General features: G+C 46.3%; 1 protein-coding gene across 1 annotated transcript; it reads left to right on the forward strand.

Moving 5' to 3' along the window:
• The first annotated feature begins 58,108 nt into the window (after positions 1 to 58,108).
• CSPG4 (chondroitin sulfate proteoglycan 4) lies at positions 58,109 to 195,960 on the forward strand. Its single transcript, XM_079953111.1, has 10 exons — positions 58,109 to 58,326; positions 157,677 to 157,840; positions 159,680 to 163,255; positions 164,436 to 164,915; positions 167,357 to 167,533; positions 190,174 to 190,372; positions 190,679 to 190,813; positions 191,216 to 191,382; positions 191,980 to 192,160; positions 192,595 to 195,960. Exons 1-10 carry the CDS (start codon positions 58,230 to 58,232, stop codon positions 194,553 to 194,555), a joined length of 7,137 nt encoding a protein of 2,378 aa, XP_079809237.1. The 5' UTR covers positions 58,109 to 58,229; the 3' UTR covers positions 194,556 to 195,960.
• The last annotated feature ends 72,129 nt before the right edge of the window (positions 195,961 to 268,089 follow it).

Consider the following 268,089-nt stretch of genomic DNA (forward strand, 5'->3'; position numbering starts at 1 on the left):
TTCCTCCCCCCCTTTCTGTTTCACTCCAACATACCAGTCTCTTGATGTTGATTCTTGACTTGATTTATTTTCATGCCCGTCGCTCCGCTCACAGAGACCCCATTAATCAGCAGTCTTTACTCCCGATCTTCACTTGATGTATGTGCAATAGCTTCTTTCCAATTATATATTTCCAATTAAATATTTTGAGCTAACGTGAACCAGTGCGCTAATTGGAGACAGCGTCAGGAAGAGCCGACTTCACCGAGGGCTTCGTGCCAAGTGTCCACACCCCCTTCTTTCGAATCCGGGGGTGCATTATGGACACCGCTGGCAAGGCAGTCCCCCCATCCCCTTGGGGGGGGGCAAGGAAGGCTGCATACTTCCCATAGCAGCCTCTTAATTATCTCGTGTGGGCCGGAGAGATGTTATTGTTGGCCATCTTCCAATGTGCCCCCTGGTGGCCCCCGATCGCCGGAGAATTGATGCTTTTGAATTATGGTGCTGGAGGAGACTCTTGAGAGTCCCATGGACTGCAAGAAGAACAAACCTATCCATTCTTAAGGAAATCAGCCCTGAGTGCTCACTGGAAGGACAGATTGTGAAGCTGAGGCTCCAATACTTTGGCCACCTCATGAGAAGAGAAGACTCCCTAGAAAAGACCCTGATGTTGGGAAAGATGGGGGGCATAAGGAGAAGGGGACGACAGAGGACGAGATGGTTGGATAGTGTTCTTGAAGCTACCAGCATGAGTTTGACCAAAGTGCGGGAAGCAGTGGAAGACAGAAATGCCTGGCGTGCTCTGATCCATGGGGTCATGAAGAGTCGGACACGACTAAACGACTAAACAACAACAACAGCAGCTTTTAGGAACAGTAGAATTAGGATAAATGCCTTGGGTTGGAGTGAACAAACCTCTTTTGAGATGACCATGCTGTAAGATCTGGACTCCCTCCATGCAGACTGAAAGTGTAAATATGTGACTAAATCATATTTCTTAAAGCTATGACAGTCTCCGCCACATCTTCAATTCTCCAAAGGAGCACAAGCCCTGGGAGAGTGCCTGGAACCCCATAGGCTTTTGCCACTGCTTGGCAGAGAGAGAGGGAGGCACCCTGTAGCGATGTTAGGAAATCTTAGTTAGACAAACTTTGGTCAAACTGAGGAAAAGTCTTGTGGGAGAACCAAAGGCCAAATGTTTTATGGGGAATGTGTATCTGTTACTTTAAATGGAGACTAATTGGCTCTGGAAGTGTGAATAAGTTATCTCATGCATCTGCAGGAAGGAAGCTTTCCAAGTTGATTTATGGGTTTTAACACCTGGTTATCTTTTTTTTGTAGTTTCTTTTTTTTAAAAAAAAAAAAACTTTTATTTTGCTTTAAACAGGTACATATGAATATAGACAACCAAAATTACAAAGGAAAATTCCTTAATAGTAGTGGGGGAAAAACTACAAAAAAACTACAAAAAATATTGAAGTACATGATACAGAACATAAGCAACTATGGGGAAGATAAAAGAAAAGAAAAAAGAAAAATAGAAAAAAAAGAAAAAGAAAAAGAAAGATTAGCCAAAGCAGGAAGGCTCATCTATTGTACACTTCTGTCAAGCTCACAACAGATCATTATTCTTATCAATTAACTCTATCTGCATTCCAAAGGAATCCCTCGTCTTGGTATCAGGGAGCATTTCTCTATGCGGTATCATTCTAAACATAGCCAGATCTTTCTTACTGAGCCCTTATCCCCTAAATAATTATTTAAACATTCCCATTCTTCTTTCACCAGTTTTTAAGGTTTATCTCTTATTGCATCTGTCAGCTTTGCGAGCTCCAAGTACTCGCACAATTTGACTACCCATTCCTCTTTAGTGGGTGTATTTTTATCTTTCCAGTGTTTTGCCACTATAACCCTTGCTGCTGACGTTGCATACATAAATAGCCTAGTTTTGTTTTTGGGAATATTTTCTGAAACCATTCCTAATAAAAATTCTTCTGGTTTCTTGCTAAATGTAGTTTTTATCAATCTCTTTATCTCTTCATAAATCATGTTCCAAAATCTTTGTATCTCTAGACAGGACCACCACATATAGTAGTATGTTCCTATCTGTTCCTTACATTGCCAGCACTTGTTATTGTTTGATTTATTTATTTTTGCAAGTTTTACAGGGGTCAGGTACCACCTATAGTACATTTTCATAAGATTTTCCCTTATAAGGAAACAAGCCCGTGGACACATGCTCCGCGTTATTGTATTGCAAATTCGGCCAAAGCTAATTTCTCTACCCAGTCATTCTCCCTCTTGCTGACATAGCATCGTAAGTATTGTTGGAGTATACTGTTCGCTCTTTCCACCTGCCCGTTGGTCTCTGGGTGCCTGGCCGTCGAGAAATTGACCTCGACGTGTAGTAGGCTCATGAGCTTCCTCCAGAACCTGGAAGTGAATTGTTTTCCTCGGTCTGATAAAACCCTCAAGGGGGCACCATGCAGCCTGAAAATGTGTTCCACAAACAGCTTGGCGGTTTCCTCTGCCGTCACCGCATGCGAGCAGGCAATGAAATGGCACATCTTAGTTAACAAGTCGACTACTACCATGACGGCCGTTTTTCCCCTTGACTTGGGCAAATCGGTCATAAAATCTATGGACACTGCCTCCCATGGTCTTTCTGGTGTGGGTAATGGTTCCAGTAACCCTGTGGGTGCCGCCCTCTCCCCTTTGGCTCGCTGGCAGCGGTCGCACCCCCTTATGTATTCTCGTACATCTTCCCTAACCTTTGGCCACCAGAACTGCCTGGTGACTAGCAACATGGTTTTGTGTTGACCAAAATGTCCTGCCGTGGGGCTGTCGTGTAATTGTTTGAGTACTCTACTCCTCAAGTCCCCCTCTGGTATATACAATGCCCCCCGGTAATACAGTGCCCCATCCTTTTCCTCAAACCCCCCCGGGTTTCCTCCTGCCCCCCTGAGCTCCCTGATCTTGTTTTGGGCGTACTCGTCGTCTGCCGTCCCCTCTGCAAGCTCCCGTTGCCCTACCAACACTCCCCCACATACCCATCGGTCCTCGGGTATCACATGTCGTTCTTCCGGCGCTCCCTCTCCTTCCAGATACTCTGGCTTCCGGGAGAGGGCGTCTGCTCTGACGTTTTCCTCCCCCAGCACGTAACGAATCTCAAAATGGAACTTGGAAAACTCCTGAGCCCACCGCACCTGTCTCTGGTTGAGTACCCTTGCCGTCCTCCAGTATTCCAGGTTCTTATGATCCGTACACACCTGGATCTTGTGCTGCGCCCCTATTAGCAAATGTCTCCAGCATCAAAACGCTTCATAAATAGCCAGCAGCTCCCGGTCATACACTGTGTAGTTCTGCTCCGATTTGTTCAACTTCCTGGAGAAAAAGGCACACGGTCTCCAGTCGGACTGGTTCCCCCTGGTTGAAGCAGTACGGCCCCCACCGCTCTGTCCGATGTATCGGTCTCCAGCCTCATTGGCTTCTGCAGATCCACATGCAAGAGCTGCTCTTCCGAAGCAAACGCCTTCTTTAGCCTTTCAAAAGATTGCTGCGCCTCTTCCGTCCAGACGAACTTCTTCTTGCTACTGAGGCAATCTGTGATGGGTGCAGTTAAGTGGGCAAAGTTTTTGATGAACTTCCGATAGAAGTTTCCAAACCTCAGGAACCTCTGCACGTCCTTCCGGGTCTTGGGTGTCTTCCATTCCAGTACCGCTTGTACCTTGCCCGGATCCATAGCTAGTCCCTTGTCTGACAACCGGTACCCCAGGAACTCGACCTCTCGGGTGTGGAACTGGCACTTCTCCAGTTTGACCCACAGCTGGTGCGCCTGTAACCTCTTTAGCACTTCCCGGACATCTCTGACGTGTTGTTCCTCGTCCTCTGAATAAATCAACACGTCATCTAAAAAGGCTACGCAATTCTTGTACAGCAAGGGTCCCAAAACGTGATGCATGAAAGATTGAAAACATGCCGAACCCACTTGTAATCCAAAGGGCATAATGAGGTACTTGAAGGCCCCCAGAGGGGTGAACATGGTGGTTTTCCATTCATCTCCCTCCCTCATCCTGATCAGATTGTACGCTCCCCTTAGGTCCAGCTTGGTGAAAATCCTTCCCTTCCTCACCCTGGTCAAAATGTCGTCAATCCTGGGCATGGGGAAGGTCACGGGTTTCAACACAGAATTCACAGCCCGAAAGTCCACTACAAGCCTGGGCTTATTAGTGTCCTTCTTGTCCACAAAGAAAACTGGACTGCCTCCCACCGCCCTTGATTCCTTTATGAAACCTCTCTTTAGGTTCTTGTCTATAAATTCCCTCAACTCCTGCATCTCCCTGTCCGACATGGCGTACAGTTTGCCCACTGGCAGCTGGGCTCCTGGGAGTAGGTTGATTTGACAGTCAAAGGGCCTATGAGGGGGCAGTCTATCCGCTTCTTTCTCACTGAAGACATCTTGCAAGTCAGCGTACTGCGGTGGTACCTGCCCCTTCTTCCCCACTGCCATCCCTGCCACTCTGGCTATTGCCATCCTCGGTGTTTCCCCCCCGTGTCAGTGTTCCAAGCAGTGAGCTGACCTGAATGAGACCGTCCGCTGGTGCCATCCCACTAATGGATCATGTAGCGCCAGCCAGCTCATTCCCAGTATGATTGGCGGTCCCGCTAGGGTGGCTACGTGAAAGGCAATAATCTCAGTGTGCCTGGCAATCCTCATCCTCATGGGGGGCGTCTGGTGTGTTACCTCTCCTCCCAGGAGTTCCCTCCCATCTATGGTCGTGACTTGCAAAGGGCTCCCTAGAGGCAGAGTCTGCAGCTGATGCTCTAATGCAAATTCCTTGCTAAGAAAATTGCAAGAACTGCCTGAGTCCAACAGCGCCTTTATCTTGAGTGGGTGGCCGTTGGGGAGCTCTAGTACCACTTCTATGGCGATGGCTGCTCGGGGGGCTCTGGCTTGGGCACATTTACTGGTTGTTTGCCTGGCTGCTGTGCCCTGTCGTCGGCAGCCAAGCGTTGGCTTTTCCCTGCTCCTTAAGCCCCTCCTCCTCACTCCCAGCCGCCCCCACCATTCCTTGCCATGCCTTTCGTTGAGGGCAGACCCTGGCAAAATGCCCTGGCTGCTGGCAGAGGAAACACTTCTTGGCTGTTTTCCCCTCCTTCTTTCGAACTTCGCTAGAGTTTGAAACCCCCCCCCCCGTGCACGCGTGCCTCCGATCTCTATTGGCTCCACTGGCGGGGAAGGTTGCTCTGGTATTTCAGGAATGCGGAAGTCATTCCAACGCTCTCCTCTGCCTTCCCGCTTCTCTAGAGCCCTGGCTTCCTGCCGCACTCCAATAGCAAGCACAGCTTTGGTCAGGTGATCCATCGACTGCATGCGGGGCGCGCGGGAAAGTTCGTCCTTCACTGCGGGGGCCAGACCTTCCTCAAATAACATCTGAATCGGTTCCGAAGTCAGATCCCACCCAAGTCAGTGTATGAGCATGGCAAATCGCGACCAGTACTCTCTGACTGATTGGTTCCCTTGTTTGCACGCCATCAACTGCCTGCGCACAACGCTCTGCTCAATTTGGCTGGAAAACATCAGATCCATGGCTGAAAAAAACTTCCTCAGGTCTTTTAAGGCATCATTATCGGATGCCATCAGTGGTCTAACCCACTCTCTGGCTCCAGCCTCCAGGTGTCCGATCACGAAGGCTACTCTCGCCCCCTCATCTACAAAGTCATCATACTGCAGGTCCAGTGCATACTGCACCTCTGTCTTAAATGCCTGGTAGTCCCTCGGATCGCCCCCGAAGTTATGCACCAGTCCCGGTACCTTCCTTGCAATGGGGGTGGGTTTCCCTTGTGCATCCTGAGCCCTTCTTTCATCGAGCCGCGCCGCTAGTAGAGCCAGCTGTCGTTCCAAATCTCTGTTTCTCTCCTCCAGAGTTGGTCCTCCCCTGGCTCCCTCTCCACCGCCGGCTCCTTCTGTTTTGCTCATGATGCCTCCTCCGCACAAACAACGTCAAGGACTGACGGATTGCTGTAATGGGATAAGGGGTTGCTTGTGCGTAAGCGCCACACCGCTCCAAGCTGAGTAGTTGGCTAAAACTTTCCCTGACCGGACAGCCCTTACTTCGTGGCTGTCTTAATCGTTGGCAGAATCCGTCAGTGGGCGTTTCCTGAATTTCTTCCAACATAAAAGCTCCTTGACCAAGAGTCTCCGCCTAGCTTCCCTGCGCGACAGCTTTCTGCGCAGAGTGGGCGTCCCAATGGGAGTCCTGAGCTCTCTCCGCTGGTCTCGCTGGAAGCGTCTCTGAGCCTTCCCTCCGACGCTTCCTCCTCCTCTACTTCCTCAGCGGAAGCTCTCCCTCTCCCCCTGCTGGTTCCCTCTCCAGCGTCTGGGAGCCTCGCCACCGCCCTGGGCTCCGATGGCAGTTCCCTGACATCCAGATAGGATATTTTTTTGTCAAATCCTTTGGTTCTTTTTTTATCCTTTTCAAGGGCGGCTTTTAATTGATAATACTCCAGCCAGGTTATTCCCTTCTGTTTCAATTCGCTTAGGTCCTTTATTTTCGGATCACTAATTGTTTCCTCTACTAAATCCTTATATGTTAGCCAATTGCTGTTCATATTCATCCTGTGAACTGACGTAGATTCCATTGTTGACAGCCACCATGGTGTTTTGGTTACTACTGATTTTTTACTCCTCTCCCATACTTCATATAATGCCCTTCTCACAATATGATTTAAAAATCCTTTGTGGGATTTAACCTTGTCATAGCCTATGTAGCCATGCCACCCGTACACAATATCCCATCCCTCCAGATCTAGGACTTCCGTGTTTTTAATTAATATCCAGTCCTTAATCCATGTCCAGCCTGCTGCCTCAAAGTACAGTTTAAGGTCAGGGGCCGTGAAGCCTCCTTTTTCCTTCAACTCTGTTAGTAGCTTAATTTTTTTGCGTGGTTTTTTCCCTTGCCAAATAAACTTTGCAAGGTCTTTCTGCCAATCCTTAAAGCACTTTACGCCTCTAATTATAGGTATTGTTTGGAACATAAAAATCATCTTTGGCAATACCATCATTTTAACTGTGAATATTCTCCCCCACAGGGACAAATTCAATTTTCCCCAAGTCTCTAATTCTTTTTTTATTTCCTTCCACTTCTTTTTTTAAAAAATATTTTTTATTAACCGGCCAATCAAATCAAATTAAATCACATCACATAAATTCCGAATAACAAAGCCGAATTTTAAATTTTGTTGGGGGGGACCCATATTTCAAGATCCGAAGGGGATTCTGATCATCTTCTTGCTACTGCGTTAATGTCCAAATCAGTCCAAACAGAGTTCATAATTCTATCCAGTCTTATCTTGCTGTTTCCACATCACATCTTGTTCATATATTTTCTCTTTTTTCTTTATGATCTCTTCTGATAGTCTCCTTAAGCCGATAAACACCAATAATAATCCTGTGTGAATTTTTCCGTTCTTCCAATCCTCAAATCGAGATGGTTTCCATATATCATCGCCTTCATAGATAACATTGCTCTTTCCATCATTAATCTCGCAAAACTGTCGCTCTTAAGTCCCACTGAGGAGTTTCACCCACAATATAAAAACAGCTCTATTTCTCTATTTCTCCTCTCAGACTTAAGTCCTCCGACAGAACTTCCCAATATGACGATGGCATTTTTAACTGCGTCATTCCAAAGCTCTTATACATTCCATGCTCTTCTTAAAACATGCTTTGGTTCGAAAGTTTATCTCCACACAGCCTTAAATCCACAGCTTAAGACATTAAAATGACATTTCTGACTCGTGAGGGGAGGGGATTCTTGTTTAATCACATAAGGAAAGAAAGGAAAGTTTTTCCCCCTCCCCCATCAGTCATTTGCCATACCGAGTCTTGGCGTATCTTCTCATGATTTCTCTTGTTCCTCCGACTCGTCTTGTTTTATCAGAGATCTCTTCTGTTAGCAGTCTTTACTCCCCCTCCTTCCTTGAAATATGTGCATTCTTTCATCCAAATTGTTTCTTTTGAAGTTCTTGCAGCTAGTGGCGCGGATCAGGGATTGCGTCCAGGAGCACCGGAATCCCACAGGAGGGCTTTGTGCCTAGTGCCCCCATCCACACAAATTCGGGGGTGGTATAGGGCACAGCAGGCAAGGCAGTCCCCCCCAGCATCCTGGGGGGGGGTAGGGAGGCTAATTACTCCCATCATAGCCTCCAAATTACCTTGTGTGGGTCGGAGAGATGTTATTGTCAGCCATCTTCCAATGCGCCCCCTAGTGGCCCCCCCGAAAATTTCCTTCCACTTCTTCTCATAATTGTCCTTATATAAGTTTATATTCTTATTGGTGATCCAAACTCCCAAATAATTTACCTTATTGGCTACCTTTAAACCTGTTGAATTTTCCAATTCCTCTTGTTCCAACTTACATAAATTTTTCGTTAATAATTTGGATTTTCCTTTATTCAGTTTGAATCCAGAGACCTTCCCAAATTCTTCCAGTTGTGCAAGCGTTTTTTGGATACTTTCCACTGGATTTTCAGTGGTTACGATTACATCATCAGCGAAGGCTTTAATTTTGTAGTATCGAGTTCCTAGGTTAATTCCTCTTATATTTTTATCCATTCTTATTGCTTTTAAAAGTGGTTCCAAGGTGGCAATAAAAAGAAGTGGGGAGAGAGGGCACCCCTGCCTTGTCCCCCTTTCGATACTGAACTCTTCGGTGATCTCATTATTTATTAGCAATTTTGCTTTTTGTTAACATATATCGCCCAAATTCCATTAATTATTTTTCCCCTATGTCCAGACCTTTGAAAGTTTCCAATAGGAAATTCCATGATACTCTATCAAAAGCTTTTTCTGCATCAACCAATAATATGGCCATCTTTTTACTTGGTTTCATTTCCACATATTCCAACAGGTCAATTATTATTCTTGTATTGTCTTTTATATGTCTATCCGGTAAGAAGCCCGCCTGGTCTCTGCTGATTATTTTGTTTAGAGTCTTTTTTAATCTATTAGCCATCACCCCAGCATAGATTTTATAGTCTGTATTCAACAGGGAGATTGGTCTATAGTTTTTCATGTCTGTCAACTCCACTCCCTGTTTCGGGATTAGAGTGATCAGTGCTTCTTTCCATGATTGTGGTATATCTTTCCCTCCCAGTATATTATTCATTATTCTTTGTAATGTAGGGAGGATTACTTCTTCCAGGTTCTTATAGTACATTAATGTGATTCCGTCAAGACCTGGCAATTTGCCACTCTTCATTTCTTTTTTATTACTTGTTTCCTGCTTGGCAGGGGGTTGGACTCGATGGCCCTTGTGGTCTCTTCCAACTCTATGATTCTATGATTCTACTTGTGCTATTTCATCTATTTCTATATTGGAGTTTAGGGCCTCAACTTCTTCTTTTTCAATTCTTGGTAATTTATTTTGTTGTAAATACTCTTCCATTTTATTAACCTCTAATTGTTCTTGTTTATACAAATCCTTACAGGACGCAGGTGGCGCTGTGGGTTAAAGCCTCAGCGCCTAGGACTTGCCGATCAAAAGGTCGGCGGTTCGAATCCCTGCGGCGGGGTGCGCTCCCGCTGCTCGGTCCCAGCGCCTGCCAACCTAGCAGTTCGAAAGCACCTCCGGGTGCAAGTAGATAAATAGGAACCGCTTACCAGCGGGAAGGTAAACGGCCAGAGCAGCGATGTCACGCTGGCCACGTGACCCGGAAGTGTCTCCGGACAGCGCTGGCCCCTGGCCTCTTAAGTGAGATGGGCGCACAACCCCAGAGTCTGTCAAGACTGGCCCGTATGGGCAGGGGTACCTTTACCTTTACCTATACAAATCTTTATAAAAGTTTAAGAATTTTATTTTTATTTTTACTGGGTCTGTTATTTCCTCCCCTTGGTCCAAAATTTTATTTATAACTTTTTTTGTTTGCTTTTCCTTTATCATCCATGCTAACAACATACCGGGCTTATTGGCGGACTCAAAATACCTTTGTTTTGCCCATTCAATTTTATTTTCTACTTCCTTATTTAATATACTAGAGATATGGGATTGCAATATCTTTATTTTTTGTAATATTTCATGACTTTTTGGATTTTTGATCAACTCTTTTTCATTAATTCTTATCTGTTTAGTTAGCTCTTGGATATTATTGTCTTTTATCTTCTTCAGCCTAGCCATTTGTTGTATTCCAAGACCCCTCATGTACGCTTTACTTGTGTCCCATACTACATTTATATCTGTATTTCGTTTCCCATTTATCTCGAAAAATTCCGCTAACTTGATTTTTGCTTGCGTCACCCATTGGTCGTCTCTCCATATCTCATCATTCATCCTCCACCTTCCTTTTGTTTGCTTTTTAATTTCCATATGTATTGTTACTGGATTATGGTCTGATATAGTCCTCCCCAGAATTTCTGCTTTTTCTAAGAAGAGGGTCAGCCCTTTAGAAATCCAAATAGCATCTAACCTCCCCCCTGATTTTTTAGCTTCCGAAAAGTGTGTAATATCTTTCCCATTAGGGTGTTTAATTCTCCATGAGTCATAGAGGTCAAAATTGTCCACCATCTGGAAAAAGGGGAGCGGTAATTTACCTTCATTGGTAAGTTTCCCTCTAAAGGTTCTATCCCATTCGACTGAGACCACTCCATTCCAATCTCCCATAAGAACAATATTCTCCCCAATATAATTCCATAACTTCTTTTCTAGCTCCTTGAAAAACTCTGATTTATTATTATTTGGAGCATAAATGCCCACTATGATTATTTTTCCCCCTTCTATAGTAATCTGCACTCCTACAGTTCTACCTTCTTCATCCACAAAAAGTAATTGGGGGTCTAGGCTTGCTTTGGCATAAATCACAACACCCCTCTTTCTCTCTGTTCCTGATGCAATAAACTCTAGACCCAGGTTTCTATTCTGTAAGACCCTTGTATGACTTTTAGAGATATGGGTCTCTTGTAGGCATATGATATCCCATTTCCCCCTCTTTAATACATGACTTATTTTATTCCTTTTAAGTTTACTGTTTAATCCATTTATGTTCCAAGAAATGCACTTTAGTGCCATAAAGTCTTAATGGTCATACGTCACCTTTACAAAATTAAAATTTAGAAATAAAGTCCTATTTTCCAGTTCTGTTACAATCTTGCTTCTTCAGCTTCTTGTGGTTTCTCCCTCCCCAAATCCTTCCAGTTTTTTTTACAAAAAGAGTCTGCTTCTTCTGCCGATCTGAAGGTCTTGCATCTTCCTTTATAGGTAAAGGTTAACCCTTTGGGGAATTCCCATCTAAATAAAATTTTGTTTTTCTTTAGAGCAGTTGTCAGGGGTTTGTAGTTTTCCCTTTTCTTCAGGAGGCGAGTTGGGACCTCTTTCATTATTTCTATGACTTTGTCATCTATACATAAGGCATTACTTCTACATTTCAGTAATATTTTTTCTTTAAGAAGTCTTGAGTTCAAGAAGACCAGGCAGTCTCCTGGTCCTTTTTTGTTTTAGGTTTATGCAGTTTTATCCTAAAGATTTTATCAATATCAAGTAATAAGTCCTCCTCCTGAACCCCCAACCAATCCGCCAGGGTTTTAAGCAATTTTTAAGCAACACCTGGTTATCTAAGATGCTGCCTGTGTGTGAATGAGCCATCAAACCTGACCACAGCAGGAATGTGTATCTGGTGTGTATTTGGGAATTTTGGAGGAACCCTTTCATCCCAAGGTCTTGAGAACAAACAAGCTTCAGCTGTCACAAGCTGAGTTATCACCCTACTGTGTGACCATTGGTAAATTTTAAATTAATCAGAAGAACCAATTGGTCCTTGGGTCCAATTACACGTGGGGTCTCAAGGATAAAATCTTTAGGAATTGAGCCTGCAAATGCACAGCATCTGCCCTTCTGCCTGGCTTGCCAGCATGCCGGCAGTTGTCATGCTCTCTACTTTCATATGAGTGTTCTTTGTTATGTAGAATTCCTGTCTATCATTTTGGGATGCAGATTCAGCCGAGGACTTTTGAACTATTCTAAGCCCACCTAGCAGTTCGAAAGCACCCCTAAGTGCAAGTAGATAAATAGCGAGAAGGTAAACGGTGTTTCCGTGTGCTGCCCTGGTGCTGGCTCGCCAGAGCAGCTTCATCACGCTGGCCACGTGACCCGGAAGTGTCTCCGGACTTCCGGGTTAGCGCCATCGGCAATGGCGGAGCTCCTCTGACAGAGAGGAACCTGCTCCGCGAAAATCGGGTCTTGCCGCCACGGCGAAGGCGGAGACCCTTTAAAAATCCCAGGCGGAGGAAGCCTGGGAACGTGGGATTTGGCTGACACCAGGAGCACCTCCCCTACTCGCAGGGAACCCCTTTTTAGGGGATCCAAAGTAACGTGGGGTGAGCGGCACGGTGTTTTGAATCGGCCGCTATTTTTACAGAGTGAAGCCGCACAGCCGTTGCCGGAGAGAGCTGACTTTTTCCTGTGGACAATTGGATTTTAAACAACAACCCGTGAGTAGAACGGAAAATTGGACTTTTAAACAAGTTAATTTGGCACTGAACGGGGAAGGCTCAAACAGGAAGTCCACCTTCCCTTTCTGTAAATAGACTGAAGCAAAGTAGTTGCTAACTAAGGTCTTTGGAAAGTCTTATGTAAAGGACCAAAACTCCACTGATTGAAATTATTTAATCCCCCCTGGAAGCGGGGGGAGAATCTGTAGGAGAAGGTGAAAATTTAAAATTTAAAATTGAAGCACCACGTCTCTGAACCTGGGAGCGGTTTGCAAAAAGCCCATTGACGGTGAACAGGATAAATTTGACAGCTAGTCTAAAAGAAGGACATTGTTTCCATTGTCCGCTTCTGCGCTTAAAAAGAAGAAAAAGTAACTAAAAATTGTTACTGTCAGAGCTGCCTCTAGGTCCCAGCTCACAGAGGACCAACGCCAGGCTGTCGTTATGTACAAAAGTCTTTATTGAGGTTTAGTTTCCATTTCAAAGCCGCAGCGCGCAGCTCTACGTCTTAAAGCCTAGACCGGCGAAGTACCGTCTGAGTCTCCTCCCCTATGACACCAGTTTAAGATCCTAGCCCGGCTCCACCTTTTACGCTGCTCTCTCCTCCTCTGGGTCCTCCTGCCCGCTGGGGCATTGCCCTTTCTGGACTCTTCCGATGCTGAGTCCCTTAGCTCCTCCCCCTCCCTCCCTCCGGTGGGCTTTAGGACTCGGTTCCCAATCCTCATTCTCTGCTGTCCCGTGCTCCTGTACATTTGAACTTGCCTCTCGCGCCAACCCAGTGACCTTCCTCCTGACCGTTACACTGCTTCTGTCACTGCTTCCCTCTTCCGGGATACTGGCCGGATCTGACCTCCCCTCCGTTGTCTGACTCTCCGATGGAGGTGTGGTCAGCCCTGCCTTATCTTCTCTCCCTGGTGGGGAATGCACTGGCCCTGATCCTTGGGACTCTTCCCCCCCCACTCTGCTCTGGTGGGGAAGCTGGTCCTGATTTCCAGCTACTGCTCTGGGAGTCCCTGCTGCCCCCTTGCTCCTGGGACGTTCCCCTTGGGAACCCCCTACCCCTGGCCACTGGCGCCCCCTTCTGTGAATCTTCCGATTCGCTGGAGAGGCTCATGGAATCCCTCGGTCCACTGTCCTCTTCTCCTACGCTCCCCTCGGATTCTTCCCCTTCGCTCTCCATCTCCTCTCTTCCCTGTGCCTCTGCTCCTGAACCCCTGACAGTTACTAAATTTACTTTTGGAATTGTGCTGGAAAGGATTGATACAAATGAGTCTGGCTTCCTCTAGAGGGAGCCTTGGGACATTGTTACAAGGGTGCAGCTGCTAAGATAAAGGCTGTGGGAAACCAGCCTTGACCTTGAACATCTCAAGAATGTCGGCTAAGGAAGAAGTAGTGAGGCATCTAATCATAGCCTGCATTTTTATTGAGGCTTGATCAGGGCCTGTATTTTAAAATGAGCTTAAAGATTTTCAAATGTTCATGCCAGGCAGAAGACCAGCTGCCTAAGAACCTTGGCAAGATGTTTATTCTCCTGGATAAGGGGGCCCCCTGATTTATAGCAGAAAACAATTCTCAAAGTCAAAGGGAATTACAGGCTGACAGCCAAGGTTACACTGACCCTACATATTACAGAAGATAAAAAAGCAGAGAAAAACATAATTAAGAGTGGGTAAATAGTAAAATAAAACCATGTGCCTCCCATTAAACTTGAGCCATATTTTCCTAAGGTTCAAAGGTCAAGAGCAATGGAAAAGCATCTAGCTGGCAGAAAGGAAGAGAGTATTTTGGGAAGTCTTTTTCTAAAGTTGTTTCTTTCTTAAACTGAGATCCTTTTAAGATTTCTTTTCCTTTTAAAAGGCTATCTATGTTATGTATTAAATATATTGGCTTAAATGTAATTATGCAAAGGAATTAGAAGCTAAGAAATGTTAAATCCTTATGCTAGATTCTTATTTCATATAGTTGGAAGAGATCACAGGGGCCATCAGCCACCAGCCCAGCCCCCCTGCCAAGCAGGAAACATTAGAGCACACATATGGTTGTCAGGCCTTTGTTTAAAAGACCTTCAAGAGAAGGAGATCGTTCAATGCAAGATCCTTGACATCTGTTTAAGATAAAAAATTAAGATTAAACCATTTGTTTTGGAGGGCAATAGGGCAAGGTGAGCTGGTAATTAAGGTTCCTTGTTGAGACACATGTAAGATATATTACTACTTATTTGTCATTTATAGATAGAAGAATATATAGCTTTTTGTTTCCCATAAAAGGACAAGAGGAAATGGGTGTATCTTTTGTGATTGGTTCTAGCAAACAGCCAATAGGAATTTCAACCAGGCTGATTGGACAGAGGCAGCCACAGGAGGAGCAAGGGGGCTGGATTAAGGAAATATAAGTGCTGGCCAGAATGGCAGGAGGCCAGGCCAGAGCTTGGTAACCATATACCACTGTGCCTCATATTTATTTGTCTGACAAATAAATTATTATTTTAATTTCTCTATTGCTGCGTTTAATATTTCATTCCAGCTAAGCGTTAACCACAAGCAGGGTGCTACATTAGTCTCTGTACTGAATAGGACATTCTATTTGTTGGGAAAGTTACATAAACAGATAGATGTCATGGCTACCAATATTGACATCTTGGGAACAAAAGTGGGCAACAGTACAGAAGTTGACAAAAATCTGGCACAGGAATCTATTTTAATTGAACAAATTGATGAATTGGAGAAGGAGAAAGTCGCTCTTGCTGAATATAATGCAATACAAGGGGGAGCCTTAACCTTACAGAGGCAAATGGAGGATTATAAGTTGAAGCCCTATATGACTGTAACTGTGCTCACTGGAAGGACAGATTGTGAAGCTGAGGCTCCAGTACTTTGGCCACCTCATGAGAAGAGAAGACTCCCTGGAGAAGACCCTGATGTTGGGAAAGATAGAGGGCACAAGGAGCAGGGGGCGACAGAGGACGAGATGGTTGGATAGTGTTTTTGAGGTTATCAGCATGAGTCTGACCAAGCTGTGGGGGGCAGTGGAGGACAGGAGTGCCTGGCGTTCTCTGGTCCATGGGGCCACGAAGAGTTGGACACGACTAAACGACTAAACGACTAAACAACAACAACATGACTGTAACTAGGAAAAGCCAGATTGTAAAGATGGGAGCTTGGCCTGGTTTGGAAAAGGAAAGTGGGAGAGATCCCCTTATGCAGGGATCAATCGACTTTTGGGATACGGATTTGGGCCAGGAGGAGCTTGGAGCTTTTGGGGCCTTTGGACTTGGAGGAATTGTGAAACAAGATTTGGAATACTTTGTGTGCCCTAGCTTCAACTATGGAAATCGGGCGGACTTGTTAAGAAGGAATCTAAGCATCGCTGGGTTGGAGCTCCCCCGAGATCTGCTTTTTAGCATCAAAGACTATCAAGAAGATCGGCAGAAGGGACGTCAAGAAGAGTTAAGAGCCTCGGATATAAGATCTCCAGGTTGATGGACTGTTGGAGGTTGATGGAACTGGCGGCAGGGGCCAAGACCAGGGAGGGGAGACGGTGGAAGAAAATTGGGAATTTGAAGTGTATATATGGAGATTAAAAAAAATTAAAATTAATGAGAGATGGAAAAATCGTGGAATGAAATTTTTATGACCCTAGGGGAAATGTCTTAAGAGATCAAGTTCAAATATATTAGTTTTAATGAGAAATAAGATTAAATAAAGTAAAAATGGATGGTTAATTGGTGAAAGAAGAGAATGTAAAATTACAGTATATTAAGATAAATTATTAGGATAAAAACAAGGATGAAGGAGTTGCTGAAATATTTAACTGAACTAGAATACATAGAGGGGAGGTGTGAGGAGGTCAAGGAAATAAGCTAAAGAAAGAAAGTTATGTAAAGGTTTGATTTGTTCTTTTTTTGATTGTATGTATTTTTTTCATTTTTTCATTTTTTATCTGTTTTTCTTTTTTCTTTTTTATTTGATGTGACTTGTTTTTATGTATTGTTTCTCTTTGTAACCTTTAAAATTTGAATAAATATCTTGGTCAGAAGTGAAAAAAGATCTTGAAATATGGTCAAGCCTGAAGCTTTCCTTGCTTGGTCGAATTGCTGTTATAAAGATGAATGTATTGCCAAGAATGTTGTTTCTATTCCAATCATTGCAAATTATAGACAAGATGGATTATTTCAAGAGGTGGCAAAGAGATATTTCTAGATTTGTCTGGCAGGGCAAGAAGCCCAGAATAAAATTCAAGATACTGACTGATGCTAAAGAAAGAGGGGGATTTGCCCTGCCAGACCTTAAATTATACTACGAATCAGCAGCTTTCTGCTGGTGGAAAGAATGGCTGCTTCTTGAGAACACAGACATTTTGGACTTAGAAGGATATGATAATGCGTTTGGGTGGCATGGATATTTATGGTACGGCAAGGTTAAAGTGCATAGGGCTTTTAAAAATCATATTGTCAGAAAAGCATTGTTTAATGTCTGGATAAAATATAAAGACTTTCTGGAGAGTAAAACCCCAAGTTGGCTTTCACCTATGGAAGCAAAAGCTTTGAAAAAACTTAATATGGAGGCCAACTGGCCAAAATACTGGGAAATTTTGGAACAGGAGGGTGACAAACTGAAATTGCAGAGTTATGAGAAGCTTAAAGATAAGGTGCGAGACTGGTTACATTATTTTCAAATAAGAGAGGCCTACAATTTGGATAAAAAGATTGGTTTTCAGGTGGAAAAGTCAAAATTAGAAACTGAACTGTTAGAACCCAATGCCAAGATACTATCAAGAATGTATAATTTGCTGTTGAAATGGAATACTGAGGAAGAAACGGTAAAATCTGCTATGATAAAATGGGCACAAGACATCGGACATGACATTATGTTTGCTGACTGGGAGCAGTTGTGGAGCACTGGGGTTAAATTTACGGCATGTAATGCCCTAAGAGAGAATATTATGAAAATGATGTACAGGTGGTACATCACCCCAGTCAAGCTTGCAAAAATCTATCATTTGCCCGATAATAAATGTTGGAAATGTAAAGAGACTGAAGGTACATTTTTTCACCTTTGGTGGACGTGCCCAAGGATTAAGGCTTTCTGGGAGATGATCTATAATGAAATGAAAAAGGTATTTAAATATACCTTCCTGAAGAAACCAGAGGCCTTTCTCCTGGGCATAGTCGGGCAACTGGTGCCAAAGAAGGATAGAACTTTCTTTATGTATGCCACAGCAGCAGCAAGAATACTCATCGCAAAGCATTGGAAGACACAAGATCTACCCACCTTGGAAGAATGGCAGATGCAAGTAATGGACTACATGGAAATGGCGGAAATGACTGGCAGAATCCAAGACCAGGGAGAAGAGTTGGTGGAAGAAGATTGGAGGAAATTTAAAATCTATTTACAGAAACATTGTAAAATTTTTGAATGTTGATGACATTGAAATGAAATGAAGGGGTTCTAGTAATAAGGTAAAGATTATGTAAGAATGGACTGATGTTAGAGGAAAGTTTGAAGTTAACAAATTTGCTGAATTAATTTTTAAAGTGGAATACAAAAAAGGGAGGCATGAGGAAGTCAGGAAAATAAGTTAACTAAAGAGGTGAAGACAAAAAAGAGGGATTTTTGTTTTTCTGTTTTTATTCTTTTTATGTTAATTGTCTACAGTTTTTGTATTCTCGTACTTTTGTGTTTTTGTATTTTTTCTTGTGTTTTCTCTACTGTTTGTTTTACAATTTCTTTATTGTTAAAATTTAATAAAATATCATTAAAATAAATAAATAAATAAATTTGAATAAATATCATTAAAAAAAAAAAAGGAAGTGTCTCCGGACAGCGCTGGCCCCCGGCCTCTTAAGTGAGATGGGCGCACAACCCTAGAGTCAGACACGACTGGCCCGTACGGGCAGGGGTACCTTTACCTTTAAGCCTACTTTTGTTCTCGTTTGTGAGTATATTAGCTAGTGATACTAAACAATGTTGTTATTTTCTTGTTTGAACCCTGTAAGAGATGTGCCTACTTTTAAGTATGTTTAATCTTGTTTTTTTATATAAATCTTAAATAAGGATTTTTCCTGTTTTGTTCTGTGTGCCTTCTGTGGGGAAAATCTGAATCCAAAGTCTGACCACTTAGCCGCCTACTGAACCTGTTGAATTTCTGTCTGTATTTGTGGTAAAGCAATGCAGGGTGGGGCAGCATAAGAATAACCCTTGGGTTATTCTTCTGGGCTATCCCCAGACAAGGGAGTGGTGGCAGCAACTACCCATTGCTTCGGCGCACCCCTCTCTCTCTCAGCCGGGTCCTGCTGGACTGAAGGGCAGGAGAGGAAGGTGGGGGCGTGTGCCAGAATACTACACACCCGATATTTGTAACAAAATAAAAAAATTCCTTCCAGTAGCACCTTAAAGACCAACTAAGTTAGTTCTTGGTATGAGCTTTCGTGTGCATGCACACTTCTTCAGATACACAGATATTTGTAACAATAGCTTTGGTTGAGTGTCAGGCCTAATGAGCAGAGCAACTCATTCGTGGTGGTCTTCCTCCATTCAAATCAGATGTTGAGACTGAAAGTTTCCACCTCCTCACAACCATCTAAGACCCCTCCTCTCCAGGGCTTTCCCCAAGCAATCAGAGACTGCTCCTGAGTGCAGCCAACTTCTCCTCTGGCCTTTTCATTCCACTTCTGGTTCTGGGACACCAAGTGAGAGCTTGGTGCTTGTGGCAACAGGAGGTAGAAACACACTTGACTCTTTACCAGCCTGACTCATGCCTGCCTCTTGGCCCCCTTCCTCTCCTGCTTCTGACACTTTGTCTCCCCAGTCTTCTCCCTCTGACCCCTGCTCCCCCAGCTCTCAGCACAGCTGGCTCCTTCCACCATTCCTCTGCATCCAACCCATCCATTTCAGCCTCCTGCCTTGACTGGCATCAAACCCCATAAATCACTGCCCCACTGTTATGAGGAAAAAACCCTGCTCCTTTTCCCTTATGGGGTACCCAAGAACTCATATAGAGTCCTTTTGTAGGTTCTGTCAGTAGGAGAACAGAGACCAACCAGAAAATATTGAGAAGCAAAGCAGCTAATAAGTCTGATCTTTATTAAAGCTATTTGTTATAAGAATTTTAAGCTCTTAGATATATAATAAATGTTCATAAATGTACCAAGCAAACATGTACATAAATCTATAAACCACAGGTCTGAAGCAGCACAGGAAGACCGCCCTGAAACCATTTTGACTCCCAAGCTGACCAAATGTTTCTCTGCAAGGAGGGAGGAGGTGAAAAAACCTTCCTTGTTACAGGAATTTAGTAATCACCATTTCAAAGGAATAGGCAGACTACCAGGAAAGGCAATCAGATAAGGCATTATCAGATAACCTGACAGACAGGAAAAACAACAACACTCAAATTTCTGTTGTAGACCACCTTTTCTGTGATGTAGGTATGATGTTTGTGGTGGGTGGTCTCCCCCCCCCCCCACAATAATATTAGACCACAATAATGGTCTTGGGTTACACCCCTTCTGTGATATATGTATGATGTATGGAGGGGTGGTCTTGAGCTCCAGGGCAGGTAATCTAAAATGTCTATATAAGGGCAGGCACACCTTGGTTCTGGGTCCTCCTCCTTTCCTGCATGTGAGGGAAGCACTCTGTTGCAACAGTTCAATAAAGATCAGACTTACTAGCTGCTTTGCTTCTCAATATTCTCTGGTTGGCCTCTGTTCTTTTCTCCTACCGATGGAGAACCTACAAAGGACTCTATAAGGGCTCTTGTGCCCCCCATAAGGGAATAAGGGCAGATTTTGTTTATTACACAAGCAAACATTTTCAAAGTTACAACTCTTTCTTTTCCTTCATCCTGTCCCCCTTTACCGTAGAAAAAGGGTTATTATAGAAAAAAAAAGACACACATTCTCTTTTTACTCTCTGGAGAAAACTGCACATTTAAGACAAGCAGCTGCTGGATGTTCCCTCTAAGGCCAATTTAAACACAGAAAAAAATAGTTTATTAAGCATAAATTGAGTCCAGAGTCCAGGTGGGAAGTAAGCCATATGTTGGCTTCCTTTTCACTGGGAGTCTGAGAAAGGAATTCCTTTGACTGGGGTGCACCCATTATTTGAATTGTTCTGGCCTTTATACTGCAGTCAGGGTATGGTACTCATCTTAACCCTGGATACATAAACTCCCGGATCTAGGATCCCACGGTCGACACTGTAACCTGCCCACTGTTTGTTTGAGCTTAACTACTAGGTGGCACAGCCGTTGGCCTTTCCTGGCTACAAAGCTGTCAGTGCGGCTGAGGGTCTAATGGCTGAGGGTCCCATAGCAACTTCCCTAAGGAAGCAGCACTAAGGAAAAGACTGCCTGCAAGCTTCCTGTTTCCGGTGGTGGGAAATGGCTTACTCCCATATGACCGGACCCCAGCCGTGCCGGTACTTCAGGGCTGATATGGGGATAATTAGCCCTGGCAGACTCCCCAGGTTGGGGGAGGACTGTCTCGTAGACCTGCAGATTGTCCAAGAATGCTGACTTGCATCAAGGTGCAAGCGGCAGGACACTGAGTCGCAGAGCACGATACGGCCGGCACTCTCCGATGCCATTCTCATAGGCAGGAACATCTGTTTGAAAAATAAAGATTTGGACAATAAACAGACATGGACTGGATCAAAGAAGCTTAAGGAAAAAACCCTGCAGAAGTGTACGGTCCCTGGGGTTTAAGCTCAGACGTCAAAAAGTTTCTCATCAATGGTATTTGGATAACGGAGGTGTTTGGTATGTTTTCTCTCTCTCTACTTAACATCAACAATTGGTTTTCAATGTCAAGCCTCATTAAGAACTTAATTTTTTTCTAAAAAAAGAGTACAGATGGACTTCTATTTATAATTAGGCATTTAATTGTGCAGCTTTACTTGAAAGACTTGGTAAAGATGGAAGAGGAGGCAAGATGGCACTTGCTAATATGACACACAAAAAATATATTCCTCCCTTTCTTAGAGGGAAGTTATGTGCTGGCTGACTTTGCAATGATTTGAGATAACAACTTGGAACAATATACAGTGCAGCTGTTTGCAGAAGTTTTTTATATTTATTATGAGCGAGAGAGAAGGCTAAGTGGTGTCTAGCAGCCCCCCTCTAGGGCCCGAGGGTGGGGAGAGTGCGGTCTCCAAAGGCTGATCGATAGCCAAATGACCACTATTTGTGGAATACAGTTTATCTACATTGTAATATTGCAAACAGTTTTGCCTAACAATTTAATTTGAAAGGTACTGGTTCAATAAAGCTCAAAAGGAAGATTTGGACAATTAATGGGAGTTGCTGCACCATTAAACTTCAGATAACAGACGGACAACATCCTGGATTGGAATGGAGCCAGGGGAAGCTGCGCTGATAAAAAGACAGTTGGAAAAATATATATTAACAAAGCTGTATTCGATGGATGAAAGTACATGATGTTTGACATGATTGAGAATCGTGGATTCAGGAATGGAGAATTATAAAGCGTCAAAATCGAGATGTGGAAAATATGGAAACAACGAGCTCTGAAAAATTAATGATTATAATTCGGACTATAATTTGATCTTTTTTATTTTAGTTTTTTATTTTAATTGGAGTATTATGATTGCATATATTGGATGTTTTTTATTTGAAAAATCAATAAAAATGATTTTTTTTTTAAAAAAAGGAAAAGTCCACCTGCCCTCAGACGCTTGCAAGTGCAATGCCAAGGTGGTAATGTCTTGGATAGAGTTTTTTTGAAATGGAAAAGGCAACCTTGCTTTTTGACGCAAGCGCTTTGCCTGTACAGGAACAGGGAAAGGAAACAGAGTTGGGTCACTGGCTATCAAGAACAGCCGGAGCCAATTCTTGGGGTTTCTTACCTAATTTGATAGAAAAGAGTCAGCACGCTCAGACTCCTTGCACAGATTGGCAGGAGCGAGCTAGGGTCGGTTCCTTCTTAGTGCTGCGTTAGACGTAAGGACTGTTGTCTGGGACTTGGTTCTACTTCATCACTATGCCTTGACAGCTTTGCCGCAACCAAAGTCCAAGTTAAGAGTAGAAAAGGATAGTAAAGAGAGAGAAAATATTTTTTGCTGATGCTGTCAGTGTCCAGAACCTTTTATACTCTCTCATACTCACTTCTGCATGCACTATTCCTGGCGATCCCGGGATCTCTTGACTGGCCCGATTGAGCTTTGCTTCATCTGGTTAGCCCCACTGGGATCGCTGGAGGACTGGTGGCTCCTCCTGACAAAATGGCCTGGTGCATGCTGGATCACCAGTCCTTCCTCACCCCCAGAATCTGGGCAACCAAAGCTCCTGGCTGGTTCGCCATCTGTTATTCTTATAATAATTCTTATAATACCACTCTTCTCGGTCAGGCTCTGCCTCCAACACACATCAGAGCCCTGCCAGTCCCTGACAAATAGTGCTTTCAGTGTATGGTGTGGATGTGACTGAAATGATATCCTTTTATTCTCCAACCCAAGGTCTTGCTGTTCTGTGCTTTAGACTGTTAGAGGGTTGCCAGCATCTGCTGAGCAATTTATAGTGATGCTAGTGGGGAGTGCTTGGGGCTTCCCAGGAAGTTGTAAAAAACAATATATGTTGTGCTCTTTAAGTGGATAATGCAGTTTGTGAGTTGGGACCCATAACGTGAAAAATCAGGGAAAGTCATGCCACAGTCACATTTTGGTCCACCTTCTTGATTCAAATTAGTTTCCAGTATGTTTGGTTTCTTCTCTTAAAAACAAAACAAAATGAAAAACAAAACAAAACCTCCTCCATTGCCATAAAGTGGAAGAAGCAACAAGAGGATAATCTATATTGGACCTGGATCTGACCAACACTGAAGAACTGATCAATGAATTGGAAGTACTTGGAAACTTGAGAGGAAGTGATCAAGTCCTGGGTTTCATGATACAGAGGCAAGGGAAAGCTGAGTGTAGTCGGACATGCACTCTGGACTTTAAGAAGGCCAATTTCAAAAATTGTAAGGAGCTACTGTGAGTATGCCTTTGAGCCGGTGCAGGCGACTGGGCTCAATATCTGGTTCTGCCCCGACTGGGCTAGGCGACTGGAGCACTTTCAGAGACCTTCCAATCCTGGAAAGCAGGTCTCAGTGCAATGGACTCACAACTGTGCATTGTGAGCACCAACCTTAGCAGAGTATAAACAACATGGAAGCTAGCTGTGAAGCATAACTTCTTTTATTTCTAATAGCTACTGCAAACTAAGAACTAGAGAGCTACTGGCTTACATGAGTGTTACAGCTCTCTCTCAACTATCTAATCACTACGTAGATAACACACAGACTGCACACAGAGTCAGGCAGGAGCGGAAGAAGTGAAGAGCAGTGTCAGGGACTCAGCGGGAGCGCAGGGAGGAGAGGAGATGGAGAGCGAGGGGGAGCAATCCGAGGGCAGCGTAGGAAAAGATGACAGCAGCCCGATAGATTCCATGAGCCTCTCCAGCGAATCAGAAGATTCACAGAAGGGGGCGCCGATGGGCAGGGCAAGGGGGGACCCAAGGGGGACACCCCAGAAGCAAGGGGCCAGCGGGGACTCCCAGAGCAGCAGTTGGAAATCAGGACCAGCTTCCCCACCAGAGCGTAGTGGGGGGGAGGAGTCCCAGGTATCAGAGCCCACATATGCACCACCAGCGAGAGAAGATGAGTCAGGGTTGGCCACGACTCCATCGGAGAGCGAGGGAACGGTCAAGAGGAAAGTTGCAGGCTGGGCCCGCGCGCCAAGTTCAAAGGTACAGGCGAGCGGCACAGAAGGTAGCCCGGATAGGGAACCAGGTCCTAAAGCCCGCCGGAAGGAGGGGCAAGAATCGTCAGGGTCAGCGTCAGAGGAGTCCAGAAAGGATGAAACCCTAGCGGGCAGGAGGGCCCAGAGGAGAAAGGAACTTAGGAAGAGGTGGAGCAAGGCGAGAGTCTTAAACTGGTGTGGAAGGGGAGGAGACTCAGACGGGACTTCGCCGGTCTAAGGTCGAGACGTAGAGCTGCGCGCTGCGGCTTTAAAATGGAAACTGAACCTCAATAAAGACTTCTGTACATAACTACAGCCTAGCGTTGGTCCTCTGTGAGCTGGGACCTGGAGGCAGCTCTGACAGTAAGTCCCGTCTCCTTTCAAAGAACCTCGCAACGTGAGAGGACGCAGCGAGGGGCGAAGATTGGTGCTTCACGAGCTCACAAAAGCAGCACAAGATGACTACAGAAGAACGACTGGCAGCTTTGCAAGATGCCGTGGCACAACTTAACGCAGAAATACTAGCGGCAAGGAGGAGAGAAGAGGAATCAGATGCTGTCTGCAAGGATCTGCAAATCAGGTTGGAAATGTTGACTAAACAGGGGCCACCGGGAGCCAAATCAGAGGGGATTGGGCTCAGGAAGAGAGGGGGGAGCCTTGTGTCTCATTTCGATGGGAGTCTGCAGCAATATCCTAACTTCAGAGCAGACGTAGTTTTTGCGCTAAAGTTGCTGGAGAAGGACTTTAGAGATGAGCAGGAGAAAGTAGGCTTCATACTAACGCATCTCCATGGAGAAGCTAAAGCGTGGTTGCGCAATCTGTGGAGAGATAATGATCCAGCCCTCCAAAACGCAAAAGCCTTCATTAAGGCAATGGACGATTGTTTTTTATCGGAGATAGATGTGGATGTCGCTAGAAAAGAGATTCACGGTTTGAAACAAGGCAGAGCCACTGTAAGGCAATATCATTCCCGCTTTTTTGCATTGGTCAACGCGCTGGGATGGGAAAAAGACTCAGCGTCCGTCAGGGACCTGTTCTGGGAGGGGCTGAACGGGGCTGTGAAAGACGAAATCGCAAGGGGGGAGAGACCACGGAGCACTCAAGAAGTGGTCCAGAAGGCGCTGACGATTGGTGTGCGGCTAGAAGAACATCCCTGGAGCAAAGATGAAGGGCGTTGGGGACGCACGCCAGCAAGGGCACCTCCTTTCTTTCCCAGAGACTCAGCGCGCGCTCAATCCACGCCTCCACTGGGAGGGGGAGAGGAGCCGATGGAGATAGGTGGTGCCAAGGCTCAGTCAGCAACCAGAGCCCTAGCGCCAGGAGCAGCCAAAGTGAAGCCTCCTAGAGGGAACAGGAAGTGTTACATCTGCGAAAGTGCTCAGCATATGGCAAAAGAGTGCCCCCAGAGGCTCCACAAGCACAATGCAGCCTCAGCAAGAGTAACAGAAGCAGTTCAGCAGAGAGAACCACAGCAGGGAAACGATGAAGTCTGGCTGGAAGCAGAGCCGCTGGGGCCCAGCCAGACGAATCAGTGAAGCAGTCCCCAGGAATCTTACAGCCCACAGACCCCCTCCCGCCCAAACCAGTGGTGCAGCTCACCGCAACGCTCCAGCTTCCCAATGGGCTCACCATGGAAGTCCCTATTACCATTGACTCTGGTAGCAATGCAGACTTTATAGGAGTGGATTTCATCAAGCAACATAGCATAGCGCTCCTGCCTGCCACGATGCCCCTGAAAGTAGTGACAGTCGATGGAAGAGAATTGCTGGGGGGACAGGTGGTACAGCAAACGCCGCCAATGGTGATGCGAATTGGAAATCACCGCGAAGTCATCAGCTTCAATGTCACCCAACTGTCAGACACGCCCATAGTGTTGGGCATGAGCTGGTTGGACAGGCACAGCCCGGCATTGGCATGGTACCAGCGTAAATTGACCTTCTGCTCCTCCTACTGCGCAGAACATTGCATCATGACTGACCAGGAGGACGAGGGGCAAGAGGATGACCCACAGCTACAACTGGGCATGCTGCAAGCGGTACCCGACAAGTACAAGGCATTTTTGGAGGTCTTCTGCGAGAAGGAAGCGGACAAGCTGCCTCCCCACAGACCCTACGACTGCAAGATTGACCTCCTGCCGGGGGCAACGCTGCCGACCGGAAAACTGTACTCCATGTCTGAAGACGAACTGCAAGAGCTCAGGGAGTTCATAGATCACAATTTGAAGCGGGGATTCATCCGAGAATCCAAAGCAGTGGGGGGCAGTCCTGTGTTCTTTGTGAAGAAAAAAGACACGCCCCAAAAGAGGCTGGTAGTTGATTTCAGAATCTTAAACTCGAAAACCAAGCCCACGGCTTTCCCGATGCCCAAGATCGACGACTTGCTCGCGACGGTGAGGAAGGGACGCATCTTCACCAAGTTGGATCTACGAGGGGCGTACAATCTTATACGCATGCGGGAGGGCGACGAGTGGAAGACGGCCATGTTCACGCCTTTGGGCACCTATGAGTATAGGGTTATGCCCTTCGGTTTACAAAATGGCTCCCACTGCTTCCAAGCCTTCATGCATCACGTGTTAGCGGGGCTCCTCTACAAGAAGTGCGTCTGCTTCCTGGACGACATTCTGATCTTCTCGGAATCGCAGGAGGCTCACGAGAGAGATGTCAAGGAAGTCCTGCAAAGATTACGGGAGCACAGGCTTTACGCCAAACTGGAGAAATGCCAGTTCGACATGACGGAGATGGATTTCCTGGGCTACAAGCTGTCCGGCAAGGGAATCGCCATGGACAGCGCCAAGGTATGATCAGTACTGGACTGGAAAAGCCCGCGCAATCGGAAGGAGGTCCAGAGGTTTGTCGGCTTTGCTAACTTTTATCGCAAGTTCATCAAGGGTTTCGCTATGCAGACGGCGGCCATCACGGACACCCTCAGCTCCAAGAAGAAGAAGTTCATCTGGACGGAGCAGGCGGAGCAGTCCTTTCAGAAACTCAAGCGTCTTTTCGCTTCCGAGGAACAACTGCTGCATGTGAACCCCAGCAGACCCATGAGGGTGGAGACAGATGCCTCCGACAGAGCCGTGGGGGCAGTCCTATTGCAGCAAGACCCGCAAGGGGATTGGAGGCCGTGTGCTTTCTACTCCAGGAAACTCAGCAAGTCGGAGCAGATCTACACCATCTGGGACAGAGAGTTGCTAGCCATTCATGCAGCCTTCAAGGCGTGGCGGCACTTCCTCATCGGAGCCAAACACACGGTGCAAGTTCGCACGGACCATAAGAACCTGGAGTACTGGCGCACGGCGCGGTTCCTGAACCAGAGACACATCCGCTGGGCGGAGTTCTTTGTGGATTTCGACTTCAGGATAGAATATATCCCCGGAGACAACAACATCATGGCTGATGCGCTATCCAGGAAGCCGCAGTATCTGGAGGAAGCAGCACCGGTAGCGGCCAAACACATTTTCGCACCCAAGGCGTGGGCATGCGCTTCGGCCACCGTAGACCTGGAAGCAATACGGCGCGAGCTGCGAACAGATTCCTTCGCACGATCCAAGATGGAGGAGGTGCGCAGCGGCACGGCGAAGGACGATGAGTTCCAGATACGCGACGGACTGCTCCTCCGCAAGGGGGCCATCTACGTGCCGGGAGATGAACTCCGCGCGACAGTACTGCAACAGCTACACGACGCACACAGCGCCAGACATTTCGGCAAGGACAAGACGGTGGAATTAGTAGCCAGAGACTTTTGGTGGGCCAAGATGCGGGGAGAAGTTGCGGATTACGTCACGAGGTGCGACACATGCCAAAGGGCCAAGCCAGTACACAGACCGCCGGCGGGACTGTTAGAACCGCTACAGACCCCGTCCGAACCGTGGGAGAGGGTGACCTTGGACTTTGTCACTGACCTGCCCAGCTCGAGGGGCAAAACAGCAGTACTCGTGGTAGTCGACATGTTCACCAAGATGCAGCACTTCATTCCTTGCGCGAAGGTGGCCACAGCGGAACAGACAGCCAAGCTGTTCATAGACCACGTGTTCAAGGTGCATGGCCTGCCACGGTCTATCCTGTCCGACCGGGGGCGCCAGTTCATCTCGAGTTTCTGGCAGAAGCTGATGGGGATCCTGAACGTCAAGGTCAACCTAGCGTCGGCAAGACACCCGCAGACCAACGGACAAGCGGAGAGGGTCAACGCCATCATGCAGCAGTACCTGAGATGCTACGCCAACCAGCAGCCCTCGACCTGGGTGGACTACCTGCCCCTGGCCGAGTTTGCCTACAACAACACACAACAAGTGTCCACGGGGGTGACACCGTTTTTCGCCAACAACGGGCGACATCCCAGGACCTTCCCGGGCTTAGAGAAAGAGGGGGAGGGGGAGCTGCAGGGAGCAGAGGCATTGGCAGAGGAGTTACAGGAGGTCCATGAACAGCTCCGTAGGCAGTTAGACCTAGCAAAACACGTATACAAGATGCAAGCAGACAAACACAGAAGAGTGGGGGAGGACATACGGGTAGGGGACTGGGTCTGGTTAGCGGCCCAGGCAGTGCCGGCCAGATCTTTAGCTAAGAAGAAGCTAGGACACAAGCAGCTAGGCCCTTACCTAGTCGAGGCACAGATCAACCCAGTGGCCTTCCGTTTGACACTACCGGAGGGTTCCAGAATGCACCCGGTCTTTCATAGATCGGTGCTAACGCCCTACAAGGCACCTCACAGGTTTCAGGAGCCAGGGACAGCTCCGAGCCCGCTTAGAGACGCACCCATGACAGGGGGGTCGCCGAGGGCGGAGCCACTCAATGAGGTAACGGAGATTTTGGACTCAAGATGGGGGGAAGATGGGGTCGAATATCTCATCACAAGGGAAGGTGCCCCGGCCAGCGCCAACAGCTGGGTGCCGTACTATGCGGTGGAGGAGCACTACCTCAAAGACGAGTTCCACGCACTTTTCCCACACAGGCCCATGCCGGAGGATTATTTTGACGAATATCTTTTCACCCCCACACTCTCAGCCAGTACGTTTCAGGGGTTCTCCTCGGCTGAGGAGACGGCTCCAGAGACTACCTCGCCGGAGGGGTCGATCTCAGACTTGGGTGCGGAACGCTCTTATTGGTGGGACACTCAACCCGAGGAGGAGTGGCGCAGGAGACTGCTCAGAGGGCCCTGGCACGCAGACTCCCCAGAGGAAATGGGGGAACAAGGGGGCATGGACGGGTTGGGGGAGGACCCTGGGTTCGAGCACACCGGCAACGAGATGGAAGCGGAGGAGAGCGACGTCGATGTACCCGTCACGGACTGGCAGCATGCCAGGGGGGAAGAACTGTATCTGGCATGCACCCCCACAGCATTGGAGCACCCGGAACCCACGCCAGAAGAGGGGGAGGGGGGAAGGGGGGCTTCGAGGGGGGGATGGATGTCAGGGACTCAGCGGGAGCGCAGGGAGGAGAGGAGATGGAGAGCGAGGGGGAGCAATCCGAGGGCAGCGTAGGAGAAGATGACAGCAGCCCGATAGATTCCATGAGCCTCTCCAGCGAATCGGAAGATTCACAGAAGGGGGCGCTGATGGGCAGGGCAAGGGGGGACCCAAGGGGGACACCCCAGAAGCAAGGGGCCAGCGGGGACTCCCAGAGCAGCAGTTGGAAATCAGGACCAGCTTCCCCACCAGAGCGTAGTGGGGGGGAGGAGTCCCAGGTATCAGAGCCCACATATGCACCACCAGCGAGAGAAGATGAGTCAGGGTTGGCCACGACTCCATCGGAGAGCGAGGGAACGGTCAAGAGGAAAGTTGCAGGCTGGGCGCGTGCGCCAAGTTCAAATGTACAGGCGAGCGGCACAGAAGGTAGCCCGGATAGGGAACCAGGTCCTAAAGCCCGCCGGAAGGAGGGGGAAGAATCATCAGGGTCAGCGTCAGAGGAGTCCAGAAAGGATGAAACCCTAGCGGGCAGGAGGGCCCAGAGGAGAAAGGAACTTAGGAAGAGGTGGAGCAAGGCGAGAGTCTTAAACTGGTGTGGAAGGGGAGGAGACTCAGACGGGACTTCGCCGGTCTAAGGTCGAGACGTAGAGCTGCGCGCTGCGGCTTTAAAATGGAAACTGAACCTCAATAAAGACTTTTGTACATAACTACAGCCTAGCGTTGGTCCTCTGTGAGCTGGGACCTGGAGGCAGCTCTGACAAGCAGTTTCCACCCCCTCCTTTCTGAAACATCATATCAGGAGGTTCTCACAATGGGAGGGGGTGAAAATATCAACAGCTACTGGGTGAGAACCCATGGTCAGAAATACTCAGAGAGAAGGGAGTCCAAGGTGGATGGGAGTTTCTAAAAGGAGAAATATTGAAGCCCCAAATGCAGGCAATTCCACCCCAAAAAAGGGGTTTTCTTGTGTGTGTGTTTCTTTGTGGCTGATTAGCTGCTCTCCCTGTGCAAAGGTCAGAGGGGGCAGGGTTTCTGTTGAGGCAGGTGAGTAGCTGTGGGAGGAGCTTATCAGAGCTTGCAGGGCAGCAGCTGAAGAAGGAGCGAAAAGGGTTTTCTTGCGTGTGTGTTTCTTTGTGGCTGATTAGCTGCTCTCCCTGTGTGTGCTGGTCCAGGGGGGAGATTACCGTGGGGCGAGGTCCAGGACCTGAGTTGAGGGTCGGCAGACAGTCTTCTGAAATATACCCAGAGTCGCAAAGTGATTTCTTGCTCTTTATTCAGCTCATAGTGGTGAGGAGGAATGAATGTCCCCTCAAAGTATCTGCTTTATATACATTATTTACACAATGGGCTGCACATGATTGGCTAATTCCGGAATTCTACTGTAAGCCAATCAGGTTGTGGATTCACTTCAATCTGGAGCATGACTGGGTGGTTCCTGCCAACCAATCATACTGCTGCATTGTTCTAGGACCAATCAGACTGCTGCATTCTGAATCCTATTGTACTAGGACCAATCAGACTGCTGCCTTTTGGATCCTATTGTTCTAGGACCAATCAGATTGCTGCAGTTTGGATCCTATTTGACTCAGTACATAACACCCCTCCCCTCTAAGTTCCAGTCCTGCCTGGGAGGTCACATTCATAGTCCTCAAGGTACGCTGGCGGCCTACGTGTGCGTTGCGGCCTGGGGTGTTCCCTGGTCCGGGGTTCAGGTTCTGGCTCGTGTTCCAAGGATGCTGGCTGTGATGGGGCTGTTTGGTCTGGCGCAACCGGCTCGCTCAGTCGTGGTTCTGGTTCCGGTGTCCTTTCAGCCTCACGGGTCCTCTCTGTATTTACTGATTCTGCCTCTCCTGCTGGCCCCTGCTGCTCTATGGGCCTCACTGCCCCACTGTTCCCTTGGGACTCCTCTGACCTGTCCTCCTCCTCCTGGTTTTATCCTGGGAATCGTCGGCGTATCTGGTCGCAGTGGCGGTGCCAGCATTGCCCCCCATCTGTTAGCACCTCGTACGACACAGGGCCAGTGACCCTGGTGACTGTGGCGGGTACCCATGCAGGGCCTGCCCCAAAATTCTTTGCGTACACTGGGTCCTGGGCCTCGAAGGTCCGGGGGTTCCTGCCTTCCCCCACCACTACCTCATCCTGAGCTCTATCGGGGTGAAGGCGGTCCAATCTGATTGCAAGGTGCCGACCCATTAGTAGTTCAGCGGGGCTCCTGCCAGTTGTTGAGCTGGGGGTGCTGTGCTGTGCTAGAAGGAATGTGGCAAGGCGGTACTCCCAATCCCCTTGCGTCATGCGGCGAAGGGTTTCCTTGGTCCGCACCATGCGTTCTGCTTGGCCATTGGTGGCAGGGTGGAATGGCGCCGAACGGATGTGGCGGATGGCGTTCTGCGCTGTGAAGGTTTGGAATTCTCCTGACGTAAATGCAGTCCCGTTGTCTGAGACGAGAGTGTCAGGGAGCCCGTGGGTAGCAAACAGCCTGCGTAGTACCTGGATGGCTGCGGACGTAGAAGTGGACAGTACCAGTGCGACTTCCAGCCATTTGGTGTAGGAGTCCACCACTATGAAGAATGTTTTCCCCTGAAAGGGGCCAGCGAAGTCCACATGCAGTCGTGACCATGGTGCTCGGGCGGACTCCCAGGACTGGACTGGGGCCCTTGGGGGATCTGAGCGGGATTCTTGGCAGGCCTGGCAGTGTTTGACCCAGGCCTCTATCTCTCCGTCGATTCCCCGGCCACCACACATAACTCCTGGCAAGGGCCTTCATTCTTACTACCCCAGGGTGTGTCTCGTGTAGGGCTGTGAGGACCCTTTTTCGGAGGGGCTGGGGAACAACGACCCTGCTTCCCCATAACAGGCACCCCTTGTGGGCCGACAGTTCATGTTTGCGGGTTGTGTAGCCGGCGAATTCTGGCCCGGGGCTGCTGCTGGGCCATCCCCTCCACACCCAGTCCAGGACCCGGGAGATGACCCTATCTTTCTTGGAATGGTGTGCAACTTCTTGTGCCTGAATGGGGCGGTCAGGAAGCAGCTCCAGGCTCATAACCTCTTGTGCAGGTGCTGGGTCAGGGCCTGTTTCCGGTAGTGGCAGCCTGCTGAGGGCGTCCGCATGGCCCATCGCCTTCCCAGGGCGGTGAATCAGTGCATACTGGTAGCTGGTAAGGAAAATTGACCACCTGAGGACGCGAGGAGACAGCACTTGGGGGGTCTGCTTTTCGGGGGCAAACAAGCCAAGCAACGGTTTGTGGTCAGTCACCACGGTGAAGGGCCGCCCGTACAAGAAATCATGGAATTTTTTAACTCCCTTCACGATTGCCAGACCCTCCTTGTCGATTTGTGAGTAGTTCCGCTCAGTTGCGTTGAGTGTCTGGGAAAAGTATGCCACCGGTACCTCTCTTCCATCTGGGAGTTGGTGTCCCAGGACAGCGCCAATGCCATAGGGCAAGGCGTCGCATGCTAGCACCACCGGCAGCCTCTCGTCGAAGTGTGCCAAGACCGAGTTTGAGACAAGCAAATCCTTGACTGCCTGGAATGCGGCCTCCTGGCGCTGGCCCCACACCCAAGGGGCCCGCTTGTCCAGGAGTCTGTGTAGGGGCTCCGCTACCGCCGCCTTGTGGGGAAGGAAGGAATGGTAAAAGTTCAATAGTCCCAAGAAGGCCTGAAGTTCAGTCTTGTTCTTGGGTGCTGGGGCATCACAAATGGCCCGTACCTTGTCCCCAGTCGGGTGGACCCCTTCTGCGTCCACCATAAATCCCAGAAAGTCCACCTGGGGCACTCCTAGTAGACATTTTTCCCGCTTCACCTTGAGACCTGCTGTCTGGAAACGGTGCAAAACGGTGCGGAGGCGGTCCTCAAACTCCTCTGGTGTGGGCCCGGCAATCAACACATCATCGAAGAAGGGGGTGACGCCAGGAATCCCTTTAAGGAGAGAGTCCATTAGATTCTGGAATATGCCTGGTGCCACGCTGACACCGAATTGCAGCCGCTTTACCCTGAATGCTCCTCTGTGCGTCACAATCGTCTGTGCCTCTGCTGTGGCCTCATCTACTGGCAGTTGTTGATATGCTTGGGCCAAGTCCAGCTTGCCAAAAAATTTCGACCCAGCCAGGGTGGCAAGGACATGGCTGACCACTGGCACTGGGTATGCATGGGCCGTGAGGGCCTTGTTTATGGTACATTTGTAGTCTGCGCAGATGCGGACTGAACCATTAGGCTTGACAGGTGTGACGATTGGGGTTTCCCAGGGGGCATTAGGCTCCGGTTCCAGCACTCCTTGCTCCATGAGCCGGTCCAATTCCTCGTCTATACGGGGTTTCAGGGCGAACGGGACCCGGCGGGCCTTGAGCCTGACCGGTCGTACTGCGGGGTCAAGCTGTAGAGCAATGGGGGGGCCCGTATACTGTCCCAATTTCCCATTGAAAACCCCCGGAAATTCCTTGCATATGGCGTCCACGTCCACTTGTAAGCTAGTGTGGTTCACCCCGGTGACAGCTAGCCCCAGTGGTCCAAACCATGACAATCCCAGTAGGCTAATGTAGGGGCCCTTGACCACAAGTAAGTCCAGTTGCCGCGTCCGCCCTCGGTATTGCACCCTGAAGGTCCCCACCCCCATTGTGGGGACCTTACGTTTCTGGAAGTCCCGGAGGGTGAATGGGGCCGGCCTGAGTTTGGGACCCCCAGTAGGACACAGTTTCCTTAAGGTCCTTGCCGAGATTATGGATAGAGTTGAACCCGTGTCAAGCTCCATGCGGCATGGGGCCCCCTCTATCTGTACCTCTACATAAATTTTCTCTACGTTGGGGTGGGGCAACTGGTATACCTGGAAGTCCGTGAGCTCCGTCGAGTTGCCTTGGTGCGTTGGGCCCCGGGACCTGGGGTTCTTGGATTGGTCATCTGATGCCTGGCATCGGGTGGGCCGAGCCCGACACACCCGGGCGATGTGTCCCACTTTTCTGCACTGCTTGCACTCTGCGTTGCGGAAACGGCAGGTCCTCCTCTCGTGACTTTCTCCACAGCTTGCACAGTTCCCTCCTTCTCGTCGAGGCAGCTGTGGTATGTGGGCTGCTTGAGTGCGCTGCTGTACTCGGTGCACCTCCTCCCTGTCAGATCCTGAGTCGTCGGTGAGGTCTTCGTGGTGGACCCTCGGTTGGGACGGCTGGCTCGGCCGTGCCTCTTGCGTCGACCTCTCGGCAGCTTCCGTTGCCAGGGCCTCCTCCAGAGCGACCTGGAACGTTAGGTTCTTCTTAGCGTAGAGGCGTCGTTGCAGCTTCTCATCCCTCAGGCCACCAACGAGGCGGTCACGAAGCATGTTCTCCAGCTCTGAGAAGTTGCAGAACCGGGCGGCTTGGCGGAGAGAAGTCACAAACCCAGTTATGGTTTCCCCAGGGGCTTGCCGCTTTGCATAGAAGGCATTTCGACGAGCCACCACTGAGGGCTGTGGCGAAAAGTGCCCCTTCAGCTGTTCCATTATTGTTTTGTATGGAACAGTAGCAACGTCTTCAGGCGCAAGGAGAGCCCGGGCGATTTCAAATGTCTCCTCACCGCAAACGCTGAAGAATATTGCCCTCTTCTTGGCATCATCTTCATCGGTGACCCCTTTGGCTTCTAGGAGGAAGGTGAAACGGGAGGCGTACGCTTCCCAGTCTCCGGATGCTGGGTTGAACGGCGAGAAGCTGCTGTCGGTTGCCATTCTGAGTTCCTTGTGTCCCGGAGCTGAAGCCTGGATACACGGTGCGAGGCAGCAGTGCGGCAGGTGGCGGTGCTGCGGTGCTGTGTGTGGCAGTCAGCTCAGCGGGATCCCATCCTCGTCGCCAGTGAAATATACCCAGAGTCGCAAAGTGATTTCATGCTCTTTATTCAGCTCATAGTGGTGAGGAGGAATGAATGTCCCCTCAAAGTATCTGCTTTATATACATTAGTTACACAATGGGCTGCACATGATTGGCTATTTCCGGAATTCTACTGTAAGCCAATCAGGTTGTGGATTCACTTCAATCTGGAGCATGACTGGGTGGTTCCTGCCAACCAATCATACTGCTGCATTGTTCTAGGACCAATCAGACTGCTGCATTCTGAATCCTATTGTTCTAGGACCAATCAGACTGCTGCCTTTTGGATCCTATTGTTCTAGGACCAATCAGATTGCTGCAGTTTGGATCCTATTTGACTCAGTACATAACACCTCCATGGACGAAGCTGAGTCCACAACGAGAAGCCGGGCAAGGACAGGAATTCTGGGGGAACAGGACTGGATGCTGGCCGAAACAGCTCTTCAACGATGTTGCTCCCGCAACCTGGGACCGGGCTGACTGGCCTTTATCTTCTCTGAGGCCAGGGGCGGTCCCGGCCCCCAGGAGACCCACCTCTCCTGGCCTTAAGGCGAGCACTCGTCCTGGGAGAAACCAGTTCCCTTCGCCTCTCTGCCCTGAGCCTCTGCAGTTCGGGAGAGGCTGAAGGGTTACTGGACCCAGGGGGAGACTCACCTGTAGGCACTGAGTCCTCAACCACCTCCGGAGCCAGAGTGGATTCACCTGGTGCCTGCTCCTGAGGATCTGGCACAGGTGCAGGCGCTTCAGAATCAAGGCCCTGCCCCAGCTCAGCCGGCCCAGGAGGTGGGGACTCCTGTGCAAGCTGGGATCCCTCCGGTTCAGCCTCTGAATCGGATTCCCAGGCCATCACACCATCCTCCCTCCCAGGCCCCCCCTCAACTGAGGGTCTGTACCCGGCTTGCTGGGGTATGCTGCATGGAAATCTCGGAGGCAGGCAGGCGCGTGGACATTGGCTGCTGGTTCCCAGGAACGGTCCTCAGGTCCATACCCCTTCCAGTCTATGAGATACTGCAGCTTTCCCCTGTGGTATCGGGAGTCCAGAATGCGTTCCACCTCGTACTCAGGCTCCCCCTGAACCAAAACTGGCTGCGGTCGGGGACGGTTCGGGTGGAACTCATCGGGCAGGGCCACCGGACTCAGAAGGGACCTGCGGAATACCAGGTGAACCTTCAGGGTTGTGGGCAACCGGAGACGGAATGCCACAGGTGAGACCTGGTCCACGATGGGAAACGGGCTGGTGAAACGGGCGTCCAGCTTCCGCGAAGGTCGAGAGGGGTGGAGGTGGCGAGTGGAGAGCCATACCAGGTCACCGACATGGAGTTCCGGCCCCACCTGGCGGTGGCGGTCGGCCTGGGCCTTGTACGCCTTCTTGGCCTGGCGCAGTTGCTCCATCAATAGTTGTTGCTGAGACTGGAGCTCCTGGAGCCACTCCGTCACTGCAGGGACCGCAGATGCCGGCAACACATCCAGGAACAGCCGCGGATGATAACTGTCACTGGCCTGGAATGGGGTCTGCTGGGTGGACGTTTTCACCGCGTTGTTGTAGGCGAACTCCGCCAAGGCTAGGTTGTCGACCCAGTCATCCTGCTGGTAGCTGCAGTAACACCGGAGGTACTGCTCCAGCACTGCGTTTGCCCGTTCCGTCTGGCCATTGGTCTGTGGGTGGTAGGCTGATGATAGACAGACCTCTGTCCCGAGGGTCTGGTGCAATGCTCGCCAGAAACGGGATGTGAACTGTACACCCCGGTCGGACACCACACGCTCAGGTAGGCCATGCAGGCGGAAGACATGCTGAAGGTATAGCTGAGCGGTTTCCTTAGCTGTAGGTACGGATGGGCAGGGGGCACAGTGCACCATCTTAGTGAAATGGTCGGAGAAAACTAGGAGGCAGGTACAGCCACGAGACGGGGGTAAGTCCACTACAAAGTCCAGCGAAACTGTGTGCCAAGGACGTGGTGGGACTGGCAACGGCTGAAGTAGGCCGGAGGGTCACCCAGTAGGTCCCTTGGCCCGCCGGCAGACATCACAACCAGCGACATAGTGAGCCACATCAGCCTTCAGGCGGGGCCACCAAAACTCGTGGCTTACCAAATGGGTGGTCCGATACCGCCCAAAATGTCCCGCTGCTGGGGCGTCATGGGTCATCCGGAGAACCTCAGCCTGCAGTGGCCCTGGCGGGATGTACAGGCGACCGTGGTGCAGCAGAAGGCCCTGGTGCAAGACCAGCCCCGGATACTGAGGGCATGACCCTTTGGCCAGTTCCCAGAGTCGTTCCTGGGCCCAAGCGTCGACCTGCTGCTGTTCCCGCACCCGAGCCTGCAGTGGCTCAGCCTCCTGAGTGGCCAGGAACGCAGCCGGTGGTAGGATCGTGGTTGGTACTGCTTGCTGTACTGTGTCTGCGATGTCTTCAGGTTTCCGGGACAGGGCATCCGCCTTCTGGTTTTGGGAGCTAGGGATGTAGCGGATCCGGAACTGGAACCGGGAAAAGAACAACGCCTACCAGATCTGCCTTTGGTTCAGCTTGCAGGTGGTCTGGAGGTACTCCAGGTTCCGGTGGTCGGTTCTCACCTCCACCGGGTGTCATGCCCCCTCAAGATGGTGGCGCCAGACCTCAAAGGCCACCTTGATGGCCAGTAGTTCCCGCTCCCACACGGTATAGTTACGCTCCGCCAGAAGGAGCTGGCGGGAATAGAAGGCACAGGGTAAGAGTGGCGCATCAGGTCCGTGCTGCTGAGACAAGACGGCAACGAGAGCCGTGCTGGAGGGGTCAGTCTCTACCACAAAGGGTCGAGAGGGATCAGGATGTTGCAAGATCGGCGCTCTCTGGAAACAGGCTTTCAACCCCTGAAACGCCTCCTCTGCCTTCTTGTCCCAGGAAAATGGCGTCTTGGGGCGCAGTAGCCGGGTCAAGGGGTGGTGCGATGAGCATAGTCTGCAATGAAGGTCCGGTAATAGTTGGCGAACCCCAGGAATCGCTGTAGGTCCTTGCGGTTCCAAGGTGCTGCCCATTCCCGAACCGCTGCCACCTTCCCAGGATCCATCTGCACCCCATCTGGAGAGAGTCAGTGACCAAGGAAGTCAGAATCATAGAATCATAGAGTTGAAAGAGACCACAAGGGCCATCGAGTCCAACCCCCTGCCAAGCAGGAAACACCATCAGAGTTCTCCTGACATATGGTTGTCAAGCCTCTGCTTAAAAACCTCCAAAGAAGGAGACTCCACCACACTCCTTGGCAGCAAATTCCACTGTCGAACAGCTCTTACTGTCAGGAAGTCCACTGACCGTTGATGGAACTCGCACTTGCTGAGCTTCGCATACAGGCGGTGCTCCCGCAAACGCTGCAGCACGGTCCGGACATGACCCTCGTGGCGAGCCGGGTCACGGGAGAAAACCAGAATGTCATCCAAGTACACCACCACGTACTTGTCTAGCAAGTCCTGGAACACGTGGTTGATGTACCGTTGGAACACAGCGGGCGCGTTGCACAATCCGAAGGGCATTACCAGGTATTCAAACTGCCCATACCGGGTCCCGAATGCTGTCTTCCACTCATCCCCGGCTCGGATCCGAATTAAATTGTAGGCCCCCTGGAGGTCTAGTTTGGTGAACACCTGCGCCCCTTGCACCCGCTCCAGCAACTCTGAAATAAGGGGCAAGGGGTACCGGTCTGGGATGGTAATTTTGTTCAGGGCCCAGTAATCATGGCAAAGGTGAAGCTCCCCACATTTCTTCTTAACAAAGAGCACTGGCGCAGCGGTGGGCGAGGTAGAAGGCCGAATGAACCCATGCTCCAGGTTCTTGCGCAGGAAGTCCTGCAAAGCTTCGCGCTCCAGCTCTGTAAGAGAGTATAAGCGACTCACCGGCAGGGGCGCTCCAGGCTGGAGATCTATGCCGCAGTCAAAAGACCGATGCGGCGGCAGCTGGTCTGCCCCCCGTTCTTCAAACACGTCTTGGTAGTCCCGGTACTCAGCGGGGAGCGTTGATGCAGCCTTCTCAGTGGGCGCGGCTGCTAGCATCTCGGACTGAGCATGGGGACATGGGTCTGGGAAGTGCACAGTCCGATTGACCCAGTCAATCTGAACATTGTGAGCCTCCAGCCAGTCCATCCCGAGCACCAGGGGGAACCGGGGCATGGAGGCAATGTCCAAAGTTCGCACCTTCCGGTGGTGCTGGAGACACAGGACCAAGCGCTGGGTCTCCCGAGTAACGGCACCCGAATGCAGGAGCCGTCCGTCAATTGCCTCCACCTGTACCGGTTCTGGCTTGTTCTGAAGTGGCACCTGATGATGGGTGGCAAAGGCAGCGTCCATATAGGAGCGGGTTGCCCCCGAATCTACCAGGGTGTGGGTAAGAATCTAGGGCCCACCTAGAGGGTATAGACGCACCGGGACCATGAGGTGTCGCAATTCCACTGGTGAGGGCCCCTCTAGCATGGTCTGGGACCCCAGGTTGCCAGGGCCCTTGGCGGTTTCCCTGCGGCTGGCAACTTCTCAGGACAGGACCGGGCATAGTGTCCGTTTCCGCCACAGTAGAGACATAGGTTTCCCTCCCGACGCCGCGTCTTCTCCGCGGGGGAGAGATGAGGTCGCGCAGCCCCGAGCTGCATAGGTTCCTCCGATGACTCGGCTGTGGCCGTGGACCTGCTGGGAAGGACTGGAGCCATGAGCCGGGAGTGCGAGCAGTCCCAGGCCTGGCGACGGTCCTCCAAAGTGAGAGCATTTGGGTCAAAATTAAGGGAGAGAAGAATAACAGTGACCTCATTGTGGGAGTTTACTATAGATCCCCAAGCCAAACGGAGGACAGAGATGATGCCTTCCTGGAACAGATGGCCAAGCATGCAAAAGGAAGGGAGATAGTAGTAATGGGGGACTTCAATTATCCGGATATTTGTTGGATATCAAACTCAGCCAAGAGCATAAGGTCAAACAGATTCCTCACTGGCCTTGCAGACAACTTCGTTGTCCAGAAAGTGGGAGAAGCAACAAGAGGAACAGCCATTTTAGATCTGGTCCTAACCAATGTTGATGACCTGGTTAGTGGGGTAGAAGTGGAAGGATCATTAGGCGCGAGTGATCATGCTCTTCTGACGTTTACTATACAGCGGAAAGGAGCAGCCAAGCATACTAGGACTCAATTTCTTGATTTTAAGAAAGCCGACTTCATAAAACTTAGGGAAGTGCTGGGTGAGATCCCATGGACAGTAATACTAAAAGGAAAGGGAGTTCATGATGGCTGGGAGTTTGTTAAGAGGGAGATAGTAAAAGCACAACTTCAGGCAATACCAATGAGACGGAAAAATGGAAGGTTCCTAAAGAAGCCAGGGTGGCTCTCTAAAGAACTTTTAACTGAGTTAAGATTAAAAAAGGATGTGTACAAAAAATGGAAAAGGGGGGAAACCACCAAAGAGGAATTCAAACAAATAGCCAGCACGTGTAGACACAAAGTCAGAAAAGCTAAAGCACAGAATGAACTCAGGCTTGCTAGAGAGGTTAAAAGCAACAAAAAAGGCTTTTATGGGTATGTTCGTAGCAAAAGGAAGAACAAAGCAACAGTGGGGTCACTCAGAGGAGATGGTGAAATACAAACAGGGGACACATAAAGGGCTGAACTCCTCAATGCCTTCTTTGCCTCAGTCTTCTCCGATAAAGAAAACAATGCCCAACCTGAAGAATTTGGAGCAAATGATTCAGCAGAAGAAACACAGCCCAGAATAACTAAGGAGATAGTACAAGAATACTTGGCTAGTCTAGATGTATTCAAGTCTCCAGGGCCAGATGAACTGCATCCAAGAGTATTAAAAGAACTGGCAGATGTGATCTCAGAACCACTGGCAGTCATCTTTGAGAATTCCTGGAGAACAGGCGAAGTCCCGGCAGACTGGAGGAGGGCAAATGTTGTCCCTATTTTCAAGAAGGGGAAAAGAGAGGACCCAAATAATTACCGCCCAAATAGCCAGCCCTGACATCAATACCAGGGAAGATTCTGGAGCAGATCATTAAGCAAACAGTCTGTGAGCACCTAGAAAGGAATACTGTGATCACCAATAGTCAGCATGGATTTCTGAAAAATAAGTCATGTCAGACTAACCTGATCTCATTTTTTGACAGAATTACAAGCCTGGTAGATGAAGGGAACGCAGTGGATGTAGCCTACGTTGATTTCAGCAAGGCATTTGACAAGGTGCCCCATGATATTCTTGTAAAGAAGCTGGTAAAATGCGGACTTGACTATGCTACCACTCAGTGGATTTGTAACTGGCTGACTGACCGAACCCAAAGGGTGCTCATCAATGGTTCCTCTTCATCCTGGAGAAGAGTGACTAGTGGGGTGCCACAGGGTTCTGTCTTGGGCCCGGTCTTATTCAACATCTTTATCAACGACTTGGATGATGGACTCAAGGGCATCCTGATCAAATTTGCAGATGACACCAAACTGGGAGGGGTGGCTAACACCTGGCTTGAGAGCAGTACATGTGAAAAGGATCTAGGAGTCTTGGTTGACCACAAACTTGACATGAGCCAACAGTGTGACGCGGCAGCTAAAAAAGCCAATGCAATTCTGGGCTGCATTAATAGGAGTATAGCATCTAGATCAAGGGAAGTAACAGTGCCACTGTATTCTGCTCTGGTCAGACCTCACCTGGAGTACTGTGTCTAGTTCTGGGCACCACAGTTCAAGAAGGACACTGAGAAACTGGAACGTGTCCAGAGGAGGGCAACCAAAATGGTCAAAGGCCTGGAAACAATGCCTTATGAGGAATGGCTAAGGGAGCTGGGCATGTTTAGCCTGGAGAAGAGGAGGTTAAGGGGTGATATGATAGCCATGTTCAAATATATAAAAGGATGTCACATAGAGGAGGGAGAAAGGTTGTTTTCTGCTGCTCCAGAGAAGTGGACACGGAGCAATGGCTCCAAACTACAAGAAAGAAGATTCCACCTGAACATTAGGAAGAACTTCCTGACAGTAAGAGCTATTCGACAGTGGAATTTGCTGCCAAGGAGTGTGGTGGAGTCTCCTTCTTTGGAGGTCTTTAAGCAGAGGCTTGACAACCATATGTCAGGAGTGCTCTGATAGTGTTTCCTGCTTGGCAGGGGGTTGGACTCGATGGCCCTTGTGGTCTCTTCCAACTCTATGATTCTATGATTCTATGCATATACTTTTCTTTGGTTTCTTAGCAATCCCATTTTGTTTGCAATCCAGTCAGTGCTCAGTACCTGAGCTCATGATTAAGCAGAGTGATGATAAGTATTAACTGGTCCCAGATGTGCTTTGCAGTAACTTTCTGCCTTAATAAAGAGGGACAGTTGTTTTCAACACATGCTTTATCACGTGTTCAAGGGTCATAATGATGGGAAGGGCAAAGGCTGTGCTACTCTGCACTCAAAGGGCCACAGCATCTCCACTGTACAGCAGGAGGGCAAATGCACATAGAAGGCTGGCCAACAATCAGCTTCAGGACAAAATTAAATTGTCAAGGCAATTTGCAAGCCTGATAAATTCTCCTTAAGTGAAGCTGAATCTCAGTTGACATTCTGCTGATGAGTGGGCTGCAGTTTTTATCAAAACTGTAAAGCCAGAATGGAGAACATGTGGCACTCCACATGTTGCTTATGATTCCCAGCACCCAGCCACTTGCCCTGCTCGCTTTAGGGCTACCACCACCACCACCTGTAATTTCTTTAAGCTGAGGATGGGGAGCCTGTGGCACTGCAGATGTTAACTATTTCTATGACACTGATGAGTGCAGATGACTTGCAATTTGTACAGAGGTTATGTTCCATGGATTGCATGTAAAACCAAAACCATGTATACAAGATCTCACATGACCTGCCCAGAGCTTTAAGCTCTTTGCCTTGTATGCATTTAATTTGGGTAATTGCAGCTGGCCGGCCACCAAAATTGTGATCAAGTTCAAAGTGCACAAGTTGCAAGTTGACTGCATTATGATGAAGGTGCAAGTTCAGTTGCACACACAAATCTTCCTGGTTGGATCATGGCAAATGCTTTTCATTGAGAGATGTGCTTATATTTGAAAACTGACCCTTCAGAGCTCCAAGACTCCTCCCAGCAGCTCAAGATAGCACAGGCCCAGTTGAAATTCCACGGAAGAAGTTCCCAGCTTGCCTGCTTTCCTCATAAAAGGAAAATCAGAGTCAACCATGGTAGAGAGCTCAGCTGAGAATGACTCAGCAGTCTTAGCTGGGTGTAGCTCGCTACTGAAGAAGCCACAAGATCAGTCACCAAGTGGAGCTTGGGGAAGGTGGGAAACTTCTTGATCACTTGTGGCATTAATTGCTGCTCACTTCCTTCCTTGGCAGCACAGTGTTAAATGAAATAATAAGCAATGCATCAAATGTTCTTCAACTATGTTGGGAGTTTAGTCTGGACCTCACCGAAATTCTGTTTAATGATCTTCAACGTCACTGAAAAAGGGAAGAAAAGAAACTATGTAAACAGGAGATGGCCTAGGAACATTGTGTATATGCCACACTGTTATGGTTAGCTGTCGACCAATAAGTATGAGGAATGAGGATGAGGTGGAGAGGGGGGGAACTGTGTATAGATAAGGGTGTGAACGAAACAGATGTTGATGTCTGTGGGCATAAGGGAGAAAAAACACCCGTGGAATGCCAGCCTAAATTATTTGGGACAATGTCTGAAAGCATTTCATGGAGCACACGAAAAAACCCTACCCCCGGATGATTGAATCAATGTTCAGGGTTGGCAAAACTGTATCCAAGAATGTAAGACCCACCAAAATTAATGAACCTAAGTTCAGTGAGTCTACTCTGAATAGGGCTATGCAACTATAAGTTCTTTTCTTGAGGTGGGGGAAGGAAGATGGAGCAAACTTAGAATCATATAATCATAGAATTGTAGAGTTGGAAGGGGCACAAGTGTCATCTAGTCTAATGCAGGAATCTCAACTAAATCATACATGACAGATGGCCATTCAAACTCTGCTTAAAAACCTCCAAGGAAGGAGAGTACACCACCTTATATGGGAGTTCATTCCATAGTGCCAGGGACTGGGCAGAGGAGGAATGGTGGAGACTGCCTCCCCAGCCTGACTCTTCCAGAGAAAAAGAAGACAGTTCAGAATTACAACATCTGCTCAGAGGCAGATGAGGAGGAAAGCTGGGAAATAATGGGAAAGGAGGAAGAAGCACCAGAGGGGGAACAGCTGACAGACACAGTGTCTTTAGAAAGCATTTCAGACCCCCCCTCCCAGAACCTGGAGAGCATTGAAAGTAGGAGAGCAGAGTAGCTCAGAGGTAGAGGGCACTTCTCAGCACACATAGTGACGACACATGAAAGGAGAGAGGGAGGGGGTGGAGATTTCACTCGGGACAATGCCATTATTCCAAGAGGTTGCACTTCCAAGCCTCTCTCTGTGAATATTGAATAAAAAGCAGTTGGTAAGAACTGTCTTCTCCGTTCCTGCCGACCTCCTATGGGGGTTGGATCCACTGCTGCCTGACACATGGTTGAACAGCTCTTGCCATCAGAAAGTTATTCCTGATACTTGGAATCTTGTAACTTAAACAAGCTTGCTCCCTCTTCCACGTGACAGCCCTTGAGATATTGGAAGATGGCTATCATATCTTTGTCTCCTTATTTTCATACTAAACATACCCAGCTCCTTCAACCACTCCTCTTAAGGCTTGGTTTCCTGACCCTTGATTATCTTGCCCTCCTCTGCACATGTTCCAGCTTGCCAACATTCTCAAATTATGGCGCATGCCCAGAATTGGACACAGCATTCCAGATGTGGTCTGACCAAGGCAGAATAGTGGTACTATTACTTCCTTTGATCTGGACACTATACTTGATGCAGCCTAGAATAGCATTAGCTTTTTTGTTGCTGCTGCATCACACTGTTGTCTCATGTTCAGTTTGTGGTCCACCAAGATCCCTAGATCCTTTTCAAATATATTGCTAGTAAGCCAGGTGTCTCCCATCTTTTATTTGTGCATCTGGTTCTTCCTGGCTAAGTGCAGAACTTTACATTTGTCCCTATTGAAATTCATTTTGTTAGCTTGGGCCCAGTTCTCCAATTGGTTAAGGTCATTTTGATTCTGTCTTCTGCGGCATTAGCTACCCCTCCCAGTTTGGTGTCATCTGCAAATTTGATGAGCATCCCCTCAATTCCTACAAGTTGTTTATAAAAACAAGGAACAACAAACAGGCCCAGGACCCTTTGGCACCCCACTTGTCACTTTTTTCCAGGATGAGAAGGGACCATTAAGGAGTACTCTTTGGGTTCAGTCAATCAACCAGCTACAAATGCACCTCTTTCTTTCTTAGGCAATCACTTGTAGCCAAGTAAGATTATCTTCCATGAACACGGTCTTACAGTGAGTCTGTAAGTGACTGTGGAGGCCAATTCTGGATCCACATGTCCTTCCACAGTGGAGATATAGGTTTCTAGGCAGGAGTTGATCATGATGAGGGTTTGCCAAACGTGCCTTCCTCTTGGCATGTTTCTCCCTTTCATCCTGAGTTTGAGCATCTTCAAAGTCCATGACACCTTTGGTAAAGGCTGTTATCCAATTGGAGCACTCGCAGGCAAGTGTTTCCCAATTGCTCAGGTGATGCTGGATTTCAGCATTAATGTCAGCCTTTGTGGAAAGATAACTACCCAGGTAGGAGAAGTGATCAACACTAGGTGTTCCCTTACTGCCTCTTTTCCTATCTTAGGCTGCAGCTCCCTCCTTTTGTACCAAAGCCCCGTGGCCCAGTTACTCCCTATGTGATAAAGTAACCATACAAGGCAGCAGAATATAGATTTTGGGTTCAAATAGGCCAGATGTGAACGGTTTGGCATGGGCATTGGGTGAAGCCATTACATTAACTCCAGCCCATCTGCTGGGAATGTATCTAAAGGGAAACCACAACATGGGAGGGGGTCCTATGACCTACATCAAATAGGGGTACCCCCTGAGGTGTCCCCACTGGCGTTCTATGGCCCTAGCCTGTCTGAGCGTGGGACACAAGCAACACCTCACAGATCCCTTTAACAGAGGAGGGAGAGGCAAAGGTTACAACCTCCAACCAAGACTAAGGCTTACTCAATTCCCAACCTCACAAAGTTGTGACAATTGCTATGAGGCAGGTGAAAACCAAATGGCTGGTGCCTATTTGCCAAGTGGAAAAATCCCTGTCCAGCAGCTGACAATGTCTATAGTAAGGTCTTAGCATAAAAGAAAAGCATATGAAAATGGTGAGGGTGGGGGATCTGATAGAAAAAACTGAGGAGTGTTGTGCTTGTTTCAGTTTATTCCCCAGCAGGTGGATCCTAGCAAGACCCATGGGCTGGTTGGGCCTTCCTCCTGGGAAATCCCCAGGCCTGCTTGCCAAAGACCAGTCTGCAGGCAGTCCTGAAGTCTCCCCAGTCAGCTGCTGGATCACTGACCAGGCCGGTGGCCATGCTGCCATGCCGCCTGACCATTTAAGGTAAGCAGACTTACATCATTTATTCTGTTATCACCAGGGTGGGCATCACTTTCCTTTTGGGTGAAGCCTGAGGCAAAATAAGTGCTGAGTAGTTCTGCCTTCTCCCTGTCCCCCAATAGCATTTCTCCATCTTCTCCATGCAGAGGACCTACCACTTGCTTGTTCTTCCTCTTGCTTCAGACATAGACAAAGAAACCTTTTAAAAAATATTTTTAACCTCTCTTGCAAGCCTGAGCTCATTCTGAGCTTTAGCCAGTCTGACTTTCCCCTTGCAACTGTTGGCTACTTGTGTATAATTCTCCTCCTATAATTTCCTCTTTCTTCCATTTTTTATACATCTTATACATAAATTTCAGGTCCTCTGTAAGCTCCTTATGCAGCCACACCTAAGATGCCTCCCTCTTTTCTTTCTTGTTGGAATGGTCTCCATTTGGGCCTTCAATATTTCACTTTAAGAAACTTGCATCCATCTTGGACTCCCTTCTCTTTGATCTCTCCCAGTAGTTCCTTAAATTTTTTGAAATCCGCCTTCTTCCTGGTGTTTAGTTTGTTTCTGACTGCAGAGCAATTCCTCTTGATTGCCTCGGTGGAGGATGGAGAACTGTGTGAATGTGTGTGGAAACTAGCCCGCTGCATAAAGGCAAAATCTGCATATATTATTCCACCCTCTGTTGCCTCTGGCCCCACCCACCACTGCCTTGTGGCATCCATAAATATGCCTGGAAATGAATAGGACCTTCGGGCTGGAAATGGTCCCCCACCTCTGCAACATAAGCCTTTCCCAGTGCTAACTAGAATCATAGAATCATAGAGTTGGAAGAGACCACAAGGGCCATCGAGTCCAACCCCCTGCCAAGCAGGAAACACCATCAGAGCATTCCTGACATATGGTTGTCAAGCCTCTGCTTAAAGACCTCCAAAGAAGGAGACTCCACCACACTCCTTGGCAGCAAATTCCACTGTCGAACAGCTCTTACTGTCAGGAAGTTCTTCCTAATGTTTAGGTGGAATCTTCTTTCTTGTAGTTTGGAGCCATTGCTCCATGTCCGCTTCTCTGGAGCAGCAGAAAACAACCTTTCTCCCTCCTCTATGTGACATCCTTTTATATATTTGAACATGGCTATCATATCACTAGAGTTACCTGGGACTTTGTTGCAGGCCAAGCTTGAGTTTAGGACTTTCCCTACAAGAATCCAAAGGTGGGGATTTAAAAAAGCAGCTCAGTAGCAATGCAGTGCTATCAATTGTAGAACTACACATAAGAAGCCAGAAAATGAATATTTTGTGAAATTGGCTCTCTCCAGAATCAGCAAATCTCAGTTAAAAGTGATACCCCAGTGTCTTAATGGAATTAAGTAATGAATTTACTGAAACCATAGGGATGTGCTCATAAACACCTTAGGAAGCCAGGTTTATGATGCTAATAATTACCTGGAAGGAAAAATAAGCAGTGTATAAATTAAATTTTGCCACCGCTGCTAAAGCAGGAGGTGTTGCAGGCCTCCAACGAGAGGAGAAACTCACATTAAGGTTAAGATTCCTTCCATGGGAAGCAAAGCAAACAAGGTTTTGACTCTGGAAAATGTCTAATCAAAGGGGCCAGGAGCATAATGTGAACTATGAATATTGGACAAGAAGGTGATGCTTGTGAAAAATGAAGGCTGGAACAGGAAGCTTGTTAGAGTGAGTTATTGGGGAGACCCAGCTGCAAAAGCATCTGTTTGACAATACAGCATTGTACTATACACATGGAGGCATCACTCCAAAGAAGCAAACACAACAGATTCTGTTAAATTGTGGGTTGACATAGCAGACGACACAGCGATTTCTTCAAGTAGCTCTTTATTTTGTAAGCTGGAATAGAACTGACTGCAACAGCTCAGCCGGCCTGCTTTTATAGGCAGCCGGCTGTCAACATTGTAGCAACAACAGCCCAGAGTTCCCGCCTAAAATAACTGACGTGGACCTGAGTGAAAACTATCTACAGTATCCCCCTGCTGGCCCAGGGTGAGAACTTCAGTACATAACACCCCTCCACACCGAGATAAGGCATTAGTTACAATCGTAATGATTTCCTTATATACAGCACTACACGTAATGGTTCAGTTAGGCACAAAAGCATGTCAGTTACATTTCCCATACTTAGACCAACAGTGATACATGTCCAACAACATAGTCCTTTAAATAAGTTGGGCACTTGGAAACTCTGCCAGACCGCCGGGGACTGGTAGCCAAGTCCGGGGGGGGGGGGCACACAATTCTTGCTGAGGCTGTGGTGCGACCCTAGGTGGTGTTGAAACCAAATCCCCTGGATCCGCTGCTGTGGGTGGAGCCTCCGCAAGTGGAGTGGTCTGAGTCTGTGGTAAGTCTGGCAGACCCTCTGAAGCGGCTTGGTTCGGCTCCACGCTGGCAGTTTGCGAGGGAGGTGCAGGTGGGGCCTCGCCATCTGTACGTGTCTCTTCTGGAGCCGCAAGCGCAGTTGGGGGCACCTCGGTAGTGTCCAAGTCCCCAACCCTGCGCCTAAGCTGGTCTGTGTGCTGTCGCCACAAGCGTCCGTCTTCGAGTGCCACCTGGTATGAGCGAGGTCCAGTGACTCCCACTACTGTGGCTGGCACCCAAGGAATGTCCCCCACATAGTTTCGGGCAAAGACCTGGTTTCCTGGGACAAATGACCGTGGCGCGTTGGCACAGCCTGGGGGTTCAGCCACGGCAAAGTCCGGGTGTAGCCGGTCGAGCGGTGACCTGAGGCGGCGGCCCATAAGCAGTTCAGCAGGACTCCTCCCTGTGGCCGCATGAGGGGTGATGTGTTGCACGAACAAGTATTCGGCGACCCGCTCATGCCAGTCTCCCCGGTCCAGGAGCGCCAGTGCCTCTTTTGCCGAGCGCACCATTCTTTCCGCTTGCCCGTTACTGGATGGATGAAAGGGTGCCGTTAGGGCATGGCGGATGCCCAGTCCCAAAAGATACCGCTCAAACGTGCCTGACGTGAACTGCGGTCCGTTGTCAGAGACAAGGACATCAGGACACCCATGCGTTGCAAACAGGCCTCGCAGCACCCGGATGACAGCTTCGGTAGTGGTGGAGGGCATCAGGGCGACCTCCAGCCATTTGGAATAGGCGTCCACCACTACCATAAAGGTCCGGCCGTGAAAGGGGCCAGCCAGATCGATGTGCACCCTCGACCAGGGTGTCTTGGGCGTCTCCCAGGTGTGTCCCTTAGCTGCCGGTGGTGCAGGCCTCGACTCTTGGCACGCTTGACAGGTGGACACCCAGGCAGTGATGGCATCGTCCATATTAGGCCACCAGATGTAACACTGAGCCAACGCCTTCATTTTGACAATTCCCGGGTGGCCAACGTGCAGAGCCTCCAGGACGCGCTGACGGAGTCCCTGGGGAATCACGACGCGGTCTCCCCACAGCAGACAGCCGCGATGAGCTGAGAGTTCATGTTGTCTGGTTGCGAAGGGCTGGAACTCCGATGCAAAAGGCCCTTGTGGCCACCCCCTCCACACCCAGTTGAGCACCCGGCTGATGGTGCGATCCTGGGCAGACGCGGAGGCCACAGTGGCAGCCGATACAGGCGCTGCTGGAAGATCCTCAATCAGAAGGAGCGATGAAGCTGGAGCCGGGTCTTCCACAAATGCTGGAAGAGGGCAACAGCTGAGGGCGTCGGCATGGCCCATCGATTTCCCCGGGCGATAGATGAGCCGGTAGTGGTAGGCAGCCAGGAAAACAGTCCATCGCAGCATGCGTGGCGAGAGGACCGGTGGAGTTGGACGATCACCGGTGAGGAGGCCTAGGAGTGGCTTGTGGTCAGTGATGAGGTCAAAAGTCCTGCCATAGAGGTATTCATGGAACCTCTTCACTCCAGCCACAAGTGCCAGTGCCTCCTTGTCGAGCTGGCTGTAATTCCGTTCCGTCGGAGATAGCGTCCTGGAAAAGTAGGCGAGCGGTGCTTCTCTTCCGTCTGGAAAACGGTGACTAAGGACAGCACCGATGCCAAAAAGTGAGGCGTCACAGGCAAGGACCAGTGGCCTGGATTCACTGTACTGTACCAGCACACTGTCTGATGAAAGGAGAGCCTTGACCGCGTTGAAGGCCGCCGTCTCCCGATGACCCCAGGCCCAAGGCGTCTTAGTGCTAAGGAGTTGGTGAAGAGGCTCAGCCACTGTGGCTTTGTGGGGCAGGAACATGTTATAAAAGTTCAGCAGCCCCAGGAACGCCTGCAACTCCGTCTTGTTCTTTGGGGTGGGGGCCTGCTGGATAGCGTGGATCTTGGATGTGGTCGGGTGAAGGCCGGAGGCATCGATAAGATAGCCCAGGAACTCTACCTGTGGAACGGCGATCTGGCACTTCTCCCTCTTTACCTTGAGCCCGGCCTCTTGGAACCTGGTCAGCACGGCACGGAGGCGCTCGAACAGCTGCTGGTGTGAGTCTGCAGACACCAAGACGTCATCAAAATATGGTACCACGCCCGGAAGCCCTTGCAGGAGACGCTCCATAAGGCTTTGGAAGATGCCAGGAGCCACACTCACCCCGAACTGCAACCGGCGGCAACGGAATGCCCCCCGGTGGGTGACGATCGTCTGGGCTTCAGCAGTGGCATCATCGACGGGCAGTTGTTGATAGGCTTGGGCAAGGTCCAGCTTAGCGAAGACCTTACCCTCACCCAGGGAATGCAGCAGGTGTTGGACAACAGGAACCAGATAAGCGTGCTGCTGAAGTGCCTTGTTGATCGTGCACTTGTAGTCAGCGCAGATTCTCACCGACCCATCTGGCTTGACAGGCGTGACGATGGGGGTTTCCCACTTGGCGTGGTCAACCGGCTCCAAAACTCCTTGGGCGATCAGTTTGTCCAGTTGTTCGTCCACCTTAGCCTTGAGAGCAAAGGGAACCCGGCGTGGCTTTAGCTTGATGGGGGCGACTTGTGGATCAAGTCTAAAGGAGATGGGCGTATCTGTATATTGCCCCAAGGTGCCGTCAAAAACCTCGGCAAAGTCTTTGACCAGACCCTCAGTCTCTGCGTTAGAGATGCAGTTGATGCCGGTGACTTCCAGGCCGAGGGCATCAAACCAGTCTAGCCCTAGGAGGCTTGGCCGCTGACCTTCGACCACCACCAACCGGAGCAGGCCCGAAAAATCCTTGAAGGCGATCCGGAACTGGCCAACGCCTACCACGGGAATGTCGTTTCCCTGGTAGTCTCTCAGGTGTACGCGGTGAGAGTCGAGTTGCCTTTTGGACACTCTGGGTACCAGTCTTTTGATGGTGCTCCATGACACGATGGACAGGGCAGACCCGGTGTCGATCTCCATGTCACATGGAGCTCCTTCAATGAGCACCGTGACGTTCAGCTTGCGTCGCGTAGGCGAGTCGGTTTGGCCAATTGTGGTTCCAGACGGGCAGCGGCAGTTGGTGAGAGCGAAACAACTTTCCTTGGCAGACTGGAGTGAAGACTTGGACTTGCGAGTCGATGAAGGGGGGGGTGTCAGACGGAGCCGATCGGCAGACCTTAGCGATGTGGCCCCTTCTGGAACACTTCCTACAGATGGCGTCTCTGAATCGACACTTGGCACGGGAATGGTTGCCTCCGCAGCCGGCACATTCCGGTTGGCCCTTGGACTTCTGTTGGAACTTCCTGCGCTCCCGCTTTGTCTGGTGCACGTCATCGTCTTCACTGGAGGATGCCTCATCACTGCTGGCCTCTTCATGATGCACCGGAACTGGCTCCCCAGCAAGACGCGGGCTGCTGGAATTGCGGATCTCCTGGGCGGAGCGTTCAGCAGCTTCTGAGGCCACAGCCTCCTCAATGGCTTTCTGTAACGTGAGATCTGGCTTGGCGAGGAGACGCCGTTGCAGATGGATGTCCCGGACCCCGCAGACGATTCGATCCATCAGGGCATCGTCTAAGTCTCGGAACTCACAGTGCATTGCAGCCTGTCGCAGGGCGGTGGTGTAGTTGTTGATTGACTCCCCCTCTGCCTGGTTCCGGTGGTAGAACGCATGGCGGGCAGCAATCTTGGACGGCTTTGGTGCGTAGTGGTTGCGGAGCTTCTCTTGGATCGTGTCCCATGGTGTTGCCTGGACTGCTTCAGGCGCAACCAATGCTCGGGCCGTCTCAAACACCTCAGGCCCACAGAGGCTGAGGAATAGGCCCCGCTTCCAATCCTTTGATACTGCTGTCAGCTCGTTGGCTTGGAGGTAGCAGTCGAACCGAGCGAGGCAGGAGTCCCATGATTCAGAGGCTGGCACAAACGGCGGTAGAGGCACAAGTGAAGCCATGATTCCGATGCCGGCGTGAAGGGCAATGGATGGAACACAGTGCTCTTAGCCAGAACAGTCAGCTCTGAATTGGTTCTGTCCAGTGATTTCGCTCAGTGATTTCGCTCTGTGATTAAGCTCAGTGATTCAGCTCAGTTCAGAGGCTGGCCGCATCTGGCTGTGCTCTGATGTCCATCCATCCCATCCTCGTCGCCAGTGTTAAATTGTGGGTTGACATAGCAGACGACGCAGCGATTTCTCCAAGTAGCTCTTTATTTTGTAAGCTGGAATAGAACTGACTGCAACAGCTCAGCCGACCTGCTTTTATAGGCAGCCGGCTGTCAACATTGTAGCAACAGCCCAGAGTTCCCGCCTAAAATAACTGACGTGGACCTGAGTGAAAACTATCTACAGACCTGAGTGAAAACTATATACAGTATCCCCCTGCTGGCCCAGGGTGAAACTTCACTACATAACAGATTCTTTCTTGGAGGTGATCTGATCCCCTGAAACTGCATACAAAAGTATCCAGGGACTATGCCCAGACAACCCCTCGGAAAACTAAAATGGAGCCAAATTTCACAGATTTCAATGTTTGACCCTGCATGCTCCATTTGCATGGGGTGAGTTTCCACTGCCTCCCTTTGCATATATCTCTCCTTTTCAAAATACCGTATATTGCTTTTCATTTGAGAAAAAAAACCTCCATTGTGCATCTTTTAGAATGACATTTCCCTTAATACACTACACATCCAGTTCTTTTCACTGATGTTGCATTCATTAAGTCCATTCATTAAGCATGCAAAAGGAAGGGAGATAGTAGTAATGGGGGACTTCAATTACCCGGATATTTGTTGGATGTCAAACTCAGCCAAGAGCATAAGGTCAAACAGATTCCTCACTGGCCTTGAAGACAACTTCGTTGTCCAGAAAGTGGGAGAAGCAACAAGAGGAACAGCCATTTTAGATCTGGTCCTAACCAATGTTGATGACCTGGTTAGGGGGTAGAAGTGGAAGGATCATTAGGCGCGAGTGATCATGCTCTTCTGAAGTTTACTATACAGCGGAAAGGAGTAGCCAAGCATACTAGGACTCAATTTCTTGATTTTAAGAAAGCCGACTTCATAAAACTTAGGGAAGTGCTGGGTGAGATCCCATGGACAGTAATACTAAAAGGAAAGGGAGTTCATGATGGCTGGGAGTTTGCTAAGAGGGAGATAGTAAAAGCACAACTTCAGGCAATACCAATGAGACGGAACCATGGAAGGTGCCTAAAGAAGCCAGGGTGGCTATCTAAAGAACTTTTAACTGAGTTAAGATTAAAAATGGATGTGTACAAAAAATGGAAAAGGGGGGGAACCACCAAAGAGGAAAAGGGGGGAAACCACCAAAGAGGAATTCAAACAAATAGCACGTGTAGACACAAAGTCAGAAAAGCTAAAGCACAGAATGAACTCAGGCTTGCTAGAGAGGTTAAAAGCAACAAAAACGGCTTTTATGGGTATGTTCGTAGCAAAAGGAAGAACAAAGAAACAGTGGGGTCACTCAGAGGAGAAGATGGTGAAATGCAAACAGGGGACACAGAAAGGGCTGAACTCCTCAATGCCTTCTTTGCCTCAGTCTTCTCCGATAAAGAAAACAATGCCCGACCTGAAGAATTTGGAGCAAATGATTCAGCAGAGGAAACACAGCCCAGAATAACTAAGGAGATAGTACAAGAATACTTGGCTAGTCTAGATGTATTCAAGTCTCCAGGGCCAGATGAACTGCATCCAAGAGTATTAAAAGAACTGGCAGATGTGATCTCAGAACCACTGGCAGTCATCTTTGAGAATTCCTGGAGAACAGGCGAAGTCCCGGCAGACTGGAGGAGGGCAAATGTTGTCCCTATTTTCAAGAAGGGGAAAAGAGAGGACCCAAATAATTACCGCCCAAATAGCCAGCCCTGACATCAATACCAGGGAAGATTCTGGAGCAGATCATTAAGCAAACAGTCTGTGAGCACCTAGAAAGGAATACTGTGATCACCAATAGTCAGCATGGATTTCTGAAAAATAAGTCATGTCAGACTAACCTGATCTCATTTTTTGACAGAATTACAAGCCTGGTAGATGAAGGGAACGCAGTGGATGTAGCCTACGTTGATTTCAGCAAGGCATTTGACAAGGTGCCCCATGATATTCTTGTAAAGAAGCTGGTAAAATGCGGACTTGACTATGCTACCACTCAGTGGATTTGTAACTGGCTGACTGACCGAACCCAAAGGGTGCTCATCAATGGTTCCTCTTCATCCTGGAGAAGAGTGACTAGTGGGGTGCCATAGGGTTCTGTCTTGGGCCCGGTCTTATTCAACATCTTTATCAACGACTTGGATGATGGACTCAAGGGCATCCTGATCAAATTTGCAGATGACACCAAACTGGGAGGGGTGGCTAACACCCCAGAGGACAGGATCACACTTCAAAATGACCTTGACAGATTAGAGAACTGGGCCAAAACAAACAAGATGAATTTTAACAGGGAGAAATGTAAAGTATTGCACTTGGGCAAAAAAAATGAGAGGCACAAATACAAGATGGGTGACACCTCGCTTGAGAGCAGTACATGTGAAAAGGATCTAGGAGTCTTGGTTGACCACAAAATTTACATGAGCCAACAGTGTGACGCGGCAGCTAAGAAAGCCAATGCAATTCTGGGCTGCATCAATAGGAGTATAGCATCTAGATCAAGGGAAGTAATAGTGCCACTGTATTCTGCTCTGGTCAGACCTCACCTGGAGTACTGTGTCTAGTTCTGGGCACCACAGTTCAAGAAGGACACTGAGAAACTGGAACGTGTCCAGACGAGGGCAACCAAAATGGTCAAAGGCCTGGAAACGATGCCTTATGAAGAACGGCTAAGGGAGCTGGGCATGTTTAGCCTGGAGAAGAGGAGGTTAAGGGGTGATATGCTAGCCATGTTCAAATATATAAAAGGATGTCACATAGAGGAGGGAGAAAGGTTGTTTTCTGCTGCTCCAGAGAAGTGGACACGGAGCAATGGATCCAAACTACAAGAAAGAAGATTCCACCTAAACATTAGGAAGAATTTCCTGACAGTAAGAGCTGTTCGACAGTGGAATTTGCTGCCAAGGAGTGTGGTGGAGTCTCCTTCTTTGGAGGTCTTTAAGCAGAGGCTTGACAACCATATGTCAGGAGTGCTCTGATGGTGTTTCCTGCTTGGCAGGGGGTTGGACTCGATGGCCCTTGTGGTCTCTTCCAACTATATGATTCTATGATTCTATGATCCTACTTGCCTATTGTTCTAGGATCCAAGCTACTACATAACAGAAACACTCCCAGTGGACAGGCAGGAGCGACATTCGAAGTTGCTTACCACAATGCCTATGGCCAAACCTTCACATCTGTAAGCAATAAAGTTGTGGCCTTATTTGATCTCAAACCAATATGCTGGGTGTTGTCTAGTTATTTGCACCTTAGGTAACAGGATGGCTATGTAGCTCCAATATGCAAACAGTTGCCTCAAAGGGGAAAGGGACATAGCTTAGTGATAGAGTATCTGTGCTGCATGCAGACTAGTCCCAGGTTCAATCCTGAGCATTCCCAGGTAGGGCTGGGAATGTTCTCTGGCTAAGAATCCTGGAGAGCTGCTGTCAGACAGCGCAGACAAGACTGAGCCAAATTCACAAATGGTTTGACACGGAATGAGGCAAGCTTCTATTTTTTTTGCTATTTTTCTAGCAAGGACCACAGTTACCACTCCAGCAACTACTGCCACTGCTGCCACTGTGGAACCTGATCTCATTACCAGATTCGCCATGTCTTTTAGAAACACCCATAAAGAGCAGCATATCAACAATAGTTCCACAACAGGAACGTGTACATCTTCATTTATAGGAAAAGGATGTTTTCTAAAGTCTAGTTCTTGAGGAACAGATAGGAACACAGGCATCTGACTCTACCAGGTCAGACAGCTCCTCCCCTGACTCAGATGAGGGGCTAAACTTGTTTCAGTACCATTGCAGATTGCAATGTGGGGGTTCCCATAATTATTGAATCTGCCTCCATTTAAAAGAAAGTAGCCCCTGACTAGTTACTGGTTGGAATGTCTCATCACTTTAAAAGGAAACCAGCAGGGCTGTAGCACAGTGGTAGAGCATCTGCCTTGCATACAGAGTCCCAGCAGCTCCAGGCACCACACTGCAATCCTAGCAAGCCACTGGCAGTCAACAGACAGCACTGAGCTAGGTGGACTGTTGGTCTGACTAAGGTAGCTTCCTGTGTTCCCATAGTTTGCAATCTGGTCACCGAAGTCTTTAAGCAAAGTCAGCTCTACTGTTAAACAAGGTCAGGCAACCACCTCAGGTGGCAGGTGCTGAGGGGCAAAGGCAGGGGCAGTAGGCTCTTGGCAGTCCATTCTAAGGTACCTGACTATTCCCATCTGTTGCAGGACAGAACTGTCCATGCTACATGGCCTCTCCTGGCTCCCACAAAGTTAACTCTTAACTACTGACTCTGGTGAAGTAGAGGGTGCTCTCCCATCACCAGCATTCATGTAGGATTCAACTGCCAGTCCCATGGTACACCATGCCCTTTGACTCAGGGAGCAAAACTTATTGGGCCAGCCCTATCTTTATGTATAGACAAACACCATCTCTCTGTAGCCTCAAACAATCTCCCTGAGTTCCTTCACACAGCCATGTCAGAAAGAACCATACCGAAAAACAAAGAGCTGAAAGCCTGGCCAGTTCCCAAAAAGTTATGACAGAGAGGGAAGGAGGCGAAGGAGGAGATATTCAAACAGTTTCTAAAAGGGGAAATGGGGAGGGGGAAGAACTAGCCCTTTAAGAAGGGGAACTGACTTGTAACATGAGAGGTATCTGTTTTAACCCAGCCCTGTTTCTGACTGGTGGGGAACTTCAGAACATCCCTCCCTCAGCTGCAAGCTTATTAAATATAGTAGTAGCCGAACCTTCAATTGAAAACAGACAGGCTGTGTCTGTAGCTTGTGCCTCCTTTGTGTGCTTGTTGCTCAGTGTCCAGGGAATGGTCTGAGTGCCGCTCTCTGGCCCATTCCAGGCAATACCATGAGGTCCAGCCTTCCTTCAGTGGTGCCTGTGCTTCTGCCCATGTTCCAGCTTCTGCTACATACACTGCCACTCCATGCAAACCCAGAGTCTGGAGGTAAGCCCCAATCTCTTCTCCTTCCGAAGTTTCAGCCACTTTTTCGGGAGAAAATGTTTGTTTGTCTGGGGGGGCGTATATGGAGCATTTGTCACTGAGACGCATGGATAACAAGCATGCATGCAAAAGGACTCTCAGTGGATTGCTGCAGCATGTAGTTTTGTCCTAAAGCCACAGGATTAGTGAAGGAATGTGTTTAGGAGTTGTGTTAGGAAAGCAGACAGAGAGGTCATTGACAGGTCTCAGTCACAACTTCCAGAGCCTCTATTATTCAAGCGCTTGGGTCAGGTTTTGTTTTGTAGATGATCTGAATAAGACATGAGAAATGCTTCAATGTGGGGTTGCGTGAGAGACAGTAGGCACCGTCCTTGAAGGTGCAGCTTCTTTTGATGGATGAGATGAGTTATCTGCCGGAGCCATATCCTTTGGTAAACCTGTTTGTGTCTGTTGAATTGGCTATGTTTGATCCTGAAGAAGTTGCCCTAAGAAATTTTACAATAATAGCAAGCTGATTGCATGTGAAGCTGTGCAACAGCCTCACTGGTTGAACACATTAGGTTGAGCTGTACCTGGGTGTACTTAGCTGTCTGCTCATGAGATAGGAAGGAAAAGTCAACCTCAAAGGCAAGATATGCCTACCAAGAGATGGGACTAGATGGAGCAGCAGCATCTTTTTGAGATCTTCCTACAGAGAGACCAATCAGAGTGCAAAACTCCCAAGCATCTTTTCCTGCTGAGGGTCAGCTTGGAGCTTTACCCTTTTTTTTGCAGACTAAAAGCCACAAGAGCCACCCATAAATGGTTGGTAGCAAATGAACAGTGCCAGCAGTGTGCATTTTGTGTAGGGCTTTCACACACAGGAGCCTTGCTTATGAATGACTTGATGTTTGGAGCCGATTATGGCTTGCAGGCTCCTGTGAAAAACTCTTACACTAGTTACCCAGAAATCTGAATTGTGCTATGAGTTACAGAACCTAGTTCTCCAGTGTGGATCCAGTGCAGGACTCCCAATGGATGTCGGGACTTTAAAAGGAGCATGTTCGTGCACATTGTGGTTGTGTAGAGGAAAGTTAAAGGGTGTGGCCAGTACCTAAAGGCTGTGTGGGATTTCTGGTGCTTGTGGCACTATGAATTCCCAATGGCCACATGTTCTTTCTTCTCTTTTATAGAAGTAATGACTCTTTGGCAATGACCCATATGCATCTTTTGCATCGGAGGAATCAATTAAATCTATCTGTAACACTGGTCTTCAACTGGTGGGTCGGGATGGACTAGTGGGTCGTGGCCTGATTCATGCTGGGTGACAGCAGAGGCACCATTGGTAAAAGATTAAAAAATGACTCCCCAAATGCATGTGTGGGTTAAGAGTGGGTCCTGGGTTTTTCCATGTATAAGACAATGTTTTTTGCTAAATATTGTTAGATTTGCTAAATATTGTTACATTCCCGTGGCTGCTGTGAAGAAGCTGTCGGAACTGCCAATCCACTTCCATAAACCAGTGTGTGGACTTTAGTGAACCATTACAGGGTGACTGCAGCTGATGTTCTAATATACGGTAGGGGGTGCAGGGTGGCATGGGGGCTGCAGGGCAGCGATCTCCCCCCAAAAGGCAATGACTTTGGGCGATCTTGGGGTTGCTATTTCAAAGTCATTCTGTTTGATGTTTAAAATATTGATTTCTTAATTTAAGGTTCAAGAAAAATAGGGGTCGTCTTATACATGGGGGCATCATACATGGAAAAATATGGTACATTCTTAACACATTGTACTAGTGGCAGTGAAATGTTTGATATTAATTGACTGAGATGGGACTGGAATGTTTGATTGCTTGGGGAGCAGAGCAACAGGCTCTGTGAGGACAAGGGAAGTTGTTAGTGTGGTTGAGATTAAAACCTCACATGAATTTCTTTAAGCAGCCTGAGGACTTGAAAGAAGTCCCTGGGAATCAGAGAAGCAAAAGGATTTAGTTGAGATTCCTGCTTTGCAGGGGGCTGGACTAGAGGGCCCTCAGGGAGCCTTCAAGCACTATGCTTCTATGCCTCTATGATATGGGAAGTCCAGAGGCAAGGAGAGAACAGAAATTGAAGGAATGGTATGACTTGAGGCAAAAGACAGAGAAGACAGACATTTTAGTCAAGAAGAGGTTAATCTAAGAGGAAAAGAACTTCACAAGGCTTCAGGTCAGGAGGAGCAATGTTGCGGAAGTTGGTTGAGACAAGGTGGCCCAAAGGAGTGATTGCCAAGTATACATCAGGAATAGCCAGCATGGTGACCTTCAGAAGCCACTGGACTATAATTCCCATCAGCCCCTGCCAGCAAGGCCAATAGACAGTGAGACTTGTACTCCAGGACATCTAAAGGACACCATCTTGGCCACCCCAGCCAAGGGTAGTTCTAGAGTAGCTGCACCAACCTGGTGCCCTCCTGGCTTTCTGAACTACAATTTACATAATAATAATAATAAATTTTATTTATATCCCGCCCTCCCCAGCCGAACCCGGGCTCAGAGTGGCTAACAACAGTAAAATGATAAAACATTCTAAAAGCATTTCATTATAAAATTAATTCCAATCAGATTAATGGCAACCATTGGGCTAGAGTTCTGTGAGGATTGCCAAAAGAGGGAGTCAGGCTGTGCCCTGGCCAAAGGCCTGGTGGAACATCTCTGTCTTGCAGGCCCTGCGGAAAGATGTCAAGTCCTGCAGGGCCCTAGTCTCTTGTGACAGAGCGTTCCACCAGATCGGAGCCACAGCCGAAAAAGCCCTGGCTCTAGTTGAGGCCAGCCCAACCTCTCTGTGGCCTGGGACATTCAATATGTTTTTGTTTGAAGACCGTAAGTCATAATCCCTGACCAATCTGGCTACAGCTGATGGGAATTGTAGTCCAACAACATCAGGATGACACCAGACTGGAGAAGCCTCTGTCACAGAAATTCTCCCCTTTGTGACTTTTACTGTCACTGAATTATTGCAACTGTCAGAAAGCAACAAGGGACCAAAACCAGGGAGGGGGACAAATTTTGAATTGAGCACTCATGTTATTTGTTACGGGCTCCTAGCTTGAATCTAAAAAGTATTCCTAATATACACAAGCTATCCCCAATCTCTGATTTTTGCAGACTCTGAGAGTTTTGTGCCAAACTACCTATAATATAGCCTCATTAAGCTCTGTGAGCTTATTATGGGGAACCTGCCTTAGATGGTAAAGAGCTTATTCCATCTATCCCTTATATGTGACAAGCTAAGCAGAAGAGGTTGTGTGCACTGTTTTTCAAGGGTGGGGGAGGCTTTAGGATAGGCTTAGGCAAATTCATGGAAGAGAAGGATATCAATGGCTACCAACTCATTTATTTATTTATTTATTTATTTATTTATTTATTTATTTATTTATTTAGATGTATACATCTCTTGATTGTAAAAAAACCTCAAAGTGGTTTACAAAAGGTAAAGCCGTAAAATCAAGAAAAATGTACAACCCTACTTTCCAGCTTACAAAACTTAAAATACTTAAGCAGATTAAAATTGCCTCTATGTTTTACCTCCGCTGCTGGGGGGTAGAATTGCTCTTACACTCGGGTCCTGCTTGCATGCTTCTCTTGGTTTGGCCACTGTGAGGACAGGATGCTGGGCTGAAAGGAGCCTTTTCTCGGTCCTGCCACCCTCACAATAATGCTTTTTTTGGATACGGGAGAGGGCCTTTCCAGGGGCTGCTCCCAAACTTTGGAACTTCCTTCCTAGAGAAGTTAGACTAGCTCCTCCCGCTTGTTGTCTTTCTGCCAGCTGGTGTATGCTTTGGAGAACTGAACGTTTTTAAGGAAAGGGCTGGTGCTGTGATGTTTTTATTGGAATGATCTGCATAGCTAGATTGAGAGAGTCTGCTAATGTTTAATTGTTTTTAATGATTGCCTGAGTCCCTGTCAGGGAGAAAGATGGGATGACAACAACAACAACAACAACAACAACAACAACAACAACAACAACAACTGGGCTTGATTCAGCAGGACTCTCCTTGAATTCTTATGAGCTCTGCTTAGTTCTGGTACTCAGAACAATCTCCTGTGTTCAAGCAGCTGCTCAGAAGTATAATGTTCTTTCCCTCCTTTTTTTCTTTTTCTTTTTTTTCTTTCTTTCATCTTTATAGTTTTCAAAATAGTTTTGGGTATTTCTGGAAAGTCCAGCCTGTTCATACCTGCCTGTTCTGTGTGGGTGGTGCCATTTTGGCTACATAAGCAACGGCACTTGGAGCCTATACATCAGAAATAGATGTCTTCTTGCACATGCTTAAAAAGAAGTAATGTTGCGGTTTTTTAAAATGAGATGAGGTGGTAGCACCCTGCTGGGGCAGGATGGAAACAAACAGACTGAACAGGATGGAAACAAACAGACATGTTCCTTCTGTGCGGGTTATTGCAAGACAGTAGGCAAACAGGGACATATAATGCCAAACAATTTCCAAAGTGCAGTGCCCATGATTTCCCATATGACAGTTTGCATAACTTGGCACTGCTGGCATATGGCTGTCCCGTTGCCTCCCTTTTACTGTCCTCGTTTCTCTTCCATCCTCTCCTCTGACTTTGCCAGGGCAGCTACAACCAAGAGAAGATGCAACCTCATCCATCTTGGAAGCAGCATGACATGGCCATGTGGTTCTAGGTCCTTTCAGAGAGTCTCAGCAGCGCCTTTCCTTAAACATAGCTTTGGCTTTCATACTCTCCACCTGTTGCCCATAATGCAGGCTCTCCCTCTCTCTCCCTCTCTCTCCGCACCCACCCACCTAAACCTGTTTTATACTGACTCAGACCATCAAGTTCATTGTTGCCAACACTGGCTGGCAGTGTCTCTCCAGGCTTTCAGACAGGATTTTCCCCCAGACCTTCCAGAAGATTATCAGGGATTGAATCATCTTCCTGCATGCAAAGCAGGTGTCCTACCACTGACTATGGCCACACCCAGTGGTGAAGCTGCATGCTCCAGCACCGCTGGGTGTGTGGCTGATGTGCATCCTGGGGGCGTGGCATGCTTCCTGGGGGCATGGCGCCCAGCCCGGTGGGGAACAGTAACAAAACTGCATGCTCCGGCACTGGGAGCAGAGAGCAGGTGGGGGCATGGCTTGCAGCACGTCGCCAGCGGGGGTGTGGTGTGCAGCCCGGGGGCGTGGCATGTGTCCTGGGGGCGTGGCACCTGGTGCGGTGGGGTGTGTGTGGTGTGTGTTGAGGGGCGGCCGTGATGGTACCTCCCAATGGTGCTGGGGGTGATGTGCTTCCCCGCCCCTGTTCCTCTGCCAGTGGGGGGGGGTGCGCAGCGCATGTCCGGGGGCGGCTGCGATGGTACCCCCCCTCCCTGATGGTGCTGGGGGCAGTGCGCTCCCCCCACCCCCCACTCCTCTGCCAGTGGCCACACCCACACACAACGTCTGACTTAGAAATAGTAATAATTTAATAATAATAATTTTTTATTTATACCCCACCCATCTGGCTGGGTTTCCCCAGCCACTCTGGGTGGCTTCCAACAAAGTATTAAAATACAGCAGTCTGTTAAACATTAAAAGCTTCCGTAAAGAGGGCTGCCTTCAGATGTCTTCTAAAAGTCTGGTAGTTGTTCTTCTCTTTGACATCTCGTGGGAGGGCATTCTACAGGGTGGGTGCCACTACCGAGAAGGCCCTCTGCCTGGTTCCCGGTAACTTGGCTTCTCACAGTGAGGGAACTGCCAGAAGACCCTCGGCACTAGACCTCAGTGTCCGGGCAGAACGATGGGGGTGGAGACATTCCTTCAGGTATACTGGACCGAGGCCGTTTAGTGCTTTAAAGGTCAGCACCAACACTTTAATTGTGCTCGGAAACATACTGGGAGCCAATGTAGGTCTTTCAAAACTGGGGTTATGTGGTCCCAGTGGCTGCTCCCAGTTACCAGCCTAGTTGCTGCATTCTGGATTAGTTGTAGTTTCTGGGTCACCTTCAAAGGTAGCCCCACGTAGAGCGCATTGCAGTAGTCCAAGTGGGAGATAACTAGAGCATGCACCACTCTGGCAAGACAGTCCATGGGCAGGTAGGGTCTCAGCCTGCGTATCAGATGGAGCTGGTAAACAGCTGCCCTGGACACAGAATTGACCTGTTCCTCCATGGACAGCTGTGAGTCCAGAATGACTCCCAGGCTGCGCACCTGGTCCTTCAGGGGCCCAGTTACCCCATTCAGGACCAGGGAGTCCTCCGCACCTGCATGCCTGCTGTCCCCCCAAAACAGTACTTCTGTCTTGTCAGGATTCAGCCTCAATCTGTTAGCCGCCATCCATCCTCCAACCGCCTCCAGACACTCACACAGGACCTTCACCGCCTTCACTGGTTCTTATTTGAAAGAGAAGTAGAGCTGGGTATCATCCGCATATTGATGAACACCCAATACAAACCCCCTGATGATCTCTCCCAGCGGCTTCATATAGATATTAAAAAGCATGGGGGAGAGGACGGAACCCTGAGGCAGCCCACAAGTGAGAGCCCAGGGGTCTGAACACTCATCCCCCCCCACCACTTTCTGAACACAGCCCAGGAGGAAGGAGCGGAACCACTGTTTAACAGTGCCCCCAGCTCCGAGCCCCTCTAGCCCAACTGGAGGGGATCCAAATGGTCTGCTTCTTTCAGGCGTGCCTGGAGTTGTTCAGCAACCACTCGCTCAATCACCTTGCCCAAGAATGGAAGATTTGAGACTGGGCGATAGTTGGCCATATTGGCCGGGTCTAGAGTTGTTTTTTTAAGAAGCGGTTTAATGACTGCCTCTTTCAGGAGGTCTGGGAAGGCTCCCTCACAGAGAGAAGCATTCACCACCCTGTGAAGCCTGTCACCCAGCTCTTCCCGGCTAGCTTTTATAAGCCAGGATGAGCAAGGATCAAGGAGAGTTCACCTTTCCATGCCTGGAATTTCTGGAAAACGATCTACTTTTTCCTGCATTTATATCCCACCTTTCCTCCAAGGAACTCCAAGTGAAATAACTTGTTCTCTCCCCCCCTGTTTTAGCCTCATAACAACCCTCTGCGGCAGATTCAGCTGAGAGACAGCGAATGGCCCAATAAGCTTCATGTCTGAGCAAGGATTTGAACCCAGGCCACCCAGGTCCTAGTCCAGCACTCTAACCACTACACTACACATGCCTCAGTTGATTCTGAGTCCAGTTCAGAATCTGCCATGCTCCGCTGATGATGCACTCACAATTACATCAGAGTGAGTTCAGCACAAGGTGTGATCAGAATTTTCCCTTTCCACTTGTTTGCCTGTCTTCCTCTCTCCCTCCCCCTTTCTTCCACCCATTTACCTGGATTGTTACTCCAGTGGTGCAGAAGGAAGGGAGACCCTGATCTCTAAAAAGGAGTTTGATTCTCAGTAGAGACTCTATCTTCCCCCCTTTTTGGCAACTTCTGTGATAGCACAAGTTGTTCCTGCTACTACTTTGCTTGAGGTTGAAATTGTGAATGGTTCTATCAGGTCTGGCTCAAGGACGAGAGCAAGGAAACATTTGGATCAGCCTTCCCCAAACTGTTTTGGAACACAATGCAGATGTTCTGCAATGCAACTCCCATCAGCCCCATTCTGGCTGTATCTGGAGGGCACGAGGTTGAGGAAGGCTGGCTCAGATTTCCCCACCCAGTCACCATCCTTCTGCCAATGTGTGGTCTGCCAGTTTCCCCATGATTTGTCCTAACTGGGGCAGAGGATTCTTCTTCCCAGCTGAACACAGACAGAGGAGGGCAAAGGCTTTATCTCCACTGAAAGCATATGTTGGGGGCAGAGGTGTTACACCCTTTGAACTGCCATAACTTCCCCCAGGAATCATAGGACCTGTTGCTTAGTGAGTTTTGGAGATCCTAGACCACCACCATCTTCTTGGAGTGAGGCTTCAGAAGCACTAATTTTTTCAAGTGCTATTTGTGGCTGATTATTTGAAGAATTTAACCCCTTTGACCAGAGTTTGATACTCATTGCCCTTTACACTGTGTGTTGAAAAATGATTTGATGAATACTAAAAATGTCCCTCTCAATATTCACACATGCAGGTCACACTGTGTGTGACACTGAAGATCCAGTATTGTAGATATTTATGTCATTTTATTTCACAAAACCCAGCTGCAGAGGCAAAGTGGGGCATGACTAGCACTGGCATTGTGTGTAGACAGAGTCTCTCTCTTTGCTCCTGCACCACGTCCCCCGTCCAAATCCCTCCACACACATAAAAGGCTACTATAAGTCAGAGATGAGGAAACGTTTTCAGCCCAAAGGCCACATTCTCTTGTAAGCAACCTTCTGGGGTCCACATATCAGCGATGGACTGGACCAGAGGCAAAGGTCACATTCACCCCATACATTTAAAGTTCCCAGAGTGGTTTAACAATCAATCCCTCTTCATGAGGAACTATGGAAATTGTAGCTCTGGGAGGTGAAAAGCGACATCCAAACACTTCTCAGCACCCTTAACAAACTACAGCTCCCTAAGCCATGGCTGTTTAAAGTGGTATCATAGGGCCTTAAATATGCCTTATGAATGTGGCCAAAAAGTGAATGGACTCAAGGAAGTGGCTTTTCCCCTTGTATGTTAGGTTAGATTCTACTCTCACACAAGGGGGTTCTACACACACATGCAAGAGGCACCATCACAATTCAATGACACATTCCAGCGGGGGGGGGGGGGATTACTTGATGTGGGCACAGGCTGGTGGCAGTGAAGAGTATGGCCTTTGGAGAGTCCTGAGGGCCACATTGAGAAGCCTGGAAGGCCACATTTGGTCTCCAGGTCTGAGATTTGCCCATCCCAGACTTCCGGGTTGGTGCCTCCGATAATGGCGGAATTCCTCTGATCGGGAGGAATTTGCCCCATGGGAATTGGGTCTGGCTGCCACGGCGAAGGCGGAGACCCGTTAAAAATCACAGGCGGGAGAAGCCTGTGAGCATGGGATTCGGCGGGCACCTTTTGCGCCTCCCCTACTCGCGGGGAAACCCGGTTTCGGGGGTCTGGAGCGACGTGGGGTGAGCGGCGCGGTGCTTCGAATCATCTGCTTCTTCCACGGAGCAAAGCCGCATAGCTGTTGCCGGAGAGCGCTGACTTTTTCCTGTGGACAATTTGATTTTAAAGTAATTGCCCATGAGTAGAGCTGAAGCGGGAGAATTGGATTTTTTTAAAAGTTTAATTTGGCATCGTAACGGGGAGGTTCATTACAGGAAGTCCACCTTCCCCTTTTGTAAATAGACTGAAGCAATGAGGCTGCAAGCTGAAGTCTTGGAAAGCCTACTGTAAAGGACTAAATTTCCACTGGTAAAGAACATTAAACCCCCCATTGGAGGCAGAAGAGGGGGGAAAGTTGTGGATTGAGTATGCCTGCAGGAGAGAGCGAAGAGAGCTAAAATACTGCCGCTCTGACTCTGGAAACGGGCTGCTAGCAGGACTGACGTCTTTTGGAATGCTTATTGACAGTGTTTAGAACGTTCATTGACAGCTGGCTAAATAAGAGAAATACATTGTTTCTATTGTCTCCGGCTGCTTTTAAAAAGGAGTAAAAGTAACTGAAAATTGAAACTAACTTTGGATTGTTGGAAACTGTGTTTAAAAGAGGACATTACTGATTAATATAAATAGAAACTGTTTCCCCCTAGTGGAAGCCTTTGAAACTGGTTGCTTTACAAGAGCTGGGCTAGGGGAATTTCCAGCTGCAAGATAAAGAACTGTGAGACTTTGGGACTGACCTTGAATTTTTTAATTGTTATGGCAAATGGAAAGGAAAAAACAGACCAGTCAATTGCTGAAAAAACATTAAGGTCTGGGAGGACTTGGCAGCAATCCAGGAGAGGCTCAACATCAGGCTCCTCTGCCTCTTCGGCTGCTGCTTTTGTATCAGTACACTCAAAATCAAGAGGAATGTCGACAGAAGAAGCCTTAGCGGCTGCATTAAATAAAATAAATGATTCACTGGAACAGCTTAATAAGAAAACAGACGCAATAAATGTGAAAGTGGATGCTGTAACTACTAAAATTGACTTAAATACAGAAAGTATAAATAATTTGGGACAAAAGGTGAATACCAATACAGAAACTATCCAGAAATTGATACAGGAATCTACTTTGATATGGCAGACTGCGGAGGAAGCCAGGGAGAAAGCCGCTGCTGCTGAATGTAAAGTAACACAACTTGAGAGAGAGTCCCAGCCCTACAGAGGCAACTTGATGAACATAAGTTGACGCTTGTTATGATTGAACTTAAAGAAAAACAGACGAATTTGAGGACCAGAGCCCTACCTGAATTGGAGAAGGAAAGCTTGAAAGATTTTCTCATACAGGAATCTGCTGACTTTTGGGACTTGGACTTGGGCCAAGAAGAGTTGAGAATTGTGAGGGCCTTCAGACTTGGAAGAGGAGGGAAAAAAAGAGAAGAATAGATTAAGAGACTGCTTGATTACCCTTCGAATTAAAGAAGAGAGAGATAGAATCTTGGGTTGGCATTACCAGAAGAACCTAGAAGTACAACAGTCAAGAGTGGACATTTTTAAAGACGTCCCGAAATATCTTTTGGATTTTAGGCCTAACTACGGAGATATTGTTGCCCTGCTGAGAAGGAACAATATCATCTTTAGGTGGGAGTTTCCCCAAGGTCTATCCTTCAGTTTCAAAGGAAGGAAAATAAAAATAAGATCAGTAGAAGTTAAAGTTTTTGTATAAATATGAAGAAGATCTGCAGAAGGGACTTGGAAAAGAGCCAAGAGCATCGGATAGAAGATCACCAGGATGAAGTTGATGGACTATACGGACTATACAGAACTGGCGGAAATGACTGGCAGATTCCGAGACCAGGGAGAAGAGTCGGCGGAAGAAGACTGGAAAAAGTTTAAAGATTATTTACGGAAATACTGTAAATTTAATGAATGTTAGAAAAATGTTGGAATGAAGTTATATGGCTTTAGTAGAAATGTTATAAGGAATTAAGTATAAATAGATTAATAAAGTATTAAAGATGAATGTTAGAAAAATGTTGGAATGAAGTTATACGGCTTTAGTAGAAATGTTATAAGGAATTAAGTATAAACAGATTAATAGAGTATTAAAGGAAAATAAGGTTAGAATGTGCTAAGATAATTATAGGATAGAAAACAGAGGAAGATGGAAAGGAATTGCTGAAACAATTAACAGAAGTGGAATACAAAAAGGGAGGTGTGAGGAGGTCGTGGAAATAAGATATTGAAATTATTTGATGTGCTTTAGATTGTTTTTGTTTTGTTTTGTTAGTTTAATGTGTTGGTGTTGTGTGGTGTTTGTGTATTGTATTGTATTGTTCTTGTTTTTTGTGGTGTTTAAATTGTTGGAAAAGTAATATATATATATATATATATATATATATATATATATATATATATATATTTTTTAAAGAGAGATTTGCCCATCCCTGCCATGACTGATGAAGAGGGAAACTTGAGAACTGCTCACAGTTTCCAAGGGCAATTTAAGTCTGGGAATCAGCAAGCGGACACAGGATTAGGACTCCTCTCCCTCCCCACAACATGGTAGCTCTAAATTGACCCCAGAGCTGCTTTTTTGTTAGACAAAAGGGCATCAGGGCTTCCAGTCATTGAATTACTGCATCACATGCAGTTTTATCCTCATTCTCCATCTCAAAATTTACCACAGTCAGGGAAACAGAATTGAAATTCAGTGTCAAGGTACAGCTTGTGTGATGCTCACTTGGCAACCACCCATCTCTGTGTGTGAGGTTTTGTTCTGAGCTCGTGGAAACTCTGAGGGAAAAGGAGAGTCAAAGTTCTTTCTACTGAGGGAAAAGGAGAGTCAAAGTTCTTTCTACTGAGCCCAGAAAATCCTGTGGCTCACACTGCCCACACCATATAGCTGCTCCTCAACCCACCCATGGCTTCTCTAAAGGTTTTCAATAAATTGCAAGAATTTGCCACTCTAGAAACAGAAGCCATAAGCTTCTGACAAATATCAAGTTTTGAGTGCTCAGTTTCTTGTGGGTCAACAGTAGATATTCTAATGAGAACAAATACTTAAGAAATTGCTTTTTGTTTTTCACAAATATTTTTTAAAAATGGCATGCAATTTTTACAAAGTTCACATTCTTCCCCTTTCTCCATCACCTGAACTTTTAAGTTCATTTAAACCTTGAAGGAGCAATCATCATATTAATTCATGGGCGGGTTCCTTGGTCTTCATGAGATTCCTTGGAATCTTGAATGCTTGTCACCAGCTTTGATACCTCTCAGAATTCCAGGAATGGGGAACCTCTGGCCCTCCAGATGTTGTTGTACTCCAACTCCCATCAGCCCTAGCCTGCATAACCATTCTCAAAGATGATGGTAGTTGAAGTCCAGCAACATCTTGAGGGCAACAAGTCTCCTACCCCTGCAATAGATTAATCTGGTTGAGAAATATTTAATCATTTGTCTGGCTATTTCAAGCAGTGGAGACTGGTGCTCATTAGGACTGGTAGGGTAAAAGGCAGGGAGGCCAACAGTAGGTGGCGCCAGAGCCAATGGCTAGGAGAACCAGAGACAATGATGGGCAGAGCCTAGTTTTGCCTCCCCCCTCCTTCCTGCTCAGTTCTGCAAAGGTAACACAGAAACTGAGGAGGAAACTGAGAGCCAGTGTCATCCCCTAGACTGCTTGTAAGTAAGGAGCTTGTAAGCTACAGTGGCAGCTTGAGGGAAGACTGAGGTTGGTGTGCCTATGTCCCACTAGCTCTAATGAACCAGACTCCTCTGATTCCAAGTGTCCAAAGTGTTCATATCCATTATTCCCCTGCGTGAGTGCCTAAGGGCCCCTCTCCTGTCACTCACCACCTAGCCCAGGGCGGGGCCTGACAGGCCTCATAAGGACTGCTGTTGCTGCCCAGGAGGACTCCCCTGCATGAGTGCCTAAGGGCCCCTCTCCTGTCACTCACCACCTAGCCCAGGGTGGGGCCTGACAGGCCTCATAAGGACGGTTGCTGCTACTGCTGCTGCTGTCCAGGAGGACTCGGAGGGGCGCAGAGTTCTTTTTAAAATGTTTTAAAATTTTCTTTTTCCCTTTTGAATTTTTTGTATGTGGGGTGGGATGGATGTTTGGTTGGTCTTGGGAATTTGTTTGGTTTTGATGTATTTGTAATTTTTACAGTTTTTTGTTTGTATTGTTTTATTGTTTTATTGTGTGTTTTTAAAAAAAAGGTTTTATTTTGTTCTTAAGGGGAGGGGTCAGGGCTGCCGGGGAGTGGGTCCCAGCCAACAAAATGGCTGGAGCATGTTCCACAAGGGGGGGATGCACTGGGACAACTGATCTCAGTGACCACGGGTAGGAGGAGGAGTTACGTTCCTCCTAGACCAGACCATGTCATTACAGAGGAGGCAGGTTTAGTCGTTGTCTGAGGACTATCCCTGCCTCCGGGTCTGGTCCTGACCGGATGGATACTAGAATCAGGAAGGGATACCCACATGACCTGAAGGTGCGGCTGTGCAATGCCAGGTCAATGATTCATAAGACCACTGCCATCCATGACTTGATCATGGATGGAGGACTTAACCTGGCATGTGTAACAGAGACTTGGTTGGATGAAGCAGATGGGCCTGTCCTTGCCACTGCTTGTTCACCAGGTCTCTTACACACAGCAACCCAGGGCTTGTGGGCGCGCGGGGGGGGGGGGTTTGCAGTGATTTTTAGGAAGTCACTAGTTTGCACCAGTCAATTTAGCGGAACCACCTGCTACATCGGGGCCCTATATGGGCCACATGATCTCCTGCAATGATTTTGCAAAGTTTTTTGCAGATAAAGTTGCTCAGATTCGGGAAGAGGTAGACTCCGCCGTGGGAGCAGGGCCAGGGCTGGAGAGTGCTAGAGTCCTGTCTAGTCAAGTTGCGTGGGATCAATTCCAATCTGTTACCTCCGAGGATGTGGACAGGCTGCTTGGATGAGTGAAACCAACCAGCTGTCTCCTTGATCCTTGCCCATCCTGGGTTATAAAAGCTAGCCGGGAAGGGCTGGGCGATGGGCTTTGTGGGGTGGTGAATGTTTCTCTCTGTGAGGGAGAATTCCCAGACCTGCTGAAAGAGGCGGTTATCAAACTGCTTCTTAAAAAAAACATATTTAGATGCTGCCAATATGGCCAACTACCGCCCAGTCTCAAATCTTCCATTCTTGGGCAAGGTGATTGAGCGAGGGGTTGCTGAACAACTCCAGGGACACCTGGAAGAAGCGGACCATTTGGATCCCTTCCAGTCAGGATTCAGGCCTCATCATGGGACTGAAACTGCCTTGATCGCACTGGTCAATGATCTCCGGCGGGCTAGGGACAAATGTGAGAGCTGTTTCCTAGTCTACTGGATCTCTCAGCGGCGTTTGACACCATTGACCATAACATCCTTCTGGACCGTCTAGAGGGGCTCGGAGCTGGGGGCACTGTTATACAGTGGTTCTGCTCCTTCCTCCTGGGCTGTGTTCAGAACGTGGGGGGGGGATGAGTGTTCAGACCCCTGGGCTCTCACTTGTGGGCTGCCTCAGGGTTCCGTCCTCTCCCCCATGCTTTTTAATATCTATATGAAGCCGCTGGGAGAGATCATCAGGGGGTTTGTATTGGGTGTTCATCGATATGCGGATGATACCCAGCTCTACTTCTCTTTCAAATAAGAACCAGTGAAGGCGGTGAAGGTCCTGTGTGAGTGTCTGGAGGCGGTTGGAGGATGGATGGCGGCTAACAGTTTGAGGCTGAATCCTGACAAGACAGAAGTACTGTTTTGGGGGGACAGCAGGCATGCAGGTGTGGAGGACTCCCTGGTCCTGAATGGGGTAACTGGGCCCCTGAAGGACCAGGTGTGCAGCCTGGGAGTCATTCTGGACTCACAGCTGTCCATGGAGGCACAGGTCAATTCTGTGTCCAGCACAGCTGTTTACCAGCTCCATCTGGTATGCAGGCTGAGACTCTACCTGCCTGTGGACTGTCTCAACAGAGTGGTGCATGCTCTAGTTATCTCCCGCTTGGACTACTGCAATGCGCTCTACATGGGGCTACCTTTGAAGGTGACCCAGAAACTACAACTAATCCAGAATGCAGCAACTAGACTGGTAACTGGGAGTGGCCACCGAGACCATATAACACCTGTCTTGAAAGACCTACACTGGCTCCCAGTACCTTTCCGAGCGCAATTCAAAATGTTGGTGCTGACCTTTAAAGCCCTAAACGGCCTCGGTCTAGTATACCTGAAGGAGCATCTCCACCTCCATCGTCCTGCCTGGACACTGAGGTCCAGCGCTGAGGGCCTTCTGGCGGTTCCCTCGCTACGAGAAGCCAAGTTACAGGGCAGAGGGCCTTCTCGGTAGTGGCGCCCACCCTGTGGAACGCCCTCCCACCAGATGTCAAAGAGAAAAAGAACTACCAAACTTTTAGAAGACATCTAAAGTTTAGGGAAGCTTTTAATGTTTAATAGGTTATTGTATTTTAGTGTTTTGTTGGAAGCCGCCCAGAGTGGCTGGGGAAACCCAGCCAGATGGGCGGGGTATAAATAAATTTTTATTTTTATTTTTATTTTTATTTTTATTTTTATTTTTATTTTTATTTTTATTTTTATTTTTATTTTTATTTTTATTTATTTATTTATTTATTTAGTTGTACGGTAATTGTTATCTACAATCCCATAAAAGAGTCATTATCCATCATACTGCAGATGGAAAAATTAAGGCAGAGAATAAATTGTAGTCACCTGTTGAGTTCAAGGCAGAGGCATGATTTGGAACAGAGATTTCCTGATTTGGATACCAGCCGACACCATCTAGCTGCCTTCTCTAACTGTGACCTTTTCTCCTTTTCTTCCTCAAAAGAGACTGAGCCAGACTGACTGTTGCCCATATACCCGTTGACTTGGCTTCTGGCACCAACCGTAGATGTTCCATAGTACGGCACTCATCATTTCCAAAATATACAATATCACCAGGCCATTCGATCCAGCAGTGCACATACCAGTGACATAGAGTCAGTGTTTCTCACTTCTTTTGGAGAGTGTTGGCATGACTTCCAAATACTGCACAGGCATTGCTGTATATCCTCTTACTGAAGTGGATTGATTCCAGGCGTGGCTTCCCTTAAACCACAGGCCAGGAGGGGTGAAATGAAATGTTACCACTGGGCCAGGAGAGGATAGTCTACTCATTGTTTTGTCAGGGCCATCACTCCAACCACTAGTCTGATGTTGGTCTGATTTTGCTGTGAGCCATGATCTCAGCCGTACTTCTGGTCATTCAGAATATTTCCATGTGATCTCAGGTATGCAAGACGGTAAAGCAATTGAACTCATTACACTGGAGCTCCTTTGGTGGAGGAGAGGGCTATTGATGGCCACGATGGGTATGCTCTGCCTCCACAGTGGGAGGAAGCCATGCTCCTAAATTTCAGTTGCTGGAAACCATAGGAGGGGACAGGGTTGTTGTGCTCAAATCCCGCTTGCAGGTTTCCCGCAGGCATCTGGTTGGCCACTGTGAGAACAGGATGTTGGGACTAGATGGGCCAATGGCCCATCCAGCAGGCTCTTTTTATGTTCTTATGCTCTTAATCAAACAGCTCAACCACTTGCCAGGAACAGTAAGCAGTACTTCTACAAAATACTGCATCGAAGGCAGTCCTTTGTACCATTCCTCATAAGGGGCGGGGTAGGGGAGGAATCAATAATTATTTGGTATAAGGGGACATCCATGGTAGCTTATTTATTTATTAAATTTCTATACTGCACTTCTTCCAAGGATCACAGGACAGTATAAAAATATAAAAATACACAATGCAGTAAGAACAATCCCCCCCAAAGCCTCCTTTGGGAGAACACTCCATATCAGATCAGTTCACCTGGAGAGAGGCAGTCCTTGAGGTATTGTGGCCATGAGCCATTTAGCAGAAGCTACAAAATTTGCTCACAAAGGCATACATTTAAACTTGATATAAAACTGGCCTTGCTGTGTGAAAAATTGAAGTCAGTGAGATTACTGCCTAGGTAAAGGGTAAAGGACCCCTGGACAATGAAGTCCGGTTAAAGGTGACTATGGGATGCAGCATTCATCTTGCTTCAGGCTGAGGGAGCCAGCGTTTGTTCACAAACAGCTCTTCTGGATCATGTGGCCAGCATGACTAAACTGCTATTGGTGCATGGAGGACTGTGACAAGTGCCAGAGCGCACGGAAATGCCGGTTACCTTCCCGCCACAGTGGTACCTATTTACCTACTTGCACTGGCATGTTTTCAAGCTGCTGGGTTGGCAGGAGCTGGGACAGAGAAATGGGAGCTCACCCCATCGTGCGGATTTGAACCACCTACCTTCCAATCAGCAAGCCCAAGAGGCTCAGTGGTTTCACTGCATCCTGCCAGGAATGAACATTCAGGATGATCATTGCTGATACTGTTGACAAATGGGATCTGCAACAAAATATTGTGGTACATCCTTACCCCATTCCTAACAGGAAAGACCTTGCTCAAGATTCCAAACAGACAGACATGACTTCCTCTAGGATATTTTTTTAAGCTGAAGGGCCACATGTTGCTCACTTTATGTTGTAGGGTTTTTTTTCTGTCCATAATCCCTAACACTTTTCAGCAGCACATTTGTTAGCACTCTTCTTCCAGGTTCACTCATTACATATTAGGGAAGAAACAAGCAAGAAGTTTGTGCCTTCTCTTGCAATAATCTTAGTTTCTTAGAACAAGGCCAGCCTTTAACAGAGACTTCTGTTATACAGAATGGGAAAGTGCGACTCCTGTTTAGATTAACTGGCGGCAACAGCTCTCAGGCACCTGGATGTATTGCTCATAACAAAATGAATTAGACATACTAGGAAAACAAAATCTAAACATTTTCTTCTGTATCTGTGAAGCTTTTGCAAGCTCATGTTTATAATGAAGTAATGCTTGATGTCCTTTCCAGCTATACATCAAATCTCAATTCCTCCTCTTGATGAAAATTTCTAGTACAGTGGTACCTTGGCTTAAGAACTTAATTCGTTCTGGAGGTCCGTTCTTAACCTGAAACTGTTCTTAACCTGAAGCACCACTTTAGCCAATGGGGCCTCCTGCTGCCGCCGTGCCGCTGCTGCACAATTTCTGTTCTCATCCTGAAGCAAAGTTCTTAACCCGAGGTACTATTTCTTGGTTAGCGGAGTCTGTAACCTGAAGCATATGTAAGCTATTGAATGCTATCAAAAATGGATTAAAACTCAAGAAGTTGTAGAAGGTCACATATTTCACAAGCAGGGCTGAATCCAGAGGATAGCGATATTGGGCATTTGCCGGCATCCAAAGGCTTGTTCACATGTCGTACTGAAGTGTCTACGGAGGTGCTTGGCTCATGTTTGTGTGAAAGAGTAGATACTTGCTGATTTCCTGTTTTGTACTAGGATTGTACATTCATTGGATGCAACATGTGGACACTCATATGGACACCATTAAATCCAGTCTTTTTTCCTTGGTACTTGAAATGGTGTACATGGAGTTCTTGGGCAGTCTTCACTAAACCCAGAACTGCTTAATTTTAGTAAGGGAATATACTGTCATGGGTACAAAGGGGTTCTAGGCAGGAGTGCCAACTTGACCCTGCGACTCTGGGTGCCCAGTACTGTGGGTGCCATGCAGCATGCATGGCCCTGGCACCAAAATTTGTGGGTGCCCGGTCCCTTCCTGGGGGAGTTGGCACCTGTGGTTGTAGGGGAGAGAATGGTGTGTGTAATTGGTGTGTGTGAGAGAGAAAGAGAATGTGATGTCTACATATGGGGTGCACATGGCGTTGGGGGCTGTGGCCCCTGAACGCTTTTCCCAAGAGGAAATTCAACCCTCAGCTGTTACTGAAGCATGAATACTGAGCAGTAAGCAAATACCTATTTGGGTATTCAGATCCCCCACCCACCTGGAATCACGCGTGGGAGAGCAGAGGTGAGCATGCTAGTCCTCCATCATCCTCCACAAGTTGGAGGACTGAATGTTTGCAATGCATACCCCATCTCAACTCATGGAAAACCCAAGATTCTAAACTCCAGAAGGAGGTTACGTTAGCAGAGCAGACTCCCCGCTGGAGACATTCAGCCCTCCAGCTCATGGAGGGTGACAGCAGACCTGCTGCTAGCATGCCTGCTCCTGCTCTCCTGCATGCAATTCTAATCGTGTTGGGGATTCAAACACACAGGCAGGGCTGAAGATGCTGATAGAATATGATGGGGGGGGTCTCTGAGAATCCCTGGTCTGATGTTCACGCTGCAGCTGTCCTTATTCCCGATTTCTGGGAATGGAGTTGAGAGACAACCTAAGCTGGGGAGAGAACAGCAAAGACCTGGTGTAGAGAGCACAGCAGAGGTTATATTTTCTGAGAATCCTCCGGAAAAACAATCTCTCAAAGGACCTGTTGATGGCATTCTACCATTGCACTGTGGAGAGCGTACTAACTTATGGTCTGTGTGTGTGGTTTGGGAGCTGCACGGCCAGGGAAAAAACAATGCTATCCAGGGTTGTAAAGACTGCAGAGAGAATTATTGGGTGCACTCTTAACATGACATCTAAGAATGTAAACTTATTTAAGGATAACTATGATAAGTGCTGGACTGAGATAAAGAAAGACTTAGAAACATGGTCAAACCTGAAGCTTTCCTTGTTAGGTCGAATTGCAGTAATTAAAATGAATGTATTGCCTAGAATGTTATTTTTGTTCCAGACATTACAAATTGTTGATAAACTGGACTGTTTCAAGAAGTGGCAGAAAGATATATCTAAATTTGTCTGGCAGGGCAAAAAGCCCAGAATTAAGTTCAAGATACTTACCGATTCTAAAGAAAGAGGGGGGTTTGCCCTGCCGGACTTAAGACTCTACTATGAATCGGCAGCTTTCTGCTGGTTAAAAGATTGGCTACTTCTTGAAAATGCAGACATTCTAGACTTGGAAGGATTTGATAACAATTTCGGTTGGCATGCATATATTTGGTATGACAAGGTTAAAGTGTACAAGGGTTTTAAAAATCATATTGTTAGGAAAGCACTATATAACGTTTGGATTCGGTATAAAGATTTATTGGAAAATAAAACTCCCAGGTGGCTTTCACCTATGGAGGCCAAGGAGGTAAAGAAACTTAATATGAGAACTAATTGGCCGAAATATTCTGAAATTTTAGAACAAGAAGGTGGTGAACTTAAATTACAAAGTTATGAGAAAATAAAGTCCAAGGTACGAGATTGGCTCCATTATTTTCAAATAATGGAGGCTTACAAACAAGACAGGAAAATTGGTTTCCAGGTGGAGAAATCGAAACTAGAAACAGAACTGTTAGAACCCAATACTAAGAATTTATCAAGAATGTATCAAGAATGTATAACTTGCTGTTGAAGTGGAATACAATAGATGAGACAGTGAAATCAGCTATGGTTAAATGGGCACAGGACATAGGTCATGACATTATGTTTGCTGACTGGGAGCAGTTATGGACCACAGGTATTAAATTTACGGCATGTAATGCCCTACGAGAAAACATTATGAAAATGATTTACAGGTGGTACATGACCCCAGTCAAGCTTGCGAAGATTTACCATTTGCCCAATAACAAATGTTGGAAATGTAAAGAGACTGAAGGTACCTTTTTCCACCTTTGGTGGACCTGCCCAAAGATTAAGGCCTTCTGGGAAATGATTTATAATGAGATTAAGAAAGTGCTTAAGTGCACCTTTAACAAGAAACCAGAGGCATTTCTCTTGGGTATGGTCGGCCAGCTGGTGCCGAAGAAGGATAAGAATTTCTTTTTGTACGCTACTACGGCAGCAAGGATTCTTCTAGCAAAGTATTGGAAGACACAAGAGTTACCCACGCTGGAGGAATGGCAGGCGAAAGTGATTGACTTTATGGGACTGGCAGAAATGACCGGCAGAATCCGCGACCAAGAGAAAGAGACTGTGGAAGAAGACTGGAAGAAGTTTAAGACGTATCTTAAGAATCATTATAAAATTGAGGAGTGCTAAAATGCTGAGGGAAAGGAAGACGTAGAATTGCAGCGGTAAACTGTGTTTGATTTTAGGGTGGAATTGAAAAGGAGAATGAATTTATATTTAATTGGCTAAGAAGGGTTGCTGAATAATTGTTTAAAATTAAGGATGCAAAAAGGGGAAGGTATGGGGAAGTCCGGGAAAAGAGGTTTATGGAAATAAGGTAAAGAAAATATGACTTTTTGTGTTTGTTTTTATGTTGTTTTTGTGTATGTTAAAAATTTGGAAATTTTATTAAAAAAAAAAAAAGAGAGAATTATTGGGTGCACTCTTCCCACCTTAGATCAAATCTATGCTGCCAGGTGCCATAAGAAAGCGGCAGAGATAGCACATGATAGTACGCACCTCAGAAATGATCTCTTTCAGCTTCTGCCTTCTGGAAGAAGGTATAGGGTTATAAAGGCCAGGACTAGCCGCCTGAAAAACAGTTTCTACGCTAATGCACTTCTGGTTCTAAATGCAGCATAAGGAGTCTCTGCAGTATAGTGTATTTTAAAATGGGGTTTTAGAGTTTTTAGGGGTTTTTGAATGTTTTATGTAGTTTTGTAGTAGTTTTATGTAGTTTTGTGGTAGTTTTATGTAGTTTTTATGTAGTTATATGTAGTTTTCAATTTCATTGTTCCGCAAGGGACAATGACAATAAAGATATTGTATCGTATCGTATTGTATTGGACCCAAGTCAGGCCCAGGAAAAGCCACAGGATCAGAGTAGCACGTCTCTTGGAGCAGGAGGGAGGCTTCTCCTCATGCAGGCTGGATGGATCATGGCCCCTGGCCTGTCTCTTGGTGATGGTGTGTCTAAGAGACCTGGCAGGACATAATGTTAAACACACCAGCCCTCTGGTGACCCTGCTGCCGCTGCCGCTGCTGCCGCCGCCTTCCTTACAAGACCCTTCACAAGTTCAAGTTTTCTGCCAAACCACACTGGATGTAATTTCCTCTGGGGGCAAGCCTATCCCTCCTTTTCTTCCCCAGGGTCTGCCTCATTTTGGTCTCCATTCCATTTGGTCTCCAGCATTTTATCTCTCTGCTTTGAGGGTGCAAATGATAAGCCTGTTTCTCTTGGGCCACATCCCAGATATATCCCAGGAGGTGGGTGGAATGAGAGGATGATGGGAAATGAAAGAGGGAAAGGGGAGTTTCGGTGCTAGTGCCATGTATGCTGCATGGCACCCATGGCCCCAGGCACCCATGGTCGTGGAGTCGTTGGCACTCCTGGCATCTGGGGAGCAGTAGGTTTGGGGAGATGGCATTCACATGATTGCTCTGTTTACCCTCCACTATTTTATAAAATACGCACATGCACAATTTTTATCTTCTTATGTACAACTCTTCTGTTGCTGTTGGAATAATTACTGCAGATGATTATTCCTAGGCCTTCATGGTTTTACAAATGGGTGACTTTTTGTGCAGGCTGGCATGCTTCTTTTAACAGGCATTATGGCTTTGTTAAAACTCCAGCTTATGCTCATTGCAGAATGAAAGGTTAGACAAGCTCCTGCCAAACAATGGGCCGTGATACTGGTTGAAATTTCTGTGCTACTTGGAACAATCAAAGTGATTTATAGTTCCTTCTCACTCTGCCTGCCCCCTCAGTGCACCACATGTTTTTGAGGCTGGAGTTCTAAGGGAGCTGAAGAGTTTCCAGCTGATGGGAAACAGTGGGGAAAAGAAATGGTGTGAGACAGCAACCAGATATCGTGGGAATCTAGCTGGGATATGTTTATCTCACTCTTATTTTTAGCAACAGGAAGTGAATTAATTGCAAGCTGAATGTTCCTAACCAGGATCTATATGGGCTTAATCTGGGAATGATCTTTACTATTATTTGTATCTGGGTTTTAATTGACCAGCTTAGATAGGCAAAGACATGACTGGGGCACTGTCTGACCTCAAGAATTTGCACTTTTGCCCAAGAGAGATAGACAGATAAATACCAGATGTGTCTAGTAAGCTCAAAAGCAGGACCAAAGTGCAAGAGCACTCTACTCACTTACGATTCCCAACTACTGATATTCACTGCCTCTGACACTGATAGTGGAAACAGAAGATAGTCACCATGGCTGATAGACATTGATAGCATGGGCAAAGCCAGAGGTGAACCAGAAGCAGAGGGGTGCAGTTGGTTAGGATTGCCAAGTGGGTTTGATCTAAATCAAGGGTGGAGAACCTGTGGCACTTCAGATGTTGTTGGACTACATCTCTCGTCATCCCTGATCATTGGCCACATTGACTGGGGTTGATGGGCATTGGAGGACCAAAGGTTTCCTACCTCTGCCTTATCCAGACTTTCTGGTCAACATATTTATTCCTGGCCTGTCTAGTCCCCGCTTTCTTTGGTGATCTCCCAGAGGTGCAGTCTTGCCCTCTGCTTATCACCAAGTGGCATTCACTCCCTTCTAGATTTCCCTGTCCCTGGAGAGTTGCCAGTCCAAGCCTAAGCATTTTCTAAAAATGTTGCAAGATGTACACTAGCCGGGGGAGATTCCCCTGCCAGTATTAAACAGTCACTAGTTTATGATTTTACAGAAAAACAGATGGATTGCATTATACTTTAGCTTATATATGTGGTTTATTTATATTCTGTTGGCTTTTTCTTTTCAAGCATTGTTCCCAGTCCCTACAATTATTATTATTATTATTATTATTATTATTATTATTATTATTATTATTAATGTCTCTGTGGTTTTATATGTGTTGTAATCCATCCAGAGTGGCTGGGGAAACCCAGCCAAATGAGTGGGGTATAAATATTTTTAATATTACTATTATTATTATTATTACACCTTGGAATGGGAAAATTCTGCCGGATAAAAGCGACATCCATTTAAGCAGTTGGAAGGTCATGCAAAGCCAGAAGAAGTTAGGAACAAGAAGCTATGGAGATGCCTTACACTGAGGGCTCAGCCTCACTTCCACTCATCCCATGCCTAAAAAGGATTGGTCCAACCAAGTCTGGGTGGTTTTTGCCTTTGCCCTGCTACTTTCTCCCAGAAAACCCACTCTTCAGTGCTAACTCAATTGATGTTGCTCTGATTCAGCAGTAAACAGCAGGTTTTCTTGGGGGGAAGCAGTTGGGAAACTGGAAGTGTGGATGAGTCAGCCTGATGGTCCATTCAGCTCAGGATTATGGACAATGGCTGATAGTGGCTCTCTAGGAATGAAAAATTGGGTCTTTCCTAGCTCTGCTTGGAGATGCTGGGAACTGGACCTGGGGCTTTCCCCTATTTCTGCCCCTCCCCTATTTCCAGTGCTTTTTTTCTTTAAAAAATTGCTTAGGGGTACTCTCATTTTCCTGCTCATATTGAAATACTGCCCCTCATTGAGGCCAAACTTAGATTCACAAAATGTTTAGAGGAATGCGTCCCACTGCGTCCCCCCAGAAAAAAGCAGTGCCTATTTCTATACAATGTCACCATCAGAAGAAGCATGTGGTTGTCCCATTCCAGCCAGCTATGCCCTTTCCCAGGATACTCCAATTCCTCCCCCCGTCACCACAAATACTAAAGGTTTGTCCACAGTTACCTTTTCTCAGTTCATTCTAGGCACAGTCTGCAATTTAAAGCTGTGTCCAAGCACCCTTTTTTTCAGTCAGAGCAAATGGTAACCCACAGAATACTCAAATGGACATTTGCTCTGATTGAGCGCTAAAGAGTGGGTTAAAAAAAAAAAGTTAAATTAGCAAAAATGTATAAGATATGTAACAAATGTTGGAAATGTAAGGAAAGGGAAGGGTCATTTTATCATATGTGGTGGGAGTGTAAGAAAGTAAAAGGCTTCTGGGAAATGATATATAATGAGTTGAAAAAGCTGTTTAAATATACGTTTGTGAAGAAACCAGAAGCCTTTTTGTTAGGAATTACAGGAAGAGAAATTAATAGAAGTGATTATAAACTTTTTCAATATGCAGTGACTGTGGCAAGAATTTTAATGGCTCAAAAATGGAAACAAGAAGAATTACCAACATTGGAAGAATGGAGACGGAAACTGATGGACTTTGCTGAATTAGATAAACTGACAGGAAAAATAAGATACCAAAAAGATCACAAGTTCACACAGGACTGGAGAAAGTTTACAATTTATCTGGAAAATATTTGTGATGAACAGACAACGCTAGTTGGATTTAAAGAGGCTTTGTGAGGAGAAAGGGTATTGTAAGAGGGAAAAGAGCTGTAAAGATTTATTAACTGGCAATACAATTACAAAGGAAATGTGAACCAAATTTAAAATTATGAGGATTGTGGAGGGAGCGGGGGGAAGTCCAAAAGAATTTTGTATTATAGTGGATACGAATGTGTTATTTAAATTTGTAAAAGAAAAACTTTCTTAAAAAATTAATTAAAAAATACAAAAAAAAAAAAAGTTAAGACACAGAACTGTGCCTGGAAAGAGCAATGCAAAAGGTAAATGTGGATAAACTCTCATGTCTCATCCATTCCATACATTTCATAGAGCCATAGCATTATGGAGTTGGAGGTTACCCCAAGGGTCATGTAGTTCAACCTCCTGCATGTGGCTCCCCCCAGAGAATTCTGGAAATGGTAGTTTACACCTCAGTTCACTCAGTGTCTCATTTCCCCACCCACCGCCAATCTTAAATTCTGTTCTCTAGATTTCTACCAGAATTGGTATTTGTTGCTGTTGTTGTTTTGTTTTAATCCTCATGCAAATTTGCTAGGTTGGCTGGAGAATTGAATTGCAAAGTTCATATAAGTGAGAATTTTGAGGAATGGCTACATGCTAGTTCTCATGTTGTTTTAGAAAGTGCATATTTGATAGTTTCATCTTTAAATGTAAACTGAATTCAGTTTCTCCCTCTTTCCTGCCCCTCTGGAAGGCTGGGGATGCTCGCTTGAGGTCTCTCAGAAACTTGGATTGTCCCATGAGATTTCACAAGAGCATCCCAGAGTCTTCCAGAGCCAGCGTGCTGAGTGAGCCTTGCCCACCCCCTTAAAAGCTCATTTCTCACCAGGTAACCCCAGCAGACCTAGCACAAAAGGAGCATTGAGGTTCTCCACCTTGCTTGGGACTTGCACAACTTCAACCAGCCCACCTTCAACTGCATATGGTTGAAATCACACAAGTCCAATGCACTTAAAATTAGGAATTTGTGCATTTGATTGCCTGGTTCCTGTTCCTTTTTGTGGATCAACACACAAACTGATGCAATTTCTGGTACCATTTCCCATTTTGATGCCATTTTTATGGCATCCCTAGAACAGGTGGAGGGATGATCCTTTTATGAATACATTGTAGTGTCCCACTGAATCTGTTTGGATGTTTACCATATGTTGTAAGGCAATATTTTTGCTACATGATAAAGCTTTATTTGGTTTATATATTGGCTGGTTTCTAGACAAGATCAGCATATAATTTACAGCCCCAAACCCTCCTGACAATAATCTGAGCCTTAAGAATGGATCATGCTCCTGTTCCCATTTGTTATGGCAAGAGAAAGTCCATTGCCTTCAGCGCTCTAGCAAGAGGTATATAATTTTCTCTTTTCCCTATGTTATTTGCTGTATCAGATTTGGTTCTCAAATTGCCTCCCATAAATTCAACCTAACAGAAAGTTGTGGGGGCGGGGGAGAAAGATAGCAGAAATGTTTCCATGATTTAGATTCATCTGCTGTACCAAGATTGAAATACCGCTTTTCAAACACCCCCAACCCCTTACTAAACAGTCTCTGGCTGCAATATGTCAAGAGATCCCACAACTCTTATCAGCTTAGCAACATGACGCGGCACCGATTAAAGAATGTGGTTTTAAATAAGAGAGAAGGAAATGAACTTTTGGAGATATAATTTAGACCTGGGGAAAGGAAGGTGTCTGGCTGCTCAACCCTGTACATTGTGTAAATGCAAGGCTAGAGACAAAGCAATGTTGAAGGGGCTATAACTGAAGCAGTATCCAATGATGCGCACATGCCCACTGAAAATAATGGAGTTATTTTTTCCCAGCATTATCTCTGGTCAAATATTTTGAGGGGGCTTTGAAAAGGCAAACTGTATAGTACGTTATGGACAGAGGTACAGGAGTCCCAGGTAGCCCCTTCTCCTTGCAAAACACCTGCAGGGGCGTTGCTTTGAAGCAGAGGTGGAGCAGAGTGCATGTGAATGCCTGACCCTTCTCTGCCAGCCTCTTTTGTCATAAAAATACATAAAGAATCATCCTGGATCAGACCAAGAGTCTACTTAGTCTGGTATCTAGCTTCCCTCAGTGCCTAACTGGATGCTTCTTTTAAAGGCTGTGTACACACCAGACATTTAAAGCAAATTTGATGCATTTTCCACAACCCCCAAAGAATCACGAGAAATGTTGTTTGTTAAAGGTGCTGGGAACTGCAGCTCTGTGCAGGCTAAACTACAGTTCCCAAGATTTTGGAGGGGAAAGCCTTGTGATTTAAACGTGTTATGTAGATGGGTACACACATACAACCCCCTTGGCTTTGTACAGGACACACCTCTCATTGGCATCCATTGAGTGTGCTTGCCTGGATGAAATATGCCATCGAGATCTGACAAGGTCCATAACCCAGTGGCTGAGCACCTGCCTTGCAAGCAGAAGGCTCAGCTCCCAGCAACTCCAGGTAGGGCTGGGAGATATTCCTGCCTGAAACCCTGGAGAACTTCGGTCAGTCAGTACAGGCAATGGACCAATGGTCTGACTCAGTAGAAGGCAGCTTCCTATAATTACACCTTCTGCTTGCCTGGATGCATGAAGGATACATTTGGATGTGTGAGCGTATGTAGAAACTAGCCACATAAGGAAAGGTAAAATGTATGTTTGTTGCTCTGCCTACCTTTGCTTCTGGCTCCTCCCACCAGAGGTACATAGCCCCTGGAAGGTTGCCCATAGGGGAATGTGGCTCTCGAACTGAGAAAGGTTCCCCACCCTGGCCCACTATATGTTTTTCAAAACTTTTTCCCAGTAGAGGAAAAGGCAGATTTTTTTTTTAAAAAACTATCAATTGAACTAAATACATACTTTCCATCCCTCCTTCTTCCAAAGACCCAGACCCTGTTGTCATTCTCCCCACCCCCGCACTCCAGCAATGCTACTGGAGACTTCCCCAGCGACACCCAGCAGCCATTGGCAGCAGTGCAGAGCAGCCAACAGCATGAACGAGGGCAGAAGCCAAACCCCCTCTGAGCAGCTCTGTGCAATAAAAGCTGGAACAAGGATTTGGGTGAGGCAGGGCTGCGAGGGAAGAAAATAATGGGTACATTCAAAATGCATGTTCCCTATTTGGAAGCCCCCATGACTCATATCATCTCCAAGGCCAACTTTTGTGGGTCATGAGTCAGCTGTAAATTTGAGTTGAGAATATTGTGGCTTTTGTGTGCTGTTGCTCTCGTTTTTAATTTGCACTGGTTTCTCCTTTTCTTTTGCGGTGCAGTGATGTGGGTTAGGGAAAGAAGGGTGGGTCCATTTCAGCTCTCTCTGTTTCTTGTTTTTTTTCCACAATCTAAAATTCAGTTCTCCACATTTCTACAGGAATTTGTTATTTCCTCAAGAAAATTCTTCAGCAGGATGCAATGACAGCATCCCTGCTTATTGGCAGGCTAGGCCAGGTGAGCTCTAAGGTCACTCCCAGCTCTGGAATCTCATGATTCTATATTGCGGATGGGAAGAAGGCAGACCAGGATTTCCTGGAAAATCTCAGGGTTGACTCGCAATAGCAACAGCAAATGACTTTCCCCCATCTAATAATTTGTCTGCTAGAATTAAGGAGCGGGTTTTTGTGTGAAAGGACTGAGAGCTCAATGAGATGCAATGAGTCTGAAGCTTACCCACCCCTGTTCTGTGCCATTTTAATCCTAGTTAATGGACTTTATAGAAATTGACAAGGTCCCTTGCTTCAGGGTATTATGATTATGATATGAGTATGATTATGATCCTGCCTTTTCCCCAGACCAGGACTCAAGGCAGCTTACACAAATTAAAACAAGAGAAGTAAAATACAAAAAACCTAAAAACTAAAAACATTATCATTAAATCTGTAACAAAAGATTTTTAAAAACAAATTTATTAAATACAGATGATAAAAATAGCACAGCACTATTAAAGGTCCATTCCTTAAACCCCCCCCCCAAAAAAAAACCCTAGTCAGGGCTCAAAGCCTGTTGGAACAAGAAAGTCTTCATTTGCCAGCAGAAAGACATCAAGGAGGGAGCCAGTCTGGTGCTGGCCTCTCTAGGGAGGAAGTTTCAAAGTCTGGGAGCAGCCACCAAAAAGGTCCTCCCTTACATCTCCACCAAACGTGCCTGTGAAGGTTATGGGACTGAGAAAAGGGCCTGCCCAGAAGATCTCCAGGCAGGTTTGTATGTGAGAATACAGTCTTCCAGATAGCCCAGACTAAGCCATGTAGCTCTTTATAGGTCATAACCAGAACTTTGAATTGTGCCCAGAAACAGACTGGTAGCCAGCGGAGCTGTTGCAACAAGTTTTTTTTAAAAAGGCTCCACCCCCCCCAAAAAACCCCAACCCTGGCTAATGTATTATATTTAAATTACTATTATCTTGCCTGCACCAGAGGTACTGAAGCTGATGAGGCCTAAGACAGATGGAGCGTTGAGATGACACTCTTGAGAGCAAGGGATTTGAAGCTGGTTGCCAATAGATTGTGTATTAATGAAATGCAGGTCTTTCCCACCAATGAACTGAATGTGAGAAATCAGGAAATAAAAGTTCTCCCAGCTTTTGAGGGGTCAGGGGATAAATTCTTTTGTTCACCTCTTTGCCTGTCTTTCTAAAACAGACCATGCTTGCCTGACTCCAGTTTGCCGGCAGCCTGGTTTTATATATCCTGTCCCACAGAATTTCAGGGCTCAGTGTTTTTCCTCTGGGAACTGGGGCGGGGGTGGCTGAGGAGAGGATAGCGAAGAAATGTTGTCATATTAGGAATGTGTCTCTTTATCTCTCCCCAAGGGAACCTGGACACCCATTTTCCACAGCCCTCTGTGTCTCTAAATATACATTCATATTATAGTTCCAGAGAGGAGGCAGCCTGGGTGTGTGTTCACTCAACACAAACTCCCATCTTGTTCTTCCACACAGAAGGAAAAGCTGGCTGGGCTGTGCATCTCGCTCCTGAGAACATGAGAAACCTCTCCTACAAAACCGCAGTGGCAAAGAAGGCCACTCTTTTTTCAGGGAAAGAGAAGCTATCCCAGGACTTTTCCAAAAGAGATGTGTGCATGCTCTCTCCAAAGCAAGCCTGCAGTGCTGATCTCAGCCTTCACCAATTTAACCCCTCCAGATGTTCTGGAATACTTTCATTTTTGCTAATTTAGTTACGTTTTCTAGTTTAACCTTTAAGGGAAAGTACTATGATCTGAGGAAGCAGACCTGCACAGACAATCTCACTTTTGTCAGACCCAGAGTGCCTGTCAGGCTTCAGGGGCTCTGCTTCTTCCCCCTTGTCCACAGATAAGCAGTACATAGAGAAAGCAGTCTCTTACCAGTAACAGAACTGTTTAATGAAAAAGCAACCATTCTTGGAGTGCAGGTCTCCCAATTAAGGTTCCTCCCACTTCCCTCCAGTCACTTCCGTCCTCTTGTCTCCTAGCCACCTGATCTCTCAACTGAGCCTTTTGTGAAGTTACCTTATCTAATCTCCTAGACTTGGGACTGAGAGGCTGCACGTCTTCCAGTGAGAGATAGTCTGCTAGCTCACTCTCTTCCCGTTCCTCTTGCTGTTCACCTCCCAGTTCTGCCCAACTTTTGAACTGTGACCCTCAGCAAACCAGTGTTCCAAATCAGCACTACTCCACTGGTCCTGTGGAGTTTCAGGATCCTGGCCCTTTAGCCTGGAGAAGAGGAGGTTAAGGGGTGATATGATAGCCATGTTCAAATATATAAAAGGATGTCACATAGAGGAGGGAGAAAGGTTGTTTTCTGCTGCTCCAGAGAAGCGGACACGGAGCAATGGATCCAAACTACAAGAAAGAAGATTCCACCTAAACATTAGGAAGAACTTCCTGACAGTAAGAGCTGTTTGACAGTGGAATTTGCTGCCAAGGAGTGTGGTGGAGTCTCCTTCTTTGGAGGTCTTTAAGCAGAGGCTTGGCAACCATATGTCAGGAGTGCTCTGATGGTGTTTCCTGCTTGGCAGGGGGTTGGACTCGATGGCCCTTGTGGTCTCGTCCAACTCTATGATTCTATGATTCTTGTACTATCTCCTTAGTTATTCTGGGCTGTGTTTCCTCTGCTGAATCATTTGCTCCAAATTCTTCAGGTCGGGCATTGTTTTCTTTATTGGAGAAGACTGAGGCAAAGAAGGCATTGAGGAGTTCAGCCCTTTCTGTGTCCCCTGTTTGCATTTCACCATCTTCTCCTCTGAGTGACCCCACTGTTTCTTTCTTCTTCCTTTTGCTACGAACATACCCATATACATACCCATATGTAGAACTTTTTCTCAATTTCTTCCTTCTGAAATGGCACATGTCTTCCCATTCCACAGTTTCTTACAAAGATACCCCCCCCGTATGTTTTTCTTTTCCTCTTTGATTTTACACAGCATTTGAAAATGTGTGAGTACATTGCATTTGGTCAAGTGCTAGGTTGGTAATTTTTTTTTTAAAAAAAGAAAAATTATTCCAAAATGGACTGACTACATTTCAACAAGAGGTGAATTGCCTCTTTTGTGCCATTTCTCTATAAACTGCACTTTGGAAATGACCATCTGAAATCATCACAAACACCAAGAAGAAAAGTGTAAGGGGAGCCTTTGTTAGGGATGATGGTCAATTCAGGCCTTACATTTTGTATTGCTATAATTTGCAGTGAATTGGGGGGGGGGTTAAAGGGGAAGAGTGAAACCAACTTTCTTTCTTTTTTTACATTTCCAGCAGTGGGAAAGCAAATTTTGGAGGTGGGGCAAAAGTCACAGGTCTTCAGCTCCTCAACTGATGGCTGCCTTTTTATTTTCCCAGAACGCCCCTCAGAACAATGATTTTCAGCATTATTTTAGAGAAAACAAAATGGCAGTCAAAAGCCAAGGAGTGGGAGAAACACATGTGAATTTCACCTCCAAAATTCACCTCATTGTCCAAGACCACTAAAATACTTCTGTGGCCTGCACATATTTCTAAGAAATTCGGGGAGGGGGAGAGCTGTCCCTAGGAACAGAGAAAGCTGAGTCAGAGGGCTACACTTCCATGGTAGAGCATCTGCTTTGTGTTCAATCCCCAGCATCTGCTGGTATGGCTGGGAGAGACCCTCTGGAGAGCTGCTGCCAGTCAGTGTAGACAATATTGTGCTAGATCGACCAATAGTCTGATTCAGTATAAGGCAGATTCCTATAACAAAGGAAGCTGAACAGTTTCACTTGGGTCCTAGATACATCCCTCTCAGGTTGTTGCTCACAGTCCCTTCCCTGCAGCAGGTCCTTTGAGGGATTGAACCTGGAATGTTCTACATGCACAGCAGAGGCTTTACCACTGATTCATAACCCTTCACCCACTGAAATGAGAGCAGATTCAAGCATCAGGTGCAAAGATGCCCTTCTGGATAGTGAGTTAGGAGGAACTTTGCTGGAAATAAGAATGAGCGGTGCTAGAGGTCATAATGAGGTGTACTGAATCCAGACATGCAAACACTTTGCAAAGGAGACCTCTGGATTTCATTGTGGAGGCTTAATAGCCTGTTTGCTTTCCAAACTTGCAATCAATTTGCACCAATAATCGGAATGAGTTGTTTCTTTTTTTCATCCATGCCAGTTGGAGTTTGCTCATGCATGCCTTTCTTGATAACTTCCTGAAGGCATTTGAAGGTCCACTGTTGGAAATGCTGTATTGATTTGGAGCAGGGCTGGGGTAGCGATTGCCCTTTTTGTCTTGTTGGTTAATATCTAAGGGCAGAGATACGCAGCATGGTGGTTCCCGCATGTTTTTGGACTACAGCTGTCATGCACTCCAGAGATCGGGAATGTTGGGAGTTGTAGTCCAATGACACCTGGAGGGCCAGAGGTTTCCCAGCCCTTGTCTTGTGGGACCTTTGATTTTGACCCAGCAATGCACTTCATATGCTTCAGTGAGTCAAACCTTTGGTCCTTCTTGTTCAGCATCTACACGGATTGGCAGCAGCACTCCAAGTTTTTTCTCACTCTGCTTCTGACTCAAATACTTGGAACCTTTTACATGCAAAACATGTGTGGAATCACAGAGCTACAGCCTCTCCCACAAAAATCTAAGCACACAAAACTGCCTTATTTCAAAGCCAAAACATTGGTATATCTATCCCTAGCACCTCCACTGTCAGAGGCAGCAATGCTTAGAGGGCAGAGGCCTCTTGTGCTTGGGTCCTGCTTTGGGGTTTCCTATAAGCATCTGAGTGGCCACTGTGAGAACAGGATGCTGGACTCAATGGGCCACTGGCCGGATCCAGCAGGGCTCTTCTTATGTTCTTGCCACCGATGGCTCCCTCTTTCCCACACCTGTCCAAATGCTGATTGTATTCCTGCCTTTTCCTTTGGGAAAGAGTGGTCTTCTGGGTCAGCCAAAGGGAAACTTCAAAGCTTTTGCCTCCTGGACTGTTCTGAACTCTTTTTATTAGTTAAGAACAGGAAACTTCTCTTCCCAGAGAATGACATTTTTTCCTCCCTCTCTCATTCAATGGCTTTAAAGGTTACAAATTTACACATCTCAAATGAGCAGCTTAAGCCATTACCTTATGGTTTGGGGGTGGGGCAGGATCCAACCATGACTCATTTATGTATGTTAATTCATAGGCAAATTAAAAATGGTCACTTCATTTGCATGCAGGAGAAGTTGGACAAAGCAGCAGGAACATTATAGAATCATAGAGCTGCAGAATTGGAAAGGACCATGAGAGTCATCTAGTCCAACCCTCTGCAGTGCATGATTTTGTGTGTGTTTGGGTGGGGCGGGATGGGGAGAAACAGGCATGGCTGCTACAGCAATGCTCGCATGAGCACAGAAGCCCCCAGATAGCTCCATTTGAGTTCATTATTCTCTCCCTGGGTGTATTCATAAAATAGGCCGGGAAACTCCTCTGCCTAGCTACCAACATAATATGTACAGAACCTCCTCTGCCTAGCTACCAACATAATATGTACAGGGGGGAAAAACCACATTGCTTGGTGAGAGAGCACCTTCTCTGCATGATAGCTCTGCTGTGCCCCCATGGTCAGGAGCAGCAATGTGTCTGAATACTGGTTGCTGGAAACCACAGGAGGGAGAGTGTTATTTTTATGGGGGGGGGGGGCATTGCAGTGATTTTTAGGAAGTTCCTAGTTTTCACCAGGTGTCCTATAAGGGAAACCCAGTTTTCTGAGTGCATGTTCTGAAAGTTGGGCAATAGGGGCAGTACAGGATTCCTTTTGGTGTACCGACCTCCCCACTGCACCAAGGATTCCCTGCCAGAACTGCTTCAGATTGTGCTCTCCTGGAAACACCTAGTCTGGTGGTCCCAGGGGATTTTAGCATCCATGCCGAAAGAAGGGCCACTCAGGACTTTGTGAAAAGCATGCCTCCATGGGGTGGGGCTGTCCCTGAACAAATCTGGTGCTACTCATAGCCATGGACATGCCTTAGCTCTGGTGTTTGTGGAAGATCTGACAAAAAAAGTGCCATGCTCAGATCACTTCCTGGTGCAACTGGACTTCTCTGCAACCCTTCCCCTCTGCAGGGAGTTGGGACCGATTTGAATGGTCTGTCCCACCACAATGGATCCAAATGGCTTCCAGAGAGTGGATGGGGTATTATCCCATGTTGATGGCCTCTCAGCTGATGCCCTGGTTGCCTTCTAGAATGTGGAGTTAACCAGGGGTATCAATTGTAATGCTCCGAAACTAACTACATGGAGCTTGGATGGCCCCATGGTTCTCCCTGGGGCTGAGGGCAATGAATTGAGACAGCTAACACACCAGTGGCAAAAAACCCGCATTCTGAATCAGACCAAACATGAGTAAGAGCTCAGCGTTGAGCCTACCAAGTGGTGGCAAGGAGGACTGCCTCTATAGCATCTGTGGAAAACAGTTTGGGAAGACCTTTTCTGGTGGTTCATAGTCTAACTGAACCACCTTCACCATTGGCGTCTGGTAAGGACGCCAAGATCTCCTGTAACAATTTTGCATAGGGTTTTTTTTGCAGATTTTAACACTCAGATTCAGAAGGAGGTACCTGGTAGATTCCACTGTGGTAGCAATGCCAAGGGGGAGAGTGCCAGAACTCTGTCTAGTCAAGTTGTATGGGATCAATTTCAACCTGTTCCCTCCAAGGATGTGGACAGGCTGCTGGGATGGGTGAAACCGACCCCCTGTCTCATTTATCCTTGCCCATCCTGGATCATAAAAGTGAGCAATGGGCACCTAAGGACAGTGAATGCTTCCCTCTGTGAGGGAGCCTTCCCAGACCTGCTGAAAGAGGCAGTTACTAAGCTGCTTCTTAAAAAAAATATCTTTGGACCCGGCCATTATGGCCAATTATCACCTAGTCTCAAACCTTCCATTCCTGGGCAAGGTGATTGATTGAATGGGTGGGTGCTGAACAATTCCAGGCATGTCTGGAGAATGTGGATCATTTGGATCCCTTCCAGTCTGGATTCAGTCCCCATCATGGGACTGGTTGCCCTGGTTGATGATCTCTGGCAGGCTAGGGATAGAGGTGAAAGCTGTTTCCTGGCTCTGCTGGATCTCTCAGCAACATTGATACCATTGATCGTGGTATCCTTCTGGGCCATTTAAGGGGTTTGGGAGCTGGGGGCATTGTTATGCAGTGGTCCCAATCCTTCCTCCTGGGCCATGTCCAGAAAGTGATGTTGGGAGATGAGTGTTCAGACCCCTGAGCTTGTGTGGTGCCTCAGGGCTCCGTCCTCTCCTCCATGCTTTTCAACAGCTATAGGAAGAGATCATCAGGGGGGTTGGGCTGGGTGTTCACCAGTATGTGGATGATACCCAACTCTATCTCTCCTTTAAATCAGAACCAATGACAGTGGTGAATGTCCTGTGTGAGTGTCTGGAGACTGTTAGAAGATGGATGGAGGTTAATAGATTGAGTTTGAATCCTGACAAGACAGAAGTACTGTTTTGGGGGGATAGAAGGCGGGCAGGTGTGGGGGACTTCCTGGTCCTGAATGGGGTAACTGTGCTCCTAAAGGACCAGGTGCACAGGCTGGGAGACATTCTGGACTCACTGCTATCCATGGAGGTGCAGGTTCATTCTGAGTCCAGTCTACCAGCTCCATCTGGTACACAGGCTGAGACTCTACCTGCCCGTGGATTGTCTCGCCAGAGTGCTGCATGCTCTGGTTATCTCCCACTTGGACTTCTGCAATGTGCTCTACGTGGGGCTACCTTTGAAGGTGACTTGGACACTACAACTAATCCACAATGTGGCAGCTAGACTAGTGACTGGGAGCGGCTGCCAGGACCATATAACACCAGTCCTGAAAGACCTACATTGGCTCCCAGTATGTTTCCGAGCACAATTCAAAGTGTTGGTGCTGACTTTTAAACCCCTAAATGGCCTCAGCCCAGTATACCTGAAGGAGCATCTCCACCCCCATCGCTCAGCCTGGGCACTGAGGTCCAGTTCCGAGGGCCTTCTGGTGGTTCTCTCACTGTGACAAGTAAGGTTAGAGGGAACTAGGCAGAGGGCCTTTTTGGCAGTGGCACCCACCCTATGGAACACCCTTCCATCAAATGTCAAGGAGATAATAATTTTTAACTAGGCCTTTGGTTGATCCTTTTAACATCCAACATTCTTTTAGAATATGGCTTTTGTGGCGGGGGTGTTATTGGTTATTAGTTTTGGTTTGATTTTATATGTTGTGGTCTGGTTGTGAACCACCCTGAGACCTCTGGGTATAGGGCGGTGTATAAGTTGAATAAACAACAACAACTAAACAACTTTTAGAAGACATCTGAAGGCAGCCCTGTATAAGGAAGTTTTTAATGTTTAATGTTTTATTGTTTTTTAAATATTCTGTTGGGAGCCACCCAGAGTAGCTGCGGCAATCCAGTCAGATGGTGGCTGCTGCTGCTGCTGCTGCTTGCATTCTGCTTGCTGGTTTCCCATAGGCATCTGAGGAGCTGCTCTGAAGACAGGATGTTAGACTAGATGGGCCCTCGGCCTGATCCAGCAGAATGTTCTTATGTTTTTGTGCATGAAAAGGGTTCTGGATTCAATCCCCAGGTTTTCCAGACAGGGCTAGGAATGATTCCCAACAGCAGAACCTATGGCTAGGGATGATAGGAGTTGTAGTCCAGCGTCAGGAAAACCACAGGTTCCCCATCCCTGATGTAGATATACCGTAATTGAACTGAATGGAACAATGGTTTGACTCCATATAAGGCAGCTTTCCTAAGAAAGCCAGCACTCGTTTTTATTCATCAAGTGCTACCTGGAGACACCAGTAGAAATGTTTCATATCAGAGGCTCTTTTACTTATGCCTGTGCATCTATACTGAATGGTTGTTGCTTTTGTAATGCATTTTTCCCTTTTATATCTTTTTTTGACACAAGAAGAGTAATACATTAGAGGAAAGACAACATGTAAATTCATGAAATAATATAGAATGTCAATTTTTTATAAATGCACTGCGCTCTGCATATCCCATTTGTGGAAGGGGACACTTGGTGCAGGGTGGATTCATTCCAGACCCTCCAAGTGTCCCTATTTTCCAGGGACGTCTGTGATTTGGAGAAGCCGTCCCAGTTTCTGATTTGATCCTGAAATGTCCTGCTTTTCCTTAGGAAGTCCCTATTTTCATTGGAGAAATGTTGGAGGGTATGGAGTTATCTGACCCCCGAGCCATCTGAAGGCAATCCTGTATAGGAAAGGCTTTTTAATGTTTAATGTTTTATCATGTGTTATATTTGTTGGAATCTGCCCAGAGTGGCTGGGGCAACCCAGTAAGATGTGTAGTGTATAAACAGTAAAATTATCATTATGGAATGGGATGTCCTTGTTTTCATCAGAGAAATGTTGGAGGGTATGTCACCCCCCACCCCACAATCTGGCTGGACCTAGATAGTGACCCAGAGAAATAGAGGAAGACGCTGGAGAGAGAAATCTGTGGGCGTGAGGAATAGCAAGCATAGGGTGGAGTCCGGAAATCCTTGCAGTGAAATAGAAAGGAGAAAAAGTGGTGGGTGAATTTGGAAACCACATCTTGTGGAGCTGATACAATCTTTCCAGGCCAAGCTCTCCTTGGCAGCCCTCAGCGATGAGCGAGTCTGAGTCACCCTGCAGCAGACGTCACAAAGACCCCTTTCAGAGCCAGACTCTTCCCCTCCATCTCCCTGCTGTCGGTCCTTCCGCTTTTTCCTAACCAGCACCTCTAGCAGTCCTTTCCAACTTGGACTGGTTCCCTCAAGCACCTCCAGAGGCTTTTTGCTGAAATGCAACTAAATTTCCTTCATCTCGTCCTGGTGAACCACAACTGTTTTGGGGGGATACAGGCTTCCAAGGCAGACCTTGGTGAGCTCCTGATTGGTACATGCAATACATTTGTTCCACTGTAGAGAGTCATAGAATCTCATTCCTGGTTCAGCAAGAGGCCCTGTCTCTCTTTTCCTATTTCTCGACATGCATAACATGCTATGTGCCAGGGCCAGCAAAGCATCCAGCAACCCTCATCAGGCACACTGTCCCAAACAGAGAAAAAACATTCAACACATATGGGCTCTTCTATACCCCATACTTGTGGGTTTGAACAGCCAAGTCATTTCTCATGCACATTAAACAAGTATGTTCAACCCAGTGGAGGAGGCAGCTCCATCAGGGCAAATGGGCAAAATACATATATAGGGGGAAAGAACGTGCAGAAATGCTTTGCCAATAATGTATATATTGGTCAAAGTTGCATGCAAAGATGTGTATATTTGGAGAAATTTGCATCCAAATGCTGATGAATTTTCATGAGGACTTGTTTTAAAATGCAAATTGGAGTGGAAAGGTGGAGAACCAGACTTAAGACTGGGGGAAAAAATGTGAAACAGAGAGAAAAAGAAATTGGCAGATTCTCCCATCCTTAGGTGCAAAGCAGGGCAAGGGAGTGGTGTGGCTCAGGAGGGTGTGTGGTCCCAAGGGCCAGTCAGAGAGAACTGAGGGCTGCATGAGACATCTTATTGCTTCAGTAGCAGTATTACAAAAAGAATAAATTCTGTTCTGATTTTTAAAGTGGCAGAATAAAAGTGCTTTCAGAGTAAAAGTAAATGAAATGCAAATGCAAAGTAAATGAAATTCAGCTTTGTGCTATACCAAGTTGGGGGTGGGGGTGGGGTTCCAGGGAGTTATCAAAAGCAGTGGGATTTTGGTGTTGCAAGGAGTCCCAATTTTCATCTGAGTTGTGCTTGGGAGTATGATGTTGCCAGAAAAACAAGGTCATGTTCAGAATTATAGAATCATACAATCATACAATCATACAATCATAGAATCATAGAGTTGGAAGAGACCACAAGGGCCATCGAGTCCAACCCCCTGCCAAGCAGGAAACACCATCAGAGCACTCCTGACATATGGTTGTCAAGCCTCTGCTTAAAGACCTCCAAAGAAGGAGACTCCACCACACTCCTTGGCAGCAAATTCCACTGTCGAACAGCTCTTACTGTCAGGAAGTTCTTCCTAATGTTAAGGTGGAATCTTCTTTCTTGTAGTTTGGAACCATTGCTCCGTGTCCGCTTCTCTGGAGCAGCAGAAAACAACTTTTCGCCCTCCTCTATGTGACATCCTTTTATATATTTGAACATGGCTATCATATCACTCATTAACCTCCTCTTCTCCAGGCTAAACATGCCCAGCTCCCTTAGCCGTTCTTCATAAGGCATCGTTTCCAGGCCTTTGACCATTTTGGTTGCCCTCCTCTGGACACGTTCCAGTTTGTCAGTGTCCTTCTTGAACTGTGGTGCCCAGAACTGGACACAGTACTCCAGGTGAGGTCTGACCAGAGCAGAATACAGTGGCACTATTACTTCCCTTGATCTAGATGCTATACTCCTATTGATGCAGCCCAGAATTGCATTGGTTTTTTTAGCTGCCACGTCACACTGTTGGCTCAGTCAAGTTTGTGGTCAACCAAGACTCCTAGATCCTTTTCACATGTACTGCTCTCAAGCCAGGTGTCACCCATCTTGAATTTGTGCCTCTCATTTTTTTTGCCCAAGTGCAATACTTTACATTTCTCCCTGTTAAAATTCATCTTGTTTGTTTTGGCCCAGTTCTCTAATCTGTCAAGGTTGTTTTGAAGTGTGATCCTGTCCTCTGGGGTGTTAGCCACCCCTCCCAGTTTGGTGTCATCTGCAAATTTGATCAGGATGTCCTTGAGTCCATCATCCAAGTCGTTGATAAAGATGTTGAATAAGACCGGGCCCAAGACAGAACCCTATGGCACCCCACTAGTCACTCTTCTCCAGGATGAAGAGGAACCATTGATGAGCACCCTTTGGGTTTGGTCAGTCAGCCAGTTACAAATCCACTGAGTGGTAGCATAGTCAAGTCCACATTTTTCAAGCTTCTTTACAAGAATATCATGGGGCACCTTGTCAAATGCCTTGCTGAAATCAAGGTAGGCTACATCCACTGCGTTCCCTTCATCTACCAGGCTTGTAATTCTGTCAAAAAACGAGATCAGGTTAGTCTGACATGACTTATTTTTCAGAAATCCATGCTAACTGTTGGTGATCACAGCATTCCTTTCTAGGTGCTCACAGACTGTTTGATTAATGATCTGCTCCAGAATCTTCCCTGGTATTGATGTCAGACTGACTGGGCGGTAATTATTTGGGTCCTCTCTTTTCCCCTTCTTGAAAATAGGGACAACATTTGCCCTCCTCCAGTCTGCCGGGACTTCGCCTGTTCTCCGGGAATTCTCAAAGATGACTGCCAGTGGTTCTGAGATCACATCTGCCAGTTCTTTTAATACTCTTGGATGCAGTTCATCTGGCCCTGGAGACTTTAATACATCTAAACTAGCCAAGTATTCTTGTACTATCTCCTTAGTTATTTTGGGCTGTGTTTCCTCTGCTGAATCATTTGCTCCAAATTCTTCAGGTCGGGCATTGTTTTCTTTATCGGAGAAGACTGAGGCAAAGAAGGCATTGAGGAGTTCAGCCCTTTCTGTGTCCCCAGTGTGCATTTCACCATCTTCTCCTCTGAGTGACCCCACTGTTTCTTTGTTCTTCCTTTTGCTACGAACATACCCATAAAAGCCTTTTTTGTTGCTTTTAACCTCTCTAGCAAGCCTGAGTTCATTCTGTGCTTTAACTTTTCTGACTTTGTGTCTACACGTGCTGTCTATTTGTTTGAATTCCTCTTTTGGTGGTTTCCCCCCTTTGCGCATTAGTGTACAGACATTGAAGTCCATTAATCATTCCCCCGTGTCTCTTATTTAAGGATTTTTTCCTCCCACCACTAGGTCTGCGTGCTGTTTGCTCCATTTGGTCTATGACATTTGGATGATCATCTTCATCAATTGATAGACTCCTACCTTCAGGAGCACTGTCTCCCTCCCCCACATTAGTCCGTTTAAAGCCCTCCTCATGAGGTTTCTGAGATTTTTGGCAAAAACATTCCTCCCAACCGTTGTGAGGTGCAGCCCATCGCTTGCCAGAAGTCCATCTTCAAGAAACTGCAGTCCATGATCTAAGAATCCAAACCGTTCCTGTTTACACCATTTGCAAAGCCAGCTGTTCATCTTGTCAGGCCCACAGATCACTACTTCTGTTCCCCTCAGTAGGGAATCCCCTATCACCACTACACGCCTCCTCTTAGGTTTGGTCGGGGTTCTGCCATGAGCTGTCCGTTCCAAGGTCGCCTGCACATTCCCTGAGGACTGACTTTGCTGCTCGTCTTCATATACCTGATCGACTGTAATGAGGGAGAGATCCTCAAATGGAGTCTGCTCTTCGTCTTCCATGCTAGGGGAGAGGACCTCAAAGCGATTGTGTATTTCTAAACAATCAGAGCGAACCCTGGGCTTCCTACTTCTTTGAGTCACGTTTCTCCATATATCTGGCTCCTGTGTTGGTGAACTAGCTTCCTTCTCAGGGGAGTCCCCTGTCTCCTCCTTGGTGGAGACGGTGTGCTCTGTTGCTTCCAAGAAGAGCTCCAGCTCTCTAATTCTTTGGAGCGTAGCTACACGTTCCTCCAGTTGCTGGACTTTGTCTTTTAAGAGGGCAATCAACATGCAATTGCTGCAGGTAAAGCTGCCTGCAACCTTTGGCAAGATGGCAAACATTGTGCAGGAACCGCAGGCGACTGCAGCTGTTCCCTCACTCTCCATCTTGAGAACGTGTCGTTGGGGGTGGCTACAGCGGTCCTCCATCATAAGAAGCGTGCAGACAGGACAAATAACTCCCCCCCCAAAAAAACCCTAGGTCTCCCCCAACAAACGTTTGAGACTAGCTCCCCTAAATCTAAAAGAACTCTGGTTCTGTGCATCAAAAAGGTCAGTCCTCAGAATATGCAAACAGGAATGTGGAGCTATGCCTCAGAAATCAATACTTCATAACCCAATCATTCCCTGGCATAAACATTGAGCTAGGACAGCAGTTGCTCACCTCAGAGTTCCTGCCATCCCCCAGAGCAGGGACCTTTTGCATGCAAAACAGGTCCTCTATCATTCAGTTATAGCTCTCACCTAATGTACAAAGCCTTTCTGAACTGCTATAAGGTAGCTTCCTAAATAGCGTATTATATTACCAATAATTTACCTTGCCTAATAAATGTCTAGGTCTATTTTAGAAATTAATGCAGGGTGGGGGAGGGAGAAAATAAATTAAAGACAGTGGGAGAAATAAAGGAGGTGCAATGTTAGTGGAACAACATGGCTGCTTCAGAGATTGCAAGGGGTCATGAAGGTGCCTGTCTCTTATGAGCATTTGCCAAGAAGTCAGTTGCCCTGTGCTGAATAGGACTTACTCCCAGGAAAGTGCACATTGGGCCTGAAGGTCTCAGTTCTTCATAGAAGAGCCATGCCGCTCACGGGTTGCTTCACATTCAAAAAAAGCCCCTGTTCTGTCCCTAGCACCTTCAGGTAGACTTCTGTCTGGAACTCTGGCGAGAGACAAAACTGAACAAGATGGATGGATGTTCTAACCCTGCATAAGGCAACCTGCTGTGCATTTTTAAACTCCTGAGTCATTTAGGGAATTGCACCATGTGATCCAATGCATGTGAACTCAGAAGCACGAGGGGCTTGTTCCTAATTTGGAGTGCACTAGGTTGCAGCCACAGATCAATACCTACAGCTGCATGGACAGGATCACTCTGGTGTGTCTGCTTGTTTGATCTCTGTTTTTTTAAAACATTGCTATAGCACAGATGTCCACAAATGTTACCCTTTTCAATCCATCTAATTGAAAGCAGCTTTTTCTAGTTAGGGAACAGAGCTCTGGAAAGAGCAGCTGGCACCAGAAAATTCTTTCTTTGCCCCAGGACACACAGATCTGTCCATAGAATTATGAAATTGTAGAGTTGGAAGGGATCCCTAAGGGTCATCTAGTCCAACCCCCTGCAATGCGGGAATCTCAGCTAAAGATGGCCATCCAGCTTCTATTTTAAAAACCTCCAAGGAAGGAGAGTCCACAACCTTCCGAGACAGACTGCTCCACTCTTGAACAGCTTCTACTGTCAGAATGTGTTTACTGATTAGTCAGAATCTCCTTTCTTGTAGCTTGAAGCCATTGGTTCAAGTTCTACCTTCCAGAGCTGGAGCATGCAAATATTGGGGCGGTGGGGGGGGGGGGATTCACTAAAATACTGATGAATTTTCATGAGATTTTTTTTTAACAGGGAGAAATGTAAAGTATTGCACTTGGGCAAAAAAAAATATGAGAGGCACAAATACAAGATGGGTGACACCTGGCTTGAGAGCAGTACATGTGAAAAGGATCTAGGAGTCTTGGTTGACCACAAACTTGACATGAGCCAACAGCAGCTAAAAAAGCCAATGCAATTCTGGGCTGCATCAATAGGAGTATAGCATCTAGATCAAGGGAAGTAATAGTGCCACTGTATTCTGCTCTGGTCAGACCTCACCTGGAGTACTGTGTCCAGTTCTGGGCACCACAGTTCAAGAAGGATACTGACAAACTGGAACGTGTCCAGAGGAGGGCAACCAAAATGGTCAAAGGCCTGGAAACGATGCCTTATGAGGAACGGCTAAGGGAGCTGGGCATGTTTAGCCTGGAGAAGAGGAGGTTAAGGGGTGATATGATAGCCATGTTCAAATATATAAAAGGATGTCACATAGAGGAGGGCGAAAGGTTGTTTTCTGCTGCTCCAGAGAAGCGGACACGGAGCAATGGTTCCAAACTACAAGAAAAAAGATTCCACCTAAACATTAGGAAGAACTTCCTGACAGTAAGAGCTGTTTGACAGTGGAATTTGCTGCCAAGGAGTGTGGTGGAGTCTCCTTCTTTGGAGGTCTTTAAGCAGAGGCTTGACAACCATATGTCAGGAGTGCTCTGATGGTGTTTCCTGCTTGGCAGGGGGTTGGACTCGATGGCCCTTGTGGTCTCTTCCAACTCTATGATTCTATGATTCTATGATTCTATGTGGTTCTCCCCCTGATTTAATCCCCACAACAACCCTGTGAGGTAGGCTAGGCTGAGAAAGGAAGTTACAGGCTTCCAAGGTCACCCAGTGAGCTTCAAGGCTGAGTGGCGATTTGAACCCTTGTCTCTCCCAGGTTCTAGTCCGACACACTAACTGCTACACCACAGGCAACTTCCTATGCGCATCCGCACACCCCTCTGTTATCCTCAATCCACCTGTAATGTACTGAAGTTCTCTTTTTTTATAATATTTATTAAATTTTCAATAAGAAAAAGGTTACAAAAATGATAAAAGAAAAAAACCAAAAAATACAGATTGCAAAAGAAGAAAAAAATAAAAAATAAAAACAGTTAAAAATAAATCCCTCTTTCTATATCTTACAATTCATTTACTTATTTTCATGACTTCCTCACACCTCCCTTTTTGTATTCCAGTTCAAATAGTTAATTCAGCAAATCCTTACCCTCTTTGTTTTATCTTAGTTCTTTATCTTCACATATTATAACTTTATATTTTCATCTAATATCAATCCATTTTTACATATTCCTGTTTAACCTTATTATTAAAACCGCTTCGTTTCATTCCAACATCATTTTAACATACAATAATTTTACAATGTTTCTGTAAATAATCTTTAAATTTCTTCCAATCTTCTTCCACCAACTCTTCTCCCTGGTCTCGGATTCTGCCAGTCATTTCCACCAATTCCATATAGTCCATTACTTTCATCTGCCATTCTTCCAGGGTGGGTAGATCTTGTGTCTTCCAATACTTTGCGATGAGTATTCTTGCTGCTGTTGTGGCGTACATAAAGAAAGTTCTATCCTTCTTTGGCACTAATTGGCCGACCATGCCCAGGAGAAAGGCCTCTGGTTTCTTCAAGAAGGTATACTTAAATACTTTTTTCAATTCATTATAGATCATCTCCCAGAAAGCCTTAATCCTTGGGCACGTCCACCAAAGGTGAAAGAATGTACCTTCATTTTCTTTACATTTCCAGCACTTATTGTTGGGCAAATGATATATTTTTGCAAGCTTGACTGGTGTCATGTACCACCTGTATATCATTTTCATAATATTCTCTCGTAAGGCATTACATGTCGTAAATTTCATACCTGTGGTCCACAACTGTTCCCAGTCAGCAAACATAATGTTATGTCCAACATCTTGTGCCCATTTAATCATAGCAGATTTCACCGTTTCATCCTGAGTATTCCATTTCAACAGCAAGTTATACATTCTTGATAATATCTTAGTTTTGGGTTCTAACAGTTCTGTTTCCAATTTTGATTTTTCCACCTGGAAGCCAATTTTTTTATCCAAATTGTAGGCCTCCCTTATTTGAAAATAATGAAGCCAATCTCGCACTTTATCTTTTAGTTTCTCAAAACTCTGCAATTTCAGTTATCACCCTCCTGTTCCAAAATCTCCCAATATTTTGGCCAATTGGCCTCAGTATTGAGTTTTTTCAGAGCCTTCGCTTCCATAGGTGATAGCCACCTTGGGGTTTTATTTTCAAGTAAGTCTTTATATCTTGTCCAGACATTAAACAATGTTCTTCTGACAATGTGATTTTTAAATGCTTTATGTGCTTTAACCTTGTCATACCACAAATATGCATGCCACCCAAAAACATTATTAAAGCCTTCTAGATCCAAAATATCTGTGTTCTCAAGAAGCAGCCATTCTTTCAGCCAGCAAAATGCTGCTGATTCATAATAGAGTTTGAGGTCTGGCAGGGCAAATCCACCTCTATCCTTTGCATCAGTTAGTACCTTAAATTTTATTCTGGGCTTCTTGCCCTGCCAGACAAATCTAGAAATGTCTCTCTGCCACTTCTTGAAACAGTCCATCTTGTCCAAAATTTGCAATGATTGAAACAAAAACAACATTCTTGGCAATACATTCATCTTTATAACAGCAATTCGACCTAACAAGGAAAGCTTCAAGCTTGACCATATTTCAAGATCTTTTTTCACTTCTGACCAACATTTCTCATAGTTATTTTTAAACAAATTCACATTCTTAGCAGTCATATTAACCCCCAGATATTTTACTTTCTTTACCAGTATTAAACCTGTCTCCTTCTGAAACCTCTCTTTCTCCGTCGGTGTTAAATTTTTTTCGAGAACCTTAGTTTTTAACTTATTCAACTTAAATCCTGCCACTTGACCAAATTCCTGAATCAATTCCAATACTCTTTTAGTACTAGATTCTGGCTCCTGTAATGTCAATACTAAATCATCTGCAAAAGCTTTAAGTTTGTACTGTTTGGCTCCGACCTGAATACCTTTGATCAGATGGTCCCTTCTAATCATATTTAGCAAAAGCTCCAGGACTGTAATGTACTGAAGTTCTCACCCTGGGCCAGCAGGGGGATACTGTAGATAGTTATGCAAATGAAGGATCGAAAGTGGCATTCAGTGATTGGATAGTTTGTATGCAAATGAAGGATCAAAAGTGACATTCAGTGATTGGATAGTTTTAGAAAGTTGCTACAGTTACGTTGTTCTGGAGCTCTATATAAGCAGGCTGACTGAGCTCCTCAGTTCAGTTCTGTTCTGGCCTTTGAATAAACAAGAGCTGTTTGAAGAATCGCTGTGTTGTCTGATATGTTCACCCACAACTTAACACTGGCGACGAAGGTGGGATTGATGGACATCAGAGCACAGCCAGATGCGGCCATCCTCTGAACTGAACTGAATCACTGAGCAAAATCACTGAGCAAAATCACTGATCAGAACCAATTCAGAGCTGACTGTTCTGGCTAGAGCACTGTGTTCCATCCATCGTCCTTCACACCAGCATCGGAATCATGGCTTCACTTGTGCCTCTACTGCCGTTTGTGCCAGCCTCTGAATCATGGGACTCCTACCTCGCTTGGTTCGACTGCTACCTCCAAGCCAATGAGCTGACAGCAGTATCAAAGGAATGGAAGTGGGGCCTATTCCTCAGCCTCTGTGGGCCTGAGGTGTTTGAGATGGCCCAAGCATTGATTGCGCCTGAAGCAGTCCAGGCAACACCATGGGACACGATTCAAGAGAAGCTCCACAACCACTACGCGCCAAAGCAGTACAAGATTGCTGTCCGCCATGCGTTCTACCACCAGAAGCAGACAGAGGGGGAGTCAATTAACAACTACACTGCCGCCCTCTGACAGGCTGCAATGCACTGCGAGTTCCGAGACTTAGATGATGCCCTGATGGATCGAATCGTCTGCGGGGTCTGGGACATCCATCTGCAACGGCGTCTCCTCGCCAAGCCAGACCTCACGCTGCAGAAAGCCATTGAGGAGGCCGTGGCCTCGGAAGCTGCTGAACGCTCCGCCCAGGAGATCCGCAAGGCCAGCAGCCCGCCTCTTGCTAGGAAGCCAGTTCCAGTGCATCACGAAGAGGCCAGCAGTGATGAGGCATCCATCTGTCGGACATGTTCCAAAAGGGGCCACATCGCTAAGGTCTGCCGATCGGCTCTGTCTGACACCCCCCCTTCACCGACTCACAAGTCCAAGTCTTCACTCCAGTCCGCCAAGGAAAGCTGTTTCGCTCTCACCAACTGCCGCTGCCCATCTGGAACCACGATTGGCCAAACCAACTCGCCTACACGACGCAAGCTGAATGTCACGGTGCTCATTGAAGGAGCTCCATGTGACATGGAGATAGACACTGGGTCTCCCCTGTCCATCATGTCTTGGAGCACCATCAAAAGACTGGTACCCAGAGTGTCCAAAAGGCAACTCAACTCTCACCGTGTACACCTGAGAGACTACCAGGGAAACGACATTCCCGTGGTAGGCGTTGGCTGGTTCCGGATCACCTTCAAGGATTTTTCGGGCCTGCTCTGACTGGTGGTGGTCGAAGGTCAGCGGCCAAGCCTCCTAGGGCTAGACTGGTTTGATGCCCTTGGCCTGGAAGTCACCAGCATCAACTGCATCTCTAACGCAGAGACTGAAGGTCTGGTCAAAGACTTTGCCGAGGTTTTTGACGGCACTTTGGGGCACTATACAGGTACACCCATCTCCTTTAGCCTTGATCCACAAGTCGCCCCCATCAAGCTAAAGCCACGCCGGGTTCCCTTTGCTCTCAAGGCTAAGGTGGACAAACAACTGGACAAGCTGATCACCCAAGGAGTTTTGGAGCCGGTTGACCACGCCAAGTGGGAAACCCCCATCGTCACACCTGTCAAGCCAGACGAGTCGGTGAGAATCTGGGCTGACTACAAGTGCACGATCAACAAGGCTCTTCAGCAGCATGCTTATCCGGTTCCTGTTGTCCAACACTTGCTGCATTCCCTGGTTGAGAGTAAGGTCTTTGCTAAGCTGGACCTTGCCCAAGCCTATCAACAACTGCCCGTTGATGATGCCACTGCTGAAGCCCAGACCCACCGAGGGGCATTCTGTTGCTGCCGGTTGCAGTTCGGGGTGAGTGTGGCTCCTGGCATCTTCCAAAGCCTTATGAAGCGTCTCCTGCAAGGGCTTCCGGGCGTGCTACCATATTGTGATGACGTCTTGGTGTCTGCAGACTCACACCAGCAGCTGTTCGAGCGCCTCCGCACCGTGCTGACCAGGTTCCAGGAGGCCGGGCTCAAGGTAAAGAGGGAGAAGTGCCAGATAGCCGTTCCACAGATGGAGTTCCTGGGCTATCTTATTGACGCTTCCGGCCTTCACCCTACCACATCCAAGATTCGCGCTATCCAGCAGGCCCCCATCCCAAAGAACAAGACGGAGTTGCAGGCATTCCTGGGTACTGCTGAACTTTTATAACATGTTCCTGCCCCACAAAGCCACAGTGGCTGAGCCTCTCCACCGACTCCTCAGCACAAAGACACCTTGGTCATGGGGTCATCGGGATATGGCGGCCTTCAACGCGGTCAAGGCTCTCCTTTCATTGGACAGTGTGCTGGTACAGTACAGTGAATCCAGGCCACTGGTCCTTGCCTGCGACACCTCACCTTTTGGCATCGGTGATGTCCTTAGTCACCGTTTTCCAGACGGAAGAGAAGCACCACGCGCCTACTTTTCCAGAATGCTATCTCTGACTGAACAGAATTATAGCCAGCTCGAAAAGGAGGCACTGGCACTTGTGGCTGGAGTGAAGAGGTTCCATGAATACCTCTACGGCAGGACTTTCGACCTCATCACCAACCATAAGCCGCTCCTGGCCCTCCTCGCCGGTGATCGACCAACTCCACCTGTCCTCTTGCCACGCATGCTGCGATGGACTGTTTTCCTGGCTGCCTACCATTACCAGCTTGTCCATCGCCTGGGGAAATCGATGGGCCATGCTGACGCCCTCAGCCATTGCCCTCTTCCAGTGTTTGTGGAAGACCCGGCTCCTGCTTCATCGCTCCTTCTGATTGAGGATCTTCCAGCAGCGCCTGTATCGGCTGCCACTGTGGCCTCCGGATCTGCCCAGGATCGCACTATCAGCCGTGTGCTCAACTGGGTGTGGAGGGGGTGGCCACAAGGGCCTTTTGCATCAGAGTTCCAGCCGTTCGCAACCAGACAGCATGAACTCTCGGCTCATCGTGGCTGTCTGCTGTGGGGAGACGGCGTCGTGATTCCCCAAAGACCACGTTGGCCACCCGGGAATCGTCAAAATGAAGGCGTTGGCTCGGTGTTACGTCTGGTGGCCTAACATGGACGATGCCATCACTTCCTGGGTTTCCGCCTGTCAAGCATGCCAAGAATCGAGGCCGGCGCCACTGTCAGCTAAGGGACACACCTGGGAGACGCCCAAGACACCCTGGTCGAGGGTGCACATCGATCTGGCTGGCCCCTTTCACGGCCGGACCTTTATGGTAGTGGTGGGCGCCTATTCCAAATGGCTGGAGGTGGCCCTGATGCCCTCCACCACTACCGAGGCTGTCATCCGGGTGCTGCGAGGCCTCTTTGCGACGCATGGGTGTCCTGATGTTCTTGTCTCCGACAACGGACCACAGTTAACGTCAGGCACTTTTGAGCGGTATCTTTTGGGACTGGGCATCCGGCATGCCCTAACGGCACCATTTCATCCATCCAGAAATGGGCAGGCAGAGAGAATGGTGCGCTCAGCAAAAGAGGCACTGGCGCGCCTGGACTGGGGAGACTGGCACGAGCGGGTCGCCGAATACTTGTTTATACAACACATCACCCCTCATGCGGCCACAGGGCGGAGTCCTGCTGAACTGCTTATGGGCAGGTCCCTGCTCGACCGGCTGCACCCAGACTTTGCCGTGGCCAAACCCCCAGGCTGTGCCAATGCGCCACGGTCATTTGTTCCAGGAAACCAGGTCTTTGCCTGGAACTTTGTGGGGGACATTCCTTGGGTGCCAGCCACAGTAGTGGGAGTCACTGGACCTCGCTTGTACCAGGTGGCACTCGAAGATGGACGCTTGTGGCGCCGGCACATAGACCAGCTTAGGCGCAGGGTTGGGGACTTGGACACTACCGTGGTGCCCCCAACTGCGCTCGTGGCTCCGGAACAGACACTTACAGATGGTGTGGCTCCACCTACTCCTCTCTTGCAAACTGCCGGCGTGGAGCTGAACCAAGCCACTTCAGAGGGTCTGCCAGACTTACCACAGACTCAGACCACTGCTGTGCCTGACATTCCGCCAACTCCACTTGTGGAGGTTCCACACACAGCAGCGGATCCAAGGGACTTGGTTTCAATGCCACCTAGGGTCGCACCACAGCCTCAGCAAGAATTGGGTGGCCCCCCGGGCTTGGCTACCAGTCCCCGGCGGTCTGGAAGAGTTTCCAAGCGCCCAACTTATTTAAAGGACTATGTTGTTGGACATGTATCACTGTTGGTCTAAGTATGTGAAATGTAACCGATATGCTTTTGTGCTAATTGAACCATTATGTGTAGTGCTGTATATAAGGAAACCATTACGATTGTAACTAACGCCTTATCTCGGTGGGGAGGGGTGTTATGGCAAAAAACTCACTCTGAATCTGACCGGACACAGGTTAGAGCTCAACGTCGAGCCTACCAAGTGGCGATAGCGACGGCGAAGAAGACTTTCTTCACCGCCTCTATTGCATCTGCAGAAAATAGTAGCAGGAGACTCTTTCAGGTGGTTCGTAATTTAACGGAACCACCTTTACCACCGGGGCCTTGTAAAGACCCCAAGATCTCCTGCAACGATTTTGCAAAGTTTTTTGCAGATAAAATCACTCATATTCGGAGGGAGCTAGACACCACCGTGGGAGCAGTGCCGGGGCGGGAGAGTGCTAGAGCTCTGTCTGGTCAAGTTGCATGGAATCAATTTCAATCCGTTACCCCCGAGGATGTGGACAGGCTGCTTGGACGCGTGAAACCAACCACCTGTCTCCTGGATCCTTGCCCATCCTGGCTAATAAAAGCAAGCCGGGAAGGGCTGGGCGATGGGCTCTGCGGGGTGGTGAATGCTTCCCTCTGTGAGGGAACATTCCCAGATCCGCTGAAAGAGGCGGTCATTAAACCGCTTCTTAAAAAACCATCTTTAGACCCGGCCAGTATGGCCAACTATCGCCCAGTCTCAAATCTTCCTTTCTTGGGCAAGGTGATTGAGCGCGTGGTTGCTGAACAACTCCAGGCACGCCTGGAGGATGCGGACCATTTGGATCCCTTCCAATCGGGATTCAGGCCTCATCATGGGACTGAAACTGCCTTGGTCGCGCTGGTTGATGACCTCCGGCGAGCTAGGGACAAAGGTGAGAGTTGTTTCCTAGTTCTGCTGGATCTCTCAGCGGCCTTTGATACAATCGACCATAACATCCTTCTGGACCGTCTAGAGGGGCTGGGAGCTGGGGGCACTGTTATACAGTGGTTTCGCTCCTTCCTCCTGGGCCGTGTTCAGAAAGTGGTGGTGGGGGATGAGTGTTCAGACCCCTGGGCCCTCACTTGTGGGGTGCCTCAAGGTTCCGTCCTCTCCCCTATGCTTTTTAACATCTATATGAAGCCGCTGGGAGAGATCATCAGGGGGTTTGGACTGGGTGTTCATCAATATGCAGATGATACCCAGCTCTACCTCTCTTTCAAATCAGAACCAGTGAAGGCGGTGAAGGTCCTGTGTGAGTGCCTGGAGGCGGTTGGAGGATGGATGGCGGCTAATGGATTGAGGTTGAATCCTGACAAGACAGAAGTACTGTTTTTGGGGGACAGGGGGCGGGCTGGTGTGGAGGACTCCCTGGTCCTGAATGGGGTAACTGTGCCCCTGAAGGACCAGGTGCGCAGCCTGGGAGTCATTTTGGACTCACAGCTGTCCATGGAGGCGCAGGTCAATTCTGTATCCAGGGCAGCTGTCTACCAACTCCACCTGGTACGCAGGCTGAGACCCTACCTGCCTGCGGACTGTCTCGCCAGAGTGGTGCATGCTCTAGTTATCTCCCGCTTGGACTACTGCAATGCGCTCTACGTGGGGCTACCTTTGAAGGTGACTCGGAAACTACAACTAATCCAGAATGCGGCAGCTAGACTGGTGACTGGGGGCGGCCGCCGAGACCACATAACACCGGTCTTGAAAGACCTACATTGGCTCCCAGTACGTTTCCGAGCACAATTCAAAGTGCTGGTGTTGACCTTTAAAGCCCTAAACGGCCTCGGCCCAGTATACCTGAAGGAGCGTCTCCACCTCCATCGTTCTGCCCGGACGCTGAGGTCCAGTGCCGAGGGCCTTCTGGCGGTTCCCTCATTGCGAGAAGCAAAGCTACAGGGAACCAGGCAGAGGGCCTTCTCGGTCGTGGCGCCTGCCCTGTGGAACGCCCTCCCATCAGATGTCAAAGCAATAAATAACTACCTGACATTCAGAAGACATCTTAAGGCAGCCCTGTTCAGGGAAGTTTTTAATCTGTAATATTTTAGTGTATTTTTGGTTTTTATGGAAGCCGCCCAGAGTGGCTGGGGAGACCCAGCCAGATGGGCGGGGTACAAATAATAAATTATTATTATTATTATTATTATTATTATTATTATTATGATGTACTGAAGTTCTCACACTAGGCCAGCAGGGGGATACTGTAGATAGTTATGCAAATGAAGGATTGAAAGTGACGTTCAGTGATTGGATAGTTTGTATGCAAATGAAGGATCAAATGTGACGTTCAGTGATTGGATAGTTTCAGAAAGTTGCTACAGTTACGTTGTTCTGGAGCTCTATATAAGCAGGCTGACTGAGCTCCTCAGTTCAGTTCTGTTCTGGCCTTTGAATAAACAAGAGCTGTTTGAAGAATCGCTGTGTCGTCTGATATGTTCGCCCACAACACCAGCATTATCAAAGACACATTCCAACCAGGCAGAAATCTCTCAAGGAGGTTGTGGATCAGGGTTGTTGTGGGGAGTGGCCTGGGAAGAGGAAGTGTGGCTGGCTAGGGTCAATGGGGCTTGCAAAGGCTCTCAAGGGCGAGGCTGATAGACGGGGTGGGGGGCATATTCAGACCCTGAGCCTGAAAGTCCCAACCCCTGAGTTCTCTGGGCTCACCAACTGCTGCTCTCTAGATTTACAAATGGCCATTTCAATAACCCTTCACCCTTCACTCCCCAATGTGGAAAAGTGGTCAGAGTGCATAACAGTGACATCCACGAACTTGGATGGCTATAAAAGAGGGTCAGAGGCTATGACCCGAACCAAATGATTCACTTCCAACTCTACAATTCTATGATTCTATGGAGGAGAAGGTTTTTAATGGCTAATAGTCACGGTGTCTTTCCTCTGCAGAAATGCTTCTGAATACTAGTTGCTGGCAACCACAGGGAGGAGAGTGCTCTTGGGATCCACTCCTGTTTGTGGGCTTCCCACCGGCATCTGGCTGGATATTGACACAGCAGGATGCTGGACTGGATGGGTCTGATCCAGCAGCCTGTTCTTAGGTTCCTATGTAGTCATTTTCATCTCATCTAGGGTATGGACAGGCTGCATTGAGTTGCCTTTCCCAGCTCCCTCACAGATTATTTGCCATGCATAAGACAGACTCCTACTCAACCATCTTAGAATGTCACCATCAAAATGACTGAGGGAGTCCTTTTATGCTAAGTCTGTGCATTGTGGAGATGTGTGGGGGTGTGTGGCCACCTCCTTCCTTCCCGTTGGGTCCAACTGGTTCAAATAGAAAAAAAAAACTGCATTATAAGACACACACAGGCCTCTTAATTTTATGCAGCCATTTTATTTCTGTGCAGGGAGAAGAAGGAAATTAGAATCTCACAAAGCTAAGAAAAACATAGGTTTGTGGTTTGGCTGGGGCCTTTTCTGTCACTCCCTTTTCTCCCTCCCTCCATCTCTCCTTCTGCAGGAAAACAAATGGGAGGGACAGAAGGGGCACCAGCTGTGAAGGGAGCCGCTCACCCTGACTTCAGTGGGCTCTTTTGAGAAGGGAGCTGACACCACAGCATGTCAGCGCTGTGTTGATTTGCTTGAGGGAAGAACACATGCACAGCCCCTTTTGCTACCCACCTCCTGAATGCAAGCTTTGTAACGCACCAGCAGGATAACTAGAGAGGTGTGAAGGAGTGGCGTCCAACTCAGTACATTGCTGCCATTCAGTCAAACTGCAAGCAGGCCAGGGAGTACTTTGGCCACCTGTGGGGAGGACAGGGAAGAAATAATGCTGAGCTGCAAAGGCTTGAATGGAACAGCACCCACGAGTGCTGTTCAGTTTACCCCATCCCTCAGCCCAGAAAAGCACCTCCAAAATGATCACAGGGCTGGAGTGACTCCCCTATGAAGAAAGGTTGCAATGTTTGGGCCCTTTTAGTCTAGAGAAAAGGGGAATAAGAGGCGACATGGGAAAAGTGGGCAGAGAAAGGTGTTTCTCTCTTTCTTATAACACAAGAACTTGTGGATATCCAATGAAGTTGAATACTGGAAGATTTTGGACAGATAAAATAAAGTTCTTAACTCTGTATCACATAGTTATCCCATGGAACTCCCTCCCACAATGGCTACCAACTTGGATGGCTAATCCTGGACGGCACTCTGTCTGGAACCCCTAACCTCTAGAAACAGAAAGCTGTGCCCAAATATGTTGAGTGGAGCAAGCTGTTGTGACTCTGGGTACTCTTTACCCAGGTAAAGGCAAGGTGATGTTTGGTTAAAATGGAACCTTTCAGGAGCTGTTGCATCAGAAATCCCAGCTCATTAGCTCAGTTCCCGAAGAGTTTCTTGCACATTAATGGAGTTGCTTTTAAATGAATAACAAAAAGCTGAGATTTATTGGTTCATTCTTTTCTCCTACTTGAGTTCTCCTTCTTGAGTTTTCCTCTCTGCAGGCAAAGTGTTTGTGGCAGCTGAGCCAGCTGGGATCACTTTGTTCCAGTGTGACATGAACACTGCCCTCCCTTGCCTTCACATGTGGCGGGCACCCCCAGAGAGGGATTCTTGGCCTCGGGATCAAATCCTCCCACACCATGCCTTGTCTGGGCTGTGCTAATGAACTCTCTACAACTTGCAAAATTCTGTGCTGCTCCTCAGTTGGCCAGGTCAGTTGGCTGAGGCTGCAAAAACCCTATGAGGCACAACTGGGTGGGCAGACGAAGCTCAGCAATGCAGCCTCTGCTTTGCATGCAGAAAGTACAAAGTTCAATCCCCACCATCTCAAGGTAGGTGAGGGAATGACCCCGTCTGTACGGTGTTGACCTGAGGTGGGGACCATATTACAGGCTGAGGGCCACTTTGCCTCACTGAGCAGGGGCCTGATACCAGTGCTATGCTGTGGGGAATATGGGTGTGCCCAGACACATACTAGTCTCTATCCTCCAGGCAAGCAAGATCACTACCACTCTTTGAGGACAAGACCCAGCATGGGGCAAGCAGCATTTAAATTATAGTGATTATTTCTAAATTACCATTGTGGACAGATTGCCTGGGACTGACAAGAGCTGTAGTCCAAAAGGTTTGGAGGGCACCAGCTTCACAGAGGCAGAATTAGCATGTGCAAATGTGGCACAAATATGTATTGCCTGGCGATAGCTGGCCCTAGAACAGGTATTTCCAACCTTTTCAACCCAGTACCCACTTTTAACCCAAGCATGCATTTGGGGGCCAATTTCTGAATCATTTACCACATATTTGCATGGTGGTAGTGCCCCAGTTGCACTAGGAGGTCCCAAGCTGGAGATCAGTGCTCTCAAATAGAGTGCTTTCTTAATAGAAAGGTGGGCATGGCTTTTTGTAAAGGCGTCATGTATGCAGAGGCTGAAGGGGCAGAGAAATAGGAACGAGGTGTTGGCTAAGTTAGGCGTGGAGCGTCCTGCCAGCTTCAGTTCTCTCAGTTCCTCATTCTTCCAGTCCTAAATTCTGCCCCAATCTGCTGCTGCTTCTTTTTTTTTAAAGCCTCATGAAAAATCATCAACATTTTAGTCCAACTTTCTCCTAATAAATATTGTGCTTGCAATTTCCCCCAATATACACATTTTTGCATGCTACTTTCACCAATATATGCATTTCAAGGCAAACTTTACCCCAATATATGCATTTTTGTACACATTACTTGGCTGGAGAACTTCATTGCAAAACTGAGAGAAGTCTGAATTTTGATGGGTGGATGGGTTCCAATTTGCATATTGTTTCAGAAAGTGTGAATTTTGAAAGCTCGCCTTCAAAAGTGAATGCAATTGAATTTCTCCTTAATCTAAGACAGCTGGGTTCTCCGTGAAATAGTCCAACTCTCCAGCTCCTTGATCCTCTCACTTCTCCAGTCCTAATCTCCTCATCTCTTCTCAGATCTTTAGCAGCTTCATTCCTTGAGAAGGATCCGGACCCCTTCCCATTCAGAAGCATTCACACGGTTTGCAGAGGAATCGCAAACAGCAGGACTTGGCCCCAAGCTTGGTTGGCTCAGAGCCCAAGGAGCTTTCTTCTACCTTATAAAGTCATTTCATCATGGCACGCTGCTCCCAGTCACCCTGTGAGGAATGCATTGCTGTGTCCCCACTGAAAGGGCCAGCAGGAAGTCAGTAGGGCAGCCAAAAGGGAGAACTGGCTGGAAGGCAGATCCCATGTCTCAGCTGCCATGGCCACAATCTCACACGGCCTGAGGAGGGTCTGTCTGTGCTCCACAGCTGCTTGCTGTGCTTCTCCTAACATAAATATTTCTCTTGCCACCAGAACCTGCTCCTACCTCCTCTCTCTTTCTCTCTTGCAAAAGAGAGAGAAAATTAATGGGTTTCTCAGCCCAGATGGGGTTACTAATGCAATCATTTCCTCTCATCTCCCTGCATCCTGGTTCTCTTAAAGAACCCCAGCCTATTGTCTCTGCCACAAAGGCTTAGTAATTCCTTTGCTCGGGAGCCTCTGACCTTTAATATATAATAGAAACATTATTGCTTCCATGCATGAAGTTATAGATTCTTCCATGAAGCCTCAAGGCTTGTCCGCTCTCATCGCCTGCTCCAAATCCTGCCCTCTACCAGTGAAGCTTCTCTACCTCTTTTGAGATAGAAGATAAATTTTCTTATTCAGTAGGTTGACAAAAGTCCATGCTGGAGAATTTTCTCTACCTGTTGCTATTAAATGTCCCTGTTTTCTGGGGACAGTCCCCGGATTTGCAAGTAATTTCCCGGACAAGTTTGATCCCCGGAATGTCCCCGGATTTCATCTAATGTCCCCAGGAAACACAGTGGCGGCAGTCTCAGCAGCCCGGAGCAGTTGGCTCTGGCTGGCTTCAGGAGCTGCTCGGAAGTCCCCATATGATGGTGGTGCAGGGGCTCCAAGCTGCAGCTTCCGGGCTGCCTCCACCTTCCCTGACCCCAGCAACTAAGCTGCAAAGGGAGGCTTCATGCTGCCTATCGGAGCAGCCTCCCAACTCCTCCTTGCGTGCAAGCAGGAGTGGAGCGGGGATCTCTCAGCTGTGAAGGGAGGCTTCACAGGAGGGGGCAGGGGTCTCTCAGTTAGGCAAGGGGAAGCCTCCCTTCCCAGCTGAGGGATCCCCGCCCCCTCCTGCTTGCATGCAAGTAGGAATGGGATTGGGGCTGCTCCGGTGGGAAGGGAGCATAGCTGTCAAGTGTCCCTTATTTGAAGGGACAGTCCCTTATTCCAGCACCATGTCCCGCTGCTGTCCCTTATCGATGGATGTCCCTTAAATGTCCCTTAAATGATGTCCCTTAAATTTCAAAGGAAGCAGCTCCTCTCCCTCCCTCCCTGCCGGCCAGGGAGGAGGGAGGCTCCAACTGTGTTGCTTGGCTGTGTTGCTCACCCAATAAGAAGTCTAAGAACGACTGGGGGGTGCAGCTTGCATGCCTTGTGTGTGGCTAGTTAATGCAAGATGAAGGGTTTTTGGAATGCTGGATGCCATTTTGTTGCACGTGCTGCTGCAAACTTTGCAGTGCAAAGCCAGGCCGGGGAGCCATCTTAAGTTGAGGCTGCATAGGCCTTGTGGTGCATGTGATTCAGATTCTATTCAGTTGAACCTCTGGTTACAAAGTTGGTTGGACAGTGTTCTCGAAGCTACCAGCATGAGTTTGACCATACTGCAGGAGGATAGGAAGACTGGAGTGCCTGGAACAGGTGAGGCTGCAGGTCCCTTATTTTGGCTGCTGGTTCCTTATTTTCAAATCTGTAAGTTGACAGCTATGGAAGGGAGGCATCACTTTGCCTTGAGCCTCGCTGCCACCACTCTTGGCCTTTCTTCTCCGCCTTCCATGACTGACCCACCGCACAACTCAGGGGCTGCCCAGGCTCATGGAGAAAGGAGATAGAAGCCTTGGAGGAAGGGGAAATGTGGCGGTTGAGGTCAAGGCGGTGGCCGCCCCTCTGCTACAGCCATCGCTGCAGCATCAATGTCCTGAACGTGTAGTAATTAATTAATTAATTAATTAATTAATGTGTCCCCGAATTCATTGAAAAAAATCTGGTAACCTTAAATTAGAGTGCATTACAAAGGACAGCCCTCTAGTTGAAGCACTGTCCAGTTAAGCCTGGTTTGAAGATGATAAAGATAAAGAACAGAGAACAGAGGGGGCCTTGAAGTTGCCCATGAAACCATTAGCAGGATCTGGGCAGCTAACTGAGTTAGGGATACCAGAGGTCACCAATAGTGACTTCCCTGCTCTGGTCAATTTCTATTTGAATTACTGTATTTTTTTGTGGAAAAAAATGCATCATTGCATATAAATTCCTGTATGCATGTTATGCAAATTGGTATCCAATTTTATCCCTTTTTTTGGAGATGCATATATTATATTACCGGTATATATTATTTATTTCAACTTATATCCCACCCTTCCACTGGAAGGAGTCCAGGGCAGGAAACATATCAATTGTATGAGAACTTTTCCAGGCTTCTTTTCCATTGAGGGTTTAGGAAAGTGTTAAGGGGGCTATATTGATTCATTTATTAAACAAATTTATAGGCCACACCATAAAGTCATAAAAGCCCTGTGCAGAATGCAATGATTACCGTAGTAGTAGACAACATGGACTACACCCTGTGCTGCAGTGTGTAGTGCAGGAGGGGGCAGTTGTTCTTTTTACGGGGCATAAGAGAGGTATGGGGAACTTCAGGCCCAGGGGAAGCCCACCAATCCTCTCTAGGGGGCCCATGACCCTTTACCAAGGCTACACGTCCTCTCCCAAGGCCACGTCCCTCACCAGCTCTCTTCTGCACTCTCCCCAAGTGCTTTGCCCCACGTGTGTATGCTGATTTGACTAATAGACACATGTTTGCTGGTAGTTTTCCATAATTTAACACATGTTTGGATGTTGTCTTAAGAAATGCATGTGTTTTGGTGCACCCTGTCCCCTAATGTACACATCTGATTAGAGAACTGCATCACAACATTACGAGATGACACCTGTGTTTTGGTTTGCATACTGGTTCATATGGCATGAATTAGGTAGTTATTGAAATGCAAACAGAATTCTCCCCCTTCCGTACGGTAACCCCACTGAGATGCAGACACCCACCTGGGGTTCTTTAAAAAGAGAAACCAATGGGGAAGATACAAGTCACCACTTTGCAAATGAACTTTTCTGAAACCACCCTATAAAAAAGGCCTGAGCATGATGGGGGAAAGGTCATCCTTGAGTTTTGTGCTTTTAGGAAATGCCTTGTTCTTCTCCAGAGAGGGATTCACAGCACACACACACACACACAAAACCTCTTGAGAGGCAAAAGGAAGCGGTGATGAGGAGAGGACAACTGGAGGAGATTACTAGAAAAACTAACAGAAAAATCTAAGGTCTCCATGTTTGCCAGTAATAATGAAACTCAGGCTGGGCATGGTCAGGCAAATGGCAGGGACTCCACACTCCAGAGAGGGCTGAGGCGAGAAATACTTTATTCCTATCTGATGGACAAGTCTTTCTCTTTGGGGAAGGGCCGTAGCTCAGTGATAGAACACCTGCTTTGCAAGCAGAAGGTCACAGCTTCAATCCCTGGCATTTCCAGGCAGGGCTGGGAGACTTCCCTGCCTAAAACCCTGAAGACCCATTGCTGCTGATCCATGATGGATCAATGGTCTGATTCAGTATAAGGCAGCTTACTATGTTCTTATTGACTGCTGAACATTGTTTGCTGGGGACAGTTGTCCCTGTTGCCCAGCAGCTGGGACACTTCTGCCAATGGTTTCAGTGAGCCTCTGCTCGTACAGACATGGGAAGCCTTAGACAGTTCCCATAGGAAGGAAGGCTACCAGTTGCTGGAAACCATGGAAGGGAAGAGAGGGCTCTTGGGCTCAGATCCTGCCTGTGGGATTCCCATGGGGGCATCTGGTTGGCCACTGTGAGAACAGGAGGCTGGATCAGATGTGCCCCCTTTGGCCAGATCCAGCAGGCTCTTCTTAGGTTCTTATGACAGTCCTGATTGTCCCACCCTTTCCCTCAACCTAAAGGTGTAGACCACCCACACAAAGCCCAGTTGTGCTGTTGGAGGGGAGGGAGAGGAGGGTGTTGTGGTGGCTGGATTGGAGGATTAATTGGCCACTCAGGTTCAACAAGGGCAGAGTGTCCAGGAATGGCTGCTGGGGGGTGGGGTGGAACAAGGCTCCCTTGTTCACAGGCCTTCGTCACCACCTTCTCTCCTTTGAAAGGGACCTCCAGTCTATCCTTTGGCCTCAGGAAATAAGAAGGCCGCTTCAGTCCACAGCCTGCTCTGCAAACACTGCCACAGACAAGGCCACTGTTGTTCAGAGCATCATGGAGGCCCAGCTCTCAGCGTGTTTTTCCACCTTAAGAAAATTGTGTGGCTCCAGCAGGAAATGGAGGCGAACATACAGACTCTTTCAGGGCAGGGAGGGTGTTGTTTTCCTGGAATAAGCTCTGCCATGCTCTCTGGTGGTGCTTAAAAGAGCTCTTTTGATGAATCCTGTTTACTCTTACAAGACTTGTATTACTTTCTCTGGCACACCTACCAGCCCCTTCCTCCATTAACACACAAGCACACACATTAAATATAACACACCCATAATTTCCAAATCAATGCTTTGTTCTGCTTCTGGTCTGTGTCAGTTTGTTAAGAACATGAGAGAAGTCCTATTGCAGAGCTTTCCAAACTTTTCATATTGGGGACACACTTATTAGATGTGCATCATTTCGCGGCACAGTAATTCAGTTTTACTAGCAAACCAAAAGTTAAACTAACCCCTTTCCAGCATTTGCACAACACACCTACACACTGCAGTCAGCACACCACTGTGTCACGACACACAGTTTGTAAAGCTCTGCCCTGCTGGATCAGACCAAAGGCCCCTCAAGACCAAGCTCCTGACCTCACAGAGGCTGACCAGAAGCCCGCAAGCAGGACTTCAGGGCAGCTGCACTCTCCCCACTTGTAATTCCCAGGACCTGGCATTCAGAGCCCTCTGACGCTGGAGGTGGCACAGAGCCATCAGGGTTAGCAGCTGCTGGTAATTCATTCGTACATCTGTTCTATCCTGTGTTTGCATCAATCTAGGATTCCTTAAAATAAAATAAAACTGCACACAAAAAAATCACATTTACATGCATATTTTACAACCAGATATGAATTTGCATATGTATTTTCTCTCAGTGTTTGCATATTTAGATGAAAATGTGCATTGTAAATGCACTTTGGTGTGTTTCTTTTCTTTTTTTAAATAATATTTATTAAAGTTTCAAATGTTACAAAAAGAAAAAGAGATAATTCCAAGTTAAACAAAAACTTAATAACACATCATAATTAAGAAAGAAGAGAAGAGGGGATTTTTTTTAATAAAAAACAGAAAAATAGAAACAATTAAAAAACACAACAAACCTTCCCATAACTTATCTTTCATTTACTTGTTTCCTTGACCTCCTCGCACCTCCCTTTTTTGTATTCTAGTTCGGTTAGCTATTTCAGCAAATCCTTTCCATCTTTCCCAATTTTTATCCTATAATTTATCTTAATATAATGTAACTTTACCTTTCCTCCTTTCATCCATTAACAATCTATTTTTACTTAATCCTTTATAATATTTCTGCTGAAGCCACATAACTTCATTCCAGCCTCCTTCTAACATTCCTTAATTTTACAATGTTTCTGTAAATAAACTTTAAATTTTTTCCAATCTTCTTCCACCGACTCTTCTCCCTGGTCTCGGATTCTGCCAGTCATTTCCGCCAGTTCCATGAAGTCCATCACCTTCATCTGCCATTCTTCTCGGGTGGGTAGATCTTGTGTCTTCCAGTACTTTGCAATAAGTATTCTTGCTGCTGTTGTAGCATACATAAAGAAAGTTCTATCCTTCTTTGGCACCAATTGGCCGACCATGCCCAGGAGAAAGGCCTCTGATTTCTTCAGAAAAGTATATTTAAATACCTTTTTCATTTCATTGTAGATCATTTCCCAGAAAGTCTTAATCCTTGGGCATGTCCACCAAAGGTGAAAGAATGTGCCTTCAGTCTCTTTACATTTCCAACATTTATTATCGGGCAAATGGTAAATTTTTGCAAGCTTGACTGGTGTCATGTACCACCTGTAAATCATTTTCATTATATTCTCTCTTAAGGCATTACATGCCGTAAATTTCATACCAGTGATCCATAACTGTTCCCAGTCAGCCATCATAATATTATGTCCAACATCTTGTGCCCATTTAATCATAGCTGATTTCACCGTTTCATCCTGAGTGTTCCATTTCAACAGCAAGTTATACATTCTTGACAAGTTCTTACTTTTAGGATCTAACAGCTCTATTTCCAATTTTGATTTTTCCACCTGGAAGCCAATTTTTTTGTCCAGATTATATGCCTCCATTATTTGATAATAATGGAGCCAATCCCACACTCTATTTTTTAGTTTTTCAAAACTCTGTAGTTTTAATCTATCTCCCTCTTGTTCCAGAATTTCCCAATATTTCGGCCATTTGGCCTCCATATTGAGCTTTTTCTGAGCCTTCGCTTCCATTGGTGACAACCACCTTGGGGTTTTATTTTCAAGCAAGTCCTTATATCTTATCCAGATGTTAAACAGTGCTTTTCTGACAATATGATTTTTAAACGCTTTATGTGCTTTGACCTTATCATACCACAAATATGCATGCCACCCAAATACGTTGTTAAAACCTTCTAGATCCAGCACGTCAGTGTTTTCAAGAAGCAACCATTCTCTCAGCCAGCAAAAAGCGGCTGATTCATAATAAAGTTTAAGGTCTGGCAGGGCAAAGCCACCTCTTTCTTTAGCATCATAGAATCATAGAATCATAGAGTTGGAAGAGACCACAAGGGTCATCGAGTCCAACCCCCTGCAAAGCAGGAAACACCATCAGAGCACTCCTGACATATGGTTGTCAAGCCTCTGCTTAAAGACCTCCAAAGAAGGAGACTCCACCACACTCCTTGGCAGCAAATTCCACTGTCGAACAGCTCTTACTGTCAGTTAGTATCTTAAATTTTATTCGAGGTTTCTTGCCCTGGCAGACAAATCTAGAAATATCTCCCTGCCACTTCTTGAAACAATCCATTTTATCCAGAATTTGCAATGTTTGAAACAAAAACAGCATCCTAGGCAGTACATTCATTTTTATCGCAGCAATTCGGCCTAGCAATGATAGCTTCAGATTTGACCATATTTCTAAGTCCTTTTTCACTTCCATCCAACATTTTTCATAGTTATCCTTAAATAAGTTCACATTCTTGGCAGTCATATTGACCCCTAGGTATTTCACTTTCTTAACCAGTGTTAATCCTGTCTCCTTCTGAAACCTCTCTCTCTCAATCTAACACCTTAGTTTTCATTTTGTTCAACTTAAAACCCGCTACCTGACCAAATTCTTCAATTAGTTCCAGTACTCTTTTAGTACTAGACTCTGGCTCCTGTAATGTCAATACCAAATCATCAGCAAATGCTTTCAATTTGTACTGTTTAGCTCTGACTTGTATACCTTTAACCAATTGGTCCCTTCTAATCATGTTTAAAAGGACCTCCAGGACCGATATAAAAAGCAATGGAGAGATTGGGCAACCTTGTCGTGTTCCTTTCTCTATCTTAAATTCTTCCGTCACCACATTATTCACAATTAATTTAGCCTTTTGTTCTAAGTAAATTGCACCTATACCATTTCCAAACCCTTGACCAACCCCCATCCCTTGTAAGTTTTTATTCATGAAACTCCAAGAAATATTGTCAAAGGCTTTCTCCGTGTCCACAAATATCAGAACTGCTTTAGTATTAATATTCACTTGTAATTTCTCTAGGATATTAATTATGTTCCTCGTATTGTCAGACAAGTGTCTGCCCGGGAGAAAGCCCGCTTGATCTTTATGAATTTCTTCTACTAACACCTTTTTTAGTCTTTTAGCCAAAATATCTGCAAAAAATTTATAATCCACATTAAGCAAAGATATGGGGCGGTAATTCTTAAGCTGTGTCTTCTCAGACTCTATTTTCGGTATAAGTGTAATATAAGCTTCCTTCCACGACTCTGGTGCCCTTTTCCCTTCCAATATTTCATTACAGACTTCCTTTAAAGGTTGTACTAACCATTCTTTCAAGGATCTATAATATCTTGAAGTCAAACCATCCGGTCCTGGGGATTTACCTAATTGCATGTTCTGAATGGCCCCTTCTACCTCACTTTGGTGTGTTTCTTAAGCTAAGAACTAAATTTGGAGAAACAAAATTTAAAGGATAAATATGTTCCAATCTACACATTAGTCTGGGAACTGGAGTTCATTTCAGGGCTCATCCAGACTTCCTTTTGTGCTGTGTTTCTAGGCACAGGTCCAAGATTTAAAGCTCTGTGTCTGAATTTGTGTGGGTTCTATTGGCCCTGCGCTTACCCCAGGAAAACACTTGTTTTACCGCTGAATCAGAGCAAATGGCAATTGGGTTTTCAGTGGATTCCCATTTGCTCCAATTCAGTGGTAAAATGTGGGTTTTTCCTGAGAAAGGAAAAACAAACTCGGGCACAAAGTGCAGATCTATGCCTGGAAAGTGCAGCACAACAGGAAGTCTGGATGAGCCCTCAGTTTGCATCTGAATTCACAGCAATCAAATTCCGATTCCATAACAAACCCCATTTTTGGCACCAGTAATTCCATTCCTATTTTTCCTGCTGGTGATGCCTTGTTAAAGTGTTAACGTGTTCGGATGGAGTAGTCTTCTCTGTTTACATGCTAAATTGGTATTATGGTTGACATTTAAATTATGGCAGTATAAACAGTTGTAAGACTCGTAGATTCATACAATTATAGAATTATGAAGTTGGAAGGTGTTACAGTGGTACCTTGGGATGCGAATGGGATCCATTCCGGAGCCCTGTTCGCATCCTGAATAGAACGTAAGACGTGGGTCTGCGCGGGTCGCATCTGCGCTGGTCGCGTTTTACCACTTCCGCGCATGAGCGTGACGTCATTCTGAGCATCTGTGCATGCGCGAGCGACGAAACCCGGAAGTAACGCGCTCCGGTACTTCCAGGTCACCATGGAGCGCAACCCAAAAGCACTCAACCTGAAGCACATTCAGCCCTGCTCATTTTCCCTTATGGGGTATCCAAGAGCCTGTATAGAGTCCTTAAGTGGGTTTCCTATCAGTAGGAGAAAATAACAGAGGCCAACCAGAGTATATTGAGAAGCAAAGCGGCTAGTAAGCCTGATCTTTATTAACTGTTGCAAGAGGGAGGTGAGAATCCAGAACAATGGTGTGTAAGCCCTTATATAGACTTTTGAAATTGCCCACCCTGTTGCGCAAGACCAAAGTGGTTTGGGAGAGTCAAAATGGTTTCAGGATTGCTTTCCTTTACCATTTCAGACACATGGTTTATATACTTATGTATGTGTTTGCCTTGTACATTTATGAATGTTTATTTTATCTTTGGGACCTTAGAATTCTTATAACATTCCCCCCTCTGGGGCTATAATTTTTACTAAAATAAATTGCCCCATAAGTAATAACCATATGTTGTAAATGGATGTTTTTGTGTAAACCTGAAGAGACTTGCGTGTCAGGGTGGAATGGCGCCGAACGGATGTGGCGGATGGCGTTCTGCGCTGTGAAGGTTTGGAATTCTCCTGACGTAAATGCAGTCCTGTTGTCTGAGACGAGAGTGTCAGGGAGCCCGTGGGTTGCAAACAGCCTGTGTTGTACCCGGATGGCTGCGGATGTAGAAGTGGACGGTACCAGTGCGACTTCCAGCCATTTGGTGTAGGAGTCCACCACTATGAAGAATGTTTTCCCCTGAAAGGGGCCAGCGAAGTCCACATGCAGGCATGACCATGGTGCTTGGGCGGACTCCCAGGGCTGGACTGGGGCCCTTGGGGAATCTGGGTGGGATTCTTGGCAGGCCTGGCAGTGTTTGACCCAGGCCTCTATCTCTCCAGCGATCCCCGGCCACCACACATAACTCCTGGCAAGGGCCTTCATTCTTACTACCCCTGGGTGTGTCTCGTTTAGGGCTGTGAGGACCCTTTTGCGGAGGGGCTGGGGAACAACGACCCTGCTTCCCCATAACAGGCACCCCTTGTGGACCGACAGTTCATGTTTGCGGGTTGTGTAGCCAACGAATTCTGGCCCGGGGCTGCTGCGGGGCCATCCCCTCCACACCCAGTCCAGGACCCGGGAGATGACCCTATTTTCTTGGAATGGTGTGCAACTTCTTGTGCCTGAATGGGGCGGTCGGGAAGCAGCTCCAGGCTCATAACCTCTTGTGCAGGTGCTGGGTCGGGGCCTGTTTCCGGTAGTGGTAGCCTGCTGAGGGCGTCCGCATGGCCCATCGCCTTCCCCGGGCGGTGAATCAGTGCATACTGGTAGCTGGCAAGGAAAATTGACCACCTGAGGATGTGAGGAGACAGCACTTGGGGGGTCTGCTTTTCGGGGGCAAACAAGCCAAGCAACGGCTTGTGGTCAGTCACCATGGTGAAGGGCCGCCCGTACAAGAAATCATGGAATTTTTTTACTCCCTTCATGATTGCCAGCCCCTCCTGGTCTATTTGCGAGTAGTTCCGCTCGGTTGCGTTGAGTGTCTGGGAAAAGTATGCTCTTCCATCTGGGAGTTGGTGTCCCAGGACAGCGCCAATGCCATATCGCGAGGCATCGCATGCTAGCACCACCGGCAGCCTCTCGTCGAATTGTGCCAAGACCGAGTTTGAGATAAGCAAGTCCTTGACTGCCTGGAATACAGCCTCCTGGCGCTGGCCCCACACCCAAGGGGCCCGCTTGTCCAGGAGTCTGTGTACGGGCTCCGCTACCACCGCCTTGTGGGGAAGGAAGGAATGGTAAAAGTTCAATAGTCCCAAGAAGGCCTGAAGTTCAGTCTTGCTCTTGGGCGCTGGAGCATCACAAATGGCCCGTACCTTGTCCCCAGTCGGGTGGACCCCTTCTGCGTCCACCATAAATCCCAGAAAGTCCACCTGAGGCACTCCTAGTAGACATTTTTCCCGCTTCACCTTGAGACCCGCCGTCTGGAAATGGTGCAGAACGGTGCGGAGGCGGTCCTCAAACTCCTCTGGTGTGGGCCCGGCAATCAACACATTATCGAAGAAGGGGGTGATGCCAGGAATCCCTTTAAGGAGCGAGTCCATTAGATTCTGGAATATGCCTGGTGCCACACTGACACCGAATTGCAGCTGCTTTACCCTGAACGCTCCTCTGTGCGTCACAATCGTCTGTGCCTCTGCTGTGGCCTCATCTACTGGCAGCTGTTGATATGCTTGGGCCAAGTCCAGCTTGCCAAAAATTTTCAACCCAGCCAGGGTGGCAAGGACATGGCTTACCACTGGCACTGGGTATGCATGGGCCGTGAGGGCCTTGTTTATGGTACATTTGTAGTCTGCGCAGATGCGGACCGAACCATTAGGCTTGACAGGTGTGACGATTGGGGTTTCCCAGGGGGCATTAGGCACCGGTTCCAGCACTCCTTGCTCCATGAGCCGGTCCAATTCCTCGTCTATACGGGGTTTCAGGGCGAATGGGACCCGGTGGGCCTTGAGCCTGACCGGTCGTACTGCGGGGTCAAGCTGTAGAGCAATGGGGGGGGCCGTATACTGTCCCAATTTCCCATTGAAAACCCCCGGAAATTCCTTGCATATGGCGTCCACGTCCACTTGTAAGCTAGTGTGGTTCACCCCGGTGACAGCTAGCCCCAGTGGTCCAAACCATGACAATCCCAGTAGGCTAATGTAGGGGCCCTTGACCACAAGCAAGTCCAGTTGCCGCGTCCGCCCTCGGTATTGCACCCTGAAGGTCCCCACCCCCATTGTGGGGACCTTACGTTTCTGGAAGTCCCGGAGGGTGAATGGGGCCGGCCTGAGTTTGGGACCCCCAGTAGGACACAGTTTCCTTAAGGTCCTTGCCGAGATTATGGATAGAGTTGAACCCGTGTCAAGCTCCATGTGGCATGGGGCCCCCTCTATCTGTACCTCTACATAAATTTTCTCTATGTTGGGGTGGGGCAACTGGTATACCTGGAAGTCCGTGAGCTCCGTCGAGTTGCCTTGGTGCATTGGGCCCCGGGACCTGGGGCTCTTGGATTGGTCATCTGATGCCTGGCGTCGGGTGGGCCGAGCTCGACACACCCGGGCGATGTGTCCCAATTTTCTGCACTGCCTGCACTCTGTGTTGCGGAAACGGCAGGTCCTCTTCTCGTGACTTTCCCCGCAGCTTGCGCAGTTCCCTCCCTCTCGTCGAGGCAGCTGTGGTCTGTGCGCTGCTTGAGTGCGCTGCTGTACTCGGTGCACCTCCTCCCTGTCAGATCCTGAGTCGTCGGTGAGGTCTTCATGGTGGACCCTCGGTTGGGATGGCCGGCTCGGCCGTGCCTCTTGCGTCGACCTCTTGGCAGCTTCCATTGCCAGGGCCTCCTCCAGAGCGACCTGGAATGTTATGTCCTTCTTAGCGTAGAGGCGTCGTTGCAGCTTCTCATCCTTCAGGCCACCGACGAGGCGGTCCCGAAGCATGTTCTCCAGCTCTGAGAAGTTGCAGAACCGGGTGGCTTGGCGGAGAGAGGTCACAAACCCAGTTATGGTTTCCCCAGGGGCTTGCCGCTTTGCGTAGAAGGCATTTCGACGAGCCACCACTGAGGGCTGCGGCAAAAAGTGCCCCTTCAGTTGTTCCATTATTGTTTTGTATGGAACAGTAGCGACATCTTCAGGTGCAAGGAGAGCCCGGGCGATTTCAAACGTCTCCTCTCCGCAGATGCTGAAGAATATCGCCCTCTTCTTGGCGTCTTCTTCATCGGTGACCCCTTTGGCTTCTAGAAGGAAGGTGAAACGGGAGGCGTACGCTTCCCAGTCACCAGATGCTGGGTTGAACAGCGAGAAGCTGCTGTCGGTTGCCATTCTGAGTTCCTTGTGTCCCGGAGCTGAAGCCTGGATACACGGTGCGAGGCAGCGGTGCGGCAGGTGGCGGTGCTGCGGTGCTGTGTGTGGCAGTCAGCTCAGCGGGATCCCACCTTCGTCGCCAGTGAAATGTACTCAGAGTCGCAAAGTGATTTCATGCTCTTTATTCAGCTCATAGTGGTGAGGAGGAATGAATGAATGTCCCCTCAAAGTATCTGCTTTATATACATTATTTACACAATGGGCTGCACATGACTGGCTAATTCTGGAATTCTACTGTAAGCCAATCAGGTTGTGGATTCACTTATATCTGGAGCATGATTGGGTGGTTCCTGCCAACCAATCATACTGCTGCATTGTTCTAGGACCAATCAGACTGCTGCATTCTGAATCCCATTGTTCTAGGACCAATCAGACTGCTGCAATTTGGATCCTATTGTTCTAGGACCAACCAGACTGCTGCAGTTTGGATCCTATTCAACTCAGTACATAACAATAAAGATACCCAACTCTTTCAACCATTCCTCATGGTTTCCAGACCCTTGATTCTCTTGGTCAGCCACCTCTGCACACCTTCCAGCTTGTCCATATGCCCAGCAACTTTGTTGGAGGTTTTTAAACAGAGCTTGGTCAGGGATTTGTTAGCTGTGATTCCTGCATTTAAGGGGGCTGGACTAGATGATCCACAAGTCTCTTCCAGCTCTACGGTTCTATGACATACCCTTCAACATCCTGCTGACCAAAATTAGGATGTCCCATTTTGGTGCTGATCCCGTGCGATTACAAGACGAAAAAACAAGCACCTTTCATTCCGGTGCACTGGCACAAGCCAGTTGACTTGTGCCAGGGCACCAGATCAAAAAACAGGACATTCTGGAATCCATTCAGAAGTATTGACTTCTGTAATTCTGGGGTGTCCTGCTTAAATCAAGACTGTTGAGCGGTATGCTATGATTCTATGATGCTATATCGTTGCTGCTCTACATTGGCCTGAACTGTGATCCCTGTCTCCCTCTCTCCCTCCCTCCCTCCCTCCCTCCCTCCCCTTGCACCATTTCTAAACCTTCATAATCCTAACCAGATCCACAAACTCGGTGTGAGAGCCTCACATGTGTTTTTTCATAATTAAATCAAGTGAGGGAAAGACCGGAGGAAATGTGTGAAAATGAAGGCCCGGTGGAGCTCTTAGGAAGTGGATGAACAGAATCTAAGAAAGAAAGAGCAGCGGTCTGGAAATCAAAGGGCAGGAAAGAAGATTGAGATGAGAGGCTTGGGGTTTCCCCTTGGCCACTGGTGATGGGACCATCTGCAAGCAATCAGGCTCACCTCAAGCTGACCTTCCCACCCCCATTTTCATTCAGTCCTTGGCAGCTCTGCTTTGCTTCCCTGGCTTCCTCCTTGCTACCACCCACCCCTTCCCTAGATAGTTGTGAGCCCCATGGGAAAAGTGGCCCAGTCCCAAGATGGGCTCTCAATTCTAGGCTCTCGATAGCAACAGGAAATGGGCCTCAGAGTGTTGGCCTGAGACAACAGCGCTACAAAACCCAATTCTGCAGGATCAGCTTGACTAGAAATAACTTCCCACTCCACCCATCCCAAAATCTGATCCTAGCGCACCCTAATGACTGAGTGGGAGGTGCAACAGAGGCAGGAAAATAGCTCAAGAGATGCAGCAAATGGCTTGTGAACAATGTTGTCATTCTCTGCTCCCTTGGACAAGCAGCCTTTTACAGCACTGAATTCCATTCGAAGAGACCTTCCAGAAGCCTTGCGGTGTTTTTGCAATCATATTCTCCACCAAAAGCGATATCAGCTCCTCAGTCCATGGGCCTTTCTGTAGCCAAAACTGCACCAAGTACATAAGAGAGAAGGATCATCGGGCTTGTGAGGAGGAGCAGGGTGGTTTTTTTATAGAAGTACTGAAAAATCTGTAGAAAAAATAACCCAGGGAAGGGAGGGAACGAAACAAGCCAAATGAGGATTGAGCATGGCTCTTGGTCTGGAAATGGTTCCTCACCCATGTATGAAGCTGTCCTCCTTAGGTATGAAGCTACAGTAAATAATAAGAACAAAATATTACTCACCCTGGTAGCCTTTAAAAGCAGCATCAGTTCCTACCAAAAGCCAGCAGCAGGCCTTTGGAAACACTCTCCCCCCACCTCCTCTCTCAGTTCCCCCCACTCCAACTGCAAAAAAGCAGGCTTCTGTAGCCTGTCACCCAGCTGCCAAAGTATTTAATTCTGCCTCTGTCCAAGCAGACGTGGAGTGTGCAGGAGCTGGGAGCTGTCAGAGGCCACTAAGCAATCCACTTCAGCTTGTTTGTTAACTGTGGCACAAGCCTTGGGGGAAGGCCATTTAACAACAACAACAACAACAACAACAACAACAATAGTAATAATAATAATTTATTATTTATACCCCGCCCATCTGGCTGGGCTTCCCCAGCCACTCTGGGCGGCTTCCAAAAAATATATATTAAAATACTGTAATACGTAATTAAAGTACTGTAATTTTGCACTCAAACTGGATGTGTCTATTCTTCCTGCAGTCACACTTCTCCCAAAGCTGTGAGGAATCTAATGACATCCTGGAGAGGTGCAGGCAGGGTGAAAGAATCAAGCTCTGTACAGACAGATTTTCAAAGAGTTGGAGATGGTGTTGTGGTGTTGTTGCTTGTCATACATATTGCTGGAGGTGGGGACAGTCTCAGTGATACCCAGGAACACCTTCCAAACCAGTGTTTGTTTGTAAGAGGAAGCTTTGCTGAACTAGTCAAGCCAGTCCCTGAGCTGTACACATCTTAAGCTCTGTTGCCATAGAGACAAATGAGGGAGGCTTTCACCTTCCACATTTGGCTGGATGCCACATCATCCTAGGATGGGGAGCAACAGGCCAAGAGGCAGCTGTGGTGCTGGGGGTGAGTTTTGGCTGATCCTGGAAGCTGGAGAGATAGAGAGGTGTCTTGCTGTTTGCTGCGGCTTCCCTGGAAACCTTTTGGTAAGCAAGATCTGCTGGGGTGTTAATGCTGTGAGGCTTTCCATCCTGTACTCAGGTTGCATATATGTGTGCATAAATAAAACCATATACCCTAAAGATACCAGTCTCCACTTACCTTCATTCCAAGGAAACCAAACCCTAGGTAAGCACAGGAGAGATTGGGGTGCATTTAATAATGTATTCATTCTCTCCCCTACTATGGTCTCTGGTGAAACTTTGTAGAGGGTGAAACTGTTTTTGCTGGTTTTTCTGGTGAAACTGTTTTTGCTGGATAGGTTGTAGTGCTAGAAAACCAAAAGTAGCCTCCAGAAATGGGACCAGCATTTCTGCTCTAGACATGCATATGCTTTGATATGCACATTACAGGCATTTATTGGATAGTGCCTGTGAGGAGTAAAGTTGCTGTTTGTTTTCCCCCCACCTCGCTCCTAGGGGCAAGTATGGAACTGTTTCAAAAACATACATGTAACCTGTCTGTGGAAGGCTTTGAGTGGTGTAGAAATGCTGGCGATAAATAAATGAATGGAAACAGCTTCCCTTCTCAATTCAAATGTGAAAGGATAAATGCTTATCCATGTATCAAGGGCCTTTCAGCAATGTTCTGTGGTTCAGCATTTCCTGCCTATTTCTCTGTTGAGGGGTGAATGAAATTGACTAGACCATTAGCTGCTGATGACAAGGCCCAGTCAATTTCACTAGATTTGTAAGGAGCTAAGGCAGAGATGTTGGACTTCCAACTCTCATCAGCCCCACACCTAGCATGGTCAGTGGTCAGGAATGTTGTAGTCACAGGTTCCCCATCCCTGAGCAAGAGGGAGATAGAATTTAGAATTTGGGTAGCAATTGAAAGGCTACAGTTGACCTGATAGGCTTATCAAGCAGTCAGTACTAGGCTGCGGGAGAGCCGTTAAATGAGAATGGCAGGCAGAAAAATGTCTCTTCTTGTTCTTCAAACAAGATTGACTGGGTTTGGGGCTGCCAACTTTTGAACCAGTTGGAGTAGCTGCCCCTTATGATATTGTAATTTTATGATGCTTCGATGGTTTTATTGCACACATAGTCTTTTTATGAGCTGGTGGTTTATAGATACTCTCATAAATAAATAAAAATAAGTAACACAGTGAAACCAATGAAGATCCTAATTGCTATATGACAGCCCAGTTCCTTTAAGTTCAGTTCACCACATTTCTGCAATGGATTGCAATAAAAAAAAGAGCCCTCAAGAAAATTTATCAGCATTTCTCCTGATGCATACGTTTTTGAAAAATACTTTCCCTAATATAATGCATTTTTACTATTAATTTCACTCATCATTTTCTTCTGTACTTTCCTCTAATATACACATTTATGTGTATGCAGTTTTTGTTTGGAGAACTGCATTGCAAGTTCTTTATAGAAAAGTGTGGACTTTGCAGGGTGGCTGCATTTTGGTTAGCACCCTGCTTTAGGAAGTACAAACTAGGTAGGTTCAATTGTGCAATTGTGAACGGAGCCAAATTTCTTTCCCCATTCCTACAGCAGTCTTTAAATGTCCTATAAAAAGTGTAAGCAGCCTTTCTCCTGGGCATGGTCGGCCAATTGGTGCCAAAGAAGGACAGAACTTTTTTTATGTATGCAACAACAGCAGCAAGAATACTCATTGCGAAGTATTGGAAGACACAAGATTTACACACCCGGGAAGAATGGCAGATGAAAGTGATGGACTATATGGAACTGGCGGAAATGACTGGCAGAATCCGAGACCAAGGTGAAGAGTTGGTGGAAGAAGATTGGGAAAAATTTAAAGTTTATTTACAGAAACATTGCAAAATTAAGGAATGTTAGAAGGTTGTTGGAATGAAGTAATGTGGTTTTAGCAGAAATGATATAAAGGATTAGGTTAAAATTGATTTATTAATTGATGAAAGACGAGAATTACAGTATATTAAGATAAATTATTAGGATAAAAACAAAGCTGGAAAGGATTTGCTGAAACATCTAGCTGAACTAGAATACAAAAAAGGGAGGTGTGAGGAGGTCAAGGAAATAAGTAAAGGAAAGAAAGCTATGTAAAGGTCTGATCTGTTGTTTTTTTTAATTGTTTGTTTGTATTTCTTATATCTTTTTTATTTTTATTTTTTATTGTTCCTTTTTGTAATTTTCAAAATTTGAATAAATATTATATATAAAAATATATATATATAAAGTGTAAGCAAAGCATTCAACAATACCATGAGACCTTGGGCATACAAAAAAATGTGCCCTGCTCCTGAGCTAGGGCCCCTCTCCAAATGAGGAAGGTCATTAAGGATCCCTTGGTAGGCAAAGTCCTACCAAGCACAAACTGCTGTACAGGCTTCTAGAACTAAGCCAAGCTACCTGTTGATACTCTGGAGCTCATAAAATTATTTCTTTGCCAGAACACGGCAGGCAATGTCCAAGTTAGGGAGTTATTTGCGGTGCCTGGTGCCTTCACCATGAGGAATGACTCACCTTGCAGACCACAGCTGGAGGGAGATGTGTGGCTTGAGTTTTCTCCTACCGTCACCCAATCTGCTGCCCCCATTGGAGCCAAGTCTGATGTTGGCTAAACAGAGGAGGATGCACATAAAAGGACTTGAGACTGGAGGAGAGGAGCAATCCCTTGTTTAGTGGTTAAGCGCGGTGGACTCGTAATCTGGTGAACTGGGTTTGATTCCCCGCTCCTCCACATGCAGCTGCTGGGTGACCTTGGGCTAGTCACACTTCTCTGAAGTCTCTCAGGCTCACTAACCTCACAGGGTGTTTGTTGTGCGGAAGGAAGGGAAAGGAGATTGTTAGCCACTTTGAGACTCCTTAAGGGGAGTGAAAGGCGGGGTATCAAGTCCAAACTCCTCCTCCTCCTCCTCCTCTTCTTCTTCAAGAGTATAGACACCTCTCAGGATTTGTGAGCCGCTGACTGGATGGAAAAGAAGAGAGACAAGCAACCAGGTTCCCAATTGCCCAGGGGATAGAGGCACTGAAAATGTAGATGGGTTTTAGAGCAGTTGAGCAGCTTTCAATTTCCCCAAAGAATCCTGAGAATTGTAGTTCAATGAGGGTGCTGATCTATCATGTGGGTTGCAGTTTGATGACAGCTTTGATAATTTCTGCTGTTGCTTTCCCAAAAGAATGCTGTGAATTGTAGTTTAAGGAATACAATGCTCTCCAATTTCATTTGCTCCAGAGAGCAGGGCTAGAACCAATGAGTTTAAATTGCAAGGAAGCAGATTTCAGCTAAACATTAGGAGAGACTTCCCAATGGTAAGAGCCATCCAAGAGAGGCAGGGATGCTGTAGCTCTCATGTTCTTGCTTTGAGCAGGGGTGGACCAGATGATCTCTGAGTCTCCTTCCAACTCTAAAAATCTCCTTCCAACTTCCAACTCTAAAAATCTTTGATTCTGTAGTTTCACAGAGGGGAACAGGAGCATGCACCCAATTACCACCTTTGCTGCCACTCATTGCTGAAGGGAAGTCGATGCTGTCCTTTTGCTAAATTGGAGGGTGGGGTGTGTGTGCGTGTTTGCAATGGAAGTTACTTTTCACCTTTGCACAAGCCATGCACAAGCCAGATGTTTCTGCAACACACACAATCACCCCTCTATATCCTAGCAAGTGGTGCAAGGATACAATGCAGCCAGGCAATAGCACTGTTTGAGGGTGCTGAGCAAAGACAGCAAGGGCCATGGCCTGGGGAAGAGAGGTGCCAGGCCACAGGGGAAAGCCCCTCAGGCTGGTGCTTTAGGGCCCCACTTGGCCCCCATGCCTCAGCCTCCCCAACCTTGCCCCAGCTGCATGATCTGATCCAGTCACCAAAATGACAGCTTCCCAGCGGGAATGACAGATTTTCAATATTCTGTATCAGGAATGGGCAACCTCAGGCCTGGTGGGCAAACCCACCCTGCACATCTTTCCAGCTGGACCTTGGGACTCTCCTAGGGCCACATCCCTCCCAGTCCTGCTCTGCAACCTTACTTTGGTAAGTTCTGCCTGGCTGGAATGTGCCCTTGAACTCTGACAATGCCTCTTGCGTGCCTGGAGGGTTCTCCTGGTCTCCTGGTCTGCAGGTGGGAGGGGGGTGCTAATTTTGTTTCAGTTAGTATGTTATACTGGTTTTGTGCACATTTGTCTGCTAAGGGGGGGGGGGAGTATAATGATGCAATGTAACTGTATCAGCACACTTTATTCAACAAATCCCTGTACTGTATGTACTTGAAAATCTAATAAACACTTATTTCAAAAAAGTAAAAATAATGAAACCAGCCTAATGTTGTGAGGATAAAGTGGGGAGGAGAGGAACCATGCACGCCACCTTGAGATCTTCAGAGAAAAAAGGTATAAGCTAACTGTGATTCCTGCATTGCAGGGTATTGGACTAGATTACCATTGGGGTCCCTCCCAACACTGTCTCTCTATGCTCCTGTGAAATGTAATAAATAGAATAACTAACAGCAAACAGCTTTCTTTGGAGAGGCTCTAGGGCTCAACTCATCCTCCACTTGCCTGCACGCCTTCTTTGGAGAAACAATAGCATGTCAGCTATGTTGCATCAGAGTTTTGGCTCCATCCCTGGAGCCATTACAACAGAAGAAAGAATAGCCTCCAGCCCCAAAGCTGGTTAAAAAAAGAAAAACACAAGTATCTAGAACAGTGCAGCTGGCTGGGAGCGTGGAAAGTATGACATGGGAATCTCTTCTCTCCCTGCACTGTGGACGCCTGACTCTTACTCTGACCAGGAGGAGGGAAGTTAACTTCCTAAGGGAGGCTTGGAGTTGGGAATGAATGGTATTTTTAGCTCAGGAACACAGCAGTGGAGACCTGGGACCACCTAGAGGAGAGCAACACACAAGCAGTCTAAACTGCAGAACTCTTGATTGTCCCCTTACAGTGCAAGCGACAAAAGTGTATGAAGCATTTCCAGGAGGAGCATCCCTGGAGATGCCACTGGGGAGAGAACCCAAGGCCTTCTGTCTGCAATGTGGATGCTCTGCCATGGAGCTACAGCCTTTCCCCTGTGCATTCCAATGTCGGTGATGATGGAGGAGGAAGAGGAGACACATATTGTGCAGGCAGAAGGTCCTGTGTTCATTCCCTCCTGTTAAAAAAAGGGGTCAGGAAGCAACTGACAAGGATCTTCCTGGGTCCTTGGAGAGCTGCTGCCAGTCAGAGCAAGCAATACTAGGCGAGGTAAAGGTAAAGGGACCCCTGACCATTAGGTCCAGTCATGGCCGACGGGTTGTGGCGCTCATCTCGTTTTATTGGCCGAGGGAGCTGGCGTTTGTCCGCAGACAGCTTCTGGGTCATGTGGCCAGCATGACTAAGCCGCTTCTGGCGAACCAGTGCAGCACACGCAAACGCCGTTTACCTTCCTGCTATTTATCTGCTTGCACTTTGACGTGCTTTCAAACTGCTAGGTTGGCAGGAATCAGGCAAGATGGTATTGGCTTTATTTACACATATATACAACCTGAGCATAAGATCTTGCTTCTTCATTAGTCACAGCTTTAGATATGGCACAGAGCAAACAGGTATCTGTGCCTCCAGTTTACAGCCTGCTTTTCAGCTCACTCACATGCCCCCTCTCCGTATTGTTCTTCTACCTAACAGGTAGGAGATAGGGGTGAAGGAAAGGCCCACCTATGATTGGTCAGGGTAATCCTGAAAGTGGGGCGTGTCTGCTGTGTTTCTCTATCCTTCTACCCCAATATCCTTTTATTTATCATTATCCGAAGAAAGTCAAATATAGATTATACAATCAAAGCAACATAACTTAAAATATTATCTTAAAGATTTCAAAATAAAACATTACAAAGCAAGTCAACTACAGAATACATATTTAACACAAAGTTAACAATTTTTTTTAAACTTTTTAAAAAATTGCTAAGTGAAGTCAGATATAAAATGCACATTTAAAACAGGATAATTAACAAGAGAATACAATATTATCATAAGCATCACACAGCTGTTTGGCAGGCACAAAAAGATGGGGCAAAAGAATCCAATAGTTAGGGTTTGTTATCAGGCATAGCGATGTCCCTCTGGTCTCCCAGGATATGGTTACCAGATGTCCCCATTTCCTGGGGCAGTCCCCGGATTTACAAATCTGTCCCCGGACAAAATCCGTCCCTGGAATGTCCCCAGAATCCATTTAATGTTCTTAGATTTATATTTTAAGTGTTGTAGATTTATTAGTAGGGAATGAATGTTGCATGATTAGTCAACGGCACAAGACACATCGTATGGGGACTTCTGGCAAGGCAAAATGGTGGGCGCCACAACAGCAAGCAGCTCCTGAAGACAGCCAGAGCCAACTGCATTACCAGGCTGGCTCCGGCTGCCGAGGGCGAACTGGGGATGCCTGGGGTGTCAACTAGGGGAACCGCTGACCCCCCTGACCCAAATCAAGCCGGGAGCGAGAGCACCCGGCCAACTGCCAAGCGGTGCTCCGGGGTCAAGAAAACCCTGGAGCTGACACAGGGAGAAGGAGAAGAGGAGAAGGAGAAGGAAGAGAGAGAAAGAGGAAGGAGAAAAATGAGGAGAGCCCCGACCTCGCCGCGCCACTGCCGCCGCTGAGGAGGAGAGATAGGAGAGCACCGGGAGGGCAAGGACATGTGGCTGAGCCCAAGCCCGACCCAAGCCTACTCCACGGTGGCTAGTACTCCAAGAGAGCAGGCCGGGGCCCAGAGGAAGGCCACGCGACAGAGGAGACCACAGAAGAGAAGATATTACTTCTTAATCATTATTTTTAAATAACTTTTTTTTCTCTTAAAAAAAAAAAGTGTCCCTGGATTCTTTGAAAAAAATCTGGAAACCTGATCCCAGGAGCCTCTTCAATAGGGCTGGTGAGTCTGGGTCTCGCCCCCTTGGCCAGGTGGAAAGGGCCTTGTGGGGAGCGGCCTTCACACCCCACAGCCAGGTGATGTCCTTCCCCCCCTCTTCCTGTCTCCCTCTCCCCCCAGGCAAGCCCCTCCTTTGTGACAGCCACCCAGCTTTTTGGGGACAGGGAGAATGTTGCAGGAAAGGACCATGTCTGCATGTGTGTCCTGTGCTGTGTGTTTCTCACTTTCCTTCCCCACAATGACAAAATATTTCTGCTTTTAATCGTAATCTTGTTTTGCCCTCTCATTAATTTCAGGAAAGGCAGGCTGGGGCTGCCAGCTGGAGTGCAGAGCAGTGGCATTGCTTGGGTTCCCATAGGAATGTGTGCTCCTACTTGCACGTGCACCAAAAACTGCACCAAAGGGGGGTGGGATGGAATTGGAAAATCCCTACTTAGACACAATGGAAAGCCAGTGTAAGTTGCTCCACAAGAGAGCCGCAGAAAGAATGTGGTTGGTCAAAGGCACTGTGGATTGCTAAAGGGTGAAAACCACTGCTCTGTTAGATTCTAACACTCACACTGGGTAGAGAACCCTGAGAATGGGAAGAGACTCAGGGCATCATTGAGACTGACTCCCCAAACCCAGAACAGCATAATGGCCATACCGCTATGGGGGATGGGGCACTGCCAGTTCCCATCTCCCTATCTTCTTTCTTACAAGCAGCTCTCAGTCTCCTTCTCTTCCTTAGTCTCACTGTTGACTTTGTAGAAAGAAACTCAGCAGAGGGGAGAATGGTGACAAAGCTAGACTTAGTTGGCTCTGTCTGTCATAGGTTCTGGTGCCACCTACTGTTGGGCTCCCAGCCATTGCTGCATGTCAGGATCTATTTCTGTTCAGGCAGGCATTGGGCCATTAATTTGGAGGACATTTAGAGATATTTCCTGGTCTTGTCTGTAGGACAAAATCTATTCTTTTTTTAGGTAGAGATGGATGCACATTTAGTAGGTATTTTTATTTTTTATTATTATCGTTATATGTGCTTTTAGTTTCCTTCGTGTTATCAGTATCTTATTAATTTGCAAGTCACTTGGGGACCTCTTTGCAAGTGAAAAACAGTAACTAAATATAATAATGAATGAATTAGAACAGCCACCAGCTCCGCTCAAGCACTGATGCACATATGAAGTCCTTTCCCATAAAGTAGTTGGCGTTAGATAGCCCTGAAGAGACAGTCCAGTTGCGAGAAAAGCTTGTGTCTTCTGTGGTCTTCATCTACTTCCCCCACTGCTCCCCATCTGTTTCTGTACCTCTTCCAATATATATGAGATGAAAACAGGTTTGTTTTGTGTTGAGTAATTGAGGATCTTGACTGGCGTTCTTATGGAGGTGCTTAATCCATACCTGTGTTACACCAGTTGGGACATGGCTGTCACTCAATGGTAGAGCACCTGCTTTGCATGAAGAAGGTCACAGGTTCAAGCAGATGCTCTTCTGCTGAGCCAAACTCCTTCCCCTGACACTTTGTCATTACCAAGATTCTTACAAAGGCACCAGAGTAGCTTCTTGTAGAACACACTTTGACACTGGAAATGTCACATCAGCCATCATGCATGATGCCTGCATATGTTTATACTTTTTTATTAATTTTTATTAATACACAAAAAACTGCATCAATAGGAGTATTGCATCTAGATCAAGGGAAGTAATAGTGCCACTGTATTCTGCTCTGGTCAGACCTCACCTGGAGTACTGTGTCCAGTTCTGGGCACCACAGTTCAAGAAGGACACTGACAAACTGGAACGTGTCCAGACGAGGGCAACCAAAATGGTCAAAGGCCTGGAAACGATGCCTTATGAAGAACGGCTAAGGGAGCTGGGCATGTTTAGCCTGGAGAAGAGGAGGTTAAGGGGTGATATGATAGCCATGTTCAAATATATAAAAGGATGTCACATAGAGGAGGGAGAAAGGTTGTTTTCTGCTGCTCCAGAGAAGCGGACACGGAGCAATGGTTCCAAACTACAAAAAAAAAAGATTCCACCTAAACATTAGGAAGAACTTCCTGACAGTAAGAGCTGTTCGACAGTGGAATTTGCTGCCAAGGTGTGTGGTGGAGTCTCCTTCTTTGGAGGTCTTTAAGCAGAGGCTTGACAACCATATGTCAGGAGTGCTCTGATGGTGTTTCCTGCTTGGCAGGGGGTTGGACTCGATGGCCCTTGTGGTCTCTTCCAACTCTATGATTCTATGATTCTATGATTCTAAACACTAGTTACACCATTACCAAACGAAAAACAAGTAGAAATCGTAATAAAAGAACTAAAAAACACAAAATGTTAAAGCAAAAAATAATCTTTTAACTATAAGCCGGACCTCCCGTCTACTCCTTAATTCAATTACACACAACTTGCTGCCGATACAAAGTATCATTATATTTTAACTAATTCTTAATTTGTCTTAGGTCTCACATCATTCTTAAAGCTACTACTGAAATTAGTCAAATGCTGCAATGGAATTTAAGCTACTGTAAATATTTTTCAAATATATTTTAAAGACTTCCCATTTTGATACAAATGTCTGTTTTGGTTTATTCTTTATTTTTTCAGATAAGCTATCTAGTTCCGCATATTCAGTCAGTTTTTTTTATTCATTCTTGCGTAGATGGAAGTTTATCAGCTTTCCAATTTGTGGCAATTAGAACTCTTGCAACCATGGCATATAAAAAGATATCCTTTATATTTTTTTAGGAATGTCCAAACCTGTAATTCCCAGAAGCTTCTGGTTTTCTATCAAAGGAGATTTTAAACATTCTTTGCAATTCTAAGTGGATGTCTTTCCAAAACGCATTGATTTTCTTGCATCGCCACCACATGTGCCTGGTTTTTCTCCATATCTCCAGCAGTTGGTTGGGACACTTTTATACATCTTAGAAAGTTTCCAGGGTGTTAAATACCACCAATGTTGCATTTTTAAAAAAAATCTCTCTTAGGGTATAACAAGCTGTGAACTTCCAATTATTTTCCCACAAATTTTCCCATTGGGACATAGTTATTGCATACCCGAAGTTCTGCGACCACTTGACCATGGCCGCTGTAACCTCCTCCTCCTTGACTTCCCAGTTTATACTTCACTACATGCATACATGGAGTTTTGGGAGGCTGCACATTCTTATTTTTCTAAAAAAAATAATTTTCAGATTTTGAAATTTACAAGCAATTGTCAAACACCAAAAACAAAAAGAGAATTCCATAAATTCTCATAGACTTTTTTCTTCCTGCATCTTCTTTATTAATCCAGTTCTATTAAAACTCCATTACAACCATAGTCCAACATTAAACTACAAGTGTCATTCCAGCCCTACTAATGATTTTAATTGTTTACAATGATTTTTAAGATGAATTATATATTTCCCCATTCCTTATTGAAATGTTGGTCTTCCTGGTTTCTAATTCTTCTGATCTTTTTTGCCATCTCAGCATATACATCAATTTAATCTGCAATTCTTTGTACTATGGTACTATGTCTTCTTTCCATCTCTGGGATAGTAAAATCTGGGCAGCATTGGTCGCAGGGAGGCTGCACATTCATGTGGCAAAATATGCCTGTGTGCAAGCATCCTATAGGGGTTGCAGTGTGGCATAATGTACTTTCTGTGTGCAACATCTGAAGCACTTCTGAATCTCTGGACTTGTTTGGGCTGTCAGTGGCAAAATCCCATGCTGGCCAAAACTGTACTGGCTGACGAGCTGAGAGCATTGCTTGCGAACGCCTCCAAGGCATGTTACCTGTAGGTTGGGTGGGTTAGGGTTCAAAAATCCCTCTGAAAGATTGGGTGTTAGCTACCGAAGCAAGCAATGGAAAGTTCCTGTGCAGCTTCTGCATTTCCAGAGAACAAGGAGAAGCAGGACTCAGCAAACAGACAGGCAGGAATTCGGATCTATGAGGACATGCAGAAAGTCAAAAAGAAAGTAACCCAGTCCAGGCAAGATGACAGTGTCATCTTTCACCTTTTCAAACAAAGGCTTGCTCCAAAGATGTAAGTGGGGGTGGGGGGGTGTTCCGATCGTCTGTTCAGCCCATTGCTCACTCTGCTTCCCGGAAAATTATATCAACTTCTATGCTGTTTTTGTAGAAGCTCGACAGTATCAGAAGTCTTGATTTCATGTGGTTTCATATAGGATCTGGGATGTTGGCAGAGATGCAGAGGATTGTATATATTAAAAAACCCCAACCCAAATCCTCTCTCAATTTATGAGATTGGTGTCATAAAAGATGGGGTGTTCTGATCATGGATAAGATAATTGTAAGTGTATGCCCTTTAGCTGGAAATGTAAATGCTATTAATGGCTTAGCCAAAGAACAAAATGTGTTCTATGATGATGATGATGATGATGATGATTTGAATTTAGGTCTCAGGGCAGTTCACAGAATAAAATCAGAATATAAAACCCCAAAATACAGGACTTCCGGAGGCGGCGCGAATGGCAATGGCGGTCCTCTTCCTTTAGTGAAGGGGAAGCTCCGCGGAAATCGGGTCGTCCGCTACGGCGAAGCAGAGACCCGCGTCGGAAACCCACAGGCAGCAAGAGCCTGTGGTCCTGGGACTCGGCGGGTGCCAGAAGCGGCTCCCAAAACGCAGAAGGAACCCCGTAAGGGGCTCCGGAACGTGGAGGGGGTTCGCGGCGCTGTGAGTCGATCACTATTCCTGTGGAGTGAAGCCGCACAGCCGCTGTTGGTGAGCGCTGACCTTTTTTCCTGCAAAGAACTGATTTAAAAGCAACAACCCGTGAGTAAAAGGGGAATTTGAACCTAAATTAGTATTAAATCTGGCTGAAAGCGGAGAGATGCAAACAGGAAGTCCGTCTTCCGCTGTTGTTTAAACATCAAAGCAAAAGATTGGGACATTTGGAGCCTTTGAAGAGGCGTTAAAGAGAGACTGATCTGTGCATCCTGCGAAATTGCTTTTGTGTAAAGTGAAGATTTAACTTAACTTTGGGATTTATCTCTTTTTATATGGACTGTGCTAAACTTCTTCTTTTGAAGCTACATTTTTATGAGAAACCCAGGTATTGGAACTGCCTGAACAATAGTGCTGTCAGACTGCAGACTTTGACACTTTGTAATTGGGACTTGTTACAATCTGAGTGCATATGGACTTGTTATTTTGAAACATCACTTTTGCACTTGTCAGAGACAAAGTAATGCTTTTTAATCCAGCTCTGCTAAATACAAATCAACTGAAGGTTACTGGAAACTAAATTGGATTTTATTGACTTTTATTGTTTTGCTTCTTCCCTTAAGATATGATGAGCTCCCTCTAGAGGATTTTGGACTTATAGATGTGACTTAAACTTACTTTCTCTTTCCTTTCCTCTTATTTGACTGTTTGCTCTCTGGGCTGCCGTATTCCCATGGGAACAACTTGGTTTGACCTTGACTGCTAGACAAAACTGGCATGAGTGGCGCAAGAAAAAAAGAGGCTAGAGTTAGAACCAGACAAACAACTTTAACCTTAGCCTCACAGGCACGTAGATCTTCTGTTCCTACTTTGCCGGTGGCAGGGGAAGAAGAAACTGAGCAATTACAAGTGGAAGATATGGCTGCAGGAGCATTAGGTCCAACTTTAGAGAAAATTCTAGAAAAATTGGAAACTTTGGACAAGAAAGTTGATGAGCAAACGGCCAAGATTGACCAAAATGCAGCCAGTCTAAACAAAATAACTGACCAGTTGGCTCAGAACGTACAAGCAATTGGACAGTTATCGGAGGCCACTGCAGAAAATCGCAAATTGGCTGAGGCAACTAGCCAAAAAGTTGAGGATTTAGAACAAGAGGTCAAGCCACTGCATAAACAAGTTGGGGAACAGCAGTTGTATTTGTCTATGATTGAACTGCGGAACCGGGAGAATAATTTAAGACTGAGGGCAATACCAGAGCTTGAACAAGGAAATTTAATTGAGTTCCTGACCAAAGAGTTTTCTAAATTTTGGCCTTTGGAAGAGGGAAAGGATTTTAAAATTGTGTCGGCCTTCAGACTTGGTAAGTTCGCGAGGAAAGACAAGCCCAGAGACTGTTTGATAACTTTGAGATCGAAGGAGGAAAGAGATAAAATTTTAGGCCTACATTACGAAAAGTCACTGGACATTTTGGATAGGAGAGCTGAAATTTACAGAGACATCCTGAAACAGCTTTTGGACCTTAGATCCACCTATCTTGAACTGGTTAAACTGCTGAGGAGTAACTCAATTATCTTGAGGTGGGAATTTCCTCAGGGATTATCTTTCACTTTCAGAGGGAAGAAGGTTAAAATTAAATCAGCGGAAGATAGAGACAAATTATTGATTGCCTACGGAGAAGACCTTCAAAAAGGGATTGAAATACCACCGAGGCCTGGACCACCAGTTGTACCTCCACCTTTGGAACCTGAAGACTTAGAGAAAAAGATACCACCACTAGAACAATAACAGATTTATTCAGGATGTCTCTGCAACTTTTGAGTTGGAATATTAATGGCTGCAACTCCCCGGAAAAAAGGAGGAAGATATTTCACATATTGAAAAAAGAACACTTGGACATCATTTGTTTGCAAGAAACACATGTGACCAGGCTCCATAAAAAAGTGTTAATAAATAAAAGATTAGGCCAAGAATTTATTTCATCGGACAGAGTGAAGAAAAGAGGAGTGGTGATTTATGCAAAGGAGAGCCTGTCACCAAAATTTATATTTAAAGATGAACAAGGAAGAATTTTGGCAATTGAGATACAACACCAAGGAGAGAAGCTTTTAATATTAGGAATTTATGCACCAAATGAGGGGAAATCGGAATTTTACAAGAAGTTGCATGAGAGCATGCTGGATTATCTGGATTATGACAACATCATCATGATGGGGGATATGAACGGAGTGGTATCAACTAACATGGACAAGTCACAAAGTCAAAATGTAACAAAGGACGGCAGACTACCAAAGACTTTTTTCGAACTGACTGACAATATGGACTTTATTGACATTTGGAGGACAAAGAACCCCTTGGGAAGAGAAGGAACATTCTTTTCTGAAGCCCAACTGACATGGACAAGAATCGACCAAATATGGATTTCTAGAGGTCTGGCACCTAAGATCAGAAAGGTGGAAATCTGCCCAAAGACCTGCTCCGACCATAATGCAGTAAAGATGGATATGAGATTACTACCAATCGGCTCCTTTAGATGGAAGATGAATGACAATTTGTTTCGGGATCAAGAAAAAAGGTATTTAAGTATACCTTCCCTAAGAAACCAGAGGCCTTCCTTTTGGGTATTGTCGGCCAGAACGTGTTAAAGAAGGACCGAACATTTTTTATGTACGCAACAACAGCAGCAAGGATACTAGTCGTGAGGCATTGGAAAACTCAAGATCTACCCACACTGGAAGAATGGCAGATGCAACTGATAGACTATATGGAACTGGCTGAGATGACTGGCAGAATCCGAGACCTGGGAGAAGAGACGGTGGAAGAAGATTGGAAGAAATTCAAGATTTATCTACAAAAATATTGTAAATTGTATGAATGTTAAGAAGGATGCGAGAGTATAAATAACTGGGCACCATTAAGCTAGATGAAGTGAAATATGAAGATAAGCTAAATTTAAGAAAGGATAAAAAATTTTGGAAGCTCTAGGTTATATTTAAATCTTTCATGATTTGAACAAAGGATAGTTAAAAATCAGAGATATAACTTTGGAAAACTAGATAACAAGAATAGAAATAAGGGGATAAATTTGCTGGAAAAAAATTTATAACAGGAACGCAGGAGCGGGAGATGTGAGGGAGTCCAAAGAAGTGAAGAGAATTATGTTAAGAGATGTTATATTGTATTGTTTATTGGCACTGTAATTTTAAATAAAATTGTTAATAAAAATTATTTAAAAAAATAAAAAAATAAAACCCCAAAATACATATCAAAATAAAAACAACAACCCAATAACCCACCACCCAACACATTTTAAAAAGGCATAGGACATCAATCAAATCAAGTAAAGACCTGGTTAAAAGGAACATTTTTGCCTAGCGCCTAAAGGCATGTAATGAAGGCACCAAGCGAACCTCCCTGGGGAGATCATTCCACAATTGGGGAGCCACTGCAGAGAAGGGCCGTTCCTGTGTTGCCGCTGTTCAGACCTCTTGAGGAGGAAGACACATGGAGAAGGGCCTCAGAAGATGAATGCGGAGTCTGGGATGGTTTATATGGAGAGAGGCAGTTCTTGAGGTATTGTGGTCCTGAGCCGTTTCATCCCGTCTTTGAATAATGAATATAAATGCAGCAATATTACATTTGGTTCATTATGTGGTGGGGTTGACAACATGTGTGAGAGGGAAGAAAATCCTTCCTCTGAAACAAAATCTGTTGTGTAGAAGCAACAGTACTTTTTCAGGTTCCAGAGCTCATTAAGGCAACCTCTGTAGCCACACACCCCAAAGAGAGTCCAAAAATGCTTGCAACCTGTGGCCCTTCTGATGTTGTTCGCTCTGATTGTTTAGAAATACACAATCGCTTTGAGGTCCTCTCCCCTAGCATGGAAGACGAAGAGCAGACCCCATTTGAGGATCTCTCCCTCATTACAGTTGATCAGGTATATGAAGACGAGCAACAAAGTCAGTCCTCAGGGAATGTGCAGGCGACCTTGGAACGGACAGCTCCCGGAAGAACCCCGACCAAACCTAAGAGGAGGCGTGTAGTGGTGATAGGGGATTCCCTACTGAGGGGAACAGAAGCAGTGATCTGTGGGCTTGACAAGATGTCTCGGGAAGTGTGCTGTCTCCCCGGGGCTAAGATCCAAGATGTAACTGAACGACTGCAAGGAATCATAAAACCCACTGACAAATACCCCTTCCTCTTGGTTCATGTGGGAACCAATGACACTGCAAGCAATAGCCTCCAGAAGATCAAAAGAGACTATGAGGCTCTGGGCAGGAAATTGAAGCAATTAAATGCATAAATTGTCATCTCATCTGTCCTCCCAGTTGAACGACGTGGCCCAGGGAGAGAGGGAAAAATAGTGGAAGTGAACAGCTGGCTTCGCAAATGGTGTAAACAGGAACGGTTTGGATTCTTAGATCACGGACTGCAGTTTCTTGAAAATGGTCTTCTGGCAAGCGATGGGCTGCACCTCACAACGGTTGGGAGGAATGTTTTTGCCAAAAATCTCAGAAACCTCATCATCAGAAAAGCTAAAGCACAGAATGAACTCAGGCTTGCTAGAGAGGTTTTTGCCAAAAATCTCAGAAACCTCATCAGGAGGGCTTTAAACTGACTAATGTGGGGGAGGGAGACAGTGCTCCTGAAGGTAGGAGTCTATCAATTGATGAAGATGATCATCCAAATGTCATAGACCAAATGGAGTTTTCCAATTTTAAAACAAAACAACAGCAACAACATAAAAACGTCAACAAATACAAACAAACACACAAATATAAGTTCTTAACCTCATTTTCATAAACCTCCTTTCTCGGACTTCCCCATACCTCACCCTTTTTGCATCCTTATTTTACAGTTTTTCAGCAACCCTTTTAGCCAATTAAATTTAAATTTATTAAATTTCTCAATTTCACCTTAAGTCATCAAACATTTTCAGCTGTAATTCTGCATCTTCCTTCCCCTTGACATTTTAACACTGATCAATATTGTAACAGTTCTTAAGATAAGCTTTAAACTTCTTCCAGTCTTCCTCCACCGTCTCTTTCTCTTGGTCACGGATTCTGCCAGTCATTTCTGCCAATCCCATAAAGTCAATCACTTTCATCTGCCATTCTTCCAGTGTGGGGAGTTCTTGTGTCTTCCAATACTTTGCTAGAAGGATCCTTGCTGCTGTAGTGGCGTACATAAAAAAAGTCCTATCCTTCCTTGACACCAATTGGCCGACCATGCCCAAGAGAAATGCCTCTGGTTTCTTATGAAAAGTACATTTAAGTACCTTCTTAATTTCATTATAAATCATTTCCCAGAAGGCTTTAATCTTTGGGCAGGTCCACCAAAGGTGAAAGAAGGTACCTTCAGTTTCATTACATTTCCAACATTTATTATTGGGCAGATGATAAATCTTCGCAAGCTTAACTGGGGTCATGTACCACCTGTAAATCATTTTCATAATATTTTCTCTTAGGGCATTACATGCCGTGAATTTAATACCGGTGGTCCATAACTGTTCCCAGTCAGCAAACATAATGTCATGTCCAATGTCCTGTGCCCATTTAATCATAGCTGATTTAACTGTCTCATCTATTGTATTCCACTTCAGCAACAAATTGTACATTCTTGATACATTCTTAGTACTGGGTTCTAACAGTTCTGTTTCCAATTTCGATTTCTCCACCTGGAAGCCAATTTTCCTATCTTGTTTAAAGGTTTCCATTATTTGATAATAATGAAGCCAATCTCGCACCTTGGGCTTTAATTTCTCAAAACTCTGTAGTTTAAATTCACCGCTTTCTTGTTCTAAAATTTCAGAATATTTTGGCCATTTGGATTCCATATTAAGTTTCTTCACCTCCTTAGCCTCCATAGGTGATAACCACCTAGGAGTTTTATTTTCCAACAAATCCTTGTACCGAATCCAAACATTATATAATGCTTTCCTAACAATATGGTTTTTAAAACCCTTGTGAACTTTAACCTTGTCGTACCATAAATATGCATGCCAACCAAACCTATTATCAAATCCTTCCAAATCCAGAATATCTGCATTCTCAAGAAGTAGCCAATCTTTCAACCAGCAGAAAGCTGCTGATTCATAGTACAGTCTCAAATCCGGCAGGGCAAACCCCCCTGTTTCTTTTACATCAGTAAGTATCTTAAATTTTATTCTGGGCTTTTTGCCCTGCCAGATAAATTTAGATATATCTTTCTGCCACTTCTTGAAACAATCCAGTTTATCCACAATTTGTAATGTCTGAAACAAAAATAACATTCTAGGCAATACATTCATTTTAATCACTGCAATTCGGCCTAACAAGGAAAGCTTCAAATTCGACCATATTTCTAGATCTTTCTTTAACTCTGTCCAACATTTATCATAATTGTCTTTAAATAAGTTCACATTTTTAGATGTCATGTTAATCCCCAAATATTTTACTTTCTTTGCCACCATTAACCCAGTTTCATTTTGGAATCTCTCTCTTTCAACATTTGTTAAGTTTTTTTCCAGAACTTTAGTTTTTTGTTTGTTCAACTTGAATCCTGCCACCTGGCCAAAGAATTGAATTAACTCTAAAACTCTTTTTGTACTAGTGTCTGGCTCTTGTAACGTCAATACTAGGTCATCTGCAAATGCCTTCAATTTATAGTGTTTAGCTCCGACCTGAACTCCTTTTACCAGCTGGTCCCCCCTGAACATGTTCAACAAAACCTCCAGGACTGATATAAAAAGTAATGGGGATATCGGGCACCCCTGCCATGTCCCTTTTTCTATGAATTACCCAGATATTTGCTGGATGTCAAACTCAGCCAAGAGCATAAGGTCAAGCAGGTTCCTCACTGGCCTTGCAGACAACTTCATTGTCCAGAAAGTGGGAGAAGAAACAAGAGGAACAGCCATTTTAGATCTGGTCCTAACCAATGTTGATGACCTGGTTAGTGGGGTAGAAGTGGAAGGATCATTAGGCGCGAGTGATCATGCTCTTCTGAAGTTTACTATACAGCAGAAAGGAGCAGCCAAGCATACTAGGACTCAATTTCTTGACTTTAAGAAAGCCGACTTCATAAAACTTAGGGAAGTGCTGGGTGAGATCCCATGGACAGTAATACTAAAAGGAAAGGGAGTTCATGATGGCTGGGAGTTTGTTAAGAAGGAGATAGTAAAAGCACAACTTCAGGCAATACCAATGAGACGGAAACATGGAAGGTGCCTAAAGAAGTCAGGGTGGCTATCTAAAGAACTTTTAACTGAGTTAAGATTAAAAAAGGATGTGTACAAAAAATGGAAAAGGGGGGAAACCACCAAAGAGGAATTCAAACAAATAGCCAGCACGTGTAGACACAAAGTCAGAAAAGCTAAAGCACAGAATGAACTCAGGCTTGCTAGAGAGGTTAAAAGCAACAAAAAAGGCTTTTATGGGTATGTTCGTAGCAAAAGGAAGAACAAAGAAACAGTGGGGTCACTCAGAGGAGAAGATGGTGAAATGCAAACAGGGGACACAGAAAGGGCTGAACTCCTCAATGCCTTCTTTGCCTCAGTCTTCTCCAATAAAGAAATCAATGCCCGACCTGAAGAATTTGGAGCAAATGATTCAGCAGAGGAAACACAGCCCAGAATAACTAAGGAGATATTACAAGAATACTTGGCTAGTTTAGATGTATTCAAGTCTCCAGGGCCAGATGAACTGCATCCAAGAGTATTAAAAGAACTGGCAGATGTGATCTCAGAACCACTGGCAGTCATCTTTGAGAATTCCTGGAGAACAGGCGAAGTCCCGGCAGACTGGAGGAGGGCAAATGTTGTCCCTATTTTCAAGAAGGGGAAAAAGAGAGGACCCAAATAATTACCGCCCAGTCAGTCTGACATCAATACCAGGGAAGATTCTGGAGCAGATCATTAAGCAAACAGTCTGTGAGCACCTAGAAAGGAATACTGTGATCACCAATAGTCAGCATGGATTTCTGAAAAATAAGTCATGTCAGACTAACCTGATCTTGTTTTTTGACAGAATTACAAGCCTGGTAGATGAAGGGAACGCAGTGGATGTAGCCTACCTTGATTTCAGCAAGGCATTTGACAAGGTGCCCCATGATATTCTTGTAAAGAAGCTGGTAAAATGCGGACTTGACTATGCTATCACTCAGTGGATTTGTAACTGGCTGACTGACCAAACCCAAAGGGTGCTCATCAATGGTTCCTCTTCATCCTGGAGAAGAGTGACTAGTGGGGTGCCACAGGGTTCTGTCTTGGGCCCGGTCTTATTCAACATCTTTATCAATGACTTGGATGATGGACTCAAGGGCATCCTGATCAAATTTGCAGATGACACCAAACTGGGAGGGGTGGCTAACACCCCAGAGGACAGGATCACACTTCAAAACGACCTTGACAGATTAGAGAACTGGGCCAAAACAAACAAGATGAATTTTAACAGGGAGAAATGTAAAGTATTGCACTTGGGCAAATACAAGATAGGTGACACCTGGCTTGAGAGCAGTACATGTGAAAAGGATCTAGGAGTCTTGGTTGACCACAAACTTGATATGAGCCAACAGTGTGACGCGGCAGCTAAAAAAGCCAATGCAATTCTGGGCTGCATCAATAGGAGTATAGCATCTAGATCAAGGGAAGTAATAGTGCCACTGTATTCTGCTCTGGTCAGACCTCACCTGGAGTACTGTGTCCAGTTCTGGGCACCACAGTTCAAGAAGGACACTGACAAACTGGAACGTGTCCAGAGGAGGGCAACCAAAATGGTCAAAGGCCTGGAAACGATGCCTTATGAGGAACGGCTAAGGGAGCTGGGCATGTTTAGCCTGGATAAGAGGAGGTTAAGGGGTGATATGATAGCCATGTTCAAACATATAAAAGGATGTCACATAGAGGAGGGAGAAAGGTTGTTTTCTGCTGCTCCAGAGAAGCGGACACGGAGCAATGGTTCCAAACTACAAGAAAGAAGATTCCACCTAAACATTAGGAAGAACTTCCTGACAGTAAGAGCTGTTTGACAGTGGAATTTGCTGCCAAGGAGTGTGGTGGAGTCTCCTTCTTTGGAGGTCTTTAAGCAGAGGCTTGACAACCATATGTCAGGAGTGCTCTGATGGTGTTTCCTGCTTGGCAGGGGGTTGGACTCGATGGCCCTTGTGGTCTCTTCCAACTCTATGATTCTATGATTCTATAAGAAGAGCCTGCTAGATCAGGTCAAAGCCCGTGGTTCAGCTATGGAACTCCCTCAGGAGGCAGTGTTGGCCACCAACTTGGATGGCTTTAGAGGTAAAAGGTAAAAGGTAAAGGACTTATGGACGGTTAAGTCCAGTCAAAGGCGACTATGGGGTTGCAGTGCTCATCTCACTTTCAGACCAAGGGAACCAGCGTTTTTCCACAGACAGCTTTCCATGTGGCTGGCATGACTAAACACCGTGAACGAAGCCAGAGTGCACAGAAACACCACTTGCAGCGGTACCTATTTATCTACTTGCACTGGCGTGGGTTGGTACGCAGGTGGTGCTATGGTCTAAACCACTGAGCCTCTTGGGCTTGTCAATCAGAAGGTTGGTGGTTCGAATCCCTGCAATGGGGTGAGCTCCCGTTGCCCTGTCCCAGCTTGTGGCTTTAGAAAGAGACATTCACAATGGCAATGGTCTGCCTCCACAGTTGCTGGAAACCACAAGAGGGGAGAACGCTCTTGTGCTCGAATCCTGTGTGCAGGTTTCCCACAGGTACGGGGTTGCCCGCTGTGAGAATAGGATACTGGACTAGATGGGCCACTGGCCTGTTCCAGCAGGCTCCTCTTACATTTCCATGTTCTTATCTAGTCCAGCATCCTGTTCTCACAATGGCCAACTAGAAGTTAATGGAAGCCTGCAACCAGCACTTGCATGCAGTGCATCTGCTCTGCCCTCCAGCATCCCTGACTATTAGCATCACCATCATTGACAGGGATTGCACAGGATATCTGATTGTTTGGTGTCGTGCCTCTCCTTGGAAATGACTTATATAATTTGTTGCTGCAGCCTGCCACTTTCCTCACAGCACAACAGATACCGCTGTCAGGAAAAACGACATAGACATAGAAAAGCAGCCCCAAGAGCTTCCCTGTTCTCTTCATGCCGCATCAAGGAACATAATGGAACTGGGTCAGGAAGATGAGGATAAAATTACAGGGAGAGTGATTCAGCCTCAGGAACAAGTGTGCTGACAGTGTCATGCTCTGGCTGAATGCCAGGCTGAGTGACTACAAATGGCCCATTTAAAGGATCCTGTTTGCTCTGGTCAGTGAAGTAGTGGGGGGAGGGGGACGGGACAGACCCCAAAGCAGGAGCAATGGCATTAGCTGCTGGAGCATCTCAGCTCAAGATGTGGTGAACAGGTACCATCCTGTTAACAGTAACTTTGTGAGGGAGGGTTGGCTTGGACAAATGCCTGCTACTTCTACACCCACCCACATTTCTTCCTCCTCCATCCAGGCAGTCAAGAGGCATTTTCCCAGTTCAAGGACACCTTCCAGGCAGATTAAGCACTTGAGGAGATTGCAGAGCAGACCTGGGGCAGAGTTTCAAGGGCTGGCCTGGGAGGTTCTGGGGCCATATTTCACTCCTCGACCTGAGCTTCCCCCACCCCCCTTAAAAGCTCTTTCATCTAGCCTACCTATGGGGAAGCTGTGCCCTTCTAGGTGTCAGACCTCAGATCCCAACAGCCCAGCAGGCCAATGATCAGGGAGGTAGCAGCTGTGGTCCTAACATCTGGAGAGTCAGGGGTCCCACCATCCCTTCCTGGGCTCTCTGGAATACCCATCTGTGAAATGCACTCCTTGGGGTATCCTTTCTTCTTATGTCTTGAAATTAGGCAAGGTCTGGCTTTTGTCAGCTTAGGGTTTCTCTACATTTCCTCTTGGGCTTTTCCCCAGGGAAAACTGCTCTTGAGCACACAGTCGGAGCAAATGGCTATTGGGTTCTCCTCAGGTTGCCATTTCTTCCATTTATCACTCAACAGTGGGTTTTCCCTATTAGGCAAGGGGAGAACCTTTTGGACCAGTGCTTTCTAGGCACAGCAGAAGCAGAACGGTGAATGAGCCCTTAGTCAGTTAACACACTCATTTCATTGCAAGCTAAACTGCTCTTTGAGATGGGACAGGTGACAGCAAAGAAGCTAGAGGGAGATTGAGAGTGATATTGAACAGTTAACATTCCCATCTAGCGTTTGTAATTGGTATTGCAAGGTCTGGGGTGCCTTGATATTCATGGTCGTTTTTTAAAAATTGAAAATAATTGGGGAGCAAGGATCACAAATATCCAGGGGCATAGCAGGGGGGAGCAGGGGGACTGTGGCCCCAGGTGCAAATTTTTTTGGGAGTGCAACGTGGTGCCAGCTTCCACAGGGATCCCTGCAGCCCACACCCATGGTAACTGGGCACAGGTGGAGGGAGACGTGCCATGGGTGACCCCAGCACAGCCTGGCCTGGTGCTCTTCTCCACAGACATCGGGAGGTCTCACCCACCAAAGGCTGTGTTGGCCAGCTAGGCTCCCCCCTGAATGGACACAGACCTGCTTGGGTCGGGGTCGGGGTGCTCCAGTGGCATCGGCGATTTGCCCACCCCGGGTGCCGCAACCTATGTTCTGGTGCTGCAGATATTTACTGCTGGAAATCCAAACCCTGTAGAAAGAATATGGTGACACTTACCTATAAGGAAACATGCATAGGATCATGCAGAGAACTTGTTAACTATAGGTAAATCTCCTGGGCAGCCTTACACTGTTTTTAGGCTTCTTTATTATTACTTTTTTATAAATTTTTTATTAAGGGTTTTTTCTTTAGAATACAAAAAAAAAAAACCGACATATGCAAATAACAAGAACAAACATAATAATTAGCATCATGTAATAACCAACTTTTCTTCATCTTTGGACTTCCTCACATCTCCCGCTCCTGCATTCCATATTTAATAAAACTTTAATCAGCAATTTGTCACCTTATTTCCATTCTTATTATACACATTTTCAATAGTTTGTCCCTAACTTTGAATATAATCTAAGTCTTAAATACCTAATTTTAACATATTATTTGTTCAAAGTTTATTATTCTCATAGATGTTTTTAGGCTTCTTTAACTGGCTTGCCGTGGAACTGCAGTGCCTGGGTGTAGCTAGGGAGGGGGGCAATATCCACCCCCAAAATCAAGTAAATAAATAAAAATACTTAACTAAAAGTAGAAATTGTAGGAAGATTTCTGAGTACTTGGGATCAAAAGAAAGAAATTTAAAACAACTGTTGTTGAGACATTTCATTCTGAATCTGCTAGACTGAGCCAGACAGAGGAAGTGGCGGGTGAGTGTCCTGCCCTCCCCACATAAATCCGGGCTACACCCATCCTGCCATGTGTGGAAGTGCTGATCCTTCTCAAGATGTTTAGTTTCCTCAGAAAGCTACAATTCCCAAGGTTCCCTAGGCATGGGTGTTTGCAAGGAGCAGCCCCCCCCCCGGTGAACAATAACCCCAAGACTTTCAGCTTTTATATTCTTAAAAAGAGTAAGATGCTAGCATTTGTAAAACCTGAGATATGAGGCAAAATGTACAGCCACTATTCTTCGGGGCAGGGGACCTTTCTGAGGCAAAATGCCAGTGGTAGGCAGGTCCACAGGCAAAATTGGGTGTGGTTCTAGAGGTACATTTTTAAAACTGACTCCAGCTACAAAGAGGCCCCTGGGGAGGCAGAGGAACATCAGCTGCTGGTGCTGGAGATCCTGCTCCCTGCTTGGAAGGCATTTTCCATCTGGCCTAGGAGGGGGGCCCTGGTCTCACTCCAGCTACAGAAGGCTGGAACAAACTCTTGGGTTGGAGCAGTGTCTAGGGGTTCCTGTTGGGGGCTCTGTTATTGGTTTTACTGCCCTTGCTGTTTAAAATGGTTTTTAAATAACTCTTAATCTATGGGTGTTATAATTTAGTGTTTTTTGTTGTTTTAAATAAAAGGGCATAGGAAATGTGTGGGTAGAGAGGAGCTGGGCAGGGGGTTCAAGATAGGGCGAGGCATGGTGTAGCAGGCCAGGTAAGGGGCACACAGCCCAGGCAAGCAGTGACTGAGGCACCGTTAATCAGCAGTTCCCAAGAGTGGGTGAATGGGAGGCTGCCTGCTCTTGATGAGGTCACACTCTGAAGGAGTGGCTATGTAGCTTGGGGGTCCTCCTGGATCCATTGCTGTTGCTAGAGTCTTGGGTGGCCTCAGTGGCACCAAGTGCCTTCCTTCAGCTTTGGCTGGTGGCCCATCTATGCCCCTATCTGGACAGGGAGAGCCTAACTACTGTTCTCTACACTCTGGTAACCTCAAGGTTAGATTACTGCAATGCGTTATACATAGGGCTGCCTCTGAAGATGGTTCGGAAATGTTATGTTTCCAAGGGGTTGCTCGAGAGCAAGCAGGCAAATATCTCCCTACTTGGCAGCAAAGCCTTGGCTTTGCTTCCAAAATAAACTTTATTTGTCCGGAGCGCCACTCTCACGTGGCTGACTCAATCGCTGGCAGAATCCATGAGTGGGCGGTTCCTAAACTTTCCCCAGCAAAGCAGCTTCTTGACGTCCAGTCTGCGTCTCCCCCTCTGCGTGGATGCTTTCTGCGCAAAGAGGGCATGGGCAGCGGAGGACCACTTTCCTTCCCGCTTCTCCCAGGCAAGGAGTCCGGGGACCGCCTCGCCACTTCTGACTCCTGCACCTCCTCTCCACTGGAGGCGTATTTACTCTCCTCCATTGAAGAGGAGCTACTTCCCACGATCCCTGGAGGCTCCCTATAATCCATTTGGCTTTTGCTCTCTCCCTCTTGAACTGATGGCAGTTTCCTGACAGGAAACTTCAGCTAATGCAGAATTCAACAGCCAGGTTGTTCACTGGGGCAAGACACATAACGTCCTGACCTAACATCACTGGGACCTTCATTATATGTTTTTAGGCATCAGGCGAAAACCTTGCTCTTCAACCAGGCCTTTGGCTGATTAACTGTCTATGTCCTTTAAATATGTTTGTGGGAGGGCGGCATTTTTGTTTAGTTTTGTTCTTGTTTTTATTATGTACTTTGTGGGACTTTTCTTTCTTTTTCATTCATTTTTTGATGTGAACTGCCCTGAGATCTTCAGATGAAGGGCAGTAGACAAATTTAATAAATAATAATGATCATAATCATAACATTAAGAAGAGTATCTGCTGGATCAGACCAATAGCCCATCCAGTTCAGTGTCCTTTTCTCACAGTTGCCTATGGGAAAATTACAAGCAGGATCTGAGCATGGAGCACCCACCTCTCCTTCGGTTTCCACCAAGTGGCATTCAGAAGGGGTCAGAGAGAGAGAGAGAGAGAGAGAGAGAGAGAGAGGGTGGGGCTTCACCCACTTTTGACTCTGGCCCTGCCCCCACTAGCTTTGGTCCCATGTGGGCATCCTGCCAGATTACCCCCCAGGGAATCTGACCCCCAAGAGAGAAAACAGGCTGCCCACCCCTAGTCTAGCATAGAGACTGATACTTTATGGCAAATGTCTCACATATTCCCAGTAGAACATGGCCATGAAAGCCACAGGCTAGGCCTGTGGTTCTCCTACTAATCATATGAAATGGCACCAGGTTCATAGTGCCGTGCAGGAAGATTGGAAGATTGCAGGCCAGGAGAGTTGATGGCAGAACATCTCTCTTTCAGTGTCCTTCTTTGGGGACGGCTATGTAGAGATGCCCTTGGCGAGCTCCTGCAGCACCATCCAGCTTCATCTGCAGTTCTACACCCGGCAGCAGAATGGACTCCTCTTCCTGGCTGCAGGACAGAAGGACTATCTACTGTTGGAGCTCCGGGCTGGCATTCTGCAGGTCAGCAAGATGTTCTCCTGCAGCTTTTACACACAACAGTTTTTATTGCATGATTGTGCAGCTGTTGCTAGCGATGGGAGTGGATTTGGTCAGAACATGAATTTCCCCAGTTTGGGGAGCCTCACTTCCTGCCCATTATGAGCAGGCACAGCTCCCTGGGGTTTTGTGTCCAGCTCCATTTCCTCCTGGGTGGAAGGGTGGCATAGAAATCAAACAAATCAATCAATCCTGATACCAGGGGTGCTTCCAGATGATCCCATTTATTGAGCAATCATCCTCATTTGTTTGCATTGATTATTTAATGAACATTCATTCTGGTTTCTTTCCAGGGAGGTTAGATGACCTTTCATCAAAGCCAAGTCTTGTCCCACACTTTCCAGAATGTCTAATTTTTTGAGGAAGTGGGTTTTTGTTGGGCAAGACCTTCCAATCAACTTATAATTGTGAAACCTGAATTTGCCAGCATGTGATTGAATCCCACCTGAAACTAGCGATGGTCTGGGAGTGCTCTCAGCCTTCCTGCCAATATCCTCCATTTTCAAGCCAGAAAAATAACAACCCCATGATCTCAAAAAGGAGGAGGGGGTAGCTGGTGGCAGAGAAGGCTTGCTTCGTCCATAGCTGAAAGTCATTCACTTCAGAAGCACAATTCCCTGCAGGGGATTTATGGTTTCCTCTGCCTCCCAACTCAGCTCAAAAGGCAACCCCAGGCTCCCCAGAATTCCCCAGGGCTCCTGTGGTTTGGGAAGCTGTTGTTCTGCATGCCAGGAAAGGTAAGGAAGCCTTACAGAGAGGCTTCCTGCAGGGCCACCCTGCTGTCACTTCTGCTAGGTAAATACAGTGGTACCCCAGGTTACAGACACTTCAGGTTACAGACGCTTCAGGTTACAGACTCCGCTAACCCAGAATAGTACCTCGGGTTAAGAACTTTGCTTCAGGATGAGAACAGAAATCGTGCAGCGGCGGTGCAGTGGCAGCGGGAGGCCCCATTAGCTAAAGTGCTTCAGGTTAAGAACAGTTTCAGGTTAAGAACAGACCTCCAGAACCAATTAAGTTCTTAACCCAAGGTACCACTGTAAATGGGAAGGTAGCATGTGGCAGGTGTTCAAAGGCTTGCAGGTGGGCTCTGAGGGAAGGTATTTGAACTCTGCCATACTTTCAGTGATGTCATTGGAAGCATAAGGAAGCATAACAGGGTCTCAGTTAAAGACTGGACTGGAGAGGACTCAAAAACTGGGCATTTGAAACAAACTTTTGATAGAAAGCAGAAGGACTTTTTAAAGGTTTTAATTAACGTAACATCAAAATTACAAACAAAACAAAAAAACATAATCAAGGTTACAAAACATAACACAGGAGAACAGCACAAAGCCAGAGTTCATACTTTGGTGGGAGAAGAACATTTTTATATACTGTATCTAATTTGACACATAGGAAATAGAATCCCACCAAACAGCTTAGAAATGTTCCTGATCCTTTAGAAACAGGTAATTTGTGAGTTGCTTTCTTTTCCATGGCCAGATTCCACATATTCTTGAGAGGTTTAAGTCCTGTAGTGTCTTCCATTTCTGGGCCAAAGAAGTTCCTTCTGCAGCCAGCACCCACACAAGAAGTTCCTTAGATCACAAAGGCCAATTTTAAAACAAATGAATTCCTCACATGGCCTGGCAATAAACTCTCACTCAATTTGCAGCATTGAGATTGTGACACTAGCCTAGTTTACAGAGTTGTCAAAAGAGTTACTGTACTGAGATAACAAACATAAGGCACACTGAACATTCAGAAAGTTCTAATGAACAAATGATTCTAATGATTCTGATTTGCCTTCTCCTTTTGTAGGCCAGAATGGACCTGGGCTCTGAAGAACTGACTCTCAAGTCCCCAGCAGGACCACATCTCAGTAACCTCATCATCCACGATGTTGATCTGTTGATGGCCGATGGGTGGATGACCCTGATTGTGGATGGCCTTTTCAATACCTCTGTGGAAATTCCAAGACCCCTGGAGGAGCTGGACATCAATTATGGCCTCTATGTGGGAGGAACAGGGAGCCTGGAACTGCCGTATCTCATCGGAGTGAGTGTGCCCTTCAGGGGCTGCCTCCACATGGTGACGTTCAACGATCGTGATGTCCTGTCCGCATTGGCTTCTAGCAGTGGCACCAAGAGATCCCACAGCATCCGAGAGGGGTGCAGTGTAGAGTTCTCTGCTGGGCCCAATGATCCCCTTGGCTTTCTGGGACCAAACTCTTATATTGCGCTCCCCAGCTGGAGTGCAAGGAATGAAGGGACCATTGAGTTTGTAATAACCACAAGCATCAAGCAAGCCCCTCTGATCTATCAGTCAGGACTTGAAAATGACTTCTTCTACCTGGAGATCTTTGACGGGCGCTTGAGAGGGGTGGTGGAGAAGGGCAATGGTGTCGTGGTGCTCCACAACAACGTTTACCTCAGCAATGAGGAGGAACACTATGTCAAGGTCTTCATGGATGTCCGGAAGTTTGAGATCCTCGTTGACTACTATGCCTCACAGACCTCCAACAAGGGTATCCACAGTCACCTCGATCTTCAAGGGCCACTCTTCCTGGGAGGTCTGAATGAGAAGGCTGCCCAGAGAATGAGAGAGCGTGGGCTGGGTTTTATGTCTGGAAACAGCTTCTCTAACACCTCCTTTGTGGGCTGCCTGGAGGACCTGAGGATAAATGAGGAGAAGAGGAGTTTGCAAGATGCTCTCATCACAAGGGACATAACAGCTGGCTGCAGGAAACTGGAGCAGTACTCTGACTATGATGACACATATGAGCAGGATGAGGCCCCCACAAGTTCTGCTCCTGACCATTGGCATGGCCCTGTTATGGAACCATGTCGCCCTGATGCCAGCCTCCCCCCAGTCTTTGCTAACTTCACCAAATTGCTGCATGTCAGCCCTTTGGTTGTTGCTGAAGGAGGTATGGCTTTTTTGGAGTGGCGACACACCCAGCCAACCATTGACCTGAACAGCGCTAACATCAGGCAGTCTCAGGTAGTTTTCAGCATCAACATGGACCCAAGGCATGGGCAACTGGAGTTAGGAATCTCCCGGACCAGAGGCAGAAGGAAATTTACTCTGTTGGACATCATCAATCGAAAAGTCAAGTACGTTCATGATGGCTCTGAGAGACCAATGGATCAGTTGCTGCTGGAGGTAACTGTCACTGCCAGGAAAGGGATCCCAGAGTGTCTGCAACAAGGCCAGATCTATCTGCTACCCATAAAGATAAGTCCAGCCAATGATCCCCCTGAAGTGGTCTTTCCACAGGGAGATCGCATGGTCATTCTGGAGCACACGCGCAAGCATCTCAACCCAGACATTGTCCGTGCACTTGATGATGATACCCCATGTGACAGCTTACGATTCCAACTGCTTGGTGGGAAGAGAATGGAAGAAGGCTACATAGAATATGACTTCCACCCTGGAGTCCCAATTGAGGAGTTTTCCTGCAGGGACTTGGAAGCTGGTCATGTGGTCTATGTCCACCAAAATGGGCCCACATCAACCCTCATTCTCCAAGTTAATGATGGTATGGTGATGAGCCCAGTGGCTACCTTAAGGGTGGTTGCTGTGGAGCCAGACATCCAGGTACGCAACAACACAGGCCTCTTTGTCTCGCAAGGGGGTGCGGTTCCTATCACCCTGGCCAACCTTTCTGTAGAGACCAATGCAATACAGCAAAAAGTGCCCATCTTGTATCGCCTGACTGTGCCCCTTCAGTACGGTGAGATCCAAAAGCAAGGGAGCCTGGGTGGAGAATGGAAGAGGGTGGAGTCTTTCTACCAGCAGGATGTTGAGCAAGGGCGCATCCAATATTTCAGCACAGACGAAGTTCACCACGCAGAAGATACAATTGAGAAGCTACAGTTTGTGGTCCAAGTGGGTCAGAAGACTCTGAGAAACAACACCTTCCTCATTAGGATCAAGAGGGCCACCATCAGGATGAAGACCATGATCCCCCTCCAGATGATGAATAAGAAAGAAAGGAACATCACCTCTGCTGATTTGGGGGCAGCCTTAGAGGAGCTGAGCTCTAGCTCAGAGCCTTTCCACTATGTCATAATTCAGCCACCCAGAAAGGGGAACCTTGAGCTTCGTGGCACAAGGCTGACTGAAGGCTTCGGTTTCACACAAGATGATTTGCAAAGCCATCAGCTCAGCTACAGCGCAACCATCCGAGACTCAAAGGAGACTGAAGACACCTTCCAATTCCGTGTCATGGCTGGAGAGCAATACTCCCCCATATATACTTACAGGATACAGGTTGGGGGGGACCCGGATGCCCCTATCCTGACCAATGTCCTTCTGTCTGTTTTGGAAGGAGGGCAGGCTGTCATCTCCAAGGACCACCTGTTCGTCAAGAGTGCGAACAGCATGAACTACATGTATGAGGTAGTAGATGGCCCGACCCATGGGAAGCTGATCTGGAGGACACTTGAGCATGTGCCGGCCAGCAAGGAGGTGATAACAAAATTCACCAATGAAGACATCCTCCAAGGCCGCCTTGTTTACCAGCATGATCATTCAGAGACCCTGGAAGACGACATTCCATTTGTGGCCATCAAGCAGGAAGAGGGAAGCTCTGACTTCGAGGCTGAGGACGTGAGAGGTGTTTTCAGGGTCTCTATTCAGCCTGTGAACAACCACCCTCCATTCCAGTTGGTCAACAAGGTCTTTAATGTGGTGCGGCATGGGCAGCGCTTGATGACCACTGATGATATCGCCTTCTTTGACAAGGATTCAGGCTTCTCAGATACCCAGATAGTGTTAGTAAGGAAGGACATTCTTTTTGGTAGCATTATCACTGTCGAGAACAGAAGCCGGCAAATCTATCGTTTCACTCAGGATGACCTAAGGAAGAAGAAAATCCTCTTTGTCCACTCTGGAGCTGACAGGGGATGGATCCAATTCCAGGTTTCTGATGGCCTGCATCAGGTGGCAGCTCTCTTGGAAGTGCAGGCTTCAGACCCTTACCTCAAAATCAGCAGCTCCACAGGCTTAGTCATCCACCAAGGCAACCAAGGGACCATTGACTCCTCCATCCTCAGCTTGGAGACCAACATGGATGTCAGGACTGATGAAGACATTCTCTTCCGCATAGTAGCCCCACCCAGATGGGGCATGATGCTGCGAGGTGGGCAGCAAGTGTCCTCTTTCACCCAGAGGGACCTGCTGGCAGGAGAGGTTCTTTACCAGCACAATGGGAGCAGGAATTCCCAAGACAAGATCCACTTTTCTGTCGAAGCAAACCAGGTGGCTGTTGACGCAGTGCTGAAGATCGTGATAGTCCTGGACCCCCATCCTAGCCCACTAAACCTTGTTCACCATGAGAGAATACGGATTCTCCATGGGGAAGCTGTGGAGATCAAGAATGACTATTTGCTAGTAAGTTGGTCTAAACCACTCAGCCTAGGGCTTGCCGATCAGAAGGTCGGTGGTTCAAATCCCCGCGACGGGGTGAGCTCCCATTTTTCGGTCCCAGTTCTTGCCAACCTAGCAGTTTGAAAGCACGTCAAAGTGCAAGTAGATAAATAGGTACCGCTCTGGTGGGAAAGTAAATGGCGTTTCTGTGCACTGCTCTGGTTTCACCAGAATCGGCTTAGTCATGCTGGCCACATGACCCAGAAAAACTGTCTGTGGACAAACACCGGCTCCCTCAGCCAGTAAAGCGAGATGAGCTCAGAGTCGTTCACAACTGGACTTAACTGTCAGGGGTCCTTTACCTTTACCTATGCTGTTCCTAGTTCTCTGTCCTTGAGTTTGGGAGACTATGAGGGCTGTTCTAGGAGTTGCAAAGCAGGAGGTGTATATTTATTCTGCAGATTAATTATGTTGTTCTTTTTAAATTATATTTAAAAAATAGGCAGTCATCCTATGTACTCCATTTATTTCCAGCCCTAACAGACCACTTTTCACCATTGGTGGTCAAAAGGCAGTTTGCAGGACAATCAATAAAACAAGCCATCAATCAAATACTGTGGTGTTTAAACAAAACCACAGGTAAAAGCTTAATACAACTTACTCCTTTTTATTTTATTCACCTTTTTCTCCAAGGAGCTTGATGTGGCATACATTGTTCTCCCCCTCCTCTTCAATCTCCACAACAACCCTGAGAGGTACTTTAGGCTAAGAGATGCAGACTGGCCTTAAAGTCACTCAGTGAGTTTCATGGCCGAGTGGAAATTTGAATCCTGGTCTCCCAGGTCTTGGTCCAACACTCTAATTACTGTACCACATTGGCTCTCTACTTAAAATCATAACACAACTTCCATTACACAAGCTTAAGATGCTAAAAAGAGCCCCCAATCACCCCCATTAAGCTTGGATAGGGGAGGTGTAAAGACTTATTATAACCCTAATTACGTGGGAGGGTTGAGCATGATGCCCATGATAGTTTATCCAGTTTGCAAATGGGCCCATGAGCCCCAAAAGATTGGTGACCCCCATCCTATAGGATGCATCAGTCAACTACAGCAACTGGACCACAAGTGATGGTTTTGTATTCGCATTCCTGATTGGGAGGAATGTTGACCACATTTTCTTTCCACCGTCATCCATCTTACAGGTTGAACATGAAGAGATCCCTCCCCAGGAGATCATCTACACTGTCACCATCTCCCCACTTTCAGGATTCCTGGTGGCCTTATCTCATGGCCCCACCTCGGACGAGCCTCCCAGCTTGGATCCCATTCAGACCTTCACCCAGGAGGACATCAATGAAGGCAAAGTTCTCTACCTCCATTCCAGCCCTGAGATACAGGGTGACCAGTTCACCGTTGACATCACAGCCAACGGGGTGGATGCCCTGGCAGGGGTTGTGGTGGACCTGGTGATCATTCCTATTTATTTCCCACTGGAGGTGTACAACATGACAGTGACTGAAGGGAGCTCCCAGGTGCTCTCCATGGACATCCTGAATATCCCCAGCACTTACTTCACGGCTCTTAAGGTGGAGTTTGTCATCGTTGAACCGCCAGAACATGGCATTTTCCAGAAGGTGGAGAGACCCGAAGAGGGCAGCCTAAGTGCATTTTCTTGGTCTGAGGTAAGAAGGCAGCAACATCTACTATTAACCTGAAGTCCTGTTGGTGTTTCTGGCAATGCATGGGTGCGATGCTTCAGAGTTTACTCAGAAGAAAGCCCCAGTGCTACATATATTCCATAGAAATGCATAGTTTTACAGGGCAATCATCTACATTTCTGCTCAAAAGTAAGTCCATTTGCGTTCTGTAGGGCTCACTGCCAGGAAGCTGTGGATAGGATTGGAGGCATAAACACTACATTGTGCCAGCTCTAGGAACATAGAAAGCTGCTTGTGCTGCAATCCCATCTGCACTAGATATTTAAAGCTGTATTTTACCACTTTAAACAGCCATGTCTTCCCCAAAGAGCCCTGAGAGCTGTAGCTTGTGAAGGGCAATGAGAATTGTTAGGAGGCTCCTGTCCACCTTCCAGTGCTACAATTCCTAGAGTGGCTTAACTATCAGTCCCTCTTCCTCCCAGGGAACTCTGGGAATTGTAGCTCTCTGAGGTGAATAGTGCTCTCCCAACAACTCTCATCACGCTTAACAAGTTACAGTTCCCAGGATTCTGTGAGGGGAGCCATGGCTGTTTGAAGTGGCATTGTGGTGCTTTGAATGTATAGTGCAAATGGGGCCTGAGCCAAGCTATTGATCCAGTGTAGTATTGTCTACACTGACTGGCAGCTGCTCTTCAGGGTTACAGGCAGGGGGCCCTACCTGGTAGGGGGCCCTACCAGGGATTGAAACTGGGACCTTCTGCATATAACACATGTGCTTAACACTGAGCTCCAGCCTTTCTCCTAACCTTACAAGGGGGGGGGGGGAGGCACATTATTGACTGGTGCTCTCTTTCTCAAGTTCTAGCTCCAAAACACAGTTTGGAAATTGAGGAAGGGGTTTTGTTTTGTGTGGTGTCCTCACCTTCTGCTCCATAAATCCTTCCATCTAATCCAAGCCTGCACAACTTGTAGCTCAGCAAGCCAAACAAAAACCCTCCAGACTTATGGGGTAGACTCCATAAACCTCCTGGCTTAGCTGCCTGACTAGGACTTTGAAAGTGGGGTGGGGGTCCCCTAAGCACAAGAAACCTGCGATCCACAAGCCAGAGCATGGTAGAAAATAGTGGCTCAGAAGCATGGACCTAGGCTAAGAATTAGAGAACAGGCTGTCTCTGAAAAGCTCAGGAATTTTGATCAGTACCAAAACTGAATTCACAATCCCTTCAAGCAGATAGCCACTCCTGGTTTCCCCCCATAACTTTTAGTGACCTAATGTAGGGAGGAATGCTTTTTAGTTTTTGCTATTGTTAGCTAATGAGGTATAAAAAAATCCTTGTCCCTCTATTCCTCCTGAAGTCTAGAGCTCTGGGGATTAGGAAAACAAAAAGCTTGGACACTGAGTTTTTAAGCATGGATGTGTTCCTAGAAAAAGAGTGGCAAAAGGGAAGTCCTGCCTCAGACCTTCTGCATTCCAAGCAGGTCCTCTGCCACTGAGCTGTGGCTCTTCTGTCCTCCCCTGGCCCACACTAACCAGCCATGGCTCTCCAGGATTTCAGCCAAAGGTCTTTTCCAGTCTGCCCTGGAGACACCCAAACCAATGGCTTCAAGTTACAAGAACAGAGATTCCAACTAAACACCAGGAAGAACTTTCTGTAAGAGCTCTTTGATAGCAAAAGGGCCCCTCTCAGAAAGCAGTGGGGTCTTAAACACAGGTCAGATGGTCAGGGATTCTTCAGCTGCAATTCCTGCATTGCAGGGGGTTGCACTAGGTGACCCTTGGGGTACCATAGAATCATAGAATCATAGAATCATAGAGTTGGAAGAGACCACAAGGGCCATCGAGTCCAACCCCCTGCCAAGCAGGAAACACCATCAGAGCACTCCTGGCATATGGTTGTCAAGCCTCTGCTTAAAGACCTCCAAAGAAGGAGACTCCACCACACTCCTTGGCAGCAAATTCCACTGTCAAACAGCTCTTACTGTCAGGAAGTTCTTCCTAATGTTTAGGTGGAATCTTCTTTCTTGTAGTTTGGATCCATTGCTCCATGTCCGCTTCTCTGGAGCAGCAGAAAACAACCTTTCTCCCTCCTCTATGTGACATCCTTTTATATATTTGAACATGGCTATCATATCACCCCTTAACCTCCTCTTCTCCAGGCTAAACATGCCCAGCTCCCTTAGCCGTTCCTCATAAGGCATCATTTCCAGGCCTTTGACCATTTTAGTTGCCCTCCTCTGGACACGTTCCAGTTTGTCAGTGTCCTTCTTGAACTGTGGTGCCCAGAACTGGACACAGTACTCCAGGTGAGGTCTGACCAGAGCAGAATACAGTGGCACTATTACTTCCCTTGATCTAGATGCTATACTCCTATACCATCCAACTCTACAATTCTTTGATTCTATGATACTGGGAATAGAACCTGGGACCTGTTGCAGACAAATGTCTGTGTCCTCTTTGCATTCAGGTGGAGCATCAGCTTGTTCAATACATGCATGATGGCAGTGAGTCGTTGGTTGACAGATTCACAGTGGTCGCCAACATCTCCAAGCACAACCAAGAGAGCCAACCCAGGACAGTCTACATTGACATTCTCCCAAGCAATGACGAGGCACCGGTGCTGATGGTCAACATAGGACTGCAGGTACCTTGTCAACCAAAGCAAGGGGTGGGGGTGGGACGTTTGAGGATGCTGGGGTGAGGAGCTGAACAGAAATCTCAGCCAGGTTGGCGCCAAGGGACAATCCTGTTTCAAGATACAACTGTAGAGGCCCAGGGGTCAGCAAACTTTTTCAGCAGGGAGCCGGTCCACTGTCCCTCAGACCTTGTGGGGGACCAGACTATATTTTTTGGTGGGAAATGAACAAATTCCTATGCCCCACAAATAACCCAGAGATGCAGTTTAAATAAAAGGACACATTCTACTCATGTAAAAACATGCTGATTCCCGGACCGTCCGCGGGCCGGATTGAGAAGGTGATTGGGTCTGATCCGGCCCCGGGCCTTAGTTTGCCTACCCATGGTATAGGCTGTTAAGAGTGTGCTGGACTCTGAGTTCAGTTTTAAAGGCACGTCTTTGGCATACTCTGTGTCTCACTGACAATATTTGTAAGGGGACATGAATGTGGCAAATGAGCTTCAAATCAAAAGTGCTTTTAGTATCAGGTGTGAAATGCCCTTAGGATGATCAGGGCCTTCATTATCAGCCTGCAATAGTCGAGTGCAGGAACAGAACTCAAGTGGCCAAGCAGGGAAAGGAGAACGTAGAACCACACAGGGCTGGCTCTATCATTAGGCAGGGTGAGGGGGCTGCCTCAGACAGTGGTTGCTGGTGGCACAGTGCTCTCCCCAGATGCTCCACCTGATCCTACAGACATATACCCAGCACCATTCCTTTTGGAAGACAGAGCTGTGCATGCCATGTGGAGTAATCTATGCCCTCTCGTTAGCCTGCTGCCCCCAGAGAACTGAAGGATGTTATCCAGTCACTAGGATTGCAGCATCAATTGCCAGTCCAGTCAAATTCTGTATATGGGATGGCAGGGGTGGCACCATCCTGTCCTTTACCACAAGCAGCAAAAGATATTGGACCATTCCTTATCCCACAGCCCTAAGCCTTTCAAGTTAGCTTTTGATCACTCCCTACTGTGTATAGTGAGAGCCAGCATGGTATATTGGTTAGATTGTGGGCCTGCAGCCTCGGAAGTCAGGGTTCAAATCCCCCACTTGGCCAAGAAGTCAATCAACAATGTCCTTACCTACCTAACAGGGTTGTTGTGAAATTAATATGGGGGGGGGGGGAGCTGTGGTTGCCACTTTCAGCTCATTGGAGGAAATGTGGAATCTCAATGCAATTATAAACATGAGACCCTCCAGATGTTGTTGTGTTCAGCTGCTTGCCCGGTGTGGCCAGTGGTGAGGGATGATGGTGTGGACTTTCCTACCGCTGCTCAGCTCTGCTACTGCCTGAAGAGGTTTCCCACAGAGGCTTTGCACAGAGGTTTTGCGCAGAGGAAACGTACCGGACAGGCAGATATTCAACAGATGGGAGTTGTAGTTAATCAGTGCCTGAAGAGCTACAGGTTCCCCACCCTCCCAGGCACCAGAATCCGACCTCCGTTTTCAGTATTAGCAGAGAAAATAGAGTCTGAAAGCAGGTGTCCATATGAATCTCAGCTCTGAGATCTAGCTGCTAAAGCAAGTTAGTTGCTGGCTGTGGCAGGGAAGAGGAAAGGGTGGGACTGCAGAAAGCAGGCAGCATGCTGCTGCAGTTTTTCCATTAGACCTTAACACCAAGTGAGGCATTGGATGGGTGTTTGGTGGTGGGGAGGTGAAGCAGGAAAGGAGACAGCCTTTTTGCATTCTTTCCTTGGATGCCGCAAACACCATCTGTTTTTCCATCTCTTGCCATGTTGCAACATTGCCACAGGATGGCAGCATACATCCATGCTATGGCTTCCAGCTTGCAAGGGCAGGTTTGTGAAGACGCGTGCAGTTTTATGTAATACAGCAACCACCACGATCCAGCAAAGCGCCTGTACCAGTGGGCACTTTTCCACTGATGGTGGGAAGTTCTTGACTCTAGAGAAGTATAACCAGTCTGTAATGTAACAGGGAGTCCTTGGAGCACCCCACAATCGCCTAACCTTGACTCCCATAGGTTCAGGTCGGGCAAGACACCTCCACCAGGAGATAGAAGCAAAACAGCAGCCAGTAGGCCTTATCTTTAATGTTGCAACAAGATTTCCCACTACCACAAAGTCAAAGCAGCCGGAAGCCCCGAACAATGGTTACATCAATATTTTAAAGTTTCCCGAAGTTTCCCATAATACATCTCAGGATGCATCATCAAGACATCATAGATATGCCACAGAAAAGATGGGGTCTCAGGTAGAACCTGACATCCAGTCATGCCCCTGTCACTCAAATACAGTCTTTCACACTTATTCCATCACAGTACAAAGGAAAGTAAGGGACGCAGGTGGCGCTGTGGGTTAAAGCCTCAGCGCCTAGGACTTGCCGATCGAAAGGTCGGCGGTTCGAATCCCTGCAGCAGGGTGCGCTCCCGCTGCTCGGTCCCAGCGCCTGCCAACCTAGCAGTTCGAAAGCACCTCCGGGTGCAAGTAGATAAATAGGGACCGCTTACCAGCGGGAAGGTAAACGGCGTTTCCGTGTGCGGCTCTGGCTCGCCAGAGCAGCGATGTCACGCTGGCCACGTGACCCGGAAGTGTCTCCGGACAGCGCTGGCCCCTGGCCTCTTAAGTGAGATGGGCGCACAACCCCAGAGTCTGTCAAGACTGGCCCATACGGGCAGGGGTACCTTTACCTTTTACAAAGGAAAGTATTTACAGTTCCCTGGCCAAGCTTCATCCCACTATGGGGCAGGCTGGCATTGTGATTGAGGTGGTTATCTGTCTGAAACTTCTTGGGGCCCACTCACCCCTCCCCTTATACCTCACTTCCCTGGGTCCTAAATGCCATTGGAACTGAGAATATTGATAGAATGAGTGATTTCTTATGCATTTCTAAAGTTTTCCCATTAAGCCAGTATATAGACACATTTATCAGTGAATTGCAACATTTGGTAGTGACATTTTCCCTGTTTTCCTTTGTTGGGGCTCAGCAGGGAGTTGCAGGATCCTGATCTGAGCTCCCCTTGCAGATTCAATGCCTTTGCAGAGATGTTGCTGTTATTTTCTCTTGACACTAGAGGATTTGGTTTGATGGGTGAAAGGCAAGGAAATACCTCTCTGTGGTCCATATGTGGGTGAATTTGTGCAGCAGAGACTGTTTGTCTTTGCCTTATGGCAGTGGCAGAGCTTCATGCTCTGGCACGGGGGGGGGGGGGAGAGCAGGCAGGGGCAGGGCTGGTGTGTGTCCTGGGGGCATGATGCACCGCCTGCTGGGGCATGGTGCCCAGTGCGGGCGGGGGGGGGGCAGCCGCGATGGCACCCCACTGGGATCACATTGCCATGGTTGGTGTGTTCCCCCCGCACTCCTCTTCCTCTGCCAGTGCCTTATGGTGTGGAGAGGCAAGACTCATGGGGGGAGGGAGGTCTCTCACCCCCCCTTCCAATTTCCCAGTAACAGCAAACGCACAGTTCCTCAGCCAGCCCATCCTCCACCAGCTATTTCCTATTCTGTTGTTGTTATTAATTTGCAATGGGAAGGCCTGGTTTTTATGGGGGGGGGTACATATCCCTGGTATAGAGAGACACACAGCCCTAATGTTTGAGCTTCAGTTTGCTTGAAATGAAGGGGAGGGGTGTCTCAAGGAGACACAGTTTTATTTACAGAAATAAATACACACATATACAACCTGAGCGGGTGGTGCTGTGGTCTAACCCACTGAGCCTAGGGCTTGCTGATCAGAAGGTTGGCGGTTCAAATCCCCGTGGTGGAGTGAGCTCCCGTTGCTCGGTCCCTGCTCCTGCCCACCTAGCAGTTTGAAAGCATGTCAAAGTGCAAGTAGATAAATAGGTACTGCTCTGGCAGGAAATGTTTCCGTGCACTGCTCTGGTTCACCAGAAGCGGTTTAGTCATGTTGGCCACATGACCCAGAAGCTGTCTGAGGAAAATGCTGGCTCCCTCAGCTTATAGAGCAAGATGAGCACTGCAACCCCAGAGTCGTCCGCAACTGGACCTAAGTGTCAGGGGTACCTTTACCTTTACAACCTGAGCATAGGATGGAGGGGCTCACAGCATCAACACTCCAACAGATCTTGCTTCTCCATTAGTCTCAGGTTTGGAGCCAGCAAAGAGCAAGCAGGTCTACCCATGAGCCTGGAGGGCCCCCTCACTTAGGGGGCTCTTGCAGTCAGGCTCACTCTTTTAGGATGCTGATGACAGGGCCTACACAAAACACTTTGGCACCTGAGGTGAACCACAAAATTGTGCCCCCCCTCCCCTCCCCCAGGAAAAGGGGGTAAGTGAAGGTCTACATCAAGGACTAGGGGAGGATAAAGATCTACAGAGGATATGGTGCCTCTGTGGATCCTGCTACCTGAGCCGGCTGCCTCACCTTGCCTCATGGGTGGGCCAGCCCTGGCTGATGAGGACACTTAAGTGGCCATGTAAGGTCAAAGAAACTTATCTGACTAGTTCATAGAATCTTCTATGAGATTCTAGCCCTCACTGGGTACAGGACTCCAGGGAAAGGGCTCAGGGCATCATCCAGACAGAGCCCCACAAACCCACAAAAATATTTTCTAACTGTCTCTTGTGACCAAGAGCAGCCCTGGCTTACTGATACCTTTTCTAAATCACTTTCTTTGTTTTGTGTCCTAAGTTTTCCTTTTGGGGTGCTTTGTTAAAATGTTAGAGTGAAGTGCAACTCTTGTCCTCCTTCATGGCTCCTAGAAGTTAAGTGCCTGGAAGCCAAATGGACACATCATTCACTTGCTTTCCAGGTTTCATGCTTGTTAATTTGGAGATGTGATCAAGGTCAGTGGACGTCCTGCCAGATACGAGCAATGCACTCATTGGAGCCAAGGTCCAAGGTTCCAATATCACAGAACTGTGCAGTTGGAGGGGCCCCCAGGGTCATCTAGTCCAACCCCCTGCAATGCAGGAATCACAGCTCAAGAATTCCTGGCAGGTGGCCATCCAAGCTCGGTTTCAAATCCTCCAGTGAAGGAACGTTTTCTCAGCAGCAACCCAGTGGAACGGGGAGTCAAGCTTAACCAGAGACTCAGGTCTGTAATTGAAACGAATCACCCGTGTGTTGTTTTAATTGAACAGAGCTTAATGGCATGATGAGAGATTTAATAGGAAATAAAACAAGCTGCATATGATAAAATACTGGTAAATAAAGCAACCTACATATGATGTATTTCAAAGCAATTTCAGGCAATCATAAGTAAGGGTGGCCATTGACAAGAACTTTACTTCTTGCCCTGTGATTCAGAAAAATGACCAAGAGGGAATATAGAATAATGCACTGATTTATTACCTACCCTTCACCCTAAAGACCCAGGACAGGTGACAACATTCAAATAGTTTATTATTTAAAACAGTTTAAAGAAACTTCCAATCATAAAATAAGGGAGGGGGGGTCCTAAAACAATCACCTCAAGTGTCAGAAGGGAAAGGAATGAGCTGCATCTTCAGCATTGCTGGAAGCTGTGTACCGAATGGGCCAGGTGCACTTCCGTGGTGAAGGGAGTTCCACCACTCAGGCCCTGTCCCAAGTCTCTGAGGACAGAGGAACTGCCAAAACGCCCCCGCTGCCAATCTCTATGCGCTATGCTATGTTGCTTGATGAAATCCACTCCTATAAAGTCTGCATTACTACCAGAGTCAATGGTAATGGGCACTTCCATAGTGAGTCCATTGGGTAGCTGGAGCGATGCGGTGAGTTGCACCACCGGTTTGGGTGGGAGTGGGTCTGTGGGCTGTAAAATCTCTGGGGACTGCTTCACTGACTCGCCTGGCTGGGCCCCAGTGCCTCTGCCTCCAGCCAGGCTTCGTCGTTTCCCTGTAGCTGTTGCTCCTGCTGAACTGTTCCTTTTACTGTTGCTGAGGCTGCAGTGTGCTTTTGAAGCCTCTGGGGGCACTCCTTGGCCATGTGCTGTGCACTGTCGCAGATGTAACACTTCCTGCTCCCTCTAGGAGGCTTCGCCTTTACTGCTCCTGGTGTTTGGGCTCTGGTTGCTGTCTGAGCCCTGGCACCACCTATCTCCATCGGCTCTTCTCCCCCTCCCAGTGGAGGCGTGGACTGGGCACGCGCTGTCTCTCTGGGTAGGATAGGAGTTGATCTGGCTGGTGTGCATCCCAAACGTCCGTCATCCTTGCTCCAAGGGCGTTCTTCCAGACGCATCCCTATCGCCAGCGCTCTTTGGACGACTTCCGTGGTGCTGTTGGGTCTCTCCCCCCTCACAATTTCATCCTTCACAGCCCCATTCAGCCCCTCCCAGAACATGTCTCGGACGACAGCTGAGTCTTTCTCCCAGCCCAGCGCATTTACCAACGCAAAAAAGCAGGAGTGGTATTGTCTCACAGTGGCTTTCCCCTGCTTCAAACCATGCATTTCCCTCCTGGCCACATCCACATCAACCGTTGATTTAAAACAAGCTCAAGCTGTAGAATCTTTGAGGGCGGGGTCATTTTCGTGCCATAAATTGCGCAGCCACGATTTAGCCTCCCCATGCAGATGAGTTATTATGAACCCCACTTTCTCCTCCTCATCTCTAAAGTCTTTCCGAAGCAAATTGAGCGCGAAAACTATGTCTGCCCTGAAGTTAGGATACTGCTGCAGGTTCCCGTCGAAATGGGATACGATGCTGCCCCCCCTCTTTCCGAGGCCAATCCCCTCCGGCTTGGGACCTGGCAGCCCCTCCTTGCTCAAAAGTTCCCACCTGGTTTGCAGATCCTTGCAGAACGCTACTGCTTCCTCCTCTCTCTTTCTGGATGCTGCTACTCCCATGGAAAGCTTCGTGACAGCTTCTTGCAGGGCTGTCACTTTCTCCTCTGTAGCCATCCTTGCCGATATTCGTGAGCTCGCAAAACACCAAGTTTTGCCCCTCGCTGCGCCAACTCACGCTGCGAAGGTTTTATGGAGATGGAGCTTACTGTCAGAGCTGCCCAAGGTCCCAGCTCACAAAGGACCAACGCCAGTTCTTGCTATATACAAAAGTCTTTATTAAGGTTCAGTTTCCATTTCAAAGCCACGGCGTGCAGCTCTACGTCTCAACCCTAGACTGCTGAAGCTCCATCTGAATCTCCTCCCCCTCGACACCAGTTCAAGACCCTAGCCTTGCTCCACCTCCTCCTTTGCTCCTTTCTCCTCTGGGTCCTTCTGCCCGCTGGGGTGTCGCCCTTTCTGGACTCTTCTGATGCTGATTCCCCGGATTCTTCCCCCTGCTTCCGGCGTGCTTTAGGACCTGGCTCCCAATCCGACCTCCCTGCTGTCCCGCGCTCCTGTACATTTGAACTTGGCGCGCGCGCCCAGCCGGCAACCTTCCTCCTGACCGTTACACTGCTCCTGTCACTGCTTCCCCCTTCGGGGGGGCTAGCTGGATCTGACTTCCCCTCCGTTCCCTCACTCAGCGATAGGGGCGTGGTCAGCCCTGCCTCATCTTCTCTCCCCACTGGAGGGGAAGCCGGCCCTGACACATGGGACTCTTCCCCCCCGCTACGCCCTGGTGGGGAAGCTGGTCCCGATCTCCAGCTGCTGTTTTGGGAGTCGCCGCTGGCCCCTTGCTTCTGGTGCGTCCTTCCCGGTACCCCCCTTGCCCTGGCCATCGGTGCCCCCTTCTGGGAATCTTCCGAATCGCTGGAGAAGCTCATGGAATCTCTCGGCCCACTGTCATACTCTCCTACGCTGCCCTCGGATTGTTCCCCTTCGCTCTCCGCTTCCTCTCTCCCCTGTGCCTCTGCTCCTGAACCCCTGACAACAGGCTTTTAAAAATATATAAAAAAGAATAGTCAAGATAGAGGATTTGTTGCAAAAAAATCCATTGAATTATTTCAAGCTGGGGGGGGGGATATGAAAGAAACATTTTGTACGAAGATTACCATAATAAAGGACAAATGTGGTAAGGACCTAACAGAAGCAGAAGACATCAAGAAGAGGTGGCAAGAATACACAGAGGAATTATACCAGAAAGATATGGATGTCTCGTAGACCCCAGGTAGTGTGGTTGCTGACCTTGAGCCAAACATCCTGGAGAGTGAAGTCAAATGGGCCTTAGAAAGCACTGCAAATAATAAGGCCAGTGGAAGTGATGGTATTCCAGCTGAACTTTTTAAAATTTTAAAGGATGATGCTGTTAAGGTGCTACACTCAATATGCCAGCAAGTTTGGAAAACTCAGCAGTGGCCAGAGGATTGGAGAAGACCAGTCTACATCCCAATCCCAAAGAATGGCAGTGCCAAAAAATGCTCCAACTACCGCACAATTGCACTCATTTCACACGCTAGCAAGTTTATGCTTAAAATTCTACAAGGTAGGCTCAAGCACTATGTGGACCGAGAACTCCCAGAAGTGCAAGCTGGATTTAAAAGAGGCAGAGGAACCAGAGACCAAATTGCAAACATGTGCTGGATTATGGAGAAAGCTAGAGAGTTCCAGAAAGACATCTACTTCTGCTTCATTGACTATGCAAAAGCCTTTGACCGTGTCAACCACAGCAAACTATGGCAAGTTCTTAAAGAAATGGGAGTGCCTGATCACCTCATCTGTCTCCTGAGAAATCTCTATGTGGGACAAGAAGCTACAGTTAGAACTGGATATGGAACAACGGATTGGTTCAAAATTGGGAAAGGAGTACGACAAGGCTGTATATTGTCTCCCTGCTAATTTAACTTATATGCAGAATTCATCATGTGAAAGGCTGGGCTGGATGAATCCCAAGCCGGAATTAAGATTGCCGGAAGAAATATCAGCAACCTCAGATATGCAGATGACACAACATTGATGGCAGAAAGTGAGGAGGAATTAAAGAACCTTTTAATGAGGGTGAAAGAGGAGAGCGCAAAATATGGTCTGAAGCTCAACATCAAAAAAACGAAGATCATGGACACTGGGCCCATCACCTCCTGGCAAATAGAAGGGGAAGAAATGGAGGCAGTGAGAGATTTTACTTTCTTGAGCTCCATGATCACTGCAGATGGTGACAGCAGCCATGAAATTAAAAGACGCCTGCTTCTTGGGAGAAAGGTGATGGTAAACCCACATGGGAAACCCACATGACCTGAAAGTGTTGCTGTGCAATGCCAGGTCAATGATGAATAAAACCACTGCCATCCACGACCTGATTGTGGATGGAGGATTTGACCTGGCATGTGTGACAGAGACCCGGTTGGATGAGGCAGATGGGCCTGTCCTTGCCGCTGCCTGCCCACCAGGTTTCTCTTACGCACAGCAACCCAGGTCATGTGGGCGGGGAGGGGGGGTTGCAGTGATTTTTAGGAAGTCATTAGTCTGCACCAGGCGTCCTATTGGGGAGACCCAGTTTTCTGAGTGCATGTTCTGGAAGTTGGGCAATAGGGGCAGTACAGGATTCCTACTGGTGTACCGACCTCCCCGCTGCACCAAGGATTCCCTGCCCGAGCTGCTTCAGGTCGTGGTGGATATGCTCCTGGAGACACCTAGCTTGGTTGTCCTGGGGGATTTTAACATCCATGCCGACACGACCTTACAAGGGGCCGCTCGGGACTTCGTGGAAAGCATGGCCTCCATGGGGCTGTCCCTGAATAAGTCTGGCCCAACTCATAGCCACGGACATGCCTTAGACTTGGTGTTTACCTCTACGGATGTTGGTGATCTGACATTAACTAAAAGCGAAACAAAAGAAGTGCCATGGTCAGATCACTTCCTGGTGCAACTGGACTTCTCCGCAACCCTTCCCCTCCGCAGGGAGGTGGGACCGATTCGGATGGTCCGCCCCCGCCACTTAATGGATCCAATTGGCTTCCAGAGAGTGGTAGGGGATGCTTTATCCCAAGTTGATGGCCTTTCAGCTGATTCCCTGGTCGGCACGCTGGAATGCGGAGTTAACCAGGGCTATTGACTGTCTGGCTCCGAAGCGCCCTCTCCGATTGCATGGAGCCCGGACAGCCCCGTGGTTTTCCCCGGAGCTGAGGGTGATGAAACAATCGTTGAGACGGCTAGAGCGCCGGTGGCAGAAAACTCATTCTGAATCAGACCGGACACGGGTTAGAGCTCAACGTCGAGCCTACCAAGTGGCAATGGCGACGGCGAAGAGGGCCTTCTTCGCCGCCTCCATTGCATCTGCAGAAAACAGCAGCAGGAGACTTTTTCAGGTGGTTCGCAGTTTATCGGAACCACCTGTACCACCGGGCCTGGTAGGGACCCCAAGATCTCCTGCAATGCTTTTGCAAAGTTTTTTGCAGATAAAATTGCTCAGATTCAGAAGGAGGTAGACTCCACAGTGGGAGCCGGGCCAGGGCGGGAGAGTGCTAGAGTTCTGTCTGGTCCTGTTATATGGGATCAATTCCAATCTGTTACCTCCGAGGATGTGGACAGGCTGCTTGGACGAGTGAAACCGACCACCTGTCTCCTTGATCCTTGCCCATCCTGGCTTATAAAAGCTAGCCGGGAAGGGCTGGGCGATGGGCTTTGCAGGGTGGTGAATGCTTCCCTCTGTGAGGAAGCCTTCCCAGACCCGCTGAAAGAGGTGGTCATTAAACCGCTTCTTAAAAAAACATCTTTAGACCCGGCCAATTTGGCCAACTATCGCCCAGTCTCAAATCTGCCATTCTTGGGCAAGGTGATTGAGCGGGTGGTTGCTGAACAACTCCAAGCACGCCTGGAGGAAACGGACCATTTGGATCCCTTCAATCAGGATTCAGGCCTCACCATGGGACTGAAACTGCCTTGGTCGCGCTGGTTGATGATCTCCGGCGGGCTAGGGACAAAGGTGAGAGCTGTTTCCTAGTTCTGCTGGATCTCTCAGCGGCCTTTGACACCATCGACCATAACATCCTTCTGGACCGTCTAGAGGGGCTGGGAGCTGGGGGCACTGTTATACAGTGGTTTCGCTCCTTCCTCCTGGGCCGTGTTCAGAAAGTGGTGGTGGGGGATGAGTGTTCAGACCCTTGGGCCCTCACTTGTGGGGTACCTCAGGGTTCCATCCTCTCCCCCATGCTTTTTAACATCTATATGAAGCCGCTGGGAGAGATCATCAGGGGGTTTGGACTGGGTGTTCATCAGTATGCAGATGACACCCAGCTCTACCTCTCCTTTAAATCAGAACAGTGAAGGCGGTGAAGGTCCTGTGTGAGTGCCTGGAGGCGTTGGAGGTTGGATGGCGGCTAACAGATTGAGGTTGAATCCTGACAAGACAGAAGTACTGTTTTTGGGGGACAGGAGGCGGGCAGGTGTGGAGGATTCCCTGGTCCTGAATGGGGTAACTGTGCCCCTGAAGGACCAGGTGCGCAGCCTGGGAGTCATTTTGGACTCACAGCTGTCCATGGAGGCGCAGGTTAACTCTGTGTCCAGGGCAGCTGTCTACCAGCTCCACCTGGTACGCAGGCTAAGACCCTACCTCCCCGCGAACTGTCTCGCCAGAGTGGTGCATGCTCTGGTAATCTCACGCTTGGACTACTGCAATGCGCTCTACGTGGGGCTACCTTTGAAGGTGACCCGGAAACTGCAATTAATCCAGAATGCGGCAGCTAGACTGGTGACTGGGAGTGGCCGCCGGGACCACATAACACCGGTTCTGAGAGATCTGCACTGGCTCCCAGTACGTTTCCGAGCATGATTCAAAGTGTGGTGCTGACCTTTAAAGCCCTAAACGGCCTCGGTCCTGTATACCTGAAGGAGCATCTCCACCCCCCATCGTTCAGCCCGGACACTGAGATCCAGCGCCGAGGGCCTTCTGGCGGTTCCCTCATTGCAAGAAGTGAGGCTACAGGGAACCAGACAGAGGGCCTTCTCGGTAGTGGCGCCCGCCCTGTGGAACGCCCTCCCATCAGATGTCAAAGAGATAAAGAACTACCTGACATTCAGAAGACATCTTAAGGCAGCCCTGTTCAGGGAAGTTTTTAATATGTAATGCTGTACTGTTTTTAACACCTGTTGGGAGCCGCCCAGAGTGGCTGGGGAAACTCAGCCAGATGGGCGGGGTATAAATAATAAATTATTATTATTATTATTATTATTATTATAAACCTAGACAGCATCTTAAAAAGCAGAGACATCACCTTGCCAACAAAGGTCCGTATAGTTAAAGCTATGGTTTTCCCAGTAGTGATGTATGGAAGTGAGAACTGGACCATAAAGAAGAATGATCGCCGAAGAATTGATGCTTTTGAATTATGGTGCTGGAGGAGACTCTTGAGAGTCCCATGGGCTGCAAGAAGATCAAATCTATCCATTCTTAAGGAAATCAGCCCTGAGTGCTCACTGGAAGGACAGATCGTGAAGCTGAGGCTCCAATACTTTGGCCACCTCATGAGAAGAGAAGACTCCCTGGAAAAGACCCTGATGTTGGGAAAGATGGAGGGCACAAGGAGAAGGGGACAACAGAGGATGAGATGGTTGGATAGTGTTCTTGAAGCTACCAGCATGAGTTTGACTAAACTGCAGGAGGCAGTGGAAGACAGAAGTGCCTGGCCTGCTCTGGCCCAGGGGGGTCACGAAGAGTCAGACACGACTAAACGACTAAACAACAAGTGGGGGGACACACATTAAAATAATGCATAAATTGGTATCAAAAGTCATCATAGCTCCAGCAAACTCCTTATTGACTTGGCACTGTTAACAGAGAAATCTGAGGGCTCCCCTTGGACAAAAAAACAAGGACACCAGCCAGGAATACCAGAGCAAAACGGCAGCCAGTAGGCTTGGTCTTTATTGAAGACTGTCGCGACAGGACTCCCACCTGCCACAAGGTAGAACAAGATGGAAGCCCCAAACAAAAGAGCCCCTAAACTTTTATTAGCTGCTAATCCCCATGTTAAAGGTAAAGGGACCCCTGACCATTAGGTCCAGTCATAGATGACTCTGGGGTTGCAGCGCTCATCTCGCTATATTGGCTGAGGGAGCCAGCGTACAGCTTCTGGGTCATGTGGCCAGCATGACGAAGCCGCTTCTGGCGAACCAGAAGCTGCTGCACACGGAAACGCCGTTTACTTTCCCGCCGGAGCAGTACCTATCTATCTACTTGCACTTTGATGTGCTTTCGAACTGCTAGGTTGGCAGGAGCAGGGACCGAGCAACGGGAGCTCACCCCGTCGCGGGGATTCGAACCGCTGACCTTCTGATCGGCAAGTCCTAGGCTCTGTGGTTTAACCCACAGAGCCACCCACATCCTTAATCCCCATGTTACACCCCCCCAAACTACATCACTCATACATCACGGTTACATCATGAAAGGGGAGGTCTGGTGGCAGTAATCTGAGCATCTTGGTTCTCCTTGCCCTCCACTGAACACCCATCAAGTGTAACAAAAAGGATATTTACATTTCCCTGTTTCCCAGCCAAGTTAATCACACCCTTTTGTCTTCATCTGGGTTTGTTATTTCTGGAATGGCTACCTGTCTGGCACTCAGGTATCAGGATGCCAGGGATTATCACTTAGTCAGAGGGGCTGCTGAGTAGCTGAGCTTACATGTCTATATGAATTTCTGGTATTCCAGTGAGCCAGTAAAGGTAAAGGTAAAGGGACCCCTGACCATTAGGTCCAGTCATGGCCACCTCTGGGGTTGCGGCGCTCATCTCGCTTTACTGGCCAAGGGAGCCATCGTACAGCTTCCGGGTCATGTGGCCAGCATGACTAAGCCACTTCTGGCAAACCAGAGCAGCGCACGGAAACGCTGTTTACCTTCCCATTTACCACTTTGACATGCTTTCGAACTGCTAGGCTGGCAGGAGCAGGGACCGAGCAACAGGAGCTCACCCCATCGTGGGGATTTGAACCACTGACCTTCTGATCGGCAAGTCCTAGGCTCTGTGGTTTAACCCACAGCGCCACCCGCATCCCAGCACGTAGATACATTAATCAGTGAATTCTTACATTTGGTATCATGCAGCAAAGGCCCTTTGAATAGATAGGAAGAAAATGTGATGAAGTGTTTTGTGGGGACAAATCACAAAAATCACAAAAGTGATTGTGCTGGTTTTGGTAGTGGGCTGCATGTGCATGATATCTGCTGGAGGGGGACCCCCCCCCCAACCTATACATAAATTCCTGCAACAGCACACATTTAGATACTACCCCAAGCGAAAGGATAAAGGCTGCAGGAATGCAAGAGAGAGATGTGCCACAGTTCTGTGCATTAGCGAGCATTACAGCAGGACTGAGTGGAGTTTGTTCATACAGAAAAACTCTCTCCAGGGTGCTCAGCTCCAAGCAGATTCCAAAAATAAAAAACCGTCTCCACAATTGGAAGAAAAAGAGTCCCTAGGCTTTTTCTCCGGAGGGCACTCACAGGCTGAGTGTTGTGGGACAAGTCAGTTGAGGCCAGCAGAAAGATTGGGCAGGATTGTGTCTCTGGGCGAGGGGGGGCACAAAAGCAGAATCCCAGGTGGGCCCGTCATGTGGGGGGAGGCTGTGGAAAGAGAACCATGCGGGGAGGTGGAAGTATATGAAGAAATAACAAATCCAAAGTGACAGACCAAACTGATGTTCTCATAGCAGATGATCTCATTGTTTAACAGATGCTAATCAGGAGCATTTTAGGGTCAGGGTTTATTTGTTTTTATTATTTAATGTGTTCAAGGTCCTGTAGCCATTCAAGATTCATTCTGTGGCTGAGATTCTTTCTTAACATCAGGAAAAATAAATGTGTTTGGGGTGACACATGTGGGAATTCCTTGTTCTTTTTTCTCAGTGGCAACATTTTATTACATTTTCATCCTTGTTCTTACTCAGCTAAGGCAGTGGATCCCAAACTGCAGCCTGTGGGCCACCAGTTGTGCACGGCACTTCATTCCGGTGGCCCACGGCACGTCGGCTGGAACAGTCATATGGATCTCCATTTTTATTCTTATTGCTTCTTATGTTGCATTTTATTTCATGAAAAATTGAATTGCATGAAATGCAAATTGTAAATGCAATAAAATACAAGAAACAAAAGAATCAATAAAAATATAATTAAAAATATCATGCAGCATCTAGCACAGCACTTTAAAATTGCTACAACAGGCATGACCCTCAGCAATGCAACCCATACAGGTGGCCTAGTACACATGTTTTTGTTCAAATGTATGTGTGTGTGTGTGTGTGTGTGTGAGAGAGAGAGGAGAGAGAGAGAGAGAGAGAGAATGACTGTGTGTGTGTGACTCTGTTGTTGGCCTTCACCTCAGGTCCCTTCTAACACCAACTACCCCCAGTGCCATGAAGCCCCAACTACATTGCATGTGGCTCTCAGGGGGAAAGGGAAAGGACTGTCTATGCTTGCTCTAATGAGTCCAAGGCAATGCTCTTAGTCCTCACTTGCCTAGCTTAACTTCAGACCAACCTGTGAGTTAGGTTGAGCTAAGATATGGAGAATGGCCCAGCATCACCTAGTGAGCTTTCTGGCTGAACGGGGCTGTGAACCTAGATCTCCTCAGTCCAAATCCAACACTATAGCCACTAGGCAACACTGCTTTGTTGTTGAGAGAGAGGCACAATGGGATCAAGTGGCCTGTGAGCCCCACGTCCAAGTGCAGGACTAGAAGCCTCTTGAGTGCAAGCCCAAGAGTAGAGGTGGGGAGCCTCGGGCCTGGGGCCAAATGTGGCCTTCCAGGCCTCTCAGCCTAGCCTTTGGGATTCTTCAATTCCTTTGCTGGCTTTTCGGTGCTCCCTCTTCAAGCACTATGGGCCAATGGCCCATCTAGCCTGGCATCCTGTTCTCACCAGATGCCCCCATGAGGAAGCTCGCAAGCACAAGAGCAGCCCTCTCCCCTCCTGGCTAGAAATGTGTCCTTGAAACCTCTGACTTTTGTGGGGCCAGAATGCACCCAAATGCACAAAGCAAGTGCTACATCTTTTGCCTGCTCACTTTTGCCTCATGCCCTGCCCACCGCTGGCCCAGACATTTGGTAGGAGGCATTAGAAGTCCCCTCCAGCAGCACACCCACAGTTGCCTCCTACCGCCCCACTGCCTCTGCCATCAGTGTCAATTTCTGCAAGCTGATTTCCTCAAGTCAGCGGTAGATGGGGCAGAGCACAAAGCGGCACTTTCCGTTTCACCTCAAGCAGTGAAGCGGGATGCTCTTCCCTCGTCTGAGGGAGTGAGATCCTTAGGATGACAATGGTTCCCTGGCTTCCCTGGAGGATCTGACTCACGGATGTCATCCAGGCATTAATTATACTCAATGTTTTACCCCAGTCTTTTGGAAAAGTAATCTGTGTGTTTTCTCTTTCTGTATCTCAGGGCAGCTGGGGTAGCAGATCTTGCAGAGGCTGGAAAAAAGTGACCAGAGGGGATACCCTCCACGTCACTTGCTTGAAAATCCAAATGGGTCAATGGGCCTAAATAGGCCAGCAAATTCATGGAGGACAAGGCTATCAAGGGCTACTCTGCCTCTGAATGCATTCCCTTCAACATGCTGTGTCTAAAAACCAGGATGTGCATCTTCCTGTCCATACTCCCGTGCGAGTCATGAGACCCGCACAAGATCACAGAGCTTAACGGACATACTTTTCTCAGGGCCGTGCTCTCATGTTTTGCAGTGCTCCATGTGGGAATGTTCAGGGATGCAGGAGAGGATATATTGTTTGGTTATATCCTTTCTGTTGTGACGTGGGGTTTGTGATTTCAGCTCTCTTGACATAATATGCTGGAGACAGTTCTCTAGTAACACTTCTTTATTAAGCAACAAGACTGGGGCCTGAGGAGAGGAGAGCTACATTTATAGGGACAGGGAACTAGCTAGAAAGAATACATTTTGGAGGGAACAATATCAGGCAATCACAGTCCTGCCTTTTGGAGGAAACCAATAAGACAGGGGATCCAAATACAGCAGCTTAAATGAACCAATGGTAGCTGTACCCTCTGGAACCAAAAGGCAGTTACTTTACCCTAATGCAAATACAGACAATAATAATACAGATATAAAATCCTTTGACTCAATACACAACACCCCTCCCCCCTTAGTGAGCACAGCAGACGTAATCTCTCAGGTACTGTGGGGTCCTACAACTTCTACTTGATCTCCTGACAACAGGTGTTGCCGGTTCTGGATTGGGTGTCACCTGTGGTAGGGGGGCTGCTATAGGGGTTTCGCCAGGAACAGATGGAGTCCCAGACATCTCAGGGTCCCCTACCTGTACCTTGTCATCCCGTGGACTAGCAGACCCTGGTTCATTTGCTGAAGCCCCTGGTGATTGCACCTCTGGGCCATTTTCACTCTGGTCTTGCAGCTCTGCGTCGTTAGCCAGGATGAATTATCAGACTCCTCCCTGCCGAGCGCCCGGCGCCTCAGCTGATCTATATGTCTCTTCCAAACTTGCCCATTTTCCAAGGTCACATAATAGGACACAGGTCCACTAGTCCGGGTGACCACACCAGCCACCCACCGCGAACCTCGTGAATAGTTCCTCACCCAGACCAGATCTTCAGGGGCGAAATACCTTGTTGTGTCAGTCTCAGCCTGGGGGTTTGCTCTTGAATTACGGTTTGGCATTTTATCCGGGTGGACATAATCCAGCACCATTACCAATCTTTTACCCAAGAGCAGCTCAGCTGGCGACTTGCCCATCGCAGTACACAGCGTCGCATGCTGCAAAAATAACATTCGCGCGATGCGAGCTGACCAGTTACCCTCCATTAAGCGTGCAATGGATTCTTTGGCTGTTCTTACCATGCGCTCCGCCTGCCCATTGGAGGATGGGTGAAAGGGCGCGGATGTGACCCCTCTTATGAAGTTATCAGCCAAGAATGCCCTGAATTCTTGGGATACAAAAGCTGCCCCATTATCTGATACAATGGTCTCCGGTAACCCGTGGGTTGCAAACAGCTGCCTCAACACCTTGATTACGGCAGCTGATGCCATGCTAGGGACCATCGCCACTTCTAACCATTTGGAATATGCATCGACGATAACCAAAAAGACCTTCCCCTGGAATGGCCCAGCAAAATCTAAGTGCAGCCAGCTCCAGGGAGATCTGGACTGCTCCCACCAGTGAACTGGTGCTCTGGCCACTTCTGGCCGCACCTCTTGGCATGCCTTGCATGTTCGTACCCATTGTTCTATGTTCTGGTCCATTCCAGGCCACCACACATAACATCGGGCTAGCGACTTCATCCTGACCATTCCCGGGTGTCCCATGTGAAGCGTCTCAAGAACCCTGTTTCTCAGTGGTGCTGGGATGATCACCCTATCTCCCCACAGGAGACAACCCTTATGCATGGATAACTCGTGCTGCCTTGTCACATCGTGCTGCCTTGTCACATAAGGCCTGAATTTGTCTTCATGCGGACCACCTGCCCCCCCCCCACCCAAGTGAGCACATGGGAGAGAACAGCATCTTTCCTCGTTTTCTCAGCAATATCAGTAGCCGTTACAGGAGCCCCCGGAAGTGTTTCCAGCATCATTATGTGCTCCGCTGGAGCAGGATCCTCATTGCAGGGGCAATCGACTCAGCGCATCAGCGTGGCACAACCGTTTCCCCGGCACATGGGTCAAGGTGTACTGGAACCCGTTCAGGAATATAGACCAACGCAACATTCTGGGGGAGAGAATTTGTGGCGTTTGTTTGTTCGGGTTGAACAACCCCAACAGTGGTTTGTGGTCCGTTTCAATGGAGAAATGACGACCGTACACATATTCATAGAACTTTTTGATTCCTGCCACAATTGCAAGCGCCTCTTTGTCAATTTGAGCATAGTTGCGCTCCGTGGGCGACAACGTACGGGAATAGAAAGAGATGGGCTTTTCCAACCCATCCGGTTCCCTATGACTCAGCACCACCCCCAGGCCGTATTGAGAGGCATCACATGCCAGGACCAACGGCTTCGATTCATCATAATGAGCAAGGACGCTCTTGCTATTCAGCATTCCTCGCAAGGAGTCAAAAGCCTTCTGCTGCTCCTGCCCCCATCGCCACACATTCTTTTTCTGCAACAGTCTATGTAATGGTTCAGCTACCGAAGCTTTCTGGGGTAAGAACGAATGATAAAAGTTAATAAGTCCCAAGAATGACTGCAACTCCGTCTTGTTCTGTGGTCGTGGTGCCTCGATGATGGCCTTAACCTTAGCATCTGTGGGGTGGATGCCTGATGCATCAATTTTAAACCCCAAGAATTCCACAGTTGGCACCCCAAAACTGCATTTTTCTTTTTTTAGTTGCAACCCCACCTCCTTGAACTTGAGCAACACTGCATGGACACGCGCAACCAGTTCCTGTGGGTCTTTTCCAGCAATCAAAACGTCATCAAAAAATGGCAAGACCCCCGGCAGACCTCTTAACAGGCGTTCCATGAGCCCTTGAAAAATCCCTGGGGCCACACAAACTCCAAATTGTAATCCGTTAACTCTGAACGCCCCTTTATGTGTGACAATAGTCTGTGCTTCCGCTGATTGTGGGGTTACTGGCAGCTGTTGGTAAGCTTGTGCCAGGCTAAGTTTGGCGAACACCTTGCCCCCAGCCAGTTTAGCCAACAGATGTGATACGACTGGAATGGGGTATGAGTTTCCCCTGAGTGCCTTATTGATAGTACATTTGTAATCAGCACAGATCCTGACTTCCCCATTTGCTTTAAGGGGCGTGACGATTGGAGTCTCCCACTTAGCGGAGTCCACGGGTGAGAGAACTCCCTGCTTGACCAATTTATCCAGCTCTGCTTCGATCTTGGGTTGCAGTGCAAATGGCACTTGCCTTGGTTTGAGTCGGATTGGGGCCACCCCAGGGTCCAATTCGAAGTCAACTGGGGGCCCTTTATAACAACCCAGTTTTCCATTAAAGAGACCAGCAAATTCTTTGCATAATGCCTCGCTCATCTCAGGGCAGGTTTGGATTGAATTAAGCCCTGATATACTCAGTCCCAGGGCGGGGAACCAGTCAGTGCCCAGGAGACTGGGGCGACTGCCCTTCGCAATCACCAGTTTGAGTACCGCCTGTTTGTCCCGGAACTGTACTCTCACGGCACACATTCCCATGACATGGATGCGGCCCACTGAGTATGACTGCAAAGTTGCTGGGAAGGGCTCCAGAGGGGGCAACTTACCCCTGGGGAAGAATGTCCTCGCGGTCTGGTCCGACACGATAGTGAATCCAGATCCGGAGTCCCCCTCACGTCGCACAGCTGACCCTCAATCTTCACCTTGACGTGTGCCTTGCCTTGCGCTGGAAACTGCACGACCCTCCCGTTGATCTCCGTTACGTAGTGGCAGTCCTTTAGAACATGGTTTTCTGTGGGCGATCTGCGATGCTACAGTCTAGGTGCTCCAGTCGCTCCCAACGCCGCCGATCTACAGACCCTGGCGATGTGACCTGTCTTTCCGCACGTCCGGCACATAGCATCCCGGAAACGACAACTCTTCCGCTCATGGTTTCCGCCACAACCAGGGCACCTGCCTCGGTGATCTTTGTGCACTGTGCAGGCCTGACGCACTGACTCGACCCCACGGACTGGGCTCTGGCTCGGAGTAGCCTCTAGCTCGTCCATGGCATGCGCAACTTCTATCTGTGGCTTAGGGACCCTGCGACTGGCATCAAGCTCCTCTCTTTCATAATTCTCCGTGGCGGTGGCCTCCTTCAAGGCTGAAGCAAGGGTAACCTCTTCTTTAGCCACGATGCGTCTTCTGGCTTTCTTGCTGCTCAGACCACCGACAAACCGATCCAGGAGAGTCTCTTCCAGATCTTGGAAGTCACAGTGCTGAGCGAGCTTCCGCAGTTCAGCTAGAAATGCAGATACAGACTCCCCAGCACGCTGCTGCCTCTTATGAAACTCCATCCGCCGGGCCATCTTGGTCTCAGTAGGCGCTAAATGGCTTGTTAGGCAAGCAAGAATATCTTTGAGAGATGTCTCACTTAGCTTCGCTGGGGCAAGCAATGCCTTGGCCAGCTTGAAGGTCTCAGGCCCACAGTAGCTCAGGAATGTGGCCCTTCTTTTGCTGGCATCGGTGATCCCTTGAGCCACTGCGAAGAACTCGAAGCGTTCAACATAGTCTTCCCACGCGTGGGGCTCTGATGGCTGGAAGGGCTCCAGTACCCTTAGACTCTCCATTGTCCTGTGGGCAGGGTCGTCTTCTCAGCTGGCCAGTGAGTCTTGTTCTTAGCTACAATCCGGACTCTGAGGCAGGGCTGCGTTTAACCGCTCCTCAGCATTCCGGATCCCATCCTCGTCGCCAGTTGTTGTGACGTGGGGTTTGTGATTTCAGCTCTCTTGACATAATATGCTGGAGACAGTTCTCTAGTAACACTTCTTTATTAAGCAACAAGACTGGGGCCTGAGGAGAGGAGAGCTACATTTATAGGGACAGGGAACTAGCTAGAAAGGATACATTTTGGAGGGAACAATATCAGGCAATCACAGTCCTGCCTTTTGGAGGAAACCAATAAGACAGAGGATCCAAATACAGCAGCTTAAATGAACCAATAGTAGCTGTACCGTCTGGAACCAAAAGGCAGTTACTTTACCCTAATGCAAATACAGACAATAATAATACAGATATAAAATCCTTTGACTCAATACACAACACTTTCCAACTTGTTTTAACAAGTTCTACAATTTAGCAGAGTAACATTCCCCTTTTTAAACTTGCACAGCAGATGCGTTTGCTTAGGCTCGCTAAAGCAAGCATATAATAAGTTTTCCTTTGGGTAATTTCCCCTTTAGTCCCTAATAAAAAGATAGACACTACACAGTCTTCTATAAAAGCAAAAAAAGAGTTTACTCACACATTCTGTTCACAATTGGATCCCAGAAAAGTAATATACACCTGGAAACTATCCCATAAGAAGACAGTTCCTTTGTCCTCTCTTGGCTGCAAGCCAAGAGAGCATCTTAGGCTAAGCAGATGTTGCTTCTTCGACGAATGTGGTCAGAGAGAGAGAGAGATGGCGGACCAGTCCTGCTCTTTTGTTACCTGGGCAGGTGAGGTCACGCCCACCTCTAGTCACATGCAGAGGAAGTCTGTCCCAGGCAGGAGAAACAGGAAGTTCCGACTGGCTGGTCCAGACATCCCCTTTTATGTCCACTCTAGTGATGTTGTACTTAACTGCTCTTATGTTTCACATCCCACACTCCACAATATCATGGCCTTTAAAAAAAGCATTTTTGGCTGGATGAGATCTCAGCACAAAATCACAAGAGATCACAATACCCAAAATAGCCACCATGCTCTTGAAGGGAAAAACAGGATGTTCCCATTTTTCAGGACACTTGCGGGGTACAGTGGTACCTTGGGTTACAGACGTTTCAGGTTACAGACTCCGCTAACCCAGAAATAGTACCTCGGGTTAAGAACTTTGCTTCAGGATGAGAACAGAAATCGTGCAGTGGCAGTGCGATGGCAGCAGGAGGCCCCATTAGCTAAAGTGGTGCTTCAGGTTAAGAACAGTTTCAGGTTAAGAACGGACTTCAGAACGAATTAAGTACTTAACCCGAGGTACCACTGTATGTGAATGCCAGTTGCTGGAAACCACAAGTGGGGAGAGAGCTCTTGTGCTCGGGTCCTACTTGCAGGTTTCCCATAGGCATCTGGTTGGCCACTGTGAGAACAGGATGTTGGACTAGCTGGGCTTTTGGCCTGATCCAGAAGGTTCTCATGTTCTTATGACAACCCCTCTAGTGGTGGTGGAATGTGGAACAGGTTCTCAACAATGAGGAGAATGGATCTTTGGCAATCCATTCCATTGATTTCTGGACCCTTCCTGCCAGATGCAAGAGGGTGGCACAGCAGAGATAACTCCTGAACACCTCAGCAGTGAAGATGAAGACAGCCCTCCAGAGGAAGTCATTTATTCCATCAGGAAACCTATCAATGGAAAGGTTGTGTTGAAGCCATCGCCTACCACCTCGGTCCAACGGTTCACACAGGCCCAGATCAACAGCCAGCTTGTTCAGTTCATCCATGAAGGTATGCAGCAGAAGGAGGTAAAGCAAGCTGGGTGGATGGGGAAATTGGGACATGGGGACATTGGAAGCTCTCTTATACCTCATCAGACCGTTGGTCCATCTTAGCTCAGGACTATCAACACTGACTAGCACTTGCTCTCTGGGCCTATAGAGAGGAGTCTTCCCCTCCACTACCTGGTGATGCCAGGGACTAAACCTGAGACTTTCTGAAGGCAAAGTATGTGCTGCAGCTCTCCACCACCAAGTAGGTAAGTAAGTGCAGGAATGTCTTCTCCCAGACCCTGACATCCTGGGCTTCATTCTACAGGGTCCCTGGATGGAGGCTTTTCCTTTGACGTGTCTGATGGGGAGAACATGTCTCCCGGGCACTTCTTTGCTGTGAGGGCCAAAAAGAAACTGGTTATCACTCTGGAGAGCAAGAGAGATCTGATCGTGTGTCCGGGTAAGTTATCTGCAAGGCAACTACATGGGAGCATGGATAGAGCTAATCTGTTGATTTGTGTTTCTCTCAGTTTCTCATTTTTTTCTAAACTTAAGCTCACCTCTCCACTTCCCCACCTCAGACTGCATTTTTTAAAAGTCATTGTGAGAATTCACCAGCATTTTAATGTGCACAAATTTTTCTGTAAAATTTCCATAATTTACACAGAATCATAGAATTGCACAGTTGGAACGGACCCCAATGATCCTCGAGTCCCACCTCCAGCAATGCTAAAGAATATCACATAATCCCTCAAAACTTTGGGGGAACAATTTTCTTGTTTCTTTAGGAGTGAAACTGTGGGTGAAGCTTTTACTACACCACCTTCAGATGCTCAGCTCCTCCTAACCATTTCTTTCCCAGGCTCTCTTCAGCCAGTCAGGAGCCAGAACCTGAAAGCAGTGACCAATGATGAGGCAGAAGCCCAGTCGCTCTCTTACATCATAGAACAGCCTCCAGGCTTTGGCAAATTGGTGAACAGCCAGAAGTGGGAGGACAGAGGGCAGCTGAGCAACTTCACCCAAGACGAGGTAGAAGTCTTAGCCGCTTCTTTCTTGATGTCCCTCATGGTATAATACCTTGATTTTGAATAGAAACACAGGAAGCAATGTTTACTGAGTAAACTGAGTCTGGCCATTGTCCACATGGACAGTATGGGTTGACTGGTCTACAGCTACTGCAGGAAAAAAACCTCAAAAATCAAGGTATAGTTGAGGACAAACAAAGATTCATTTTCAATTAATTGGCAAAGAGTTATTTCATATCTTAAAAGACTCCAGTAAGAGATACTATTATCTGAAATTCTTACTAACCTCCTACCTTTAAGGGAAGGTTAGAAAGACCTCAAGGACAATAACATGATATTTATTAATAAAACAAATATTTTTATAAATGTTATTACCCCACAACACCAATAATAATAATCATGTTTTGCAGGGAGTGTGATTGAAACTACCCAAATACATTATTTGTGTGTGTGCATTTTTATTTTGGTTTTGGTTCAGGTTTTCATTTTCCCCAGTGTGTTATTAAAATGTATGTTCTTCTTCAAAATAAATACAAAGACATTATTGGTTTGCTTTCACAGAGTGCCTAACTCAGTTTCCTTCTTACACATATCCAATCAGGTGGATGCTGGGGTAATATCATATCAGCATGAAATGCCACAGGAACCTTTCTGGATTCTTGAGGACACTTTCCACTTCCGAATTTCTTCTCCTTCCATGATCTCAAACCTGTATGTCCTTGGTGTGTTGGTCTCCTTCAACATCAGCTGTCCTCACAGCTCCACTCTGTGGAGAAACAAAGGTAAAAGGAGAGTCAAGATGCCAAAACACACATAGAATCATCAAATTGTAGAGTTAGAAGGGACCCAGAGGGCTATCTAGTCCAACCCCCTGCAAAGCAGATATCACAGCAAAGAGAGCTGTTGTGAAGGAAAGGTTTGCTCCTTCCTAGGAAAGGCATGTGCTGTGATGTCCCTGTGCATAAAGATGACTAAGTTCTAGTAAAATCTGGGGAGATGAGGGGGCATTTGCTAGAAATAAATCCTTTGAATTCTCAGAGAACAGAAGCCCACATGGTGAGAACAGGATGCTGGACTAGATGGGCCATTGGCCTGATCCAGCAAGCCCTTCTGATGTTCTTATTGCTCTCTTGATTTTACTTTCCAGATGAGCTGCAACCTTTCTGTAATCATGCTTTTTTCTTTTCTTTTTCTTTTTTCTCCCACTGTCTCCCAGGCCTCACTGTTTCAGAAGCTCAAAGTGCAGTGGTCAACATCTCATTACTAGATGCTTCTAACCTTCTTGCTAAAGAACCTGTCTCCAGAAGAGCATCGTATGATGTGATATTTCTGGTGACGGAGCTACCCAGCCATGGGACCCTGTCCGTTGCCGATGGACCAGTTGATAAAAAGCATCCCTACTTCCTCCAGTCTGATCTTGCTGCAGGTGACTTGGAATATGCCCACCATGGACCCAGCACCCTGGGTGATCATTTCAGCTTTAAAGCCTGGCTCCGGCCCAGCACAGAGAGATCTATTCAGCCCCCACAAGCAGGGGAGGAGCCTGTCATTTCTGGGATGTTCAACATCACAGTGAGTGACAGAAATGAAATGCCACCCGTGTTGCTCACCCAAGGCCAGGTTCTGCAGGTCCTCCAGGGTTCCCCTGCAATGCTTTCTCAGGAACAACTGAACACCATGGATCCTGACAGTTTTCCTGAAGAAATCAAGTACAGGGTCCTTTCTGGGTTATCCAGTGGCTTTGTAGTCAATATCCATGCTACGCAGGTGGCAATTACCCAGTTTACTCAAGCAGACATCAACGCAGGGCACTTGAGGTTCATCGCCAATGGAACGGACTCTTCTGGAGTCTTACACCTTGCTATCTCCGATGGGCACAATCCACCCATCTTAACGTCTTTGGAAATCATAGTTCTTCCAGCAACCACCTGGGCAACAAATCAAATCCCGTTGGAGATACCACAGGGTGTCAACATGGCCTTCCTGTCTCGCAAGCACCTTCTGGGGGCCTCAGGCCAAGAGCAGCAAAATACCATCTATAGACTCATCAGGGACCCACAGTTTGGTCAGGTCAATGTCAACCAAAAGCCCATGAGGGACTTTTCACAGAGCCAAGTGGACAATGGAGAAGTGACATTTACTTTCACTGACTTCATCTCCCCCAAAGATGAATTCCAGTTCCTTGCCACAGCAGGAGATGTCAACATTTCAGGCATTGTGAATGTAATGGTCAAGGCCTTGGTCAAAACCCAACAGGATATCCTTTGGCCAAGAGGAGCCACCGTCCAGCTCAACACTGACATCCTTGATGCAAGTGAACTGGGCAGCAGGACCAAGAGCATCCCAGCCTTCAAAATCCTCCGAGCACCCCAAGGGAGCCATTTTGTGAAACTCTCGAGAGACAAAAGGAACCCGCCCGTCTCCACTGATGCCTTCACCCAGCAGGATCTTGAGGGAGGGCTAGTTGGGGTGGAGATATGGGAAAGAGAAGACTCTCAGGAAAACCTCCAGCAGGACAGCTTTCTGTTTGAGTTGGTGGCTGATGGGGTGCCCCCTGCTGTGGAATCAATGGCATACATCACCGAGGCCTTCAATTCCTCAACAGCCTATGGAGCGAAACTGCTCAAAGTGCCTGATTTCCAAGAAGGGGGTCAAAACCCCACAACCCAAAGCATAACCCCTTCTCTGCAGATGTTGACAACTAGGCGCCCAGAGCCAGAAAACACTGAGTATAACTCCAGTGAGACACATGTTCGTCCAACAGCATGGGCTGGGCACATAACAGTTACCAGTGCATTTCCTACGGAAAGGAGCACACTCCTTAGTTTCATTGAAGCCAATATGTTCAGCATCATTCTCCCCATCTGCCTCATCCTTCTGCTTCTTGCTTTGATCCTGCCCTTACTGTTCTACCTCCACAAACGGAACAAGACTGGCAAGCACAATGTCCAAGGCACACCCCCCAAATACAAAAATGGTACATTGGTTGACCAGGAGACTTTCCGGAAGACTGACCCCAACCAAGGCATCCCTTTGACAACAGTCAACACACTGGAGGCCAAAGGAGCAGGACCCAACTCAAAGGGGATAGGGCCAGGAGGCCAGCAGGATCCAGAACTGCTCCAATATTGTAGGACACCCAACACAGCCTTAAAAAACAGTCAGTACTGGGTCTGAGGACTGGAGCGAGGGACAAAATAGCCTGTCTTGAGGTGGAGCGCCATGGGCTGCATGGTTTCCTAAAGATTATCTCACCTCTTTCTCCTCCTCTGCCTCCTCCCTGTTGCCTGATTTATATATGACACAGTCCCTGAGATTCAAGGAAGCCCTTCCTGCACAGGTCAAATTCTTTCCTGATTCTCCAGACCTGGTTTTCCTCAAAGATGTTGGCTCAATGGCAGGGAAATCTCCTGGAATGAAATAAGTGAGACCCTAACAAGGCTGTACATTTTTCAAGGGAGAATAGAAAATTGCAGATTCTCCTCTTGACAATCAAAGCTTTCCTCTGTTGTTTTTTAAAAGCAGTTTTAAAGTTCTTATCAATGCAACAATGTGCTTGAAAGCATATGGAAATCTTAGAACCCAAAAGAGGAACCAACTGCAGTTTCCAAGGATTCATGAGTGGAGCTTCAGTGTGCTCACATAGCTCCTCCTCGTGACTAGCAGAAGCTCAAATAAATTATGCAGAATACTAAGTGCTGCCAGATAAATTATGCAAAACAAGAGAAAGCATACACATTTATCTAATTTATGCAGATTTCAGAATCCTGTTTTTTCAGAGCGTGAAGGTGTCACAGAATAATTGGGATGAGAATGCTTTTTGAAAAAAATGTTATTTATTAAGAAGACTTTGTGTGCAGCTTGCAAGCTTCAATCCAGCAGAAACTGGTGGGACATTTTTACAGACTCTCTGGGGTGTCCGCTCCCCTCTCATCCCTCCTCGCCTCTCCAAATTAAAAATAATAATACCTTTATTGTCAATGTACAACCTCCATCTCCAGGGATCGGTGGTGTGAGGGAGCACTGGGCTGCACTTGTGACATCACCAGGGCCATCCCTAGGTCTCAGGTTTAGCCACTGAGATATCCTGGCCTGGCAGCCCTAGAGGCAGGGCTAGTTATGCTGTCACCCCAAATACATGTGATTAAAAACAACAACAGGGAACAACCATGGGACAAGACAATATCCAAAAGTGACTTTCTCCCCCTACTCCGCTGTAGTTTAAGAGACAAAGCAGCAGCAACAGCACAGGGAAAAGTTTGGTGACACCTTAATGGTGTTTTTTTAAAAAATAATGTTTATTAACAGACCAATCAAATCACATTAATTACAAATTACAAAGCCAAATTTTAAATTTTTTGTTGGGGTACCCATATTTCAAGTTCCGAAAGGGATCCAATCATCTTGTTGCTGCTGCTTCACATATTTTTCCTTTTTCTTTGTGACCTCTGATAGTCTCCACAAGCAAGTTGAAACCAATTGTAGTCCTGTGTGGGTTTTTCCATTCATCCAAGGGTCATATTCAGACGGCTGCCGCTTTTCATCGCTTCCATAAATAAACACACTCTTGCCGTCTCCTTAATGGTTGCAAAAATTTACAATTGCATCAGCTTTCATGGGACAAGAGTCCACATGGTTTTGAAAACCAGGTTGCTAGGAAAGGCAGGCAGCCACCCTTTCTTTCCTGTTTCTCCCTGCCTTGAGCTTCTGAGCTGGAGCCAAGCCTACCGTAAGGCAGACTGAGTTAGTCCTGACTCAGGTGGCAGATCATAGAAGGCAGGATGTGGCGGCGAGGAGTTGGAGGACAGAGGAGTCTGTGCCATAAGGCTTGCCAGGCATGCCCCTAAGCCTCAGTTATGCCAGAGGACATGGGTGTTTTCCCAAGTCATACCCACACCATACATTTAAAGCACTCCTATAGTGCTTGAGCAGTCATGGCTTCCCTAAAGAATCCTGGGAACTGTAGTTTGTAAGGGTACTGACCTCACAAACTTTCAGTTCCTAGCACCTTTAACAAAGTACAGCTCCCAGGATTCTGCATGACTGCTAAAGTGCTAGACAAGCTCCCAGTGTTAAGATTTAATTGCTAGTCCAGTTGACCAGTGTGTGGAATGCAAGGGACATCACTTGTGCTAGCCCTATTCTCAGTGATTTAATCAGGCACAACTTTCCCTCAAGTGGGGCACGTCTACAGAAATGCCCATGCACACTTAGGTCCCATCCACAAAATGCATTTAAAGTACTCAGAGATACCACTTCTGAAACAGCTATTGTTTCTTGCTTGTTCAGGGTACTAGGAACTGTACTTCCTAGCAACTCTCTGCCCTTCACAAGCTACAGTCCCCAAGATTCTTTAGTGGGAATGGGGGGGAAGCCTGGCAGTTAAAGTTGCATAAGAGTGCTTCAGATGTATGGTGTGGCTGTGCCTTCACTTCAACAGCCCTCTTGGGGGTGAAGCTAAGAATCATAAGCAGCTGCCAAAGCACCATCTGCTCCTCTCTGCTCCAGTCATGTGTTCTGAAACAAACATGGCATATGGCACATGACCCCACTGTGCTCTTGGGTTTCCCCTCCTGCCAATTAAAATTCCAGGAGGAGGGAGGGAACTGTGATGTGTTTTGTTCTAGGACTCTGTTGGATGAGACCTGGTTCCTTCTTGAAGATTCCAGGCCCATCCTTGAATATTCCAGTTTCATTTTTTTAAAAATCAGCTTTCTAGTCCTTTCACTTTTTGTGGCACTATAACATTCTACCTATAGCTTAGTGCACAGCTTCCTCGTGCTTTTAAGTGTCCCACCTATGAGCCAAATTTCATTATGTTTTATTAACCATTTAATGCAATGGCATAGCTTTGCATCTATATTAGGCTGTAGTTATATTTTGGCTGTCCTACAGTGGTTCCCTACCCAGTTATGGATATGGTTTATCACAAAATTTCTGGGTTTTCTTGAGTGGGTAACACAGGAACAAACTGCCCCGCAAAACTCTGACTAGGGTGCTGTGTCATGTGATTGAGGGTTGCATCCATACTCTCCATTTAAAGTACACGGCTTTCCCCCAATAATCCTGGGAATTGTAGTTCGCCCCTCACAGAGCTATGATTCCCAGCATCCATAACAAGCTGCAGCTGCCAGGATTCTTTGGGGAAGTCATATGCTTTAATTGTGCTTCAGACATGGGCTGTGGGTAAGGCCTCCTTAGGCAAAAAGGTCCTATGAAGAAGAGATGAAGGAGCTGGTCATGTTTTGGCCTGGAGAAGACAAGCTAAAGGAAAATATTATGGCTGCCTTCAAAGAGCCAAAAGGCCACCAGAGAAGATGGAGCAGACTTGTGCTTGTTCTTCCAGAGGGCAGAACCAGAACCAATGGGTGGGAATAGTAAGAAATAAGATTTTGGCTAAACATTAGGAGATTCTTCCTAACAAAGTTGTTTCCCAATGGAACGGGCCATTTTGGAAAGGCTCTCCTTTGCTGGGTGTGTTTAAATAGAGGCTAGGGGCACGGTCAAGGGTACCTTCACCTTTACCTTTAGGGTCATCTCCACACCAGACCAAAAACACCACACCTTTAAAGAATACCAGAAACCGTAGCTTGCTAAGGGTGCTGGGAATTGTTGTTCTGTGGTGGGGAAGCTACAGTTCCCAGGATTCTTTAAACAACGGGGATTACTGTTAAATGTGCTTTTAGATGTATGGTGTGGATGTGGCCAGGGATGCTACACTGAAAAGATTCCTGCATGGAGTCTTGTTGACCTTTAAGGTTCCTTCCAACTCTAAAATCTCTGTCCAACAGCTCTTACTGTCAGAAAGTTCTTCCTGAGGTTTAGTTGCAATCTCCTTTCCCATCACATGAAGCTTCATTGGTACGAGTACTACCACCCTAGATCAAGTAAAACAATAGAAATGCTTAACTAACTGACCAATCACATCGGTTCTGCCCCCTCCCCCAACAAAAATCTTGGCCACACTCATGTTCCCACCACTGGTGTACACACATTAGTCGCAATCCTTATCTATCCTGTCAGTTCTTATGAAACACTGGATTCTGATGACTTTCTCCCCAAACCTGCTTCAATCCCAATTGAGATAAATAACAAGCTAGATGTGGTTCAGGCTCAAAGTCAATGAGGGGCAAACAGGTCCCAACTGCCCCATACATTTAAAGTGCTATGATGCCACAGGCACAGCTCCGCCCCGCCCCACCCCCCTGCAAAGGAATCCTGGGAGCTTTAGTTTGTTAAGGGTGCTGAGAGTTGTTAGGAGAATCTCTATTCCCTTCACGGAACTGCAATTCCCAAAGTTCCCTAGGGAAGAGGGATCAATTGTTAAACCACTCTGAGAATTGGAGCTCTGAGAGACACACAGAGGTCTCCTAACAATGCTCAACACCCTTCACAAATTACAACTCCCAGGATTTTGTGGGGAAGCCATGACTGATTAAAGTGGCATGGTGCAAATAGGGCTTAAATCATGCAACTGTACACACTTTTCAGTGCTATTTTTCTAGACAAAGAGATGCCGGAATTCACCCTGAATGTTCTTCTCAAAGGGCAATGGTGCCCACCTGAGAGATGCTGGGACTGAGTTCTGGTGAGTTCCAGCTGGAAAAAAAGCCTTCTTTTAATCCTGCTTCCAGTAACTTCCATTGGCGGAGTTAACCGCTCAGGCACCCAGAGCGGCGCACATGCCATGCACCCGGGGGCGGGGTGATCGGCACCCAGGGGGATTTTGTCACCCCCCTCAGGGATGACACCTGGGGCAGATTGCCCCCACCGCCCCCTTCCTACGCCCTTGAACCCACCCATTCCCCCAATCATGAGATTTTGTTGTTTTGTTTTCTGAAGGCACTGGAGATATGGAAATATCCCCTCTTGCTACCAGCTTGAAGCAGAGTATGGATTTTTGTGGGCAGGTGAAGAATACAAGAGACTGACAGAAGGAAGCCATGCCTAAAAGCTAAACCTGACTATTTTGGTTTTTTAAAAATAAAATAAGCAGTGCTGGATTTATGTATAAGCTAAACAAGCTATAGATTAGGGCCCCACTCTTTTGGGGGGCCCCAAAAAAATTAAAGGAAAAAAACCTGGATGTACATTTCCAAAATATAAGATAAAAAACAAATAAAATAAAACCTACATACAGCAAGAGTGTTTTGTGTTGTGTAGGCTCCTATGATGTAAGTAAAGGGCCCCATTGCCTTCAGAAGCTTAGGGCCTCATCAGACTTAAATCCAGCCCTGAAAATAAGTCTATCAGATGTTGCTTCACATGGACTGAGTAATTTATAGCAAGGTAAAGAATGCCTGGAATAAAAATGGGCTATTTTTTAACAAAAACGCATGGTCATGTCAAAATTTCTCAGAGGGAGCAGGAACTTGTCTTCAAAGGAAGAGGCAGAGCAGTGTTATTTGACCTTCACATTTTGCAAGAAGAGGAAATCCAGATGACTTTGGAGATGAGGTAGGCACAGATTGGAGTCCTCTCCAGCTTCTGCAATGTTTCCTTGCTTAGCACATGGGCTTGCTGTGCAGCGCCAGCTCCACCATTAGGCAAAATAAGGCCACTACCTCAGGTGGCAAATGTCAGGCTTGCATGGGGTGGGGGGGTGGGCAGGAGCAAATGCATCACAAAGGTGGAAAACCAAAATACAAAAAAAGAAGGTGCAGGACACCAGCTAGAGCCACAACGCTGTTAATACCTTTATAAGCTCAGTGGAGCAGATCTCACGTTCCAGCCATGCACATTTTATTTCATTCCACTTTAAACATGGGCCAGGAGCATAGCTGTGGGACCAGCATCACTCACATGGTCCATCGCTAGTTTCCAGCAGCTCAGAGCTGGGATTGTCTTCACGCTGTTGTTTGAAGAGTCACCTGTCAGCAGCCACAGAAACTGCAGTGTGGCAACATCCTTAAGAACATATGTAATAGGAGATAGATATAGATATGGAGTCTTGCGCCAGCCCTGGTAGTGTAAGTAGTGGTTTTGTGTATGTAGAAAACAGCCTTTAACTGCCACCAAGTACACAGAGGGGCAGGGAAAACAGAACAAAAAGGATGAAAACACTCCCATGTTGAATGTTTGGATTCAAGGTAGATCCCTGGTGAAAGGCGTTCCCCTCCAACTCAATTAATCCCCACCCCTCAAAAAAGCTGTTACTGGTCCCATTAGCTCCTCATCCACAACACACACACACACATTCATACTTGGAAAGAGACAGACGATCCATTCAGGGACTTGCACAATATCAACCATCAGAGTGTTATATTGCAAATGTGGTATTTGAGAAACTATGTAATGTAATGTAATGCCTGCTGTTCCATTTCAAAAGAGGTTCTCTTGTGCTGCACTCTGGCGAACTGTGCTTTAGATGCATCTCGGTTTCTGTTTCTCAGCTGACAGAAAGGGAATGTAAATAAATGGTGGCGAAAGAAGAAAGACGAGCTGGACCAGATGATAAGCAATCCCACATTCTTTCTCTTTTGTCAAGAGGGAGGAGATCTGCAACTTCAGTTCTCTCACACAACCAGCCAAGTAGGGCCATGGGCTCAGCTTTACACATTCTATTTCTATATATCACACCAGCCCTCTGTGGTACAGTGGCGTCGCAAGGGGGTCGGGGAGAGTGGTGCGCCCCAGGTGCCATGTCTGGAGGGGTGACAAGAAGGCACCCCACAGGGTGCTCGCACTGCCACCCCCAGGTGCAGCTGCAAGCAGAGGATCCCGTCACCATCTGTACAGCATTTGAGCAGCACCGGCGGCAAACCACTATGCACAACACATGCACGGTGTCGCATGCATACGCTGTATGTAGCAACATTGCACATGTGCCCTACATAGTGATGCCACACACGCATCGTACGTAGCGGTGCAATGTGTGTGCAGCTGGAGGTTTGCCCTGCCACAGGTGTTGGTTAGCCTTCGTTCACCCCTGCTTTCAGTGATGTGTTTTCTCTTTTTTGGTGGTGTCTTGAAGTCCTCACCTTGCCAGGCTGTCTTTCCCTCCCCACATCTGTCCTGCTCTTCTCACACTGGTCTCATCCACACCATGTCTCTCAAGCGTATCTGTGATGGACAGCAGAGCCAGACCAGAGTCTGGGGACCAGGGACCTGGAGCCTCTCTCTGAGTGGCTAGCCAGAGGGGAGGAGGCGGAGCAGTGCTTTGGGAGGGAAAATAATAGGAGCCGTTTCTGAGGGAGACAGTTGGACGGGGATGGATTTGAGAGGGGAGACAGGGTTCAGGTTGAGGGATAGTGACAGCCAAGGTGGGGGCAGCACAAACATGATTAAAAGTACTCAATTTATTGAGGTTCCCAGCAGATGCCCTCTATGAAAACTTTGCCTGTGATTTCCCCAGAAAAGCTCAACAACTTGGGCTGCCCCCCCCAAAATCCTGGCTATACCCATGGGGACAGGGTTCGGGATAGGGATTGGAATTGGAATTGACTGAAGGAGAACTGGTTCTGATCTGAGTGGAACATCTGCTCTGAGGAGAATATCTATGGCCAGAGGAAGGAGCCTCTCAGCTCAGATAGGAAGAGCGAGTTGAGGGTCTGGGGAACATATTCAGACAGGAGTTCCCTGGAGGGCTGAGTCTGAGCCAGGAGAGGAAGAAGCTGTGGGAAGGCAGACTAAACCCGGGTCTCCTTCCAGTCAGGAGGGGAGAGATCTAGGAAAATAAGATCCCCAAGCCAGTCACAAGGGCTGAGGGGAATCCCCTAGGTCTGTTACACTAACTGGATATACCTCAGGAGTGGCATTGCTAAGAGAGAGGGGAACTGACGAAATGGGCCCCTTGGTCAAGAACCAAATGAATAAACTGTGGAGGAAGCTGTGCTGTGGCAAAAGTATTTAACTGTGACACCTGTCATAATTAAGTAAAGGAATGAGAGTGAAGGAACAGAAACCGAGTTAAACATTTTACCACCTATTCTAGAAACCGGAACATCTACCTGAAGTATAACAACTGATTTTTAGCAACTGAAGTTTAAGAAAAGCTGTGCATATACTACTGTGTTTAAGCCTGTGATGTCCTTATATTTAGTTTAAGTAATAAAAACCATAGTTAAAGCTATGGTTTTCCCAGTAGTGATGTATGGAAGTGAGAGCTGGACCATAAAGAAGGCTGATCGCCGAAGAATTGATGCTTTTGAATTATGGTGCTGGAGGAGACTCTTGAGAGTCCCATGGACTGCAAGAAGATCAAACCTCTCCATTCTGAAGGAAATCAGCCCTGAGTGCTCACTGGAAGGACAGATTGTGAAGCTGAGGCTCCAGTACTTTGGCCACCTCATGAGAAGAGAAGACTCCCTGGAGAAGACCCTGATGTTGGGAAAGATGGAGGGCACAAGGAGAAGGGGGCGACAGAGGACGAGATGGTTGGATAGTGTTTTCGAGGTTACCAGCATGAGTCTGACCAAGCTGCGGGTGGCAGTGGAGGACAGGAGTCCCTGGCGTTCTCTGGTCCATGGGGTCACGAAGAGTCGGACACGACTAAACGACTAAACAACAACAAATAAAAACTACCTGAAAGAACGCATCTCCTGACCCAACTTTGTTTCAGCAACCTCTTTTTGGGAAATAAAGTTTTTCTTGTTTGATAAACTCATGCCTGAATTGAAGTTTCCCTCACACAAGTCCCCCACAAGATAGCCTGTGGTAAATGGTAGAAATTCATTTATATATTAAATTGGCAGTGAGCAGGGTGAATCCACTCCTTTATTAATTGGTGGTTAGCGGTTGGATCTGCTACAACATCCAATGCAAATTTAAAGCACATGACTTTCCCCCAAGAATCCAGGGAAACTCACAAAGCAACAGTTCTTGGCACCCTTAAGAAACCAGAGTTTCCTAATACATTAAATAAAGGTAAAGGTACCCCTGACCATTAAGTCCAGTCGCAGACGACTCTGGGGTTGCGCGCCCATCTCGCTCTATCGGCCAAGGGAGCTGGCTTTTGTCCGCAGAGTTTTTCCAGGTCATGTGGCCAGCATGACTAAGCCACTTCTGGCGAACCAGAGCAGCTCACAGAAACGCCGTTTACCTTCCCGCCGGAGCAGTACCTATTTATCTACTTGCACTTAGACATGCTTTCGAACTGCTAGGTGGGCAGGAGCAGGGACCAAGCAATGGGAGCTCACCCCATCACAGGGATTCGAATCGCTGACCTTCTGATCGGCAAGTCCTAGGCTCTGTGGTTTAACCCACAGCGCCACCCGCGTCCCTTCCTAATACATTACATTAGGGGAAATTACTATGCAAAAATGTGTATATTACGATAAAAGGGACTTCTTTAAAAAATGCAATCTGGTGCTCCGTCCCCCTCATAAGAGCGAGCGTGGCCTAGTGGTTAGAGCAGGGATCAGCAAACTTTTTCAGCAGGAGGCCAGTCCACTGGCCCTCAGACCTTGTGGAGGGCCAGACTATATGGGGGGGGGGGATGAACAAATTCCCATGGCCCACAAATAACCCAGAGATGCATTTTAAATAAAAGGACGCATTATACTCATGTAAAAACATGCTGATTCCTGGACTGTCCGCGGGCCGGATCTGGCCCCCGGGCCTTAGTTTGCCTACCCATGAGTTAGAGTGTCAGCCTTGGATCTGGGATAGACCAGGGTTAAAATCTCCACTCGGCATCCCTGTGGAACCCTAAATCTTCAGGAGTCAAGGAAATAAAGAACTACATAACTTTTAGGAGACATCTGAAGGCAGCCCTGTATCCGGACGTTTTTAATGTTTGATGTTTGATGTTTTACTGTGTTTTATATATGCTGTAAGCTGCACAGAGTGGCTGGGGAAACCCAGCCAGATGGGTGGGGCATAAATAATAAAATCATCATTATTATTGTTACAGAAAAATCTAGGTATGAGGCTGCTCAGTCACCCAGTTTGTCGCGCAGAGCCCGCGGGTCCCTGCAGAATAAAGGAAGGAGTCCAGCCAAATGGAGCAAATAGCTGTAGACCAAAGTTTATTGTGCAATAGGTTCAAAGAGCAAACTTGAACCCTAGGGATGGGATGACAAAACTTTCCCACCATATCCCAGAATACAGTTCGTACAGCATCTTTGCTACATCACTAACATGTCACAAAAGGGGAGGGGTTAACCTTGGCAAACATGTCCAGACAAGTCCTTGGTACAAGATTAGCATAAGCAGACATGGCAGGGCAAGACTCAGGTATAAGATGAGCATAGACAAATATGTCTTAAGTACCCACCACCCAAAAGTACAATAGAAGTTCCTTTGCATGTCTGGAGCCTAAGGCGAGTCAGGTGATGAGATTTGGCTTCCTTTGGCTAACAATGAGCCCAGCAATTGCCACCTCTGGAAATTTCCTGGAGTCCTTTTTCAAGGGGAAAACAGCTTTGGAATGGAGGGAACAGGCAAAGGAGATGATTTTATATTCTTTTTAAAGCTAGGTAACTTCCCTGAACGCAGGTGGCGCTGTGGGTTAAAGCCTCAGCGCCTAGGACTTGCCGATCGAAAGGTCGGCGGTTCGAATCCCTGCGGCGGGGTGCGCTCCCGCTGCTCGGTCCCAGCGCCTGCCAACCTAGCAGTTCAAAAGCACCTCCGGGTGCAAGTTGATAAATAGGGACCGCTTACCAGCGGGAAGGTAAACGGCGTTTCTGTGTGCGGCTCTGGCTCGCCAGAGCAGCAATGTCACGCTGGCCACGTGACCCGGAAGTGTCTCCGGACAGCGCTGGCCCCTGGCCTCTTAAGCGAGATGGGCGCACAACCCCAGAGTCTGTCAAGACTGGCCCGTACGGGCAGGGGTACCTTTACCTTTACCTTTAACTTCCCTGAGCTGCCACATTGAAAGGATACACTAAAGCATAATATTTGTAACATTTAACTTTAAAGATGTGCCCCCCCCCCATAATTTCCATAACAATTATTAAGCAGCTCATCTTGGGTGAGTCAGTGGCTCTCGGCCTAACCTACCTCACAGGATTGTTTTGGGATTAAATGAGGAGCGGGTGGAGAACCATAAACACCACCTTGGACTCCTTGGAGAAAAAGGTAAATGCATTAAATTAAATTACATTAATAATGGAAAATGCTGTGGTATTCTTACATGGTCTTTCCTGGTAACATGCTCAGGGTGGAGTTATCCCCACCCACAGGACTCAAAAGCCCCCCAAAAAAGGAGCTCTTTTGTCTCTGGCTTCTAATCCAGCCCCTGCCAGCCTCCCCTGATCCCAGCACAACAATATGCTGAGAGGCAAGCAGAGAGAGAGAGAGAATTAACCACGAGGTGGCTTTTGTTCCCTGCAACAAAGGGGTTATATAAAACTGAGTGGGAAGCAGAATCTTAAATAACCATGCATTGACCGGTATTCTCTTGCTACTTCCTTCTGAAAGGCTGAATGATCAACCACTTGCAGGTAACCCAGGAAGGGGGAGCTGTCAGGTGGCTCAAAGTTTAAAGGTAATTGCCCTTCTGCCCATCCAGGACTACGGATGGCAGAAAAAACTGCCCAGGCTTACAACTCCACCCAGCCTCTGCGCTCCCTCCAGAGACAAAGGTTGCTTGCAATTTGCTTCCTGGCAAAAAGAAATGTATGTTTCAGTGACTCAGCGGCTGCCTCATAAGGAAATATTGAAGCAGCCAATGACCTCGCCCTCGTCCTGAACCCTCAGCCAAATTGTGAGGCATCAGCTCTAGCACATTCTCAGTTGCCTTCCAGAACAAAACAAGGAAGGCACAGAAATTAAGGATAGCGGTGGCAACCGGTCTATTGAGGCAAAGGGCACCTGACCCACTTGCCTCAGTCTGCTTTCAGCCAGCCCTCAACTGCCCAGTCTTCAGACTCACAACCCACCAAGGGGTGGCAACGCCTATCAGCTTCTTTCTCTTTGAATCATAGAACCCTTGAGGGTCATTTACCCCAGCCCCCTGCAATGTTGCCCCTCACAGAATTCATTTGTGAGAACAAAGGGGACTTATGAGGAAAAAAATCCACTCCTTTTCCCTTATGGGGTACCCAAGAGCTCATAGAGTCCTTTTGTAGGTTCTCTATCGCTAGGAGAAAATAACAGAGACCAGCCAGAGAATATTGAGAAGCAAAGCAGCTGGTAAGCCTGATCTTTATTAAAGCTGTTGCAACAGGGTGCTCCCACACACAGAGACACACACACACAGGAGGGGGAGATGGACCCTGAGCCATGCGCGCAAGCCCTTTTATAGACATTTTAAATTGCCCGCCCTGGAGTCCAAGACCACCCCCAGAAACATCATACAGACGTCACAGAAGGAGTGTAGCCCAAGACCATCCCCTTAATACATCAGAGAAGGGGCAGAAATCTGGGTGTGTTGTGTAGCAGGAGACCCCCCCTTCATTACATCGTAATGCACAAGCACCACACACACACCTCCCACCTTCCCCAGCCTGGAGATGCCCCTTCTAGAGGGGCATCCCCTAAAAGAAGAAAAGAAAGCCTTCCGTAAATAAGGAAGCGCTAGCTTGACAGAACCCCTTATTTTCATGTATTTTCCCTTAACATTTCTTTTTTTTTTTTTATAAAAGATTTTTATTAATTTCCAATTTTTTAACAGAAACAAAAAAACAACAAAAGAAACAGACAAACAAAAAAAACTCATGTTTTCATAACCTTATTTTCATAACCCTCTTTTCCCGGACTTCCCCATACCTTTCCCTTTTTGCATCCTTAATTTAGTACCATTATTCAGCAACCTATCTTGCCCAATTAAATATAAATTTATCCTCTTTCTCTATTCCACCCTTAATTTTAAACCCAATTATCGCTGCAATTCTACGTCTTCTTTTCCCTCAGCATTTTAACACTCCTCAGTTTTATAATAATTCTTAAGATACATCTTAAATTTCTTCCAATCTTCTTCCACAGTCTCTTTCTCTTGGTCGCGGATTCTGCCGGTCATTTCTGCCAGTCCCATAAAGTCAATCACTTTCGCCTGCCATTCCTCCAGCGTGGGTAGCTCTTGTGTCTTCCAATACTTTGCTAGAAGGATCCTTGCTGCCGTAGTAGCGTACAAAAAGAAATTCTTATCCTTCTTCGGCACCAACTGGCCGACCATACCCAAGAGAAATGCCTCTGGTTTCTTGTTAAAGGTGCACTTAAGCACTTTCTTAATTTCATTATAAATCATTTCCCAGAAGGCCTTAATCTTTGGGCAGGTCCACCAGAGGTGGAAAAAGGTACCCTCAGTCTCTTTACATTTCCAGCATTTATTATTGGGCAAATGATAAATCTTCGAAAGCTTGACTGGGGTCATGTACCACCTATAGATCATTTTCATAATGTTTTCTCGTAAGGCATTGCATGCCGTGAATTTAATACCTGTGGTCCATAACTGCTCCCAGTCAGCAAACATAATGTCATGACCTATGTCCTGTGCCCATTTAACCATAGCAGACTTCACTGTCTCATCTATTGTATTCCACTTCAACAGCAAGTTGTACATTCTTAATAAATTCTTAGTATTGGGTTCTAACAATTCTGTTTCCAATTTCGATTTCTCCACCTGGAAACCAATTTTCCTGTCTTGTTTGAAAGCCTCCATTATTTGAAAATAATGGAGCCAATCTCGTACCTTGGACTTTATTTTCTCATAACTTTGTAATTTAAATTCACCACCTTCTTGTTCTAAGATCTCAGAGTATTTCGGCCAATTGGTTGTCATATTAAGTTTCTTTACTTCCTTAGCCTCCATAGGTGAAAGCCACCTGGGGGTTCTGTTTTCCAGTAAATCTTTATACCGTATCCATACATTATATAGTGCTTTCCTGACAATGTGATTTTTGAAACCCTTATACACTTTAACCTTGTCATACCAGATATATGCATGCCAACCAAAATTATTGTCAAATCCTTCCAAATCTAGAATGTCTGCATTTTCAAGAAGTAGCCAATCTTTTAACCAGCAGAAAGCTGCCGATTCATAGTAAAGTCTTAAGTCCGGCAGGGCAAACCCCCCTCTTTCTTTAGAGTCGGTAAGTATCTTAAACTTAATTCTGGGCTTTTTGCCCTGCCAGACAAATTTAGATATGTCTTTCTGCCACTTCTTGAAACAGTCCAGTTTATCAACAATTTGTAATGTCTGAAACAAAAATAACATTCTAGGCAATACATTCATTTTGATCACAGCAATTCGACCTAACAAGGAAAGCTTCAGGTTTGACCATATTTCTAAATCTTTCTTTATCTCAGTCCAGCACTTGTCATAATTGTCCTTAAATAAGTTCACATTCTTAGATGTCATGTTAATCCCCAGGTATTTTACACTCTTTGCCACCACTAACCCAGTTTCCTCTTGGAATCTTTCCCTTTCAACATTTGTTAAGTTCTTTTCCAATACCTTAGTTTTTTGTTTATTCAACTTAAATCCTGCGACCTGGCCAAATACTTGAATTAATTCCAAGGCTCTTTTGGTACTAGTGTCTGGCTCTTGCAAGGTCAGTACTAAGTCATCTGCAAAAGCCTTTAATTTGTAATGTCTGGCTCCGACCTGAATCCCTTTTACCAGCTGATCTCCCCTAATCATATTTAACAGGACCTCCAGGACCGATATAAAAAGTAATGGGGATATTGGGCACCCCTGACGTGTCCCTTTTTCTATAGATAGTTCATCCATAACCACATTATTTACAATTAACTTCGCCTTTTGCTCAGAATAAATTGCACTTATACCATTTTCAAACCTTTGACCTACCCCCATCCCATGGAGATTCTTTTTCATAAATTTCCAAGATATATTGTCAAAGGCTTTCTCCGCGTCCACAAAAATTAGAACTGCCTTCGTATTAATGTTCACTGTCAGCATTTCTATAATGTCAATTATATTCCTTACATTAGTAGATATATGCCTACCCGGGAGAAAGCCTGCCTGGTCTCTATGAATCTCCTCCACCAGCACCTTCTTTAGTCTTTTTGCCAAAATGTCTGCAAAAATTTTGTAATCCACATTGAGTAGTGATATAGGGCGGTAGTTCTTGATCTGTTTTTTATCGACCTCAGTCTTTGGTATAAGTGTGATGAAGGCTTCTTTCCACGTCTCAGGTGCCCTTTTCCCCTCTAATATCTCGTTGCAAACCTCCTTAAGTGGCTGAATTATCCAGTCTTTCAAGGCTTTGTAATATCTGGAGGTTAGTCCATCTGGCCCTGGAGATTTCCCCAGTTGCATGTTTTGAATGGCACCCTCGATTTCTTGTTCAGTTATTTTCTCATTTAGAAACGCTATACTTTGTTGCGAAATTTTTTGTAATCCATATTTCTTAAGGAATTCTTCAATGTCTCTTTCATTTTCCGGCCCTTGTGCATACAATCTTCTGAAATAGCTCTGAAAGCAGTTGCTGATCTCATTTGGTTTCGAAATATTCTTACCATCTACCTCCAAACTTGTAACTGTGTTCAATTTCAGTCTCTTCTTCAGTTGCCATGACAGGAGTTTCCCACATTTATCTGCCGATTCAAATGTCTTTTGTCTCATTCGTTTAATTTTCCATTCAATCTCCTGGTTCATCAATTCCATATATTGCTTCTGATACAATTTGATTTGTCTCAAGATCTCATGTGACTTTGGGTTGGATCTCAGTTTCTTTTCACTGTCTTTTATCTTTTCCAGAATTTTATCTTTCTTCTCCTGTTGTTTCCTCCTTTTCAAGGAATTCTGCTGTATCAGGAAACCCCTCATCACGGCCTTGCTTGCGTCCCAGATCACTCGTTTCTCCACTTCTGTCCTTAGATTTATCTCAAAATAGTCCTTCAAAGTCTTTTGGGCCTTTTGGTATACCTCTGGATCTTTAAATAGGGTGTCATTCATTCTCCATCTGAAAGAGCCAGCTGTTGTTATTTTCATTTCCATCTTTACTGCATTGTGGTCGGAGCATGTCTTTGGGCAGATTTCCACTTTCTTTATCTTAGGAGCCATCCCACTAGTAATCCATATTTGATCTATTCTTGTACAGGTCATCTGTGATTCTGAAAAGAATGTTCCCTCCCTCTCGAGGGGGTTTCTTATTCTCCAAATGTCGATCAGGTCCAAGTTGTCAGTCATTTCAAAAAAAGTCTTAGGTAGTCTCCCATCCTTGGAGATCACCTGTCTTTGTGCTTTGTCCATATTTGTAGAGACAACCCCGTTCATATCGCCTAATAAAATCACCTTATAATCCAGATAATTTGTTAGTGTCTCATGTAATTTCTTATAAAATTCTGCCTTCCCTTCATTTGGTGCATAAATTCCAAATATCAAAATTTTTTCTCCTTGAATCTGTATCTCAATTGCCAAGATTCTGCCCTGTTCATCTTTAAAAATCTGTCTTGGAGCCAATTTTTCTTTTGCGTATATCACCACTCCTCTTTTCTTAACTTTATCTGATGAAATAAATTCTTGTCCCAATCTTTTATTTATAAGTAATCTTCTGTGTGCTCTTGTCACGTGGGTTTCTTGTAAACAAATCAGATCCAATTGTTCTTTCTTCAAAATGTGAAAAACCTCGCGCCTTTTTCTGGGAAGGTTCAGTCCATTACAGTTCCAAGTTAAAATTCTCAGAGACATTGTTAGTTAGTTACCTCCAACTGCACCCTGCAGCTGTTCTTCGTCCGTTGGTGATTTGAGTCCAAATGTCAAATTCCCCAAGTCTGTGTCTGCAGTTGAGTTGAGGACCCCTTTCACCAGGTCTTCTCCGTGTTTATGTAGGAACTGTTCTTTATCTTGTACAGTTTTTATCTTGACTTTCTTTCCTCTGAAGTTGAAGGACAAACCCTGTGGAAACTCCCACCTGAAAGGTATGTTGTTCTTCTTCAGCAGGTCCACCAAAGTCTTAAACTGAGTTCTCACCTCCAAAATATATTTTGGGATATCCCTGTAGATTTGCACAGAGACGTTTTGAATCTGAAGCGTTTTCTGGTAATGCAAACTAAGTATCTTGTCTCTCTCCTCTTTCGACCTCAATGTAATCAGGCAGTCCCTTGGAATCTTCCTGCCTTGCCTTCTACCCAATCTGAAGGCGGTTGTAATCTCAAATTCTGTTCCCTCTAGGTTTTCCTGCCAGAAGTCTGAAATTTCTTTTGTGAGAAAGTCCACTAGGTTGTCCCCCTCACTCTCAGGAACCAACCTAAGTCTCAAGTTCTTCTCCTTACGCTGCATGTCCCATAAAGAAAGGGTCGCCTCATGCTGGTCAAGCCTCCTACAAACAGGAACTAAATTTTCCTGTGTAGATTCCGCAGTAGATTTAGCCTCTTCTGCAATTTTCCTTATTGTGGCGTTCTCCTCTACCAACTGTTGTATAATCTGTGTATTAGACGTTACGCTCTTCGTGTTTAAATCCAATTTTGCCGTTAGATCTGCCAGTTGCTTAGTATTTTCTGTACTCTGTTTGTTCAATCTTTCTAAAGATTCATTTATCTTCAATAATGCCTGCGTCACTGACTCCATGAATGCACTTATTCCCTTTTCCTGTCCACCTGGGCCTGTTGGCAATAGTCCTGATAAGGAGCCCCTTTTCTTATGTGCTGCCTTGGACTTGGATCTTGTTGCTATTTCATCTCCAGGGCCGCTCATGTCCCAAGGTCGTTCTCACAGGAACAGGTTTGAATGGAAAAAACCAGTGACTAACAATCGTGTTGCAACTGTTACTTCCAGCCCTCTAGAGGGAGCTGAAATCTTCAGTATAGCAAGGAAACAATGAATCCAAAAGCCCTCAGAGGGAAAAGTTACTAAAAACTTCTCTCAGTCTTTTTAGTTGCAACCGTATAATTTTTACAAAGTCTCAATAAATTGTATCCAATAAAGTCTCCTCTTAGCAATGTCTTTGACAGCTCCCTGTCAAAGTGTATCACTCAGGCAGTCTGCTCCCAGAGACAGAGTCTGCGGTAGATTGTCCCTTAAAAAAATTTCCCTGCAGGTTTCCTTTCTTCTTCACCCCCCCCCCCCGTTCCTGCTCCCTAGGGGGGAGGACTTAAGTCAATGCTGGGGTTAATCCTTTTTTTAAAAAATTTCCCTTAAAAGATGTCAATTGCAGCTTACCAAGTCCGTTGCTTTAGCAGTCATGCAATCTGGGGAAGGCAGACTTCCTTTGTTAACCAACCCCACTTTCGGCCAAATTTTGAAGAAGTTAAATTTAAAGTCCCGAAAGGGTTGCCAATCCTACTCACGGGAATCTCTTTCAGTCCAAATAACAGGAAGAAGTCGGCGCTCTCCGCTAATGGCGATGCGGCTTCACTCCACGAGCTGGGTAGCGACTCTCAGCTCTGCGCTCCCCCGATGCTCCTCCGGAGCCTTTAAAAAGGCTCTTTCGCAGTAAAAGGGGGCGCAAACGATGCCCACCGAGTCTCCTTGCTCACAGGCTTCCGCGCCTGTGATTTTAGGGGTCCCCGCTTCGCCGTAGCGGTCAGACCCGAACTCGCGGAGCAGCTCTCTCTCCGGAGAACGGAGAGCGAGCCGCCATTAGCGCCGGCGCCAACCGGAAGTCCTCCTATTTTCCCTTAACATTTCACCTCGCCCTATCTTTATTATAGGTAGACGGGCCGCCTGAACTCCGGGTCAATCGGCTGCCGCTTCAGCCAATCAGCGTTACCGAACAGCGCCCCTTGCGGCGGCCACGCAGGTACTGCAGGCAGCGGGCGCTCACTTCTCCGTCTTTGACAGCTCTCAATACAAAGTTTCCGAGTTCAATTGACCGTGACTGATTTAATCAAAATGTTGCAAGCCGCTTCCGGAAGGCAAAGGTGCTTTAAACCTCAAGGACAGTATTCTACATAAATTCACCATAAATCAGCCGTACATCGGATTTTCACCGGACCACTTTTATTTTGCTTCATATTACAAGGACTATCAAAGGGGGGTGGCCTGATACTAGTCAGCCATAATCCCTTGACCGAGCAGTCACGTACTCTGCGACCCCTCCCAGTGGGCATGACAACCTTGATAGTCATCTTGATGGGCTCAGACGAAAGACTATCAAGGACACAACAACCTGCATACGTTAGTGTATTCCGCACAGACTCTGACAAAAGGACCGTGACCAGATTCCCCTCAGGGGGCAGGAAACTGCGCCTTACCCTTTGTTTCCTGAAGATGACTCATGTGGGGGAAGAGAAGGGGCTCCGGCCAGGTATCAGGGTACTCAGATTACCTGCGCAGCCCCTCCTCGACCCCTCCTATTTTTAATGTAGTCATGATGTATTTCTAGGGGTGTAACTTAGGGGATTAGGAGCTAATAAAAGTTGGGGTCTTCTTTTGTTCAGGGCTTCCATCTTGCTTCACCTTGTGGGCGGTGGGAGTCCTGTCGCGACAGTCTTTTTCAATAAAGACCAAGCCTACAGGCTGCTGATTTGCTTCCAAGTTGCTCTGGTTAGTGTCTTGATTTGTCCAAGGTTGCCCTCGGATTTTCCGGTAACAGTTTTGGCGACCATGCTCAGGGACACTTGGTTCTCCTGTAAAGGTGAGAGGGGAGATAGAGGGGATCGGGCGCCACTGGGCAACCTTAGCCTGGGGATCCCTTTTTCCTCTCCCTGCCTCCTCTTTGCGGGCGGTAATCAACCGTCACCAAAAAGCCCAACCAGGGGAAGCAAAGGCAAGGTCAAGCCGGCTAAAGAGAAAGGATCCCGGGATCCACGAGGGACATCTACGAACGTGAGTATGGTTTGAAAGTAAATACATTGGGAGGGGGGTGGAAAGTAACGTTCCCACGACAGCTAGACCTTTTCTTCCTTCTATCTCTGACGTTGCCTCTCGGAGTCGACCAGGAACGTCCTAAACTTTCTCTTTTTTTCCCCTTTTTCCCTCTCGGAATTTGGCCAGGGAAAGCGCGGAACTTTGTTATTTCTCTGACGTCCTCCCTCGGAGTCATCCGGAGGCATCCCTACAAATCTCTCACTCTCTACCCCTCCCCTGTTTATGCAAACGAAGCCACCCCTCCTGCTCGGCGACCCTTGTTGGGGATGACCCGTGTACATGAGAACGCAAGGTCGTTTGCTTCCTTTCAAAACCTTGTTTTCTCGGATCCTGATCTGGCACTGCATTGTGCAGGCGTCCAGTAGGGTTAGGGTTAGTCTAACTTAGTCTAAAGGCTAGGCAGGAGGCTGTCGTGGATGGTAGAGAGGGAGGTTCACAAATTGGGGCCCCACACTAGGGTTAGTCATGTAAGCAGCACTGAGGTAATTCCGGATCCGTGGGTTTTTTTCCGGGCAGAGGGACCCGTGGTTTGTTTTCCGGGCAGAGGGACCCGTGGTTTGTTTTCCGGGCAGAGGGACCCGTGGTTTGTTTTCCGGGCGGAGAGACCCATGGTTTTCCAGGCTCGTGCCTGTGGTTTTCTGAAAGTAATTTGTGGTTTACTGATAGGTAGGAATTGTATTAGTCAAGGATATTCCGAGTACTGAAAGAATATTTTTTCCTGTCCCCTCTTTCTTTTCCTTCTGCCCTTTTCCCCTGTGTGTCTGTCCATTCTTTCTGTCTTTTAGTACTTCATTAGCGGAAAAACCCAATAACACATATGAGAGAAGATGGGAGCCCACGCTTCAAAACATTCAGATTGGACTCCTCCAGGCGACAAGGCTTCCGGGAAGCCTTTCCGCCCTAGAGAGGACTCTGATACCCCTCTTCAATTCGTTCTCTTGAACTGGAAAGAGCTGAGAGGGAGGAAGTGACTCTCAAAGTCTAAACTGAGGGATCTCTGCAACATCTTGTGGGTCGCTTTCACCCACCATCTGGAGCCGGCCTCTCAATGGCCACCTCACGGTTCCTTTAATCTTGTGAGAATGCAAGCACTTAAATCTTATCTGGCCGATGAGAAGCCCCGACAACTGTACTATCTCAATGCCTTCGTTGAAGCCTGTGAATTGTTCCAGCGGCAACAAGCCCAAATTGTTCGGCAAATGGCTGTTTTAAAAACAACCAGACCTCCCCCATATGATGAAATTAGAGCCCAGGAGGAGCAATTGGATAGGACCCTCACCCCTTTCTACTATCCCGAACCACGAGCCCCCCGACCACCAGGATCTGGGGCAGGAGACCGAACAGGAGCCGGTGGGGGGGCACGGGACCCGGGGAAGACGTAGCAAATCCAACCACCGCTGCCCCCTCCCAGAGCGCATCAATTGTATCGCCGCTCAACCCTTCCCCGAGTGTGACCGTTGCCTCCACAGCTGGCACATTCCAATTGGCCCTTGGACTTATGTTTGAACTTCCTGAGCTCCCACTTTGTCTGGTGCATGTCATCGTCTTCACTGGAGGATGCCTCGTCACTGCTGGCATCTTCGTGATGCACTGGAACTGGCTTCCTAGCAAGACGCGGGCTGCTGGCCTTGCAGATCTCCTGGGCGGATAGTTCAGCAGCTTCCGAGGCCACGGCCTCCTCAATGGCTTTCTGCAGTGTGAGGTCTGGCTTGGCGAGGAGACCCTGTTGCAGACGGATGTCCCAGACCCCACAGGCGATTCTATCCATCAGGGCATAGTCTTGTTTTGGAACTCACAGTGCAATGCGGCCTGTTGGAGGGCAGCAGTGGAGTTGTTGGTTGACTCCCCCTCTGCCTGGTTCCGATGGTAGAACGCATGGCGGGCAGCAATCTTGGACGGTTTAGGCATGTAGTGGTTGGACGGTTTAGGCATGTAGTGGTTGCAGAGCTTCTCTTGAATCGTGTCCCACGGCACTGTCTGGACTGCTAGTGGCGCAACCAATGCTCGGGCCGTCTCGAATACCTCAGGCCCACAGAGGCTGAGGAATAGGCCCCGCTTACGCTCCTCTGACACTTCCATCAGCTCATTTGCTTGGAGGAAGCAAGCAAACCGAGCAAGGTAGGAGTCCCATGATTCAGAGGCTGGGGCAAACGGCGGTAGAGGCATGAGTGAAGCCATGGTTCCGATGCCAATGTGGTGGGCGATGGATGGAACACAGTGCTCTAGCCAGAACGGTCAGCTCTGAATTGGTTCTGCTTTGTGATTTCGCTCAGTTTTTCAGCTCAGTGATTCAGCTCAGCTGAGAGGGTGGCCACGTCTGGCTGTGCTCTGATATCCATCAATCCCACCTTCATCGCCAGTGTTAAGTTGTGGGTGAACATATCAGATGACACAGTGATTCTTCAAACAGCTCTTGTTTATTCACAGGCCAGAACAGAACTGGGCTGAAGGTTTCAGCCAACCTGCTTATATAGAGCTCAACTACAAGGCAACAGTAACAACTTTCTGTAACTATCCAATCACAGAACGTCACTTTCAATTCCTTATTTGCATATGTGGATCTGAGTGACAACTATCTACAATATCCCCCTGCTGGCCCAGGGTAAGAACTTCAGTACATAACACAACTCACATGCTTCCTGTCGACTATCCCCAAGGTGAAAGACTTCTGGGAGAAGATTTATAATGAATTGAAAAAAATGTTGAAATATACATTTATAAAGAAACCAGAGGCCTTTCTTCTTGGAATAACAGGTTTGGAATTGCCCAAGAAAGATGTTAAATTATTTTTGCATGCCACAACTGCTGCTCGAATTTTACTAGCTAAAAAGTGGAAAACGCAAGAATTACCAACTGTGGAAGAATGGCAGATGAAGATGATGGATTTTTTGGAGCTAGCCAACCTAACCGGAAGAGTCCGCGACCAGAAGGAGGAGGAGTACCAGGAAGAATGATCAAAATTTAATGATTACTTAGTTAAATATGTTAAGTTAAGTTAAGTTAAATTAATTGGAAACAGCTTGCAGGTATTAGATTGGCTAAGGATTTTATATAAGTTAAGTGTTGAGTTAATATGTTTAATTTCATAATGAAAAGATGTAAGGATGTTAAACGATTAAGTTAAGTTAAGTTTTTAAAAACTCTGATTTGGAAAACCATTAAAAGGATATACATTGAAATTCAACTAAGGGGAAGCGAGGAAGTCACTTAACAATGTTAATAAGTATAACTCTATTAAGGTCACGATTTATGTTTGTTTGTTTGTTTGTTTGTTTGTTTGTTTATAATTTTGTGAAAACCAATAAAAAAATCGGGGGGGGGGGGAGAAGAGATATCTAGTGCACTACTGCTGTCTCTGCTCTGTAGGATGACTTCTCACTTGCATTGTAAGCATCTTGTAAAGAAGCTGTGTTGTTCTTATGCTCATTATAAAGGTGTCAGGGAGGGGATTTTCCCCAGCCCCACCTGGAGATGCCAGGGACTGAACTGGCAAGGCTCTTCCGCTGAGCTTCAGCCCTTCCCCAAATCTTCAGATTTGCCACTGCCAGCTCAGTAGGAACAGGGAGTGGTTTGTTTATTGCAGAGAGCCACTGTCCCTCCTTAGGTGTTTGTGCTAACCTTTCATCTTGCTGTGCCAATCCATCACCCTTTGCAAATGGGCCACATCTATGCTGCCCAGAGCTTTTGCTCCTTGTGACTAGGTTTTATTTTCTTCTGTGCTCTGGACAACTCCTGTTCTGACTGTTCTGAATAACATCCACTATCCTTCTCTGTTTATGAAAAGGAAATAAATTGTAGCTATAAACCCACGCGGGTGGCGCTGTGGGTAAAACAGTGCCTAGGACTTGCCGATCGTATGGTCGGCGGTTCGAATCCCCGCGGCGGGGTGAGCTCCCGTTTTTTGGTCCCAGCTCCTGCCCACCTAGCAGTTTGAAAGCACCCCTAAGTGCAAGTAGATAAATAGGTACCGCTTTATAGTGGGAAGGTAAACGGTGTTTCTGTGTGCTGCACTGGTGCTGGCTCGCCAGAGCAGCTTCGTCACGCTGGCCACGTGACCCGGAAATGTCTTCGGACAGCGCTGGCTCCCGGCCTCTTAAATGAGATGAGCGCACAACCCTAGAGTTGGACACGACTGGCCCGTACGGGCAGGGGTACCTTTACCTTTACCTTTACCTTTATAAACCTTTTATAGCATTTCAGACTGATCTTGTACATTCTGGAGGCTGTGTTCTAGGATGCCAAAAATTAACAAAAACATTCCCAATCCTGAACAAATCTGTCTGTCTCCTTTTAAATAGCTGGTAGGTTTTGTCACAATGCTGCAGTCGCATATCTTCAATGCCTTTTAATCATTGGAATTGGAGTCTGATTCCAGTAACTTGCATAGCATAGTGCTTTCTCTCTTTTTTTTCTTCATATAAATTTTTATTGGTTTTCCATTGATTATACATATATACAGTCTAGATTACATAAATTGCATATAACATAGCTGTTACAAGAATCATATATATAGTACACATTTATTTTGGGCTCCGATGAGCCTCAGACTTCCCTTCACTTCATTGGTAAGTATCAGATAATTTCTAAAGTTACGTGTTTTATCTCCTTTACATATTTGCCAAACACTGTTAGAGTTGTTCCAACCCTGCCAGAGTCATCGAAGTTCTATACTTATCTCTTATATACGTCAGATATTTGTTCCAATTTTCATGAAACTTCTGGTCATCCTGGTCTCTTAGTCTTCCTGTTATTCTAGCTAGTTCAGCATAATTTATCATCTTAATCTGCCAGTCATTTATAGTAGGTATTAATTCCATATTCCAGCTTTGGGCTAACATAGTTCTAGCGGCTGTTGTGGCATACAGAAACAGATTTTTGTCCTCTTTTTTGATTTCCTTGCCAACTATTCCTAGCAGGAAAGCTTCAGGCTTTTTGGGAAAAGTATACTTAAATTTTTTTGTAAGTTTGTTGTAAATCAGTTCCCAAAAGCCTTTTACTTTACTGCATGTCCACCACATATGATAGAAGTCACCATCCCCCTCTCCACATTTCCAGCATTTCTTAATCTTCAGTTTATAAATCTTAGCCAATTTCACTGGTGTGAGATACCACCTATAAATCATCTTCCAGAGGTTCTCCCTTAGTGCCGTACACGCCATGAATTTCATATTTACATTCCGCAATTCTTGCCACTTTACAAAGTCAGTGTTGTAACCAATATCTATGGCCCATTTTATCATGGCCTCCTTCACCTCTTCGTCTTTTGTATACCAATCCAGTAAGAGGACATACATCTTAGATAATGTTTTGTTTTTACCTTCTATGACTTCCACATTAAATTTAGATTTTGTATCTTCAAATCCCAGTTTCTTTTTATCATCTTTTAACAGATCATTCACTTGATGGTATTGCAGCCACCCCGTGAGTACATTCTTTACCTCCTCATAGGGCTTGAGTTTTATGCCCTGATCAGTTTTATTGATAAGATCTTCATAGGTAGCTTTTTTCCCCTCCATGTTAGTTTTTTTGACAGTTAAGACATCTATTGGTGAAATCCACCATGGGGTGTTCTTTTCCAGCAGGTTCTTATTTCTTTCCCATACTTGAAATAATGGTCCTCTAATTATATGATTTAGAAAGCCTCTATGAACTTTCACCTTTTCGTACCACAGGTACGAGTGCCACCCGTACCTGTTATCAAAGCCCTCTAAATCCAAGATATCAGTATTCTCTAGCTTTATCCAGTCTTTCACACACGTTAAACGAGCCGCTTCGTAATATAAACTCAAATCTGGTAAAGAAAAACCCCCTCTTTCTTTTTTATCTACCAGTATTTTCATTTTTATTCGTGATCTTTTTCCCTGCCAAATGAATCTCGCTAAGATCCTTTGCCAATCTTTACACTGTTTTAGTCCTTTCCTTACTGGTATAGTTTGAAACAAAAATAACATTCTGGGCAGGACATTCATTTTAATAGCCGATATCCTCCCTAAGAAGGAAAGTTTCAATCTCTCCCAGATTTCTAAATCTTTCTTGACACCCTTCCAAGTAGTCTCATAATTATCTTTGTATAAGTTTATATTTTTTGCTGTGATCCACACTCCTAGATATTTTACCTTCTTAGCAACCATAATTCCCGTCCTTTGTTCTAGCTCTACTATATCTTCCTTGGTTATATTTTTTGTTATCATTTTAGTCTTATTCCTGTTGAGCTTGAGACCTGCCACTTTTCCAAATTCTTCTAGTTTCTGTAGGGCTTCTTGTAAACTGTTCTTAGGATCTTCCAATGTTAATATCAGGTCGTCTGCAAATGCTTTTATTTTGAATTCCTTGCTTCCTACCTTAATTCCTTTAACCTCCGGTGTTTCCCTTAACCTTTTATTAAACACTTCCAACACTGTTATAAATAACAAAGGGGATAAGGGACAGCCTTGCCTAGTCCCTTTGGCAATATCAAAGGCCTCTGATATATTGTTGTTTATTATAAGTTTGGCTTTTTGCTCTTGATAAATAGCCTCAATACCTTTTCTAAATCCTTCACCAATTCCCATCGTTTTTAAATTTTCCTTCATGAAACGCCAGGAGACGTTGTCAAATGCCTTCTCGGCATCAATGAAGATCAGTGCCGCCTGCTTGTCTATTCTACTATCCAGATATTCAATAATGTCTATCACATTTCTTACGTTGTCTTTCAATTGTCTCCCCGGGAGGAAACCCGTTTGGTATTTATGGATTCTTTTATTTAAGACTTTTTTTAACCTTTCCGCCAATACGTCTGCGAATAGTTTATAGTCATTATTTAATAATGAGATAGGTCTATAGTTTTTTACCTCTAAGCCATCTGTATCTTTTTTAGGGATTAAGGTAATATACACTTCTTTCCAGGTGTTTGGAATTCTCCCTTCTTTTAGTACATTGTTCATGACTTCACATAGCACTGGGGAAAGTTGATCACTTAATATTTTATAATATTTAGCCAAGATACCATCTGGCCCCGGCACTTTTCCTGTTTTCTTTTTTTTTATTGCTTTCCTAATTTCTACCTCTGTAATTGTCTGATTTAGATATTCTCTTTCTTCAGTCGTGATCTGTTGCAATTGGTATTTTTTTAAGTAATCTTCTATCTCATTATCTATCTCTTTTTCTCTTTTGTATAATTCCTTATAGTATTTCTGAAATATCTTCTTTATCTCTTTTGGGTCCTCCACTATCCTTTCTCCATCCCTTATCTTACATATCGTGTTTTGTTTTTTCCTCTCTCTTAATTGCCACGCCAGGTATTTCCCTATCTTATTTGCTGATTCAAAGTTCTTTTGTTTCATCATTTTGATCCTCCATTCAATCTCCTGGTTCACTATCATAGAAAATTGAGCTTGTAGCATCCTTATGTTTTGTTTTATTATTTCATCTCCTGGTTTAATGGTTAATTGTCTTTCATTCTCCATGAGATGCAATAAGATTTCTTCTTTTTTTATATATAAATGTTTATTAAAGTTTTTTTAAATACAAATGCAAAAATAATCAACAATATAGCATATATCATAACATATTTTCAAAACCTCTTTGGACTCCCTCACATCTCCTGCTCCCACTTACATCGTCTTAAGTTTTAACCAGCAAATTATCATCTTATTTATGTTCCTAGGTCCCATTCTTTTAAACATAATCTAATCGTTCTCCAAATGGTTTATATTTTCCTCGATCTACTTATCGTCCTAATTCCATCTAATTTAGTGGTGGTCAATTATTTATGATCTAGCATCCTTCTTAACATTCAACCAAAATACAATGCTTTTTAAAAAAAATCTTAAATTTCTTCCAGTCTTCTTCAACCTTCTCTTCTCCCAGGTCTCGGATTCTGCCAGTCATCTCGGCTAATTCCATATAGTCTATCAGCTGCATCTGCCACTCTTCCAGTGTGGGTAGATCTTGGGTTTTCCAGTGCTTAGCGATAAGTATCCTTGCTGCTGTTGTTGCATACATAAAAAATGTTCGGTCCTTCCTTAACACCTCCTGGCCGACAATACCCAAAAGGAAGGCCTCTGGTTTCTTAGTGAAGGTATACTTAAATACCTTTTTCAGCTCATTATATATCATTTCCCAGAAAGCCTTCACTCTAGGGCAAGTCCACCAGAGGTGAAAGAATGTTCCTTCATTTTCTTTACATTTCCAACATTTATTATCAGACAAATGGTATATTTTGGCAAGTTTAACTGGGGTCATGTACCATCTATATATCATTTTCATTACATTTTCCTACAAAGCATTACATGCAGTGAAGTTCAACCCAATGGTCCACAACCTTTCCCAGTCCTCAAACATAATATTATGCCCAATGTCCTGTGCCCACTTTATCATAGCCGATTTAACCATTTCATCTTGTGTATTCCATTTTAACAGCAAGTTGTACATTCTTGAGAGTATCTTAGTCTTAGGTTCTAACAGTTCTGTTTCCAATTTCGATTTCTCCACCCGGAACCCTAACTTTTTGTCATTTTTAAAAACTTCGTTAATCTGAGCGTAATGTAACCAGTCTCGCACTTTGTCCTTAATTTTCTCCAAACTCTGCAATTTCCAATTGTCTCCATCTTTTTCTAATATTTCCCAATATTTTGGCCATTTGGCCTCCATATTGGGTCTTTTTCGGGCCTTAGCTTCCAGCGGTGAAAGCCACCTTGGAGTTTTATTTTCCAGTAAGTCTTTGTATTTTGTCCAGACATTAAACACCGCTTTTCTGACAATATGGTTCTTAAAGGCCTTATTGATCTTAACCTTGTCATACCATAAATATGCATGCCAACCAAAAGCATTGTTAAAACCTTCCAGATCCAATACTTCAGTGTCTTCGAGAAGTAGCCAATCTTTTAGCCAGCAGAAAGCTGCGGCCTCATAGTACAACTTTAGGTCTGGCAGGGCAAAGCCCCCTCTTTCTTTCGCATCAGTTAATATCTTAAACTTGATTCTTGGCTTTTTGCCCTGCCAGACAAACTTAGAAATATCTCTCTGCCACTTCCGGAAGCACTCCGTCTTGTCCACAATCTGCAATGTTTGGAACAAAAACAACATTTTTGGCAATACATTCATCTTGATAGGGGCAATTCGGCCTGACAAAGAAAGTTTCAATTTTGTCCAACTATCTAAGTCTCTCTTAATTTCTGACCAACATTTTTCATAATTATCCTTGAAAAGACTCAGATTTTTTGCTGTTATGTTTACCCCTAGGTACTTTACTTTTTTAACCACAGTTAGTTCTGTCTCTCTCTGAAACCGTTCTGACTCTGTATCTGTCAAATTTTCCCCCAACACCTTAGTTTTCTGTTTGTTTAATTTGAATCCCGCCACCCGACCAAAGTCTTGAATCAATTGTAACACTCTTTTCGTACTAGATTCTGGCTCCTGCAGGGTCAAAACTAGGTCATCTGCAAAAGCTTTAAGTTTGTATTGTTTCGCTCCGACCTGAATTCCTTCCACCAACCGGTCCCCTCTAATCATGTTCAAGAGCACCTCCAGAACCGAAATAAATAACAGAGGGGAAATGGGGCAGCCTTGTCGTGTTCCTTTTTCAATTTTAAACTCCTTCCACCAACCGGTCCCCTCTAATCATGTTCAAGAGCACCTCTAGAACCGAAATAAATAACAGAGGGGAAATGGGGCAGCCTTGTCGTGTTCCTTTTTCAATTTTAAACTCTTCTGTAACCACATTGTTAACTATCAATTTAGCTTTTTGTTCTGAATATATAGCATCAATCCCATTCTCAAAACCCCGTCCCACTCCCATTTCTTTTAAATTTCCCTTCATAAATTTCCAAGAGATATTGTCAAAGGCCTTCTCCGCATCTATAAAAATTAACACTGCTTTTGTATTAATGTCTGTTTGCAAAAGTTCCAAAATGTCAATGATATTCCTTGTGTTAGCAAACAAGTGTCTGCCTGGGAGAAAGCCTGCCTGGTCTTTATGAATTACTTCATTTAATACTTTTTTGAGTCTACTTGCCAAAACGTCTGCAAATATTTTGTAATCCACATTTAGAAGGGAGATGGGACGATAGTTCTTAAGTTGTGTCTTTTCAGCTTCCGATTTTGGTATCAATGTGATAAAAGCTTCTTTCCACAATTCCGGTGCCTTCTTCCCCTCCATAATTTCATTGCTGACCTCCATCAGTGGTTGTAAGATGCAATAAGATTTCTTCTTTCCTTTTCTCTTTTTTCTTTTTTAAGATGCTATTTTTCTGGATTAGGAAACCCCTCATGACGGCCTTCCCAGTGTCCCACACCATTTCTAGAGATGTTTCTTTATTCAAATTCCACTTAAAGTATTCCTCAATTGTCTCTTTTGCTTTATTTACTATCTTTTGATCATTGAATAGATTTTCATTCATTTTCCATCTTAATGTTCTAAAGTCTTTTCCTTTTACCTCCATATATACTGGATTGTGATCAGATAGGGTTTGTGGGAGGATTTCCGTCTTAATTACTCTTTGCATCAATTCCTTCGAAATCCAAATATGGTCTATTCTCCCCCAGCTTTGATTTGGGTTTGAAAAGAAGGTAAATTGTTTTATCGTGGGGTTTTTAAATCTCCAAGCATCAATTAGTCCCAAATTTTCCACTAATTCGAAGAAGGCTTTCGGTAATTTGCCCTCCCTCACTTCCTGTTTTCTTATTGATCTATCCAAGTTTGGGAGAACCACTCCATTAAAGTCCCCCATCAATATCAATTGTTGGTCCATCCATTCTAACAATTTGTTACCTAGTTCAGAATAGAATGCTGACTTTTTGTCATTGGGTGCATATATCCCAACCACATTTATCTTTTCTCCTTGATGGGTGATCTGTACTACTATCATTCTCCCCTCTTCGTCTTTATGTATTAGTTTTGGATCAAGTTTTTCTTTTATATATAATACCACTCCTCTTTTCTTGACATTATCCGATGCTACAAAGTCTAACCCTAATCTCTTATTACTTAAAATTCTTTTATGTTTTCTTGTTACATGAGTTTCTTGTAGACAGATTATGTCAAGGTTCTTTTTAAGCAATACATGAGCAATTTGGTTCCTTTTATTTTTATTGTTGAGCCCATTCACATTCCACGACGTAATTTTTAAAGTCATTTTTAATGTACAATCAGTAAGTGGTCAAATCTAAGTTAAATCTACTGTTCCTTGTTATCTGTCTCTTCCTCTTCTTTTTCTTCGTCTAGATTTTCCTCCCCTTCTCCCTCTCCACTTCCTTCACCTCCACCCCTCTCTTCCCCATCTGCTCCCCTTCTGGTTCCCACCCTCCCAACCTTCCCAGTTCCTTCTCATATCTTCTTGCAAATTTATCCAGTTCCAGAGAGCTGGATAGTTTGAATCTTTTTTCCTTGAAATAGAATGAAATCCCTTCCGGGAATTCCCATCTATATTGGATCCCATTCTTCTTCAGTTGGTTAGTTAGTTTTTTATAAACATCTCTCTTACGAAGAAATCTCGAAGGAATCTCATTAAATATAATAATTGGCTTTCCTTCAATACATAGTTTTTTATTATAGTTTAGCTTTAGTATTTCATTTCTCATATCCAGAGAGTTAAACATGACCAGGACATCTCCTGGCAGTTTCTTCCCTCTGGCTTTGGCTGATTTTGTTTTTATCCGAAAAATATTTGCAACTGAATATCCTATGTCTTCTTCCTTCATATCTAACCAAACTGCCAATTCTCTAACCAATTTAGATCGTATATTTTCATTTGGTTCCTCAGGGATCCCCCTAAATTTCAGGTTTGATTGCTTCTGTCTCATTTGAGTCATCGCCACACTATCCAGTAACTCTTCCTGTATTTTATTTATCTCCTTCACCTCTGTCTTAATCCTGTCCATATCTTTCCTATTTTCTTTGATATCTTTTTGAACCCTTTTCATTGAGTCTTCAAGTACTTTGGATCTTAGAGATAAATCTTTTACTTTTCCTGTTAGTTCTCCCACCACCCCCTCTAATCTCTTATTCAATGAGTCCTGTACTTCCAATAATTTTTTCTCAATATACTGTTCATTATGTTTAAATTATTTCCTTATTTCAGCCATCAAATTATCATAGTCTTTAATTTCCTTCCCCTCTTTCCCATTTTCTTGTCTGGATGGTCTCCTTTCAGCAGGCGTTCCCACCCCCTTTTTCATTTTGTATTTCTCTTTGTCTTAATTAACTAAAAATAAAAAAATGAAAATGAAACAAAAGAAAAAAAGTTTTTTCCCACCCCTAGGGGTCGCTCAACTGTAGTTTAAAAAATTTCTTTGTTTTCCCAATGTAGTTCCTTTCTGGCCCCACACAGTGGCGCTTTACTTGCATTCACCCTTTTAGTTCTTCGGTATGAAGTCTCTCTCCATGCACAGCTAGGGGACCAGTTAGATGGATCGTTTACAGTCACAAAAAGCAAATGAAGGAGGAAGAAAGTTCTCAAGATTTAAGTTCTAGAGAGTAAATAAAGTAGGGAACATCAAGACACAGGGGGGAGAAAAGGAGGTGGGGAACATCCAGCTCAATACTTTCCAGGAAGTAGGGATGAAATACGGGGCAGGTTTCAAAGCCGGAACAGAAAAGGTGGGGGGGAGTCAAAATTACACCAAGAGATTGCCACGGGAAGGCAGCAGGGTCTAGAGAGAACGTAAAGTCTTGCCAAGGTACTGTGTTTAAGTCTTCTTTTCTTTTCTTTTCTTTCGACTTAGCCGTTTACTCCCCGTTTTCTGTAGCGATAGATTAAATGTTTAAGGTGCCAAGATTATCTTCTCCTAAATGATTACAGCTGTGTGCCGCTTTAAGAGAAAAACAGGAAATGGAGCACACAATGGCGGCGAGAGGTTCCGCTGTTTTCCAAAGTTCTCCTCTTACAGTTCACTTTCTCCTCCCAGACCTCTCGTCGTATCCACTCCTCTCAATAACAAACTCAGCTTTCAGTCAATTAAGCACCCCAAATAATAAAGAGAAACAGTTTCAGCTTGAACACATTAGGCGGGGGAGGTATATAAAAAATACAGTAACTCAGAACAAAGTCTCACTTATATATCCTAGACTGGGTAAAAAATTACAGGTCCTTTCGGTCGCTGGCGTAGCACGCTCTGACCAGGACAGAGCAGAAATGTTTCTATCCGCTTTTCAAATATTCAACTGTTTTCAATCAGTCCATTGCCTCAGATTTTTACACTTTGTATCTGAGGTCTCTCCACAATGCCCACTCAGCAGTTACTCTCCCAGTCTTCCGTTACACGCTGTTTACTCTTACCGCTGAAGTGAATTCCTTCTTCTTTCATATCTGCACATGCTATAGCTGATTTGCTATAGATGCTGATTTAGAAATAATTGATATAGTTTAATCAGAAATATAACAAATCTCACTGGAGTGACCTGGTGACTTGTGTGCCAACTGCCCAGTTTGTTGTTTCCTGTTGGTGATCAGCTTCAAGCCCACTCACCTACCTCCTAATTCTTCCACAACAGCACTCCTAAGAGAAGAGGGTCCTCTGTAAAATAGGATGCGCAGCCACCTACTGAGAAATGGGGTGTGCATCCGAAACGGGGAGGCTCTAAACAGGAAGTCCGCCTTCCCCTTTTGTAAATAGATTGAAGCAAAGAGCTTGTAAGCTAAAGTCTTGGAAAGTCCTCTGTAAAGGATTAAACTTCCATCGGCTAAAATCATTAAACCCCCCTTGGAAGCAGGAGAAGAGGGGGAAAATTTTGGATCGCGTAAGCCTGCAGGAGAGAGGGAAGAAAGTCAAATTACCACCGCTCTGAACCTGGAAATGGGCTGCTAGCAAGATCGACGTTTTGGGAAAGTTCATTGTTGTTGACAGCTAGTTAAATAAGAGAAATACATTGTTTCCATTGTCTCCTTCTGCGTTTAAAAAGGAGTAAAAGTAACTGAAAATTGAAACAAATTCTATTGCTTGAACTGTGCCTAAAAGGATTGATACAAATAGAAATTGTTTCCCTCTAGAGGGAGCCTTTGAAGCTGTTATAGGAGTTGATCTGGGGGGATTTCCAGCTGCAAGATAAAAAATTGTGAGAACCAGGGATTGACCTTGGATTGTTTAAGAATGTCGACAGAAGAAGCCTTAGTGACTGCATTTTGTAAGATAAGTGATTCATTGGAACAGCTCCACAAGAAGATGGACGTGATGACTATTAAAATTGACAATTTGGGTCAAAAAGTGACCAATTTTGGACAAAAAGTGAATATCTATACAGAAACTATTCAGGAACCGACACAGGAATCTATTTTGATATGGCAAACTGTGGAGAACACGAGGGAGAAAGTCGTTGTTGCTGAACCTAAAGTAATACAAGTGGAGAGGGAGAGAGCCCCAGTTTTACAGAGGCAATTTGATGATTATAAGTTGTTGCCTTCTATGAGTGAATTCAGAGAAAGTCAGATTTTGAGGATTGGAGCCCTGCTTGGACTGGAGAAGGAAAGTGGGATAGATCCCCTCATGCAGGGATTTACTGACCTTTGGGACCTGGACCTGGGTCAGGAGGAGATTGGAGTTGTGGGGACCTTCAGATTTGGAGGAATTTTGAAACACGTCCTGAAATATCTTTTGGATTTTAGTTTTAACTACGGAGATTTGGCTGACCTGTCGAGAAGGAATAAAAACATTGCTAGGTCGGAGCTTCCCCGAGATCTACTCTTCAGCATCAAAGGAAGGAAATTAAGAACAAGATCAGCAGACGACAAAGTAAACTGCATGTATAAATATGAAGAAGACATGCAGAAGGGACTTGGAAAAGAGTTAAGAGCCTCGGACAGAAGATCACCAGGTTGATGGACTATATGGAATTGACGGAAATGACTGGCAGAATCCGAGACCAGGGAGAAGAGACGGTGGAAGAAGATTGGAAAAAGTTTAAAGTTTATTTATAGAAATATTGTAAAATTAATGAGTGTTAGAAAAATGTTGGAATGAAATTATATGGCTTTAGTAGAAATGTTATAAGGAGTTAAGCATAAATAAGTATTATAGTATTAATGGAAAATAAGGTTAAAATAAGTCAAGATAATTATAAGACAGAAAATAGAGAAAGATGGAAAGGAATTGCTGAAACAATTAATAGAATTGGAATACAAAAAGGGAGGTGAGAGGAGGTCAAGGAAATAAGGGAATGAAGGATAAGACATGGAAATGGTATGATGCATGTTTTTAAACTGTTTTTGTTCTGTTTTGTCAGCCCTGATAAAGTTCGGGAATGGATCTTTGAAAAAGACGCCTCTTTGGACTCCACCAAGATAAAAAACTCTGGGTTTTCCTACTGGTTCCCACGAGTAAAAGCAGTTAAAATCTGTGCCAACTACTTGGTGGAGATCACTGATCCCACCCTTCGGAGAGCTTTCACCATGGCACGGTTTCAAACATTGCCAACTGCTTATCTGACCGGTAGATACACAAAAACCCCAGTTGAACATCGATTATGTCCTTGCCTTATGAAAATTAAAGAGGATCTTACACATTATTTCCTTTATTGCCCCATTTACTCGGGCTTTAGAGATGCATTGCTGCAAATTATACCCATCTCTATAACCAGTCCTGAAGATAGAGTAAAATTTTTGTTAGTTGATGCAAACCCACGCATTACCCATGTGGTAGCGGTCTTTGTGATGAAGGCCATGAAAGCCAGGGAAAGATTTATGAACGACAATGTAAAGACCCCTTCATCGTCTGTTTAACTCGCTGTTCGTTTTCCCTCCTTTTCTACTTTGTGGGAAGAAGGTTTTGTTGGCATAGTATGTAATGAATTTTAATATTTTTAACTACTGATTTTAGTGTTGATTTTTGTGCACAGGCATGGTCCTCACAATAAACGGATTTGATTGATTGATTGATTCTGTTTTGTTTAAGTTTAATGTGTTAATGTTGCGTTGTGTATATTGTAATATATTGTTTTTTCTTTCTTTTTCTTTTTCTTTTTTTCTTTTCTTTTTCTTCTTTTTTTTGTAAGGTTTAAAAGTAATAAATATTATTTTTTTAAAAAAGAGAGAGAAATGGGGTGTGCATGTGTAGGTGTATGTCAGTCTTTCTCATTATAATGACCGCTCCCCCCCTGCATGCCAATTCCATCGGGCCCAAGCGGCAGGGTCTACACTCACACATACTCTGAGCAGCTCCCTGCAGCAAGTGGCAAAAATGGTTTTAAATGTTTTAAGTGTTCTTAATTAGCTGCACCTCAAATTGTGGTTTTTTACAATATTATATTATTTTATTATTTTCTTTCTGCTTGGGGTGGGATAAATCTCCCCGGGGCTAAGATCCAAGATGTAACTGAACGACTGCAAGGAATCATAAAACCCACTGACAAATACCCCTTCCTCTTGGTTCATGTGGGAACCAATGACAGTGCAAGCAATAGCCTCCAGAAAATCAAAAGAGACTATGAGGCTCTGGGCAGGAAATTGAAGCAATTAAATGCACAAATTGTCATCTCATCTGTCCTCCCAGTCGAACGACGTGGCCCAGGGAGAGAGGGAAAAATAGTGGAAGTGAACAGCTGGCTTCGCAAATGGTGTAAACAGGAACGGTTTGGATTCTTAGATCACGGACTGCAGTTTCTTGAAGATGGTCTTCTGGCAAGCGATGGGCTGCACCTCACAACGGTTGGGAGGAATGTTTTTGCCAAAAATCTCAGAAACCTCATCATCAGAAAAGCTAAAGCACAGAATGAACTCAGGCTTTCTAGAGAGGTTAAAAGCAACAAAAAAGGCTTTTATGGGTATGTTCGTAGCAAAAGGAAGAACAAAGAAACAGTGGGGTCACTCAGAGGAGAAGATGGTGAAATGCAAACAGGGGACACAGAAAGGGCTGAACTCCTCAATGCCTTCTTTGCCTCAGTCTTCTCCAATAAAGAAAACAATGCCCGACCTGAAGAATTTGGAGCAAATGATTCAGCAGATGAAACACAGCCCAGAATAACTAAGGAGATAGTACAAGAATACTTGGCTAGTTTAGATGTATTCAAGTCTCCAGGGCAGATGAACTGCATCCAAGAGTATTAAAAGAACTGGCAGGTGTGATCTCAGAACCACTGGCAGTCATCTTTGAGAATTCCTGGAGAACAGGCGAAGTCCCGGCAGACTGGAGGAGGGCAAATGTTGTCCCTATTTTCAAAAAGGGGGAAAGAGAGGACCCAAATAATTACCGCCCAGTCAGTCTGACATCAATACCAGGGAAGATTCTGGAGCAGATCATTAAGCAAACAGTCTGTGAGCACCTAGAAAGGAATGCTGTGATCACCAACAGTCAGCATGGATTTCTGAAAAATAAGTCATGTCAGACTAACCTGATCTCGTTTTTTGACAGAATTACAAGCCTGGTAGATGAAGGGAACGCAGTGGATGTAGCCTACCTTGATTTCAGCAAGGCATTTGACAAGGTGCCCCATGATATTCTTGTAAAGAAGCTGGAAAAATGTGGACTTGACTATGCTACCACTCAGTGGATTTGTAACTGGCTGACTGACCAAACCCAAAGGGTGCTCATCAATGGTTCCTCTTCATCCTGGAGAAGAGTGACTAGTGGGGTGCCATAGGGTTCTGTCTTGGGCCCGGTCTTATTCAACATCTTTATCAACGACTTGGATGATGGACTCAGGGACATCCTGATCAAATTTGCAGATGACACCAAACTGGGAGGGGTGGCTAACACCCCAGAGGACAGGATCACACTTCAAAACGACCTTGACAGATTAGAGAACTGGGCCAAAACAAACAAGATGAATTTTAACAGGGAGAAATGTAAAGTATTGCACTTGGGCAAAAAAAAATATGAGAGGCACAAATACAAGATGGGTGACACCTCGCTTGAGAGCAGTACATGTGAAAAGGATCTAGGAGTCTTGGTTGACCACAAACTTGACATGAGCCAACAGTGTGACGCGGCAGCTAAAAAAGCCAATGCAATTCTGGGCTGCATCAATAGGAGTATAGCATCTAGATCAAGGGAAGTAATAGTGCCACTGTATTCTGCTCTGGTCCGACCTCACCTGGAGTACTGTGTCCAGTTCTGGGCACCACAGTTCAAGAAGGACACTGACAAACTGGAACGTGTCCAGAGGAGGGCAACCAAAATGGACTTTAAACTGTATTATGAATCAGCAGCTTTTTGCTGGTTGAAAGAATGGCTGCTTCTTGAGAACACAGACATTTTGGACTTAGAAGGTTTTGACAATGTTTTTGGGTGGTGCATATTTGTGGTATGACAAGGTTAAAGCACATAAGGCATTTAAAAATCATATTGTCAGAAGAGCATTGTTTAATGTCTGGACAAGATATAAAGACTTACTTGAAAATAAAACCCCAAGGTGGCTATCACCTATGGAAGCGAAGGCTCTGAAAAAACTCAATATGGAGGCCAACTGGCCAAAATATTGGGAGATTTTGGAACAGGAGGGTGACAAATTGAAATTGCAGAGTTTCGAGAAATTAAAGGATAAAGTGTGAGATTGGCTTCATTATTTTCAAATAAGGGAGGCTTATAATTTGGATAAAAAAATTGGCTTCCAGGTGGAAAAATCAAAATTAGAAACAGAACTGTTAGAACCCAAAGCTAAGATACTATCAAGAATGTATAACCTGCTGTTGAAATGGAATACTGAGGATGAAACAGTAAAATCTGCTATGATAAAATGGGCACAAGATATCGGACATGACATTATGTTTGCTGACTGGGAACAGTTGTGGACCACAGGTATGAAATTTACGGCATATAATGCCTTAAGAGAGAATATTATGAAAATGATATACAGGTGGTACATGACTCCAGTCAAGCTTGCAAAAATCTATCATTTGCCCAATAATAAATGTTGGAAATGTAAAGAGACTGAAGGTACATTTTTTCACCTTTGGTGGACGTGCCCAAGGATTAAGGTTTTCTGGGAGATGATCTATAATGAAATGAAAAAGGTATTTAAATATACCTTCTTGAAGAAACCAGAGGCATTTCTCCTGGGCATGGTCGGCGAACTGGTGTCAAAGAAGGATAGAACTTTCTTTATGTACGCTACAGCAGCAGCAAGAATACTTATTGCAAAGCATTGGAAGACACAAGACCTACCCACCTTGGAAGAATGGCAGATGCAAGTAATGGACTACATGGAATTGGCGGAAATGACCGGCAGAATCCGAGACCAGGGAGAAGAGTTGGTGGAAGAAGATTGGAAGAAATTTAAAATCTATTTACAGAAACACTGTAAAATTATTGAATGTTAATGACGTTGGAATGAAACGAAGTGGTTCTAGCAATAAGGCAAAATAAGAATATGCAAGGAGGGATTGATATCAGATGAAAATTTGAAGTTAAAATATGTGAGGACAAACAATTAAGACTAAATTAAGAAGGTATGAATTTGCTGAACAAATTTTTAAATGGAATACAAAAAAGGAAGGTGTGAGGAAGTCAGGAAAACAAGTAAATGATTGTAAGATATTAGAAAGAAGGATTTCTTTTTTCTTTTTTCTTTGTATGTTAAATATTGGTTTTTGTATTTTCTTTGTGTGTTTTTTGTTCACTGTTTACAGTTTTGTAATCCTTTTTTCTTGTTAAAAACTTAATAAATATTATTATTTAAAAAAATAAATAAATAAAGGGGGGGAAACAAACAAGATGAATTTTAACAGGGAGAAATGTAAAGTATTGCACTTGGGCAAAAAAAATGAGAGGCACAAATACAAGATGGGTGACACCTGGCTTGAGAGCAGTACATGTGAAAAGGATCTAGGAGTCTTGGTTGACCACAAACTTGACATGAGTTCTGGGCACCACAGTTCAAGAAGGACACTGACAAACTGGAACGTGTCCAGAGGAGGGCAACCAAAACGGTCAAAGGCCTGGAAACGATGCCTTATGAGGAACGGCTAAGGGAGCTGGGCATGTTTAGCCTGGAGAAGAGGAGGTTAAGGGGTGATATGATAGCCATGTTCAAATATATAAAAGGATGTCACATAGAGGAGGGAGAAAGGTTGTTTTCTGCTGCTCCAGAGAAGCGGACACGGAGCAATGGATCCTAACTACAAGAAAGAAAATTCCACCTAAACATTAGGAAGAACTTCCTGACAGTAAGAGCTGTTTGACAGTGGAATTTGCTGCCAAGGAGTGTGGTGGGGTCTCCTTCTTTGGAGGTCTTTAAGCAGAGGCTTGACAACCATATGTCAGGAGTGCTCTGATGGTGTTTCCTGCTTGGCAGGGGGGTGGACTCGATGGCCCTTGTGGTCTCTTCCAACTCTATGATTCTATGAAATGTTTAGTTGGGGTGGGGAATAGTTTAAATTTAGCATAATTTTTTCTTGCTTTGTTTTACTTTCATTATTTTGTTAAGTTACTGTATAGTTTGTATTTTGCTTTTTAAGGGGAAATGGTCAGGGCTGCCTGGGAGTGGGCCTCAGCCAATAGAATGGCTGGGGCAGGTTCCACAGGGGGAGATGTATTGGGACACCCGATCTCAGTGATCATGGGCAGGAGGAGGAGTTACGCTAAGATCAGACCATGTCATTACTGAGGAGGCAGGCTTAGTTGTTGTTTGAGGACTATCCCTGCCTCCAGGTCTGGTCCTGACCGGAAGGATACTGGAATCAGCCTGTATCCTGAAAGTGTTGCCTGACCTGAAAGTGTTGCTGTGCAATGCCAAGTCAATGATGAATAAAACCACTGCCATCCACGACCTGATTGTAGATGGAGGATTTGACCTGGCATGTGTGACAGAGACCTGGTTGGATGAAGCAGATGGGCCTGTCCTTGCAGCTGCTTGTCTACCAGGTTTCTCTTACGCACAGCAACCCAGGTCATGTGGGTGGGGAGGGGGCGTTGCAGTGATTTTTAGGAAGTCATTAGTCTGCGCCAGGCATCTCATTGGGAAGACCCAGTTTTCTGAGTGCATGTTCTGGGAGTTGGGCAATAGGGGCAGTACAGGATTCCTTTTGGTGTACCGACCTCCTCGCTGCACCAAGGATTCCCTTCCTGAGCTGCTTCAGGTCATGGTGGATATGCTCCTGGAAACACCTAGTTTGGTTGTCTTGGGGGATTTTAACATCCATGACGACACAACCTTACAAGGGGCCACTTGGGACTTTGTGGAAAGCATGGCCTCCATGGGCTGTCCCTGAATAGGTTTGGTCCAACTCATAGCCATCGACATGCCTTAGACCTGGTGTTTACCTCTATGGATGTTGGTGATCTGACACTAAGTAAAAGCGAAACAAAAGTGTGAAGGATCACACTTCAAAACGACCTTGACAGTTTAGAGAACTGGGCCAAAACAAACAAGATGAATTTTAACAGGGAGAAATGTAAAGTATTGCACTTGGGCAAAAAAAAAATGAGAGGCACAAATACAAGATGGGTGACACCTGGCTTGAGAGCACTACATGTGAAAAGGATCTAGGAGTCTTGGTTGACCACAAACTTGACATGAGCCAACAGTGTGACGCGGCAGCTAAAAAAGCCAATGCAATTCTGGGCTGCATCAAATAGGAGTATAGCATCTAGATCAAGGGAAGTAATAGTGCCACTGTATTCTGCTCTGGTCAGACCTCACCTGGAGTACTGTGTCCAGTTCTGGGCACCACAGTTCAAGAAGGACACTGACAAACTGGAACGTGTCCAGACGAGGGCAACCAAGTCCAACCCCCTGCCAAGCAGGAAACACCATCAGAGCACTCCTGACATATGGTTGTCAAGCCTCTGCTTAAAGACCTCCAAAGAAGGAGACTCCACCACACTCCTTGGCAGCAAATTCCACTGTCAAACAGCTCTTACTGTCAGGAAGTTCTTCCTAATGTTTAGGTGGAATCTTCTTTCTTGTAGTTTGGAACCATTGCTCCGTGTCCACTTCTCTGGAGCAGCAGAAAACAACCTTTCTCCCTCCTCTATGTGACATCCTTTTATATATTTGAACATGGCTATCATATCACCCCTTAACCTCCTCTTCTCCAGGCTAAACATGCCCAGCTCCCTTAGCCGTTCCTCATAAGGCATCGTTTCCAGGCCTTTGACCATTTTGGTTGCCCTCCTCTGGACACGTTCCAGTTTCTCAGTGTCCTTCTTGAACTGTGGTGCCCAGAACAGGACACAGTACTCCAGGTGAGGTCTGACCAGAGCAGAATACAGTGGCACTATTACTTCCCTATTTAGATGTGTCTATCCACCTGACCCATTTGTTTGGTGTCAAATAAATAAATTTATAGACATATACAAACGGAACAGTCAAGTGATGAATAATTATTTCATATCATCGTCAGTTACGGTAGACAATTGATAGTATCAGTAATTAATTCTACTTACAGTGGTAATTGATTGAACAAATAATACTGGATTAGATTTTAATAAATAATAATAATAAATAATAATAACAATAAATAAATAAATAATAGATAAATAATAATAGAATGATGATGATGATGATGATGATGATAATAATAATAATAATAATAATAATAATAAACATTAATATAAAGAATATTAATAATAGAGAGAGAGAGAGAGAGAGAGAGAATAAGTGGAATGGCATCACATACCAAGATTAAATTGATTAATTAATTAAATAAATTTAAAGATAAATATATAAATAGACAAATAAAATTAATAAAAATAAAAATAAAATTAATAATAAATAATTGACATATATTTCGGAACCCTCAGTTGCTTAGATCATGGTGACAATAATGCCAAGGTTGCAGGTTCGATCCCTGTATGAACAACTGCATACTCCTGCATTGCAAGGGGTTGGACTAAATGACCCATGGGGTCCCACACAATTCTAGAGACCCTGGATAGCTGAACTGGTTAGAGCATGGGGCTGATAATGCCAAGGTTGGTGGTTTGATCCCTGTATGGAACAACTGCATATACCTGCATTGCAAGGGGTTGGACCAAATGACCCTCGGGGTCCCACACAATTCTAGAGAGCCTGGATAGCTCAACTGGTCGAGCATAGTGCTGATAATGCCAAGGTTGCTGGTTTGATCCCTGTATGGGACCCCTGCATATTGAATGAGATATTATAATATGAAGTAGGAAACATCTTTTATATATATATAGTAATAAATAACACACGCACGCCGCACACACTAATTGGATAAACAATTGAGCATTTAACCAAATACTTGGAAAAATCGTTATTTATTATAAGTAAATCAATCGTTAATTAGTACATTCGTTTCAGAATCTATAACATGTGCCTGTACAACCACTTGTAAACAGTAGCACGTGGTTTGTGGCAGTAACTTTAGTGCGTTATCCATGGCTCCTAAGAGGAAGTGCTCTGCGGCGGAATCAGCTCACACCTCAGGCGGCATGGGTGCCACATGGATGGGATAATAACCCCAAACCTATTTCACACTACCTAAATGCCTTTAGATCGTTCATTGATGATTATGAGCCGCATTTTTTTGAGCAATCCCTAACCCCATGCCCTCCTCTGCTACCCCTGATATGATACTAGATTCCCAGGTGGTTCCGGAGAGCCTGCCTTTCACCCAGGTTGATGACCTCCCAGGCACCTCTGCTGCCCTCTTCAACGATTCTCAGTTCTCAGGCACAGGCCCAAACTCTCTGGCAGTAACTGCGGCAGTGCAAACTAGGCCTCTGGCCCTCAGAATCTGCATTGGGTCGCCTGTGCGGAGGCCGCCGGCCTGTGTCAATAACCCTGTTGCGTCCAGTTCTTCCGGTTCTTTGCAGAATATGCAGCCGAACAGCTGGAGGGGGAGCTTCAGACAGTTCAGGGGGGACAAACCGTCAGGTAAAAGACGCACCAAGAAGAAGCATGTGTGTAAGAAGAGCAAGTAAAAAACAGGCGACATCGATGAAGAGTCAGAACAGCCTGTGCGCTTTCTGGGGTGGCCGCCACCATTAGCTATGATAATAGTCTGAAGGAAGGCTTCCAGGATCCCTCTAGCATGCTGGGATCAAATTGAAAATGGCACCTGGTCTGTGGCGGTCGTCCCGTATGTTGAGAAGAAGCCATTAGATTCTTATCGCACGGGTAAGCCAGACCTGAGAAGGGAGCCAAAGCGCAAGGTATGTTGGGAATTCAATAAGGGGTCATGCTAAAGGTAGTCTTGTAAGTATCTGCACGAGTGTGAGAGGTGTGCAGGGCTACTCCCAGCCGTAGCGTGTTACAAAGGGAAGCAGCCCTTTTGGGAAGGCAGGGTTCCAGTGCCAGAGAAGCCCCCACAGCAGGGAACAGACGATAGGGACCCTCCGGGTCTAGCATTTTCCCTGATCCAGCTCCCTCCTCTCCGCATTCTTCGATCAAATTCTTCGATCGGGCACTAAGACTTATCCAGAATTTTGGTTACGAGGCACTCTTGGCAAAATGTGACATAGAGTCAGCCTTCTGTCTATTGCCAGTTCATCCCAATGACTATCATTTGCTGGGATTCAAATTTCAAGGGAAATATTACATTGTCAAGGCTATGCCGATGGGTTGTTCTGTAGCCGGCTCGGCCTTTGAGACATTTAGCACTTTTTGGGTCTGGGCCCTGCGGTACAGAACCAACTCACCTGGGGTGACACGTTACCTCGGTGACTTTCTACTCGTTGGGAAGCCCAATATTGGCGAATGTGCCTCCCTTCTGGAGGCCTTTTCAGCTTTGGCCCAGGAGCTGGGAGTTCCCCTCACAGCAGATAAGGCGGACCCTCAACGCATCTTACTTGCCTGGGTATAGAGCTTGACACAGCAGCTCAATCCGCCCGCCTGCCTAGAGGGGAAAATAGTTGCCCTTAAGGAAACAATTTGTCAAACCCTTCCCAAAATAATAATAATAATAATAATAATAATAATAATAATGACGCTCTTAGACAGGTCCAGTCCTTGCTAGATCATTTCAACTTCGCATGTAGAGTAGTTTCACCAGGCCGCCCATTTCGCTCCCGCTTAGCCAGGTTGTCAGCGGGCCTCAAGCATCCGCACCATAGAGTAAGACTCCCCAAGTCGGTCAAGGCGGATTTTGAGATGTGGATCAGATTTCTGGAACACTACAACGGAGTCTCCCTATGGCAGGAAATCCTTAATTCGGCCCCTGATTTCCAGGTCTACTCCAATGCGTTGGTGTGCGCAACAATGGCCAGCAGAGTGGCAAGGGGATGCCATCATGCGTGATCTCACTTTTCTGGATTTATTTATTTTTTTCTTTCCTCTCATAGTTGTGGTGGTTCACATATGGACCGAGGAGTTCCAGAATCGTCGGGTGTGCTTCAGAATTGATAACCAGGCCATGGTTAACATACTGGCTAGCAGTCATTGCGTTCTGAGAGGGGTCTCGCCTACTTCGATCATTTGTGCTCCAATGCCTTGCTTCCGGTCATTAGCACCTTGGGCTCAGCTGCTGCCAGAACCCTTTCCAGATCACCTACGGAACCTTGGAGACGTGAAGTGATCAAGGGAGTATTAGCGTCTGTTGCACCCTCTACCCTCAGGTCTTATAAGAAAGTATGGTGCGACTTCACAGGTTTCAGGTCCAAAGTATCGTCCCTTTCCCCTATCGTATGAAACTTAGGTCAATTTGCTGGTCCTAGTTTGAGGCCCGGCTGTTCTCTGCGGCATACGCTATAGCCTTCTTTGGTGCCTTGTGGGTTGGCGAGGTGGTAGCAGAAGCTACCTCAAGTGGAACAACGCGCAGCCTCCTCCTGGAGGACGTGCAGGTGTCCAGTTCAGGTTTGATGGTGCAGGTGCATCAGTCTAAGATGGACCACGGCGGTAAGGGCACCATAGTACAACTCACGGCCTCCGGTCAGAAGGGCCCATGCCCAGTAAAGGACACCAGGCGATACCTGTACCTCAGACCTCCTGGCCTTGGCCCGCTCTTCATTCATGAGGATGGATCCCGATTGATGAGGCACCAATTCACCAGGGTACTTTTCTTTCCTTTCATTCTCAGCTGTGTTCCGGAGAAGTGTGTGGATTTGCGGCCACAGTATAGTCCATTGGGCCCGTGTACAGGCGGTCAGCTGCAGCCTCGCGCCTAATCTTGGTTTTCCACCTGGAGTTCGAGTTTCCTGGTTTTCGAGAAGAGGCATGTGTTGGGAAGAGCTTATGCCATTGCTGTGGGAGAAAGTAGCCATGTTCAGCCCTCCCGACATCCTTGTCATTCAATTGGGGGAGAATGACCTTGCTAACAGAAGGAGTGTGGACTTGTTGTGGAGCATAAAAGAGACTTGAATGCATTTGCATCCTTGTGTCCCAGAACGGTGGTGTTCTGGTCCTCCTTCCTGAAAAGAACTGTTTGGCGCGGTGCGCAGAGCTGTATGGCCATTGAAAGAACCAGGAAACTCGTAAATCGGGCGGTAGCCCGTTGGGTGCGCTTTATGTATGGCCGAGTCATTTATCGTGACCGTATCTGGATCGGCGACCAAGCTTTGTCCCGGAATGACGGTGTTCACCTATCGGATCTGGGGAACGACATTTGGTTAGCTAGTGTCAGCAGAAGCGTCTGGGATTGGTTGCAGCTTTGAGGGTATTGGCGGCGAGCCTTTAGCTCGGGTGGCGGTTAGGCATTGGAATAATGTGTTGTGGTGTGTCGAAGTGCTAGGTGTGGCCATCGCCTATGCCTTCAATTTCTAGGGGTATTCCGTTAAAGGAATCTGGCGGTCGTGTATTCCGTCCGAAGCCTGCTTGGCGGGAGGCCATGGCACGACCCTCGGTGACATCAGGGGTGAGCCTATAGTTGGATTAGCAGGTGATGAACCCCTGGTGAATAAACCCACTTGTTTCGCGATCCAATGCCTAAGCCAATACCTTTTCACTGCTGTAACCAATAAAGTTGTGGCCTTTTCTAGCCCATTAACGTTATATCACGTGTCCCTGTGTCTTCATTTCACATTGCGGGGGTCGGGTCCTCGAACCACAAACAGCCATTATATTTTAAGTGCAGCAAGGGAGGTTTTAAAGCAACCTCCCTGCAATCGCAGCAAAGTCATTTCTTTCTGTCCCAGGGTGAATTCCAGAGCATCTGTTTTGAGAGTTTCCAACTTCGTTCAGTTTGAACCAGGGCAAAGTTGAAGAAAGGATTGGAGAATCTGCCCATTACACACACACACACACACACACGTAAATTTCTCATTTTTCCAGACTTTCAGTTCTTCATATTTCCATATCAGCTTGCGATCTTTAATTATTATTTTTTCATTCTTTCCTCATGGTGATTTATCACCATTTGCATGCAAATTCCTCCTGATTTATACTTACCTCTATGAAATTTTGCATATTTTTGCAAAGCAATTTCCCCTCATGTAGTGCATTTTTGCATACTATTTTCATGATTCCACTCTGCACTCTAACCACTATTCCACACTGCCTCTCATAATGGTATGCACAGATACAGAGAGTGCAATGAACTTTCTGATTCCTGTCTGTGTATATATTATGTGCATCTCTTGCGCATGCAATTTTCCATCTCAATGGGAATTGCATAAAGAAATCTTCCCTGTTAAATGCTGCCCAGATGTGTTTTTCTTGACTCTCCAAGTAGGAAAAGCATTGACATGTGCTCTGAGTCTGCCTTGCAGCCCACTGCTTCCACCAGACCGCAGCAAAACATCTCAATCCAAAATAGCATTTGAAGCCACAGACTGAACAAGGAATGCATCTTTACAGCAGTCTGGCATGCCATTAGGAGAAAGCAGGAAGTGGAAAGGGGCTTCTGTTAAACGCTCCCTAAAGAAGCTAGAAGTTTGTGGAAATTGGCCCAGCTGTGACCTCCAGATCCTTCAGCATGGCCCTCGCCCCCCTCACTGGCCCTTCAGCTGGCTGGAACATGGCCATAAACAGTGGCATTTGTCAGCTCAGGAGCATCTCAGACCCAGAGATTTCAGAGCCCAAACCTGAAACCTAGCAGCAGCCCCTGGTTATGTCACAGGGGACGTGCCCTGTTATGTACTGAGTTGAATAGGATCCAAAAGGCAGAAGTCTGATTGGTCCTAGAACAGTCGGATCCCAAATGCAGCAGTCTGATTGGTCCACAGGAGCCACCCAATCCAGCTCCAGGTGGAAGGGAATCCGCAACCTGATTGGCCTACAGGAGAATCCTGGAAATAGCCAATCATGTGGAGCCCATTGTATAAATAATGTATATACGGCAGACATTCTGGGGGAACTCCATTCATCCTCACCACTATGAGCAGAATAAAGAGCATGAAATCCACTCTCAACTCTGAGTATATTTCATGCCCCAAAGAATCTATGCAATAATTGTTGGCAATGGAGGTTAATTGGGAGATGGGAAGAGGAAATGCAGAAGCCCCCCCCCCCGACTCTATGCTATCATTTGCACCAGCTCCTGCCAGGCTGAATTTTGCAAGCTGCACACACAACCTTCTTAACTTTTTAAGGTGCTCTCATTCACATGGAGAATCAAACCCTCCTGGGGGGTGGGGGGCAGCCAAACCTAGAGAATTCAGACCAGTCCTGGGGGTGGGGGGCTGGTAAACCCTCTTGAGGAGCAATAAATGAGGCTCTCAGGCTGAAAAAGGTTCCCCACCCTGCTACAGAGCCTGGAGATAGCCTGTTTTAAAGAGAACTGAGAGACAGGCCTCTGTCAAGCACCTTTAGGAGGGATTAACAAGCAATGCAGAAATGAAAACTGGTTTAGGAAGGGTGCAAATGGGATGAGAGTTCATCATGCTCACTCTCCTTAGCCACTTCCAACTCTCTAGAAAAAGTAGCACCGATATGAGTGAGTTGAACTAGGCCTAGGGAGACCCGGGTCCAAAGTACCTCACTGCCATGAACATCCCTTGATGATCGCAAACCCTCCAACATTCCTCCAATGAAAATAGGGACACCCTAAGGAAAAGTGGGACATTCCAAGATCAAATCAGAAATGGGGACAGCTTCTCCAAATTAGGGACATCCCTGGAAAATAGGGATCCTTGGAGGGTCTGCAAACTTAGGCCTATTTCTCAGTCTAAAGCTGCCTCCCAGGATTGTTGTGAGGAACCCCAGTTTCTCTTCTGGTCCTCGTTTTCTGGTGATGCTGAAAAGTGGCCACCCTCTCAGAGGAAGACAACTTCTAAAAAGCTAGAAACTGTGTCTGATCCTAAAGAAGGTTAGTTTTTCCTTGAAACATGCCAGTGGTGGAATTTTGCATCTGGGAAATTTAGGCTAGTCAGTTCTTGTCATCCCCTGGTTTGAACTTCTGCCACGGCTTCGCTGAAGGAGGGAGGGGGACAGAGTCGCCTGGCAGCTGAAGTCTATTAACGTATCGAGCAGGTCTCAAACAACCCCTGCAGCTCTTGTTGAGCATTTCCGGAATGAATCCTGTTCAGCAAACCAGACCGAGATCCTGGCCACCTGCCTGGAATGCCAAGCCTGCATCTGCTTTCCTCTGACAGTTTCCACCCTGCTCCAAACTTCCACCTCCAACTCTGGGAGCCAGGAGGCAGCCGCACCACTCCGCCATAGCCAGCAGAGAAGTTATTCAGATCACATTTGATGTGGAAATCTGATCTGATCTGCCTTTGAAATCAAACCATGCATTGTTGTTTTTTTGTTTTTGCCTTTGAGTGCATTGGCCTGGCTTTGATGAAGGCTCCTTCCGACTCTTCCTGTTAGTTGGCCAATAGATAGATGATAGATAGATAGATAGATAGATAGATAGATAGATAGATAGATAGATAGAGATAGATGATAGATAGATAGATAGATAGATAGATAGATAGATAGATAGATAGATAGATAGATAGATAGATATAGATAGATAGATGATAGATGATAGATAGATAGATAGATAGATAGATAGATAGATAGATAGAAAGATAGATAGATAGATAGATAGATAGATAGATAGATAGATAGATGATAGATAGATGATAGATAGATAGATAACAAGGGGCTCCTGCCCCTGCTAACTCCCCCTACCCTTCGCCAATGCCCCTTCCTCATGTGATTTGAAGAAACTGGGGTTCAGCTGCCTCTGAAACAGGAAGTAGCCATGGCTAGCCTTGCCCTCCGTTAATTTGTCTGCCCCCCTCTTTTGAGAGCCATCCATTATTAACTTTTGTGGTAACAGAGCCAATTCCATGGTTAACTGTTATGTGGAAGAAGTAGCTCCTTCCGTCTGTCCTGAATCTTCCAATATTCAGCTTCATTTGTTGGCCTGGGGTTCTACTATTACAAGGCAGAGAGAAAAATATGCTCACTCTGTCTTGCCCCATGAGCAACCCCAGCTGCAGTTTCCGAACTGTCTTCAGAGTCCGCTCCATGTACACTGTGTTGCAATAATCTACTATGGAGCTGTGGGGACAGCCAGGATTGGGAGCAGAGTCTGGAGATTAGCTTTAGTGGAAAAACGTCCATTAAATTGAAAAATATCGTATTTTTCGCTCTATAACACGCACCCGACCATAACACGCACATAGTTTTTAGAGGAGGAAAACAAGAAAAAAAATATTCTAAACGAAACAGTGGATGTATGATTTTTGTGGTTCATGCTGTGGCCACAGACATGTGATCTGACAGTGAGTTTGGAGTAGCCCAATGCAAAAATCCTGAGAATCCATGTGGATCCATGGTTTGTAACCATGTTTTTGCAGCACTGTGGCCCCAGGCAACAGTGGGTATGTGATTTTTTTTGGTGCAAGATGTAGCCATGTGATCTGATGGTGAATTTGGGGTGACCCAGTGCAAAAATCCTGAGGATCCATGTGGATCCGTGCTTTGTAACCACGTTTTAAGTGGGGAGGGAAGGAAAAGCACTCAAGGGACAAGGAGTATGCGTGGGGTGGGTGGAGAAAGATGCTGCTAATAATGAAGAAGAGGGGTATAAGGGGGGAAGGCTCCTCTCCTCTCCCACTTGGCTCCTTTAAAGCAAGCAGGCTCTGCTTTTCTTCCTCCTCCCTGCTCATCCCCAGCTTAGTGAGCTGAAAAACTTTGCTGCTATGTAGCGAGCTGAGTGGGGAGGAGAGAGGGACAGAGAGCCTGCTTGCTTTAAAGGAACCAACCGGACAGGAGCCGCATACACTTGTGTAAGCGACTCCTCTCCTCTCCTGCTTTGCTCCTTTAAAGAAGCAGGCTCTCTGTCCCTCTCTCCTCCCCACTCAGCGGCTCTTCTCCCGCTTTGCTGATTCAAAGTGAGCCACGGAGGAGGGAAGGAAGGGGAACCATGGATCCTCTGCTCACGACTGCAGCAGATCCCCCCCCCCCCCCGCCACCCGTAGGCATTACCTCCATAACACGCACAGACATTTCCCCTTACTTTCTAGGAGGAAAAAAGTGAGTGTTATGGTGCAAAAAATACGGTAATTAGGGAACAAGTACAGAATGATTACTTTGCACAGCCACCTTTGTTAATGATAAAACTAATGATTTACATCACGTCACAGTGGTACCTTGGGTTACATATGCTTCAGGTTACATACGCTTCAGGTTACAGACTCCGCTAACCCAGAAATAATACCTCGGGTTAAGAACTTTGCTTCAGGATGAGAACAGAAATCGTGCTCTGGCGGCACGGCAACAGCAGGAGGCCCCATTAGCTAAAGTGGTGCTTCAGGTTAAGAACAGTTCCAGGTTAAGAATGGTCCTCCGGAACGAATTAAGTACGTAATCAGATGTACCACTTTATATGATGGTTTGGATGTCTTGAAGTAAATTGCTCTTTTGATAATGTAATATATTTTTGGATGTATTATAATTTGCATGTAGGCTATTATTTCTTTGCTACCTTTACCTGCTGAAGACAAACGGGACATGCAGATTCTTATGACACTTACAGCCACAGGGTCTGCTGGTGGAGAGGGAGCTGGATTTAGCTTTGTTTCAATTTCTTAGCTTGCTTATTTGTCAGGGTTGCCATATTTCAAAAAGTGAAAATCCGGACACAAAAAGTGTTGAGCTTTCTGACGACCGAATCCTGGCTATGTCTGGGAAATTCCAGATGTGTGGAACCCTATATTTGTTATACCTTTTCTTTGTATGTTTGCTTGCTGAGTGAGGGGAGTAGAATGGTGCGACTTCATTGAACAGATAACATCACCTGCTTATGTATTTACTTATTACTGAAAACCCAACAAACATTTTCAAGCAGGAGGAGATGGGCTTTGCTTTCCTAGTTGCTAAAAATTCCAAACCATGTAATCCAATGTGCTTGGAGGGCAGAGTTTCCTTTGTATTCCCACATGTATTTATTGCTACTCAGCTCAACCCAGAAAGAAACCACTGGATCTTTCCCAAGTAGGCCACATCGCTGGGTGTCTCCTCTCCTGCAGTTATTTGCTGTGATAGCCTGAGGGACATTTACACAGAAGATGTTTAAAAAACCCTGCCCTCTCTGTAACCATGAACTGCTGTGGGTTTCATTCAGAAAATCAGGTCCCATGGTCCTTCAGAGCCGGACTCATTGGCTTCCACCAAATTGGACAAGGGACCTCCCTCTGGGCCAGCAGCACTAAAGGCCAGCTTCTAGTTGAGGCCTGTCTTGTGGCCATGACTTCCATAACTTAGGTTGCAGTCCTAGGCACACTTATGAGAGAGTAAACCCCACTGAATGCAATGGGACTTGCTCCTGAGTAAAATCTCAGAAGGTTATGCCAGAGGTAAACCACCACTGCCTTGCAGCTATGCTTAGGCGCGCCAACTCTAGGGGACCAAGATGTCTTCAGCCCCCTCAAGATTGGCTGGAAAGGGGCTGGGCCTCCTCCATGTGGACGCATGCACCATGTCAAGGCGCATCACAACTTCAGCAGTTGGCTCCTCCAGGATGCTTGGCTTCCTCCAATGACGCAACGACATGCACACACAACATATGCCAGACCCCCTCATTCTGTGGGTCAGCGTGGTGCCTCTGGCTACTCTCATTTGTGATAATGGCTTCAGGAGTAAACCCCAAGGAGAAATCCAAAGCAGCTGCCTTGTGAGACATATTTGGGAAAAGATAAGGCTAAGGAGTAAACCCAGTGCTTTTTTTCTGGAAATACTTAATTGGTACACAGTACCTTTTTCCCTTCAAATCTTGTGACAAGGTAAATGGAAGGTGGGGACAGCAAGCAGGCACCCATGGCTGAAAGGGGGATTGTGAAAAGCAGGAGGTGGAAGCCGCCAGGAAAAGAAGGCCCTTGTTTGGGGCTGCAGGTGCTGCTCTCTGTCCACAGGTTGTCCCGTTCCCCTTGACTGCCCCGCAATGCACACTCTCCCCCTGGATACGCTGCTATGCCATTGCCTCACTGCATTGTGAGCAGCTGGTGAGCGCAAGCCCCATTTGTCTTTCATCTCTGCTTGCTCTTTCCATGCCTGGGGGGGGGAGGGAGGGAGGGAGGGGAGGGAGGGAGGGAGGGAGGGGGAGAGAGAGAGAGAGAGAGAGAGAGAGAGAGAGAGAGAGAGAGAAGAGGAGGAGACAGCAGCCTCTGCTGTTTCTGTGGCAAACCATGGAGGTGATCATGGTTGGTGCAGGTGGTGGCTGGGAGGAGAAGGAGGATGAGGCAGGGGAGGGATGGGGTGCTGGGTGAGTGTGAAGAGTCGATGAGACAAGGTGTGGGGAGAGACTGAAGAAGGGGAAGGAGAGTGCAAAGTGGGATTTAATTAATTGAGGGGGGGCAGGAGAGAGAGAGAGAAGGCAAAGAGGATTATAGTGAGAGTCAATCTTCCACAAATCCAGAGTGGAATCCCTAAAGCCTTGGAGGCTTCTTTCCAGCAACTCCTGCTGCCAAACGTCTTGCTCTGCTTTCCTCTGGGCAACATCAGTGAAGCCAAGAGGGGGATCTTGCCATCTGGGCAGCCCAGGACCTCTCTGCACACGGCCCAGGCTAAGGCAGCAAAAACAACATGGGAGGCTGCAGTTATGAGTTCCCAGTCTCCAAGGCCTAGGGGTGGCATATGTCCAGAATTTTCCAGACATATCTGGAATAGTGTAGTCGGTAGCTATATCCAGGCAGAAATCGGCCAAATGTCTGGGAAAATCCGGGTGTATGGCAACCTGTATTGGCAGCGCCGCTCTTGCTGATTTTCCAAAAATAGCTTAATAACTTTGGGCAAAACTAAAAAACAACTTTGCCCTCTCCCCCCCCAAAAAAAGCTCAAAAAAATTCTGTCACTGTTTGAAATATGACAATCCTACTGCAGCCACAACAGGCACTGTGGTTCTCCAGTGGTTTGGCTGTGAACCCCGGAGTCATGCTCCATTGCATCTCAGGAAAGATGGATGCCCAATAACAACACCAGAGGCATGCAATTGGTGGTCTTCCATTTGTTGCTGGACTCCAACTCCCATCATCTGTGACAGTCAGCTATGCTGGCTGGGGATCTTCTTTCTTTGATGAGCCGACTAAGATTGTCATTCATGAAAACGGTCTTAACAGTAAGGGACTGTGGAAGCCAATTCTGGATCCACATGTCCTTTCACAGTGGGGATACAGGTTTCTGGGTGGGAGTTGATCCAGGTGAGAGTTTACCAAACGTGCCTTTCTCTTAGCTCGTTTCTCCTTTCCACCCTGAGTTTGTGCTTCTTCAAAGTCCAGGACACCTTTGGTAAAGAGTAAGGTCACCAGAACTTCCATTGGTTACAAAAAAGGGTACATCTGGCAAAACTGCATACAAAAGTATTAGGAGTGTGCACTGAAATGTTGATGAATTTTCATGAGGTCTTGAAGAAGAAAAATGCAAACTGATGTGGAAAGAAAGAATGAGAAAGGGAGAGAAACTGAAGCTGACATGCGTGTCTGTTCCTGACTATGGCTCCCTCTTCTTACAAGGAAGATTTTGGAACAAGAAGAAAGGTTTGGGCCCCTAGACTGCCCTTCATCCCCCTTGGCTGGCTGGCATGTGCCTAGTGCCATTGTTCGTGCACCGCCAAAGTGATCCTTTGTGGACATGCAGGTCTGCCCTTGCATCCAGTCTATCTATGTGTGCAAAGAAAGGGGCTATTTCTTCAAGGTTTTTCAAGAAAATATCCTCACCAAAGTCAGGCCCTGGCGAGGGTGTGTGTAACAGCCTGCGGCTACGTTCCAGCTGGGTCACATACCTTGTCTCTGATGTAATCCTCCTTGCCACATTCAAGCTCAGAAAGACTTGCACTCTGTGGATTTTCAAAACTATTATTTTCATTATTTTGTTATTGCTAAACAAAAAGGGGGGGGGAGTCCAGACTTGCTTAAAGTTCTGCATACTTGTTTTTTGAAATACAGTACAGTAGAACCTCGGCTTACATTAAGGTAAAGGTAAAGGGACCCCTGACGATTAGGTCCAGTCGTGACCGACTCTGGGGTTGCGGCGCTCATCTCGCTTTATTGGCCCAGGGAGCCAGCGTATAGCTTCTGGGTCATGTGGCCAGCATGAGTAAGCCGCTTCTGGCGAACCAGAGCAGCACATGGAAACGCCGTTTACCTTCCCGTTGGAGCAGTACCTATTTATCTACTTGCACTTGACATGCTTTCGAACTGCTAGGTGGGCAGGAGCAGGGACCGAGCAATGGGATTCGAACCGCCGACCTTCTGATCGGCAAGTCCTAGGCTCTGTGGTTTAACCCACAGCGCCACCCGGTCCCTCAGGTAGTGTAACCTTTGGGTTGCGAAAGTGGCAATTTCGCCGCTCATGCATGTGCAGAACAGGCACCTCCAGTTGCGGAAACCTTGGGATCCGACCGGAGCTCTGGAACGGATCCCATCCGCAACCAGAGGTACCACTGTACTATTTATGTCTACTCAGATGTAAGTACTATTAAGTTCAATGGGACTAACAAATGTAGCCTTAACCATGTCTACGCAGAAGTTTTATTGCCTGGGCAATGTTTTCTGAATGCTGTATGGAAAAGCACATAAATTTGACCTTTGGAAATTTTGTAAGTAAACCATTTTTAACCTACCAAATGTGTGGTCTTTTTCTGGGTTAGAAGAGAAAAATTTTGGACTACAATCGAACCTCTACTTACTACCACCGCTTCTTACGGTCGTTCCAAGTCGCGACCGCGGCAAACCCAGAAGTAAATGGCAGATTTGCCACCATTTGCGCATGTGCAGGAGCGGGCAATTGCCGTTCGCACATGCGCAGAAGCAGGTAATCGCCGCCCGTGCCTGCTCACAACGGTGGCTCTCCCAGCGACCCATTTCAACCTCTGGATGGACCTCTGGAACGGATTATGGTTGCAAATAAATGTTCTACTGTATTCAGAACAAGGGCATATTTTTTAAAAAAATTCTTTTTTATTAATTTTCTCTTAATAAACCAAAAGTAAAACAAACATCATTAAACAAAGTAAACTGGCATAAATTTCTATTACAGTCCTTCATTGATTACATCATCTTATTAATATCCCTCCTGTATATACATGTTGACCTCCCTCCCTCCCGATTTCGGGCTTCTTAGTAAATCTTCCTTTTTTGCAGTTTCATCATTAATAATCTACACATTGTAAGATTTATGTTATACCTGCTGTGGTTTTTAAGCTTCTAAAATTTCCTTCAATATATGTTATAAATTTACTCCAATCACTAATAAACTTTGTACCTTTTTGGTATCTAATCTTTTGTGTCATTTTTGCTAATTCCACATATTCAAATAATTTTATTTGCCAATCTTTGACAGTTGGGGTGTCTGGGTTCTTCCATTTTTGTGCTATTAATATCCTGGCAGCCACTGTCGCATATTGGAATAATGTCTGATCCTCTTTTTTAATTTCATCCCCAATTATTCCCAATAGGAAGGCATCCGGTTTTTTAGAGAAGGTATATCTAAATATTTTTTTAATTCATTATATATGAGTTCCCAAAACTTTTTGATTTCTTCACAAGTCCACCACATATGGTAAAAATTCCCTTCTTTGATCTTACATCTCCAGCAGGCTTTATTTCCGGTTTTATACATTTTTTCTAATTTCACCGGTGTAATGTACCATCTGTACATCATTTTTTCCAAATTTTCTCTAAGCGTAACACAAGCTGTGAATTTCATTCCTTTATTCCATAATTTCACCCAATTATCGTATTCTATATTGTATCTGAAGTCCATTGCCCATTTTACCATTACCTCATTTATCTCTTCGTCTTTGGTATCCCATTCTAACAAAAAGTTATACATGTTAGATAGAAACTTAGTTTTACCTTCTAGTATTTCTGTCTGATATTTAGATTTTTTTTTCATTCATCCCTATCTTTTTATCTTCGTTCCATAATGCATTTATTTGGTGAAATTGCAACCAGTTTGTTAATCTATCTTTTAGTTCTTCATATGTTCTCAATTTCCATCCATTCTCTGTTCTTATCAATAGATCTTCATAAGTCAATCTTTCCCCTTCCATATTTATTTTTTTAGTTGTTAAGATTTCGATCGGTGATAGCCACCAGGGTGTTTTCCTTTCCAGAAGTTTTTTATTCCTTTCCCAGACCTTGTATATTGGTCCTCTGATGATGTGATTTGAGAAACCTTTATGCACCTTTTCTTTGTTGAGCCACTGGTATGCGTGCCATCCATATCTATTGTTAAAGGTAAAGGTAAAGGTACCCCTGCCCGTACGGGCCAGTCTTGACAGACTCTGGGGGTGTGCGCCCATCTCACTTAAGAGGCCAGGGGCCAGCGCTGTCCGAAGACACTTCCGGGTCACGTGGCCAGCGTGACATCGCTGCTCTGGCAAGCCAGAGCCGCACACGGAAACGCCGTTTACCTTCCCGCTGGTAAGCGGTCCCTATTTATCTACTTGCACCCGGAGGTGCTTTCGAACTGCTAGGTTGGCAGGCGCTGGGACCGAGCAGCGGGAGCGCACCCCGCCGCAGGGATTCGAACCGCCGACCTTTCGATCGGCAAGTCCTAGGCGCTGAGGCTTTAACCCACAGCGCCACCTGCGTCCCCTATTGTTAAAGTCTTCTAAATCCAGCAAATCCGTATTTTTAAAATTAATCCACTCCTTAATCCAACAAAGACAAGAGGCTTCAAAGTATAATTTTAAATTCGGGACAGAAAATCCCCCTCTCCCCCTCCGGTCCGCAAGTAATTTAAATTTGATTCTTGGCCTTTCCCCCTGCCAAATAAATTTTGAAATAGTTTTTTGCCAATCCTTAAATATTGAAGATCCTCTAATCACTGGAATGTTTTGGAACAAGAACAACATTTTCAGGAGTATATTCATCTTTATTGCTGCCATTCTTCCCAACCACGAAAGTTTTACTCTATTCCACGTATCTAGATACTTTTTGATCTCTTTCCAAGTTGTGTTGTAGTTATCACCAATTAAATTTATATTTTTCATAGTTAACCAAATACCCAAGTATTTTATTTTTTGGGGGGTGAAATCAGACATGATTAAATGGGCCCAAGATGTTGGACATAACATAATGATGGCTGACTGGGAACAGTTATGGACCACAGGTATGAAATTCACGGCATGTAATGCCCTAAGAGAAAACTAAGAGAAAATTTAATGAAAATGATTTATAGGTGGTACATGACCCCAATCAAGCTTGCAAAAATCTATCATTTGCCCGATAATAAATGCTGGAAATGTAAAGAGACTGAAGGTACATTCTTTCTCTTTTGGTGGACGTGCCCAAGGATTAAGGCTTTCTGGGAGATGATATATAATGAAATGAAAAAGGTATTTAAATATACCTTCTTGAAGAAACCAGAGGCCTTTCTCCTGGGCATGGTCGGCCAATTGGTGCCAAAGAAGGATAGAACTTTCTTTATGTTCGCTACAGCAGCAGCAAGAATACTTATTGCAAAGCATTGGAAGACACAAGACCTACCCACCTTGGAAGAATGGCAGATGCAAGTAATGGACTACATGGAATTGGCAGAAATGACCGGCAGAATCCGAGACCAGGGAGAAGAGTCGGTGGAAGAAGATTGGAAGAAATTTAAAATCTATCTAAAGAAATACTGTAAAATTATTGAATGCTAATGACGTTGGAATGAAATGAAGTGGTTCTAGCAATAAGGAAAAATAAGAATATGTATGAAGGGATCAATATAAGATGAAAATTTGAAATTAGAATATGTGAAGATAAATAATTAAGGTTAAATTGAGAGGGTATGAATTTGCTGAATAAATTTTTAAATGGAATACAAAAAAAGGGAGGTGTGAGGAAGTCAGGAAAATAAGTAAATGATTGGAAGACATCAGAAAGAGGGATTTTTTTATGTTAAATCTTGTTTTTTGTATTGTATTTAGATTTTCTTTATGTGATTTTTGTTAATTGTTTATTCTTTTTCATCTGTTTGTCAAAAAACTTAATAAATATTATTATTTTTAAAAAGTATTTTATTTTTTTACCACTTTAATTCCATTTTGTAACTCTAATTGTTCTCTTATATTTTTTTCCAGATTTTCAATCATCATTTTGGTCTTTATTTTGTTTAACTTAAAACCAGATAATTTACCGAATTCCTCTAGTAGTTCCAGGGCTTTACTAACACTTTTTTGCGGCTCTTCTAATGATAACACCAAATCATCTGCGTACGCTTTCATTTTGTATTCCTTAACACCAGCTGTAATTCCTCGTATTTCTGATGTTGCTCTTATTTTGTTCGCAATTACTTCCAACACCATTATGAATAAAAGAGGAGATAGAGGGTATCCCTGTCTTGTTCCCTTCTCAATTTTGAATGAATCCATTAGGCTATTATTAATAATCAATTTGGCCGTTTGGTTCGAGTAGATCACTCTTATTCCCTCCATGAATGCACCTTCTAGCCCTGCCTTCTCCATGCATTTTAATAGGAACTGCCATGATACATTATCAAATGCTTTTTCAGCATCGATAAAGATTAGCGCTGCTGGTATTTCATTCTTATATTCCAAATACTCAATAATATTTCATAGAATCATAGAATCATAGAGTTGGAAGAGACCACAAGGGCCATCGAGTCCAACCCCCTGCCAAGCAGGAAACACCATCAGAGCACTCCTGACATATGGTTGTCAAGCCTCTGCTTAAAGACCTCCAAAGAAGGAGACTCCACCACACTCCTTGGCAGCAAATTCCACTGTCGAACAGCTCTTACTGTCAGGAAGTTCTTCCTAATGTTTAGGTGGAATCTTCTTTCTTGTAGTTTGGAGCCATTGCTCCGTGTCCGCTTCTCTGGAGCAGCAGAAAACAACCTTTCTCCCTCCTCTATGTGACATCCTTTTATATATTTGAACATGGCTATCATATCACCCCTTAACCTCCTCTTCTCCAGGCTAAACATGCCCAGCTCCCTTAGCCCTTCCTCATAAGGCATCGTTTCCAGGCCTTTGACCATTTTGGTTGCCCTCCTCTGGACACGTTCCAGTTTGTCAGTGTCCTTCTTGAACTGTGGTGCCCAGAACTGGACACAGTACTCCAGGTGAGGTCGGACCAGAGCAGAATACAGTAGCACTATTACTTCCCTTGATCTAGATGCTATACTCCTATTGATGCAGCCCAGAATTGCATTGGCTTTTTTAGCTGCCGCATCACACTGTTGGCTCATGTCAAGTTTGTGGTCAACCAAGACTCCTAGATCCTTTTCACATGTACTGCTCTCAAGCCAGGTGTCACCCATCTTGTATTTGTGCCTCTCATTTTTTTTGCCCAAGTGCAATACTTTACATTTCTCCCTGATAAAATTCATCTTGTTTGTTTTGGCCCAGTTCTCTAATCTGTCAAGGTCATTTTGAAGTGTGATCCTGTCCTCTGGGGTGTTAGCCACCCCTCCCAGTTTGGTGTCATCTGCAAATTTGATCAGGATGCCCTTGAGTCCATCATCCAAGTCGCTGATAAAGATGTTGAATAAGACCGGGCCCAAGACAGAACCCTGTGGCACTCCACTAGTCACTCTTCTCCAGGATGAAGAGGAACCATTGATGAGCACCCTTTGGGTTTGGTCAGTCAGCCAGTTACAAATCCACTGAGTGGTAGCATAGTCAAGTCCGCATTTTACCAGCTTCTTTACAAGAATATCATGGGGCACCTTGTCAAATGCCTTGCTGAAATCAAAGTAGGCTACATCCACTGCATTCCCTTCATCTACCAGGCTTGTAATTCTGTCAAAAAACGAGATCAGGTTAGTCTGACATGACTTATTTTTCAGAAATCCATGCTGACTATTGGTGATCAAAGCATTCCTTTCTAGGTGCTCACAGACTGTTTGATTAATGATCTGCTCCAGAATCTTCCCTGGTATTGATGTCAGACTGACTGGGCGGTAATTATTTGGGTCCTCTCTTTTCCCCTTCTTGAAAATAGGGACAACATTTGCCCTCCTCCAGTCTGCCGGGACTTCACCTGTTCTCCAGGAATTCTCAAAGATGACTGCCAGTGGTTCTGAGATCACATCTGCCAGTTCTTTTAATACTCTTGGATGCAGTTCATCTGGCCCTGGAGACTTGAATACATCTAAACTATCCAAGTATTCTTGTAATATCTCCTTAGCTATTCTGGGCTGTGTTTCCTCTGCTGAATCATTTGCTCCAAATTCTTCAGGTCGGGCATTGTTTTCTTTATCGGAGAAGACTGAGGCAAAGAAGGCATTGAGGAGTTCAGCCCTTTCTGTGTCCCCTGTTTGCATTTCACCATCTTCTCCTCTGAGTGACCCCACTGTTTCTTTGTTCTTCCTTTTGCTACGAACATACCCATAAAAGCCTTTTTTGTTGCTTTTAACCTCTCTAGCAAGCCTGAGTTCATTCTGTGCTTTAGCTTTTCTGACTTTGTGTCTACACGTGCTGGCTATTTGTTTGAATTCCTCTTTGGTGGTTTCCCCCCTTTTCCATTTTTTGTACACATCCTTTTTTAATCTTAACTCAGTTAAAAGTTCTTTAGATAGCCACCCTGGCTTCTTTAGGAACCTTCCATGTTTCCGTCTCATTGGTATTGCCTGAAGTTGTGCTTTTACTATCTCCCTCTTAACAAACTCCCAGCCATCATGAACTCCCTTTCCTTTTAGTATTACTGTCCATGGGATCTCACCCAGCACTTCCCCAAGTTTTATGAAGTCGGCTTTCTTAAAGTCAAGAAATTGAGTCCTAGTATGCTTGGCTGCTCCTTTCCACTGTATAGTAAACTTCAGAAGAGCATGATCACTCGTGCCTAATGATCCTTCCACTTCTACCCCACTAACCAGGTCATCAACATTGGTTAGGATCAGATCTAAAATGGCTGTTCCTCTTGTTGCTTCTCCCACTTTCTGGACAACGAAGTTCTCTGCAAGGCCAGTGAGGAATCTGTTTGACCTTATGCTCTTGGCTGAGTTTGACATCCAGCAAATATCTGGGTAATTGAAGTCCCCCATTACTACTATCTCCCTTCCTTTTGCATGCTTGGCCATCTGTTCCAGGAAGGCATCATCTATGTCCTCCGTTTGGCCTGGGGATCTATAGTAAACTCCCACAATGAGGTCACTGTTATTCTTCTCTCCCTTAATTTTGACCCAAATGCTCTCACTTTGGCTTTGAGGTTCTAAATCTTGGATCTCTTCACAGGTATACAGAACCCTGACATATAACGCCACTCCTCCTCCTTTCTTGTCTGGTCTGTTTCTCTGAAATAGATTATATCCCTCCATTATTACATTCCAATCGTGGGACTTATCCCACCAGGTTTCAGTGATGCCTATTATGTCATATTTAGTTTGCTGTACCAAGAGCTCAAGCTCATCTTGTTTATTTCCCATGCTTTGCGCATTAGTGTACAGACATTGAAGTCCATTAATCATTCCCCCGTGTCTCTTATTTAAGGATTTTTTCCTCCCACCACTAGGTCTGCGTGCTGTTTGCTCCATTTGGTCTATGACATTTGGATGATCATCTTCATCAATTGATAGACTCCTACCTTCAGGAGCACTGTCTCCCTCCCCCACATTAGTCAGTTTAAAGCCCTCCTGATGAGGTTTCTGAGATTTTTGCCAAAAACATTCCTCCCAACCGTTGTGAGGTGCAGCCCATCGCTTGCCAGAAGTCCATCTTCAAGAAACTGCAGTCCATGATCTAAGAATCCAAACCGTTCCTGTTTACACCATTTGCGAAGTCAGCTGTTCACTTCCACTATTTTTCCCTCTCTCCCTGGGCCACGTCGTTCAACTGGGAGGACAGATGAGATGACAATTTATGCATTTAATTGCTTCAATTTCCTGCCCAGAGCCTCATAGTCTCTTTTGATCTTCTGGAGGCTATTGCTTGCAGTGTCATTGGTTCCCACATGAACCAAGAGGAAGGGGTATTTGTCAGTGGGTTTTATGATTCCTTGCAGTCGTTCAGTTACATCTTGGATCTTAGCCCCGGGGAGACAGCACACTTCCCGAGACATCTTGTCAGGCCCACAGATCACTGCTTCTGTTCCCCTCTGTAGGGAATCCCCTATCACCACTACACGCCTCCTCTTAGGTTTGGTCGGGGTTCTTCCGTGAGCTGTCCGTTCCAAGGTCACCTGCACATTCCCTGAGGACTAACTTTTCTGCTCGTCTTCATATACCTGATCGACTGTAATGAGGGAGAGATCCTCAAATGGAGTCTGCTCTTCGTCTTCCATGCTAGGGGAGAGGACCTCAAAGCGATTGTGTATTTCTAAACAATCAGAGCGAACCCTGGGCCTCCTACTTCTTTGAGTCACGTTTCTCCATATATCTGGCTCCTGTGTTGGTGAACTAGCCTCCTTCTCAGGGGAGTCCCCTGTCTCCTCCTTGGTGGAGATGGTGTGCTCTGTTGCTTCCAAGAAGAGCTCCAGCTCTCTAATTCTTTGGAGCGTAGCTACACGTTCCTCCAGTTGCTGGACTTTGTCTTCTAAGAGGGCAATCAACATGCAATTGCTGCAGGTAAAGCTGCCTGCAACCTTTGGCAAGATGGCAAACATTGTGCAGGAACCGCAGGCTACTGCAGCTGTTCCCTCACCCTCCATCTTGAGAACGTGTCGTTGGGGGTGACTACAGCGGTCCTCCATCATAAAAAGCGTGAAGACAGGACAAATAACTCCCCCCAAAAAAAACCTAGGTCTCCCCCAACAAACGTTTGAGACTAGCTCCCCTAAATCTAAAAGATGGATCAAACTGTGCGCGCCGCTGCCCTGCAAGCTCTGATAAGCTCCTCCCACAGCTAACCACCTGCCTCAACAGAAACCCTGCCCCCTCTGACCTTTGCACAGGGAGAGCAGCTAATCAGCCACAAAGAAACACACACACAAGAAAACCCTTTTTGCTCCTTCTTCAGCTGCTGCCCTGCAATTTATAATGTGCCTTACGTTATCCTTAAGTTGTCTGTTCGGGAGGAATCCTGCTTGATCTTTATGTATAAAATTTGTTAAACATTTTTTAAGTCTATTTGCCAATACTTCTGCAAAAATTTTGTAGTCGTCGTTTAGTAATGATATAGGTCTGTAATTTTTTATGTTCAAACTGTCAGTGTCGGGTTTAGGTATCATCGTAATATGAGCCTTTTTCCAGGTACCTGGTATCTTCCCTCCTCGCAAAATGCTGTTCATGATCTCACATAACATCGGAGTTAATTGATCCTCTAAAATTTTATAATATTTAGCTGGCAAGAACAAGAACAAGGGCATATTTTAAAGGTCTAGCAGTCTATATTCCAGTGCTTTACTTTGCTGCATGTTTTGTGATTTTAAATCTCTGCTGGGATAATCCCCCTAGAGTACTTACCCCAAACATGGATCTTGGCATCCAAGAATTATCCTTTTATATATATTTATATTTCTCCTGCACCAATACAATTAACATGACCATTGAAACAAAAGAATCAGTCCTCTTTTTGCAGCTTTTTGCAGCTTTTTGTACCCTTTTGCACTTGCAAAACAAGACATTCTGCAAATGCAAACCTCCACTAAGTTTCAGGCAGAATGCACACAAACACAGCTTTTTATGAAAATTAATCTTTAACCCTTTACAGTCACTATCCACCAAGGTCATTCAGCAACCTGTGCAGAGTGATTGGTTTTGCATGTCTGACAAAGAGCAGATGGTCGTTGGTGCATCCAAACAGGTTAATTTGCCTTCATAACAAACTGCTTTTGCAGGATCTGAGGCAAAAGAATGGCTAAAGGATCACCAACTCCCCTGCAGCCCCAAAGGTGTCTTCTCACACACTTCACTGACAAAACACTAAATTATCCAGGATCTTAAAATTCCTCACATGATAGCAATGTTGGGCCCCCAGATTTCTCTATAAAACAATCTCTGAGCACTGAGGCTCCCCCCACTAAGCCTCACCACCACCCCTGAGGCGTGACTCCCTTAGAATCATAGAACTGTAAAGTTGGAAAGGACCACAAGGGTCATCTAGTCCAACCCCCTGAAATGCAGGAATCTTTCTCCCAATGTGGGGCTCAAACCCATGACCCTGAGATCAAGAGTCTCTTGCTCTACTGACTGAGCTATTTCTTGAGGATAAATGAATCCTGGAGGCAACAGCAGGATATCAGCAATTCCTTAGGGACCATCCAGCGGCTCTAGATACCAGTAATCCTCTCTGATTTGCACACGAAAGGAAACAAGAATCTTCTGTAGGGGTGTTTTTCAAACATGGGGTAGGTGGGGGTCTTATGTGTTCAGGGCAGCAGAGTGCACTGCAATGCCCATGAGATCCCAGCCACCCACCACCTTCATTTGTCCAAAGGCCAGGGCCGGCAGCAGGATCCACAGGGGCAGCAGGTCCTGATGTAGATATTACGTTGCTCCTTTCTGATATAGGTCTTCACTCTCTTCATCTTCCCTGGTGGGGAAAGGGGGGTGCCATTTTGTGGTTCGCTGCAGCTTCCAAAATGTCTTGGTCCAGCCCTGCCCATGGCACTCTGCACATCCTTTGTGCAACTTGGCATCATGGGCCAGCACCACCCTGGTTTCCCGTGCCAAGCTTGCTGTGCTTTGCTCCTTTTCTGGAAAAAGCAGAATAATGTGTTTCTTCCAGGCACCTGGGTGCAGAGAAAGCTGATGACTGAGAGTCACTATCCTGCTCATACACTTTACTGAGTCAAATGACTGGCCCATCCGGCTCAGTATTGTCTACACTGCCTGGCAGCAGCTCTCTGGGGCTACCAAGGGCTACCCTGGCACCTTCTGCATGCAGTGTCCAACCCCTGAGCCACTATATCTCATCCAAGTGAGATATTTAAGAGGCCTTCTTCAGAAGGAAATGTGCTGGAGGTGGTTGTGATTCCTGCATGGCAGTAGGTTGGTCTAGATGACACTTTGGCTCCCCCCTTCCAACTCTTCAGTTCTATTATTCTATTATGCACTTGCTTCAGACATGGCAAGTCACGGGAGTGCTTTCAGCAAAGTCTGCACAACCACCTGCTAAGAGATGGCCTTCAGGACCTCCAAGGTCCCATTCTAACCCTGTGACAATATCTGCCATGTGCGTTCTTTGGGCTGAGAACAAAATTGGCACACACACTGAAGCAGGCAGACCATGGTGGGCTGGCACTTCACTGGCTGGGGGCTGCCCAGTTTAAGGCAGGCCAGTGAGACACAATAATCTCTCCCACCAGCGGAGGCAACCTGTAGTGCTCATACCTTAGGCCAATCACATGGAGCTTATAACTCGCATGCTGCCTCCTGCATTGTTTTTGCTGTGTTTGCAGTCCCAAAGTGACCTCCTTGGGACATGAACCTGGGCAATGTGTCTGGGGGTTGTGGGCTGCCCAGACAAAAAGATCCTCCTGTCAGCCTCACTGATGAGCTCCACAGGAAAAAAGGCATTTGGCATCAGCTTGGCTGCAGGAGTTGCCAGAATGAGGCATACAAGACACCATCCTACGGTCTTAGGCAGTGGTTTTCAACCTTTATGAGTCCATAGCTCCAACCACATTCTTTCTGCGGCTCCCCTGTGAAAGCCACTTTCGCTGAGGTTCCGTTACAAGACATGCATAAGTGGGGATTTGCCCGTTCTGTGCCCCCCCCCCTTTTGGTGCAGTTTTTGGTGCACGTGCAAGTGGGAGCACACATTCCTATGGGAGCCCAAGCAATGCCACTGCTCTGCAGGGCCGAGCTGACGCACTCCAGTTGGCAGCCCCAGCCTGCCTTTCCTGAAATTAATGAGGAGAGGGCAAAACAAGATTATGATTAAAAGCAGAAATATTTTGTCATTGTGGAGAAGGAAAGCGAGAAACACACAGCACAGGACACACATGCAGACATGGTCCTTTCCTGCAACATTCTCCCTGTCCTCAAAAAGCTGGGTGGCTGTCAAAAAGGAGGGGGGTTGCCGGGGGGGGGGAGGGAGACAGGAAGAGGGGGGGAAGGATGTTGAGGGTAGAAGGAGAGAGAAACACAGCAGACACTCCCCACTTTCAGGGTTATTTTTAAATCCCTCCCTATAGAACACACACATATCCAGGCCCATGCACCATCAAGCTACTTTGCTTTTTTCCTTGCATTTATCCAGCCCTTTATGTAAAACTAGGGAACTGTTAGTTACTGAAGCTGGGAAGGATTTTTGTTGGGGGGGGGGGGAGAGAGATTTTAAGAAGATAAGCAGTTGTGCAAAAGTGTTTTCCCACTTTTTTTTGCTCCTGTTTTATTTTGGGAAACTAATGGGCTGCAAGGTAAGGAGAGGACAGTCCCTCAGGGCTTCCCTGAACTTTCCTCAACTGACCTCAGGGTGCCATGGCAAACAGGTTGAAAACCAACGGTCTTAGAGATTCTGTTCTGGGTACACACTGAAGTGTCACATAAAATGAAGTGTCACATAACAGCCAATCCCTCTTACCTTGGAACTCTGAGCATTGTAGCTCTGGGCAGGGGGTGGGATTCAGCACCCTTGGCAAACTACAGCTCTTGGAATTCTTTGGGATGGAGCCACGACTGTTTAAAGGAGAAATTTATCAAGCCAGACATGTTGGGCTTATACCCATTTTTACTGGAGCAGAGGTTGTCCAGGCCTGATGAGGACCATTCAAGAGTTCAGGAGGGGGATATTTCTGAGGGATATTCTCTCACTTTCTCCAAGAGCAGCCGCAGGGTTTAATAAATGCAGCTGCTAAATGCCAGAGAAAACTTGTTGTCTTGACTCCCAGAGGCTTTGGACCAGTGGATCTCGGCTCCTGATGGAATGTGATGAAATGCCAAGATCATCCAGTGCAGGGGGGCAGGCGGGGAGTTGCACGCAGGGCAGCGTGTGAGCAGGGTTGCAGCAACCATCTGTGCAGGAGGAATTGTTCTGTCTCCACCCCACCCCAAGAGGCAAAAGCTCTACTGTGGGGGGCGGGGGACACACACATAGGAGGTCTTTGCTTTTTCCTTTTTGTCTGCCTCTCTGCCCCATCACTGCCCCACTTAGTTTCTGGCCAACTGCTGGCTCTTTGGAGGCTCAGCCAATTGACCAAACTCTTTCTCCAGGTCCTAAATTTGGAATGCAAAAAGACTATTTTTAAATAGGAGGCAGTGCAAGATTGAGGTGTTGCTACGAGTCAGGGGCCTCTCTTCATCATCACAAGGAAGGAGCCAGTTTGGCTCAGGGAACCATAGGCAGCCTCTTAGAAGTTTGTGTATTATGGGATTACAAAACCCCATTCGGTCCCAAAGCTCAGAGACCAATGAGGGCCAGTCCCTCTCTCGCTCAGCCTAGCCTACCTCACAGGGTTGTTGTGATGATTTTTAAAAAAGGATATTTAGGTTCCAGTAGTACTTCCTCACCCATGTCTTGGAGTAGTGGCTGCAGCATCAGTCCAGGACTGGATTGACCCAGGTCCAAGTTCTCGCTCAGCCTTGAAGCTCATGGGGTAACCAAAGTGTGTCTGGCATCTCTCAGCCTAACCTGCCTCACAGCCTTTGGGTCTTTTCTGCTCTTCTGTTTCTAGGGAGAAATTGGCCAGCCGACAAAATGATAGAACAGTGTGGAGGAAGGTGAGGCCCTCCAGATATTGCTGGACTACAACTCCCATAATCCTTGACCAGGAACTGGAGCTGACAGAATCCAGCAGCATCCGCAGGACCACAGGTTCCCCTCCCTGCAATAAACTTCATCTCTCCATGGTGAAAAATTCCACCAGCTGATTTCTGCTGATAAAGGCATGGGAAGAGAGCAGACTGATTTTTATCCCCTGGTGCCCCTGGTTTTTGTCTAGGTGCCATTTCCCCAGAGTTTTGCTGGCTTCCTCCTTGGACTCCTGGGAGCACACACAATTTCTTGCACATTTTCCCTATAGTTAGAACAAGATGCAAAAGAGGTTGAAATAGGTCTAAAGTATTGGGGCAAACATAGTCTGGGTTCTACAGGGCAAGAGCATGTGCTGGATTTGGGCAACGGAAGCTGTTGGGGGAGCATGGCTTGTCCATCCTCACTATATATTTGGATCCACTTCCCTGTTGGATTTTCTACCTGTCCTGCAGCTCAATGCAATACTTTGCATGCAGACAGTGAGAGTCGATTTCCAGCATCAGTGGGTAAAGATGGTGGGGACATGTGGAAGGTTTTCCCTGCAAATGATGGAGCAGGCTTGTTCCCTGTTGCTCCAGAGGTGAAGGAAAAAGCCAATTGATGGGAATTTCAGAGGTGGAGATTTCAGCTCAGTATTCAGAGGAGCTTCCAAATGGTGGGAGCTATTAAAAAACACAGCAAATGCCTCAAGAGGTGTTGGGATTTCCATTGTTAGACCTATTTAAGCAGGGGCTGGACAGCCACCTGTCAGGGATGCTGTAGTTGCATCCTGTATTGCAGATCCTGCAGTGAGAAGAGGGTTACACTGGATGATCTCCAAGGTCTCTGTGATTGCAGTAGGAAACCCTGGAGAGGCCCAACCAGTCATTGCAGGCAATAAGGAGTTTGATGGACCAATGGTTTGTCTTGCTTAGACAGCTTTCTATGGACGCTCACTTGAATTCCCACTTATTTACAAAATAATATTTTTTAAAGACCCAAGACTCTGGACGCTAAGGTCCCAGAGCAGGTTACATCACTGCACTGGCTACCAGTTAGGTTCTGGACCCAATTCAGAGTGCAGGTTTTGACCTATAAAATCTTATGCAGCTCAAGACCCCCATAGCTCAAGGACCGCCTCTCCCCATATGTAACAACCTGGAGCTGCCATCATTATCTGAGCACCTTCTTTGTGTGTCCCCTCCTTGGGAGGTCTGGATGGTAGCAACACAAGAAGAGTGGGTGGCTTCCCACTTGTGGAATGCTCTCCCTGAGCAATCTCACTTGGCACCATCATTACATATCTCTAGGCACCAGGCAAAAGGATTCCATTTTAATCAGGCCTTTTGGCTTTTAACTATTGATGGCATTTTTGCATGGGGGGGATGTTTTGATTTAGTGGTTGTTGCTGTTGTTGGCTAGTCTTAATGTATGTGTTTGTTTTCTTTCTTAAAATATCGTAAGTCATTTTGAGTTCCAGTGCCAAAAAGTGACTAATAAATTTAATCAATCAATCAATCAATCAATCAATCAATCAGTCACAATCACAATAAAAATAACAATAGCCATGTAAAATACAGCAATGTCTTAGCCTGTCTCTGAGGAACATGTTTTGCACTTTTGTCACAGGTATAGGTAAATGTAAAGGACCCCTGAACGGTTAAGTCCAGTCAAAGGTGACTATGGGGTATGGAGTTCATCTTGCTTTCAGGCCGAGGGAGCCATCGTTTGTCCACAGACAGCTTTCCAGGTCATGTGGCCAGAATGACTAAACCACTACTAGCACAGGGAGGGCTGTGATGAGTGCCAGAGCGCATGGAAACACCGTTTACAGATCCCTTGTCTAGAAGAGATAAATAGGGCTTGATAGGGTCAAGGGCTGAGACTACAGTTCTATAAAACAGCTGATATATGGATTTAAAAAACCTAAAAAGAGATCTTCAGGATCTGCTCAAGGGCTCATCTGGCTCACAGTGGACAACCAGATGACCCAATAGGAAACCCACAAGCAAGGCTGGATGCAGAGCTGTAAGATGCATTTGAGGCAACATTCCCCCACCTCCTCAAAAAGGAAACCATTAGAATACACAAAGCTTCATACCTTTTGGTCTGTGGAGATGATGGCTGCATCTCAAGGGTGAGAAAGCGGGTGGGACTACAACTCCCTTGATCTGGACTTACAAGTGATTAAATCATCTAAATATGTCCTGCATTTCCCTTTACTGTGGTACCTCAGGTTACATATGCTTCAGGTTACATACGGTTCAGGTTGCAGACTCCGCTAACCCAGAAACAGTACCTCGGGTTAAGAACTTTGCTTCAGGATGAGAACAGAAATTGCGCAGCGGCAGCAGGAAGCCCCATTAGCTTAAGTGGTGCTTCAGGTTAAGAACAGTTTCAGGTTAAGAACAGACCTCCGGAACGAATTAAGTACTTAACCCGAGGTACCACTGTACTGAAAACAGAGCATTTTAGAGTCAGCTACTTGTCTCAATCATGGGACGCAGGTGGCGCTGTGGGTTAAAGCCTCAGCGCCTAGGGCTTGCCGATCGAAAGGTCAGCGGTTCGAATCCCTGCGGCGGGGTGCGCTCCCGCTGCTCGGTCCCAGCGCCTGCCAACCTAGCAGCTCGAAAGCACCTCCGGGTGCAAGTAGATAAATAGGGACCGCTTACCAGCGGGAAGGTAAACGGCGTTTCCGTGTGCGGCTCTGGCTCTGGCTCTGGCTCTGGCCAGAGCAGCGATGTCACGCTGGCCACGTGACCCGGAAGTGTCTCTGGACAGCGCTGGCCCCTGGCCTCTTAAGTGAGATGGGCGCACAACCCCAGAGTCTGTCAAGACTGGCCCGTACGGGCAGGGGTACCTTTACCTTTACCTTTTACTTGTCTCAATGGTTAAGTATAATTGTTTAATTCACACTGAAATGGAGAATGCCTGTGTGTATTTAACTAGAAGACTCCGTTAAAGCTAAAGAAGAGCAAAAGAGCTTGCTGAGCTGCTTGATGGGTTCATCACTAACTGTTATTGTTCTCTGATGAGGTGTTTAACTTTAGATCGAATGAGAGGTTGCTGAATTGCAAATCACCATCTTGGAAGGGTCATAGCTGGAGTCTTTTTTCCCAGGCTCTGTGGAAGCAGAGATATAATGAAGCTCTTCAGGATCACACAGCCTTAGGCTGCAATGGAGGCTGGAATCGGAGAGAGACCGAATTTTGATCACAGTCCTTTTTAAAGTTATTTCTAAGATAAGCACATGTATTATGGAATTATGTGGATGCATATTTGATGTTTTTGTTCTGTTTTGAAGAAAATTCTGCAAGTAAAATTTTGAATAATAGCTAATGGGTTCAGACAATGTTTCCTTCCAAAAAGAGTCAGTTTTATGAATTCAGTTGTTTCAAGCTGCACAATATTAATGTTTGCAATTAAAATGTCAGTAGCAATAAGATCTGCCTTTATTGAATTGTGATGTCAAGCAATGCCAAACAGGATACCAAATGCAGACAGATTATGCATATGTGCACAATTGCAGGTGGAAGATATTTTTCTTTATTTGTTATATTGCCCCTTATACGCTGGCCCAAGGAGTCACTTTTAAAAACCCTTGTTTGTTGAAGGAAGCAATAATCCTCCGATAGCGCAGGTTCAACGGTTATTGAAATACAGTTGACTCCCCACTTATGCGGGGGTTGCGTTCTGGGGCCCCGCAAGCATAAGCGAAATGCACATAAGTGGGGAGCCCCCTGTGATACAGCTTCCCACCCAACAGCTGTTGTTGTGGGGGGTAGCAGAGCAGCAGCGAGAACTCCCATTTTGGAGCCCTTGAAATCTTTTCTTTTTTACAGCTTTTAAAAACTTTATTTCTGGACTTTGGGCTCATTGACATCCTCTTCAGGCTCTGTGGAGGGTCTCTTCACAAGCCTGTGGGATGTGAAACACATAGCAGTCAAGTACAACATTCCTAGAATGGACATGCTAGGAGATGCTTTGTACCAGCCAGGAGAAAACTTCTTGTTTTCTCCTGAGCTGGGACAAACCTCTTCTGCATGTGACCAGAGAGTAGGTGTGGCCTAATCTGGGCAAGAAGGAGCACACGTTCTTCTCTTGCTCTCTTCTTCTCAGTTTTCTTTCTCTCTATATTGTGAGCAGAAGTGACTGCCTGTTTGCAGTCACTTAGGAATTAACTCCCTTATGGGTTAGTTCCACATGTGTATATAGTTTTGTAACCTAAGTCTGCCTTCTGGGATCCAACTGTGAACTGAATGAATGTGAGTAAACTACTTTTATATTGACTTTAATAAGATTGTCGTGTCTATTCTTTTTAAGAGGGACAAGAAGGGATCTTACAAGGAATCTTATTTAGAGAGGCTCAGACAAGCCTGCAACAAGCTAACTGCTGTGCAAATTTAAAAAGGGGGAATGTTTAAACTCTGCTAAGATATAGAAATAGCTAACACAAGTTAGGAAGGATATCATTAAACAATATATCCTCTCTTGCCTCCCTGAACATTCCCACAAAGCCATGGGGACTTTTCAGCTCTCTCCTGCTATGTCAGCTTTATTGAATTATTAACAGACCCATTACATCTGTTACTGGAGAAGGAAGGCGGGGGGGGGGGGAGAGAAAGTTCCAGGGTTAAAAATTAGAGTGGTGCAAACAAAAATAGCCTTTAGTTTGCCTTTCAGTTTAGCTAACTTCTGGGACCTGGAGATCATGATGCAAGAAATAACTAACGCCTTCCCAAATGCAGTGTGGAATCCAAGGACTGCAAAGCTCTTGAACCCAGCCATGTAGGCATAACCCATTTTTCCATAAAGCACAATTGCTGAAAAATGCCGTAAGATGCAACCACCACCCCTTCCTTCCCTTCCCTTCCTTCCTTCCTTCCTTTCCTGCATTGCTTAGTCATTGCAGCACAGCATGAACTTACGGGGGGTGGGGGGGAATCAAACACATACTTCAAAGCCAGGCCACAAAGAACAGGGAGGAATGTTAAATGGAAGCAGGCTTGCTCAGTGCTCTGCGTTTATTACCCCCTCCCCTCCCCTTACAAAAAATACAGTGTCTGTTGGCAGCAGGTGTCCCATTCCTGGCGATGTCTGGGTGGCATTTCATTTGGGATCTTGGGCCTGAGCTGGTTTTCAGCTGGATTTTGGCAGCATGGGAGAGCCTTTCCTCCAGTGTTAAGGCATGGAATATGGCGGCAGCGGCTGGCAACTGTTGTAGCTGGCAGGGAAAGCACGGAGTCCTCAGAGGCAGGTTTTACTCCAGCCGCATGATGGCATCAGGAGCCATCTGAGCAATCTCATT

The sequence above is a fragment of the Podarcis cretensis genome (assembly GCF_951804945.1).
Source record: "Podarcis cretensis genome assembly, chromosome: 14".
Taxonomy (NCBI): domain Eukaryota; kingdom Metazoa; phylum Chordata; class Lepidosauria; order Squamata; family Lacertidae; genus Podarcis; species Podarcis cretensis.

Excerpts from the sequence above, each read along its gene's own strand:
- CSPG4 (XM_079953111.1), top strand. The coding sequence starts at position 58,230 with ATGAGGTCCAGCCTTCCTTCAGTGGTGCCTGTGCTTCTGCCCATGTTC. Across the intron at positions 58,327-157,676 it reads TGCAAACCCAGAGTCTGGAG|TGTCCTTCTTTGGGGACGGC; the intron begins GTAAGCCCCAAT and ends TCTCTCTTTCAG. Across the intron at positions 157,841-159,679 it reads TCCGGGCTGGCATTCTGCAG|GCCAGAATGGACCTGGGCTC; the intron begins GTCAGCAAGATG and ends CTCCTTTTGTAG.